General features: G+C 39.6%; 5 protein-coding genes and 1 long non-coding RNA gene across 19 annotated transcripts; 3 read left to right on the top strand and 3 right to left on the bottom strand.

Moving 5' to 3' along the window:
- Positions 1-24,385: 24,385 nt before the first annotated feature.
- Positions 24,386-97,967, top strand: XPO4 (exportin 4). Of its 2 annotated transcripts, XM_053971732.1 has the most exons (24): positions 24,386-24,535; positions 45,264-45,369; positions 48,807-48,948; positions 49,175-49,313; positions 61,162-61,278; positions 62,052-62,205; positions 71,441-71,553; positions 73,958-74,115; positions 74,376-74,550; positions 78,631-78,807; positions 80,675-80,817; positions 80,933-81,078; positions 82,375-82,552; positions 83,889-84,048; positions 85,638-85,807; positions 86,761-86,935; positions 88,041-88,334; positions 89,239-89,419; positions 90,859-90,977; positions 91,883-92,013; positions 92,787-92,904; positions 94,129-94,221; positions 97,361-97,531; positions 97,659-97,967. In XM_053971732.1, the coding sequence occupies exons 1-24, from the start codon at positions 24,455-24,457 to the stop codon at positions 97,689-97,691; spliced, it is 3,474 nt and encodes a 1,157-aa protein (XP_053827707.1). In that variant the 5' UTR covers positions 24,386-24,454; the 3' UTR covers positions 97,692-97,967. The 2 variants fall into 2 exon arrangements, with proteins under 2 accessions (XP_053827707.1, XP_053827708.1); XM_053971733.1 differs by lacking the exon at positions 97,659-97,967 and having other exon boundaries at positions 97,361-97,579.
- An 11,452-nt stretch (positions 97,968-109,419) lies between these two features.
- Positions 109,420-118,767, top strand: EEF1AKMT1 (EEF1A lysine methyltransferase 1). Of its 7 annotated transcripts, none has more exons than XM_053971641.1 (5): positions 109,420-109,438; positions 113,061-113,210; positions 114,112-114,194; positions 114,848-115,128; positions 116,319-118,767. In XM_053971641.1, the coding sequence occupies exons 2-5, from the start codon at positions 113,064-113,066 to the stop codon at positions 116,444-116,446; spliced, it is 639 nt and encodes a 212-aa protein (XP_053827616.1). In that variant the 5' UTR covers positions 109,420-109,438; positions 113,061-113,063; the 3' UTR covers positions 116,447-118,767. The 7 variants fall into 7 exon arrangements, with proteins under 7 accessions (XP_053827616.1, XP_053827613.1, XP_053827612.1 ...); XM_053971638.1 differs by lacking the exon at positions 109,420-109,438 and adding an exon at positions 109,648-109,727; XM_053971637.1 differs by lacking the exon at positions 109,420-109,438 and adding an exon at positions 109,887-109,958.
- Positions 118,768-120,896: 2,129 nt separating this feature from the next.
- On the bottom strand, positions 120,897-131,365 carry IL17D (interleukin 17D). Its single transcript, XM_053971738.1, has 3 exons — positions 131,122-131,365; positions 130,716-131,026; positions 120,897-122,884 (listed from the first exon to the last, which is right to left on the bottom strand). The coding sequence occupies exons 1-3, from the start codon at positions 131,134-131,136 to the stop codon at positions 122,569-122,571; spliced, it is 642 nt and encodes a 213-aa protein (XP_053827713.1). The 5' UTR covers positions 131,137-131,365; the 3' UTR covers positions 120,897-122,568.
- Positions 131,366-138,249: 6,884 nt separating this feature from the next.
- Positions 138,250-182,240, bottom strand: IFT88 (intraflagellar transport 88). Of its 6 annotated transcripts, none has more exons than XM_053970871.1 (26): positions 181,905-182,240; positions 181,289-181,382; positions 180,237-180,299; positions 180,052-180,108; positions 179,154-179,207; positions 178,726-178,789; positions 178,580-178,649; positions 177,508-177,598; positions 176,333-176,437; positions 175,131-175,233; positions 174,360-174,474; positions 174,030-174,261; positions 172,433-172,503; positions 171,684-171,770; positions 169,047-169,146; positions 164,721-164,807; positions 163,938-164,124; positions 163,245-163,353; positions 161,662-161,812; positions 160,420-160,535; positions 157,505-157,557; positions 156,936-157,001; positions 155,120-155,226; positions 149,410-149,464; positions 139,907-140,002; positions 138,250-139,249 (listed from the first exon to the last, which is right to left on the bottom strand). In XM_053970871.1, the coding sequence occupies exons 2-26, from the start codon at positions 181,376-181,378 to the stop codon at positions 139,128-139,130; spliced, it is 2,451 nt and encodes an 816-aa protein (XP_053826846.1). In that variant the 5' UTR covers positions 181,379-181,382; positions 181,905-182,240; the 3' UTR covers positions 138,250-139,127. The 6 variants fall into 6 exon arrangements, with proteins under 6 accessions (XP_053826846.1, XP_053826848.1, XP_053826852.1 ...); XM_053970875.1 differs by lacking the exon at positions 138,250-139,249 and adding an exon at positions 145,574-145,636 and having other exon boundaries at positions 139,918-140,002; XM_053970874.1 differs by lacking the exons at positions 138,250-139,249; positions 139,907-140,002 and adding exons at positions 144,648-144,995; positions 145,574-145,636.
- A 5,411-nt stretch (positions 182,241-187,651) lies between these two features.
- On the top strand, positions 187,652-239,898 carry CRYL1 (crystallin lambda 1). Of its 2 annotated transcripts, XM_053970032.1 has the most exons (8): positions 187,652-187,825; positions 190,518-190,625; positions 198,274-198,400; positions 210,365-210,526; positions 214,514-214,708; positions 223,399-223,504; positions 235,700-235,806; positions 237,642-239,898. In XM_053970032.1, the coding sequence occupies exons 1-8, from the start codon at positions 187,794-187,796 to the stop codon at positions 237,753-237,755; spliced, it is 951 nt and encodes a 316-aa protein (XP_053826007.1). In that variant the 5' UTR covers positions 187,652-187,793; the 3' UTR covers positions 237,756-239,898. The 2 variants fall into 2 exon arrangements, with proteins under 2 accessions (XP_053826007.1, XP_053826008.1); XM_053970033.1 differs by lacking the exon at positions 214,514-214,708.
- LOC128803262 (uncharacterized) lies at positions 236,779-242,723 on the bottom strand. The gene is made up of 3 exons (XR_008435664.1): positions 242,178-242,723; positions 238,439-238,555; positions 236,779-236,893 (listed from the first exon to the last, which is right to left on the bottom strand). It is a non-coding gene; the product is annotated as an uncharacterized LOC128803262 (long non-coding RNA).
- Positions 242,724-258,387: the final 15,664 nt, after the last annotated feature.

The raw sequence follows: 258,387 nt of genomic DNA, 5'->3' as shown, positions 1-258,387 counted from the left end.
TTGTTATTGATGGGGTTGAGCTACAAACATAAGATCCAAATCTCATCTCTCCTGCAGCATTTGATGTGGAATCTCAGGGTACCTTCAGACTGTTTCTTCTGTCCTCACGGCCCTTAAGAATAAGGAGCAGGATTCCGGGTAAAACTTGGTTTGGAGTGAGTAGGTCAGTGGATGGAATAGATATGGAATGGAATAGATAAAACTGAACAGTCACTTTGTGTGCAGTGGTGGTGCTGCCAGGGCAGCCACAACGCTGGCTTGCCCCCTCTGGCTGTTGCCTCCGATTCATTTCTAAAATGTAAATAATTCACCTGCACATACAGAATCTCTGCAGCTAAGCAAAACAAGAGAAACCAGCCCAGAAGGAAATAGGTGCTTCCACTATTACTGATTTACAGTCTGTGCTGCAGGGAACAGAAGCCAACTCCCCTTTCACCTAAAGAACCAATTTGAAAAACCAATCTTTCAAGTTTATCAGGCACTGTCTGTAGAAGCCTCTCATCCTTTGCAGACATTTCAGAGGTAAACAGAAACTTGGGAGTAAATTTTATAAAATTTGGACAAGTAAACCTTGTGCCACATCCTGAGGCTGGCTCTAATTCTTGTTTCTGCTGAACTTCCTGCAAAATCAAGCATATTCTTTTCAGAGGTTATAAAAATTCAGGGTTGGTATTAAAATTCCCCTGCCTCAAAAACAAAACAAAGCAAACAAAAAAAAATCCCAGATAACTTCATAAAAAGTCAGAAAATTTTATATAGCAGGGCTACCAGGAACAGAAAGGAGGACCTTTCATTCCTGTACTCTTCAGCAGGGCCAGATTTGTTGAGCAGCAGCAGCAATTCTTGAGAAGCAAATTATTCCTCGTTGGATGCAAAAGAACTGGCAGTGGAAGTTATAACCAGGTGCCTAGCTTGAGCAACGTGAAAGCTAAATGAGGGAGAGAAGCATTTGACTTTTAAATGGAAATGGAAGAATGAGGCTATGCAGGAAGCAGGCGATAGCCTGGAACTAGATGGAAAATTGGTCTCAGGAGCACAAGAAAATTCTTTTCCCTGTAATTTTTGAGGTATGAAATAACTGCCTTAAAAGCTTTCCTAGAGAAACTGCAATGAGAAGAGGAATTTAGAACATATAATTTGGTACTATCCCAAAATGCAGAAACATTGGCAGAAAATGGCAACTGTTACTAAATTTACTATTGGAATTAAAAATAATAAATCTTTCCTACAGGAAATAAGAATAGATAATGTAGAAATAGCAACCATTAAAACACACACACACACCCCAAAAAATAAGTGTAAAAATGTTTTTCCTGGCAGAGAAATCTGCTGCAGCTAAGAACATGGAAACTGTGCCTACTTTGTGTTTCTGTTCTGAGCAGTGAATGAACAGTGGGCAGCTTTTTGTAAAAACGGAGTCCTGGGTTCCATCTTACCAAAACAAACTGAGGATCTGATCCATAAAGATGGGATCACCTTCTGCAAGTGCAACAGTAGCTCCAGGCCTTGCAGAAGAAACTGGAGCCTGGTGACATGGACAACAGAAATTTGAACAGACTCACGGATGCACTGACTTGCAGCCCTCATGGTTTTGAAAGTGCCTTTACTTCTGTGCTGTGAGATGAAAAATACCTGTGACAGCATCTATTATTTTTTAAATGTGTGAAGAAAACAGGGCTTGATGAAGCAGACCTTGAGTGGTCTTAAGTGTTTCTCAAACTTCAGTGGGGCTCAAAAGATAAAGGCACACCCCATCTCATCCCCATGACCCAAGAAAGCCCCAGGTACTTAGCTGTTGTAAGAAATGGGGTAATTGAATGTGCAAGAGGTACACGTGGGCCGAGAGAGATAGCTGATCTTCTTAGGCTGTGAGTGGCAGCCAGGAAAAAGACTTTAAAGATGGTCCAGCCTTGCTGCAGCATGCAGTGGTTACCCCTTAGGGTAACGTGGGGGTGCACGTGTTGGGGAGAACATTCTTGGCACCTCCTGTTGGTCTCACCCTTGTTGGGAGCACACAGCAGCCTTCCCAGGGAGTCCTGCTGGACAGGAGGGAGCCTGCACGTGTCCTCAGAGCGAGCCAGGCCTGCAGCTTTGGGTGCTGCTGTACAGGGAAGGGAGGCTGCATTGCTGCCCTGCTCCCACACTGCCTCCGTCCCTGGGCTGCTTTAGAGCAAAGCACAGCAGCTCACCCCGAGGCTGCTGGTTTGCCCGGCCAAGTGCCACAGAGGAGCTCACCATGTGCCACAAAGTGTAGCCACAGATGGAAAGCTTTTCCCCCTAAACTCCTGGCTGTTCCTATGAAGGCCACATCAACTGTCCCACAAATATGCTTGTCATAAGTTACAGTGGTTTTTTTTTTCTCCTGCTTTTATGCTGTTGGGCAGTATGGGTGAGGTTTTTTCCTCTCTTTTTTTTCAGGGCAACAGCTGGCTGCACAATTCTGCTCCTTTCCAAAGGGAGCTCTGATAGCTTTCTGTGGCCAGAGGGGAAACTGAACTATAAAGGAGAAGGATCTGCAGGTCACTCAGTAATATGGCAAAGTTAACCCACTAAAGTGGGTTATCTTTAGTAACGCAAAGTCTGAAAATGAGCCTCTCGTAGTGGCCTCATGCTCTGATGAGTTACTGTGTCTTCTTGACAGCTGCTTTCCATAGCATTGGTCATTCTTGGCCTCAATAGCAGCAATAAGCTCAGCTCAGCAACTGCCTGTGGCTTTTACTGGTCTGATGCCAATTTCAAAGCAGTTAATTTCACTAAAAGAGACCTGATCATGCTCAATAGTACAGCCAGTAAAAAGGAAAGGAGGGAACACACATTTACCTTTATACGTCTAACTTTGGTACTGGGACCTTGGCACAAGGATAAAACTGTGCATTGGCACATTCTTATGAAAGGCTCAGTTGTCCAATACTTCACAGGTATGTTCTCCAGCTATTTATATGTTTGGGTTTGCCTCAACATTGAAGGATGGGTAAGAGGTTTTTTGGTTTGGTTTTCTAGGCATGAAATCTAACAGGTAAGAAAAGTCAAAATTCAGCTTCAAAAGCACCTGTGTAGAGTGTGGTTTACCCTGATGTTATGACAGAACTCAACAAAAGGAAGGGTATTTTTAATAGGAGGAACTCACCTGGGTGGAAACCAGGAAGACTGCAGATACCCAAGCTGACCAGGGACTGGCAGGAAGAGCAGTGAGTATCAAGGCTGGCTTTACAGCTGGATCTGCTTTGGCTGGGACCAGGGATGAACAGATAATAGAAGCACAGAAATGCCACAGTTGGCAGAGACTTCTGGAGATCTGCAGTCCAACCTCTGACTCACCATGGGCTGCAGCCCGCACTGGGACTGGCCAGCCAGACTTTTGTTCAGGAAAAGCCTCCAAAGGTGGCACATCCTCCCCCAGCACGAGGGCCTGAGGCTGAGTGGAGCAGAAGATGGCTGTCATCAACTGGATGTGCTGGTCGCCAAGCCCTTGACAGCCTGGCTGTGGGGGTTCTGTGGTTGTTCTTGGCATCATGGCCCCACACAGAAGCCTCGTGTCACCATTGAGTGTTGTACCACAGCTGCAGGAATGCATGGTCAGACAGTGCCCAGCCAAAAGATCCTGAAAGAAAGTATGGCTGAAGGGCTGCATGAAGAATTCTGCAGCTGTTGAGGTGTTGGGGCACAGACCGCCCTGGCTGTTCCCTAGCCTTTGCCCACTACTGAGCAGAGCCATGCACAGCCAGAACACAACTCTCACCTAAAAGGAGCCCATTTCAGACAATGTGCACCCACACAGCCATAGGTGAATGAGGTGACTGCCACAGATCAGGCACCTTTTCACAGGCAGAAATGCTAGATAAATGGCAGAGCACTGATAGGAATGATGATGATCTGCTGCAAATCTGGTGGGACACCCATGGCATGTCATTAAGAGGAGTAATAATGCCTTTTCTGTATCCATCTTCTCAATGTGTGCCTTGTCCCTGCTGCACAGAGGGACTGTAACACTGACACATGTCAGTGCTCTGCCCCCCAGATGCTTAATTCTGGAAGAATTATCTGAATAAAAGCATCTCCCAGAAGAAAATTGTCTTTTCATTCCCAGGGGTTGGTTGGGGACAGGCTGTTTCCCTCAGGGAACTGTATTTGTGATGCTGGAGACCAAATCCCTGGGCAGAAGGAGGTGAATTCAAATCCATAGTGGGTTTTCTTCCCCCAAAGAAAATACTTCACATAGGAAAATATTGGTTTGACAAAATGGAAATATTTTGGGAGAACTTACCAGTGCATTTACAATCATGTATCTAAAACATGGTAAAAATACTTTGTTTCCAAAAAAATCAAACCAAAAAAAATGTAGTAAAAAGGCAAAGGGCTTATATTTTATATTTAACACACTATATTCAGAATTGCAAACATTAAAATGAACTGCTGTGACTATGTCATTTTGAAGTTTCCAGAACAGATTTTGGAAATACAATTTCTTGGAAATTTCCAACTGTGTATTCCAATTTAGGCCTGAAGGATTGTTTTAACATTCAATTTCCCACATAGTTGGACCTGCCAACTTAAACTAGCTCTAAAAATAACAAATCCAATTAACATCTGAAATGAAAAATGAACTTAATTGACAGCCTCATCCCGCATGTAGCTCTGATGTTATCAATCTTCTTGCCCTCTTCTGAACTTTAATCCATATTCCAGCCAGGGCTAGGAATGGGAATCACAGCAGGAAGGAGCCAGTACCTGCAGTGCCGTCAGTGGAGGGTGTCACATGCTGGGGACAGCCCAGGAGCACACAGAGCAGCACCCACAGCCTGAGTGGGGAGCTGGCCAAGCTGCTGGGCCTGCTCCACACAGCCCATTCCCGTGGCCGAGCCGATCACTTGGAAGCTCACTTTGTGAAGTGCCAGGGCAGGACAAGCAAAGGTTATTTACCCTGGCCTGTAGCTGAGGCACTGACACTGCTGCACACACAGAGTTTCCTTTAGTTTGTTGAAATGTTGTGGTTTGCTGATTTGGAAGTATTCTTCTCTACTGTGGTTAAGTCAGGGGAACAGTGGTGGCTGGGATTGGTGTCCCAAGCGGCTGCATGTTTGCAGCAATGCAGGAATGTCTTGTTAGTGCTGTTTTCAAAATGAACCATAGCCCAGATGTGCTTGGCAGCTTTCCCAGTAGAAGGTAAAGAGTAGTGTAGATGACAAGATGTATTGATGTAAAAGCATTTCAGGGCTGGCAGGTTTAAGGCCTTTAACCCACAGCCCAGAGCAGACGAATGGGAGCAAGTGTGGTGCAAGGGCAGGAATTTTTATACTTGCTGTGGCAGAAGCGGAGCAGTGAGCAGTCACCACTCCTAAAGCCAAGTGGTACCCCAGCGTTTGTGCCCATCCTAGTGGCACTAGTGGACTAATGTCCCATCCCCTAGGGAAGTTTTTCTGTCCCCACTAGTTGGGACAGCCTGACATAGGGCCAGTGAGTAGCAAAGCAGCGTGGATTGGTCATTGCCTAGGAGATTTGTCATCTTGCTGTTGCAGAAGGACACATCTGAGGGACGTGGAGTCACCCAGGGTGATAGCCAATCCTATGTCTTTACTGTCACAGCTAAGCATGGCACGTCAGGTGCCTCACAGGTACCAGGCTAAGAGTGGCATGTGATGCCCACAGGAGAAAATATTCTGGGGTGCCTCCATATTTCATGTCCCCATAACTGGTGCTGTTTGATGGAGGGGCCTCCTGATGTTCTTTGACTGAACTCAAATTCCACATAGCAATCAAGACCAACCCCTGTGTTATGTAGCTCCCTAGCCAAAGCAAATTCCATATTCCTAGCAGCCTTGCACTTGGCCTTGGTCGTTAATACAGTCACAACCTTGAAGCCTGTAACTCAAAGTCACAGCAAAATGAAGAACCTCAAGCAGGTTGGAGGCAACTGGAGGCAGCCTGCTGAGCACCTCTCTCTGCAGTGCTTTACTCTTGTGTTTGGTTTCTGTTAAATCCAGCCCACTTCAAGATCTCCTTCACAGGGTGAGGAGAAACCTCGTGGCAAGCTGCAAAAATTCTAATTGCTTGGTGTGGCGATAGCTTGGAGGGTTTTATAACAGCTGGCTCAAGAATCAGCTGATTTAATACATGGTTTTGCCAAAGCAGAGTAAATTGCTTCCAGCACATTCCTGCTTTGGTTCCTGTAAGACACCTTGAGATGACCTTATACTGCCTGCTCTGAGTTCATCATGGGAGGTTGAACCTGCAGGACCCCTTCCACCCTCGGGACTCGGGCATTCTGCGCCAAGGACGGCAAGGAGCTTCTGGAGGTTCCCCAGCCAGAAGATGGAAGCCTCAGCAGCAGAAAAAAAAAAAAAAAGCCAACAAATAAGATGGAAAACAGTTTATCTGGAAGAAAAACTCTTTTCTAGCAGCTGAGTAGCAGTAGGGAAAAGCTTGAACCATGAAGCATTGCTGTAAGTAGTAAGAAGAAGAAAACTGTGCTGATCAGTGGACTTAGGAGTCACTTTGTGGTAAGGACAAGTTGTGGTGTGGCACAGACAGCAACTGGACAACCCCAGCAATAGCAGCTGGAGCTCAAGTTGCAGGGAGGAAACTTTCTGAAACAGATTGCAGATCTCTGGTTCTGTCTGCTCTTTCCTGATACATTGAAATTCACTTTGCAGCTCAATGACTGATTTAAATTGAATGATTAACATCCTCACTCTTACAGAAAGCATTCTCATCCCTTTATTATGAATTTAAATGTTACTTTGCATTTTTTGAGTGTCAACATGGATAATCAGGCTTGACTTCCTTTTGAGAAATATCAATAAAGTAACAGCTTCTACTGTCAGGCTCTGGCACAATTCCCAGTCATTGAGCTACTTGAAACAACATTTGTCATTGCTAAAAACCATTTCTGAAAATAACATGAACTGCGCCGTAGAAGTTTAACTGCTGCCCTCTTTTGGGTAGGATAATTACTGCTTGTCTCTGTCGGGATGCTTTACTACCAACAGACATGGAATTAACTCTGCGGCGGGAGCACAGTGGTGAAATGGTTCTGTACACAGCACAATATCCTTGAATACCCAAATTCCACATGCTGTTTGTACTTTACAATCAACAGTGGCTTGCCTATGAAGGATTTATGCAATCAGTGGTGGTTTCTTTGTCCCTCTGTTCTTCTACAGTTCCTGTGGGCACTGAACAACTCTGTGCTGCAGGACACTGTGGATCACAAACTCAGATTGCAGGCTGAGTTTTAAATGAGTTTTAATTGCTTGCAGTATACCAGGGAGAATAGTGTAGATTTATCCAGTCTCCATAGCCTGATTTTCAGATGGTTTCTCTTGCGCTGGGAAGCCCAGAGTTAATAGGTACTTATATTAACATGAACATATTGTGCTTCTATTAAAATTCTTTCCCCTAGTGTCTGTATTTATTTTTAAAGTGACTAACAGCAGTTAAGTGGTCACAAGGGGGATAACCAGAATCTGTTAGAGAAGATACTGGTAAATGTCCCGAGACCAAAGCAGGAGAAATGTACAGGCAGGAAAGGATGTTTGAAGCTCAGGGAAAAGACATTAAAGAACACCTGTGCCTTTGCAAATCAGCTTCTACTTTATTTTTAAGTCCTGGGATATGAGTCAAATGTGAAACATTTCCCTTTAAGTCCCTGCACAGGCAGCTACAGCTGATCAATGAGAAGAAGCAAGAGGTGACCAGTATGGAATCAGTGGAGATTTTGGGGAAAAATACCTGTGCCTGGGTGGCACGCTTTCCTTCCTCTGACACTCTTCCTTCCAGTGGACAGAAAGTGAAACAAGGGAGATGCAGGTTCAGAAATGTGTTGTTCTCTGGTCCCTCCAGCCTGCCCTTGCCTTTGGCTTCACTTGTAGCACAGAGGCTAAGCAGAGGGGATGCACAGGCTTGTCACTAGGATTATCTTCCCTTCTCTCTCCCTAACCGACTCTTGAGCAGTGACTTGAAAGATGGATGTATCACATGGCAAATCTATGAAAGAAGCTGAAACAGAATTCCTAAAAGGTGTTTACAAGCATTTGATTTCTTAGTTGCTTCTCCTTCATTTAGACAACTCTGGCAACTCTCTGGCTATCACAAAGCGTCCCCCCCATTCCAAGTCCCAATCCCATGGAGTCTCTGAATTCATGGTGCAAAGACACTCAAACACCAAACTTTGCTCCACTCCTTACAGGTTGCTGAGGATCCTTCTTCAACATGATGCCAGGCTGGCACAAGATTTTCACTGTAGACAAGGGAGTGCTTACCTGACCAGGACAGACTATTTTGTTAAACATGTTCTGGTATCTCTAAGGAAAAGGGTGGCTAATTGTGTCTCATTTGGGGTACTGGAATACAGTGTAGGGTGAAGTTCCTGCTTCAGAATGTGATTTTTCAATTTCTTTATTCCATATCTGAAGGTAGATGCTAGTGTATAACTTGTATAATTTTATATTAGTTTTCTGCAAGAGATTTTTTTGTAAGTGCATATATTCATCTTTTAAAGGACTACCTTGTTAACTGGAGGCAGTTGGTCCCTCTCTAGCTTGAAGTTGCTATTTATACAAAATAAAGCATCTTTAACATGTGAAATCAAGAGAGCTTCCACTATATGACAGCCAGTGCTCTGATGAATTGGACTGTCACAAGAGGGATAAGAGAAACTTTTGGCTCCAGGAGATCTGAGGATCAAGATCCTGAGCCCCTCTCCTACCTCCAGCCATGAGGCCACTGACTACACTCAAGTGAAAGCAGCCTCCTGTGTGTCCACAGGTGAGAAAGCTGGGATTTGGGTGTCTCTTGCCCACAAACAGATGCAGAGCTCTGGTCAGAGGTGCCAAATGGGTGACAAAGGTGTTGGATTTTTTTCTCTAGACCAAAATTGGTTATTTCTGGTGGTTCTTTCAACAATGGGTTGCATGTATTATAAGCTTCTAATAAGATATCCAGCTCACCCTAAGAATTATTTATGGGACCTGGCTGTGTACTTTGAGGTGACACCACCTCAAGTTGGCACAAAGTTCTGGCACTAATGGCCCTTTTGTTGATCTACTCTTGGTCATTTTTAAGGCTGAGGTCTGGTTGTCCTCAGCATCTGCTGATGCTAATGAGAGCTGAGAGCACCCCATGAACTCACTAGATTAAGTGCTAACCTTAATAACTGCTGATCTAAATGTTCCCACTCCAGCAGCCAAGGACAGGAAAAATGTTCTAGAAATTTAATTTAATCTCTCAGCATGAGTGTCCTGCATGGACCTCATCCCTGCTGCTGGACTGTCTTCTCACAGAATGCCTCAGACACCACCTTTGAGGGACCTGCTGATTCTGAGTTGAAATCTCATTCTAAATGTGATCCCTTTAGGTGTTATTTCACATAATTTTCACATATAGTTATTCACATAACTACAACCAAGTTAACTGTGCAAAAACTTATGTTCATGGTGTCTACGCCCTCATGAACTGGGCAGAGAGGAGGACTCATTGTTTAGTAACTGTGGAGCCCAAGGGTAATCACAACCCACAGCCTTGCCACATTGGAAAACCATTTTGTGGAGTAAAATGCAGTGATAATAATAATCCCCAGATGCTGTAGGAGATGGAAGCCAAAGCTGTGGTTTGTAAAGGCCATCTCGTGGTAAGGCACTCGTGTTGTCATTTTAAAACAGTCCATCAGGAAATGCCCTTAGGTTAAAAGAAATAACTTGAGCCACCCCCAATCTTTCTGCAACACTGATGGTATTTTAGAGACCCAAAAGTGAAGATGACATTTTCCAGTAGGCACATACTGGGCAAGGGCTTGACAACAGGGATGAGCACCAGTCTGACCCCAGTCACAGGGTGAGCTGGGCTGCAAAGTAAAACAGATTTTTTCTTTTTGAGCAAGATTTTAGAAACTTCTCATATTTTAAATTTAATTGCCTGGCAGTTTTAAAAATGGTGTCCAAGAATGCTTTTTAAAATAAGTGCCATAGTTATGCCAACTCCACAGATATGCTAAAACAAGACTAAGAAATTTGCTAAACAATAGGCTGCCTCAGTCAGGTCATCATCTTCATGCCAGAGCAGTGCACAGCAGGCTGCAGTACAGCAAGTCAAGGAAGTGAACAGGGTGCTGCCAGACCTCAATAACTTTGGAAAATATAATGGAGATGCTCCATTGCTGCATATTTTGGCCCAAGTGCAGACATGTGCACACATTCAGTGATCTTTGAAGCAAAGCCAAGATAGCTGTCACCTCACAAGGAGCTTACAACGAAGTTACACCATGTTGTAGCCAGCAACAAACTGATGGTCTGAAATTTTCCAAATATGAAACCAAATCAGAAGAGTTCTTATTTCACTTAAATATCTTGTTTTATACTAACAAAGCCTTGAACTACAGTATGTATTATTTGTATATTGTTCTCACTGCAGGCTTAATTAATATGTGTCTAACAAGGGGCACTTACCTATGTAATTTTTAATACTCAGTTTTCAAAAAGCATCTACTCATAGAGTTGGCTATAAGGCCAATTCTGCTTCAAATAACAAGTGACAGCAAAATATTTGAAGAGTAGTTCCAGTATATATATATATAAAAAAAGCCCACAGAAAGGTCATCTCTTGATGCCAGAGAAACTGGATGAATCACTGTGTTACTCTGGGGACTACTATTGCTTGATGGGTCAGACCTACTCTGTTCTTTTCCAGTCTGGATCTCAGTTTAGAGGTCATTGTCCCCATCCAACAACTTTTCCATCTGTGCTTATGTAAAAGAACAGATTGATGATGGGGAAAACCTCAACTGCATCAGGTGAGATGGAGTGTGCAGACGACCACTGCTCAAGCTGGACAGAGAAGACAATTTTTCTTTTGCCTTTAGTTGTGCTAGACCAGCTGTTCTGCCTCCATTGCAAATATACAGCACCCCTGGAATAAGTGAAAAATGTCATACTTGAAAAGAAGATATGAGGAATGGAGGGATGGGATCCAAACACAGGCAGCTGGTATTCTTTTAGGCAGCCTCAGGTAGTCCATGCAGAAGTTTACTAGCAGTATCTGGATATAGTCCTGACTTAAACAGGTCATGGAGGCTGAATGGTGCTGTGGTTTCCAGAAAAGATTCCTCCAGTCGAAGATGAGGATGATCAGCTGGGAAGCTACATGGCTGCTCCCAGCACAGAAGGGAGCATTTTGCCAAAACTGCTTCATGAAATAGAGAGAAGGTGGGTGCCTCAGGGACCCCATTTCCCTCCAAACAGTGTTGTGGCATTTCTTAAGAAGCTGCCTCCAGCAGTGACAGATGTTGAAGGAGTCTCTCGGGTGTTCCTCATGTCTCTCCTGCTTGCTCTTGCCATTTCACCATATGACACAGTGCAGCTGCCATATCTCCAAACACCCTCTGTGACAGTGGTGGCCACTCCTGTTTCATGAGCACCATCTTCACTAAAATATTTACAACAGAGAAACCAGGTTCACCCCTTCTAAATAAAGGTGGATGCAGTTGCAAGAGTGGCTGAAAAGAAATGAAATTGCTTATTCCCAAACAAAAGTTAATACAGACGCCATGATTATTCCATGATTTCAACACTGAGAAAATATGACTGATACATACAGCTATGTTGGAGTTGGTACACCAGCCTCCAGCACATTTGCTGACAATTTAGTAATGACCATTTCATGGCTAATAAATACAGTCCCGTAGTTTATTTGCCTTAATCACCTTGGCCTTCTGCTTCAGAGTTCATCCAGTTCAAAAAAATGCTCTTGCTTTTCTTCTTTCATTCTTTGTTTTAATTTTCAGACACAGCCTGGTGTCATAACTACAGCTAGCAAAGGAACAGGACAGGGGACATTACACTGTTTGAACTGTTTTAATGTCCCTTTGCTGGATCCCACAGACCTGCTATTGCCTGTTGTGTTGTGTTTTTTCCCATTTTCCAACATATGAACACTAATGCATATTTTACTTAGATTATTCTGGAGGGGTTATTTCTAAATGCAGTTGATGACAGTAAGTTATACTGATGGTAGCAAATAAAACAAATTCTGTACTAACAGCTTTAAAGAATTGAGAGATTCAAAACAGCAGCCATAGAAAGAGTAAACACAGTTTTAACCTGACTCTTGTCACACTTACTGTCCCAACATCCCAACAGAAACTTCCTTCAGCATTTTGTTCAATGCACAAGTCCTTTGAATGCCCAACATGAGCTGACCAAATCTAACTCAGCATGAAACCTTCTTGTTACACATGTGGCATTTCTCCCTCCTTTATCTGTACAAAAAGTTCATTTGAGTTACACCGTTTTCTCCAAGACAAGGTAAAGGGCAATTTTTAGTTGGTATTTCTGTGCACAAAATGTCACTTCCAAGCCTTAGAATTGTCTTGTTTCACTGCATTTTACTGTGACACTGCATTTTACTGTGACACTGCATTTTACTGAAAACACAGCCCCTCTGGCCTGTTGAAAAATTCAAGTCTGAGGAAAACCATCCTCTGAGTAAATCATCAATACTACTCTCCTAGAGGTTAACAGAACTGTTTATCTTAGTTCTCTAGTCATTTAGGCAAGACTGTTTACTCTGATGCTCACTTTCAAGGGACATATTATGTAGAATTACAGAAAAATGTGCTGGCAGACACTTCAGCTAAGAATAATGTGAAGCAGGTGATTTGCACGGGGAGAACTGCTTATGAAGAGGAGTAAAGCAACAAATGATCTTGTCTTCTGCAGTTAAACTCCTAATTGGGAATATTTTCCTTATGACAAATTATCAATACATTATCAAAATGCTTTTGAAATTTTAAGTTTTAAGGTAAACTGTCACAGCATGTAGAAATCATGTGTAGATACTGATTATAAATTAGGATTGCTACCTTCCATTCACCAAAGCAGGACCCTTGCCTACTGTTTTTGATTGTAGAGGAGAATTACTCTCAATATTTAAACTTGACATTGGTTGTTCTTTCACCAAGTTTTGTTGAGTTTTTTTAGTTTAAGCTGGCTTTAAACTTGATTTTTTTTCATACAGTAAATTCATAATGAAGCGTGCTACCAGTGCCCCCCAGATCCCCAAGCCAACCCAATTCAACCCGTGAGGAGTAAGAGTGATTCTGTCAAACCCATGGTATTTAGGAAGCAAATTTTTAAAATACATAAGGTACAAAATGCATTTCAATTATAAGATTGTTATGGGTGATGTGACATTCAGGAACTGCACTATCTATGTGTTCACTCTTTCCATTGACTTTTCAGCCCCATGTCATTCTTTTCCTGGGAGAGGGGTTTTTGTGACCATGGGACCTTCAAGATTAGGCAATTAATCTTGCTGAAAAGTAAACCTGGAGGGATTACTTTGGTTTGTTTGGGCTTGTTTTTTTTTTTTTTTTTTTTTTTTTTTTTTTTTTTTGTTTGGTTTTTTTTTGTTTTGTTTTTTTTTGGTTTTTTTGGTTTTCTTTTTTTGTTTTTTTTTTTTTTTGGTTTTTTTTTTTTTTTTTTTTTTTGTTAGGAAAGCTGCCCAGCAGAGGTAAGTGTGCAGCTTCACAAATGCTTGTGCCATAGCAGTGCTGGAGGCAATGGAGATGAAGCAATGGCAGGATGCAAATGTTGCCTGTTGGATTTCCGGCTGCCCACTGCCCTTGCCATGTCCCCTTGGTTGTGCTGGCATAAGTGAGCCACTGGTCAGGACACTGAGAACAGAGAACTTAGGCCAAAAAACAACCCAGTGAAACACTGGCTGCTAATTTTAGCTGGATTGATTTTCTGAACCACTTCAGCTCATGGTGACATGGACAGTCATGCCAGCACAGGGGAGGAGCACAAGGAAGTGCTGGGAATGGAGTGATAGTGGCAGCATGGGCAGGGTGGGGACTGCCAGAAGTGTTACTCTTGCTGAAAAATGTCATTGTAATTGTATTGAAAGTGGCTCAGTCACTGCAGAAAAATCCATTAGTACAGTCTGGCCTGTCACAAGTCATCAGTCTCCACGTTACTGTTTTTCTTTTGGAATAGATCACACATTGATTTCAGGGCATCAGCTTCCACCTCTAATCCTGGCCTATGCACAGGCTTCCATGGGAATTACACCTAGAACAGGTTTCAAGGTTTTGCACCTATGAGACCAGGAGCTCATCAAGATAAAAAGATTATTTCATCAATTCAACATTGTTTTCCTATATTCAAAAATATTTGCAAGCAACAGCAATTTTAACAGACCTAGTCTGGGAAGCTGTGTTCCCAGGAAATTTCATCTGTTTACTACAAATACACCTTTGACAAGTCAAGGCTGCCTATCTATGAGATATAATACTTTATATCATAATCTAGTATTTCAATTTCTTTATGGCTAACCAAATTATTATGTACTTGCTTTTCTGGTCAATGCAAATGTAATTACAAAATAAAATTGCTGTATGGTTAAATAAATCAAAACCTTTATCTGAAGAAACAAATGCAACTTCACCTGAATTTATCCGCATAGTCATGTGAATGTAACTTCACTGACAACATTACACATGGACAACTGATAATGCAATCATTGTTGAAATCCTTTGTATTACACATTCCTTTAATACTCTGCTAAATGGGAAAAGACAGGGAAGTCGTGACAGGAGAAAGCTGTGATGGCTTCAAGGAGTTGAAGCACATTCTGACAGTGCATTGGCTCATAAAATCTTCATACTGCTTAAAGTACTCATTTTCAACCCCAGCCATTATATGAACCCATCTCCTAAATCAGCTGCAGTGCTGAAGGGTTAAGGGGCTGGACATGATTGTTCTTGCTTTGTAGAATAACTCTATGCTGAAATGCATAGGTCACTAAACCTTTTATGTGTATCTGACAAATTTGTTGACTTGATACTTAAAAAGAGGACATAGAAAATTGTGCAATGCTTTGCTGATGGTTTAGCTGGCATGATTTCTGTACAAGACAAGATAGTCATTAGATCTATATAAAGGCTGATCCAGAATGGGGAAAGCCTGCATTTGTTTTACAGAAACAAAAAAACTGCAGAGTTAAACCATTATTTTGTTCCAAATTAAATTTTCTGGAGTTCAAAAGCAGTTGCTCTATCATCGCACAGAAATTATTAGTTAAACTAAAGATGCTTAAGTTTATTAGATAGAACAGAAATTATCAAAGAGAGAACTAGAGTGGACTGTATTGGAAGGAAAATGGGATGAGAGGATTGTCTAGATGAGTGTCTAGAGCCATGAAGATCAATCCATTGACAACTTTCCTCACATGTTCCTGTCAGTGGCAGCTTACAGCTGCCATGCAGTAGATCCAGTGTCTCAGCAGTGCAGTCAGGGAACCCCAGCTGGACAGATCAAAACTGGGTGCACAGCACATAACTGGCAAGCAAGCAGCAGCAGTCACCTGGGCTTCTCTGGCCACTTCCAGGCAAAAACTCTTAACTAAGGTGGGATATCTATGGGAAGAACTGTGATCTTGCTAAACTCTTCCTTGAAAACAAGGGACAAGCTGTCCATCAGCCTCCTAGAACACTATGTCTGGGGACCACAGGGAAATCTTAACCAGGATAACTAGCTTCAAATAATTATCCCTTAGCTCCTCTATGCTCATACTAGAAATTGAGTGGCAGTAAAATAATTTGCTGACCACTTTCTTCAGCTAAGGTTACAGGGTTGGCCAGCAAGGTACCCATTTGTTACCATGTCAAACCTCAAAACGGAGAAGACAAAGTAGGGTCAGGGATCTCAGCTGCTGAAAGAGGGACTGGCTGGGTGTCTCTAGAACTCCTGCTAGGAAGGGCTGGATAAATAAGTAGGAGGTGGGCACATACATGGCATGAGGGTATAATCTAAAATTTGTATACAGATGCCTGAGACCTCCAGGTCCACCTGCAAGATGGAGAATACCTGTTCTTTATTTATGACAGGGATTAGGAATTTCTTTATGGTTGTTTAAATTAATTGCCCTATGTAGAGTTGATTCTAATCCTAAGAAAATCCATGGTGAAGTCCCTGAGGGGCTGCTGCTGAAGAACAGAGATGGTATTTCTGCCATACAGACTGCATTGCAAAGGGACATGTTGAGGACTGTAGAGCCTATAAATAGATCCTATTTTAATACTTTTATAAATGGCTTGAGAACAAAAAAGTAAAGCACACTAATGAAATCTGCAAACAGTATTCAGGCACATTCAGTAAAAGATTATTAACAGCACTGTAAAAGAGAAAACTAAATGGTGATACATGGAATAATAAAAATGCCATGAAGTTTTTTACTGTATGATTTCTGAGATTAACCTCTAAAATTCCTGCCATATGTGTATTCTTATGTGTGTATGTGCATCAGCTGATTGGGGGACACTTATGCCACTAAAATGATACAAATATGAAACTAGTGGAGACAATTTTACCACCTTGTTCTATGCATTTCCAACAGTTACAGAAAAAGCAACCCCCTTGTAAAATATCATCTGGAGTATCACCATTCTGGTGGTCACTTTTTGAGAAAGATCAATACATGCCAGAATAGAAGAAGCATTATTTGTGGAAAGGAACTTATTTATGGGAAAAATCTCTTCTAATTCTATATGAACTCACAAAATGAAGAATAAGGGCAACATAATATTCTAAATAGACCTAGGATAAACATAAGGAAGCAAGGAAAAAATTAATTGGGATAAAGAATAATATCTATCCATGTGCCAGCAAATATAGTGAAAGTAAATAAGCTGGAAGTCAGAAGGATTTACAACTCTCCAAGTCAAACTCTGGAACAACTGTTCAACAAGAGATGTTAGGAGAAGAAAATTAACTCACATTAGACACTATCATCTTGTGCATGGCTACACATGACTCTGCCAAGTGGCTTAAATTTAGAATACTTATCTCTTCTGATTTATCACTATTTGATTTATCAGAATTACATTATTATTTTAGGCAGTAAGCTTCCCCTCATAGGTGATAGACAACATTTTTTTTCCCTGTTTGACTTTTTTAGGCTGTTATAGTTCTGGTCATACCAACTATCCACATGGATACTAATCTAATACTAATCTCTGATAAGGCTACCAAATATTTGGACTAGCTGGTATAATTTGACCTGCTAAAGGACCTTTCTAATGTCTCAACACACCATGAAAATTAATACCATTTTTTTCAATAAAACAGTCAAATCCATGTGAGGCTAACAAGCAGAGTTCATTTCTAACAGTGCAGTGCTGTGATGTGTTGCAGGAAGCAGTGGGGATGTGCAAAATCCAGGCAAGACTTTCAGTGATTCAAAACCAGGGTGCCGGTAGTTATCCCCAGAGCAAACCTGGCAGGTAAGAGTGATGACCACAGCTCATACAAACTTGTCACCCAGGAATCTCCTTCTAAGCTACACTGCCATGTTCCATCCATACAACTCAAGGGAAGAAAGAAATTCTTTGAAAATCCAAGTTTATTCTGCAACTGCCAAAGCCGAAAAATCTCCTCATTTATAGGATAAGCTTTCCAGGGAGCTGGTGCAAACTACAGACCCAAACTGAAGCAGTAAAATGGTTCTATGCAATCATTCTGTCCATGGACTTCAGCTACTGGAGAATCTGTTGGCAGGTGTTTCTACTACATGCCTCTTCTATATATGGAACAAAAATAGAGTCCTGTTGCATATTTCTGCTGCAACTTCAGAAGTTAGCCACCTTCAGATAACCTGTCTATAGCTAACTACTGGATCTTGCTTTCTCTATTGCAATTGATTCATTACATGGCACATACTTATGGTAAATGTACAGAAGACTGGTCGGCTGAGCAGTTAGCTTGTCTTCCATGGACTGCCTTTTAAATAGGAAATGGCTAGATGATGAACCAGCTTGCGAGTACTTCATGGTATTTCTGCATCCAGGAGGAACATTTTTGAGCAAAAGTTTGTGTCAGACCTCCCTAAGGGAAAACCTCCAAAGCAGTACAGCAGCATTTCCAAACACAAGTAAAACAAGGCTGTGAGTGTGCACGTGTGTGTGTGTTTGTGTTAAGCTATAAAGGCTTCACTGGCACCTTCTGTGAACTACCACAGATATTTCACCTGTGAGCTTCTCCAGACCCCACTGTTTTGTACCTATACAATACACAGGGAGAGTCACACATCCCAATTGGGCCCATGAATCCCTTAGTCCTAAGGTGGTAAGTATTACCTAAGGGTCTTGCTGAGGATTTCCACTTAGGTCCTTGCTTTTTATGCAGGATCAGTGACAATTTGGCTGTGACTTTTAAGTTACTGAAAGGAAGGAAAAGTCACCTCCTAAGCAGATGACCTTAGGAATAAACTAATAGGAGTAGGAAGCCCTTTGCAGGCATCTTCAGAGCAGGGTCAAAACAGAACAATTTCAGAGAAGAGACTAAAGCATCAGTACTCTAGCCTATGCTAATCAAAAATGACTCAATCGTAAGTGAATGACACTTATGTGAAATAAGTGTCTAGAGACAGTAGCCTAAAATATACTGGTGCTACATTGATCCCTTTTGGGTTGGTAAGTTTGCCTTGACAACAGTCTTTAGATGAAAGAGGCAGTGAGCTGGCAGTCTGAGCTGGCATTTGTGTCCTTCAACATAGATACCTGCTGCATGAAGATTTTAAGTGTTTGTTACAGCCAAGTTGAAACAGACTAGCTTAAGCTATCATCCTACCATCTAGTATACTAGGAAAGTGTTCCCAAATACTTCAGCAGTCCATGGCAGAGGCAGCACAGAGGCTGTGTGGAGGAAAGCATACATATTTTCCAAATACTTAGTGTAAGCTATCACTGATAAACTTCCAAGTGTGAATCATAAGCAACATATTCTGATCAACCAGTCATAAATCCCAAAGATAACTCAGAAGGTCAAAATAGCTAAACTTAGTGAGTGTTCTGTTGAGCTCCCCCCTTCTTGGCACACTGCAGTGCTAACCCCAACACAGTGGTTGCCAGACAAGTGGAGTCAGGAAGAAACACAACGTAAAGCAGATACAAACCCAAATACAGCAGGTTTCCTGTAAAACAATTAATGCACTCACTTGCTTTAAACAATGCTTAAGCTCTTACTGTTACAGCTTCAAATACAGGAATGCATATCACAAGATGCCAGAAGTCTGTATGTAGTAGAACTGCCCACATAGCTTACAGTTTTAAACTCTACTGGCCATCCAGTGTCAATCTATTCCAATGTAAGGCCTTGCTTGTGAAAAGCCAGTTCAAGTGCAAGGTGTGTGCCTCAGTTTCTGGGTAGAATATTAGTTTAACATTTTGAGTGTGACTCAGTCATTTGCGTGTCTGACATTCTCCTGAATTCTCCTTCTGCAGGCTGCTGCCACGGCATCTCAACTGATGCTTGGTGTGTGCTATGGCTGCTCCTGGCCACTGTGACTGTTTACTGCTCTGACAGCGTCACTAGCTCTGCACACACACAACTACACTACACACCAATTCTCTAGAACATCATTCTTAGCCCCTGTATCTTCTTCTGTGTAATATGATTAATAAATCATTTGAACCTTGCTTCCAGTAAGACCCAGTCTTGCAATGTGGAGGTTGCTCACATAAAGACCTAATATTTTGCCTCTTCCCTGTTAAACTAAACTATGACATTCCTTGTCAAATGCCATTCTTAACAAAACTGAGAATTTGAAATTAATTACTTGAATGACTAATCCAGCTTTGCAGCACTGCTTACTGTTGTTTTTTAAGAAATAAACTGAGAGCAAATGACCAACAGCACTGGGCAGTGCTATCAAATTTGCTTACAGTAATTTTGGTAGAAGCTTTTCCTCCAGAGGGGAATAGTGACTCACTGTGCCCAGGTAACTTGACTGAGGCCATTTGTATGGAAGTCTAGCCAGGTTGTCTGAAGGACTTAATCTGAATTGTTTTGAAGTGTCTGCTGAGAGATCTTCTGTGTCACTGGTGATGAGCATCACAGACTACCACAAGTGGAATAGTGAGTACTGGAACCATTACTCTGAACAGACTTCCGCTAGGCGCTGATGAGAAGACAGAGATAAATCAGGAAGTATTGCAGGAATTCATTGCAGAACCTATTTGCAATTTATTTACAGAATTTATTGCAGGAATTGTTGCAGAAACCCATGCAGTCAAGGTAGGTGTTAGGAAAAATGAGCCTGGGAAAGGGAGCAAACTGGATGTTCTGGCCATAGAAATGAGGTCTACTGAGAAAAAGAAGTGCAGGCTATGTAGGCAGGGATCTTTTGAACACTGCTGGAAATCAACCTTGGGAACATCTCAGGAAATCAAGCACAGAAAATAAATCAAGATGTATGTCCTGATAGGAGAGGATGGTTTCTAAAGCTTCTACCTAATCAGTGATGAAAGATTAATTCCACACCAAGCTTGCCACTTGCATGCTTGCAATTGTCATTGCACTTTTGTACTAGTCAACCGCTTCCCTGCTAACTGTGATTTCCTTACCTCATATAACTCACTGCTCAGTCACTTCTATTTCCTTGCACTAGACTTTGTCAGATGCTCCTGACTACAGCAGATCTTTGCTAGTTTTATTGTATGTGTGCATAGGATTGATTAACACATTCAGAACAAACCCAAATTCATGACTGGTTTGAACAACCAACTGCTGTTTCATTTTCCTTAACATTTTAATCTTTAGCCCGAACTGGCAGTAGTTGGCTGTTTTCAGCTGTGGAAGAAAAAAAGGTAGAAAAGGACTGCTAGAGCAGAAAACCCAGGCTCCACTACCAACAACACTCTTTCTGGCAATGACTCCAAAACTTTGAACTATTTTAAGAGGATTAGCACCACAAAAGAGGAAAGCGTGAAGGAACAATGTGATGCATCTTTTTTAGCCAACAGCAGAAATAGCTTCAGCATTCACTCTGACAAGATAAATGAACAATCAGCTTTTCTAAGACTAGCCAAGAGAACATTAAGATTGTAATATAGCTAAGAGAAAATGTGACTACTTGAACATGTAATTTTTACTGAAGATTACTCCACTCAGTCCTCCTACTCAAAATGAGGACAAGATATACCTGATGATGATATGCATTATTTTGTCTGCACAAATCATACAACTTGTGAATGAGGAGTGAATTTAATGAACATGCTAAAGTGTGCCCAAATAGACAACTTCAGGGCAGAAGGGATAGGTACAGATTGATCAAACCATTATGCCTATTCAGGGAACTGGCAGATAGATCCTGTGGTGTCATACCTTACCTAAAATGGAATAACCACCACAGCAGTATAAACTGAAGTCTGATCAAAGTAGGAATCTGGAGGTCCTGGTGGACTGTGGCAAGGACAGCATGAGCAGGGCCACTCCATGAGGATGAATAAGCTGAGGTTGACCACAGGATAGGCAGGGCAGTGCTCTCACCAAAAAGGGTGCAGTTCCAAAGGATTTGGGTAGGGCTGGAGTGGTGGCAGGTCTTCTTGAGAGTCCAAGACAAGGCAAGATAATGAGTCATGTCCAGAATCCAGATAGAAAGTGAAGCCAGAAAGAGTAGAAGACAGAGTAAGAGTAAAGATCTGTGCAGGAGAAAGGGTTGGAGACAAGGCTATATATTGCACATCGAGGAAGGACAACTGATGAACCATGATGAGAGGAGACCAGGCTTGGCACAGGCAAACCTACAGCACTGCATGTGCTAAAGTCTCAGGTGAGGGTGTCAGGGCAGTTAAGGCCCAGACATGCACTTTACTTGGCCTGACAGGAGCCAAGCTAAACGTAAGTGAGCAGAACACCACAGTGGTGAGCAAGGCTACCTTTATAGAGACATATTAGGTTGTTTTTACAGGCATGCAGCCAATAGATCAAAAGAACTACTAGTCCTTTTTACTCAGCACTTGTTACATCACGTCTGGAAAACCACATTGCACTCTAGGGCCCGCACTATGAGAAAGAAGTTGACAAATTACAGTGAGTACAGCTGAGGGCAGTCAAGTTGGCGTGGGGGTGGGAGCACCTGTGAAGAAAGGCTGAGGGAATTGCATTCAGTCAGAAAGCATGAAAGGGAACCCAAGAGTTTTCTTCCAGTACCTGAGATTGTCAAGAAAATGCTCCAACAGTCTCTACTGCGGTGCACAGCAGCAGGGTGAGAAGTAACAGACTCATGAGAACATTCTGATTTAAGGGGGAAAAGAGGTCACTGTGACACCTATCAAGCATTGACACAGTTGCCCAGAGAGTTGTGCACTTGCCATTCTTGGAGGTTTCCAAGACCCTGCTGAATAAAGCCCTAAGCAACTTGATCAGAAGGCTGAAGAAACAGAAGATGTGTGTAGAGACCTCTTGCATTCTCCCAACCTGAAGAATACTATTCTATTGCTATTGCTTTCATGGCTATTCAAGTGTGCTGTTAAACACACAAGGCCACAGGAGAATGAAGGACCTTTGAGCATGCTGAAAAAGTTGTTGAAGAATCTCATTTTGATTACAAGTACAGAAGTACTCAACTGAAGTAGTCCTTTACTGAACAGAGAATTCTTTAAAATAGGTTTTTTTCATACCTTTCAGGGATTTTTTTTTTTTTTTTTGACATTTTACCTCTTTGTATACGAACTTCTAAGTCTTTAGCTCTGGTTTCTGCTCTTTAGAATGACATTTAATGTGCATTGTGCTGCTTGCCCAATAAACACACTCCAGGATTTAAGTGTGTTGTCACACTCTCACTACCTTTGAACTGCTCCATCTCTGACTGTTGTTCAATTTTCTGTATATTGAGCCCTCCTTTCAGTACAGCCCTGCTGATCTCCCCACATTCTTCAGCTTTGAAGATGAATATTACCCTGAAATGCATGTTCTAGTTCTACCTCCTAGGTAAACCCCAAAATCAATAATTTACATGGTTCTACTGCTACTTTTAAACTTTTCTAGTAATAAGCACTGCCCTCTTCAGCATTGAAAGCTGTCATTTCTTAGGAGAAAAATACTTGCATTTGTCTTTGGAACGGGAAAGATGAATTTCTTGTTGTCAGTCGTTTCCTTGATTCCTTCTTCCACTTTGGCTATTACATTGTATCATCTGCATGGAAACATTGTCCATTGACAGATTATGTGAACAGTCTACAAGCACTCAACACTGCTATCAGCCGGCTCAGTTAGCTGATAAATTCCAAACCTCACATTAATTCAGTGCTTGAGGTCAGCTAATGCCTCCCCAAGGCTGAGAGAACTGTGGCTGGAAACACCTGACTCTGTTAAGGGCAGAGTGGCCAGCAGGTTCAGGGGAACACAACAGCTGACGGTGCTCAGTGCTCTGCACTGTGAGGGATGTGCTCCAAAGAGGATCTGGCCTGGACCTACGCACTGAACACTCCTTGGCAATTGCAGATCTTCCATTTTGGCTTCATCTGAAGGTATCAAAGCTCCAAGTCTGCTCCAGTGTGCAAACTGAAGTGGAAGGCATCACATTTGTTTAAAAGGCCAAATCTTTAACCAGAATGAAATGCCAGTGAAGGCATAATCTAAGAATCCTTTTGCTCTTGTGGGTGCAGAAGTGCTCTCTTCAGCATATCTTTTAGAGTTGACATTGTCTTGTGACTCACAACCAATAACATGAAAGGAGCTCCAGATGGATTTACGTGGGAAAAACTGCATTTTAGAACCGTTTTAAACATTGCTGGGGTTTTTTTTGTTGTTGTTTTTATTGTTGTTGTTTTTTGGTTTTTGGTTTTTTTGTTTGTTTGGTTTGGTTTTTTGTCTGCTGTAAACCAGTTCATTTGTAAAGATGCTGACTACCCTCTCCCCTCCCCACCATTTTGTAAGCTATATTTTATAAACTCAGCTTCTCATCTCACACAGATCTGCAAGCACTGCAATGAACAAGAGACTGCCAGAAACCAGCGCCGGCACCTGAGCTCATTGGGACACACAAGGAAGTGCATGTAAATCTCCAGGGAGAGTGCCAAGAGGATGGCGCCAGGCTCTTTTCAGTGGTGCCCAGCGAAAGGACGAGAAGCAATGGCCACACTTGAACACGAGTTCCACCTCAACATGAGGAAGAACTTCTTTCTATGGAGGGTGGCAGAGCACTGGAACCGGCTGCCCAGGGTGGTTGTGGAGCCTCCCTCTCTGGAAACATTCCAAACCCACCTGGATGCGTTCCTGTGCAACCTGCTCTAGCTGACCCTGGCTTGGCAGGGGGGTTGAACCGGGTGATCTCCAGCGGCCCCTCCCACCCCTAACAAACTGGGGGCCGGCCAAGTGCTGCGACCTGGGCCCGGCGGGGAGCGGCGGCGGCCCCGCCCCGCGGCTCGGGAGGTCCCGCCGCGTGCTGCGGGCCGGGCCCGCCCCGGAGGCCGCCGGGAGGGGCCTGAGGGGCGGGGCCGGGCCGGGCCGGGCCGGGCGGGCGGAGGGAGGTGCGCGGGGCGGGCGCAGTCCCCGCCCGGCGCTCGCGGTGCTGCGGCGGCGCCGCCGCTTCGCTTCCGCGGCGGGGCCGGGCCGGGCCGGGATTGGCCGCGCGGCCGCCTCGCCCCAGAATGCAGCGCATGGCGCGTCATTGAAGAGAGACCATGATGGCGGCGGCGGCCGCGGCGGCGGGGGGCGCCCCCGAGGTGATCGCCCAGCTGGAGAACGCGGCCAAAGTGCTCATGGTGAGGCGGGCGGCGGCACCGCCGCGTCCGGAGCGCCGTCTCGCCTCCGAAGGGGCGCCCGCGCCGGACCTCTCTCCCCTCCCCGCCTCCGTTCCCGCTGCCCTCGCCCCTCGGGCGCGGGGCTCGGGGCGCAGCCCGCCCGGGCGCGCCGCCTCCGCCGCTCCATCCCGCTCCCCTTTCGAGCGGGCTCCTTCCCTCCCTTCCTGTCCCTCCGCCGCCGCGCCGGCTCGTCCCTGTGGCCCCGCAGCTGGGGCCGGCCCCGCCGCGCACGCCGCGCCGCTCCTCCATGTGCCGCCCGCTCCCCGTCGCCCCAGGCAGGCTCTGCCGGCTGCCCTCACCCCGCGCTGACCGCCCCGCCTGCGGGCTGTCCGTCCCCGAGCCCCCGTACCGCCACCGTCCGCCGCCCAGACCCTCGCCGAAGTTGCCAGTGAGCAACTCTCTGCCGGGGCGGGGGCCCGGGGCACCTCCAGCGGAGGAACGGCGGGAGGTCGAGCCCGTCCCCAGCTCAGCGGGGACAGCGAGGCACCCTGGGCAGCGTGGAAGCGGCCTCGGGAGTGGCGCGATCCGGTTCTAGAGTTTTCCTTTAAGTGGAGGGGCACCGAGGAGCCAGAGGCTCACGGTGCTGCCGCGTTGAAGCAAAGCCGTTAGTGGTGCTTCGCATTTGATCTGTTTAATTATCAATTAACTGCCCCTGATGTCTGTGTGTTACCTTGTTTTCATAACTACGTGGAAGAGAAAGCCCATATGGGCAAAGATCAGAAATGCGGTGGGGCTGGATGCCAGTAGTGACCATTTGTGTTAAAACATCCTAGATTAGCATCCTTGTAAAAGACTTTTTGAATGAAAAGCTCTGTGTTGGCTGGTATAGTTTACAGGTCTTTATTGCAGATCTTCTGTACATGTCTAGCTGAAAGCCTTCCCCACAGAATTTATCTTACCAAAAAGTGATTCTGACAGAAATAAAGTTTGTAAGGTGTTGCTATTAATGCGATTTCAAAAGAACCAAAGAAATACTAGCAAAGCTTTTCTGGTATCAATAATTACTCAATGGCCAGAGCCTGAACAATTGAGTTTTAATGTCTTGCTGAAGTAGCTCGACTGCAAAGTGAGAGGTGATCAGCTTTACTCATGGGTGTCCCATCAAAATATTCGTGTTACTCCTTGTCAAGTAAAAGCCTGAAAAACACTGTGTTTCCAAGCAGCACAGTAAATATAAGTAGCTTGGCGGCAAGCTCTAGTCCTTTTAGAAAAATACTTCAAAAAGTATGCCACTAGTGATGGGTTTCAAGCTTTGAGCTGCCTTTGATTCGTGCATGCTTTACAAAATGTCTTTGTAGATTGTTAGATATCCTGGTAAGGTCTGCGTATCTCTGTTTTAAAAATAACACAAATGCAGTAATTACTAGGAGAGTTTGACTTAGTAAGGAAAATCAGTAGTAAGTATTACTGTGTAACAGAACAGGGGTGTAGAAGGAAGCTGGTAATTAAGTAGTTTTCAGTATCAAACCAATCGCACGTGCAGTGGCATCTCCAAAGTCTTGCATCTGTGCTTGAAGACTAAATGTAACTTGTTGTGGGCATTGTTTCTCTAGTATAGCCTGCTAGCACAGAGAGGGAAATGCAACTTACTGTGGAGTTGAATTAAGTAAAAACCTTAATACAATTAAAAGGTGCAGGCCTCTTATGGTAATGTTTGTGCTTCTGTTGAAGAATAGTTGCTGAACTTGCTGATAAAAATACGTCTTGGGTCTGCAAGCACATGGATGGTAGGATCCTTTTTGAATTTCTACCTTCCTCCCTACAGCCTCTGACAGTATGAAAGCGGACTTGTGGTATTTAGCTTTTTCTTCTTTTATTTCTTTTCCATGGCTGATCTTGGAAGTTTCATAGACAGCACTAACGTGAGAAGAGCTAGTTAGATGGCTCTTACTGAGGAAGCTGCATGAAACAGGGATATTCACTAAGGCTGTCTGTGAGGGTAAGGACTCAGAAACAAGCTTTAAGCAGGGTAGGCTGTGGAAGAGCTCCTTCTCAGAAATCATCAAGTCTTTGGAGGGATGCAGAAGAGGAGTGCAGCTCAGCAGGTGCTTCAGGTCGACATGAGACCCCGGAGACTGAAAGAGTTATGAGCTTTGCTCTTGTTCTGTCTTGCTAGCAACTGTACAAAAATAGGGGCCTAATTGTGTTTCAGAACTGCACCTATACAGTGATGATCTGAATATCATTTAGCCAGAGGGCAGCATTGTTTGGTTAAAGGTCCTCTTAGGGATGAGAGTGGGGAAGTTATCTCTCTGTGGCAGATGGGAGGAGTGAACTGATCAAGCAACCTGCTGGGATCACTTAGAAAGGTATTTATGTAAAAATCTGTGGACTTGTGGGGTGAAGTGTGATGAACCTGTTGCTAGCGTTGGAGGTCATGAATCAGCCACCTTGCAGTGGAGCCGTACCTGAAGCAATGGGAAAGGGCAGAGCTGTGAATTGTCTGACAATAGATGGCAGAAGGTTTTAACTGGGCAGGGTGCTGTGAAGGGATTCAGCAAGGTTTTCTTGTGACAGTCTGTCGCAGCTGAGACAGTGGCAATCCTTGCAAAATACGGATGGCTAGGGATGCATCAAAGGTTTTTCAGCATTTCAAAATACAGAGCAGGGAGTGGTGGTGGTTTTCTTGATACTTGCCTTGATTTCAAATTGAAATACTAAGCCTTGAGGAAAATAATGGCATGCTAATAAAAAGACCTGAATGTGTTTAATTAACTTTCCTTGAGGATAAGCATGGATTACTGTGAGCTCTCTAAATCTTTGAGAAGTATTTTCTTAATTTTTTTTCATTGCTCTGGGTTAGTTGACTTTTCCTTTGAAAAATTACTTTTTAGATGTCAGATAAAAAATGCCCAAGTCCTGATTGCCTAAACTGCTGATCTTTATAGACTTTACAAACCATGGCATGCCATGTTTAAAAACTGGAAATGTTCAATCTTTTCTCTCACCAAGCTCTTCTACAGGTGCATAGAAATGCTTTTCCCTTGTTACCAGTAGTGCCTTTCAACAGGTTCTAGATAGCTCACATTCAAAAGGCCTAATTTGAGAAAGGATTGGAATTTGGTATAAATTGACAAATTGTTATGAAAGATCAATTGTCATTAGCTGCCAAATATGATTTTGAAGGCTGGTGCTATGACTATTTTCTTTAATATGTGTAAAAGTATTTGAGGTATAAAAATTGAGTATGTAATTCCTTTCTAGTAAAGGTGCATGGTGTTCACCTGAAGATCCCCATTAATGCTTTGCTGTGAAGTTTCTCTGTGTCACAGGCTGGTATCCATGTTTGGCCTATGTGACTTTGGCTTGGTAAAGACCATACACCAACATCTGCATGACTTGATTTAATCTACTCCTCTTCTATTTCCTACTGGCATGGTGTCTCCTGACCATGTATCTCCTATCTATTATGTTCTGTTTAGCTCTGGTGGTAATTAATGCCAAATATAATTAGTACCAGTTAAGCACTGTTTTAATAGCTGTCTTCATGGATTAGAGAAGACATTGGTTGTATTATTAAGGAAAGAAATGTAAATTTCATCCCAGAAGTGAGAGGATGAAGTAGGAAACATGCCTAACACTGCCTAGTTATTGCTGAGAGTTTATTAAAGCAGGTTGAAATTTTCTGGCATATGATATTCTCTGACACTTAAATGTAAATTCACAGGTTATTGCTTGTTCGCCCCACCTCCCTCCAAAAAGAGGTTCTCTGTTCTTACCTACATCTCTGCTTTCTCCCTTGTGACCCTGTGCAGAAGATATTAATATTGCTGAGATGACATAGGAATTAAACAACGGAATGGATTTCTGTCAGGTTAACAAGATGTATTGGCTATCTGTGCAACCATTTAGGTTGCAGAGCTAGCACAGGGGCACTGAAATTAGATTGTTGGACACATACAGAGCTGCTCTGCCCCTGCTAGTTGGGAGTTGTCAGGTTGGCTCAAGTGTATAATATACCTTCACTGTACAATTTACTTGCTAACTCCAACTCCTGATATTAGAAATGCCAGACTTCACTTAGAGCTGCACACTGAAAAGAGAAGAGGTTACAAGTTTCAGAAGGGAACATTCCAGCTGGAGAGAAGACAAAAAACCACAGTAAGTGTGACTGGTGAAGGCAGTGGAGCAAGCTGTGTAGGTAGGCTGTGGGATCTCCTATCTTTGGAGATATTTAATACTTGACTGAACAAGTCCCTGAACAACCTGATCTAACTTTGAAAGAATTTATTTTTTGGGCAGGGGCTTGAGTGAAGTAGGTCCAGAGGTCCGTGTTAGGCTATTCTATGTGGTGTGGCTCTTGGAAAGTTCAAAGAACATTTGACCAAAGGCAGCAACTGACAGAAGAAGACACAGTCTTAAGCTGTACCAAGGGAAATATAGGTTGGATATTAGGAAAAAGATTTTTACAGGAAGAGTGATCAAGTACTGGAATTGTCTGCCTGGGAAGGTGGTGGAGTCACCATCCCTGGATGTGGCACTCAGTGCCATGGTTTAGTTGAGGTGTTAGGGCATGGATTGGACTCAGTGATCTTGAAGGTCTCTTCCAACCTCGTGATTCTGTGATTTTGCAGGAGAGTTCCATTCTTTAGAAGTTTGTAAATGTTCTGTTTTGACTGTGGTCTGTTTCAAAGGGTGGATGTTAGGTGTGTGTTGGATTCTCACATCACCACCTTCTCACAGTACCGCTTAATTCATGATTTATCCTGCTATTCTGAAGGAGATTTCAGGCTGAAGTTGGGTGGTATGACAGTGGTCCTAGAAATTTCACTTTCAGATGTTCAAATAAGCTTACAGAATAAGAGCATAAGGGAGCATGTTAGTAGGATCAGATTGTTTATACCATCAACCAAGACAGTTTATGTGGTGTCTCTTTTTGACCTACTTTTGTGGAGACCAGGCCTGTTGTGGTAAGTGTATGAAATTGTAAGGAAATAAACCCCCCTGCCTTCTAGCTAGTCCTCAGATATCAGGGTGGGCTGGGTACAGATAGGCTTAATTTCTCATTTATAACCACTTAGGCACTAGAGTCCAGTCACATTGAATGAGAACTTTCATGGTTGTGGAGTCATGAATAGTCTGTTTTGTTGAAGCAGCAGATTATAAGTTCTTGTTAGATTGCTGATAACTGCACTAGACCTACAAAATATAAGTGCATAGCTCTGTGTGCAAGTGTTCCCAGGTAAGCTCCAATGCAGTCAGAGAAGCAAATCTTACCACAGAGTTGTGCCTGCTTTGGGGAGAGGAGAGGAGCAGGCCCATTGACTTATATGTAGAGTGGGGTTGTGTTCTTGTCCTTCCATAGTGAAGGATTTCAAATATCAATTTGTACTTCTTGGACAAAAGGATGAATGACTGCAGTTGAAAATCATTGGCAGCCTGTTGCTGCCATCATAGTTGAAGGGTGGGGGAACATCTGTTTTCTTATTTTCATATTGGTAGGTGTGGCTTTTAATATATAAACAAGGGGTGAATGAGGGTCTTTGGTTACCTTCAAACTGAGCTACCTATCTTGTGGCTGAAAAAGCACAGAAGTGTGGTACATCAGTGTGCTCCTCCACACGGCTGAGGCAGCAGTGGTGGCCATCTGACCTTCACCAGGTCTTTACTCCCATCATTGTCTCCTCAGAGGAACAGATCTAAACCAGGGCTTGTTGTGCACAGTGAAGGGGCAGTGAGGCTGAGGGCTGGCACAGAGACATGGGTGCTTCTGCACTTCACTGAGACAACACAGGGCTCTGGGGTCTCTGCTTCACCCAGGCAACATGCAGTTGTTAAGCCTTGCTCAAGCCCAGGTGCAAGATGAGCAAGTGGCCTAGCTTGTGGTTTCACTGAATCAGCCTCATCAATTCTCCACTATCTCACATCTTGACATAACCAGCCAGCCTTTTCTCCACAAAGGCCATGACAATCCTTATTCCACAAGGAAGTTCAGTTTCTTGTTGCAATATGTCTTCATTGTGAGGCAATTTTTCAGACTGTGAAGCATGGCTCATAGTAAGGGTGAAAGGGAGAGATGGAGTAGCTCTGCTTTTGTTATGGCAGGTTGCCTGTTGGAAAAAATCAGACAAATGAATCATTCCCATGCTGAGAAGATTTGTGAAAGTCCTCCAAGTTGTCACCCATGAAACAAGCAGGATGTGTGCTATATTATGACTAGAATAGAGAAAACTTCTGCTCAGATGGGTTTTTTTCCAGTGGTTGCCTGTAGCTGCTGATTTAGAGAGGTCTGAAAAGTAAGGATGATTCTTTTATTAGTGGACACTTTACATTATTTCCATTAGCAATTTCAAAAGCTTGAGATGTTGTCGTTGTTTTTTGCCCACAAATGGGTCCAGTTGCTTTTGGAGTGCTTTTTTTTTCTTCTTCTAGTTTTTATATATATTATTTAATCTTTATATATATATATATATATATATATATATATATATACATAAAACATGCTTTTCTGAGTGTAATGGGGTTTACAAGTGTTTTTGGAAAAAGATCAATATAGTTATTTGAGTGAAACCTGCTGGTTCATAATTTAAGTAATTCTTAAATTATGAGAAATAACTATAAAATGTTCTGATTTTTCTTCTACAGTATCCATTGTGATTTTGTATAATTATCTGATTGCATCCTCCAGCCATCTCTTAGCTAAACTGGAGGGTCTTGTAATTTTTTTCATATGGGATGTTCCCCCATACATCAAATCATCCCAATGTAATTTTTTAGGTTTATGATGCTGTTTTTGAATGAACTGACCAGAATTCTGTGATGTAGGTACTTGAGGATTTTCGATGATTGTAAATTTTTGATATTCTTCTGTATTCCTTTCCTAATAGTACTTGACATTGTACTTTTCTTTTTTGCTTCAGAGCAGCAAGGTGATGTTTTCAGAGAACCATACCCAGGCTGTCCAGATAATTTTTTGGAACAGTACTAAGTAACTTAACAGTCCATTGTATATATGTATAGTTTTTTTCTTCTTTTGCTTAAGAGCTGGTATGGTTGGTGCATTTTACAAGCACACAGTTCAGATTACTGCCTAGGAGATAAGTGTGCATGCAGTGTGCACCATGCTAGTGAAACTCATACCTGGGAGCCAAGAACAAATGTGCATGGAGCTTATCTGTACTAAAGTGAGGAGTTGAGATTAGAGAAGTGAGAACTGATAGAGATTCTGATATCTTTGAAAAGTAAACATTGTGTTTGATGAAATTAAAATCTAGTGAAATGGGATTATGCATGCTTAGAGTTTATTTCCCCTGACTGTTTCACAGAGGGAGTGTTTGTCTTTTTGAATCAATATGTTTCACACCCATTTGACATGTCACCGTTGCATTGGCATATCTCTATATTTTGTTCTGAGTAATCGATGTAAATACTGTGTGCTTGCTTCTGCATTCATCTGCTGGGGAGCTTCATTAGTCCGTAACTCCATCTGGATTATTCTTCTTCAGGCACTACCTACTGTTGTTTTCCCTTTAACCTGCTTCCTAAGAGTCTTATCATTGTTATGCTAATCTGTGTTCATTAGTTAATTAACAGCTTTCCCTATGGAGAGGTGGAAGAAATCCTCTTGATTATTAAGTTGAGCTGATCCTGTCACAAGCAGATAAGTAAAATACTCCTTTTCATCAGTTTCTGACAGTGTTTTGATTCTAAAAAGTCTGTCTGAATTAGGTGTACATAAGATCTCTGCAATTTTGGTGTGTAGTGGGGTGTATGAGTGGCATAAACCCACATATGTGCTGGGAGATGTGGCATACAAGGGAAGATGTCAGATCTGAGCTGTAGGAGACATTGGTCCTTTGGACTTTGAAGTCCAAAACATCTTGTTGAACAGGGAGTACTTGTTAAGATAGGGATTTTAGGGAATGAAGGAAAATTGACAAGAGGATATACTTTAAATAGTCCCTCTTCTTCCTGTTCCCCATCTTCCTAAAAAGGAAAACCCCAAACTTTCCTACTTCAGAAATGTAACAATGACTGGCTGCTGTACAGTGCTGTCTTTGGCTCTGCCAAAATGTAGGATAATAGTACACCCACCTGAGTGGTTGTGTAGTGAGCTAGATTGGGTAGTGAACTCAGGCAGAAAAGTGTCTTTAATTAAAATAATTATCACTGTGTTGCATTAGAGACAATTCTTCTGTCTTGACTGAGATGAGAGAGCTTGCCTATGCTCCTGGAAGAAATTTGGTCAAATTATGTTGTTAAACCACTTAGGAAGTAGCATGTACAATTCTTTCTCTTTAAATCAAGACTGATTTTTTTTTTTTTAGTAGAAAATACATTAAAAGTTATTTAAGATAATGTAGGAGCAAGTGAATAATGGTTTTTGCTTTTGTTACTTTGTAAACCTGATCAGTTGGCTTACTGGTGCCTACCAAATTCTAAATTTACAGAACTACAAAAGTAAATATGAAGAAAGGCTAAAGGTATATAATGATTTGTGCCGAAATTGTGAATTTCACTCTTTGTTGTCATTCAGGCCAGCTGTGTTATGTGCAGCTGTGCAAAATGCTAGAGGCACAGCTTGGTAATGTTGGAAATATGCCTTATGCCAGGGTCTCTTGAAGGCTTTGTATAATTAATCTCTGGCTGTGAAATCAGTGAAGTGCAGAAAGGTGTTTTGCCATGGAATTTTAGAGTTTATGATGGCAGTATCTGGGATTTCAAAAGCCTTGGCTAAGATGAAGAACATCTGCAGTCTCAGGCTTGTAGGTGTGACATAGGCTATATTTTCACAGGAGCCTAAACCAGCCTAACACCGAGTGGCAGAGAAAAAATATCACTTGTCTTTTTGCTGGATTGATTATCTGCTAGGTTAGTGAGCTGGACTGGTTGTCAGAAGGACTTGCCTGTTGCCAGAGCTAGCACAGGATAATAATGTATGTCTAGGAGCAGAGAGGAATTAACATGGCTGGAAGGAATGGAAGATCTCGAAGCACCACAGCCTTGGAGTTCTGGAGAGGCAGCCCCTCTTCATTACTGTCAACTTAGACTAGGATCTTGTTGTAATGATGAAAAATAATAATACCAGCATCCTTCACAAATGTGTTTTGAAATCTGTTCATTTGAAGAGCTGCAGAAAAGCTACATGGTATTGCATTGGAGTGAGTGGTACGTTCCTCAACTTTGTATTTCAAGGTTTTTGGAAATGCGTAATCTGATAGTTTTTAAGACACAAGAGAGCGATTGAGCCATGTTCTATCTCTTCTTCAGGCTGTTTTGGAAGGACCTTTAATTTTACTCTTTCACATCACAAGTAAATATCCTGGCTGCATAGGTTTTTGCTCCAACAATGTGTGCAGGAGGGCAGGGATGGTTTGCAGAATTCAAAAAATGTGTTGCAGCATCATTAACATGGAGTGTGAAAATCCAGAAGTTGTGTGTACTCCAGAGGCTGGTGCATTGACTTGTGCCACAGAACATCTGTGGCTCTGGGACTTAAGCATTGGTCTGCACGAAGATCAGCGGTGCAGTTGGATGACAACCAACACTCAGTTATCCGGTCCTTTATTATTGTGAAACAATGTTCCAGCTATCATTAACTGTGGCATTAGTGATGGAGTGCAAGCAGTATCAGAGCTAATAAGCAACAGAAACAATTGTACAAGCACAAACCACACTGGCTCATTGATGAATTGCAGCAGAACTGCCACCTGTGTCTTGTGGCAACACAAGAGAAGTTATATCTCTGTGCATGGCCTGTCTGGGGATAGGTGGAAGGTATCCAAGCTGGTGATGTGAGGTTAAGTGTCATCCTCTTGCCCACCATCTACATGTGTCACTTCTCTGCCTTGGGCAAGCAGCAAAGACTCTTCTACTTTTGATTATTTCATTTGGTTCTGCAAATAGGTGGTCTTCCAGGTTTTGTTGTGAACTTCCGCAAAACTGATCTGCCATAGCTTGGTCATGTATTGGTGGTCCTGGCATTCACATGAGTTGCTCACTCATCTTGCCATGACTTCACACAGTTGCTGTTGGTGCTGGCAGACCCTGCCTACCTGCTCTGGGTTTCACCTTACAGCTCAGTTGGTCTCCTCTTGTGTTACACCCCTCATCTAAAAGCCACATTTTACACATTTGTCACTGGTAGGTTTCATGAGGACGTCTCCACAGCATCTCTATGTATATGTGTATACAGGAGCTGGAGATCCCCAAGTGGCAGCCTGTATCTCTGTTGCACAGGACTGTAGCCCCGTGGCGGGGAAGGAATATGTTCCCCCTATGCAGCTAGCTGCTGGTTTTAAGGCATTCTAGATGCCTTAAAGATGAATTGTGTGTTATTGAAGCTGTGGCTGAAAAGTATTACATTCACCTTCACTCATCTTATGTGCAAAGAGAGCTTTGCATTTTTTTTCTGCGTCATTTTGTTTTGGTTTTTGTTTTGTTTTTCATTCAGGTCTTAACTGTTCACATTTAGTTACGCTTTTTCATCTCTTGGGCCACTGGCATCTACTGTTTATTTTGCTAATAATGTTTCTGCTATTTGACTTCTCTTTCAACCATAGTCTTGGTAGTTTCCCAGATGACTACATCTTGCATTATTATTGAAGAAATGTGAAAATAAGTTTACAAAACAGGCACACCTCTCTGGTGATGAGAGTATGAATAGTGCTTTCGTTACCTGTCAACAACAAGCACCAAGCCCAAGCACAAAAACAAATGTGCTTCTTCCTGAGAGAATTAGGGATGGTAAGCTGCAAATCCTTTATTTTGTGAGGTTGTTTTTAAGTGGGATTAGGAGCAGATGTTGAGTAGCTTCAGAATAATAAACTGTTTAGTGGGGAATATATAAATATTAAATTCTAATATCAAGAGAAATGACAATATTGTTTCTGGAGCTAGTCTCCTGTTCATTTTACAGTAATATTCCCTCTAAGAGGGCTGAGAATAAAATATATTATTATGACCACATTTCTTCATTTTTTCAGTGTGGAAATATGTGGAGCCCTTGGATTGTTCAGAACTTGAGACTTGGCTAATTTGTGTGGGTGTCTTAGTGTGAGCTCAGGCACTCACTTTAAGGGGGTCCTAAAAATTGCATCTTCTAAATTAAATCCCCAAACATTTCTGGAGGTATTAAAAAAACCCCAACTTTTTCATAGAAAACTCATGTTTAGAAGAGATTTCTCAAAATATGTGTCATGTGTCTGCTCTCCTGTGTATCAGAGGATGAATACAGAGATGTGTAACTTCTTCAGTATCACGGTTCAGGCTTTATTTGCAAGAGTGGAACAAAGTGGTGAAACAAGGTAAAAGGAGAGGATACCTTACTGTCTCAATATGTACAATTCTAGATGGATTTTCACTGTTTCCCAGTATGGGCAAACTGGGGAAGAACCTTTTTTGAGGTGTGTTCAATGAAAGTTCATAATTTTTCTGGGTTTGAGTGAAAGATGTTATTCTCTTCACAAAATTAATTTCAATTTCACAAATTCTCTTGGCTTTCTTATCTTCCACCTAATGCAGGTTATGAACTTCCTGCTCTGGCCTCTATTCTGCTCCTCTTTTTTGCTAAACCTTGATTTCTTATATGTACCTTGTATCTGTCTGTATCTTATTCTCTTTTCTTACATGATTCAAATATTGTACTTTGTGTGTGTTTCACTTGTGTCTGTAAGTTTTCATTAGTGCCCTAACAGTTAAAAGCCATTAACAAAGGCAGACATTTTAGGCCATGCCATTTTGAAAGTACAATAAACCAAAGGAGTTTTCCACATCAAATTTAGATAAAATTTTAAAACTTCCTTATCTTGCTTTTAATCAACTCTTACTAAATAACTATGATAGGAAAAAATGGCTTTGACGTTTTAACAAGATTGATGGTGGAGGAAGTGCTAAACTTTGAATTTTGGCAGGGAAATTGGCTGCCCTGTGTGCCTGCCTTTCTTCATTATCTAGATGGGAGGAAATGTCTTTTTGATAGGAGTCAAAGCCTAAACCATTCAGAAATCAAAATTTATCACTATCTCAGTTTAAGTATTTCATGTAGTGATGGTTTTTGTCTTGTGTTTTGGGGTCTGAGGGGGTTACCCCTGTGATGTCTCACTCCACTGCACGTGCTCACTGTAGAAGGCTACATGGAAGTAAAAGTAATGCCACCCTTACAGCAATGGGTGGTTATAGCTATTCTTTCAGAAAGTATAATTTGAAATTGGACAATAGGAAAAAAAATAGTATGAGACACTTCTTCACACACAATGTGAAAGTTTCTTTTGCAGAAGGAGAGCAGATGCTGACTGTATTTGATGCATAGTGAGCCTGATAAATGGGTCATATATAGTGTATATCTCAAATTATGAACTTTGGAAAACAAGTATTGCCATTACCAGCATTACTATGATCTCTTGTCTAGTAGAAGATTGATCACAATGGTTCTTTCTTTACTTTAAACTTTGTATTGAAATTCACTGGGTTTTTAAGTTGTGTCTGTGCTGTCTTACAGGCACAGAAATGAGCAATACAGAGGTGAGCCACTTGAATCTTATGATTGAGTTGCAATCAGGATTTCAGAGGCTGTGGATAGGCTAGGATCCTATCTCTTGCTGGAGAATCATGACCTGCCATGGGGATAGTCCACCCCGCAGTGTGGTTTGTGGTGTGTGTTAGTGCTGAGATTCCTTTCCACCTATTACCCATGTATCTTCCATGCCTCCTTGTGGGGAAAGAGAGAAGCAGCTGAGTTGGTGGGAGCTGAGGGAGAAATTTGGTTAATTTCCACCAACTCTTCTCTTTCTTGCTTCAGGATAAGGAGGCCAAGCTCACTCCAGCTCCAGGAGATGGTCAGATTGCCAAATTGGCTATCACTCAGAATTTAAGGCCAGCCACCACCAGCCCTGTGATACTTGAGGAGCAGCTAGAATGCATGGGGGCTTATTTTCTGATTAATCTCCCATCTCTTAATAGGGAGATTTTGCTTTTGCACAATGAAAGGAAACAGGTGAGCAGGACTTGAATGCAGTTGTTGTAAGGGCACTTTGACTTTTTGTATCCTTTAGTAACATTTCTTAGGGTTCCTGTGCTACTACAGTCGTGATGTGCCATTTTTACTGAAGTCAAGGTGGGTTGTTAACATTAAATGCTTTGAAAAGCTTTGGATTTGGAACAGTGAGGTTTTCTGTAACTGTTCTGTGTGTAGTTACAGTGTTTTTCTTATCTTTGTCCTCTTATATAGTGAGTCACACTTTCTGTCTTGATTGAGCTTTCTCTGGCATACATGGATTGCCATCTTGTTGCTTTGTTGGATCTTACTGACTTCAAGGGACCATGTGGATTTTCCCATTGCCATCAATCACATGTTTTAGAAAAGTTTTATTTTGCCAAACAGAACTGCAGGTCAGACCTCATTTGTGCTTTGAAATGTTAGAACAGTGAATGTAGAGATTATAAAATAAATTACATTTAATTTAAGGGTCTGAACTGTAGCCTCATGTCAGCATTCATCTTCTCACTGTTAACAGTCAGACTACTGTAGGCTAAATATCCATTATGGGATATTTCTCAGATTTAGCTGTGTTGTGCACATAAATGAAGGGTAATTTTAGTGGAGAGCCTTTAACAGTGTATATTTGTGGATCAAATTGTTAGCAGAGAAGTAAAATCTCAGTAGTGTTTGTTGCTTGCCTTGGAGAGAAGTCTGGTCTCAGAAAATGTTTTGTTATTGATGGTAATGATTTACTTTGGGTCTTTAGTCAATTAATGTGTATATATATATAGTATCTTATACAAGAACATTACTAAACTGAGAATAGCTCTTATTACAAAACCACAATTTGTCTCCTGATTTACTTGAAAAAGACTTATACTTTGAAGCTGAAATATGTTATTAAAGCAAAAGTTGATGAGGAAAAAATAGTCTTTTTTCCCTATTGTTAATTTTCTGCATGAAAGCAAGATGTGAGTGAGTAGGTGTGTAGGAGGCAATTCCTTCAGCAGTCACACATTTGTTCCAAATATATGCTGAAAAATACTGGGCACTCTGGGGTTTAAATAATTTGAGTCATAATTACTTTTGGAGAAGACTTTTTTTTTTTTTTAAATCAAAGGAAGTTTTTGTTCAGAAAGTCTTAAATCTCCACCATGTTGTCTCTAGTGCAGTTCTGGCTGGAAGTTATTTATTGCATCTTTCTTACCAATCCTCAAAATAATCTTGAGTATCCTTTGAATTGAGGCTGAGTCACTGCTGTAATTTAAATGATTATTCAAAATAGTAAGTGCAGAGGAAGTCGTTGGAACGTAGTTGGAGATGTTTTTTGTGCCAGCTAAGTTTTCTGTAGTAACGATTACTCAAAGCTAGGCAGTCATGTCGTGACAGATCTGACTGGGACAGCAGAAGCTGTTGTTGTTATCAATTATCTTCAATTTCTTCTGGCCTTGTGCCCAAAGCTGGAATGTCTGATCTACTTGTAAAGCAGTTGCAGAGGCGAGCATCTTCATCTAGTCTGAATTGTTAGCTTGTGGCATCTGCTTCATGAGAGGACAAGACATCCTTGCATCATGAGGTATCAGGGTCTGCAAGAGAAGTAGTGTGAATAGCTAAGAGCAAAAGTGTGGCTAATTGTCCAGTTCTTTGGGTCTGACTCCTACATTTAATCTCTTCGATTAGCTACTTTAAATGACAGTTTTTGAGTGTGCTGTGATATATTGTAGGAAAAAAAGCTTATTTGAAACACTTGAAAAGTGTTACTGCTAAAACTGGAATGGAAACTTGTTATGGCTTGGCTTCACAGAAGTCAGGGTAATTCAGTCTTGGGGCATGTTGCTTGATATGCCTTTGTTAGAATTAAACTTGTAAATCTCCTTATTCTGAGTCTGATTCTTTTGTATAAATTGCTTATACAGCAGAACTAGTTTGGGGAGTAATTCTTTCAAGGTATTTTTGTTATTTAAGGTATAGAAATCTGTTTTTAGTGGTTTTTGGCTATCTTGGTAGAGGAGCACATTAATTTAAAATTGAATGACTTTTGATTATTTAGTTATGTTGCAGCTGTAACAATTGCTTACATGGGTGGAGAAATATATTTAGCTGTCCTAAATGCAGTATATGTACTAGTTAAAAATTATTGCTTGCCCTCGGGTTATTTTCTCCCTTTTTTTCTCTATCTCCCTCTGTTTTTTGCCTGTACTCCTCAGCTATGTTATCACCATCACATGGTGTTCCCCTGCACATGGTTCTCAAGTTCACTCATGATCTGTTTCCTTTGCATATGCCTCACTATTACTTGGCTTCCCTGCCTGCTGGGACAGGTTGGCAAACCATCTGGGCTTCCTTTATTCCCTGCTTTTCTGAGTGTGTTTTGCCTGATGGTGGCTGTCAGCAAAGTCCAGACCCAGCAGTGCCATTGCCATCTGTGGTGGCTTTTGCTTATCCTTGTATATTGACAGAGATCTGTTTCCTAAGCTCTTCCCCCATGGGTTTCCCAGGCTCTCTACAGCACAGAGTCTAGACACCATTCTGAAGAACAAGAATGTCTTGAACTGGATTTTCATAAGAGTGGCCCAGAGACCAGAGTTTGGGAACAATTTTTATTGTACCTTTTGACTGCAAGAATGGCATAATTCCCCTACATATTTGAGAAGCTCAATTTGGAGAGTTTGTGGTGAATTTTATGAAGTCACACTTCAGTAGAAGTATCAGATTTTTGTTTCTGCTCTTGTCAAGTTTGTAATGTAATTCACTTACAGACATAAACATTGCCTTTGGCAAGAAGGGCTCCTACTTGGCTTTGGTACTAGCAGGTACAAGCAATTTGATTCTTCTTCTTTTTTTTTTTCTTTTTTTTTTTTTTTTAACCAAGAAAATTCTTTCAGTAGGCATGTTTGCTTTTCCATAATCCTTCTAGTGTTTAGGCTGTGCTGTTCATAGGGTACCTTTTTGGTAGGTGGGAATACTGTGGGTGTAAGCTTAAAACACTCCAGTGTACTCTCTGTGTTCTCCCAAGCAGCGAAGTCTGGAGGAGTGTGTGACTGTTCTTTGTGACATGCTAATTTGCAGTTTTCCCCCAGTGTAATTGTAGGAAGCTGCTGACTTTGGTTGTATTCAGTGCTGTCTTGCCATAGCAAAAGTGAAAAATTAAATTTTGTCTTGGCAAGTTTTTTTTTTTTTCCTGCAAGGAATGAACACTGCTCACCCCATCCTTAGTTATGTTTATATTTGATTGTGGCCAGGATTTTTCTTAGCAAAATTTTGATGCAGAAGTACCAATGCAAGCTGGTTAACTAATATTTAAATTAAAAATTGCTCTGTTAATGATTTTCATAATAATGTTGTCACTTAAATGGTAGAAGTTGTTACTTTTAAGATACTATCAGTGTCTTAAGTAAGCAACAAGTAAAATATTCTATGGGATCCATATTGATATTAGAAGAAACTACTAAACAATCAACTTCAACAAGATGTTGAAGGTATTGAAGAGGTTGATATTCATAGCGCTGGCTTCAGTTCTTCACCACATGTTGCTCAGGGAAACTGTGGATGCCCCATCCCTGGAAGTCTTGAAGGCCAAATTGGATGGGGCTCTTGAATACCCTGGTTGGGTGAAGGTGAAAGTGTCTCTGCCTGTGGTGGGGGGTTGGACTAGATGGCCTTTAAAGGTCCCTTCCAACTATTATGTGATTCTGCAAGTCTGTTCTGTGATCTAAAACCACCAAGAAAATAATATAACTTCTAATACATGATCCAAAAAAGTTGCATTTTGTATATGCCATGAAACTACTTGAACAGAATCACTTGGGAGGGTGGAATTTGATGCATTCATTTTTTTAAAGCAAAAGGTGTTTTCTGATAAAAGGAAGGAGCTAAAAAAGCAGACTTCTAATGTGGATGTGGTGTTACTTCTTCAGCCAGTTAGTGGCAAATACAGGGTGACTGCAGCTTTAGTGTTAATGAATGTCTTGTATTTACAACCTGTTTGCTTCCTTTGTATCTATTTATATCTATTGCCTTAACTTCTTGGCACTTTTAATCCTGGCACGTAAGTCATAATTACACTATATTTTGAAAGGTATGTTACTGAGGTAGGAAATGCTTGTGTAAACCAGGTGTTTCTGAATACATGTGTATAGGTTCAGTTCCTCTGTATACATCTAACTACTCCTATTGAAAATAAAAGAAAATCCCAAAGCCCTTATTCTTCCCACATGTACATCAAGAGATGTTTCCTAGTCATGTGTGTACTTTCCATGACAGCTGGTTTCCCATCTTCTGCATTTATGTTACTTTCTTAGGAGTTGTCCAGGATTTCAGGTAAGTTTAGCGGTCTTGTAAAGTGTTAGTGCTAATCTGCTACAGTGTTTCTAGTCTTGTCTTTTTTCCTGTTTCCCTTTCCTTTGAGTGAATAGCTGCCATTTGAAACAGTAGTCCTGCTGGATCCTATTTGTGGGCACTGCTGCTTCTGGTCCTTTTCTGTATCCATACAGCTTTGGTAGTTGAAAGGTTGTAATTTTATTTATAATGCTGTGTCACATAGGAACTGTCTTCTTATGGGGCAGTAGCTTGTTATGCTAAAATCAGAAAGATGATAATTATCCAGGAGACGTTTTTATAGGTAACTTGCAGGACGAAAGAGAGAAGAGATGGTTAGAAGTAATGTCAAGCAGTACAGAAAGTGATATAGCTGCAAATGGTTTCGGTATGCCAAAAGAACCTGCTCATTACCTTACTGTGTTTTAATTCCTTGTCAGTTGGGTAGTAGAGAAGAGTTTGAAGGAGACAATTAGAAATAATGCAGTGAATGGGCGTGTGTGCTCTAGGGGACCTTCCAAACATGGTGAATACTTTGGATATGTTTCTAAGCCTATTGTGCCAAGGAGGTGCTAGGCACCAGGCTACAGGGCTCTTGGGCTCACTGAGCCAGTGTTCTTATAATGTGAAATTTGCACAGAATATGTATATGCTGGCCTTTTCTATAAAGCAAAAACTAGCTGGACTTTACTTTCATTGTACAGATAAATATTGTCTGAATGCAGTGAAGGCAGTAAAGTGTGCTTTAAGCTCCCTCTGGTGGCTTTACAGTACAGTTCAAACCTTAACTGTTGCACTTGTCTGCTCTGGACAGTTTTGAGAGTCGAAGTTTGTAATGTATTATTAAGTTATTGTCATTTTAAAAATTAATACAGGAATATGATGTGCCATACGCCTTTCCAAGGTGTCAAATGTCTTCTGTAACTGGACTTCAGAGAAGTAGAAGAGCTAAAATAATATAAAGCAAGAGGTCTCCTTTCTAGTTATTATAAGCATAAAGGAGGTATTTCCCATAAAACTTCTCTGGTTGTTTTTTTAGTGGTGCCATAGTTTGCAACTGAAAGTGCCCTTAAGTATTACAGAACAGTGAAAATAGATAGGATCTCTGTATGGCAAACTTAAATATAATGTGTTAATGCAAAATTAGTTTGGATCAGGTAGTTCTGATTTAGTCTTCTTGCTCTAAGGACGTGAATATAAATGAACCTGGGCTTGCAAAAGGTTACACTTTGTCACACCCAAAGGATTCTTTCTAACATGGCTATAATTAGTGAGACTTCATGAGACTGCAGAGCTCTGAGCTGCAAGGTCAGTAGTGTTGAAAGGGAAATGTCACTCCACTCCTTTTCTCCATACATTGCACTGGCTCTGGCACTTGTCTTTTTGATGCTTTTTAGACTAACAAATATTAATTCCCCTTTCCCCTGGATTTCCCCTCTATCCTCTTTTTCTTTTGTGGACTAACTGATAGAAAATATCATATAAAGAGGTAACAAGACCATGCAGGTGGGACCAAGAAAGGAGTTGGAGGACCTTTCCTTTTGGTAGCAGAAAGTTATTAAAATAAGTAACTTGTCTCAAGAAATTTGATTCTTAGTTCTTGTGAAATATCATTGGACAGAGTTGTGTGTTCCTTGAGACTTAAAACTATTCCCAAGCATTGCACAGCAATAGAGGCTGTAGATTAAATGCACCTAAAATGATAACTAGTGCTGGAAGAAAGCAGACTATCACCACCCAATATGTGCCATACTGTGCTGGTTTAGGCTTTTGTGCTGGGTTATGGTGAAGCAGATTGGGGAACTGATCCAGATGAAAATATATGGGATGATTTTTGGTAATCACTTTCCCAGTCTGGTTCTCTGTGCATTTGTACAAATGCTTGCCCATAAAGTGGAGGGAAAAAGTGGGAACTGCCTTTTTTTTTTTTTTTTCAGTTGGTTTGATTTATTTGCTGCAGCTCTGACTGAAGTGTGTATCAAGCTGTTGCTGTGTAGGTAATTCTTGCATGTTTGATAACTTGCTACAAATGCTTCTGGCATTCTGTACAGCTGGTTCCATCGCAGTGAATGTAGTTAGAGTCCATGCAGAGGAGGATGGTCCTTCACAATGCAGAAAACACAATCAGCTGTTCCCATTAGGAACAGCTCCTGCTGCACGCAGGAGAGTTGAGGTTACATCACGGAAATACCTGTTAAAGATTTCTTGTGGTTTATTTGCTGGAAATATTTCATTTATGTTAAAAGCATTGGTCTTGATGCTTTTATTCCCAAAGCAGTGGATATAAATCATGACTGAAAGATAGGCAGCACACATGTTCTTCTCAAGCTGCTAGGGATGGGGCTGGAATGGGGAGTTCGAAAGTTCAGCTGAAGTTCAATACCCTACGCTGTCACCTTGATCCTGCTCTGCAGTTTGGATGTGATCTTCCTACATGTGTGCATGTTCCTTTCTCAAAGGTTAGCATCAGTTTTGTGGTATCAATCCCCTGCAAGAGTATCTCATGCCGTGTGCAGTTCAGATAAATCCCAAACAGCAGGAGTCAGAGAATATTAGTGGCAGAAGTGGAGAGCAGTGTGGTGCTGTGAGCTGCTGATACTTTCTGCATGCCTGTTTTTACCTTGTAGGGCAGTGTGGGGTCTTGGGCTTGTGCAGTGAGGCCAGGCTGCAGTCCAGGCAGCTCCTCTTTGCTCTGTAGGCACCTCACAGGGGTCTAGGTTATTGCATGGTTTCATTATTTACCTCAAGCTGATTTTCGGGTAGAAACCTCCCTGGAGCTGGCTTTCAACAGGAGAGCAGCAGGTGTTACATGAGCAGCCAAGCTGCCCAGGATGTAATGGGGTGGGTGTATAAAGGGATGAGTGTAAGCTGAGGAACCACCATAGCCATTCCCAAATAGGCTTACTCGTCTCTTCAATCACATCAGTTCTCAGGATGTCAATTTTAATATTAAACACTAGAGGGTAGTATGTTCCTGGTATATATGTTATTTCAGAACATGTCTGTGGTAATTTTTAAATCCCCTGAATTTATTATACAACTAAATATTTTAAAACTAATGTAGAACTGAAGAAAAAATGTGCTTTGCTTCCAGGACTGTGAGCGGGCTTAGCAGCATTTAGTGATGTGCAGTGGTGTTTTTGGTCTGAGTAGAAAAAGAACTGGTTTGAATTTAGATCTGAATTCTAACTTCAGAAATATTGTTAAGAAATTATACTTAAGTTATTCACTCTCTGCCTGATACCTCGATATTCACACCTATGTGCATGGAATGTAAATGCAGAGTGGTATATAAGAAGAGGTAATGCCTGAGAGCAAGCAGTTCTGCCAAGAGATATGGGGTTTTGGTGTTTAAAAGGCAAACATTTATGTGTTTGACATTCATGACATTGACAGGACATTGGTTTTAGTATATTTTTGATCAGTGCTTGAATAACTTTTTTTTTTTTCCAGGCACCACCTTCCATGGTCAACAATGAACAACGCCAACATGCTGAGCACATATTCTTATCATTTAGGAAATCAAAATCACCATTTGCTGTTTGCAAACATATTTTGGGTAAGTTTCAATAAATGAATTTAGGCGTGTACGTTCTTTTATAACTGGAACTGTGCTCTTATTTTGCAGCTGGGACTATGAACATCAGTTTTGATTTTAATGAGGGGTACTTTTTGATGGAGCATGAAGCCTATTACTGTCCTTTTTTGTTTTGTTTCTTTCAGTTTCAAAGCTGTGAGGTGTAACTTCATGTAGCTAAGTTCCTAAACTGATTTAATAGATTTCCTCTGCAACGTGATTACTGTAATACTGTCTAATCTGTGCAGCTTGTGCAGCTGCCAGTACTGTGGTTGCTTGGCTTTGTGCTTGCTTCCCATTAAATCAGCTAATGATGCAATTTTATGCACTTCTACCAGATTTTGCATTGGTGCTGAAATGAGAGTTTATTTCTAGTTGAACAACTTAGTTGCTGTTGACAGCCCAGCTGGAGGAAAAGAGGAAAAAGCTAGAAAATATCTGTCCACTTGGTAGAGGCAAGACGGTATTGATTTGAAATTTTGTGTGATTATTCCTGTGGAGAAAGGAAAGAAGCAGATACCACCCTTCATCAAAAATTTCTTTGATTTTAATGGAAGTGCTTTAAATGTGGTTGGGTAGCAAGTTATAAAGGATAAATGTTTTTACAGGTGCTATAGAGACTTATTAGAGTTTGGCATCTAAATCTGGAAATTACAGGGGCAGTAAAGATGTAAGATTGCTGCTCAGCACTGTAGTGTTGGCCAGATGTGAGTGCTGGGGGCAGGTGAGGGGGAATTTCAATGAAAACTGACTCTGTGACCTGAGGGGGGGAGTTAGCACAAAAAAAACACATGCCAAAACCACAAAAAGCAACTTTTCTTTTAAAGAGTTTGCCAGAATGAACAGAGAAATACTATAATTATGTTGAAAAATATTCTTTTCATACTTAATTCATTCTCCAGTATTTTTTTAACAGTTATTTATAAATTTACTGGATTAGAGACTTAGAATTCATGAATATTATGATGTATTGCAGACCTACTGCTATGTTACACTGTGATATAGAGACCAGGATGGACTTCCTTTCCTACACCCACTCCACACCAAAATTTATCTCTACAAATGGGTTTCTTCTGGGTTTAGTATATTACAGTAGTATTCCACCTGGTTTGGAAGACTGCAATCACACTTTTTGCTTGATGGGTCACCAAAATTGATGCTTTTTGTTTTCACATTGATTTTTAGAGAAAATAAGGTGGGCAAAACCATCCTTAAGTAAGTTTGTTTGCAGACCATTTGGATCTAAGGATTCATCATCAATCAGAAATAATGAAATCTCATGAAATCTTAAATATGGTTGGTTGAATGGAATATGATGCTGATTTTAATACTTTTTGGATGTCTAGATATATTACATCCTTAAACTGTTCATATGCTACCACCATTGAAAATCCAGCATGTTTCCACATGGAACAGGTTTTTCGTGGAAATGTAAGCAGTTATGCTGAGACCTGGAACTTAGAGACTTTTTCAAAACTTTGTGCTTCCTCAGTAAGTATCTGTACAGTATGGACAGAAAGAACACATAGTTAAGATTTGGGAGATGAGGAAGAAGTGGCAGGGATTGTGAAATCAGGAACCAGGAAGGGAAACAAGCTTTTCATGATGAAAGGGATGTGTGCAGGAAGGATGGACTGTAACCAGAAGACCAAGTAAATGGCTTTTAAAAGAAACAGGAAAAAAATGGTCAAGATAGGAGTTGGAATGGAGGTAGAGAGAGATAACAAGGATGATGTCATTTGTAGAAAGAAAAATGTGGGAATGACACAGGGAGAATAATGGAGGTGAGTGTATGGAAAAGGGGAACAGCCACTACTATGTTCTTTAGAAACCTGGGGTTGAAGCCAGGAAGCACAAGGCACTGCATTCTGCTGTAAGCTTATAGCTGTTCAGTGCACTGGCAAAACTTGTCCTTCCTTTCTTTAGTAAGTTCCATGGAGGATCATGGTGCTCTGGCTGATTACAGGCTTACACTGGGGGCTGCAGCTCTGCATGTCAGCGATTGCAGTTATGCGGCTGCGGCACTTGGCGCAAAGGGGAAACTCTGTTCTTTTTTAATTACATTCTCTCTCTTTGTGTGTGTGTGTGAGCTTTGTACAGTTAGAAAAGATGAAGGCCCAAGGTAACAAGTGCCAGAATTTAAATTCCCATGCAGGAATAATTAAATTTGTTTTTATATGTGTTAGACATACACATTAATCTTTTACTTAAGTGGTTACTTAGTTTCCAAATTAAGCTAAGCAGATTTAAATGTGGTTTATTTTTATTTAAGCATGTTTACCTCTGTGGGTTTAGATTTGGAGCCTGATTAAATTACTTTAAAATATTTTAGTGTATTATCTGCTGTCTTTGATATAGAACTTGCATATAAAGGAAATTTATAATATAAACTTGTGTGTATGTAACTGGGGCAAAAAAGTTTGTTTTGTAGTAATTTAAAGCCTTTTGTCTCATGATTGAGGTTTTCTCAAACACCATTTTTCTAGTCCTGGCAGGTCAACCACTATAGTTCAAACTCTGCTTCTTGTTTGGGAATTTTATTTCATATTTTATGCTTTTGCCACCCTGTGGCTGCACCCTTTCTGAAAATTCTTTCTGCAGAGCTCAGTTTTGAAACTGGCTTCTGAGATATTACCTGCTATTTCCAAGTAAAAATTTTTAAAAACAAAGGAACAACAACAACAAATGTCTCTATAGCTTTCTAGCATCATAGAAATTATATTCATATTCTGGCATTTCTCTTTAAATTGTATTTTGTAATCATCCAAACTGTTAACCTTTCTCCATAGTATACTTTTATACTTTCCTTAGTGCATCTGTATACATAGTAATCCGATATTTAGATAGTGGCAAATGATTCCCACACTGTGGTCATTTTGTTTAACTCAAAATAAATCTGGAAACTTGAACATGATGTAGAACCCTTTAAAATTGTATAGAATTTTTGCTTGGATAATTAAGCACAAATGTTACTTTTAAGTGTAAGTGGATTTGCTTCTTTTTATTACCCATGTACTTTTATGCACTATTTGTTTCAAAGGCAAACACAGAAATTTTCAGCTTTGACATGCCTGTAAGATTAATCACTTTTATTAGTCTATTGGAACTAAATCAGTTACCTTGCTTATTTTATTCCCCTATTGTTGTTAGCATTCTTGTTCCTGTCCTTTCAACCAGCCTCCTAGCACAGACAACTTTTCTCCTAGGTCATTGACTTGAACAATACTGGACAATTTGATAATTGGGTTATTGATTATTTCTCCCCCTTTTGAGTTGTAAATTCCTTCTCTGTTTTCATAGCAACAATATTCTATTTAATAATAAATGATAGTAAGTTCCATTATTTTTTTTTGTTGGAAACACATTCAAGCTGAAAACATGTCTCCTAATACTCAAGTTACCTTTGTTATTTCCCACAGAAACTAGTAAAGTGGACTACGTCCTTTTTCAAGCTGCTACAGCGATAATGGAAGCAGTTGTAAGAGAATGGATTCTCTTGGAAAAAGCTAGCATTGAGTCACTGAGAACATTCCTTCTAACCTATGTCTTACAAAGGCCTAAGTAAGTACAGAAAACACACTTCTGAACATCTAGGTTTCTGCATAAAGTCTGGTAGCAGTGCAAGTTCATTTTAAGAATAATTTGTCTTCTAGTCTTAGCAGTTAACTTCTGCCAACTTTCCCTTACGAATTCACACAAGATATTTGAAAAGAAATGTGTCTAAAATTTTATTGAGCATTGATGTCCAGAATTACCTGCAAATATATTTGTGCAATGTTGTTTACAGCCTTCAAAAGTATGTTCGGGAGCAGATTTTATTAGCGGTAGCGGTGATAGTGAAACGGGGATCATTAGACAAATCAATCGACTGCAAGAGCATTTTTCATGAAGTCAGCCAGCTGATCAGCAGTGGTAACCCCACTGTGGTAAGTACTTACTTTTTTTTCTTTGAAAGTTAAGCAGTCTGCATCAGCAACTTACATTACATACTTAGTGGCTATAAAATATTTTATACTTTGCTTATACAATTAGTCATTAAATTGCTAACTATCCAGTCATTTACCAAATTGGAGATTTTTTCAATGTTTTGGGACTAGGGGTAGTACGTGTATACATACTTTGGTACACAAGGAGACCATATTTTTAGGGAATGTTTTTCTGAATAGCTGCTTTAAATGCTACGGCATTTGGGGGTTGTAGGTTGGTGGTTTGTCTTGTGGGGTTTTTTTGTGGTTTTTTTTTTAATATTATTTGTTTGTTGTCCTTTTTCCTCTGGTTTTCTTTAATCTAATAGCAAGATCTAAAACAGATCTTCTGTTAGCTGGGAGGTTCTTTGCACACTCTGTTCCCCTCCATCTGTGCAGTGCTGCACTCTGCTGTGGCTCAGCTGTCGAAATGGACTGTGAGCAGAAGGCATAGGCCTCTGCTGTTCTTTGGGAGACAGTAGGTGGAGAGAAAGGGGTGTGAGGAAGTAAAACATGGAATGGAAATACAAAACTTACTCTTGATTTAATGTCATACTACTAGGGGTAAGTGTTACCTTCGATACTGAGCTCAAAGTGGAAACAAGGTGTCCAATATCTATCTATGCATTTAGTGAAATTCCGTTTGCTATGCCAGGGGATAAGTTTAGAATAGGTCATAATAGAGGCATGTAACTAGAGCTTGAAGAGAGGTGATTTTTTCTCCTACCAGATGAAAATCAAAGAGTATATAGATTCCATGATGAAACTTTAACTGAAGCTTTTCTCAAAAAAAAACAAAAACAAAAACAAAAACAAAAACAAAAAAACAGAAAACAAAACAAAAAAAAAAACCTTGAGAGAACTGGCTCATTACACTGCTGAGCATTTAGAGCAGCAGTTGTACTAGATAGATAGGAGTGGCAAATATTTAACTCTGAAAATTCAATCAAAGTGTACTAGAAGTAATCCAGCTCATGTCATGGTCCTAAAAATAGTGTGTCACCTCTGAGCAACAAATAATATCGCTTCAGGGTATGGAAATTTCATTTAGTCTTGTAAAACTTAATTTCACAGTAATTTACCTTAAGGAAACCGTTTTAGCCTTTTGATTCTGCATAATTTGGCTAGAAATGGGTATTTGTTAAGAAGAACTGAGTCAATGCTTTTTTCCAGGAAACATAGCCTGGTTATTACAACGGAGTTACAGCTGAGGTTTTCAAGTTTTATGCATGACTCTGTAAATACTCATGTAGTTTGTAGGATATTTGCGTAAAGCTACAAAAGTGGCCTAAATAGAAATGTGGACTTTGAACTAAGGAATGCACAGTCCAACTTGTGCAGTTGTATTCTATGCATGCACTGTCCACAGACACACTGCACTGACCACAGCATACAGCAAGCTAAGACTGCCTGCTCCAAGCATATCGTCCTGGGCATGCTGCAGAGCAGAGCACATTGCAGAGGAGCTCTGGCTGGGGGAAAAGGTACTCTTCTCCAAGCTCAGCTCACTGCCAAATTGAGCTCAGTTTTTCATTTTCCTTTAATTCCCCCTCTTCAAAAGTATGAATTTCTCCATAGTTTTTCCAAAATATTTGTGCTCAAGTTTTAAGAATGGTATTGAAAATGTCTAGGATATATAATGTTTTCTATTGTGGTGTGCTAATAAGATTTACTAGCAAAAAAAAAAAAAAGACATGATGCTGCTGAAACATCTTTTCTGTATGGCATGGTGTATGGTTTGTAGTCTTTGGCAAACTGGTTATAAGCACGTGCTCCCATGTATATGTGGTGGTTTATATTATAAACCAGTTCTCATTCATGAAAATGTTCTTGTAATCTTCTGAGACTTAGCTGCAAGAGAGACTCTGGTACTAGCACCCAGGACTGGCATGTGCAATAATAACCAGTAATAAAATGGTATTTCAGCATGTTACCTGCCAAAACTGCTTTCTGAAGGGCATCAGGGCATGCCTCTTGCATAAATATGAAACAACTTCGAAAGGTTGTATGAAATAACTCATACAATAATTTTTTTTGTTATTTTAGTTATCTTTTCAAATATGGCTGGGTGGTTTTGTTTCTTTACTAGTGTCCCTGTAGCATTCAGCCATGCCTGTGGAGCCTTGTGGGACCCCAGTGGTGCAGTTGCCTTTCTGCTGTGGGGAGTCTCAGCTAAGGGTGCTTCAGGGTATGGTGTGAAGCCTTCATCCTGAAGGGAGTGGTGCTTTCAAGATCCGAGATGTGCAGTCAGGACAGTGCCATGCAGTGTCACAGGTGTTTCTGGAGATTAATTTATATTAGTTACTTGTAAATACAGGCCTCCATTCAAGTCACAGAAGAGACGAGGATGTAGGTATTGAAAGAGATCAGTAGATGTTTTCCAGTCTTCTGTGCTTCTCTGTGGAAGGATTCATTCAATTTTTTCGACATCTTTCCCATGGTGTGATATGCACTCTTGCCTCCTTGTACACTCAAGTTCCAGGAGTTTATCATACCTTTGTGACTCCTAATTCTTTTTCCAGTCTCTTTGTCCTTTCTGTATCCTTCTCAGCCTTCTGTTCTGACCTTCTGCTCACCTTCTGTTTGTGTTGTCCTGCCTGAGGTTCACTGCAGGTGAAGTCAGCAGCAGGTTACTTCGTATTTAAAAATGTTTAAAGCTCTCAAACAAGAGCTATTAGCAGCTCTTAGCTGCTGATAATTGTTTAGAACATGGTACTAATTACACCAATGTTGTGGGTTGGATCCCCATATGGGCCATTCACTTAAGAGTTGGACTTGATCCTTGTGGGTCTCTTCCAACTCAGAGTATTCTGAGGTAATGACTTTCTACAGCAGTTTGTAATTGAGAGAATGTCCATTTTAAAAAAAGCAAAGTGTTCTCTTGTCTGCTTCTTGCTTATCTTTTCCTCCCTGTTGGCTGTGAAACTTCTTGATCCATCTTTACCTTACAAGAATAATGTAGGTACTTAATCTTTTCCATTCCCTGCAGCCCTCCCCGTAGTTTCTGTCAGACATCTGTACTAATTTTATGATCATCAGCCCATCCTGCTCCATGAACTCTTTGGGACTTTTGAGTAATATCTTGTCAGGATCAAGTCTTGATAGTTGGGGTAATAAGGAGGGCAGTGAAAGTAGATGGTAGTGTCTGTTGTTTGTGTCCTTTTGTAGGATTTGATGTGCTTAGTACCTCAACTTCTCGAGTACTAGTTAAAAAGAGATGGATGTATTTTGAGGCTAGGGCTTGAAGGTATGTAGTGGCAAACTGACATATGAGCAAGGCTGATGGATGAACTGTTGAGAATGAAAAAAATATGAAGGAGGTTGGAAGGAAGATAAGGAGAGGAATTGTGATTAGTGTAATAAAATTGCTTTAGTATTGGGTAATCTTTTAATAGTGGAACACAATGTACGTGTCAAGGAAATAACAGGACACTAAGGAGAGTTAATACTTCAGGGATGGGAAGGATGCATGGTTAGAGCCAGGGTTAGAACTGGAGTGTTGGCTTCTGCTGCTGCATCTCTGCCATTTGGTGCTTTATGAATCTCACAGAAGAAACCTTTGTCTGAGAAGGGAAAGCAAACTTTTAGTCTGGCTGCCTATTTATTTGTAACTGAGTTTAGGTAATTCTAGGAGGACAAAGATTAGCTTTGGAGTTCTTGGTTTTGTTTTTTCTGGCTCCTCTTTTATTATCAATACAAGCCCTCTGCTCATGAAGGAGAATCTGTAATCTCCCTGCGACAGGAATTTTAGGATCTCTTTTCAAAATCTTCATTTTTCCGGGGGATGGAGTTTCTGGCAACAGACACAGTATCATGAGCCAATCTTACAATTTTATATACATGTTTTCTATCACTGATTTCAAGATTTTGGAGAATTGAGTGGGCCAAGTTCTTCTCAACTACAAATGCCTTCAATTTCTTGGCCTTTTCTTCTTAAAATATTCTGCCTTTGCATAGCTGAAAGATTTAATTTGTCCTTCATCCCTGCCAGAAGGACAGGAATCCTGGCAACTAAGTGACTGACTCCCAGGAGGAGGATCTCGTCTGCATGTGAACACAATCAGATTTCGTTTAAAACCAGACCAAGATATGGATTATACCTTGATTTCTTCCGGTGTATGTGTAGGCAGATGCAAAGGGATCCAGCTGCTATAGACTTGACATGGGACTGGGAAAGCAACAGAAGCTGTGTTTTTTGAATGTATTTTAATATAAAGCTCCATATCTGAAGCCTACGTAGTTTTTTTTGTACGTGGAAGAACACTTGTCAAGACTCACGGGAAAAGCTCTGGAATCCTAACAATTCCTTCTCTTGCAACATTTGTAAATCTGTTGTTCTGTTTCTCAATGTTCCTAGTTGGGCTAGAGAGAAGATCCAGCTGCTTCAGATTACCTAAAGCTTCTGAGGGATGTTCTGTGAATGGATTTCATGTGAATGGTGGGAAATATTAATAAGCAAAACTCTAGGCATTCATCTTCATTGAGGTTAATCTATCCATTATAATGGCTGCCTGGATAGTTTTATTTATTTAACATTTACAGTTTTTGTTTCTGTTCTTTAAAAGGAATTTTACTTCTGGAAACCTATCTAGCTGTTACTGTGTCATGTGGTAGGGTAGGAGTTGGAGAGACTCTCCTGACTTTCACATTTTGATAAAAATATGTGTATTATCCACCCCAAGTTGTGTCTTCTGGTCTAATAAAATTGTTGCCTCGTTCTATGTATCTCATTGCCCTTGAGACATGTTGAGTCTAAAAAGCAAAGGGTGAACCAGGATATTTAAGTTGATAAGTTCTCTATAAAGGCCTAAGTTAGTGTGTTAAAGATTGGTTTGGGAATTTTAGGAATCCAGAAACTACTCCACATGTGAGATTAAAACTCAGTGATAGAAATGCAAGAAAACTTTAAAACTTGTTTTTTTAGTAGTTGAATTAATCAGGGTGCTTTTGCAGTTTTCAGATTTTTCTGTTGAAAGGGAACTGGCTTTACCAGAGATGCAAGTCCCCAGCTTAATAACTACTAGAAATTGATAACTCCCCAGTTACATTCATACTAGAGCCACAGTTTCAATGACAGGACTGGGAAGTGAGGAGATACGGGCCTAGTGGTGAGATGTGCATCCCCTGTTCTTTGTATGGCATCCCAAACCCTTTCTTTCCTCAATTTTGCCATCTCATGAGATTTGCACCTCTGGAGTCCCTCATCTGTGACCTCACAGACTCACTGGGAAAGAAGAAATTAAGCCTTTCCATGTGTTACACCATGTATTTTTTTTATTACATAAAAAGTTGTGTCACACAAATTAACAGGCTTGAGGGGAAAAGCCTCTTTAAGACATTTGTTGACTGTAGCTGCTTGGTGTTTAGTCATTCTTCCTCAAAAAGGTACTACCCTTCAGAAAAAATGTGCAACATGCTGGATCTTTCTGTTAGTCTGCTTAGAAACTGCCCCTTGTCCCTCACAGCCTCTCATGTTTTACTTTGGGCAGATCTGCTGTGGAACACTGCTGTGTAATGCAGCTCATTTGACACAGCTGGCAGTACGGCAGGCAGAGACAGGCAAGAAAGACCAGGAATGAGTACTTGGAAAAGTAGGGGGAGGGAGAACACCTACCCACCAAACAGCACTTGTTGGGATGGTGTATATTTAAGGCTGGGTGCTGCTGATGGTGAGTTGCATGGCTAGTCTAACTGTTTGTTATTTTGAGTTTAATTGAAAGTCCTGTATTTGTTCATGCAGCTGTGGTAGGAGTGAAGATCCAACTGGTGGCATTCAGACAAGAACCTGGAGAAGGATATGTTACCTTTATAAATGGTTTTCAGGCCTTCAACTTCTTTTATGAGATTACTTTTTTTTTCTGCTCCACAACTTTGCCTGTCTCCAGAGAAACAAAGAAAAGCATGTTTTGCACCCTGTGCTCCAGCAAACTCTGCCTGGACCTCTTCCATTATTAGTAGAGACTGCTACTTCCCTTCTCTCTTTGTCCAAAGCCTGCATGCTTCACATGCCACAAGATCATCTTCCTCTGGCCCATGGTGATTCATAGGGGAATTGACGACTTCTTTCTCAGCTCACCCCTGGGGGGTTTCCCTTGGTTTGGCTGGTTCCTCCCAGGAAGGGAAGCAAGGTCTTGCCGATTGTTCCGCTGTAGCTCTGATGTGTTAACCTGGTGCTGCTCATCTGTCTTTGCACAATGGCAGAAAGGGAATGAGAGGAAAGGAGTGCGCTGCTTAGCTAGTCCCTTACAGCTGACAGCACAGAACTGCAGCTGTGGGTCCTATTCCTATCATCATATCCCTGCTCTATAGCTTTTTTCCACCAGTTGGCTCATTTGGGAAGGAACAGATGAAAATCAGTGGGTTCTTCCTGGTGCTTGCTTACATTTCTTAAAAATATGTTCTGGTTTTCTTTGGTTGGGAACCACTACTTCAGCTCCTGGCTCCCCCACCCATCTTGCAATACTCCCAAGTTGAAAAGTTGGAGTGGTCCCAGTTATTCTGTGTACATACATATATTTCTTTTGGCCCTCTGGCCATCCTTTTAACCTTCCAATTTGGAGTTGCAGCTTATGTTCTGGAGATTTAAATACTCTGAAAATGTTAGCAAAAACAGCTGTGCTTATTCAAGGAAACTAGAGAAGAAGTCTATTATTGCTTTTATAAAGAAAGCCTTGCTTTAAACAACTTAGTAAAATTGCTTTTGATACATTCTCATTACAGAATTCTATCATCTAGGAGCAACACAGCAAATTCTGCTTCCAATACATTTATTCTTTAATTCTTCCTGCTCTTGTGCAAGTTAAATTTTGATAGTTTAGGAATACTATTAAGTCTTCACATGGCTTCCCTTTGGTTTCAGTAACAGAGTTTACATTATACATGTGGAGAGAAAAAGTCCTCTAAATGCATCTTCAGGCTGGCAGTGATCTAATGTAAGAGAGTAGATGTTATGATTTGCTCTATTCAGGCAAAATCTTTCTTCTTTTAAATATGCTTACTGCTTTTTCTGTAGGTATAAATGATACTAGCAGAAGGCACTGCATGATAGTTTAGGTTTTGTAGTAAAATTAATTCTTTAATCAAATCTCTGGCAACCTAACTGTATCTCTGCTCTGAATTCAAAACAAGGAAACAATTTTGGTATTGGAGTTCATTCTGCTTTGTCTGTTGACTTTATTGCTGCAGAGCTGGTGTACCACATGTCCATTTTTTCCTAGGCTGTATTTGAACTCTTCTTCCTTTCAGATGCTTGGTAACCTAACTACCCTCAAATTAAGCACTTCATTTATTCCATGGACAGCCCAGGCACAAGTGTGAAATCCCTTCAAACATTATGGCTTTAGCTTCTTTTATAGGGGACATTCCGTTTGAAGGAATAAGTTGTATTTACTTTTTGCAGCTGAGTTTTATGAATGATATATAAATGTTGTTTGCAGTTAAAATGACACACGGTCTTTCTGTAGTGTCTGTGTTTTATTAAAGTCATTTAAAAAGAAAACCACTAAAACGATGTTACTACTGGGTATCTGATTGCCAAGTTAATCTCTTATCACAAGTCCCATTGATCTTCTGTTTGAGCAGCTGAGAGTCTATTTTATGTATAGCGATCTTTCATAAAGTTTATTCCTGGTAATAAAGCTAACTGGGGTGAGTGCCAAGCTATTCTCAGAGGCAGTGCTCTCTCTCAACAAGAGAAGGATTTTATTTTGTTAGATGGGCTTATTGTTTGGGTATGTAGTTGTGGCAGAACTAGTGAAATTGCTAGGGAGTGAGTCAAACTAGGTTCAGAGGTGTACTCTTACTGGTATGAAGTTAATGGCATTGCTGCACAATAGACATTCAGATCTGGCTTTTAATATGATGCCCAGCGTCACGTGCATTTTCTACTTATTACAGTGTGGTATTACTAACTTGTATTGTTAATCTCTTCTGTGGTGTGGCAAAAACCTTAGGAAAAACCTTTAAAAAAGACCCAAAAAATCCCCACCAGAACACAAACAAACAAATCAACCAAAACCACACTAAAACCAACAATAACAACAAAAACCAACCAACCAAAAAAAACCACCCAAAAACGAAACACAAAATCCCCCAGAACCCTCCACCCTAGAATTTTATGTGTTAGGTGCATTCAATTTTCTTACATGTAAGAGGAAGAAATTTTAGTTCACATAGCACACCAGTATTGGTTTCTCTGAAATTGTTGGTTTTCAGATTTTTGAAATCTTTCTTGTGATAATATTTATGTTGAGGTACTTAGTGTCTTCACACCAAACATATCTGTATATTAAAAAAAATGTAATTCAAAATATTAGTAGTTAACCTTCAGTAAAATTACTTTATGGAAATCAAATTTTACTTTTAGTAGAATTCACTTGAGCTTTATTCCAGTGTTTCTGAAATATTATTGTGTATTCAGGGAAGTTTAATACATGGTAGGGCAAATATTCTTTTAAGCTAATAATTTGTTAATACTCATGAAAATAGCCATCTTACTGCTATGGACAATAGTCTGTATAAATTCCTATAGCCTTTTGGCAGTTTTGGGAAGCAGTGGTGGTTTTGCAAATATCTGTGCAAATACTTGACATTGCAAGGACAGGTTACGGTCTTGATCTGTTCCTCTGCTCTTGTCTGAAAGCTAAACTCATGGGGGCTGGCACCTGCCTTCTAGGAAACCAGTCTCGAGCCATCTCACCTCAGCCTGTTGTTGCAGTAAATTTGAAATTATTATTATTATCTTCTCTTCGACCTTCTCCTGCCCTGGTGCCCTGGGTATACAGGAGTGCTTACAATTCCTTACGGATACAAGGGGTAAGCACAGGTGCAGATGGCAACTGCATACGGATGTGCAAATATTGCACGAGGCCCTTGGGATGGTGAGGGAATGGGGCACGATTTGCACCCCAGATATTGAAATACCAAGTTAAGGAAGTTGATGGGATGCTGGGAATTCAATAGGAGGGAGGGGAGAGCAGGGGGGTGCACTGTGCCCTGATATTTGCTGTGAGCTAGCCTGCTGGATGGAATAAGGTGTGTAAATCTAGTAACATAATTTTTCTCCTGTCATGCTCAAATCAGGTACTGATGTCCCAGAACTAGCTGAACTAGCTCTCATTGAAGTCAGGGAGATAGGTCACTGCTCAAGCTGCTTTGCAGATTCAGTCAACCTACCTGTACCCATTGCTCTTTACACTTTCAAAGAGATGTCTTTACCATCAGTCATAAAATTTAACCTTCCTTTTAAATTTTTCCTTGAAATCAGGAGAAAAGCGCACACAGAAAAAAAAAAAATCTGTAACACACTTTTACCATGTAGTAACACATAACTCTGCAAAGAGAAAGGATAAATTATTATATACATATAAACACACTGGAGAAAAAGGAAGGCGCTATTTCAGCTAATATGAAGTATTTGTAATCACAATGGGAACTAACTTCTTTTCCTGTTGTTCCTGCCCGTTTGAACTTGGTTGATTTTCCAGTAATTGGCAACCATCTGCAAATGATGGGTAGTCTGCGTCATTGCCCTGCTTGTCCTGTGGTGATCTGGATGGTGGCTTGGTGTCAAGATCTTAGCATGCTAAAGCAGAAGCAGTTTAGTTTTTGCCTAGTTGTTGTATTATTGGAGCCACTGATAGCACTTGGTAATCAGGATATGTTGCTGAGCATCAAAGTCTACAAATTTGTAATTGCAGCTAGTGATGTTCTTGCGTAGTGGCTGCTTTGAGCTGAAAAATGTGAGTCAGTAATTTAAGCATCAAATAAAAATTTGTATTTTAAACTATTTAGAGAGTCATGTGAAAAAACTGCATTATTTCTTTAAAAATACGCATTCTGATCTGAAGCATTGTTCTAAAGTCAGACTTGAGGGGTTTTTCTTAGTGTTTTTTTTTTTTTTTTTAAACCAGGTTAATTCTTTTCATATGGAACTTTTAATGTTGGATTTAATACTCCATACTAGTCTATACTGTTTTGGGTTTTTTAATATTAGATAAAATCTATATTTTCTCTAACAAGAAAAAAAATATTTATTGTGTGAATACCTTGCACAGAAATTTGAAATTTGTGAAATGTTTGAGCTAATTAGAAATACTTCTATTATATAAGTGACAAAGTTGCACTTTCACTGGAGTAGTTTAAATTGTGGTGTTGGATTTCACTGGCTAAATGCTTTTTTAGGCATATGTGTTGTTTGATAGAGCTGACTGTAAATGAGAAATAGTCCACTTGAAATAAATAATTTCTTAAAAATGCAAAAGCTTTTACTTAGCAAGTGATCAGCAATATGCTGATCTGCTGTGCTTATGCAGCTTTATTGCATAGTGAAAGAGAAAACCTGTGTTTTATCACAAAGCCACTATATTTGATCTGTCTGGAACTTATTTAGCGAGTAAGAATGTTAATTTAGTGTTTACTGACTAAGATAACTAGTTGTCTGGGGGGGTCAAGGTACTGACTTCAGAGGCATTTCTGAACAAAGATGTTGCAGTTGGTGGGTGGATGGCACTGGTCTCAGCTGTTGTATGAGCTTGCATAAATAGTATCATCTCCACTTTAATCTTTCGGGTGTTCAGAGGTAGTGTGCATATTTCTGTTTAACCCCTGGACACTTGCTGGCATGCATGACCCTTTAACAATTCCTATCCCTCCGTCCATCCCTGGCACCTTGGCTCCAAACAGTCTGGGAGGATAGCCAGTAATTTTGGAACTTTTTGTAAAGAACATCTCTTTAACAAAAAGTCTTTTCATTTCAGCAGTATGCACTTTCTATTGTGCTTGTTAGAGCAACGTACGGCACAAGTCTGAAGTACTACTTGCATCTCCAGTGTGCAGTACTTGCTCCCCTTTGTGTGCAAGGATCAGTTAAAAGATATTAAAACTGGTGATGATGGTTTCTGAACTTTGGCATTAGGAAAAAAAAGCCTTTTTTATATATTTCAGAAAACAGCAACAAAGGCTGGAGCCATGTGTTTCATACAGAAAGTTGGTTTTTTAGTAGAGTTTTAGATAAGCATTTCATTTACCTTATCTTAAATTTTGAGAACAAAAATGATACTTAAAACCTTTAGTCTTCATGAATCTGTCTCTCTAAATGCCTTTTTCTAACCAATTTTTATATCACTTCAGAGACATAATTTTAATAGAGTAGTTTTAAGGGTTATTTCTGAGGCTTGTCAGTGTGGTGCTTTGGAGGGAGGTATCTAAGACCGTTCAAGTATTGGAGCTTTCTGTGAATTCCTCTCCTATTTTTTTTATGGGGAGAGAGGGAGAAGATGTAGTAGACAGTGTTATTGCGGGTGTTGTTTTTACAAACTTGTATCATTTTTGGTGCTATAAAGTTGCTCATGATCAAATTCCAATATGGTAAGTGTAGCAAATGCAAAGAAGGGCTAAAACAAACTTCAGAGTGACCTGAACTATTACATTAATTGAAATAAGTGGACAGTGAATCTTCCCTGAAACTAATACCTGTAAAGGCCTGTGCACAGGGAGACGGAGTAAATGGCAAGGCTGGGAAATGGTTTGCAATAAGGTGGTTTCATTTGTAATGATGATCACACAGATGCCAGCTTTTATATTGCTCGAATATTTGAATTTCTTTTTTAAGGATAGAGCCCTGATGATTCCAGAAATGGTTCATCCAAGGATCTATTTTCCTGAAAGTTTGACTTCTTCTAGTTTGTGTTAGACAGAACTGAAGTAGTAGTTGTATTAAAATGCTAATAGAAAAATTAAGGACACTGTAGGTGCTATTGCGTTATTGGACATCTTTTAGTTATATTATTCCCCCTTATGTTTTTTATAGCAAACTTTGGCCTGTTCCATTCTAACGGCGTTGTTGAGCGAGTTCTCAAGTTCAAGTAAAACCAGCAACATTGGACTAAGCATGGAGTTCCATGGTAACTGTAAACGCATATTTCAGGTAAACTAGTTCTGTATTGATATATGCTACCTCTCTTTCTAAAATTGAAATGTGTGGAAGCAAAAGTACTTTGTTGTGCCAGGTGCAGTCAGGTACACTGTGTGCCTAAAAGCATTTAATAGGGCAGGTACTGCAAATAATGTAGATACTGACTACTTCAGGAAAATTGATAATGTATTTTTTAAAAACTTGTATCAAAAAGGTGCAACCCCGTTGTGCCCATTTTATGAATGTAGAGCTACAGATCTTTATACCATTGGACTCTTTAATTCCTTGGCTACCAATTGCAAACAAAACGAATACTCTGTGGAACAATGATAGTCTTAAATATAGCTTTGGTTTAAAGCCAAGGAGAGCTATGTATGTATTTAAAAATATTATTGCAGATGGTGTAGTCTGGTTGTCTCAGATGTATTGTTTGGCCAGTCAGAAATGTTTATGTGAAGGCATTGCTTTAAACTGACTGTTGTGGAACAACTTACCAACTTTTTTTCATGCCAACTCTTTTCTCCACCACTTATTAAAAACATATTGGTTTTTTATCTTTTAATGACTAATATTTATGTGAGGATTTTTTTCGTAGTTTTTGCAAACATAATCAATTAATTTTGACAAAAGTGGGGATTTTCACTGGCAATTTCAGAGTATTTCCTGTATTTTAATGAAAATAGGGTGAAACTGGAAATTTTTATTCTCTGGAAAAGTATTTCTTGTTGATCAACATTTCACTAATGACTGAGATACTGAATGTATTGTGTTCGTCCTGACTGTAGGAGGATGACCTGCGGCAGATCTTCATGCTCACAGTAGAGGTACTTCAGGAATTCAGCAGACGTGAAAACCTCAATGCTCAGATGTCTTCAGTGTTTCAGCGCTATCTTGCACTAGCCAATCAGGTCTTAAGCTGGAACTTCCTTCCTCCAAATTATATCCTTTTCATATCAGGCCCTTTGTTTCCCTTGACTTGGGTCACTTCTTAGGTGAGGCATAAAGTCTTTGCAAGGAGAGTAAAACGTAGAAGCGTTGTGTTTAGTCCTTAATTTTTGTTTTCTTCCATTAGTGCTTTTTGTCTCCACCATGCTTGCTAAGAGATGCTTACATACAGAAGCTGCTGTTGGTCTTCATTAAAGTTTAAAAGTATTTTACATAAAAGAGAAAGTATACAGAGCACCCACCTTTTACAGGTTTATGGTCTGTCTGGTTGGTGCAGGGAACAGGAAATGTGCAATATGCTACTTCAGTGTAGAACCATATGGTGAAGAGTCTAAGCCCTGTTCAATTTTTGTGCAGAGATCTGATCTGTCCTACTTTACTCCCTTAGAGAAGAGGTAGGGACAGGCAAATGCCCCATCATGCAGGAATATGCATGTTCATGCAGGTGAACCAACTCCCCATAAAAGAACATAGTATATACTAGAATATGGAATATCTTCAGCCTGAAAAAAAAGTATTTGGTAGCTGAGAAAAGAAATGTCAATATTTTTCACAGGTGCCACTGCTTTAATTTTGATATTTTTGTGATATCTGCTGTTCATTAGTCCAGAGAAAGGTGGAGTGGGAAAGTAGAGGAGGAAATGGGAATAAGAAAGAGAAAGGCTCTTAGTGAAGGAGAGAAGAAAAAAAGATATAAAAATGCTCAGTCCAAAAAATGAGCTAGACAAATATTGTAGAAATACTCAGTCACACTCTGTATTTAATAGAGGTTTTAGACAGCATGTGTAGTAAATCATTATAGCACCTGTTTTAATAGCCAGACTACCTTTAAGAAGCTCAGCAAACTTTTAAGCTGGTTTATAAACTTCTTAAACCTTCTGAAATTCCTACCAAGTTATACATACTGCAGGAATCTTGATGTTGCTGTCAAATCTACGGTGAAGGATTTTATTTGCTTTCCTGGTGTGGCAGTCAAAAGGTGATACCTGTGTGGTTTTGTTTTCTTTTAGTCTGTTCATTATGCAGCAGGCAAAAGTAAATTTATTGGAAACTGGATATTCCTTGGTTCACATCTGTAAAGCAGAATGCCAGCTATATTGGCTTTAAGAAAGGTTCCACAGATTAAAAGTAAATATCCCACTTCTATTCATCCCTAAAGTGATTTGGCAGGGGTTCAGAGAGGAATTTAGCACATGTGCCTATAAAATGGAGACTGTAGTCAAATTATTGCACCTTATAAAAGTCTTTGGAAGTGGATTTGAGATTTCAAATAGAAAGTAAATGCTCTTGTATTGTGCAGTGTTGGTTCCCTCTGAATTTTAGTCCGGCTCTGCACAAACTATGTAGTCCTACATACATAATCATAGAATGATAAGAGGTTGGAAGGGACCTTAAAAATCAATTTCCAACCCCCCTGCCATGGGCAGGGACACCTTCCACTAGACCAGGCTGCTCAGAGCCCCATCCAACCTGGCCTTGAACACTTCCAGGGTTGGGGCATCCACAGCTTCTCTGGGCAGCCAGAGCCTCACCATCCTCACAGGAAGGAATTACTTCCTACTATGTAACCTGAATTTCCTCTCAGTTTGTGCCCATTATTCCTTGTCCATCACTGCAATTCCTGACAAAGAATCCCTCTCCAGCTTCCCTGTAGGCCCCCTTCAGACACTGGAAGGTTGCTATGAGATCTTCACACAACCTTCTCTTCTGCAGGCTCAAGAGCCTCAACTTTCTCAGCTTGTATTCATAGGGCTGGTGCTCCAGTTTCCTATCAACTACGTGGCGTCCTCTGGACTTACTCCATCAATTCCATGTCCTCCTTATGTTGGGGACACCAGAACTGTAGTCAGTACTCCAGGCGGGGTCTCAGAGGAGCAGAGTAGAGGGAGAAGTTTCCTCTTTCAACCTTTTGATGCAGCCCAGCATGCAGTTGTCTTTCTGGGCTGTAAGTGCACATAGTTGGCTCAGGTTGAATTTTTCCTAGCTCTTTCTCTGCAGTGCTGCTCTTAATCACTTCTAACCTGTTGGTGTGTCTGGGATCTTGGTATAGTTCAAAAGTGAAGGCTGTAGTTCTTCATGAGCTCTTTGTCCTTGGCTGAGTGGTGGAACCAGATAGAGAGGTAGACCCACGCAACATGTGGAGCCTTGGAATTCCAGCTTTCCTTTATACATCTATATAATATTAAGTGATTTAGGTGCTAGTAAATAAATGTTACTACAAATACCAAGCAAGCCAAAATACTGCTAAGATTAATAATATTTTCTGCTATTTAACCTACTTTAGATACTATAGCTCTTAAACAAGTTCTGGCCATTTCTGGAGATCGGATGGACTTAAGTTCTCTTAATGGATCAATTTCAAATATTTTTGTAATTTCTGATCCACCTGATACCATCTTTTTATTTTCTACCATTGGATGGTTCATTTTGCTGAAAGAATTACAGCTAGGAAGAATTACCAGCTAGGGTTGTCTTTATTTATGTATCAGCCTGTGTTCACAGAAGTTGGAACATCTTCAGTTGTCCTTGAGAAAAGTTGGTCTTAGCTGCCAAATATTCAGTAACTCTTGGGGTTTACAGTGCCATGTTGATAGTATTGTGGCATAAATCTGTTTTCCTTAAGATGACCTCTTTAACTGTTAATTGTTAGCTCATGGGCAGTGAAACTTAGGTTGGCTCTAGTTTCTAAATAGATAGCACATTACATAACACTGTAAGAATTACTATGTTGATTGATTGGAGTCCTTTTGATGTCCTCTTTCCAAATCTTGACAGTACATATGCTGAAGCAATGGGCATGAATTTAATACCTGAATTATGGAGTAAAACGATCCATTGTATTCTCAGGTATATCTTCTTTCCTTTAGTTGGTATTTCCCCTGGCAAGATAGTATTGATTCTCAGTATTCCCTGCAGCATCACAGTAATCTGCAGTAATTTTAATTACATCATAATTAATGTAATTTATGTAATATTTAGCAAGATTCTTGTATCTCCAAAAAGGGGAAATAGCATAAATGTGCATCAGCTGTATGGTGGCTCTTGCAAAGTGGCACGTTATTGAAATCCCCAGGTTGTTAGAATTGAATCAAAACATGCCACTTCTCAAGAGTTCTGTGCTGTTATAGGACAACTTTATAAATGTTGCATTGTTAAATGCAGTTTTGGACAGTGTTGCCACCAGTTGTAAGAAAAGTTGTGGTAAGTCTGCATTGTCTGTTGCTACCATGAAAGATGCATTCTGGAATACCCACCTCATTGGAGCAACAAAGGAAGAAACTCTACCTAATTTCAAGTTGGAACACAGTATTTTTTAATCTTGGGATGTAGAGTCTGCAGTAGGAAGGACAAGGCACAGTGACCTAGGAGGCCTCCCTTCAGTCATGTCCAGTTTCTCCTATTTCATTTTCCAGCAGTCATCTATTGTTATTTTTATCTGCCACCTTGAGATATTAGTTTACCCGGTGTTTGTGGAGGCTTCAGAGATAGTATCTTGTGGCATGTTGGCTTCTGCACAGTTTCTTTTTTCAGTACTGTTACAGTATTGTTAAATATTATTTACTTGGATGGAACTAGTTTTAACTGCATCTTTTCTAAAATGAATGTTTCAACTAATTAAGGAAATACTTAAGGATGACCAATACTAAAATATACCACCCTCTCCTTTGCAAAAGTTCCTTCAGGAATCTGACTTTTAGTCAGATTTGTGAGTACCCAAAGTCTCCAGTTAAGAAGCAAAGTGTTGTTGGGCTTTAATACACCTTGGCATGAACATACACATCCTGTGAAGTCAGCATGTAATTACAATTTTTATCATTTTATTTCCAGAGATATTTCTCTTGTCAACTTTGGGATTTTTCTGTTCCTGGCAGCCATATTCTAATGGACTTTGGCTGAATGTCCTCAAATGTAGAAGTTCTTGAACAGAACATAAGAATTGTGCACAGCTGTCTCCCATCTACAGAAAGGTGTCTATTATCCGTCATTAGGAGCTGTCATGGAAGTACTTATCCCTTATTCAATGTATGGATTACAGTACATGAATAAAGAGATACTTGAGCTTTAGTTCTTGTTTTGGATTTAATGCCTGTACTTGTTTGGAGGCAAGCTGGCAAATTTTCAAGTGAATGTAGAATAGGGGATTTAAAATGCAGATTATGTAGACATAGTGGTTTGCACTCTACTAATACACATCATTGCTCTTCCATTGGAATTGGTGGTGCCATGGCAGTTGTATGAACTGAATGAAGCTTTTGTCTGATCTGAATATTTTTGTGTTCATTGGCCACACATTTAATATCTCTGTTTTGAAAATGTCTTTTAAACTTCAAGCCAGAATGAGACACCTGTGTGGGAGGTTCTGTGAACCATATAGGTCTGCAGACTTCTAAGATTTGAACTCCGTCCAGCCCAGATTGGTAGCATCTGTTGTGCATAATGGAAGTGCATGAAAATGATACAGAAAACTCAAGGCTGATTTTGAGGAATGGTTCAAGTTGGCAGTGCTGCTGAAAAAGCATCCAGCCTTATCACCTCCCAAGAACATGATGCTGAGCAGGGAACCACCTGGCTAAAAATGTGGTGGGTTTTTTTTAGCAGATTTTGACCCCTGGTTTGATTTGTTGCACAGCTACAGGAATGATTCTACCTTTACCATGGAGTGACAACATTGATTTCTTCAGCAGCATGGTTGCTTTCTATAGGCCTTGTGTTCGTGAGCAGCCTGGAATTATCCTGAATTTACTGCAGCAGTCTGTTCTTATCTGAAAAATGAAGCGTTGAGGCACTATCCTGTCTATTTTTTGGGATATAGAGCAAAATTCAATGTAACTGAAACAGCTGTATTTAAGAGAGCTGCATTTTACTCTTATCAGACCTTTATCACCTACTGCTTCTAGGTGAAAACTGACCTGGCTTTGAAATCCCTGATGGTTAGAAATGATTTCTAGGACACTGTGTTTTCTTGTCAATCCTTTCTAGCAAATTTTTAAGACAACATTGGGCAAACCCAAGAAGAGTGGAAGATCCCCTGAATTCTGTCATAATTGCAGTAAACGTACTTGTATTGATGTTGAACTTTTAAACAATCTTTCATAATTTCAGTTTTCCTGAATTAATTCTGTAATCAGTTCAATATAGGAACATCTTAACAGCATTAATATCAGAAGAGGAAAAGAGACCAGGAATGACCCTTTTTGGGAAGGGGAACTGATATTCTTCTTTCTTGCCCCAGTGGTTTTTAGGTTCCCAGTTTTGCAGCAATGGTTACAGCATCCTGGATGGCAGCTGGTGTGTGGTGGAAAGGTGTGACTCCTGAGCCACATCTGTGTGGCAGCCATGTGTGCACAGGTGCTTTATGTGCTGGTTAGGCTGGAAGTGATCAGCTTGCATCTCATAAGCTGCATAACTATAGCAGTAGAATGTACCAAGAACTGCAGAATCCACATGGGTGGTCATGAGCCTTGGAACTGGCATGGCTCTGGAATCAGACAGGTTTAAAATTAGCTTGGGTGTTCCTGCACTTCCTACTCCTGTTCCTGCAATCTGAGTCCAGTGTCTCTAACACAAAGTATTGTTTCATTCTCGTGACTGTTAAGAATACTTGTGTTTAATAGTATTTAAGCATATGCTCCTTGTCCTCGTTGCTGGATGTATTTGCCGAGAGTGTAAGGTATGGAAAGGTCTGTGAAGGATTTCTCCATAGGGGGCAGCAGGCCTCTGCAGCAGTTTTAGGCAGTAGCTCCTTCGACTTATCACATGTGCTTGGCTCATTAGCTAGAAAGCCAGAGGAGGTCTTAAAAATCCAGATAAAATCAGTATTTAACATAACACTAGAGGGCAGGTACCTTTCTAATGCAGTTTTTTATTTTTAAAATGTAAGTCTATGACTGGCAAAAAGTCTAAAAATATTTAAAACAACAAAAGTAAAGTGATTAAAGTGACTTTTAATAAAGTATTCAGACCTTAACACTCCAGTTTTCCCTCCTTTTCTGAGATGTTTCACTTCTGTGCAAAAACTTATGAATGGGGTTCTAGCAGAAGAAATCTCAGCTTTGTTTTTTGAATTCCAAACTTACTGTTTTGTGGAAGAACAAACCTTGCCTCTCTTGGGAAACAGATTGTGGGATTCATTCTCAGATACTGGAACTTGTTGAAGTACTGAAGTAAAATATTATAATCCCTCATGACTGTCTTAGGATATGAAATACTGGAATATTCATCTTCACCTATCAGTCCCTTCCTGGGATAGAGGCTAGTGAGTGAGAGGAAAACTACACATTTGTTGGGGCTTTTTTTCATTGTTTTCATGTTCCTCCAAGGAGCACATAAAACCTCAAACTTTTTGGTTTTTTTTCTAAATTAGTTTTAAAATAAAAAAATTATAACTTTGAAAAAACTACTGTTATTTCTCCATTTCATGAAACAAAACCAAACATAGAGGTAATGTTTACATGCATAAATTGAGTCAAAGATAAAAGAAAATCTCTTTTAACATTATGGTCTTCTAGTCTTCTTCTCTAGGCAGTAAAAACCAGCATATGGACCTTATCTTACATTAAGCCATCTAATTATATTTTTGATTTTTAATAGAGTTCAGTTCACATCACTGAATAATCTGATTCATGCAGAAGATTCAAGTCTCTGAAGGAATCAGTGTCCTAAACCTTGCAAAATGAGTGAAACATTGACATGCTTCTGGTAGCTGTTTGTTAGCCTGGATTTCCATATAATTCAAAGTGAATTTTATTAAAAGTTTATCATTCCTCAGGAGGCCTGGGAATGTTAGAAATATTTGTATTATTACCAGAAGTGGTTTACAATTGTTTTTCATTCTGGAAACAAAAAAATCCCCCAACTCTCCAGGATGTCATAGTGGACTAATCTATGTTTATCATTTTTCTGTGTTGTAAGTCTAAATCATAAGCTTGAGTGCTTAGAAAAAAAAAAGTGTTTTGCTCATTCTGTACTTTTTGTTTCTTTGTAAGTCATGACAAGTAAGTTAATTTTGGATGATGAAGAGTGCGTTTGTCCTATGTACACCCATGTATGAGGTAATTCAGTGCCATTTTTTTCAGGTTTGGCATAACTAGACTGCTGCTACTAAGACCAAACTGTAGGACAATGTCAGCTGGAGTACTTGTGGCAGTAAGCATCTCCACAGCCAGTTTCTGCTAATGCTTGCATACATGTAGTACATGCTGGAAAATGGCTGCAAGATCTCCATGATAGGTGTAGTCATAATTTGTAATGTTCAGTGAACAGATATTTTACCCACAAATCTCCTATTGTCAGATGTGTCATCAGTCCATTAGTGTGAGAAACAAGACTAAAAATAACAGGATAAGGCCTCTAAATAGTGAGTCTTGTTAAAATAGTGACAGCAAACTAGTGCTTCTTTCATGCCATGTGAAAAGCATTTTGTAGCTGGTCCCCTCTGTAGACTCAACCTAGAAAAGAGTAAATTTTTCACAGATTGCTAATGTGTTTATAATTGTCTTCTGATAAAACATCCAAGCCAATAGCTTATTGGAGAGTCACAGCAAAGGACATTCTTGTAAGCGATTTTAAAAGACAATTTTGACTAAGACATTCTAAATGGAAAGGAAAAAAGGCATTGCTTAATTTGCCAGATAAAATTAGTTTTGATTTAGAATATTACTCCTGATAAAGGATGCTTGCATGTGATAATTTCATGCATGTATAATTTTTTTTTTTTTACTGAGTGGAACCAAAACATATTTGATCAATTAAACTACATCATTTTTTCAGATGGAAGTAAAGTAGAAAATTCTGTGACTTTTCAGTTTTCCCCATTTGAAATAATGCAGATCTGTTTAGTTCAACATACATTGAAAATTGTGAAACTGCTTTTAATATAATCTTGAAAATTGTGAAACTGCTTTTATTTTGCACTAATGTGAAAACCCCTGATTGTTCTTACATGCTGACAGCAGTCCTGGACACATAAGACCAGTGAAGGTGCACTTGGTACTGTACTGTGGAAAAAGTCCCTTTTTTTAGAGTGTGGTTTTGCACAGTGTCGTTAGGAATTTTGTTTTGTGGCAGAACTCAGAAGACAAGTATAAATAAACTGAAATTGTGTATCCTGCTTTGTGACACAATTTTTCATATTAAACTACTTGCTTTAAATACTGGTCACTTAAACAAAACCCATCAAAAGTTAAGGCATCTACTATTGTGAATGATGCCATTGCAAAATTTATTTCATTGTAGACATAGAAATAATTTCTTATACACGTTTTATAGTACCGGATTACTTATGCTACAAAAGGTAATGTTCATCAAGTAAATTATGTGCAGCTGAACATGCTGTTACTGACTCTGATGGTTGGGTTAGAAGGGGATCAAGGAGGATAATGTAGGGTTTAAGAAAGACAAATAAAACATTAGTAAAACTGCTTTAACTTAGCAAGTACTACTTGAAATGGATGGTGTCACAAAGAGAAGTACTTAAAAAATTTTTGATTAAAACTGTTGTGTGATCAGACTGACAGAGAATTGAACCTGTTTGTTTAAATGTTTTTGCTCACGTCTGTTTTTTCTGTACTAGAATATTTGCAGAATTTTGTAAATTAAGTTATGCCAGAATACATGGTGAGAGCTGAAATGCGTGCAGCAAAATTGTGTCTTTACAGCATGCACATTTTTCATGAGTGTCTCTTACAAATATGTTGAATACAACGATGCCTTGTGCTGACTTGTGCTTTTGTTCTTCTCAGTATGATTAGAAAATGTAGATTAATAGCGGCTAACATATCTGCATTCTGTGACACATATCTGGCTATTTAGAAAAATAGGATATACATTTCAATGAGCTATCTTTAGCTGTGGTAAGGCCTTTTTAAAAGCTGCCAGGAAAATTTTTTAGAAAATTATTTCCTATTTTGCATAAATTTTAACACCTGTTAATTGCGGTTGCTTTTTTCCCTTCTCGCTGTGTCACATTAGACACCCTGGTTATCAAAGTGATCGTATCACTATGGTATGTCTCATAATTATGATCAAACTGTTATCTAACATTCCTGGAGCATTCTTTTTTTCAATACTTAATACCTTTTATTCCTTGGCCTCATGCATGAATTATGCTGTGTATGTGAAGAGGCTTAAAGTTTGTTTCCATTACATTCTTTCTGAATGGATCCTGTTGTATCTAGGATTTTTTTAAAGCCAAGTAGGAATGTTATTGTTGACCTTGACACCAGATAACTGGGCAGACATTATATAGCTATGTTTGAATCCTCACAAAATGTGATGCTAAAGCCAACAGAATCCTGGCGCGAGACCCTCCTGGACAGCAGAGTTATGGAGCTTTTCTTTACAGTAAGTTTCTTTCTTCAACTTTCATAGCCCAGACCACAGGGAAAGCAGCTCCTTCCTGTTCTAAAACTGTGTTGTTGGACTCTTCCTTTTGCATCAGGTAGGATTGATTCTGTTCACTTCAGCTTGCTTATCTAAGCAGACAGTAGTATTGTCTTTTTCCTAGGCTACTGAATTTGTATTTTGCCTATTAATTGCTTTAAATTGATGACCACTAGCAACAGAAAAAAGTTTATAGTTATCTCAATATGTTTTATACATTTAATGCTTCTGGACGTGTATTCATCAGATAAAAGCAAGTACGATGAGCAGTAGTAGAGTAGTGAATCTTTCAGATAAGGTGTAACGGCTCTCAGAAAATATCAAATGTGCAGTGTGTGTTTGCTGATATTAAAGCATTTGTTCAACAGAGCAGCTGAAAATAAGTGATGTAGTTGCAGTTTTCTAGCTACTTGCAGCATATAGAATTCTACATCTCTTGTCTCAGCACAAAGGAAATCCACAAAAGTTAAAGTAGAAGAAGTTAGAAAGAATAAGGAAGAGGTAGTGTTGGGAGATGGAAATGTAGTACTCAATTTCTGTAATGTAAAAGCCCCACAATGTTAAAAATTGATAGAATTATGTTGTTCTGTTTTTACAACTGTTGGGAAAAGTTTGTAATCATCGCTCAGCTAGGACTTACTGCAGCAGCAACGTATATTGGCTTATAAATTCATTTGCTATGCAATTTGACTTAGGTTACGTCTCTTGGGATCTGAGAATTCAGCATTCTCAGGCTTTTTTTCATTTTTGCAAAGCAGACAAATGTGCTCAAAACTTGGACAAAGTTGTTATATGACAATGTAAATGTAACTCTCCAGTGGTGTTTGACAGTATGTGTTTGGATACATGTCCTTACTTGATAGGATTTTCGATAATTTTTTTTTTTTTTTTTTTACTGCAAGTTTATCCAGCAGTTTTGAAAAGGTGAAAAAAAAAGCACTGGCAGAACTCTCACCAGCTACACACAATCTGAACAGCTGTCTAGACTATCCAGACAGTTGCTACTGTCAGCTGTGAACCTCCACATGCAAATAACTTTTTGGCTTACATGTTAACCCTTCTTCTATGTTTAATAGTATGAAGTTGTCAGAGTTGCATATCTGTTTCCATTATTGGCTTACAATTACTTATTTGTGATTTTAAGAAAATGTAATAATAAGCAGATTTGCATTTTACTTAATAGTAACCAAGTCTTGCCTGTATTTTATTATTTTTGAATGAATGCTAGCCAGGGCAGTATGCTGTCAGTTCTGGTTTTAGATTCCTGATTTGCAGTGGTTGAGGCTTGCAGTAGTAGTTTGCTGTTTGAGGTAATGTAAGTAAATTGTAGTAATTTTTATTCATTTATCTGATCTGAGAAATTTTAATAACCTTGCAAAAGTTGGCAGGATTGCTGTATTAGAGCGAGAGCCTTCACTTCTAATCTCAGCCTCATGTGGGACGTATGTTAGGAAGGGTATTTCTGTTGCAGGGTTTATTTCTCCTGCTAGTTTGATCTTTCATGGATTAACTGCAGCTAATCCAACTAGTTATGAGTTGGGTGAACTTGTAACTATAACACCACAGAAAAGTGGTTAGTGTTTTAACTGTACTTTTTGGTGTAATATTACTGAAATAATTTAGCTAAATTTCACTTCTGTGTGAAAAAGCGACTCTATATTTTTTTATTTATTCAAGAAATCTTCTGTGAATAAATAGGCACGAGCCTAAAAATTCTTTGAATCTGTACCTGACTGATTAAAATAAGTATGTGAGAACATGTTTACTGAAGTAGTAAGATTCAAATCTAGAAAGTCTCAACAACAGAAATAATGACATAACAGTTTGTACAAATGCAGGAAGATTACTGTTGGCCTTGTATAATATAAGGGTGTTGCCAAGGAAGTGATGCATTCATTTTTGTATATGTCTTCAGTGTTTACCTCTGCTAAAGAAGCATCTATATAATCTTGATTGAACTTGTTGACTAACTTTAGCAAGACTCTATAGCCTAGGCATAGTTAGCATAATAGAGATGACTGTCATTATTGCTGTTTTTAGAAGGAGCAGCATGTCTGACTGGCTGGCATCTGTTTCTCTCTTTAAGACATAACATTCAATAGACACAGTTCAATTTTCAACATGTAGGTGAGCCTTAACTAAATGTTAGTTTCAATGAGTTAATTCAAGGCTTGAGATTGTGTGAGCTGAGTCACAATCTTGATGTTTGCCATGGTTTAGGGAGTTGCAGAATCCCTTGTATTTCAGACTGAGTGGAAGTTATAGTAAGCTTTTTTTGGTGTGTGCTCTTTTGGATTGAGAGCCATGTGACTGTTGTAAGAACACCCTGTTTTCATGTATTATTAACTACCTCACTTCCTGAAAGGTACATCGAAAAATCAGAGAAGATACAGATATGGCCCAAGATTCATTACAGTGCCTGGCACAGCTGGCGTCTTTGCATGGGCCAGTCTTTCCTGATGAAGGTTCACAAGTTGATTACCTGGCACACTTCATTGAGGGATTACTGAATACTATCAATGGGTATGTATGCCTGCTGTCTAAATTTAGATGGCATCTTTTAATCTTTAGTTTGGACTGTAGCATATCTGTGTGGAGAAGTGGTATGGCTTGCTTATTTCTGGATGTAATTTGTGCTTACTGTTTGATTGCTTAAATTGAGAAAGGGCAGATTAAAGTAGGTGGTGCTTGTAATGAAATAGATTTATTGAAAATGTATCAATGAAACCAATTCCCTTTTAGCAATTTTCTTAATGGCAAAAAACTGCTATTTCTATCTATAGAATTGAAATAGAAGACTCTGAAGCAGTGGGAATTTCCAGTATTATCAGCAATCTGATAACTGTATTTCCTCGCAATATTTTAACGGCCATTCCAAATGAACTTTTCTCTTCATTTGTTAACTGCCTCGCACACCTCACCTGTTCGTTTGGAAGAAGTGCTGCCTTGGAAGAAGTGGTAAGTAGCTGCTCTAAAAAAAGTGGGTAGCCTTTTTTACTTCTATTTGCGGTAAGCATAAGTGACATGAGAATTTGGCTATTTTGTTAATAACTGTTGTGAATTCAGTGGTTTTGTCCTAGATATTTCTGAAATCACATACAAGAGGATTTTCTTTTTATTTCACGCAGTGTAATGAACATAATTACACAGTGTGCATCTTTCAGACTTCGTTTTGATTTAAAATCAATCTTAATTTTTTAAGTGAACTGATTAATTTAAAATATTAAAGTCTAAAAGTATTGCTGACTTGCTGTTGTAGATAATGAACAAGCTGCAGTCCTGAAAGTCTAAAATGATTACATGAACATATAGACAGACTGAAACTTAACTGCTGCCTAGAGTTCTGAGTCGGGAGTTCAAGTGAGTGTAGCCGTTAAGATGTTGTTAACGTCATACATCTAAGCTGTTCAGATCATACCTTCATTGCTGACACAGTTCAAATGCTAATTGTGCGTGCAAATCTAGCACAGGAATTAAGAGGATTCTTTTCTTTCAAACTTTTGTTGTAACATTAAAGAACAGTTGGCATCACCCAAGTGTTCTGCACCAAAAAGTTACATTAAAAGTAAAAACTACCAAGGACACATAGTTTAAGGAAAATAATGTAAGAATTAAGGTGAATAATCTTGCACTTCAGCTATTTATGTACAGTGGCTATAGATTTAAAATGAGACTATCAAGATACTAACCAAGATTTACCCACTATCATGAGAAAGGATGATTTTCTTTGTTTTGGCAGTTTGGTGCAGTGACAGAGTGAGTTTGAAAATAATTATAGACTATTTAGTTACAAAGTTGATGGATGTGTTTCTTTGTCAGAAAGCACAGGTGTATTAATTAGCATTCATTGCAGAACATTAGAGCATGTCTTTGCAAGGTTAAAATGTATTATATTTGGCCCAGTGCTCACTTAAACTTTTTTTTTTTTCATGTCTTAATCAAAAAATCGGTGGTTAAATTTAGAATCTAAAATAAAGCTCCTTTGCAAACTTCACTAGTCAAAATTTGTGGGCTTTTGAGATTTTCTAGTAGAACATTGAATACTTATTCTGGTGTTCACCAGTACATTTAGAAATGCTCCTGAAGCCTTTGTAAGATTCATCAAAAACCTAGACAGCTATCATTTAAATTCAGAGGAACTGAAGGGATGTTGTTTCCTCAGTTAGCACCTTGTTACTTTGAGAACTAGAGTACGCAAGCATGTTTAATGAAAATAGTGTGCAGCATGATGCCATTTAAAACAGTCTCTCAGCAAGAGCTTACACTAGCTTGTGCTACTGTCTGGTGCAACGATACTGTGTGCTGTGCCTATAGAAGTACTACTTTGCATCCCTGAAAACAATCTTTTGGCTTAGGCATGTCCTGGCCATGGCTAATGTGTTCCCCAAGTTTCTTTTAGAATGCATGCAGTGATACTTTCCGTCAGCTCATGTGCTGTCTGTAGTTAAAAGCTTTCTGACAGATAAAATACCGTGCATGTTGGGCTCAGTAGAATCCTCAGATAATATTCCTGGAGCTTTTCAGAAATAAGAAATGCAGCAGAATGCAAGCAGGTGTACTTTTTAGGCTTTGCTGGTTGGTAAAAGTGTTTTCCCCATATTTCTGCTACGTCATATGCCAGCAGAACACACCATGTGAACGTGGCAGAAACCCCATCAAGCACAAGGAATATACTTAGCTGAAGACCTGCTATAAAAACTGTCAAAATATGGAGATCCTGAATCAAAATCTGCAAACCACTTCAAAGCATCTAATACTGATTTTCAACCATAGGGAAAACTCCACAATCCAAACATCATGTTTGAATGCTGTTTCACATTAACCTGCTAGTTTGAGCTGGGGAGATCAGCTGAAGGAAGTTGAAACATTTACCTGAACCACCTACACTGGTGGAGGGAGGGCAGTAAGCTTCAGCAGTGCTGAAGTTTATGGGGCAAGGTGGACCAGTAATCTCTTCCTTTAATGGCACTGCGTGTGAGAGAGGATGCTCCTCCACAGCTATGCTCTGCCTTGCTCAACACTTAATGCTTATGCAGAAGTAGAATCAAATAGTCCACCTGAATTAGTGAAAAGTATGAACAGGATGTTGGGTGAAAAGTCCAATAAAAATGACCTCAAAGACTTCTTTTTCTTAAAACAAATATTAATGTACTGTTCCTGTTTCATGATATTTTTTCAAATATCATGTAATAGCAGAGATCATTCTGAATTTGGTCCTCTCTGCTGTACTTCAAGTCTTTGCAGCTTGTTGCTGCTTGACAAACTTTCAGAGTGTTCCTTCTTCAAAGGGTTAGCAAACTAGGAAAGAGGAAGGACCGAATTTCTTTTTTTTTTTCATGGAGAGGAAATTAAGAGGAATTAAGCATCTTTGCTTTACATTTACTGGGTTTGTCTTGCTTCTCCTGAAGATCTGAGTTTTGATCCATCAGAATGATTCAGCTCCCATTCTACAACATGGCACTTTGCCTGTATGACATCTTTGGTAGCCCAGCAGTAGATCATCTGAAACAAGGATTGGGATGTTTTAGTAAGGTTTCTTTGGGACCAGATTGCTTCAATATGGATAAAATCTTTCTACTGTTTGGGCATTTATTTTATGGAGGCACTTATTAGTCCTAGATTTGTTATGAGACTGTCTCTAAGTGTTGAAATAATTTTTCTTCATGGCATTAAATTTTTTAATTACCTTTTCAAATAAATGAATTGACTATATTTGAAGGTATTTTGTTCTTCATTAAAATATGTCTATTTGTTTATGCTCTTAATTATTAAAAATTTAAAATCATATGTGTAAGTTATAGATGTAAATATATTACATACATGTCAAATTACTTCAGGACTGAATGACTGCCAATAAATTCATGTGTCTTTAGCTAAGATTTAAAAAGACATGTTTGGTGTCCTTCCTAAATTTATGACTTGTGTTAGTGTTGAATACAATTTTGCCTCTCTCCTTGTCACCTTCAGGTTTTGTTTTCACAATTGCGTCAGTATGTCCCATATTTTAACTGCTGGAAATATGACAACTTTGCAGTTACAAAAGGATGCTGTGAAGCTATCTTGGAATACTTCCAATGTGATATCAGTTTTTCCTCTTAATCAGTCATCCAGCTAGTGTTTTCTTTCCCTTGCCTGTTCATCCAGCCGTGTTTGTATCTTCACTGGAAGTCAGGAATTCTTGTGTCTGGAGCATGATTAAGACCTTAATAGCTCTTTATTTCATAATTGAACCATTTTACTAGCCTTTGCTATCTCAGGGTAACTTCTGTGAGCCATCCTGTTGGCTAAAACTTAAGAAGACAACATCTTAGTAGGATGTTTATCTGTACAGTCACACTGAAGTTTTTGGAAGTTGGATGTATTTGCAAACATTCAATTTTTGCATCAAAACAAAAAATCGAGAGTTACATTAAAAATACTTTTAAAAATAAATGGCCACATTGCTTTTTGGATTCTTTCGTTTGCCTGCAACTCTGGACTTTGTTTTTGAGAGAAGTTATTTCCTTTGGTAACTTATGTACTATGTAAAAGCACATGAATAATTAAAAAGAAGAAGCATCATTTGAAATGTACTCAGTAATGAAAACTTCAGGTTTATTCTGTTCTAATTCATTGGGTTTTGGTTTCTTCATAGAATGAGAAGTTGGGATTCATCATCAAAATTGGCTACCTGTAATAACATTTCTTGAACACTTGTAATCTTGCAGTGATTTCATCTGGAATCATTGTTTTTTCTTTCTCTGTATTTCAGAGATACTGGAATACCTATAAATCTATATGCAACATCAGATGAAGAGAACTAGCTAAACACATTGACAGGTTTTTAAAGCCTATCAGGCATGAAAGCTGCAGTGACCTTTTTGATGCATTGCTTCAGTTCATTCTGATATTTTCTTAGCTATCCTTAGATCCTGGTTTCTTTGTTTGTTTCAACAGTAGAAGAACATCTGTAAAATAATGATAAATATAGGTATGTTCTTCTGTTTTAGCTTAGTAAAATCTTATTACTATTTGTTTTTTTTTTTTCATCTCTTACAGCTTGACAAAGATGACATGGTATATATGGAGGCATATGATAAGTTACTGGAATCTTGGCTTACTTTGGTCCAAGATGACAAACATTTCCATAAAGGTTTCTTTACCCAACATGCTGTTCAAGTCTTTAATTCCTACATTCAGTGCCATCTAGCTGCTCCTGATGGCACAAGGAATTTGGTAAGCCTTCATTGTAGTAGTTTTGGATGATAACATACAGTAACTGGCCCATGTCTTTTGGTGTCTGTATATTATGTAGCTCAAGGCAGCTAGTGTAGAATTGCCATTTATGACTTAGAAAATCCTCTCATTTCATTCCATTTGGAAATGCAAAAAAAAAAAAAAATGCTGAACTTGGTACTCAGTTGTGATTTCCCAGTCCATTTCCCTCATTCTGGAGGGAAACTAAAGGAATGTAAAGTTGGAAACTCAGATCAGTGTGTATCTTGTTCTTTCCACGGATACAGTGACTAAAGTTTTGACCTTCCTTCTGGATTAGAATTTTAGTTAAAAGTCTCAGTGAAATTGGGGACCTTTTTTATGATTGTTGCCTCCCATGCACTGTCTTCAAAATATAACTGACATGCATAAATATCTGAAAAAATATAGACTGACTGTACTCAAAGTAGAAGAAACTTGGAATATCATGTGGTCTTTTTGGATAAAATAAATTCCCAGTTGAGTTTTTGAACAGTTGACTGTCTAGAGAAAATTTACAAGTACATCAAATATCTCTTGAACCATTGAAAAAGAAAGATGATTTGTCTATTTGCCAGGAATCTGGATCTTACTAAAATAAATTCTTATACAGACAGTTGGATGTAGATGTTGGATGAGTTAGTTATTGCACAGATTCAATTCAATAACTGTATAAAATCTCTCTGTAATTTGATGCTGTGCAAAGATCTCAGAGATACCCCATTCTGAAAAGCACTATGTAAAACATAATTCTACTATCTCAATATGTAACAGATGGTAATAACAGTGCCAAAACTGAGAGAAATATTTCACAAGAGAGCTTTGGATTCATATCAGGCGGTCTTGACATAACTTGTATTCACAGGTTGATTCATGTCATTCTATGAGATAAGTCATTTATCCCATGGGTAACCTTTAAAAGCCACAGCTGGCATTTTAGAATGCTTCTTGTTCTATATCAAAGCGGTAACAGGAACTTTCAGTCTCTGCTTTGAGAACAGAGGCTCACCCTTCAATAAACAGCTGCAACTTTGAAGTTGCCAAAAGAGAAGGATTTGCTGGGTTACATAAAGAAAAGATGAGTTAAAAGCACTTTGCATAAAGAATTGTGTGTGGATTCAGTTTTCCAGGGCTTCTATAGAAACAAACCAGACTGATGGCTTTCTCCGCCTCCTGTATTTTACTTTGTTACTTGCATAAATTTTATGATTAATAGATAAGAAATAAACACTTTTAATGTTTATACTTGGTTTCTGCATATCATGGTTCATCTCTTCAAGGAATAAGATCTGATTATAATTTAAATAGTTTTATAATGCAAGCAAGAGAAGCTTTGAGAAATTGAACAGTGCAACTCCTGCATCAGCAAGAAATAAAACTGAGATCATCAAGATTATTAGTCTGCTGTTTTCTGAGTTTATAGCATTTACTTTTAATGTACTTTTTAAAATTCTAGTGGTACTTTTAAAACTACTATTTCCCCTCAAACGATAGGTTAAGGAAAATCTTTAATGAAAGGTCTAATATTAATTTCATCATGAAAAATACTGCCTATTACATGATTTATGTAAGATCTCAGACAATTGAGAACTACTGAAATGTTAGCAAATGAACTGAAAGTAGTGGCATTTTGGTAATGAGCTTGTGAAATGCTGATTTTAAAACAATATGAACCCATATTGTTGGCTCTGTTTAACTCTTCTTTGTCTAATTTAGTACAAGTCTGTTGTTGATAAATGCAAATTATCATGCAAGAAAGAGCCAAAATAATGCAGAAAATTGTGGTGACAATGAATTTAACATGTATGACCCTAACTGGTCGCTCCTGATTTTGTTGAAATAACCAAAGACTGCCAATGGTGTGGCCTCTCGGGAAGAAGAAGAAATAAGTGAGCTGCAGGAAGATGACAGAGACCAGTTCTGTGACCAGTTGGCCAGCGTAGGCATGCTGGGGAGGATTGCTGCAGAACATTGCATACCACTTCTCACAAGGTAAGTACAAAAAAAATAGTCATGAATGCAAAGCAATAAAGCAGTCACATAGGAAAAGCCTAGCTTTGCCAAGACAGTTTAAAAATAGTGAAGCTACTTTGTTATTTGTTCACAGTTTGTTAGAAGACCGAGTGACAAGGCTCCATGGACAGTTGCAAAGGCATCAGCAGCAGTTACTTGCCTCACCAGCATCAGGTTCAATTGACAATAAAGTGCTTGACGACCTGTATGAGGATATTCATTGGCTTATTTTAGTCACAGGTTAGTGAACAGCTTTAAATAGTACTTATTCTGGTAGTTTTGTTGCAGCTGGAACACCTCAAGAAAAAAAAAAAAAAATCCCTGTATATCAACTACTCTTGATTGACTATACATTTTATCCCTTACAATGATTTCATCTTATATACAGGACTTGCAAAGTCCTTGTCTTACTATCATCTGCCTTGAGTAACAGGAATATTATCTCTAATGATTGCCTCATGTAAAGGTTCCATCAATGTCCATTGGAAATTCCTGCAACTAATTTTGTTATAGATTTTTTGAGTTGTGTTATCAGTCAACCTAGTCAAGAAATTAGTCTGTTCATGGTATCAGTGGCTGGGTGCACATGACTTCATAAGGGAACCAACATGAGATTAGAGTAATGGTGACAGAGAACCAAGTAAGTTCTAGACTTTCTCAGTGCTGATGATCCATGACCTGCTATTTTGTTATGTTTTGGGGAATTTAGAGCCATTTTGCTCTAAATTTAGAGCCTCTTGAATTTAGAGCCTCTTGGGTTTAGATGGTGATATTTTACTTAAGTTTGCAAACCTAGTAACAACTAAGTCTACTTTGCTTGGAGAAGTGTATAATGTATGAAATATTTGTGGGACTTTTTTGAAGATCTGTTTTTTAAGTTGCTCTCAGATGTTGACATGAATGTGCTTATAATATTTTTGTAACACTGAGATGGAGTTTGTAGCTCACAGATGGTTATGAGGTCAGATATCAAAAACCACAACTAAAGCTGGAATTAATATTATCTAGACACCAGAGTATTGTATCAAAACCCATGCTTCAACTGATCTGCAGTTGCTAGGCAAGGAAAACTGTATTACAGCACATGTACTTGAGGTCTGGAAGACTGACAGATTTGAGATGTTAGCAAAACAGAAGTCCCAAATGATATGGACTCAGCACAGAAGCTGTAAAACAAGGTTTTTTTACCACATAGAGGAAGAAAAAAATGACAACAAAATGTTGCTTTGTCCCTCCCCCAGGTAGATGAATTGAGTGTAGCACTTTTACATGAAGCAAAACTTGTATTTTTTTAAATTGGTTTTTACATTGGTGGTTTCTTTTTCCAGTCTTGGTTTCTTGTCACTTTAGTTTTTTTCCTACTGAATGGCTTTAAGGATTCTAATTAATTTGTATGCATTTAAGCAGTGTTAGGGTCTGTACGAACATTTGATTCTGGTGGGATATCTGCAGTTAAGTCTATGGATTCCTTAATCAGAAAGCCATAAGTTAACCTAGGGTAGAAAGTTGTGATCACTCTTTCTTTTTTAATGTAAGGCTACCTCTTGGCTAATGATACTCAGGGAGAGACTCCGCTAATACCTCCAGAAGTAATGGAATATTCCATTAAACATTCAGCTGAGGTTGACATCAATACAACACTTCAGATTCTGGGATCTCCAGGAGAAAAGGCCTCTTCCATCCCAGGGTACAACAGAACTGACTCTGTAATTAGGTAAGGATGCATCTTGTACTATTAAGTGTATTAAATGTTTTTTCAGAGAAGGAAAAAAACTCTAGAATGTGAGTAGACTTTTGTGAATGTGAAAAGTAAGCAGTATGTAAATACTGGATGTTGAAAAATGAAAGATGGACCTGATAGTCTTTACAGACATCATAAGCCAAAGTTTTGGGAATATACAGAAATGTTTTTTGTATTTCTACTGAAAACCCATCTTTGATCTATTTTTTACAGAAAATCCTTAAAACTACTGAAATAAAAGAAGTTGGCAGATCTATATCTTTAGATAATTTATACTCTAAAATTAATTCAGCACATATACAGCTTAAGCAAATGCTTTCCAGAACATCAGTGAGCTTCTCTACTTGGAATATGGGTTACTGCCCAAGCTTGGCAGTAGCAGCAAAATTGATCCTCAGAGCTTGAGGACTTGTTGTCAGTTATGTACAGACATCGCTGTCAGCCTATAAAAGAAGCAGGAGAGAGTTCCCTTCTCTTTTTGCAAGAAGGCTGATGCTCACAAAGGAGTCCTCAGTTTGAATCCTCGCACTTCAGAAGATTGCATTCCACTCTTAGTTGACATGGAAGAGTCTTCACCTAAGATTAGTTGTTGCATTCTTTAAATGTCTTCTTCTGGGAAGAAGGTAGAAAAAGTGTACCTTCATTAGCAATGATGTATGTGCCTAGTGTTTAGAAAGTTAAATACTGCTCACTTATACTATTGGCCACTTCAAGAACTGGCCACCAAACAGGATTACTTGATGCAGTGTCTCAGCAGTGGGAATAAAAGCAGATGAAAATAAGGAGAGAGTTGAGGCCCTTTGGCAATAATTCTGAAATATCTTCAAGAAATAAGCCACTGTTAGCTCCTAAATTTCTTATGCACAACCACATTCTTATAAAATTCAATTGATGTACTATAGGAGTAGTATTTAATGCAGTTTTATGAAGTGATTGTATTCATGTGATCACCTTGTGATTTACTATTTCAGACTATTTCCCAGCAGTAATGAACAAGAGAAAACTAACTGGTCATTTCTGTATTTGTTTTTTTGGTATGTGTCACACTGCAAACGCTGCACAATTAGAACCCTTTATTAAACTTCGTGGTGCAAGGAACTTTTGAAGAATATTTGCTCTATTCTCTCTCTCTCTTACTGTGCATTTCAAAAACAATAAATTCAGGTGCTTTTTACTTGATTAGAGTTGAAATGCTTTGTATAATCCGGATCCTTCTGTCATATTTTGTGAAAAATGAAAGTGGTTTTGGTAGTTGCATTGCTTCTCCCAAAACTGCTCTGAGCATCCTCATTGTATTTTAAATCTGCAGGTTGTTATCTGCTATTTTAAGAGTGTCAGAAGTAGAATCCAGAGCAATAAGGGCAAATCTCACACACCTCCTGAGCCCCCAGATGGGCAAAGATATTGTATGGTTCCTCAAGCGCTGGGCAAAGACTTACCTCCTAGTAGATGAAAAGTTGTATGATCAGGTAAGGATATAACTTTTATGAATTTACTTGTGAGTATTAGCAATAATATTATCCTGTGAATGTAGATGTCAGTGTAGCTATTTAAAAGTGCAATGCTTAAGTATTTTTAATATTATATGGGTTGTGATTTATTTTGGAATTTGTTTGAAATTTGAAATTTGATGTTTTCTTCCATTTGCTAATTAGAAATTTAAGTTTTTAGGGGACTCTTGTACATTTTGCTGTGAATGTGATTTTTTTTTGGGTAGCCATTGCCATATCAGAATAATATAGTGCTCCTGGGCTCATAGTGAGTGAAACTCACTGACTGCAGTGATGTTATAAATCATGACTGTCCATCAGATTTTACATTTTATCTCTAATACAGTGATTGCTTTTGATCGTGATTCTGAGTTAGATACCTAATACCGTGACAAGGTAGTATACATTAGCTAATGTCATGCTACTTTCTCTCCTCATTCTCATTGTAAATATCATGATTTCAACAGTGTGTTCTTTGTAAAGAGCAACTTCTTACCGTGCTTGGACAGCACTAATCATGATTAGAACTTGATCCTGATTTTGCTTATCAGACTAACTAATCCAGCTAGCTCACAGAGGTCACCCATCCTGAGGAGGTCCTGTTGGCTCTAATTTTTGAGAAGTCTCCTCCTCCCCTTTATTTCCACTATTGAAGCAACTAAGAATACTAACGCTTCAGGGGGCCTCTCCTTAACAATAATAGGTATCACACAGACTTGTAAATATTTGGAGTCATATTATTCAGCTTATACATATAGCACAGCTAAGAATTCATAAAGGTACCAGTTGGGCAAGGATTTGAGGTCATGTTAAAAGGAGATCCATGTGAAAAACAATGTGAAGAAACAAAACGAAGTGTCTAGGAAATGCACACGTTTAGTTTGTGTTGACATGTGAAAGTGATTGAAACCTCTATTTAAACCTTATGCTCAGTCATTTATATATCATGAATTCTTAAAGGTAGAAGCGTTAGTGGTGTGCTGACAGGAGGCCCCTGCACAATTACTACAAAGTCTTTGGATTTCACCCTTGAGAAACTTTCTTTAAAGGTGGGAGAACAGGCAATTTCAAGGAAGCATATTTTAATGTGCCAGGACCAGACATGTTTCCTAAAAGTTGTGTAGATTGAAGGAACCATCTGCAGAATGCAGATGCAGAAAAATTGAAGTAAAAATTAATTTTTACAAGATTCTATATAGATCAAGAACTAGTAATAATGTTTACCACTGAATTTGAGGAATTATGTCTTAAATTTATGGAAACACTTTTGGGAGGTGATTTTGGATCTTTCTTTTAATTATTAAAGCTTTTGAACTTTCATTCAGGCCTTAACAGCTAGACAAACTCAAACCTTTTTTGTTTGTTTTAGATGTTGTGCTTAAAATCACAAGATAAATTTGGCAAAGATTTTTCTATTACAGGTATTCTTTGCCTTTGTCTATGTAACATTTATGTAATTTAAGTAGGAAAGAAGTGACAGCCTGAAAAGAATTTGCTGACAATGATTGCCATACACTTTTGGGTTTTGGCTTCTGTAAAACTCACTCATTTTAATGCTTTTCTTATAGATAAGTCTGCCATTTAGTACAGCATTTGGTGCTGATACAGAGGGTTCCCAGTGGATTGTGGGTTACCTTTTAGAAAAAGTGATCAGTAACCTGGCAGTGTGGAGTTCAGAGCAGGACCTTGCAAATGATACTGTACAACTGCTAGTAACATTAGTGGAAAGGAGAGAGCGGTAAGTTGCTATACCTCTGGAAGTCAAAAAGTTCCTTTGCTTCCTTTAAAGTCTTTTGGCCACAGTAATCCAGATATAGGGCACTTCATATTCATGTCTCTGTAAGTCAAATTACTTTAGTAACATACTATAACTGAAAAAAACACCACAAACTTGTCTAACAAGCAGAGGAGTGAGACCTGTATTTGACAAAACATCACCTAAATTTTTATTACTGTTTAGAAGTGCACTCTCCTTCCCTACTTTTGTGTCTCACTCTTAAACAGTGAGAAAGGAAAACTCTACTGGTCTCCACTCTTATTGCAAGGATTTTTGTGTTGCTGTTAATTTTTGTTGATTAGGACTTCATATACTGGCTAAGCCAGTTTGAAATATGTTTTGTAAACCTAAAATTTTTTATTTAATACAGAATTTTGTGGATTCAGTCAAATTTCAGTAAGTTTTCTTTGATATTGGAAACTGTGAAGCAGGAAGTTGTTGAATGCTTTATTTATGTCAATTGACATGCAATTATACACGGAATCATACATTCACAGTCTACGGAAAGACTGTTCTGAAGTATGAGAATTTTAAATGCTTGAGGATTTTTCTTTAAAAAAATTAAACCCCACAGGAACTAGTTTTGGAATAAATTGCTTATTTTATTATGAAATAATGAGACTACGCTTTTAATCCATGCAATATGTCCATTAACTCTTGTGTGTGTATATGTGTAAAACTAAAGCACTTCCCTGCTTTTCTCCTGTATGAATTGATTTATTTTCAGAGTATATACTTTAGAAATCTGAGAGCTGAGGCATTAGTAAGATGAAAATCAAAAGGCAATTTAGCCTCAGAATAAAGGAATAAAAAAAATATAGCAACAAAAAACTTCTGGCAACTGCTAGAAACCTGATGTGCTCTGTTCATACAATTTTGTGAAGTCTTCAATGAATTTTTTTTCCCTCTTTTAGGGCAAACTTAGTTATTCAGTGTGAAAACTGGTGGAATTTAGCTAAACAGTTTGCAAGGCGAAGCCCTCCTCTTCACTATTTGTCTAGTTCTGTGCAGAGAACATTAATGAAAGCTTTAGTTCTAGGAGGTTTTGCTCATATGGATACAGAAACAAAGCAACAATACTGGACAGAGGTAAGCTATTTTGCTTTTGCATATAAGCTAGCAGTGCAACAAGTTAGTTTAGGGAATTTTATAGTGACACAAAATCAATTTGTGTAACATATTTTGATATTTAATACTGATGATTTTTTAAATTATTCTCTCTTTGATGGTCAATACTTGTATCTGTTGTATCTAAATTGTATCTAAAATACCTTAACTCAAAGAGAAACCACTAATAATTAATTGAAGGATTTGTGAAGCAGATAGTAGAGCAATACGTTTGAAAGAGACTATTATGGAAGATTAAAAATTTCCCTTGCACTGGGACATTTCTTCCTTTCATTTTAATTTTATGGTGTTACGATTTATCCTGTTATCACTTAATGATGACAGTAAGTAAAAAGCTGATGTGGAACATAATGAAGAGTCTTGACTAGCTCTTTGTGCCCTGGCACCATTAAAGCTCAGATGTTTAATACCAGAAAGACTGATGCTAGAAAGCAGCTGAAATGGCATCAGGAAGGACCATGTGACTTTGTAAAGCATTGGCCTTCTGATAAAAACATGCTTTTATTGACAGAGCTACAAAATTAGTGATTTAAGGTAAAACTGTAATGTAGTGCAAGTAATTTGGGAAAAAAATTCAACTATTTTTGTGGGTGTTTCTAAATTCAAAATACAGACAGTGACAAAAGTGATTTTGCTATTGAGAATCATAATGTGGCAAAGATTACTGTGAGCATTAATCTTAATGGTTTCATTAACAAGCTTAATGCTTGTTAATGCTGAATTTGAAGGGAATCCCTTAATACTGAATTTGAAGGGAATCAAATACTTTGAGCCAGAGAAAGTCATTGCTATTTGTTTAAACACTACAAAATTACCTAAAATATTTATGGAGGTGCTCGTTTTGACACCTGCCTGCAGGCCATGATGGACAATGAGAAGCACTGCTCACTACCACTTCTGCTTGCATTAATGTGACAGAGAATGACATAACCGAGCCATTAAAAACTGGAAGTGATTGATTCTTGTACTGCCATGCCAAAAGCAATGAGTTTACTAAGTGATCTAAACCTCACATCTCATATAATAGTATGCTTATCTTAATATGACTTTTCTGAAAAAATTCAAGGTTCTTCAGCCACTCCAGCAGCGATTCTTGAATGTGATAAATCAAGAAAACTTTCAGCAGATCTGCCAGGAGGAGGAAGTGAAGCAGGAGATCACTGCTACATTAGAAGCACTCTGTGGCATTGCTGAGGCTACCCAGATTGATAACGTAGCAATTCTCTTCAATTTCCTAATGGACTTCCTTAATAATTGCATTGGATTAATGGAAGTATACAAAAACACACCAGAGACTGTTAATCTCATAATAGAAGTCTTTGTTGAAGTTGCACATAAACAAATTTGTTATCTTGGAGAGGTAAATACAACCAGAAGGGGAAGGAGGGGGCAGAGTGTGTGTGCACATGCTTGTAAATGTAAATGTTTGTAAATGTACATACAGTGCTATTCCTTAAACAAAATAAAATGTAATGATTTTTATAGAGAGAAAGAAAGACTATATGGACACATCTGTTAAGGAATTCCTTTGTTTTAAAACATACACTTGCAAAGACTAAAGCAGGACATTTAGACTGTTTTTTTTTACCCATAAATTTAACCACAGTTCATCACTAGTCTAACTCTATGCATGAGTGGCAGAAGAGGAACAGACTATGTTGTGTACTTTTTTATAATATCAAACTTCTCTGAAGCCTAGTCTAGGAGAATTGCAGCAGTGTTCTATGTTGCAAATACATACCATAGAGACCATGCCTTAGTCCTAGGAAAGGCATTAATAGATGCCAAGAAGTTAACAGTTAAAATTTTGAGTTTGTGCAGTGCACTTGCATCTTTGCACTGTTGGCTGATTTTGTTTTTGCATCTGGAAGAGTTCCTGCTTACTCCATACTGAGTATGCACAGTGTATTGTGGATCCAAACTTCTATAAGTGAAGTGTGTCCCAGGGGACTTTTGTTGCTAATCTGGTTTGTGAGATTAGTGAGATATGTCAGTCTGTCCCAAACCACAACCAAAAGACTTGAGGAATCCAGAAAATTAATGTTTTGCTCTTTCAATCAGTATCACATCAATATATGGCTATAAGTGTTCTTATTGTCTAAGGTGGCTGTTTCATTGATGATTTTGTGTACAGTTGGTACAAAAGTGATCATACACTGAAATTAAAATCTTGAAGTATTGTCTACCAAGTAATGCCATCTTAAAACCACGTGTTTTGCTTTTAGCGTATGGAAGTTTTCTTATTATGTAACATTGTTTTATAGGCCAAAGCCATGAACTTGTATGAGGCCTGCCTAACTCTGCTCCAGGTATATTCCAAGAATAATCTAGGTCGACAACGGATAGATGTTACAGCAGAAGAAGACCAGTACCAGGATCTCCTTCTTATTATGGAGCTTCTCACTAATCTTCTATCAAAGGAATTCATAGATTTCAGTGATACAGGTATTAAGGAATTGGTAATTGATGAACCACATGTTGTTTTCTAAACTGTAAGAACCATTCTGGGGCTTGTATTCAGTCCATGTAAAGTAAAAGCTGAAGTTCAGGCTTGACTAGGTCAGGATATGGAAATTGCTATTTTAAGTAGCAAAGAATAACTTTTCACAATATTCTAACATCTGAAATTATTATTGCTGTCATAAAATAAATTATGGATGTATGAAACAGCTTGAAATCTGAATGTTGCAAGTCTGAATATGTTGTACCAGCAGTTTTATAACAAAAAGCACATAGAGAAGTTGGAGTAGTAAAGTAGCACCAGAGAGCAGATGGGTGGTCTTAGTACAGGATTCAACTTTTGTGAAATATTGAGTCATTAAAATTCCATCATGTGAGGGTTTTCTGTATTCCTCTTTCACAGAACATGCCTTATGGTTTGTGGGTGTAGTTAAGGGTTCCTTCTTGTATCCCAGCCTGTTACTTTCTTACATGTATTTGCCATTTGAAAGTGCAGTTGTTGCAAATTTGCATGGTTCATATCTCACCATGTTCTATATACTTTGCACAGATAACAACCCAGGCAGATTCAGTTTGATACCAAGCATGTTTTGATATTCATGCTTTTCTGAGGTACATACGGAAAGAGAGAATCTTGTACTCTGAAATGCAGGACAACTTTTTTTTTTTTTTTTCATCACGCATGCACAACACAAGTACAGAAGCAGATTTAGACTTTGTCTATTGAATGGACAACCCAGTGCTTTGTAAAGCATTTGCTTTGAGATCTGGATGTTAGTTGTGTGGAAAACATTTACCATGAAACAAAGTAATGTGAATAAAACCTAGATGCAATGCCCAGAGATCAAATCTATTGCGAATTTTCTACATACTGCTGTTGACTCAACGCAGGAATTATAAAAGTAAGGTCATTGCCAGTTGATGGGAAATGTAGGCCTTGACCTGTAACTGGAGAAAACTTGACAACATCCAAACTTTCTCTGTTAGCTCTCCCATTTTTTCCTCCTTCTGTTCATAAAATATATAAAAGCATATGTAAATATATAATATCTATTAAAAGTATAAAAATGCAGTTATATTTTACATACTATGTGTTCATGTGTGCAGGCATGAAGCAGCTATCACTAGTAACAAATGCAGTATTCTGTAATGGAAGGGAGCCCTCAGGATCTGAAGTGTTCTGGTTTAGCATGCCATCTGGTACAAGTGATTATGAAATGCTTAGTCCTAATGAATATAAATATAGAATGATGTGACAGCCTCCACTCACTAAGTTTCTATTTTAGTACAGTGCCTCATGGTTTTGTTTGGAGAGAGGAGACTAGTCCTATTTTTTAAAATGTCTATATTATAAAGAAATGGGATTGTTCCTTCAATATGTTTAATCTTCCTTTTATACAAAATACTTTTTTTCTTTTCTGCAGATGAAGTATTTAGAGGACATGAGCCTGGGCAAGTTACAAATAGGTCTGTATCAGCAGCAGATGTTGTTTTATATGGGGTTAATCTAGTTCTGCCTCTAATGTCACAAGATCTGCTGAAGGTAAGTATATTTTTTACACAGAGTTGCTAGAATATGAAAGCTTTATAGTAATGAATTCCCAGAATTCGTTCCTCTATGCACTCCATAAGCTGAATTTTCTAGACTTCATAAATGTAAATAACTGTTCCATAGTTCTAAATACTCTTTGAAAATAAATACTGTAAGCTGAGAAAATGTATATCTGAAGGTCCTAAACAAAACTTTTCTTCTAAGAGCAAGTCTGTGCAGATCAACAGCCAAACCTGAAATGTGGCTCACGGAGTCCTTTCTCTGATAGTGTCAGAAATGTGGCAAAAAGCATAAATAGTGATATGAGTTAAAAGTAACTATTTATTTCCACAATACAGATGGCTGTTGATCATAGGCATCAGCAGCTTGTCAGTAGAACAGTAACATATGACACAATGGGATGGCAGCATTTCATTGTTGCAGTGTTCATGTTTTACTTCAAAGCAGGGGAAGGCTTCAGGAGGGTGTCTCAGCTGTCCCCTCTCCACATGCCTTCTCATCCAGTAGTGCCTGCTGAGTGCGAGGGCCACGTCCATTTTAGATCAAACCAAGGCCAGGGATCTGCCCTGGGAGCCCTTCGATTGTGCTCCAAATGCTCACGAGGCTTTTACCCCACAGGACTAGATTTGTCTGTGTCTGAAATAAAACTCCTGTAATTTGTATAGAGCAGATATCAGACTGCCACCATCTACTGTTCATCTTTAGGAATCTTCTTTTATTGTACCACAGTGTTTTTTTTATTTATATAAAGTTGTAGCCATTCTAATGACTCAAGTTTCCTACTAAAATTCTTCTCTTCAGTGCAAATCATCAGTATTCTCTCTTTGTACAGTTGAAAATTATGCCAAAATAGTTACGTGATTGAATCTAAAAGTACCATGTTTTTCTTTTGACAGTTTCCATCCCTGTGTAATCAATATTACAAATTAATAACTTTCATATGTGAGATATTCCCTGAGAAAATTCCACAACTTCCAGAGGACCTCTTTAAGAGCCTAATGTACTCATTGGAGTTAGGGATGTCATCGTATCCTTTAAAGCGTTTGGGAATGCTTTTTAAAAATTTAAGTTGCTTTTATAAGGACCTGTTAAAAATATCTTATTTTTTCTTTTTCTATCAATATCTGCATGTATAATTATATATTGGTAATTGACTCTTACTCTGCTCTCTGGGGATTGAGAGTTTTGCTGTAGTGTCCACTGAGATTCCAGCATTAGCTGAATTGCCTCTGACTTGTGAGGCTTGGGTGCAGCCTTTAAGTAGCTTAGCATGTAAGTTTTTTCTGGCAGCCATTCCTGCCTCCTCCATTACTTCATTTCAGAGTGTGTAACTTCATAAGCCTTCAGCTGGTATCCCAAAGCCATTCCTGAATTAGTCTCTCAGCTGGTAATACAAAACATTGCTGTTGTTCTACTGGGCTGGCTCCAGAGCATTTCCTGTCAGGGTGCCAATGGGCTCTCCCTCTCATAATGGGAGTACCATTTTCACTAATCTGTGGCACGTGTCAGAAACAGATGAGCTTGACCATAAGGGACTCTTTCTGAAAATGTTATGTCAGAGAGGGTTATGTTACTTTAGGGCATGTAGCTAATAAAAGAAGATAATAAAGGTGGAATAATTTCCCCCCCCCCCCCTTTTTTTCTAGCATTTTTAAATTAGATTTTTTTAATTAGCAACTTTGTGGTGAAAAGAAACCTTGAAACATATAAGCATTTCAGATATTTTCTTGTGTCACAGCTGGGTAGTTTGACCACAATTTAATCAAAATTTGACTTCAGTTCTTTAACACCCATTATCAGAATGAGCTCAGAGGTTTGCCAGCTCTGTCTGGAGGCTGTAACACCGTTAGCAGAACAGTGTGCAAAAGCACAAGAAACAGATTCAACCCTTTTTCTAGCAACGAGGCACTTTCTTAAGGTAAGGGATCTATGTTTCTTGTTACTTTGTTTTCTTGCATAAAGGTAGCATCCAGAGGCCAAACAGTGATCATATCCAGATTAATCAGGATAATACATATAGTGAGAAACAGCCTGTTACATACAAAAAAAGAAAATAGTGGCAGCTTAAGAAGAAAGAGGGCATGAGGAACTGAAGATATCAGACTAGAGTACAAAAGAGGATGGAGGTGTAGAGGGAACGCATCTATTATAGCCAGTAAACCAAAGACCTAAGCCTCTGAGAATGCAATTTTTGTATCCATGCTCTGCACTCAAGATTGACAGTTTTAGCAGTTACTGGTGAAGCTGTGAACAGAAGGCTTCCAGAATTTTGTGAACTGGAGGCTGGGTAGAGTACTAAAAGAAAAGGCATGAAAGAGCATAGCTGGGAACTAGAAAGGAAACGCTGTCATTCATTCTATGTATCCAATGAATTACGCGTTTTCTTAATTCAGTATCACGTTCAGTACTCTACTTTTAGGACCATTCACTTTAATGAATTTTGGAGTGACCTGCTAGCAACCAGGTTCCTACTAACTGGCAACAAAGTAATTGTGAAATCTGTGTGCTTATCTTCTGATTTTGTATATGTTTCAGTTTTACTTAAGACATCTTTTCTTACCAAACTGACTGGGATTTCTGAGGATTGCTCATTAAATGCTTTCATCAGACAAGCTGAGAGAATGAAAACTTGCATAATTTTGTCTTTATGTATCTTCTAAGTTAGCATAGTTTCATTCCTTATTTCTGAGTTTCCACTTAAAATTATAATAATCCTCTTTACAAATCTGTTCCTTGTTTGACTTTCTGTGAGCTATAGGAATCTCCAAAACTTGAGGAAAGGTTCTGTATTTTATTCTGGAAGAACAAAGGCTTTTTTCATTACTTCTCTGGTATATCTGCAGCTTTTGGAGAAAAATACTAGTGATGTCATGTTTCTCTGAACAATTGATATAAATCAACAACAGGTTCCAGTGCTTTGAGATGTGAATTTATGGTGTTAAGCCAAGACTTGGCTTCTAAAGTTCTGATACCTAAATCCAAAAATAAAAAATGGGGGCAACAAAGCAAACAGCAACCTTGGATGTTTGTAATAAATGTTCATTGTTATTATCAGAAGTGAAGATGAGCTTCAGCAGCAAATGTTGATAAAGTGGAAAGTTAAGTTTACACTTACACAAATACTTATGTTTTGCAATTTCAGATGGTTTTTGATATGCTGGTACTTCAGAAGCACAATACAGAAATGACAACTGCAGCAGGTGAAGCATTCTACACATTAGTGTGTTTGCATCAGGTATGGCATTCAGACACACCCTGAAGTCATTTGTTAAAGGAGAATGATTATTTCTTGTGCACCTGATAAATCATGGAATCATTTGGGTTGAAAGGGGCCATCCTCAGGAGGTCTGCCTGCTTCAGCTGAAGGTCTTTGTATTTGTCCTTGCTGAGTTTCATGACTCTCCTGTCAGCTCACTGCTCCAGCCTGAGTGTCTCTAAATGTCAGTCCTGCCCTTAAATGCACTGGCTGCACTCCCCAGTTTGGTTTCATGCCCAGACTTGAGAAGAGTGTATTTCCTCTTCTCCTCCAGGTCACTGACTAAAATGTTTAACAGGACATGGTCCAGATGAGAGCTCTCAGTGCCACTTGCAACCAGCTTCCAGGTGGACCATGAGCCATTAGCCTCAATCCTTTATAGGCTGATGGTGCAGATGTGTTTTTACACATGTAGTAGTTCACCCACTTAGACAATAAAATCCTAGCTTGGTTGCAAGGGTGCAGTACACAGCTGCTAAAGACCTGCTGACATTAGGCATCCACTGCACTCGTCTTAGCCGTAGATGTAAGTCATTTTGTCTAAGAAGACAGGTTGGTAAAGCATGATTTTCCCTGGGTAAATCCACGCTACCTGTTCTCAAATCACAGAATATGCTGAGTTGGAAGGGATCCCATGAGGATCATTGAGTCCAACTCCTTGCCCTGCACAGGACCATCTCCAAGAGCCACACCATGTGCCTGAGTGCATTGTCCAAACACTTCTTGAACTTAGTCAGGCTTGATGGTGTGGCCACTCCCTGGGGAGCCTGTTCCAGTGCCCAGCCACCCTCTGGGTGAAAAACCTTTTCCTAATACCCAACGTAAACTTCCTCTGACACAACTTCAGGCCATTCCCTTGGGTCCTTTGACTTTCACATCCCCAGAAATAACTTCCAGGAGTACTTGCTTCATGATTTTCTTAGTCATTTGAAGATGATAGAGAGCAGCCAGTAATGAATGACATAAGCCAGCTTTCTGAACCCTTGGATAGATTCCCACAGGTCTTATGAGCTTACATGCATCAAGACTTCTCAAGAGATCCCTGGGTTGATCCTTTTTACTATGCATACTTCATCTCCTCCTTGGACTCCATCTCTAGTCACAAAGGTCTGGAAAAACCTGTCAGTGAAGACCAAGGCAAAAGAAAGCATTGATTATTTCAGCCTTACCTCTTGTCTACTATCATTAAATCATCTATTCCATTCAGCATTAGAACCCATATTTTCCCTGTTCCTTCTTTTACTCTTAAAGTACTGGTAGAAGCTGCTTTTGTTGTCTTTGATGTCCTTTGCTAAATTCAGCTTTAGCTGAACTTCATTTTTTCTGTCATTGTTCTTGTCCAGATGATGTTTCTGCTTTCCTCCTTTCTAGCTCATCCTGCTTCTACTTCCTGCATGTGTTGTCCTTGTGTTGGAGTTCAGTCATTAAGTCCCTGCTTAGCTGAATCAGTGTCCTTACTGTTTCATTTGTATCTGGACAGACCATTCTTGTGCTTGGAAGAGATTGTCCTTAGGACCTGTCAGCTCTCTTGAGTTCTTTTGTCTTCAGAACTCACTCCCACATGATTCCACTCACCGGTCTTGAAGAAGGTGACATCTGCTCTCGTGATGTCCAGGTTCTGTACTTGGCTGCCCTATTTCCTCGCTTTCCTGGGAATCCTTAACTCCACTATTTAATGATAACTGAAAGGTTGGCATTAATTACAACATCCATGACCAGCTCTTACTAGCTGTGAATAGCAGATGCAAAGTCACACCCCTGGGTAGCCCATCTGGTATGTGAGCAAATGTCAGGGAGATAATCTCTTGTAAGTCTGATCTGGAAACTTCCTCAAGTTGCTTTAAGATGACTAAAAGCCCTGTTCTGGGGATTTGTAACAAGATCTCACTCCAAAAGATGTCATCTTTACTGCTTCTCGTCTGATCATGATTCCTAAGCACTCAACTAGATTGCTGCCCAGTGTGTAGAAAACCATCTTTAATTTGGGCTGCCTTTTCACAGAAGTGTCAATCTTCTGTCATCTTCTGCCCTGAAGAGCTCTAACAAGCTTCCTCCTGTCACTTGGAACACTCCACTCATGCCACCTGTCCCACCACATATTAGTGCATGCAGTAATGTTGCAACTCTGAACCTGCACGTGTACCTCTAGCTCCTTCTGTTTCCAAAGTTGAACACACTTCTATACAGGCATTTCAAGTTGGCCTCCTTTCAGCCTATTTCATCCTTTATGAGGAGCAGTTTTAAACCCATGACACTTCTTTATGTTCTTAATGCTCTTAGTCTGTGTCTCTTATCTACAAGGTGTTACCACCCTCCCTCAACAAGCCCTTTAAAGCCCTTCCTGCCAGGTTGGCAAGCCTTTGGCAAAGACATTGCTAAGCCACTTTGTCCTGTGCATCCTCTCTCTTAGCAGCCCTTATCCCTCAAAGAGGAACTTGTGAACATGTAAGAGAAAAGGACCCTGTGATACCACCCACAGGTGGCAAATTCTTGTTGTGTCATCCAACCTCATCCAACCCCTCATGGGTAGAATGGGGGAACTGCCATTCTGACTCCTGTGTCCTTCACCTGTGCTCCCAGAGCTCAGTCTCTTTGGACTTGCTTCAGGTGTGTGCCTCTTGGCAGTGTCCTTCCAGTCATGTTTGATATGTTTCTTTGTCTTTTGTTTCTGTCTAAATAAGCATGAGAATAAGTAGGATACTGTTAGAAAGGAATCTAAGCTCTCTGTCCCAGGGAAGGAACCCTAGAAAATGGAGAACCTGTGGGAGGAGATAGGTGGTATGGAACAGGGGACAGGCATCAAGAAAAAACAGTCCAGTTTGCAGAAATAAGCCTATGCTAAGGAAGAGCCAGAAGGTCCTTTGCCTTAAAACTGCAATCTTACTCTGCACTGCAAAGCATTGTACCTCGCTTTGAAGACTTCTTCACCTTACAAAATACCCAGCCTGGATGAAGTATTTTATCTGGTTTAGAGGTAGGTGAAAGGCTGTGAGGACAGGTGAAGAGGTACTGATGGTTTTCTGTCACAGCCTTTATTCTGGATCTTGTCCTGATGAGAGAAGTTGTATATATTGTATCTCTCTTTTTTTTTTTTTTTTTTTTAATGTTTGTTTAACAGGCTGAATACTCAGAGTTAGTTGAAACATTGCTATCAACTCAACAAGATCCAGTAATTTACCAGCGGTTAGCAGATGCCTTCAACAAGCTTACTGCAAGCAGCACTCCTCCTACACTGGACCGTAAGCAGAAGATGGCCTTCTTAAAGAGTTTAGAAGAATTTATGGCAAATGTTGGTGGACTTCTCTGTGTAAAATAAACAACAAAACTCTATGCCTAATTTAGACCCTTTCTGCAAAATGCACTGAGAAATGCTGAATGCTGACTAAATCTTGTACCTGTCTCTGGGTTCTTTGCAGCCATCTCAGATTCTAGAGAGCCTGGAAGTTTGAACATAACACCACGGAATAGGAGAGGTCAACTTTGAATCAGCTTCTGCTATTATGTGTTAGCTGCAATCTGTCATATTTGGGTGTGGAAGAGAATGAACAGAAAATCTGAGTTGAATTTTTTTCCATTTATGCGCAAACAGATATGGGCACAAGGAAATAAATGCAGTGCCTTTCCCCCTGTACTGGTTTAAAATATGAGTGGTCATGTAAACACAGATTTCTTTTCTACCCAAAATCATGTTAGAGTGTGATGCAGATACATATAAAGCTCTAAACAGTTTAGCTGATTTTAAGCTTTATTTTTCCTCTCTTAAAGTTTGAGTTCCAATGGGGAAGAAAAACCAAATGGTATTTTAACTTGTGTTTGGTTCTGTTTTTCTACATCAACCTGACATTGCAGGTTTAATGCAATGCAGGTTTTTACATTATGTTCTGCTGCCTAAAGTTCAGAGAAAAAAAAAAAGAGGTGTATATTTTTGTTCCCCAAAAATGAACTTTAGGAACTGTAGCCATTTCATTGCCTTAATTTAAAAGAAAAAAAAACGCTCATATACTTTAGGTAAGAAATTTAAGGCAAGATTTGACTCTTGAGAGTTGGTTTAGGATATTGGCACTGAGCTGCTGTGTATCTGTTGCAGCCCTTCATGTTGATGTGTTGTTTTGGAATGAGTGTCTAATGCAAGGTTCATGTGTAGTTTTACTTTCAGTATCTGTTTTGATTCTCATCTGGGTTGCACACAACTGCAATGTATTTCTACACTGAACTGTTTGCTTAAGCAATAACAACCCAAAAGGTGTGAATTACTGGCAAACTTAGTAAAGTTGGGCATTAGCTAAAACAATTATGCTAGCACAGGGGCATCAAACCCTTTTACTCAAGCATGTCTGTTTGACTCCAGTGGGGAAGGGTAATTGAGAAGTCTCTGCTGTAGGAGATTTTTGTTTTTTGCTGAATCTAGTCCCGCTTCTGCAGAGCTCTCCCAGCTGCTCTGCTCTTGCTTGGTTTTTTTATATCAGCACTTTAGCTTATATCATAGCAGAATATAGTGCCCTGAGTATATAGAACCAACAAGGGAGAGCAGCACATGAATATGAAAACAAGGCCTGCTTTGTCTCCTGTCATGAGCCAGAGGAAACTGAAGCAAACACAAATGCTGCATGTCTAGTAAAATTATTTTTGTGGAAATACACAGAGGCAGAAGTGGGCCCTTCTGTTTAAGATCTCTAATAGATTATGCTGTTAAATATTTCCCATGTGTTTTTACGATTGATATAAAAAGTCTGGTATACACCTTTATATGGCTATGTATAGCTTAGTGTTTGCAATTCTGTGCCATTCTTCAGCTATTCATCTCAAAATTAGTCACAATAGCCAGAATCTCACAACAGACATAAATCTCTAATACTGTGCTATAAGTGATCTAAGGTTTGTTGAGGTTTTTTTTTTGTTTGATTGTTTATTTTTGTCTTTGGACATTTCTTGTCTTGTTTTTTCATTTTTTGTGGGGTTTTTTTGTGGGTGGGTTGTTTGTTTTTTTTTTTTTTTTGGTAAGTTAAATCCATAAGTGTCTCAAGCATGGATCCACAAGGCCAAAAATACCATCTCTTTATTATACTTTTCTCTTTTAATTTATGTGAAAACTGGGCAAGGGCACATTTACACATTACAAAGTGACCATAAAACTTGTTAGATAATAGTGTACCTTCCCAGATAGTATTTTATTTCTAAGATAACTTGCATAGTATTTTAGAACAGGGGTATTGCTCTCAATTTTTTCTTTAAACTCTAGTGGTTTTCTTTAAAAGGATTTCTTGACTGTGCACTTGCACAAAATACAATGATCCTGGCAGATCATTCTGTTTCAAATGAACAGATCATTCTGTTGTGAGTTTTTATTTTTAAGTTGGGGTTTGCTGTTTTTGAAACTGCTTTTGGAGTTTTTCTGAGTTTGTACATTGGATGGGGCAGAACTTCTGAAACCTCATTTTTTTCAGATGAAGGGCATTGAAGCCTGGGAACATCAGCACCAGTAGGAGCTGCTGGTTTGTTATGATGTGCCTGATGTCAGGTATCCAGACCGAAGTCTTCAAAGAGATCATAACAAATATTCCATGTTTTGGGTCTGACTGAGTAACTGATACACTCAGTCATCCTTTCTTTTATAACTAGCTCTGTCACTATTGTTTTATTAATCCTAAAACTGGCTCACTATTTAAAAATATTTATTAACTTGAAAGGGTTGAAATCTCTTGCATATTGTGATAAACGGGAGCACAAATTGAGTTTGTATTCTGGACAAAGTAATGTGCATGCCCATTATTTTTCTTTTCAGGCCCATTGTGTTGTAGCGAGCAGAAACACACAGCATTTTTGAGTATCAAGACTTTAGCTAAAGTATGAACACCCACTTTCAAAGACTAGTTTTAAAGGTAGTTTAAAAATTTCCTTTGCCCTTTGTTTAAAAATAATATTATATGTTAAAGGAAAACTATAAGGGTTTGGGGTTTTTTTGTAATTTCCTGCTTGATGTTACACTTTCCTGTTTTTTAAATTTTCCTTTCACTCTCATATATTCAACAGGGATCTTTCCATGCCATTTTATATTTCTTTCAGAGCAGTGCTAAGATATCTCTGCTTAGTGACATTCATGAAATAGTTGCAAAGGCTTCTGGAAATAAGTCCTGTTCATTCATACTCCTCCTGGTGACTGCTTCTACCTGAGCTATTTGACTTCTGCATCCCTACCAAAAAAAAATAGAAAAAAATAATCTTCTGTGATCTTCTACACATCCAGTTGCTGTAAATCAGGGTGTGAAAGCACACTGAGGTCCACAGGAAAGACTCAGACTGTAGGGAACACTGAGAGCTGACTCAACATAAGTGTTCTGAAAGTTTTATAACATCATTGCATTAATTTTCCATTCACTGTGGAAAGTGAATAATGGTTCTAAAAATGCACCTGTTTTTTGAAGGAAGAAAAAAGGCAATTCAGACCGAGTTGTAAATGCTGCATGATATAATTGTAACAAATATATTTGTCTAGACTTTTCTTGCTGAAACAGATTATTGGACCAGTGTTTTCATTCTGAGACTAACTTCTTTTCCATTTTGCCAGCTCCTTCCCCATTGTAATAGTTCTAATGCTGGCATAATAATTTTGTTCAACCTATAGTTTTCAATGCTGACAAGCATGACCATCAAGTTCAATCATAAAATTCAAGACCTTGTTGAAAGCACAGATACATAGGGACAGGGAGAAGTGGACTGAATGCATGAAGCTTCCGCTTTCATGTGCATTTATGCCTTAATTAGCTTCACTGAGTTGCCGCCAGAATCTGCTACTTTTTGCCCAGAGGTTTGTGTTTCACTATTTAATGGTAAAGGGCTCACCTTTTTTCTCAGGAATGAGAAACTTGTTTTCTCAGCATGTCCAAATCCTACTAGTTGAAAGAGAGGGGTTTGAATTGGAGTCATCGCTTTCATAGTGAGAAGAACTCACTAAAGCCCCAGTGTTTACCTGGGCAAATCCCTTTATATCTAAGCCATGTAGTTCTAGAAAATAAGCTTGTTCTGAGCAGTCAGTTATCCATTTAAAATCTAGTTCTTTAAAAGGGAAAGCAGATTCTAATTTGTGATCTGTAAAACTATTAAAAAATACAAATTTGCAGCATTTTTGCTTGTAAAACATTTCAAGTAATTTCAGGTTTGGTTAAGTAATTACATAAGAAGGGTGGGTTTTTTATGGAAGTAGCTTGATGAATATAAGCGCAGGAGTAGGAGCCAGGCTCCTCTAATTTTCTAATGTTTTTCCACAGGATCCTCTGTGGCCATTGGCAAGTCACTAGAACTGTGTTGTTGTTAAAATAGCATTAACACCTACCTACCTCACAGGGATGTTGTGAGGATTAGCTTATGCCTATAAAATGCATTGAGGATCTGAGATGCTATGTAAATATTATATACTTTAATTTTAGTTTTGTGAGGTGTAAGATTTACTGTAATGAAAACAGAAGATTTTCATAATGGTAAAGCCCAGTAGAGGCAGCAGTGGTGCAGTATTCCCAGGACTGATCTACTGCAGTACAGTAATGCATGCTGTAAATTGTCATTATTTCAATTACAGCCGATTGAAATGGCGGCTTTGTCTTACATAAGGTGAGATTCCCCACCAGTGTGCCTCAGTTCTGATCTTCTAAGAGAGAGGACAGTTATTGGTTATTCAGGCTTTGGTACCTCTGCTTGTGACAATTGCTGCTTGTGGTGGTAGGGTTTTTGGTTTAATTTACTTTTGGGTTTTTCTTACATTTTTCTGCAAGGAACCCACATGTTTCTCCCATGTCTGTTCCAGTCACTAAGTATAACCAAAGCCTAATGATAACAATTAAAATTTAAAGAGCCAGCCCTGCTTCTCTGCCCCCCCCCATAAATTAGCATTTGAGTAGCTTGTGTTCTGTTTTCAGTAAATTAGATTAATGTTTTCTAGCACTGATCATTAAGCAAATCATGAAGTGTGTTTTGCTCTAGAGCCTCAAACTCAACTATCTTATAAAACCCTTTTTTCAGTATGAGATTTCTTGGGGCCCTAGAAACTGAGAATTAAGATACCTCTGGCTTTCCCTTCTTTTCAGTGAATTAAAATTGATTCTGCTTTTTCATTTCTTCCCATTCCCTCCCCTGCTTTTCCTGTCCTTTTAAGCTGCTCTGAAGCAGATTTGAAAGGCCCTTCCAACCTCAAGAGGAAGATACTACTACCCATGTAATTTTCCAATCTGTTACAGCTTGATACTTGAAATTGATAAAAACCTCTCTAATAGTATTCGCCACACATTTCAATCTCCCATTAAACCATTCAGGAGTTTTTAATTAGGAAAAAAAATATTTGTTCTCTTTGTGCAAAATAAGAAACCTTCATGCAGTGAACATGCAGTTTTAAGGCAATAAATGCTAGTACTGCTGTTGGTCAAGTGTGTAAATATTTTAAATGTGTCATTCAATACTGTGTTGAGTTTATATATTAAAAACACAGAGACTGAAGTGCTAGTTGATTTCAAGTATTGTTTTATCTGTACAGTTGAAGATATGAAGTAGCATATAAGTATTTCACATTTTATTGCAATAAGACTTGGGAAATGGCTGTGTAATCAAGCCTTATCATGTCTGAATTTTCAATTTTGAAATGATCACTTTGTGTATTTTTAAGATCCTTAAGCAGGAAGAGGATAAAATTGTTTTCCACTAAAGACTTTTTTTATTTTGTTTTGGCCATGTGTGATTTGTGCGTATTCTTGTTTAATATTTTTCTAAAATCTCACCTGTGTTGAATCCCTGAAAAAGCATTTGTTATGCTTCCTTACAGGGGAAAAATAAGTAGCAACATGATCAAACCTTAGGCTATACCTTTTGCTCTTTGACTACAGTGAATGCACAGTAATTAGGTTAAAAGTTGGTGGAGTAACTTTAGCTTGCATCAGCACTTACGGCGTGAGTTTATCCATCAACAGAAAAAAGTGTGATTAGGGGTGCAACAGCAGTATCTCACACTGGACTGCAATTACCAGAAATGACTGTGAATATATAATCAGATTAATCTTTTCCCCCATCTTCCAAAAGAAGTTTTAACATTACTTTTCAGGTCACTAATATTGGTGGCATTTGTCTACTCAAAAGGAATACTGATTTCTGGGTCTTTAATTTGTGTGTGTGCGTGTGTATTTAATCTAAACAGTTTTTATGATGGTATCTGGCACAGAAAGGTTCCCCAAGCTCATAATCTGTTCCTATGTAAGGAACATCTAACAGCATGTTACTTCATGGATATCAGATAAGTTCAGTTACAGGCAGCAGTTCCTAATGTGCTATAATACAATTACATTTAAATAAACTACAGCTATTTTCTAGTGTCCCTCTCTTACTTCCATGCACTCACAACATTTAGAAAAGGGAAAAAAAAAAAGCTTCACAAATCCTGAAAGTAAAACTACGCAACTACTATGGTAGTGACAGCTTGCTATATATCTTGGCTATGTATCACTAGAATTTTACTGGTTTCAAAAGTAAGATTATGCAGTTATATATTTATATTAGCATGGTTTTGTTCAGTGAATATTTTGGGGCGGGACAGAAACATTTAAGGTAATTTTGAGGAAATTCCTGAAAGCAATTAGTAAGACTAACAGCAGCGTATCCAAGAGCCTTTCATGTAGAAAATGGAACTATTCTGCTTACCTTAAATATAAGTCCTGGAATAAACTTGAACGATTTGGGTACAAAGCCTTTATTCACACTTGTTTGTCTAAGTATACACAAACCCCATCAATTTTGCCTTTTTGAAACTTATATTGGCTTCAGTTGTGAGTGGTGGAGTTGGTGGTGGATTTTTTCGTTCAGTGATTTGCCATGTCTTACAAGCAGAAAAGTACAAAAGTGCAACCCTCCAAGTGGAATTTGTCTGGACAGCCAACCAAGCAGCAGGTTGTACATGAACTGGAAGAGGGAAGGAGGAGGAGAAGAAAGTGATAACTTTGCAATCTTATCCAGAAAAAGAAAAACAGATCAATCTACAAGTGTAATTCCGTAATGTTTAACATGACATCTTGAAAGGGATTAGCAAAAGCCTGCCATTTTATCAACAAGTTTGTTGGGGGAAAGAGTACTGTTTTGGAATTCTGAAATGAAATGCAATACTATCAGTGTAAGTTTTGTTAATTAAATAATAAATTCCTGTTTATTTTGGAAAACATTCCAGACAAATCTATATATATCCAAAGAGAGCAAAGAAGCTACCCACTGTGACGGATACATAATTCAAGACTAGTTTTTCTGCTGTCTATATTTGAATCTTGTGGAACAGCTGTTTTCACTTTAACATCTATTAGATGGTATTGGATTTGATTTTCCTGACACGCTGTTGCCTTTACAAGTTAAAGCAAAGCTGTGGGTGTGATGTACTTCCCTTTTTATTCCTCTTTCTGTCTGGCCTACTGTTAATGGTTGTAAAGACAAATATGTTTGATTTGCTTTAACTTACTGTTTTGGATGCTGCAGTTTAGGTTTGTGGCATATTCAGACTGCTTCCTGTCTCTGTGTTCGGTGTTCCCTGAATGAAATTCATCACTAGACTCCAACACAAGTATTGATTTGAAAGCCTCACTGGTAACTTGGTTTAAAAAGCTGTCAGGACATTTGCTTTAGTTTTGGAACTGCACCAATACTACTAACGGTCTTTTGTTCATTGAAATGATTGTTGTAACTCACAAAAAAAAAAAAACCCCAAAGCCAAAAGCCCACCACCACACTGTGGAGTCTCTAGGAAGATCACTGGTGTCCTCACACAAGATCAACACTACTTTGGGGAAGGCTTATATTCTTCTGCCACTTTAAGGAAGGACTGTTCTTCTGAAGTACTTTTTGCCTGCTTTTAGGCTGTTATGCACTTTCATGATTTCTTAACAAACTACTGTTAAAATGTACTGTAACATGGATTTTGATAAGCGCACATGTATTTAAACAATTCACTCAGCCTCAGGAAAGCTGGAAAAATTGGATACCTGTTTTGTATCTTGGTTAAAATGTTTGTTACCTGCATCTCTTAAGATGGCCAGATAATGACTAGTTCCTACAAGTGTAACTATTTAAGATACCAGTATAGTCTGTAAAAGGAGGACAGTGTAATTTTGCTTTAGGGACAGAGAAAAGGGTGTCCTTCTCTTATTTTTCTTAGAGGTATATATATAATCTGAATTGGAGTTTCAAAAGCAGAAAGCAGTAATAAACCCCATTTACTGTTCAGGAAAAGAAATGTTTTCTTTCGTAACACTATCTGATTTCTATTTGCTTCCTTCTCCTTAAAGAGTGTGTGTGAAATAAGTGCAGAGGTATGTGTAGGAAAAACTGTAAAATCTGCTGCTGTACATGTTTGCTACTTGACTGCATTTTCTGTTCCACTTTAATTTTACTGGTTTTGCTAAATATATTTTATATATTTTCCTTCCTGCTTCTTGTGATGGCAGAGTGATTACATCTTTTGGGGGAAAAAGCAGAAACAACCATGATAAAGGCTTTGGGGCCAGATAATGCTATGAAGGTTGGATGTTACCGTGTATCTCGGGACATTTTTGAGAGAACTGTGTAACTCAGAAGCCATGGTAAGATCTATGGGGATGTGAAAATGTACAGAAGTATAGATACTGCTAATTCTGTTGAAGGGTTGGGTGGGTTTTCTTTTTTCAAATACTTGTAAAGTCTGTTTTAAATGTCAATACCACTAGGTGGTATTAAGTGACTAGTGGTCACCTGTGTAGAGCATTTTTCTGTCTGAAAGCTGTAGCCCTCTGTGGATCCTGAATCACTTCCAAGGAATGCACAAAGCCTGGCAAAATATAAAGAAGTCACGGGGATCCTGTATCACTGTGATGTTTCTAAGATTTCTAGCTTAGAAACATAGAGAAAGAGTTGGGACTCCATGAACTACTTAAAGATGAAAGCTTACTTCTGTACTAGAATTCATGGAGTGACTGCAAGTTCTGAAGAGGCTGACTGACAGTCTGTCCTTCCATTGTGCCACAAGGTCTTGGGAAGCTGTGGTGCACCTGGCCCACACAGCCACCCCATGGGGCTCCAACACACATTTGATTCTCCATCTGTAGGGGGAACAAGTCGGGAGTGAAAGTAAACTTGCAGTAAGCTTTGCTTGCAAAGAGGAGGTGTTGCAGGTTGTTTTCTAAGTAGAATATTTTCACTTTGCTCTTTCCCATCATCACAAGTAGGATTATGTTATTAACTAGAAATAATCCTTGTATGGTTGTAAAGCATTGCATGTTTTGCTGCCTTCCAAATCCATGTGCAGTTGGTTTGCCAGCTCTAAACATGTTGAGGGGTTTTTTTAGTGAGGGTTTTTGGAGTTTTTTTTTTTTTAAAGTTAATAGAAGTTTTTTAGACTTAATGGCAACAGGAAAGATTCTACAATTAGAATTTAATAATCTATTTTCATATTAATTAAACCTAATTATACTTTTTCATATGGCTATGGCTTGTGCTACAGTGAGAGCAAAACTAGAATTTCATTAGTAGAGAAAAAATACAACAGAGTAAAAATAAAAACTCAAACCCCAAAATAGAAATGCCCTGTGAGTACAAGTTGCTATTGCATTCCAGGATAGAACTGTGTTTTTAAACTCTGTTTCGGATCTAGCAAATGCATTAGGGAAGAGGCAGTGATCTATATCATCAGTTTTGTCTCAAGGACATTGGTATCACTGCTGTGTGACATGGGTCTGTCAGTGAAAGGACAGGGAAGATAGATAACTGGAAATACCTGTCTGCAAAAAATATTAGGGAACAATAAAACCCAATTGCTAATACGAAATTTCTTTCAGGGTGCACTTTACAGGTATTCCTGTGTTTGTGATTCATTTGTCCTCGCATCCCAAAGGAATTGCAGCCAGAGATAACCTGGGTTTTTTCCTTCCTACAGGGTCACTTGAGCTCCTTTGGAGCTTTGCTTCTAGAACTGTCTTGTAACAGGATTCAAGCAAGGACTGTGTTTGCTGCCAAGCAGTATCTGATAGCATAACCTAAATAATGTCACCCTGTCAGCCCACCCCCAAGTCCCCAAACAGCCATGTGCCCTTATGTGATCTGTCTAACCTTTCTGGTGGGGAGGAATTGCTTGTCAAGGGGCAGTCTTCTGCTCTGGGAAACCTGGACTGAGAGCGTGTGTCATCCCAGTCTCATTTCTACTTTCATTATCAGCCCTGTGCAGAATGTTTTTGATGTAAAATGTCTTACAAACATGCATGAAATAGGGAAATTACTGAAGTGTCATTTCACTGTAGTACCTAAACCACATTTCTCGCTGCACTCAGTAATGCTATATAGGTATCAATATCAAGACAATTTCACTTTCCACAATGCAGGGAAAAGGGGTTGGTTTGTTTGTTTTAAATTACAGCAGTGGTGGTAGCATGGATAGATATGGATGCCCTCCATATGTCACAGTCTTCTGTGCTGGGATGAAGACTTTATTTGGCAAGAACTTTCAAAGACAAAGTAGGTAAAGCACAGAATGCCAGATCCAGACTGCAAAGAAGTCTTTTAAACCAAATGAAAATGCCCACAGTTCTCTACTGTCATGAAACACTTTGTTTCCACATGAGAGAGGTTAGGGAAAGGAAAAATTGGCTTATCCCTATATCTTGTGGTGGCGAGAAAATTTGATTCTCTGCTGCTTATGTAAGCTGTGCTGCAAAAATATTTTATCATTAATTTAGTAATTCTGTCTTCCAAAGCAATAGTTCTGCTCTGTTCATTAATGCCCAGTGCTGGGCCCATGGCTTTCTGTTCAGCCACAGTGAAATGTTGTGGCAGATGAAGACTGAGCAGGTTGTAGGTAAAACAGTAGTTTCTTACTCAGCGCAATGCTGATACAACTTCTTGCTCTGGAGAACATGAGAAGAGTCTGCTGTTGGGTTAAGTAATCTGATGGGCAACCTCCTATGAGTTGGATTCTAGGAGAGTTATTGAGTGAGACAGAGACAACACTATGCACATGACTTTTACAAACATCAGACTTTATAAAGAAAGAATGAGAGAAATGGGTGAGCTTTTTGGGGCAGTGAGATCATGAGAGGTGCCAGAAAAGCGTGTTGTGCCTACACATGAGAAACAGGGAAACGGGAAGTTTTTATGACCAAAGGGAAAGATACAATGAATTAAATTTTTCCCCTCTGCTTTAGTGAGACCCCACCTGGAATACTGCTTCCAGCTCTGGGGTCCCCAGTACAAGGACATTGCCCTCTTGGAGCAAGTCCCAGGGACGGACACCAGGATGATTAGAGGCGGGGAATACCTCTCACATGAGGGAAGGTTAAGAGAATTGGGATTGTTCGGCCTGGAAAAGAGAAGGATTTGGGGTTACCTAACTGAGGTCTTCCAGTACCTGAAGGGAGCCTACAAAAAGATGGAGAGAAACTTTTTACATGGGTATATAGTGACAGGACAAGGGGGAATGACTTCAAACTGAAAGCAAGTATGTTTAATGAGGTATTAGAAAGAAATTCTTTTCTCTGACAGTGATGAGGCACTGGAATAGGTTGCCCAGACAAGATTTGGATCATCCCTAAAAGTGTTCAAAGCCAGGTTGGATGGGGCTTGAAGCAACCTGGGATAGTGGAAGGTGTTCCTGCCCATGGCAGTGGGATTGGAACTAGATGGTCTTTAAGGTCCCTTGCAACCCAAACCATTCTATGATTTTATGAAGTTAAACAAGGAGGGTATTTTAAAACTTGCTATCTTTTGAAAGCATCTAAGAATCGGCTCGACTTCTATTTGTATGCAAGAAAGGGAACTTGTTCGAGCCTGCTAATGCTGAATAGAAATGGAAAGCCTGGACAGGAGAGCCAGATGTAGAAAACCAGTTTGGGGCGCTGGGCTGCGGTGCAAGGCAGAAGCTGGCGGCTTCTGAACACTTGCCATCTGACTCGGGGGATGCCTGTGCTCTCCGAGTCAGACAGGCCGGGTGCCTGAGGCAGTCTCGGCCCCCAGCCCAGGCTCCCGTACGCGTCGCACATCCCGGCACGCACGCAATTCCCGGCGCGCTCGCGGTCGGGCCGGCCGGGCCGGGGCCGGGAGCTCCGCCTGGCCCCGCCGCGTCCAGCAGGGGGCGCGCGGCCCCGGCCGGAGCGGCGCGCGCGGCGCGGGGGGCGGGGCTTGGGGCGAGCCGCGCGCGCGCGGAGGCAGCCGGCGGGCGGTGAGTGGCGCGAGGGCCGCGCGCGGGGCGGGAGCGCGGCCCGGGGCCAGCGCGCGCGACCGCCCGCCCGGGACCGCCGTGAGGGCGGCGGCGCTCCCGCCCAGGGGTGGCGGGGCCGGAGCGGCGCGGAGCCCCCTCACCGTCCCCTCACCGCCCCCTCACCGCCCCCTCACCGTCCCGTCACCGTCCCGTCACCGTCCCCTCACCGGCCGACCCCGCTGCGCCCCGCGGGCGATGGCGGCCGAGGCGCGGACGGGCTGGCTGGGGTCACGCCGGGCTGCCCCCGGGGGTTCTGTGTGCCGCAGGGTGCCCTCGGAGCGATACACGGGGGAGGGCACAGCAGGAAAGGGCCCTCTCCGGGAACCGTCCGTGTCCCTTCCGCCACGTGTAGGAGGGACCGGCGATCCCGAGCCCTGCCTGCGCGTCTTCCGTGGGACACATCATATTTTCCTTTTGCTTGAAGTAGCCACCAGGCCTTCTGACTTTACTTTGTTAATCCAGTGCAGTTTCTGTGTATTTGGTAATCCTCTGAGAGCTTCTCTTCAATGAACTTTCTGTGCGACTTTGACGCATTGTAAAATTCCGGCTTTTGAGGTATCAAGGCACAAGTCCAGACATTTAGTAGCTTTCCAGTCTATTAGATCAGGACTTCTCAACCTTCAGGCAGGTGGTTGCAGCCCTTTCCAGGTGATTTTCATTACGGTTGCACACCACTGGCCAGCTTTTCTCGATGTGTGCTATAAACACTGTGGATGATGAGCTGCTTGTCTCAAAGACTGACTTGGGCAGCTTGGAAAAAAATGCAGACAACTAGATTTAACTCCGTTTCATACTCTCTGTCTTTTGATCAAGGTTACTCTTAGAATAAGATCTTTTCTGAAGTTGCACATGTGCTTTTTATATTCTTGGTAAAAGATCTAAAGGGCTAACACTGTCCTCTTCTTCCTCCTTCCCAGTGGTGAGCAGCATGGCTTTCCAGATTTATTTCTATTCCATGGCCTTTTAGCAGTCTTCCCTAATGTTTTCTTATCACCTCTTCTCCACATGATCATAACTACAGGTGAAATAAAGGTACGGGGGACCAAAGACTGTTACTTTTTCCATAGTGTTTATTTTGAGTATTTTTTCCTCTGTTTTATAATTTGGCTATATATATAAAAAAAAAAAAGACTTTTCATACATGACTGCCAGAACCTATTGTTAAATACTTACAACATTGTTTAGTGGACAAGGCCTTCGAGTCTCCTGTGCTGCTCTTATCTCTCTTAATTTATTTTTTGTTTTCTTTGGAGAGCTTTCACTCTGTAGTGATGACATTTGCCTGAACAGTGCCTCAGCTAATAAGAGAGAGACTGAGCTGTGGACAGGGGAAGGGACTGAGGAGTCTGCAGGGACATCCACCCCCTTCATCCTACCTGCTGCACTGCAGCTCACATGGTGTAATTTGTCACCTCATTTTTCATGTTTTATGGGTAGATCTGGCCCTTTAGGGACTGGTAGCATTCAAATTTGCCATTTTACCCTATGAACACAGCCCCTCCTGTTCCTCTCTATCTGAGGGAGCTTACCTCCTTTTCTCGTGTTTTCCTTTAGGTGGACTTTGACTTCACTGTGGATGTTGCTTTTCTAAACCTTACACAGTGTTCTTGAGCTGTTCTTGGATATGTGATTTTCCCCTGTGTGGCTTTCAGAGAGTGTCTGTGTGAGGACAGAGCATGGTTTGCCTGTGGAGGGACCCCGGGCCTGGGGCAAGCAGGAATTGGTCAACTGGAGCCTCAGGGGCCTTGGGAATTAAGATTGTAAAGATTCCCTAAGTGTCAGAGGCATTGTGGGATTCTGTGCTTATTCCCATCCTCATGTTGAACTTTCAGGGTTGCTTCTGGACTTGAGAGCAGTGAATTTTCTGGAAGGGGTAATGAAGGGATTTCAAACAGTAGAACTGTCTCCCTTGAAGGAATTTACAAGTCTTGTACACATAAACTCATTTTAAGGGTTTTCTGATGTAGTTCTTAAGCATGAGAATGTCTTCATGTTAATAACCCGAGTCAGTATATGCATTCAGAAAAATATATTGAATTTTGGAGGCATTTGTAATAGTTGTACATAATATTTCTACCATATGTTCTGAGTTACCTCTCCTTGCAAAACCTCACAGTTTATTACTTCTTGGTTCCTAAGGCTTTAATTTACAAACCAAAAGGAAGAATATAAAAAAATCAACTAAAAATATTAATATATAAAATATCTCTATGGCCTATAATTTAATTTTAATAATAATATAATAAACTTTAAATAATAATGTAATAATGTAAATATTGTCAAAACATTTGTGTTTTGTTCAATGAAAAACTAGGGGAAAAAGAATGATTTTGGTTTTACTAGGTAGCTTGCCTCCACAATTCTCTTGTGTGAAGCTGATGCCATAGGATCTTTGGGCTGTGAACAAGTCCCTATTTGGCCAGCCTGGCCTGAGAAGCCAGCAAGCCAGTAAATTATACTCTGGAAAAGCCAGGTTTTGCAGGTAAGAGCTTTCCTTAGGTGCGTACTGTGTCAGAGGAATGGCAGAGTTTTCTCCCAGTGCCAGGGTAAGGTACCATTTTTCCAGCAAGCAGGAGGAAGTTGTTTTAGGAGACGTCATCTTGAAAGCTCTGTTAGAGCAGAAGGAAAGGGTGGAAGGGGAGGAGACTGTCAGATCTGGCACTCTCCTTGTGATTCAGGGAATGAGGAGAGGAAAAACCTTGATCAGCTCCACTTGAAATTGCTCAAAATGTTCACTCACTGTTCAGGTGGCTGGTGGCTCTCGGTGACTTCTACATAATGCAGGCATATCCCTGTCTCCAGGCTCTGTTAAAGGCATTGCTCGTGTGCTGGTTCTTAGGGTGGATTCAGGGAAAATGGGTTTCTTGAGTTCTCTCCAGTTTTCTCCAGTTCTTTTCACTGGCTGAGTCCTTTCCGGCACCTCTGTTCCACGAGGTGGCACCGTTCCTTGGGAGAGGCTGCTGTGCTGCCTGGGGTCAGAGGGCTCAGGGATGCTGCTTGGCAGAGCCCACATCAGGAGCTTTCTGAAAATGGCTGTGCTTTATCATTGGTACATACCGTGTCTTTTTGGAGCTTCTTTACTGCCTTTTTTTTTTTTTCCCTTCTTGTAGATTTGTGGCATTTAGAGTAATCTTTTTATGGCATGGAAGTTAAAACCAGGTGATGCTGAGCTAGAATGCTAGTTTAGTTCATTTGGAGTCAAAATTATGTGGCTTTTGAACATGGGAAGAAATGACCAATAGCTATCATTATTTCTATAGGATTTTCCAGATCCACAGGAAACCAAGAGCTGTAATGTCTACTTCCCTGTAAGAACACAAGCCAAATCCATGTTGTACAGAAAGGGAACAGTGTTGCTGCTCTTCCTGAATTCTCTGTGGAGACTTGTTATTTCCAATTGGCCTCTCACTGATTTAAGAGCGCTTAAGTAGAGGGTATAAGTTTTCTTTTGTTAGGAGGTTTTCCTAGTTAGCTGCATTCTCGGTGGAAGTTGTTTTACATTAAAGATTATGCTGTTTTAAAAATCATTCACCATTGAAAAGGGTTAATTTAATTAATTTCTTTTTTCTTGTTGACATCTAAGAAAATGGACGATGATGATGACATTCCCCAGCTTTCATCCCATACATTGGCTTCCCTCCAGGAGTTCTATTTGGAACAGCAGCAGAGAGAGGGCATGAAGACCTCCCAAGGGTTTAATCAATATTCCATTGGCTCAATAGAAGAAGACTGGGTAAGAAACTATAAATTTCAGTGAATGAAGCACAGATAGAGGCCTAGTCCTGACCATGTTTATTTTGTGGCTGGATAATGAAATTAAAGAGGGGAGCACTCAAGATGTTCCTGTTAATGGATGGCAACACTGTAGGGAGATTTGCTTTAGTATTAAATCTGGATATAGTTGTTTGCTCCACATATGCATGGGGGGTGCAAACTGAAAGTACATGGAGAGGGAATAGAGCTGCTAACAGAAAGCTGCTTCTGGAAATTTTAACTCCAGCCTGGCATGTGATAGTAGTAAAGACTCTTCCCTGAGTCTGAGACAAACATAGTGTAACAAGACCAAATGATCTTTCCTTTCGCATCTTTTTTTTTTTTTTTTTTTTTTGTGTGTGTGTGTTTTATTTCTTTATTTTTGTGGATGACTGGTTTGCTGCTTGTTTTTATTTGTGACAGACTGGTTTCTGATTTGTCTCTGGGTTGGGTTTTTTTTGGTCTTCCTTTTTCTGATCCGTTCTGATTTAGCTTTCTTATCCTTTTCTTTCTTCCCATACTGTCACTTTTCAAGGTCCTTTTTCCTGATCTGCTGAAGGAACTCAATTTAAGAGCACATAAATAATGTGCATCTGCATATTAGTTTTGAAATACCTTGTCGGTGGTTTGGATTTCTTGGTTTTCCTGATACTGCAGTTCATGCTTTGGAAACACAGAGTGTGAGGTACCTGCTGCATATCACTAGATTACAGAAGTAGGAAGACTATCAGGAAAACAGTCCCCTTTCCAGCTTTACAGGTTGTGAACTGAGAAGTTGCTGTGGATTGTGGTTTTCTTCACTTATGACTCACCACACGTAAGGCTGCATAGCATAGCGAGGAGATTTGATGTTGTTTGTAATCGTGCATTTTCTTTCTCAGCAACTGAGCCAGTTTTGGTACAGTGATGAAACTGCATCGTGCCTGGCTAAGGAAGCAGTTCTGGCAGCTGGAAAAGGTGGCAGGTAAGTTTTAATAATTGTGTTGTAGGTTTAACATGTCTCCTCTGCAAATATTTTGTTTCTGCTATGTAGACAAGAGCATGCAGTTTAATTCGTTACTGATTGTACTTCAGTTTTGTTCAACTGAGATACTGCAGAACTGCTTTGATGTTATTTAGTTAATAGTTTATACTGATCTTCCTGTTTATCATTTCATTGAACGTTGTAGGCTGTGCCTTGTAAAAGTTTACTAGTAATCTTTTTAATTTTTTGAGGAACACAAAGTGCTTCAGAGCACATTATTGACTTGTAATTATTTTCTTAGTTTTGTATTATGTTTCTGTAGAACAGATGGAAAAAACTTGGATTTCTTTCTACTTCTATAAACAGTAATTTTAAATTTTTTGAGTGTACTTCTTTGCTTTTCTGCAACAAGACTTTCTCTGTAATTAAGCTTAAGATCTTTATGTAGCATGGGGTTCAACAGGTAATGACTTTCATACTTAAGACTTTGTTACTAAAGCAATTAATTGTTAGAATGGAGAAAGAATACTTTACATTTTTGTGACTAATGTTTAAAATGTTTTCCCAAAGCCTCTCTGAGGACTGCTGTAGAGTTTTGTTGCTGTTATTTGCCTTTTAAAATTACAATTTCAAGTTATTATGTGTTTTTTCAGGATAGCATGCATTAGTGCACCAAGTGTGTACCAGAAACTGAAAGAACAGGATGGTGAGGATTTTTCCGTGTGTATACTGGAGTATGACAGAAGGTTTTCTGTGTATGGACAAGAGTTTATCTTCTATGATTACAACCACCCTTTGGACTTACCTGAAAATCTCCTGCCACACAGTTTTGACATCGTAATAGCAGATCCACCCTATCTGTCTGAGGAGTGTCTTCAAAAGACTGCAGAGACCATCAAATACTTAACAAAAGGAAAGATTCTGCTTTGCACAGGTATAACTAACAAAAATATTAGGTCCTCTTAAGTAGCTTTTTTCTCTCTTTCTAATGACAAACTTACATGAGACAAATACTAACTCAATAATGCTGAATTATCATCAATTTAAGGAGGAATTCTAAGCTTTTTATTTGAGTACTTAAGTTCAACCTTTATTTTAAACAGAAGCGGGTGTCAATAGTTCAAGTCAGTCCCTTTTGCATAATCCCTATGGCATTATGAATTTTACTAAATTTTTGAGGAATTATAAGATCATCCAGCAAAATTCCAGAAATATAATTTTTCTTGTAGAAGGGCCACTCTCTATAATTGCAGTGATTGAAATCTGGGAATGGCAAACATAGGTGCAAGTTACTGTTTATGTTTTAGGCACTGAAATACAGCAGGAGGAATTAAAAAGCAGTGATAAAAGCAGAAACCAGATAACTAGATATCTGTACTTGTGGGTCCTTCTTTAGGAAGGTGCAGTTGCTGTTTTGAGATGTGATGTGTGTCTACCCAAGTCATGGCTTCTCTTAAACTGTTTTGTTATTACTGTATTGTTATCTGAAGACATCCGGGAAACCTTTCCAAAAAGCAAAGGTCAAAACCCCTCTGTATGTACAATTTGGGGGAACGCAACCAAGCAGGCAAAATAAAGAAAAATTAAAATAATGTGGCCATAGAAAGCCTGTTCCTTGGTTTAAGTGCACATGGCAGTCAGACACAAGGGTGGTTCTCAGAAGTTTTTCCCTAGAATGGATAGGTGGTCCTTCAGTTTACTGCTCAAAGTAGTGATTTCTCAGTGTGTAGCTGCAAATATCACTCCGTGGTTTATGTAAGTGAAAGAGTAGATGTAATCTGTTTGCATTTCCCACGGCTCCCTACCATTTAACTTCCTTGGAATGTAGCAAGAAGACTGAGTTCAAGTTTGGTTTCTGTAAAAAGGGCACTGATACCCTCTACTTATTTTTATGACATTTCTTGGACATTCATTTCCTTGGAATGTCTTCCATTCTTCTAGATTTACTTTTAAGTTTCCCAACAGATTCTGTTGTTAAGGAAGGCTGAGAGTGTAGTTGCTTTAATCCTGCCTTCCTTAAAAAAAAACAGGCTCTCTATGTATGCATTTGGGAGGAGCTATTTAAAAAGTTCAAACATTCTGTTACTGTTTTTTCTTATTTAATACCAATTATTTTTGCTGCAGGTGCAGTCATGGAGGAAGAGGCAGCAAAGCAACTTGGTGTGAAGATGTGCAAGTTTATTCCAAAACACTCACGAAATTTAGCCAATGAATTTCGATGCTATGTGAACTATGCTTCTGGACTGGACTGATTCTCCTAAGATCATCTACAAATCTACAACTTCTTCAGTCAAGCTTCTTTCTGTTAACTGTCAGTTACGCCACAGTTCTCAGGGCTGAAATAGTCGGCTCTGAGTACTGTTTTCTGGGATAACTGGAATCAACACGGTGTGATAGCCTCTCTCTCTTAAATGAGTAAGCATTTGCAGTTACTGTGTTTCATATTAGGTAAATGCAGACCAAGCAATGCAGGTGCTGGATAATGGGAACTTCTTTGTTAGAGTTTCATTTTAACTGGTAGCTTTTACCATTTGAGGACACAACAGTGACCTCTTTGAAGTGATTTTAGCTTATAACAACACATAGGTGTTTGCCTTGCAGGCATCAGAATTGTCATTGCCAAAGAACTTGATACTTCTGTAGTAATGTGACCCAAACATGTCCCTTAAATCTTGAACCATAATGGCTCTGATTAAATATAATGCCTGCATTTTAATAATTTCAGTATCAAACTAAAGAGGATCTACAGGTATGTCAAGTTACAAGAATGGTATGTTTTTTTTTTTCCAGTTGCCTGGTTTTTTCTTTTTCTCTTGTTCCACAGACAGCAGCAGAGCAGTAGAATAGAAGCATCTTAAAAATCATTGAATCTTACAAAGCCACTGAGGATTAACATATTGATAAACTCCCACTGTTTCAAATAGAAACATGTTAGATTTTATATTCAAGGTTTGGACTATATTTCAGTCAAAATAGATGATAAATTGGAAAAGCTTTGCATAAGTAGAGATTTTTGATAACTGGGAATTTTAAACTCGGTTTTGACTAACCTTTTGACTACACTACTGAAGTATTTCTGTGTGGAAATTAGTTCATAAATTTCAAGGCACTCAACACTTTTATAATCTCTAAAACACTCTACAAAACACAAGCACTTGTCTTTGTATGTCATACTGTGTAAAGGCTAACAGAAATGCTGCATCTACAAAACAAATCATGTAAAATCAAGTACTAAATTTATTTTGTGGTGGCAATAAGTCTAATTAAGCTTGTGAGGTGAGACTTTTTATAAGGCAGTGATAATACTCACGTTTCTGCTGTTTGGATGCAGATTTTCCCATCTGGTGGAGTAAACAGCAGAGCAGGAATAATATAGATGGATTATAATCCTCTCTCAGTGCTCAGAGAATGGTGTTGTCTGAGCTGAACACAACAGTGGTTCATACCCACCCAAGCCACTCCCCATTTTCCAAGAGATCTGTTTGCTTCCTAAGGCTTTTCCCTCCTCACATTTTATACCTGCTGCTTCCTCCCTGCATGTAGTGTTCCTGGGTTCCGTGGTAACAGTTTTCTTCCTCTTTCACATGCCTTGGTTTCTGTCAGGCTGGTCACAGGTGTTGTTAAAACAAGGGACGTGCAGCAGAGGAAGCGCTCAGGGAGAACAGGCACTGGCCTCTCCTTGCTGCTGAGCCAGAATTCCCCTGAAAATTATTGTCCACAGGTGAAATACACCTGGGTTTAGTTGTTTTCTGGGAGGCTACACCATCACTTTCATGTGGCCCATTTGAAAATAAAGCAAACCAGAATGGTAACTGCATAGCTCTTGGCACTAGTCTGTACTTTAAACTGCTTTATTACCTCAGTGTCTTGCACACCAAGCAGATGGAGACAATGAAGTAACTCATGAAACTTTGTTTTTAACTACATAGAGGCTTCAAGTGGGACAGGTATGGTTGCCAGAAGGGATGATACTGTTCCCCTGCCACCCACCTAAATTAGAATGTGCTGTTCAAATCGAAGCCTCATCTATTTTGCTGCTTTGTTCACTTCCTTTTGGTTAATGTGTATTATTGGGCTCTCCATAGCAAAGTTAAAAGTCAACTTTGCTAACTTCATCAGAGATATTTCTTAAAAAGATAAAAGTGCACCATTCAGTTGTACCACGAAGTTCACTTCCAAGAAAATCACTGCTGCTTCTCACAGGTAGGTCAGACTGCTTTGAAAGGGGGCACTGTGAAGATGCATAGTTACTGAACTGAGGGTACATGAAAATCTGTGCAGATGCATTTAACAGAGCAGCCCATTGTCCACCAGCTTCTCTCTTAAAAGTGAGTGCAGGCAGCTGCCCAAGCAGCTTGACTAGTGGCATTTACAGCCTTCAACAGTGATGGGAGGTAAGCTATTTTTGTCATATTTTATTCCAAAGAAGTAGCTGTTTCTGAGAAGGGTACAAGTCACAAAAATCCATAGTGAATTTGTGTTTTGTGCCAGCGTGGTAACTTTAAGAAATAGTATGTGGCAGCAAAACCCTCTTTTCTTCTGTAACAGGATTGTGAATAAAAATGTCAGTGTCAAGTAGTGACTGACTGTACCGGGGTGTCTCATGGATGGACTTTCTGTTGGAACAGACGGTGGTGAAGTGTCAGCACCGTGCTCCTTTTCCAGTGGCAGTTATGACTGCACTGTCATATGTGCTACAGCCTCTTTAACTACCCTAGTTCATGGCTGTTCCCTTGTCCCTGTGGGATTAATGGGTGTTTATACTTTCTGAGCACATCACAGCCTTTTTCCCTTTTCCTCCTGCTGCTTTCATGTTCATGTTCCCCCATGCAATTCCATGTTCATGTGTAGCTGTAGATCTTCACCTATTCAGACAGACACCTTCAGGTGATGACTGGTAAGTAAACCCAAACTAGCATCTAAGGCTTTCCTCAGCCTTCCTGAATGATAGGAATTTTCCACACTACCTTAAGCGATACTACAGACAAGAAAATAATCTCATTGCCAAGGATATTGTTGTGTGTTTTGTGGCTCCTAATGTATTCCAGGGACAACCTTGTTGAAGGAAAAGATTTTCCTGGCACAACAAAAAATTTTCTCAAATCAGCTGCAGCTGCCAGATAGTTGTAGCTTTGAATTGTTTGCATTTATTGGGCCTGGAGTTGGTTCAGTGAGGCATTTCATGTCTTCCTTCTGTCAACAGTTTGTGAAGCCTTGAAGCAACTCCAATGAACGCTCCCTCCCCCATGCAAATTAAAGGCAAGGCTGTGGCAGCTGTAACCAGAGGGCTGGAAGCTGGAAAATGTCACACCACATTTGAAGTGAAACTGATATAAATCCATGATGTGATGACCTCATTAAAAAAAAACAATTCCAAACAAATGCAAACTACATTTAACACTAAACCTTTCCCACATGAGTAATGTGGAGAGAAAGGATATATGGAAGGATATTTGGAAGGCCAGCAAGTGTTTGTGTAGCTAATAGCTCTTGATGCTAAGTATTAACAAACAGTTGCTCACTAACAAAATATCAAACAGTTGCTCGTGCTAAAGCATAAACAGCTTTTAAGAGACACCTAATTGGAAAGCTGGATCAGAAAGCAAATTGGCTCAGCTAAAATGTCTGTCACAGAGGAAAAGGAGGATTAAGAAGGGAAAATGGGCTTCTGCATAAAATAACATAAAGATGCCTGAACCATAGGAAGCTTTCTGCACTTGTTGCAGTGTGACAAGAAGGAGGTCACCAACACAAGCGATCTATTGATCCATAGAGGTTTTGCAGTTCTCAAGTACTTTCAGTCATCCAATTTCTGAAACTTTCTATAAACTGCAGCATCTACTTTTCTGGAATGGAGAAAATTATTATGTTCCATTTACCTTATTTTAGGCTTGCACCTCCCAGGAATTCCCTGAACATGCTCTAGTTAGTTGAAAACCTAAAAATGACTCCATAATTTATATCTGGAAGACAAGAGAGTTGCAGTAAAAAAAATGAGATTGTTTTTTTCTCCACATGATGCAAATATATATCCATGTGCTCTAATAACAAATTTGTTGCAGACAAATTTGTATAACAAAAGTGTTTGGGCAGACAATGAGTTCTGCTGGAGGGCAGTGTTTGGCCAAATTTAGCTGGTAGCCCCTCTGGGTATCAACTAAATGTTAAGTGCTGCATGGTTGGATATTTTGCTATTGTTGTTTGGGCTTATTTTATTGCCTGTTAGGGTGAAGAATTTGCTTTCTGTGCTGTGGAGTCTGAAGGTTCAGCTTTACACTGCCATAAGTGTGTATGTGGAGGAAAACATCACAATCTAATGGTGAAACTGGATCAGGCTACTGAAACATCACCTAGTGCAGTGTTTCTCCAGTTTTGTGGGTCTGCCTCCCTTTTGAGCCCCTCTGATTACCATTTCCCTCTGTTCAGAGGGTGAGAAGTTCCTCCACATTAGGAAGGAAAAGAGGTTGTAACTGCTGCAAGTATTTACATTCTCTGGAGAAAAGGAAACTACCTATAATTGCTGGCAGCAGCCAGGCAATTAGCTGTTCTCTGAGTAGTATAAACATTTTATGACCATCTCTGAACTCACCTTTGAGAATCCCCTTGAGATAGAAGCATCACAATTGGAGGAAACACAGATCTAAAGACAAGGAGAATTGAGGAAAAGCATCTGCACAAAAAACACAGCTACAAACTTCAATCTGACAATGTGATGGGAATCTTTATTCATTTCTGGAGTTCTTAAAGTTATTTTAGGCTTTCTAAGAGGTTTCACAGGTTGCACTGTAAAAATACTGTTATGCTAGACTGAGTCAGAGAGAGCACAATCAATAATTATGCACCAAGACACGGAGTTGTGATATGATTTTCATTCTGTCTTCAACTGGCTAATTGTGATTAGCTCACAGTCTTTCCATTCTTCATGCAGCAACACTCCAAAGAAGAGTTGTTTATGTAGAGATGGGGCTTTCTCTGCTATGAATTAAGGCAAATTTAGAGATTCATGATATAGCAAATACATTGCTGTATATGAAGTTTATTCTGTAAAGATATTGCAGTCATGATCTTTCATCTGTAAAAGAGATTCTCTGCTGTGCATTCAGAGGTTTATCTGTTTTGGTGAGTGTGGCTCTCTGAGGAATTACATTTGTGCAAGGCATGCCTGGACGTTCCTGATTCTCATTCACTAGGCTGAGTCAATTTCAGTCTCTTGTTCTGGAAATGCAAGTTTTTGTGTACGCAGGGTTTCTGGTGAGGGCCTGCCATCAAGTTCCATCAGCATTAGGCTGCACAGATGGAAGGCTGCCCGGTCAGCTTTTGCAGGTGATCGTCTGTTACATGTAGCATAAGGAGAAATGAGTAACAGGAATTGTAAAAATCAGTTGGATTTAATAAGATTGGATTGGCTGGGACTCAACTCAATGACCTCTTGTAGGATCTGGAAGTTAAGACCTAAGACCTGCTTACTCACCTGCAGCGCACCTGAGGTGAAGCTGATCCTTGGTACTTTCTTTTTAATGGGGAATCTCCTCTCCTAAAATGAAAAATGTTTTGGCCTTTCAGCTGCATGGAACACAGTTTTATCGCAAGGAAGTTAAGCAGTCAGTGATGGATGAAATAGAATACAGAATTCTTGGGACCCAAACTGTGTTTATCCTAATTGATAATTTCTGTGTAATTAGACATAGTCCGCATCAAGAAAGACCACTGCATTTTTACAATATTCTAGCATGTTTTTTCTCAACACCTTTGTACCTTTAGCAATTTGGCAAGTTTAAAAATAGCCAGCACATAGAGTATTGCTTCATGAATGACTCCACCTCAGCAAAGGTTTCCTTTCTGTAGTGTATAAATTAGCCAAAGAGGCAACAGCTCAGAAGCAAAGCTTGGAGTTTATGCAGTATAAAGGGACGCTCTCCCAGGCAGAGAAATTGTCCTTTTAACTGCTGATTTGTCACATGTACAGCAGCTGAGTGATTTTTATATAAGGGTACTTAAAGTAGAATATAAGAGATTCCTTAAAAATATCTTCAACCAGTAGCCTGCTATAGTAATAGCTACCATGTCTTACAGTTGCATCATCTTCTAAAATTTACTGTGAATAAGCAAAGATAAAATGTTCTGTTCTAAGGAAAAAAGAAAAGGCTACTTTGTAGTTTGCAATAATGAACTAAACAAGTTTACATGAGCAAAAGAAATAGAATTAATTGCCATCTCTAATGAACTGAGTGACTGGACTTTCCATCTTATATCTGAAATAACTGTAAGCAGAAAAAGAGGATGACTGAGTGTGTTTGTTGCGGCGCTGCAGTTTCCTGAGGTGGTGAGATGATGATTTGAGGCCAGTACTAAAACATGACTTTTAATACATTCTTCATTCCGATGAGGGCTTGTTCTGGCCCACCAGCAACTTCACTTCTTGCTTATCTATGCTGGAATTGACGCTCTCTGCCTCCTTTTCCTGCTCGGGGACGCAGGTGCAGCCCACAGGGATGGTGATGTAATCCTCGGTGTAGACGTAGCGGCCCCCGGCGCAGGCGGGCGTGCGGCGCAGGATGACGGTGGGCATGAACACCGGGGTGCTGCGGAAGTGCAAGCTCTCCTCGCCAAAGATCCCCATCAGGCAGCCTTTGCACAGGCAGTAGGCTTCGGGAATGTACTTAGGGTATCTCGTGGGATCATAGGAAATTCTAGAGAGAAGCAAATACAGATTCTTTAGTACCTCTCAAACCAGGTATATTCATCTGGAATTATATTATCTTATATATCATTATATCATTATAATAATTATATCATGTTTTTGTTGTCTTCGCCAGGAAAAATAGCTGTAGCTGTTGCTGTCTGGCTTCTAATTTGTAAGGTGTAAAAAAAAAAACATGAACAGGTTACAGAATTGTTTGGGTCCTACAGTGCACATGGAAGTATGAAGTGTCTGGCTTTCTGAATTGTGAGATTCAAGGGTTTAAACAGAATGAGTTTTGCATTTTGGACTGAATAGGCAAACAGAGCATTAAAAAGGACGCTTGGGCATTTCTAAACTTTTTATCTGCCTTGAGTTCTTCAAAAACAGGTACAAATCCTCATTAACATTATTATTGTTAAAGCCATAACATGATGTTTTAAAATTTAGTAATTTTAATAAAATTGAATTATACTATTATTTCTGCAATAGGTTTTTCTCCCTAGTATATTTGGGGTCATAAATGTGACTTCCCCTTGAAAGCTGAACTCTGTATTGTTTTTCTAATTCATGTCTACTGTATCTTCCTCTAACCACAGAAGAGCAACATTTTCATGCCCACACTGAAATAAACTGCAACTTCCTGGGATGAGGTATCCACACCGTCTCTGGGCAACCTGTGCCAGTGTCTCGCCAACCTCACTTCTTAATTCTTCCCAGTACCTGATGTAAACCTGCTGTCTTCCAGTTTAAAGCCATTATTCCTTGTCCTATCACTCCATGCCCTTGTGAAGAGTCCTTCTCCAGCTCTCTTGTATGTCCCCTTGAGATACTGGAAGGTTCAGCCTGTCTTTATAGGAGAGGTTCTCCATCCTTTGAGTGTTTTCATGGCCTTCTCTGGACTCACTCTAACAGTCCACGTTCTTCTTGTGTTTTGATCCCAGAGCTGGATGCAGTCCTCCAGGTGGGATCTCTTAATAGATCTTAAAGTGATCTTAAATCTTAATAGATTTAAAGCAATTTCTAAATTGTGTTTCCCAGGGTTGGCAGCACTTTCTTGGATATCAAAGTGTTCACCGTTTATCTCTTCAGTCTGTCTCTGAGATGAGAAGAGGTTTCAGATTTGGAAGAGGCAGAACCCAAAGTCTGCCTCAAGCTGTGACTGCAATCACTGCTAGTCAACAAAATCTATCCTTGTGAGAACAGGCAGCCTGGCTCTCCCTCTCACACCACCCCTGGGCTGACACTGATGTTTTCCTGGTCACAGGATTGATCAAGGAACTCATTCAGCTAAGGAATAACTCCATCAGAAGCTGAGGTTTGGTCTGTCAGCTGTCTTGCCACACACGTACACAGAGCTCTGCACCAACCAGCCAGAGTGAACAAGCAGCTTAGGCAGGGACAGAAGGGAGCTGCCCTTTTCAGAAGTATCACCAGTTTATCTGGTTAAAGGAAATCTGGAATCACAGCTTTTGCCAAACACAAACTTGATTATCCTGTCATCAAGGAAAAGACACTTTTTAATACATATATTATGACCATTATGTATGTGTATATATATACATATATATATATATATATATAATTTAAAGTATTTGTTTTCCTCACAAAAAAAAATCTGACCAGTTCCCTAATAGCCAGACATCTGTGATGTTGCAGATATTTTTTGCAATGCTCCTCTGTCCCATTTATACTTGCTTACTTCCCCAGGAAATACCTTCATGTTACAGGATCAGTGTGAAATAAAATGTCTGGTAGCCAGCAGAAGGGAAGAAAGGGGAACACAGGCCTTTCTACTGTGATACATTCCCATTTCAAACTCAAGTGTGAATAATTTCAGTGGTGGATTGTTAAACACACCATGTGTCAAGTTATTGGTATTTACTGTATTATCTCTAGCACCTGATTTATGATATCGTTATTTGTGGAAAGCATGAACATGCTTCTGCATGCAAACATGAGAGGTTTCACTGATAACAGGAGAACACTGTCACTGGAATCATGGTCTACAACTACCTTTCTCATCCAAATTCCCACGTGGAAAAAATCAAGTATTAATGGGGTGGGTTTTTTGAAAGATGGTGTGGTTGTGGCATGGTTTTCTACTTTCCAAGGGGAAAAAATCTCTTATATTACTAAGTTCGATGTTAATACATCACAGTGAGAACTGGAAGGAATCAGAGAGAATCCAAACTTAATGATGGATTGAAAATATAGATGTGGTTTTTCATCCAGACCAGAACTTCAAGACTGAAGCCTCTAAGTAATGCCTCCTGAAATTAACACCTAAACTCAAATGTCACTAAAATTTGGAGCCATATACAAGGTTTTGCATCTGTAACTCAAACCTGTTCAGAAAAGCCATATAAACAAAACCTTATTTGTGTCTTTCTAGGGAACCCAGACCTGCTTGGGTAGGAGCCACTAAGAAACACCAACCAGTACAAATCACATTTTGACATCTTCTCCTAGAAGAGGGTAAACATTTTTGATCAGATTAACTAACCAGGTAAAAATGCATGCTCCAAGTTCCTGCTATGTCTTTCATTACACCCAAGAGATGGATGGAGCTGGGAAGAGTGGTGGAGAACCAGAGAAGTGCAACTTTCCCCTGGTACTCAAGTGTCCCCTGCAGCCTTGTGTCACTTGCTGGCCACTGCTGCAAACCAGACATTTTATAAAAGTAGAATATAAGCCCAGACACTTTGATGAGGATTGCCTGTGTCCTGTGAACTCAGGTCACCGCTGTGGAAGGCCAAGTCTGCGTCGCCAGCACTCCTGGTTCACAAGTGACAGGAGCAGTGAGCTGTGCTGGGCTGCTCTGTTCCCATCTGCTGGAACAAGAAGCAGGTTTGTGCTGAACTGGAACTGCTAATGAAGTGTGACTTGGCTACTTTTCCTTATGACCCTATGAGTGCTTTGAGAGCTCCCAGTGAAAAACAAACTTCCTGCCATTTACATACTGAGCCTGGAAACTCAAGAGAAAACTTTCTGTCAGAAGTAAAACACTTGCAGAGTCTTCATCTGCCTTCTCCTGTACCACTACCCTTATAAGTAGTATTTTTAATAATATTGTCACTTCATAATTTCCAAGCTTCTGATTCCACAGGGTCAGATGCTGTGCTGCGGCAGGGAGCCGACTCTTCAGAAAATCAGTGTTAGCACTGGGCTTACAGCTGGATGTTATCAAAAGTCTAATAAGCAGATCATCATCCCCTTCCTTCACACTCTGAAATACTTACAGGATTAAGAGCTAACAGCTTTTTTCCCTCCTTGCCAAGACATTTCTTTCCCTATAGCAGGTGTTCTTTTGTTCATGTTATGATTTATTTTTTATACAGGCAGCAATATAGGTATTACTACTATGGGTAGCACAGTGCTTGCACAGTGCTAGCCCAGTGCTAACTGATTTTCTGAAGAGCTGTACAAACGTGCTCAGCTAAAAAGAATGACAGCTCTGCATCCCCTTGTATTCTTTCCCTTGGCTGCATCTTTGGGACATGCATACCATGCCACATGGTAATGTTAAATCCTGGAAAATGCCTTGGATAAGCTTCTAGAAAATCACTGGAGTATTATTTGAAGTAAAGCCCTCCTGTATGACTTTGTTCAACACACTGCAGACAAGCTTGGCTTTTACCAGTGAAAAATGACTTGCCTGTATTACTTGTATTAAGAATTTATGTAAATGAGCACTAAACCAAGGATGCTTATAAACTGAAACTGATTTTTGAGCTTATAAACTGAAACTGATTTTTGAAAAACAGAAAAAAACAAGCTGGGCAATGTTTGAGAGAGGGACTGGCTAACTTGGCTAACATCATCAGAGCAACACTGATAATAAAAGTTAAATCTATGTAAATTAACCATTAGGAGATGCAGAATTAGGCCCCAGAGGCAGAAACAAAAGCCACAGGATTTGGAAATTCAGAAACCTGAAAGACTTCTTGAATACACACAAAAAATTTTGCTAAACTCCCATAGAAGTGTGTTTGCAAACTAGTTATGATTGTTAGTGTAGCCTTAAGACATCAGAAAATAAGAAATAGAGCTGATATCTACAGCTAGTTAATGAATGTCACCTGTGCTCTGCAGCACCATTAATAGAATCACAAATCAGCACTACCTGTAAAAGTTTTGCTGACTTCAGCGGGATCAGATTTTTCAACATTTGCTCTGAGCTTTATGATCAGACCCCCCACAAATGTTTAGGCAGACATTTAAAATTAATCCTTTTTATAATGGCTCTTGTCCATGAGCAACTTTTCTGTGCATCTCTGGAGCTGTGCTTGCCCTGCTAATGATTCACCATGACTGGTGAATGGCTTCTGTAAGTGTTAACAAGAGCACCTATCCTCCGCTGTCAGTAGGGTCTGCAGGTCCACCCATATAATTAATTCTTGTTAAGCAATTCTGAACCACAGCAGTAGCCAAATGCTACTTGCACTTGCCAGAATATCCTTGTACAAGCAGGCTTTCTGGATTTCATTGACTCTCCATGTAATAGTGCTAAAAAGGACAAGCAACCCCTGGACAGATGTCGCAAGCTGGCACACAGTCAGCCTGATGGTTTCATGGAAGGATGATTTCATGGCAGAACTCCTCCTGCTGGCTCTATTTTTTAAAAAAAGCTGAGTAATTTGTAGCCCAACTTCCTGAACTGCTGAGCAAATCCAGCATGCTCAACTGACTTCAGGGAACTCTGCTGTCTCTTTATAGCTCTGCAGAGCAAAGAGTGATTCACGTGATTAAACTCTGTGCCCTGAGTTATATACTGATCTCCTGTGGCCACCAGGATGGAATTTCAGTATCAGACACATGAACAAGTATTTTCCCCCTAACTTTTGCCTTAAATACCACCTGTTGGTTGCTGTTAGCAGCAGGGTTTGGGACCAGATGGATCTGAGGTGCAATCCATGTACAACTCCTGTATCTCTGGTTTGCAGCAAACCAAACATGATGTAAGTCTTGATTTTTGTATAACCAAATTAAAAGACCAAGTAACAGAAAATAAACAATAAGCACAGAACAAAGACAAGCAAAGAAGCCACACAAGAATTATCTGAGCTTTGAGCCAGTCAAACCCAATTCTTCCACACTTAAAACAGAATGACAGACTTGGGATACAGATAATGCAGTAGAGTCAACATTATACAGTTCTCTAAGTAATATATTTGATTCTTTCTCATAAATGCTGATATGAAAAAATTCCAGTTGACTTGGACTGAACAGTCATGTGAACAGAAGAATTACAAGCAGCAGCGTTAAACAGCTGGAGCAGGTGCCTGGGGAGATATTCAGGGGAAGGTAAGTAGAGCCAGACTTAATATCTTTATTATTAATGATCTGGAATAGGGAGTATAAACAGTATGTTAATGAAATCTGCAGATGGTAACAATGGGAAATGCTGCAACGCCAGTGAAGACAGAGAAACAGCATGAGGTATTTCAGGCATTAAAATGCACGTCAAAAAGAAAAAAGAGCCTTTCTGCACAGAGCAGAAATGAATGGCACTGTAAGTCTTTAGGTGCGGAAAAGAAGCCGGAGAGCAGGATGTCTGTGAGACGCTGGAATGGGACAGGCACCTTGATGCAAATTTCAAGTAGTCAGATTCAGCCATTGAGCAGTTTCCTATCAGAGCATACAAGAGGGGTCTGCCTACAGTGAATTTATGAGCATTCACCAACTTTGGTGATTCAGAAGGCAGTTAAGGAGATAGCAATGAATCTGTGAAGGGGTGCAATTTACAAGGGAAAAGAATTAAATGCAAGTAGGCTTGTCAGGAAAGCACTGTACAGAAGAGAGCTGTGTGCAGCTTTTCAGATTAACACTCCAGCCATGGAGAAGAAATTGTTGGGATTGTGTAAGTGAAATTGGTTAACCATTGACAAAGCATAATGGGACATTACTTGTCTTTAATGGAGAGCTGTGTGTCCCTCTCAAAGATATGGAGTAACTCTAATAGGATTAAGGAGCTTCCAGGGTACCCCGTTGAAGACCACAGAACAAAACAAATTTTCACATCTAGCTTCAAAATCTATGAGATAGCAGGTGGTAATAGCTAATTAGCAATCTTATCTTTTACACTTTAATTACACATCTTGAGATATCTATTGCTGTCTCATTGCACACTAATGATACAGTAAAAATGCAGTCACAAAAAAAGCTGTAAATGAGGTCTGTTAACTAGACAGAATACTCAGGCCTCTTTATCATAAAGAAACATTTTTCCTCTGAATATTTTAGATTTTGCTTTTAATGGTGTAATACTTCTCCCCCACTATCTTTTACAATTCCTAGCTTGGAATTCCTAGCTTAGAGATGTCATCAAATTACTTGTATGTGAATGGTTAGTGGTCTGTCTGAAAACACTTGGATGAAAAGTACAGTGGATTTACTTTTGTAAGCCAAGCCCCAAAAAGCATCTGGTTCTCCGTTAAGAAGTCTATACAGAGCTCCAACTGAAAATAAATACCTGTCCAACAAGATGTAAGGATGAAGGCACGGTTTTCAAACCAGAGGAACAATTTTCTGATAGCACTAGTATTTTCCAAAACCGCTGTAAAAAATACCTGAGCCAAATGGTAGGTGTCTCACTCATGGTATTTGCTTTGTGCACTCTTAGGTAGCTTAAAAATCCTCAGTCTTCTTAGAGAAGAAGTAGTGCTAAAAATACTTTGCTTATGAAAGGCTTACTGAGCAAATAAACCATCTTTCTCTCAGTAGGATTACTTCTTACACTAAAAGCGAGCAAAACCCATGCCATAAAATAAATATTTATTGGAGAGCCTAACAAGGAGATAACTGTTTGCTGAATACACAGGAACTGCATCAAACTATATACCAGGGATAATGTATAAAAAATAGCAGGAAAGTCAGTTCCTTTTAAGTTTGCATGTTTTAGCTTCCTGTTGTTTGCAGTCTTTTACAGAAAGCTGTAAACAGAAGCTGGTCTTATTCAAACCACCAGAAGACTTCATAATCTTCTGAGAATGTGATCACACACTGGGTTTAGTGTACTAGATCAGTGGTTTCCAAGCTTTTCCAGAGCTTCCTATAGAAGTGCAGGCCCTTGTTTCGTGTATTAACCAGCCTCACAACAAATTTACTTTACTTAGTTGTTTTTATGCCCCCTAAAAATAGTCTGTCAGACCCTGTTTCCACCTCAGGGGAAGGAGGTTTCCAAAGCACAGGTTGAAAACACAGGTGTAGAATACTGCCGTACTCATTCCTTACCTACGCTCCTACAGCAAATGCGACATCCAGTCCTTGGGAGTGTTTGGTAGGTGAAGATACGGCTCTGGTGGTGGGTGGGAACACAGACTGTACCCTGATGTATTTTAGAAACAGCGGCGCGTCTGGAGTCACATTTTGGGGAAAGCATCTGAGCCCCTCTGCGGCTGCTGCAGAATCAAGAGGTGCTTCTTTGGTGGTGGTCCTTTGTTGAGGGTCCTCTGATTATCCCATATGACAATTTGCCTAAGTGACTTTTTGAGGGTGGTCTGTGCTCCCGGGTGGGTGTGGATGTGGGTGTGAGCTCCATCTCATGGCTTGCTCCACCTCATTCATTTCTCTTTTTGCCCGCTAGACATATTCCTCACACAAGCTGCTTTTACATAATTACCTTATATCGCCTACTTAGACTGTGTCTTAGCACTTTTCCTGGCTGCCGCCCGGTGCCGCGGCCGCCCCTCGCCTCCCGAGCCGCCCCGGGCACGGCGCGGCAAAGCCGGCGGAGTCCGGCGCTGCCGGTCCCGCACGGGGACACCGCCTCGGCTCCCTTCAGCCCGCCGGGCCCCCTGAGGCGGCCGCACCTCCCTTCCCCCGGCGCCCGGAGTCACCTGTATGCCCAGGGCGATGCGCTGCGCAGGTTGACGGGGAGCCGGACCCTCTTGTCTGCGGGCGGCCGTGCCCCGGCGGGGCAGCTGGCGTTGTGCTGGCGGCCCGGCGGCTCGGGCTGCAGGGTGTGGTGGAAGGCGCTGAGCATGCCCGCCGCCAGCCGCCCGTACAGCTGCTCCAGCAGCTCCTCGGGCCGCTCGCCGCAGCTCCGGGTCCGCGCCGGCCGCTGCTTGGGCGCCCTGGCGGCCTCCGGGCGGAGCGGGAGCAGCGCCGCGCAGAGCAGCGCCAGCAGCGCCGCCAGCGCCGCCCGCACCTGCAACGATGCCGCCGTCAGAGGGGATGGGGACACCGGGGACGTCGCGCCCGCCACCGCCCGCGCCCCGCAGCCCCCGGCCCGCAGCCCCTTACCCTGCCTCGCTGCATGGCGCCCGGGCTGCTTCTCCTCCAGGGAGCCGGGGAGAGCGGCGGGCTGCGGCGCCGCGCCGTGCCACTGGCTCTCCCGGCGGAGGAGCTGTTGGAAAAGTGCCCCGCGCCTCACTGCATCTCCCCTGGCCTCGCCTGCCAGGAACATGTTCGGCGGCGCTCACGGCGGCGGCGAGCGCTCGGCGCCGGGCGCGGGCCGGTCCCGCATCCCAGCGCTGCCCGCGGCCCCGGGGATACCCCGTGGGCACGGACGGATCCAGGCACCGGCCCCGCCGGCCGCCGCCCCGCCCCGGGGCTCCGCCGCGGCCACCCCGCCGAGCCACCGGCCAGGCGCTCCCCGCAAGCCCGGGGCTGCCGTCAAGAGCCCCGCTCTCCCTCCCACCGCACCGGCGGCACGGGCAGGAGCCGGGCTGTCCCCAAGCTCGCCGGGACACTCGGCATCCAGTGGCACCCTCTGGGCCAGAGCTCGAGACCGAGGCAGAGCCCGGGAGGATTTGGCCCAGTCGGAGCCAAAGTGTCAAGGCTGATGTGAAAAAATGTGGGGATTTACAGCTGGGGAAGGGACTGCTCTAGCCCGGATTCTCCCAGTCACTTTAGGGCAATTGGTGCTGTCCCTCGTAGGAGTTTAGGATTTCCGACTTGCCCGATTCCAGGTAGCACCTCTGGCACGTTTCTCCATCCCAGCTATGTCGTTTCTCCAGCAGGCACCGAGGTGATTGATGTCCAGCACGAAGACTGGGGCTGGCCACCGTGAGGCCTGATCCTCCCGCAGACACCCAGGGCAGGGTCACTCTGCTGGCTGCAAGAGAAGCCGCCTCAGAAGAAGAGAAATTTGCATTGTACGTACTATAAGGAGGTTGAGACCTCCAATGGCTTCTCCATCTATTCTTTTAAAAACACATGATACAATATAATCATGGTCTCTGACACAATTCATCACTTGAATCAAGTATGTCATGTGCTCTGATTAAGTCTTGCCCATCTACTGAGGCATTTAGGATAAGGACAGTTAAACATGAAAATACTGGTTGGGAATAAGGGAAAACGGGATCATAACTCATACAAAGACTGAGAAACCCCAACTTGGTACCACAGAAATATAAGACCAAATATAAGACTTCACCAAACAGGCTGGAGTTGAAACAGGATGGTCTGGCATTCATAACTGTAATGAACTGACTTGAATTTGTGGTTTCTGAAAAATCATACAATTAAATCTAACTATGATTTTTAGTGATTTTGATGCCTTATGCATCACATATCAGTATCACTTATTAGCAGTATCTTGACCTTTAACTGTGTGGGATTTGAATCAGATTTCAGCTCTGAGGAAGGACAGTTTTAAATTGAATTCCAAATTCTCTTTTGCAGTCAGATCCTCAGGCAAAAGACTGGGACAAGGTGTGTGTCCATTTAGCCCAGTCCAGTCTAACCCCTCACGATGCACCTGGCCTTATGTTACTTTACCACTTTCGAGTGGTGTGTGTGGCAACATGGCAAATATTTATCACCATAGGTCTTTTTATATTACTCTTCCTAAGACCAACCAGCATCTTCAGAAATTTCAGATTTCTGAGCAGCAAGAGGATGTCACACTTGGCTTTGCAAAACATGAGTTTTATGTACTTCCTTTGTATGCATCAACATTTCTGGGAGAGGCCTGCCTCAAAAAATCAGAGCAGATGAAAAGAAAACAATGGCACAGGCATTAAATTGCCATTGAATTTAAGGCTTTGGTCTTATCTAGGCAATATTCTAATTCCGTATGATAGTTGCATTGTATTGTCTCATGAAAAATCACATTGATTCAAATAATAAAAAGCACGGAAGGTCAGCAAATGAGATTCCACTACAGAGGAACTAAGAGTGCTATGCCAGTTCTTGTGGCATAGTCTACCCTAGAGACATCTGAGTCATAAAATATTCCCTAATACACTTGGGCAACTTAGGTTCTTCCATGACTTTAAGAAATTACTAACCAGTATCTTTTTCATTGGTGTTAGTTTATAATTTTCTTAGAATTTGAGGGGGATTTAAAATAGCTATGTAAATGAAATATTGAAAAAATATTTAGTAATATGAAATCTGTCCCGAATGTGATGTAATACAGGATATTTCAATCAATGGATTCAGAACTATGTCTTTCACTTTTACGTAACATTCTAAATGTTCTTTCTGGAGATTGTCATTCAATATTTATATTTGGGAGTGGTATCTACCTCCTGAGATTATCACCACAGTGATCAGTGTCAGATAATAAGTTCAGTTCCACAAATTCCTGCTATGAGAAAGTCAGGATGTTCCAAAGAAAACTAAGCTCAGCAAGAATAAGACAGACATTTTTAGTGAGTTCATATAAATAAGAAGAAACATTTTCTGCACCTGATTTCACCAGAGAGCCATGTTAAACGTGTTTAATAAAGGACACACTAGGTTTGTGTCTTCAGCTTTACATTGTTACCAACAGCTGGAGAAAAATGTGTCATAGCAGGAGAAAAAAATCCTTTTCAAATACGTTATAATCAGACCATTATCATCATTTGGAAAATTGTTTCAGAACCATTGGAATGATGGTGAAAGCCTGATAGTAAATTTAAGGATGTAGCCCTTTCCAGACACATTAATCCCCAAGGAGCAGTGTTGTCAGTTTTCTGCTTGAGGTTGTTGTCTTCCATAGCTGCTCTGGCACATGACAGCTGGTTTCAGATACTATGGTTCACACATAAATAAAACACATTATTGTGACAAACATTATTAATGATACCACAGTAATATGCTTGTCACAAAAAATGGCAGAATTGCCCTACACTGGCATATTCCAACTGCTTATTCCCAAACTGCTACAGCATTAATGAGATCCTATCTCTATCTGAAATGATGATGTGAAAAAAGTTTTAAAAATCATCATACAGACCTCAAGTTGAACAACTCAAGTTGTTGGGTAGAACAAAACATCCAGCTGGCATCCCCAGCAGGTATAAATCTTCAGAGAGAGAATTAAAGTACTCCCAGAAGATGTCCTTCTGCCTCACATTCTGTTTGCAGATAACCTGTCACCCAAACTCTTCTGTTCCCATTCATCTTCCCCGCAGTTGTGATACCACTTTGCAGTGTCCATGGCATGGCATCTTCTGCAGCAGCATCTCAGCATATTTTACAGTTTTTATGCAATTTAACTCTGCAAAAGTGAATTCTGAAGAAGTGCAGACTCTTCCAAAGACTTCATTTTGCCAAGGAGGAAACTGAGGAGCAAACAGGTTAAAAATAGCCTTTTTACAATAAAGTTGATAATCTGTGTCCTTGACATCAAGAATAAATAAAACATAGCAAATTAGATTAATTTCTTATGATCTCACACTGCTCTTGCAAAGGAACCAAGAGAAACAGTCCTTTATAATGAAATTTTATCATAAAACTATTTACTGGCAATTTTGGATGCCCCATCCTTGGGAGTGTTCAAGGCCAGTTTGGATGGGGCTTGAAGCAACCTGGTCTAGTGGAAGGTGTCCCTGCCACAACAGGGGGGGTTGGAACTGGATGATCATTAAGGTCTCTTCCAACCCAAACTATTCTATGATTCTATGAACTATATCTTTGTACCAATTTCAATTCCTATTTTACTCTGGAATAGCTTTGTTTTAGAAGTAAGAAGTCATGTAATCTGACAAAGGATGTTCAGAGAAAAACATGAAAAATGTGATTAAGAATGTTTTGATGCTGTAGAGCTAGGCATGTTCAGAAATAAATACTACTCAAATAGTCATTTATATTTGGCTACTGTACAAAGAGATGTTTTTCATACATGTAAAGAGAAAGGTAACTTGGTATGTAAAGTTCCTATCCTGAGGAAGATCTCAAATCTAGGAGGTCAGCTGAGGATTGTTTAATATTGTATAATAGATCTTTTCATGACAATAGAAGCTAAAATACCTCATGAGTCAGTTTCTCGAGGGGGTCAGCATTTACTTAGGTTTAATGTTGCTGCTCTTCTAACATAAAATAATAAATTAATATAATAGCAGGAATCTTAAATTATTAATCTACTAATTCCAGAATGATAAACGTGAGATGGGTGTTTAAATGCTGCTGGAAGCATGTACCTGCAGAGATGTAGCCTGTTTTGTGCAACCAAGCCTGAAAAAAGTTTCTGCTTGAATTTTGTGGATGAAAATAGAGTTATTTAGCTCATTCAGGGTTCCACTCCTGTGGTTTCTAAGACCTATTGCAGGACCAAGGACATCCTACGGCAGCAGGGAACACAACTCACTGTACCTGAGCTAAATGCCAACCAAGGACAGGGTCAAGGACATCACATCAACATAGCCCAATAATCCCATATAACCCAGGTAATTATTTGAAACGAGCACTCCACTGGCCTGGCCACATTTCCTTGGAGAGCTGAGCTGCCTGAATCACACAGGTGTGCTCACCTGTGTGACAGCCTGAGGCATTCTAACATGGTGACTCAGCACTTCGAAGATGTGCCTGTAGCTTCTTTCTCAACAGATTCAGTTGTATTAATCTCCATCAGGGATCACTCTTTGGCCTTGAGTCCAGTCCTTGAGTCTTGTGTTCCCTCATACAGAACATCTTACACCAAAGAAGAAGGATGATGCGCTGAAGCTGCTTCCAAAGAATGGCTCCTGACCCAGGCTTACCTTTGGATCATGCAAGGCAGTTGTCTGGGAGATGAATTGTCATGGCCCAAAACTGTGCTACTGTGCACTGCTGTGCTACTGGTCTTACAGAACAGCTGGGTACACATCCCCTCCTCTGCTCTGGGCTTGCCCTGGCAATGTTGCAATCCTAGTAGAGATGCAGCCATAATGAACATGGCTTTGAAGTGGACAAACCTGGGCTACATCATTTTGACTGTCAGCAGGACTCATTATTCCGGTGTTGGAGCTGGATCACATGGCTTTCTGTCAGTTCACAACAAGCTCAACTGTGCTTGCAAAATAACATGCAAATTCATCATAGCCCAAAGCATTATATAATCAGATCCTCATGCTATAGGAAACAGCATGTTCCAGGAGTCCCTGGGAGTCTGTACATAGGAAACAACATGTTCCAGAACTGCCTGTGAGTTTGTGCAGGGCTGGAACAAAAGTGCAATTGTTTGTAATCCACAGAATTTTACCCAATGTACAGTTATGCATCTGGGCAAACTGAATCGAGAAACTGCTGCTGATGAAAATCTCTCTGATGTCAGCAGGAGTGTTTCTACAGACTACATTGTGAACTGAATCCCAAGTTATTGGTACTTCATGCCACTTTATCATGGACATGCCTATGTGATTGCAATGTTTGATTAGATGCTGTATTGGATTTGCATGGCCAAACTTTGGTAGTGGGGGGTCTACAGGGATGGCTTTTGTGAGAAGCTGCCAGAAGCTTCCCCAATGTCCATTGGAGCCAATGCCAGCTGGCTCCAAAATGGACATGCTGCTGATTAAGGCTGGACCTATTAGAAATAGTGGTAACGCCTCTGAGATAATGTATTTAAGAATTTTGTAAAAAGTTACTGCACAGATGTAGTTGCGGCCAGAGAAGAGCCAGGTGAGAACATGTGAGAGGAACAGCCCTGCAGACACCAAGGTCAGTGCAGAAGGAGGGGCAGGAGGTGCTCCAGGCATCGAGCTGAGATTCCCCTCCAGCCCTTGGTGCAGACCGTGGTGAGTAGTTGTGCCCCTGCAGCCCATGGAGATCCCCAGGGATGCAGAGATCCACCTGGAGCCCGTGGAGGAGCCCATGTTGGAGCAGGTGATGCCTGAGAGGAGGCAGTGACCCTGTGGGAGGCCCCTGGAGAGAGGAGCCCATGCTGGAGCAGCCTGTCCTTGAAGGCTGCACCCCGGGGAAGAGTGACCCACGCTGCAGCAGTTTGAGAGGGCCTGTTGCTCATGAGATGGACTCACATTGGACAAGTTCATTGAGAACTCTCTCCCATGGGAGGGACCCCGTGGTGCAGCAGGGGAACAACTCCTCTCCCTGAGCAGCAGGAGAAGCCATGGAACCGATCATGACCCTCATTCCCTGCCTCCCTGAGCCTCACTGTGAGAGGAAGTAGAGCTGGGAAGAGGGGAGGGGTTGGGGGAAGGTGTTTTGAAACTGTTCATTATCCTGTTCTGATTTTGTTAACAATAAACTCAATTAGTATCTCTGATTCAAATCTGGTTTTGCCTGTGATGGTCTTTGGTGAGTGATGTCTTGGTCCTTATCTCAACCCATGAACCCTCTGTTATATTTTCTCTCCCCTGCCCAGCTGCAGAGGGGAGTGATAGGCTTCAGTGGGTGCCAGGCATCCAGCCAGGGTCAACCCAGTGGAGTCTACTCAATTGTCTTTGTGTTAGAAGACCATGTAGCACCTCGCCTGCCTTCTCTTCTGCACTGTTTCACAGGTTTATCTACACTCCCTGCCATGATCCCATTTATTTTCTCTTACTGTAATTAACTCCAATACCTCATGCCACTGCAGTCTGTAGCTGAAAATGCTCCCTCCTGCATGGCACACTGGATCCTGGTGGTCTAGGTCTTCCAAGACTAAGCCTGACAGAAATAACTACGATGACATCCAGGAATCTGTCATTCTACAACCAGAGCAGCAGATACAGCAGGACTGAGGAACAGTCAAGAGAGACTTGCAGAAATAAGGCACCTGCCATCCACTTCCTTCTCATGCTCTTTTCCCCTGCTTAGAAGGATCAGGCCCCAGAGCTTACCTTGTCTTTCTTCTTTGGTGAGCCCCTTGGGGTGTTCCATAAACAGCACTGAACACGCTCTGCTCGTACCATCAGGCGGAAGCGGTGCAATCCCAGATGAAATACTGCTCCAGTCCGATGGGAAACGTGCTACACACAAAGCAGCTCATATCCCACAGGACACTTCTGACCACCTGCAGACATCCTATGAAACTGGGCAGTGTTTTTAAAACATGAAAAAGCATTTCATGAAGATAGGAAGACACTTATCCACTGTCACTGGGATACAGTCTGAGCACCAACAATGAGAAGGAACACTGAAAATTTTAGAGGATTGAATTCTTGCATTTCCAAGTGCAATAACCAAAGTCTAACTATTAAACCAAACTCATGCCAGGGTTCCAAAAACAAGTCATAGTTTTGCAAGTATTTATTAGGAAATTCTGAACACCTGACTAATATTTTTCATCTCCCCAAAGTGATTCCTACTACAGGAATTTAACATGTCTCAGTAATTTCAGATCAGACTTGTTCAGTTCATAAGCAAAATGGTGATTTCTGTAACTAACTTCTTTGCCCATACTCAGCTTAGGCTGTAGAAAACTACCACTGTGTGCTCAGTGCCAGTCTCCAACATAAGACTCAAAAGCTGCAATCTAATGAGCAGTTCTGGACAAACTAGGCTGAAATCCTGACAACTCTGACCACTCAAAATAAAAAAAAAAACAAAAATAAGGACATTTTACTGAGAGACTGCAATACGGTCCTAGTTCATCTAAGCTTAGGCTAAAATTAAGATGCTTTCTTTGGTATCGGTGCAAAGTGATTTGCTGAATTGTGACCTTAAGGAAGAACAAAGGTCATACCCAGCATTTTCAGGTCAGTTCACAGGACTTAAATAAATTCTGCCTTTGGATGAAGGATACAGGATTTTCAACCTTACAAGCATTGCTTTGAGGTAATTTGCATTTAAAGATGAAATTTTAGAGGCTTCTCTGTTTCATATTATCATCATACTTATCTCTGAAAGCAAAAGCTTTACACATTTGATGCAGCTTGCAAAGTGTGTGAGTACTTGTGTAGATCTTATGCATGAGTAAAATACCCTATTATTTTTTTGATCAATTACAGAAGACACTGCAATTACAAATCCATGTTTTTAACATAAGGTACCACATATTCAAAGTATTTAACAAATAGTTTATAAAAAGTCGACTACAAAACCATTATGAATGAAAAGTTTTTCAGCTATAACTTTTACAAGGATTAAAAAAATGATGAGTAGCCCATATGCTATTCTGGAAGCAGATCCTCTCCTAGTTCTTCGTCAGCAAAATCATCTTCCTCTGTTCTTTTCCTTGCTGCTGTTTTTGGTCTTTCTGGTTGTGGGCCAAGTGGGTCTGCGTAGGAGGCATCTAGGGTTTAAATAAATACATGTGAAACAGTTACAAACTATTTTAGCTTTGACTTTAGCTGGTTTTAAACATACAAAATCAAATACAAGATTAGGATTTAGCACTACACATCTGTGTCTTTGAATGGCAGACCAGAAAGAGCATATGAACACTGAAGGAGAACAAAACACTGCATTCAGGAACTGAGGCAAAGTTCCAGAGTTCTACTGATGGAAACCTCTTGATGTTTTTTCTAATAAATTTCTCTTATTATACTACAGTGAGAAAAAAACTTTGGAAATGTGCAAGGAACAGCAAGACTGACGACTTGTTTGAGGGATGGCTTTTTAGGAAGTATCACATTCACATGAATTTGGGTTTTAAAACCCCTTTGAAAATTCAGTCTTATTGAAGAACCTATGACTGCAGAATGGCAAGAACTGACTTAAAGGACACAGGAGACAGATATTGAAAATAATATTAACATGGGCCACATTTCTTGATATTTACAATTACTTTATAGTGAGCTCTGAACAATGAGGCGAAAGCCTAATTTTCATGGAAAAATGTTTCCCCAATTATCTAATTTACATACTCTTCCAACAACTTATATTTTTTCCTTATTTCTCCTCTCCCTGAGTACCATGAAATTAAAAAAGGTATAAGATGTCCACTTGCCTATTTCTTTACTGCTGCTACTTTCATAGGGTTCACTTGTTCCAGGTAGAGCTTTTAGTTTGGCACTCAGTCTTTCCCCTTTGGTACCACCACTATCTGGGGAACAGAAAAAAAAAAAAAGAAAAGACAACATGATGTTATGTTCTGTGAAACCACGATACAAGAATAACTTCAACTCAGCTACCACTATCTGTCAAACTGGACTTGGATGAAACCATCTTTTCATGACAGACACAGTACTCATTTGTAATAGTGGTCTTTAAAACACAGTGGACACTGTGTCCACACATGTGTCTGTTAACATTTTTTAAAAATATATATACAGCCTTATGACTTTGGAATAAACACATTAAAATATTTCTGCTTCGAATGCTGACATTTCAGTAGCTTATAAATTACTGTCACATTTTGGAGTTAAAATAAGCATGATAAATATAAACACTGTCACAATGTACACTGGACATTTCCTATGTTTGTGTGCTTACTAATACATCAGCGTGATCCACCTGCTCAGTACTGTCAAGGTTAAATGCAACACTTAAGTTTGCTTTTAATTAGAAGAGCATATTTGCCATGTGCTGTCTGCGTGGCAGGCAGGCTCAGTTCATGTGTACAGACCATGCTGGCCCTGCAGCTCGCTGTAAACACTGTGCTGGCAGCTCGGTTTGCAGCAGGGCCCCAAGGAATGTGTCGGCTCCAAGGGCTGCCTCCTGCCCGGACAACATCAGATTAACATTCTCCTGCCACAGCAGTATTCCAGACACTTTAAATATTCTGTTCACCTCTGAATCTCTTTTTCACATTTATGACAAGCTTTCAATCTCATCTGCTACAACAGATTTTTATGCAATATTTTTTCTCCTGGGAGAAAACATTTTGAGTTTGACTTGGTATATTTACAAGGCAGGATGTGCAGCCAAATAGAGACATGTTCATTTACAACACCAAACAATGTGGGTATTAAAAGTCTTCCATTTGTAAGGAGGAAAAATGGGTTTCATTCAGCAAACATTAATTATAAAGTCTGGACTTGGCAACAGATTTCCATTGTCTTATTTACTACAAATGTTATTTTAATAGATATTGTTATAATTAAAAGAAAAAAAAACCCAACCCACTCCAACATCTACAAAGATGACAAACATTTATCTTTCTATAAATACTACCATAGACTTCTTTTGCTCAGCCCTAAATTGGAAGATATCTCTGCTTCAAGAAAGATCTAATACATATAGTCACATGTCAAACAGTTAATAAGTTCACAAGACACAGATTACAGTTGAAATTTCAAAGCAAGGAATATGTATTTTAATGCACATCCACTTCCCTTGGACCAATTCTCACTGACAGGTTTCATGAAAGAAGTAATAGTTAAAGAATTTGAAGAAACGGAGAGAAAACAATGGGTTTGCCTGGAGAGAAACTCAACTAAAGGGCTGTGAAATTACAAAAGGACCTCCCCTTGATTTCAGTGGGCTCCGGACAGGCTGTGCAACAAGGAGGCGAGAGCTGACCTTCAGAGATGGTGTGGATGAAAATGTTTGGAGGAAAATACAAATAATCAATGAGAAAAAGAGTAGGATAGAAGTAGGCGCAGTCTTGCATAATGGAAAACAAGTAATTTTTAAGATGATAAATAAAGTGTAAGGAGCAGTAAAGAGATGCAAAGACAGGAACAATACAGCAGACTACACTAGGGGAAGACTGAAGTAGTTGAAGAAACTCCATAGGTTTAATTGGTTGGTCCCAAAAAGGGAGAACTGCATGTAATGAAAATAAAAGAGGAGGAAAATGGCATAACAAATGTTTGCAGCTGTGAAGGAGGAAAACACATGGGTGCTAGTGATACTACCAGAAGAAGGTGAAAGACTTTATAAAAGTGAAAGAAGGAAGAAAAAGATGATAGACAACCCAAACTGTGTGGGATTAACCGAGTACCCACTGTTACCTGCACATCTTACTGCCCTAAAAAAATACAACTGAAAACAGAGGCTTCTTTAGATGTTCTAGGATCCTTAAGTTTTACTGGGTACATCTAAAAGTAGCCTAATGAAAACCTTTTCTCAGGTAGATCAGCAAAGTAACAGTGCTCACCTTACTTCTGTATGAGCATTATATCCAGCAAGAGTGAAGGGAAGGTTAACAATCCTGCTGGCTAGTTCTTCACATTTAGTTTAAATTAGGCTGATATGCAAAACCGTATAAAGTCTCAGTGGACTGCAGTATAATCTGAGCGTACCTGAAGATGAGGAAGAAGAGCACCTTTCATTTTAAAGTGCACCCAGAAGAAAGTAAGAGGTGCTTGACACCATCTGCATTACATGGAGATGTCAGACAGCATCTCAGGAAGCGAGACATCTGGCTCAATGCTTTCTTTCACCTGAGGGAGTTCAAACCCACAGCTCCAGCTTTCACAAGGAATGTCCTAGCTGTTGAGCCATTTGGGGTAAGCTTTTCTTGACACTCTTGCCATGGGGTACAGGATTTGGCTGAATTAAAAATTCTGTCGACCATATAACATGATCTGGCAGAAGTCTAAATATAATCTCAAAGTTACTTTTTGTAGTTCTGTTTGGAGAATTATCTACATGTTTTTATTTAGTATACATTCAAACATAATTTGGCAGTATTAAGGAATATAAGCTTGCAATGTAGACTTCAGGATTTTGGTATCCTACAGTGAAGAAAACTTCAGGGAAGTTGTTTTTGAAGCATTTTTTCACAGACATGCATACTTTTGGGAAGCAAGTTTTACAATTTCTACTCATTATTCCCTGCTGCTCTCACCCCATATAGGAAAAAGATTTTATATACATTTATATACATTTTGAATTATGGTAATGAAATTAACTTTCACTAAAGTAATACACAGACGAAAACAAAGGTATCAGTGTGACTCTGCATGAAAAGCTTTATTTGTAGTTTTTCTCTACTAAGAGCACAGCTTTGAGTGTTAACATCTGTCTGATTGTACCTACAATCAGAGAACTACAGGTAGATATTTCTGAAACTGCAAATTAATTTTCTCTCTATTACTGTATTAACTATACAAACACCTGCTCCTAATTCAAAGTAGCTTTTGAATAATGGAAGACCACTGCTTAACTAAATCACTCTCTGTATCTAAGAAAAGCATCACTGCAATGAATACCCAGTCCTTATTTATCAACTTATTGGGTTTTTATTAAGTAAGATATTACTGTAGTTTATGTGGAGGCCATCCCCACTGTACTCATTTTGGGGTGACAATGTGGACATCTACACATTAACTGACTGCAGGAACACAGCTCCAGATTTCAGCTGAAAAAGCAACAGGAACCAATTAAGCAGAGCTGGTCAATTTATTTTTAAAATTTGATTTATAAATACATTTACTCTGTGAAATCATTATACTTGAGATTTGGATTGCCACGCTGACATTACCTTCCCCTCACAGTCTGTGTTAAATAGCCTTAGCTGAGGACTATGCATACAAAGACATAAATAATACACTCTTCATGCTGGTATCTTTTACAATGCATTCTTTCATCTCGTCTGTTTAAAAGTCATGGCCATATTACTATATTCAGGATAGTTAAATTATTATAATAGAATTGTTTCATTCATTTAGATTTGTTCAGTGTTTTACAAAAACTGATTTGAACAAATTCCTTCACATAGAAATTGGACGGGAATAAAAAAGAATCAAAATATAAAACCTAATTTTAAAAAATGACGAATTACATATGGCAGAACAATGAATAATGCAACATACTGCAAAAGTAATCCTATTTTGTAATAGTCCTATTTTAAGTAGTGATACCTAGCAAAAAAGATTCTCAATCTTTTTATGTTTCTGTACTTCCTGTATCACATGATACCTGTGTGTACTTCAAACCAAAAAATCCACTGTATTTGTATTTATTTTTTAGAGGAATCTAACTAGTTGTAATTACCGTGATGACACTAATACATTGGAAATTCCTCCAGTACCACAAAGGACATAAATTAGAATTTTTAATACTATTTTACTCATCAAGAAAAGACATCAAAGGGTAAGATTGTTTGGTAATCTACCTCCTCTGTAAAATGTTTATGTAACAAAGAGCACAGTGGGCTAACCCTCCACTAAATTCAGAATGTGTTTTAAGTGCAGCTCTGTGTATCTTTCATATTTGGGATGAAGACACCATCTTTGGAGAAGAATGGGCATTGGTTTGACCAAAGAGAAGAGCTAAATTCAGTGCAGAAGGCAGAATAATGTATTAAAACTGTGAAACAGCATGGGAAGTAGATGCAATTTATAACTTTGCGGCTGTCCATTTTGAATGAAAATTGTTTGTGGTGTGTCAGTTCAGCTAACTCCTTAGGTGAGTTCAGAGCAGAAAACAGATTAAGATATTTTCTTGATTTCAACAGATTTTCCCTTCTCCTTTAATTAAGAAAACTTTTTCTATTTTGCACACACAGTCAAAATGGACCGTGGAACCCTCCCAGAATCACTTGTAATTAATGAGGCATCAACAGGCACACAAAGCCTAGCAAACATAAATGATTGTCATGTCCTGGCTGCAGGGTAACAAGAAAATCTCTTGTCTTTATCACAGTTAGGATTATCTGGGATGCCTACAGCTCTAACACCTAAAACATACTTCCATGATATATACGGAGATCCCTCTGGGATGGTAAAGGTGTTTGAATATGGAAATCTTTCGGAATGGACAAACTGACACTTACCAGTGAAATGAAAAAGGGAAAAGACACCTAAATTTTTCCCATGTGGTTTATTTTCCAAATTCATCCTGATAGGCCTAGGTAACAAGCAGAATGCAAAGTACTCAGCCTTTCATCTTCTGAATTCAACACTGCTTCTTTGGGCTCCTGTCCGAGACTGCATGGCTCCTCTCATCCAGCACAAAACTCCCCATTCAGAGAGCTGGGCAAATGCAGAGACCAAGTAAACACTGCCACAGGAATGGAACTCCTTAATGTCATACTTTGCATTATTTACACATATAAAGGCATTATGCTATCAAACAGGTAAAACCCCTTATGGCAGTAAAAACCACAGTGCACCAACTGCTAAATTCTGGGTATAACAATCATGTATCTGCAAAACACAAAAAAGTGAGTATGAAAATAAGAAAAGATTATTGGAGAGAAAATCTTTGAGAACTGCCTAAACTCAGATGTACTGTTAGCCGCCTTCAAGGTTTCATGGCATTGTGGTTTTGGTTTTTTTCCCCCCTTTTTAAAATTAAAAATAATAATTTTAATAATTTTATTAATTTTAAATTTTAATAATTTTGACATGTATCAATGTCATTTGCTTCCAACATAACCCAAGTAAGATTGAAAACCATAAATATGATAATTGTGGGGAGAAGAAAATTTCCCTTTTTATAGTGAGTGACAAATGTGTTCAATTTTGGTAGTGTGAGTTCACTTTTGGATGAGTGACAAATTTTCTTCAATTTTTAGATTTAATGCTTATCTTTCTCTCAAGACAAGAGCAGACTTTAACTGACATTGATACAGATGTCACTTTTCTGGTCTCTCTGGTTCCATGCTGTCTACCATTCATGCACACACGAATCACATTGCTGAAACTGTGCTGTGGTGTATCTCTCACACCTCTCTGTTTTAATTTATATTGGTGAAGTACTGGATGCCCTATGAAGTACAAACCTTGCTGGCTTAGTTCTCTTTCTTCTTAGCTTCCTCTTTAAAAGCAATTTTAGATCATATTTCCTAAAACAAGGAAACCTGAATTATTAATACTCTTAATATAAATAACTATATGGGGGACAAAATACTTGAGGGAAAAAATCTCATAGGAATGCTCACAAGTATGGGGACAGTGAACTGGTAAGAGGAAAGAAAGAAAACAGGCATCATACCTAAAATATTTGGAATGCATAAGACTTCAGTTAGCTAGTAAGTACTTTCATCTAGCTAGTAAGTACTAAACTCAGGAGGATTCTATGCTTCACTGGGTTCAATAATGATGGCAAATCCCTCATACAGTGTAGGAAAATGACCCCTTTTGGTCTTGGCAACATGACTGGAAAAGACTAACCTTAAACTGTATACAAATATTTTTTTCCCCCTCCTTTTGAAGTCATTAATTTATCAAAAGCATACTAATATTATGAAATAAAATAACCCATGTTTATATTTCATACATGCCTTCACACAGGCCATGCACAGAAATTTATGAAACTGCAAATTACAGCTCATAACCCAGGCGAACAAAGCCAAGCATTGGACAAAATAAAATGTTTGGGTGTTCAGGTTTCTATTAGTCATCAATATGGACAAAATACAACACAATGCTTAACATCTGATGCTGTGAGTGTCCAGGTTCTTCACTGATAAGGCTCCCCAGAACCAACATTACCAGTTAAAAGGTGCCCAGTGCCTTTGACTCATTCTAAAAATACATATAAGTAGTACAGCTCACCACAATCTTTAATTAAGAATCCCAGCAGGAAGTTAACTCTCGGCTCAGTATAGGACCTTCTTTGTACGTTTTCTTGTTTGCCAAGTCATTTCCAGAAAGGGCTGGATCTCTGGCACTGAATTTGTATAATGAAGACTTCTCAAACATGCTCTTACACAGACTTGTTCCCAAACTATGGTTTTTTCCTACTCTTTCATATATTTGAATAATGTCTTAAACTCAACAATCTAAGAATTATTGATAGGGCAAATTCTAGGTCAACACTTCTCCTTCCTAACTGTCGGAGCCTTCCCCAGATTGGGGTGACTCCGGATGGTGGTAAAGTCTCTCCTCCAACCCGTGCCTTCAAAGAAAGACTCAGTAGTCTTCAGTCGTCCGGTCTCAAGGTAGTTTATTGCATATTATCTCAAGGCACACACACTCCCTGACATTGTCCCTGACTCTGTCTGTCCCCGTCTCTGGCTGTCTCCTCTCTCCCCTCCCCGAGGGGCTGGTGCCATCTTTTATATCACATATTACGTATTAGGTGTTTATAGTTTTTCCCCAATACCTACTACCTATGTTGAACAGTGACTTTCTACTCTAAACCAATCTGTGAGTGCCAACATCACCAAGAACATGGAGAATAGGAAGAAGAAAGAAGGAGGACAGGGCACGCCCAAATCCCTCCATCTTAGAACCTCTGACCCCCATGTACAAACCTTAGACCCCCCTGTACAAGGCCTAAAACCCCCCTGTACAGCACTAAAAAATTCTACCTTTCACCTTGTGACTACTTCTATTATAATATCTAAACTTTTGTGATTTCTTGTTCTTCCTGCAAAGTTGGTAAATTGTTCCATGGGTCAAGCTCAAGACCACAGGGGTCCCTGGCCGCCTGCCAGGGTCTCAGAGGCCTCTGCCCTGAGCCCAGAACATCCAAGAGTGTCTGAGGGACACCTTGGGTTCCGACACCTAACTCTTATCCCCTTTCTTATTGTTTTAAAATTAAAAAAAAAAAAATGAAAAAGAAAAAAAAAAAGAAGAAAGAAGACAACTTTCCATAGATACTTTTGTCTTTAAAAGAAGTACTGACAAACTGGTAGTTTGTGGGATTTATGTTGTCTTAGCATCCTTCCAGCATGAGCCCTGGGTGTATCTTCTTTTGCTAAATCACTCTTTCCCTCCTGAAACATACCCCTTTTTCATTAATGAGGGTGGGGATAATTACAAAATAGAGCTGGAAGAAAAGAGACCCTTTTGCCATTTCTCTACACACCTGATGCAAAGTTTTGCACAGCTGTAAACACCCTTGCCTGCTGCCAATGCTGCTCTTCATTTCTACTTGCTGTATGCTGAAGTGGATTCCACTTTATGACAAAGAACAGGGACCAATCCTGTCTCACAGTGCTGTTTTGTTGGCACCTCCAGCTGGCTGCCTGATCACAGGGTTTATGTAACAAAGGAGAGCCCAGAACCTCTCCATCCTCTTCCACCCCACTCTGTTACTTAAATAAAGAATTACTTTGGCCTGAGGCCCAGAACAGGTAAAAATTCAATCCTAGGTGAACGGTTTTTTTTTCCACACATCAAGAAATTATTTAAAAGCTTCTCTAGTGAAACTACTGAGCTGAAAAAGGAATGAGATCTTTCTCAAGCACCTAACACTCACTTTTAACCCTCAGAAAATCCAGGGAAGCAGTCTTCATAAATGTAACAGCATTCTAAGGTCATCTTCAGATTACATTAGTAATTGTCATGATTTTTCCTGACCCTATAGAATTTGGTAAGTTGGTGGAGAAATGTTATCTAGGTGGAGAAATGCTATGTAGGTGGAGAAATAAATTACCAAATAAGAAAAAAACATCACAAATTATTTCTCTGTAAAAGGAAGGGAAGAGAGGCAAGAATTTATAGGGGATATCTTCTAATGAAACCCATTGATATCAAGATAAATCAAATGCAGGATACAAAGAAACCACTGCCTTTTTGGGTCAAATTATGTTTTGTTTTTTTTGGTTTTTTTTTTTTTTTTTTTTTTGTTTTTTTGTTTGTTTTTTTGTTTTTTTTTTTTTTTTTTTTTTTGTGGTTTTTTTTTGTTGGTTTTTTTGTTTTTTTTTTTGTTTTTTTTTTTTTTTTCATTTTGTTTTTTTGTTTTGGTTTTTTGGGGTTGTTTTTTGGGGGTTTTTTTTGGGTTTTTTTTGTTGGCTTTTTTTGCAGGTGGCTGAAGTAGCCTGAAGTCTACTGCTTTCCTTAGAGCTGCAGTGGGGGACTGTTAGGTTTACATTACTAATTTCACGGATTTAATAATTGGAGGGGAAAATTATTAGCCCTGCAATATGCAGGCTACCTAGTGCAGAAAAAAAAGGGTAGTTTCCTGACTTACACTGCAAGAGTTTTATATTAATGGAAATCAGGATTGAAAATCTATAGAAGCAGGGAGGAGACTGAGTGGCCAGAGAGGAAGCTTTCTTCTAGGGAAGACTCCAGAACTTCAGTTCTGCTACACAGAGATAAGGGGAAGGATGAGCTCAAGGATAGTAAAAGTGTGTGTTATCCTTATTACAGAGTTGGCTAGACAGAACAATCTGCTGAACTTATAACAAACACTTATCATAGCAGATTACACAGTGGCCACAAAATTCCCTTTCCTTCATGTTAAATAAAGAAAAAATGGATTCCTATTTTTTGTGGCTTATGAGTTCTGTTTTGTTATAATAAATGATGCCTTTTAGTAAATATGCCAAAGTTAAAAATGTTCAAATACCAAGTTAATAGGATAAAAACATTCAAGTCTACAGTACTGAAAACAATCAGAAATTTAGCTTAAGGAATACACTAATATCTGTATATAAAACACAAATGTTGGACCAAATCCATGCTACTGTACCAGTTGCGATTTCATACAGCAATAAGAAAATCAAAAAGTGTGAAACAAATTTCCCGAAGTGCTTACATATTACTCAGTGCATATTTGTGTGCATTTCAAGATGAAAGGAAGATTTACAAACACTTTCAGAAAATCTGTTTTCTTCAGGATCCTGTCAAAACTGATATTTAAGCAGAGGCCTTGACTACTTACCACCACTTCCCTCTTTGCGGCTACGTGCACTGCCCTCTCTGCCAGATTTAATGCGCTGCACAACAGTGGAAAAGGTTTAAAAAGAACAGAAGAAAAAAACCCATTTAGTAATAAACATTAGAGAAAATTACTGAAAATTAAACTCAGCTTGTTAATAAAACAGTAGAAGAATGTTAAACTAGACTTACTACACTGTAACTACGAAAGCTTGTTTTTCAACACACAAAATTGTCCTTAAAATCAGGGTTAAATCATATGTTTATATAAAACAAGAGTTCTGTGATATTCAAATAGAATATCTCAATAAATTATTTTTATTCAGATAAAATTTATACAAGGAATGTGCATAAAAATAGTTCAGATGTTCCTTTGTAAAGCACAGCTGAAAAAACAGGCAACATAGCCCTCCTTACATGAATTCAAAGTAGCCTTTGCCTATTAACATCTTGTAAATCCCACAAGCATTTTATTATTGTAAAGACTCAAAAGGGAGAAGTGGGAGAATCTATAAAAAGAACTATTCACCCTATGGATCTTGGATTTTGAATTTTTGGCACAGAACTCTATTTCACAGCAAAATTTCATTTGCTGTTGAGTGTTAAATGCAAGATAAAGGTGAAGGTAAATACTTTAAAAGCTGTGTTTAAAAAGTCAGCTCTCTTGCATAGGGGAAGGTATCATAAACATCTCCCAGCTGTGTTTTTTTGAGTGTTATTTGAAAATTTTAACAGTTTATCAAAGCAATACCTTTCTATGACATGGTAGACTTAGATCTTCTGGCAAAACACCAAATTTCTTATGCATACATCTTGTCAATTATAAGATGGGCCACCTTAGTGAGGGACTTTTTCATAGATATGTACAAAAACTTGATGTTTAAAGCACTCAGCTATTAATAAAGTATCTCTGCATCTTACTTCAAAATATGAATTCAGGATCTGATTAAAACACACATCATGTCTTCAGGTCAATTACTATAAATTCTTCACTCATTTTTCACCAGAAAAATATCATGAAGTCTGGCAAGGTTGGAATGATACCAAAGAAGTGGAAGAACTTTCAAGATTTATGCCAACAGAAAAAGGAAGAACTCTTAAATCAAAACCCACAGGAGTCAGACAGGAAAGCATTGAGCTTAGTGTGAAACCAGGACTGGTCTTGGAGCAATTCAGTCTGGGACCAGAATTTCTCACATTTTTTTGTTTGCTTTGGGAAATCCTCAAGCCTAAAATATGTTCTCTGAATTTTGGATTAAATATCCTTTTCACAGCCCAGTGAAGTAGCATATATCAATCCCTCAGGAAGCCTGTCCAGACTCTCCTGACTGTTGAATGACTGACAGCAAGTCTGACAGCAGCTCAGCTTCTGTCTACCCAAGGGAAGCAGTCCCTGTGTGATAGTGCCCTCTTGGCATTTACATCCCTAGGACCTTCCTCCCAAAATATAACATAAGAACTACAGCTTAACATATGATTAACTTCTGTAAAATTCCAAGTGAGTAGTTTGTAAGTAATCCCACACTAAAAGCAGACATTCAAAATAGGTTTCCACCCTAAAAATGCCTATTTTTCCCATGACTGCAAAAGGCATTTAGGATGGTTAGCCCAGATGTGGATGCCTGAAGGCAAAGGCAGTAAGGCTCCTCCAGCATTTGCACCTCTCATCACTGCTTCTCACCACACCCCATCAGCCCCGTTCTCAGTCATTAAGCTCACTTAACGGAAATAAATAGTAATGTGTGTACACAGCAGTGCCAAGCAGGCTCTGTGAACTTTTACACTATTACCTGTCTTTTTTAGAGTGAAACATGAAAAAGGAAGACTAATACAGTAAAAAAATCCAATCAAACAAACAAAACCAAAAAAACCCAGCTCTCCTCCTACCCCCACCACCCCCCACATGTTCCAACATATGAAGGTTGCAGTAAAAATTAAATGCTGTGAGAAGCAGGGAGAAAAATTTCTACAGGGAATGAACTCCACAGATGTTCCCAAATTCTTGGCTGGAAGTATTTAACAACTTGTCCATATTTGAGAACTGAGGGAAATAAGTACTCCAGAATATTTATTTTGGTATAAACTCCATGTGGATATACTTATTCTGGAAAAAACAATGCCAAAATAGAAAATTTTGATAAATTTCTACAGGAAGAAAAAGTCTGTGTGCAGACTGTGAAACGCAGGCATACTACTGTAGCCTTTTACCTATTTTGTCTTTACTGGGTGCAACTGAGAAGTCAAGGGTCAGTCTAAAATTGGGAGCAGGAATTGAACTGTATCTGGTACTGCTAACTGAAACCAGTATTCCTACTGGAAACTCAGGTGGTGAAATATTCAAATTTGGTAATTTTAGAACTAGAAAGTATGCTTTATGACTGTATGGTCATTGATGACAGAAGGAACTTAGGAAAAAAACCCTAGTAATTTCCAAAGCCAGATGGCAGAGAGAAGACTAAAGATCACACCCACCCCCAATCAACAAACAAACAAAAAAAACCTTCCCAAACCCAAAACCAGAGGATGGGAACCCAGATGTAACATCAATAGCAAAAGAAGGAACTGCAGGGCTATTGTTTGCAAGACAGCACTGATGTAGAGACTGCCACAGAAAGATACTCCACTACTAATGCAGGACAGCTGCATTAGATCTGAAACATGTTTCCTTAGAGTTTTTGCTCCTTTACCAACTACAATGATGTTAATTTTTAAGAAAACTGTGTCAGTGGGTTCCTTGGGAGCAGAAGAAGTTGTTCCTTTCCTTTGGAAGGAACTTGGAAAGTTTTCAGAGTGTGGCAGAGAAGAAAGCCAGAAGAAGGAGATGGGAGCATGTCCCATCAAGACAAGGAGCAGCAAGAAGGAACAGAAAGCAACTCACCAGACTTCAGAGGTTCTGAAGAGAGTGTACTTGGAAACACAGGAGCAGAATTTTGTTCCCATTCAGAGCTTAATCAGGCTGGAAACACTGACCTATCTGCAGGAATGAAGTTGACAGAACTGACAAGAAACCTGTTTTATTTTTATTATTGGCTGTGGTTTATAGGGGGCACAAAGGCAAGAGGTGTGTTTGTCTGGGGTTTGTTTGGGTTTTTTAAACTTACTGCATGTCATTTCATCTGCTTAAATGAAAATTGGTTCAGTTTAAATTACAATACAATCAGGCTTATTCAAAAGGCGGAATTAATTTTCTTTTTCTTTTCTGGGTAACACACTAGAGGAAATATTTAAGTAGATCTACACCTTAAAGCTTTGACTAATTAAAAGTGCCATCATAGACACCTTATCTGTTCTACTCTGTCCTCCTGAGACCCCAGAGTTGTGTGTCCAGTTCTGGGGCATCCAGTGTAAGGACGTGGATCTGTTGGAGAGGAACCAAAGGAGAGCCATGAAGATGAAAAGAGAGCTGAAGCACTTCTCCAGTGAAGACAGGCTGAGAGGGCTGAAGTTGTTCAGCCTGGAGAAGAAAAGATTCTGGGGAAATGTTGTTGTGGCCTTTCAATACTTAAAAGGATCTTAAAAGAAAGATGCGGACAGACTTTTTTACTAAGGCTTGTGGTGACAGGACAAGGAGTAATGGCTTTAAACTGAGAAAGTAGAGAAGGAGAGAAAAATACGTTGAGGATGGTGGGACACTGGAACAGGTTGCCCAGAGAAGCTGTGGATGACCACCCCTGGAAATGTTCAAAGTCAGATTTGATGGGGCTCTGAGCAACCTGATAGCGGAAGGTGTCCCTGCCCACAGCAGAGGGTTGAAACTAGATAATCTTTAAATATTCCTTTCAACTTAAACCATTCTGTGATCCTGCTTTGCAAGGTTAGTGTTGTGACAAGATACAGTCAACACACTCTAAACACGAATACTGAAATGCAAGACACAGAGGGAGCTTCCCACATCATGGCTGAATTATGATCACTGTTAAAGCCTGAACAGGCTAAACCAAGTTGCAATAACTTGTGCAACCACAAGTCTGTGTTGGATCCCACTGACTTGTGTCCTTCAGGTATGACTTATTGAATTCCCTTAACACAATGAAGTGAGAATGAAAAAAAATCCCTTAATTTAAATATAATTTTTCTGTTACTAAAACCTTAAGTTACTTAGATGATTAAAACTTTTAAATGTTTTATCAGTAGCTTTTTCCTGACCAGAAAGTAAAGAAATGTGTTTGGGAAATCTCTTGCTTCCCATATGAAATAAACAGAAAGAGATAAGACATTTTTTAGGTTTTTTTAAAATTGTATTCAAATATCAACTTTCCTAAAGAAAAAAAGGTGTTTTCTTTAAAGTCCTTGATGTTTTCCCATCTATAATTAATGCTTTCAGTTAAAAAAAAAAAGGCCAGAATTACATGCAAGGAAATAGCCTTTCCTTCTCTGCGACCTCTCTCTCTAATCAACTATAAAATAATCCAATTTTAACCGGTTTTGTTGGTGAACTTTCTCAAGTAAACACTGAGGTATTGAAAGTTACTGCAATGAACTATGTATATCACTGACACTGAAGTGATTAGAAACCAAGCAAAGGCTGTTTAACACACTTCAGTGAATCCCTTAATTATGAGTTCTGCAGAATAGGAACATTATATCTGGTCATCTATTTTGCTTACTAATACAATTATGGGGAGACATGGAGGAATATCAATCTCACTACAGCTGTGGACTGCTTTCTTTTGTCCATTTTCCCAAGTGCTTTGAATTTTACAGTTCTGAAAAACCTAGTCAGTACACTTCAGCTAGCCCCTCAAAGTGTGGTTGTAGCATGAAGCTGCAATCGTTCAGTAAGTGTTTCCCCTTGTGAGTTACATTTTTAAAGTGTCCTTGTGTTCACGTGCATACTCAGGCTCCCTGGAACTTAAGCAGACGTAGCTATGGACGCATGTGCACGTAATTTGGCATCAAAAGGGACCAATAAGTGTTACTAAGAGCAGAGTAAATTAGTTAAGACAATGTATTCTAATGTGAATATATAGCTTTGAGGCAGTTCTCTGGATAGGCAAAGCAAGCTTGAATACTTTGCAGCTCAACAGCATGGATAATGCTTTTCAAACAAGCAGCTGTTTTTAATTTTAAAATCTTATTTTATCACCAGAACAGCAAGAAAACAATGCACGAGCGCACACACACACACAAACGTGAGCTCACTCTTCTGAACAGAACACAAGTTATGATCTCATACCTTTCACAGCCTGTTACTTTTCCATGGAATTCTATTTTTTTTTGTTTAAAAATTGGCACTCACATGAATAGTTTATTTCTACCTATATAATATGTCAATGCTGCAGTTTTGTATATAACAAAAAAGGAGTTCTTCTATATGAACAAATTCTTAGGCTTCCCATCTCTCCCTATAGCTGCATTATTACTTGGCTCATAAATACACTGAAGTATTAAATAAAATCTGGCAAGTAAGTAGGAAAGACGACATTCCACAGACATTGAATTATGCGAGTGGCTCTGGCATTCCCTCATGTCCACATAGTCCATCTTTCACTACTATTTAAAAATCACAGAAAATCTGGTGCTCAGAAACTATGCAGACAGATGTAAGATTGATCAGTAATTTAAAACTAAGCCTCCCAAACCCCCAAAATATAAGTAAGCTTCTGTAAACCAGGAAGTTAACAACGCATTTTGTCTCGAAGTATCATAAACAATACTTTAGCTTCATCTACATCTGTAGCAATACTGTATGATATACAGAGAAACAAACTTACCTGCTCTCTGATTTCTTTTAATTTTTCTGCTTTCTTGAGTTTTGTTATATATTCCTGGACTTCTTTCAGCCCCATGTCTGTGCAGAGACGAACTAAAAATCGGAGGCCTAATTGGAAAGCAAAGCATTGTTAGAAAAAGACGTACAAGCAGGTCAAACTACAAGTGCACCCTGACAGAACTGGACATGCAGAATGGCAAACAGTGCAAATAACTGCAAACAAGGCAACTCCATTCCAGTATCACTATACAAGTTGTGATATTTTGCAAGTAATTCAGTATTTTCTGTGTCTGTATCCATGAACAGTACAAATACCATGGGTATTTGTGGAAGGCAAAAGGCACACTAACTATTTTGGCTCAGAACTCTTGACATTTGCAAAATGTTTTGGAAGCTGGAAAGCATAGAAATGATACTACAATATTACTAAGGAGCTGCTATCAAGAGAATTTTGTTGAAAACAATTTTGCAAATGTCAAGTGAATCAAAATGTTTTTTTCCTCTGTGGTTGATTTTTAATGAGTAATATTTATAGAATTAAGAAACCCCAACAAAGCTGACATGAAAATCAAATGAAACTGTATGACTGAATTAAAAGAATCCCTAAAAAACATTCTCCTGAGACACTACCAAACTCTGAAAACACTGTTGGTATTCCTACGTGTTTGTCAACATTCCTTTCAAAGAACTGAAGCAGAAACAAGCAGGACATGATCCATTCTCTCCAGACTGCTTTCACGAACATGTTCTTTCATTCTGTGATAAATTAGTTTTCTGCTGGTTTCGGAAGCCCATGATCACAGAGGGATGAGGGGAGAACCATTGTTTCAGCAGTAGAAAACTTAAATCAGTTAAATTGTCTTGCCTAACTCCTCCCTCCATTTGTGAAATTTGTAGAAACTATGTTCAGAAACATATTTGCACTCTAAAAGATTTACTAAATGCTCCTCTGAAATATGTGTGACCAACACAAACATGATATTTTGCTTATAACATTGAGGAGCTACAGTACTGAATTTCACTTGTACAAGAGAGCTATGATTCCTCTTTAAAAAAGCAATAAATTTGTTAAAGCAGAACGATACGATTTTAAAATAAAATACAATGAATGTTCTTCCCACATTGCATCTGAAAGCACAGACTTGTTGGCGACAACCTTGCATTTTGGAATTTGTGAGGCACAGTGTGGGATGGAAGAGAATATTTACACAACCACTGACAACCCTTATTTTCTACAGGGCTTTTTTATTTAGAGTACAGGTGTGACTGATTTTGCCAAGTGTCTTACTCTTCAAAGTTGTGTTTCCCGCAGTTTAGTTTGAAAGCCACTATGGATTTTCCAGAGACCGGGTGACCAGCTATAGTTAAAAACCCAGCAACAAAATCTCACCCTCAATGTTTTTTTTTTGGAAACCCTGACTTTGATAAAACTTAGCAATAAGATTTTCTTGTATCTAGAAATTTACAGCAGGAATTTCAACTAGCAGGAGCTAGAAGTACAAATACATATATTTTTCATAAGAAAGATTAAATAAGCAACATAGGTATAAAATCTAGGACATATGTATGAGAATGCAACTCAGGTAAAGTTTATTTTCATTGCTCTTCTTCAGCATTACCCTCATATTTCTTAAATCACCCATCAGTGTTGTCACAAAAACCATGCAGCATTAGAATGAATATTATATTATCATTAGCATAAATATTAGTTAATGGCAGTATTTTAATACAAAAAATATGTCACATGATTACTAACACACCTATTCAATGTAACAAAGTTTCCTTTGATAGTTACACTACAGAATGAAACAACTTACATTCAACATTCTCTGGGAATTTTCTGTGTATGACTTTGTATTTCTCCAGAGCTTTCTGGTAGTTGCCTGCAAACAAAACAAACATCTCCTATCCACGCATTCAAACATAAAAAAGAATATCTGATGAGAAATTGGAACACCTTAACATCAATTCATCTTTACAGTTAATGATTTAATACTGTAGGACCAAATTTGATAACACCAAACTTAACATTCTTTATTAATGGATAGTAAAAATTAAGAGCATCTGAAAACAATCCAAATTACTCTGTAAATAACAGAATTTATGAGGAGGAGGTTCCTGATTTTTGTTTTTTTTTGTTTTTTTTTTGACCTTCCTATATGACACCATGGTTCCAGTGTCTCACCATGCTCACAATAAAGAATTTCTCCCTTATGCCTAGTGTAAGTCTACTCTTATTCAGTTTAAAACTGCTGCTCCATGACCTGGAACTGCAGACCCCAGTCTGTCTCCATCCTTCCTATGAAACCCTCTCATTACAACCTCAATGAATTACAAAAAAATGTTACAAACCTGAAAGCAATAACAAAAAAGTTACAGAACTTACCGCTTCTTCTGTAGCAACTGGCAACCATCAGCTGCCACTTCACTTGTGTTGGCCTGCAAATAAATAAAACAAAATCATGTACACTGCCAAACAATGAATGAGCAAAATAATCTGCATAGCACTGGTAAAGACCTACTATTTACTTACTAATCAATTTTTCACCTAGCATGTTACCTTCCTAGAAAGAATGTATCCTGCTCAGCTCACACACCACTGCATCATGCACCTGTTTCCAGGACTCCATGTCACTCATGTTCAGTCCCATGTTAAGAGTTCTTCTCAGGCTCATGATTCTGTGCCCAGACATAATTAGTAGACCTGACATGTGAGCCACTAATCTTTGTGAGAGATACAGAACCATGCAATGGGGGAGGAACAAAATGCTAAATTGTATTCTGAGGAGGTCCCATCACTAGGGTCCCACGCATGCCCAAGGGATTTCTGCCAGGAAGCACAGTCCCTACTTAGAGCTTTGAACTCTGGCTCCTCCTCTGTGCTATCACCTTGATGTCCTAGCTGCTGCCTGTCTTCTTTTTAGCACATAATGGTGACAGTATGATCAGAGAAAATATTTGAGATGCTTGAGCATGTACAGTAAAACAGTTTGACTCTTTCATCATTTTTACTACGACAACATGAAAATTAGGAAATGTTCATGTTAACAGTGTAAGCATCCTCTATAAGCCAAAGCACTTTGCACATATGGCTTACAATTGAATAGCAGCATATCCAAAAGATACTGTAAGTTAACATTTTCAGAATAATTTTGTACTTATCCTCTTCAGTTTTCCACTCTAATCATAGCACAGGCCATTTTTAACTCTAAGCAATGTGTTCACCTGGTAGCTGCCAAGCAAGTTCATGAAATACAAATGTTGCACCTTTTTATTTTCAGCTGAATGTGTTTCCTGCAAACAAAGGCAGCCAAACACACACCATAACAGAATTTATTACTCAGTTCAGTATGAAAATTCCAGAGAGAATGAATTGTCAGCAGCAAGTACTAACTGCACTAAGTCCTTTTATTAAGGATAGATTTCAGCATGCTAGGAAAAATAAAATAGTGGAAAACTGTTTCCCAATTCATTGCCTAACGTGTTATCTTAGAATGCAATTTAAAAAGTAGTTATTGTGATTAAAACACTGAATACACAAAACAATTAAATTAAAAAATGCTGTTGACAGTTAAAATAAGGATATAATTTTAAAATGCAACTTTATTTAAAGTTAGTAGCAATTTATATTTACATTCATATTTGCCAATTAGCATATCTACTCTCTATTTTTAATACCAAATAAACAGCAAAATATTTATCCTCTGTTATCTACTACTAAAAATCTCCTCCCACAGAGAAAAAAAAATTCTGCATTACAGATAGATTACAAGTAATACTGAAGAATTTAATATGCCAATTCTTCATAAGTACTTTACAATCCACACACTTCATACATGGACTGATTGCGACATGAAGCACAAAATATTTAAATCTTTGCCAAAACAAGATTATGAAATAATTCCTCTTATTCTCAGCTGTTTCTTTCCAAATTTTTCTAAGAAGGTCATGAATGCCAGCATATGAAATTTCATAGCTTGACTAAAATGATTTTTTAAGGAGGCCAGTATTTGTAGGGAAAAGAATACTGGCAAATGTGTGAACTGTGATTTCTGTCAGCTCTCCTGTGCATTTTTGTCTAATCAACTTCTCTATTTCTTTATAAATACACCACCATTTGAGTGAAGTCTATTTTTCTCTATTTTTTTTTAATTTTTAATCCTTAATTAAACCTTAGGTTTTCTCATCTGTAATTAATGTCTACTCTAACCCAAGCATGTCAAAGCCAGAATTAGGATTTTTTTAGTGAACTTCTTACGACCTATGCAGAATCAATTTTCCTTGAATTATACTGTACGAATTTTTTGTTCACATGCTGTTTTATACATATATGTCATTCAGATTCAAGAACAAAAAGAATGCCAAATTTTAGATCATCACAAGAGAAGCAATAACAGAGTTTTGCATAATTTTTCATAGTTTTCCTAGAACACAAAATAAATTCACACTTATTGGGAGTGAATTTTAGTTCATCTATTAACACAAAATTCTTCATGAACCTATAGACATGTATTTGTTTCCACATAAAAAGACTGTGTGCGTGTATTTTTAGAATTCTCTTTGAAATCTGGGTTACAAATTTAAATTTGACCAAATTTTATTTATAAACCATTCTCTAGTAAGGTCCCTTTCTGAACTAAAATACCGTATTTGGCCTACGTACTTAAGTGCATCATATTCTGCTAAAGAACAATTTCAGCAATTAAGTTGTTGAACTAAATGCAGTATAATTCAAATATCTTTATCAAGATCAGTTTAGCCTGTCAATTTATTTTCACTGATTACTGGTAGTACAGCACTGCACATTTTTGCTTACTTATATGCCTTATTTGATGGAAGTAGAAGTCATGTGAAAAAGAGGAAATGCAGTAAGATCAGCTAAAACATGTACATATCTAAACCAACAAATCCTCACTGTGTAATTAAACAACAGAAAGGAAATATTTCACATGAAGCCACAGAGAAACAGATCTTGGTGGCTTTGGAGAACTGTTCTCCACTTCCACTCCACATAGTTGTGTTTAATGGCAGATAATAGAGAAAAATAGGTTCTAATAGCTAACACTCTTTTGGGCCCAATGGAGGATCTTATTTAACACTGAAAATGCACAGTAAGAGCAAAAACATGCTGTAAATGAATAGAAAGTTGAGAAAATTAAAAAATATCACAAATATTCTTAATCCTGCTGTTTATTTATAGTATTAAAGTTATCCAGCTGCTTTATCTCTAGGTATTCTAGAGATCTATTCTATGGATGTCTAACCAGAAATCTGAGTAGGCATAGAATAATAACTACTTACAGAATAAGTGCTGCCCTTTCAAAGTACTCAATGGCTTTTTCACAGAACTGGGTGTCAATGTAATATGCTCCAAGCCACTCAATGACCTCAATGTTGGAAGGGAAATACCGGTACGACTGACAAAATAGGAAAGGTGAAAAACCACACAACTTTAGTGATAAACAACATCTTTATGTTGCTTCTGGAATATCTTACTCAAGTGTTTAATTCTCCAGATGCCCAAAACATGTAATATAAATGAATGGAAGTAGTGTGCTACACTAAGTGATCCTGGTGGGGGGAAAAAAAAAGCATGTCAGGTTTTCTAATTGCAGAATGCTTTTTAGAAGTTACCCAAGATGAGCCTGTAACATCTTCCATCTAGCCTTATTTGAAATACTATTTTAAATAGCTTGCAACAGCAAAAACATTTACTTAAATCACATCTATGTACGAATAACTTAACTAAAACGTTTAACAATGCCAACTAATAAGTGTACAATTCCATGTTCACATCAGTTTGCTGAAAACTCACCCCAAAGCATTCCTTTCTGTACATAACTACATGAATAGCATTTTCAGCTTTTTAAAAATTCCCTCTAAAATAGGCAGCAAAATTATCATCAAGCACAGCTCAATTCAGACTGCAACACAGCCTTCGGTGATCTTCACTTTGCACAGATAAAGAAAGAGAACTCTCAGACTGCACCAGACATTTCCTGTCTTATTCTCGTTTCTAACACAGAAGAACCTCTACAAACTATGGACAGTAGAACAGCTGGTTTGAAATGAAAGCTGCCTATCTTTAGGCAACTGTGTATACATAATGTATAGCTATACTGTTAAAACATATATAAAAACTTCCAAACATAAACCAAACACAATCTCTTAGTATCTCCATATTATACAGACACAGTTTCCAATCACCTCAGTCACATTATGCACCTCTAAAATTACTTCTATTATATCCCGATTTTATTTTGTCCCAGGCTGTATTTTGAATTAACATTATTACAGATCAGTGTAAACAATGACTACATAAAAGAAAATGGAAAGTCTGAGGCCAATATCCATGTGGAAACATAGCCTTAGGATCTGACTACAAAAATCAGATTTTGTTAACTCTCCCCCAGTATCTCTTTCTTATCCTCTTTTTGGATGACACTTTGTAAGGTTTAAATTAATCAATTATTAATTTGATATTGGAACCTATGGCAAAATTTTCTTTATTTAGGACAAAGTGCATTGAAAAAGCAAAATTACCTCACAGTAATAATGAAAAGCCTGGGATTTATCACCTTCAATATCATATAAATTCCCTAGCTTTGAAAGTACATGTGGATCAGTTGGTACTACACTGATCAACTGCAGCAGCCACTCTATGGCTTGATTGGGATCTTCCATGATCTGGTATCTGAGTTTTCCTCAGTCAAGGACTGATGCCAATGGTAGCTTGATTTACTACTACTTTATCTAATGCAATCCATATGCTGAACACTACACCAGTCACTGTAGTGTGGAGGTACAATGACTTTTTTTCCCCCTACACTGTATTCATAATTTCATTTGTATCAGAAAGTATTTTTGTTATACTAGAAGAAGAAAAGTATTCAGAGACTTTGACTACTCTTTCACCTTAGAACCACACTGGACTCAACAGAACTTTAGGCTCAGTTGTCCTCTCTCTCTCTCTTTGACACTAATCTTACTTCGACTCCCTCATTTATAAGAATGAAGTGTGAGAGCCAGACCATTTATTTGCAGCCTTTACAACCTGACTAGTTTCTGTACTAGCAGCATTTTGTTCTGAAGTGATTAGGTAAAACTGCTATTCCCAAGAACAGCCTTTTGCCAGCAGGGAGGTTTTCTGCTGTATGTCTAAGGAGCACAGCCCAGACTATTCTGGTCCAGAGAACAGCAGTTTTAGCTGTAACTCAGCCTGCAATGTGCTCTTCCCTCTGGAATGGCACAATGCCTCAGAGCTCTACAGCAGTGTCAGCTGGAGCTAACTGCCCAACCTGTTTTTTTCTGCTCCATTCTACCTGATACTCAAGAAGCTTCTGAGAACTGGTGGAAATCAGTTTTACATAGCAGGGGAGCAGAGAAGCTCTTCCCTAGATGGACACTCAGAGCTGTTGGGCCATTTGTGCTGCTGTAAAGGGGCTATACATGGAATAGAGATCAGAGCCCTTTAGTATATTTGGAGGTTACTTACTTTACTGATTAGAATATATTTTTATTACCTATACTATTCTTAAAAGTGTAGTACATCAGCTGGAATCTGTTCTGCCTTTGGGAGGATTTTAATAGAGTTTGGACATCCTCAGAAGCATTGTTAAAGAAGTTCACAGTTTAGGGTATCACTGGTGACATGCAAAGCCAATCTCTTCCCTCAGCTTTTCAATCTGTTGAAGCTTTTGCTGTGCTGGGAGACAATTATTTTCTTACACATACTAACTAATCTGAAAACAGCTTTCAGAACAGAACTTCACATTTATTAGCTATATACTTTTTTTCTTATTTTACTTGTGCTTACATCTGCCACATTATTTTCATAGCAAACCAGCAGCATTTTAAATATTCCATGACACAATTTAATACTGACTGTAAATCTAATCCCTGCAATATAAGCAGTCTTAATGTTCTTCATTTGCTTCACTGGAAATATTCAATAAAGGTTAAGTTCTGGTCTCATTTTTCTCACAAACATCAGATAATAAATCATTTTTACTATAATGGACACCATAGTAAATTTCTAAATCACCTTGACACAACTGAAACACGTATTTCGGATTAAATGAGTTTACTAAAACCACCATTCCTTATAATAACCCAGAAAAAGATACATGCTTGCTAGCTGGTAAAGGACTTGGGCACTATTTGGAAGGATTGCATGGAGTTTCAGAAAACAATCCAAAGCTTCATCTATCCTGTTTAACTTCTTGTAAGCTAAACCTAAAAAATAAAGGTTACAGTATTAATATAATGAGAAACAGATTACTTCAGTATATTAACTGAAAGGATAACCAGGAAAAGCAAAATAGGAACACAGTATTTGGAGGCAGCATACCTGCCTTGACTTTAAAGGACTCTCTATTTGTGAGAGCCATGCACAGAACTGTTACCAGCCAGCATGACCTACCAAACTGATGAACACAAGGAACGTGAACCCAATCAAAGACCAAGAACTTATGTAATCTCATCTTTTGAACAAGATGAATGAGGGAAAGGCAAGGCTTTTAAAGGAGAATGACTGATAGTTTAATAATGCTGAAACTGGTATCCTTTCAGTAGGTAGTATGAATTTCTTAATCTTAATCTTCAAAGTAACTTATTAATCTGCAGTTACTAATTGATGTTGTTAATACTGGGAATTTTTTTTGCAGAACAGACACGTAGTATAAGTTAATATGTTGCCATAACATAAATTACTCAGTGAAGTAATAATAATTCACACACATTTCTATAAGAAAACTTTCAAAGATAGATTCTCAGAAACACTAGTGTTACCTTCAGTCACAATAGCACCTGTGACTTACCAAGATTATAAAGTGCTTCAGTGCATAAGGAATCATTCCTGAGAGCTTCCTTATAAAATTCAGCTGCTTTTTCACAGTCTCCATTTGCAAAAACAGTATTTCCTTTGTTAGTTAGAGCTGCTGGATTGTACCTATCAGAATTTACTGCTAAATCTGCATAGTTAGTTGCTTGTTCCAATTCATTCCCCTACATGAACAAAACAAACATTATATTAGTCATTTGTCAGCTAATTTTCTTGCAGCTGTGGCTTCTTCCAGGAATTTCAGGGAATTGAGGATGAAAAACAACCCCATTACTCAGTCCTAAAATACTTCTTACATATTTGCATAAGGTAGATAATTTCTTTCAAGTTGCCACTCTGTCCCATTCAGTCTGCAAGCTTTCCTTATTGCAATAAAGTAGCATTTATTAAAAAAAAAATTAAAAATCCATACCCTACAAACATCACACACAAACACATCTGCCTAAGCTACCTATTTCACGTGTACCTGAAGTTCAGCCAGGCTTCCCAGGGCCAATGTTTTAACTCCAGCCACTGAGCTTCTGCATAAATCCAACTGCAAGCATGTTTCTGTGGCCTGGGGCTCAATCTCACTCTTCTTCCATCAATACTATACAAAGGGACCTGATCCAAATTCCAACTGGTGTTCCAGAATAACTACTCTAAGGCGAAGTTTCTTCTTGTTTACAGAGATTATTTAGGCAGACACAAAAATTGCTACAAAAATACAGAGGTTGCTACATAAACTGCAGTTCTTACCTGATTTCGTTGAAGCACTTACCAAATAATAAAGGAATGAAAGGTTTGTTGCAGCTGCACTCTTTACTCTGCTATCCTTTTTTTCAAACATTTTCAAAGTCTCCAGTGCCTAGAAATAATTTGAAAACAACTTACTTCACACTGAAGTGAACTTATTCCAAAATCCTTTCTTCACAGTAACAAACAGCTGAAATTATCAACTCATATGCTCACATACATGATAATTACTAGAGCTTGTAACATACTTCTGAGCATGTACAAAATTGTATCTGTATTTATACAATATTAATTTTCATCACAAAATTTCAATAATATTGGCTATTTATTATCTATCCAAAATTTAGATTAGATAAGGCTACTGTGAACTACAGGTATCTGACAATTCTGTACGTACAAAATGCAGTCTTAGATGATTTGCTTTTAATCTAGTCAACTAATGAAAATTCTCATGCCTATTTTTCTAGTTCTTTAAGTGAACACAAATGAATTGACATAAAACCTTTATTAAAAAGCTGAAAAAGAACACACTATATAAAAAAATACACACCATAGTGTAGGACTGCATTTCAATGTGCCTTTGTTTTATGTCGTAAGACAATGACAATTGTCTAAGTTTAGAAAGTACTCAAATGTGAAGCTTAAGGCCAGAAGAATTTTTAAAAAACTTCAACATGAATATTTTGAAGTTTATGAAATTTAGTTAAGATGTTTATAGACAAAAAAAAAGAGCATATTTATAACAAACTACAAAAATCCCTCTGATATAAAAGGCAGCTTTTTCTTTTCATTGACTATGGAATACACTTGTAACTGCAGACTAAATTATTAAATAAACCTGTCTCCCTTATGCTAAATATTTATATTAACAACACAAACTGTTAGACTATCACAGTGAGCCCAGTTCCATCATCTATTACAACACAGATGTGGCAACCAGAATTTAACCATCAACATTAGCAATTCAAAAGTTTCCTTCCTCCATTGCATGAAATCTTCAAGCTGCTGTTTACATATCAAAGCAAAAACATGATACTATATGTCAAATGCCAAAACAAACATAAAGAGAAGTTTTAATTGTCTGTCATACATAGTTTTCACAGTTACTCTACACAAAAACCACAACTGTATTAATGATGTGCAAAATGACAAAATATATACAGCTAAATGTAGTTCATAGATTTAGTCAACTACATTCTACCCAAGAACTATGAACTATTAATGATCCTAATATTCTTCTCATAGAAAATTCTTTTAAAATACACCAATTTCATTCAAGAAAAGCATTTCAAAAGTTAGGCTCTAGATTTTGTGGCCTCAGAAATGTAAAAATTGTAACTACGATACTTTAAAACTTTTTTTATGTATATATATTTGTGACTTTCTCTAAGAAGGGAATGATCCCAAATATGTCCAGATGTTACTACTACATCTGAGGTACTTTACTCTTCTGCAAAGATTTGCTTCCTCATGGAATTAACTTTTGGTGAATTTAGAGCTTTACAGTTCAAAGTTACTTTCTGAAAAGCCATTTCCAATTGTATCTGATTTATTTTCCTTTGCTTTTACTGCTAAATGGCACCTTGGATGATAAAGACCAGACAGAAATGCCTTTTTCATGTATAACAAAAAGTCCACATTATTATGAACTCAATTCATTTACTGGTAAATTATGTTGTGGGTCTCTTAAACCATTTCAGCAATTATGAGCCCTGGGATGAAAATCCATAGGCAATATTCCTTTTGTCCTTGTAAAGTAGCACTGCATCATCAGTTACATTTAAAGATTTCTAAAGAACTTCTAATTTTTTAATCCCAACAATAAGAATTACTTAGGTCTAACAATCAAAACAGACTATCCAAAATATTTTTTGTGACTTGCTTCTAGTGTATCTAAATTATTTGCTTATAGAGGTTAAACTTCAAAGCAGTTTGTCTGACTCTAGCAGGGTGTGCCAGAGATCTTAAGAAGATGCATGGTTAACTTGTAGAATTTTGTTTTTAAATGAAATTTCAAAGTTTTTCTTTGATATTAAAAAAAATTCAAAATACTTTACACACACAACTAAACATAACACGGTAATTTTCCTTTTAATTATATTTTATATGCAAGGACTATTTTAAAATAATATATTCATTATGATGAACCCATACTTAACCCCATTGTTTTAACAGGAGAAATCTATTTCAGTTTGTTTTTTTTTTTTAAAAAAAAAGATGCAATAAACCTTCAGCCTTGTAACTGAGTATTTCAGAAAGTTTCCATTCCAGTTATTCAACCAAAGGTGTGTTGAGCAGTTGGTGAGTTAGGAAGTTCATGAACAACAGACAGGCAGGATGAATGTAAATGTCAGCTGCAGTTTTATTAGAACAAAACAAATACAAAGATGCTCTGCAATCACCATTTTGCAGTCCCACTCTACTGTTAAGTGGTTCCAGTGCAGGTTAAAGGTCTTCGTCACATAATCCAAGTAAAAAGATTCTTCCCCCCTTACGTCTAACTTCCAACACACTTCCCTCTCCCTCCATTGAAGTACTCCAGAAAAAATCACCAACAATCTCTGTATCTCATTTTACCTCTGAGAACTGATTTTACTTTTTTTATCCCATTCTGAACACTAACTGGAAATCACAAAAAATTACCATTGAAACAATAAATTATTGAGATCGTAAGACTTTTTACCTACCTGCAACATTCTCCCTTCAAAAGCTATCATCAGTAAAGCTACCAGATTTGCCCAAAACCTTGCAAACTCTCAAACTGCTTACTGATCTCAGAAAAGGTTTCAATGTGCTGGTTTTGGCTGGGATAGTTAATTCTTTTTCTAGAAACTTGTATGGGGCTCTGTTTTGGATTTGTGCTGGAAACTGCTGGTAACAAAGGTTCAGCTAAGCAGAGCTCACACAAAGCCAAGGCCTTTTCTGCCCCTCACCCCACTCCACCAGCAAGTGGACTGGGGGTGCACATGGAATGAGGACAGGACACAGCCATGACAGCTGGCCCCAGCTGATCAAAGGGAGGTTCTAGACCGTAAGGTGTCATACCCAGCATATAAAGCTGGGGAAGAAGGAGGAAGAGGGGATTTTTTGAGTGATGCTGCTTGTCTCCCCAAGCCACCATTATGCACGGTGGAGTGCTGCTCTCCTGGGGATGGCTGAACACACCTGCCTGCCCATGGGAAGTGGTGAATGAATTCCTTGGTTTTGCTTGTGTGCACAGTTTTTGCTTTACCTATTACATTGTCTTTATCTTAGCCCATGAGTTTTCTTCCCTTTACTCTTCTGATTCTATCCTCCATCCCAGCAGGGCAGGGAGTGAGTGAGTGGTTGTGTGGGGCTTAGTTGCCAGCTGGGGTTAAACCACAACAGTCAGACATGCAGAATAATATAGGATAAATCTCTTGCTGTATCTACAGGGATACAGGATACAGGAGAAGAGGACAAGACAGACAGGAAGAGCAAGAGCTGCTCAGAAAACCAGAAAAGCTTAAATATGAGAAGCAAAAGCAGGCTGAAGTTAAGCATGTGGCCCTGTGTGCATCCCTCCAAGATGAGGGAATATGAATGACCTTAGAAGATGACAGGTATCCACAGCTTCAGCTCTAATTTTGCTGTATATGATCTACTGTAATTCTTGCCATTCACACAGCTGGGGATTGCTCTATTCCTTCTTATTTATGAAGCGTTCCTATCACTGAATGTACCGGCCAGTGCATGTTAGAAGAAAACACATCAAATCCTGTCAGATATTTGAGTTTGTTTTTGTTCAGATGAAACTTTTTTCTAACTACTCATATTCCAAAACAAGCCTTGTATGTAGTGGAATGACAAAAGAGCTAACTAAAGTATAAGGACAATTTATAGTATTTTAGGGAATGCTGTAGTACGTGGGGAACAGCAAGAACACCAGAGCATAAACAGTAACTATACATAGCAGGTGCAGATGCATGTATTTCTGTACTATAGTCAACCTAATTGAGAGAAAGATTCAGCTCATATTAATGAAAACACCCCCAGGCTGGTTAGCAACAGGCTTTCTAGGCTCTATTGACTGTACTGACACGAGTTCCATTAACTGCAATGACAGCTGGGACACCCAGTGAAGAAAACTATGCTTAGATGTTTTGATTTTGAAATGCACTGTATTCACTCTAACTCCCGTAGCAGAAGTTTCACTTAGATAAAACTTGTCTCTTGCCATTGTTTTTATGAAGTTATTTTACTGATCAGTGTCAAAATAATTATTATTTGCATAAATCATACTTTCCCGAGCCAAAAAATATGCTGTGGCTAATAATGGTATATTTGCAAATACAGCATTGAAAAGTACTAATGTGAGAAGTTACTATACCTGGTTAAAATTCTGTTGCCTCAAGTAAGTAGTGGCTTTATTTATTTCCAGATCATTGGCTAATTCTACATAGTGGGAAGCTTTCACCACATCAACACACCTGCAACAGAAAGCAAGCCATGAAGACAAACAAAATGCATCTATGCAAAGGCCTCCAAGTTACATTTTTTTCAGCTAATTTGCTTTCCAAACTGAATTTTCTTAGCTCATCTTTCTTCACAGTGGCAAAGAGCACTCTGATTAAAAATACGTGTAAGAATATTTCAGTCCTATAACCTACCCTAATTACAGTATCTCTGCTGACTCTTGTTTAAGTCAGTTGCCTAAATATCACTTTATTTTCTATCACTGAGCAATACTTGTTGTCAAAAACTGACTAAAATAATTTTTCAAGCCATCTTCTTTGGCTACATTCTATAATGTGGTTTTTCAAATTTCATATCCAGATGCATATATTACCTAACTTATAAAAAATATTAGTGAACAAAGCCAGAGACTACAAACTGTGTCCCTGAGCTACATCATAATACTAATCAAGTCATTAATAACAGGTCTCTTTCTAGTCACTTCCCAGTAATTTGTGGCTTAGGGTCTTCTGCAAAATGAGTGCAGAACAGAAGGCAGCAGACAGTTCGGATGTTCACTCACAGCCACAATCTTCCACAGTTTGGTGTGATCTACTTTCAGCTGCCTGATCATTTATGTAAGACCTTTATTTATTGCATGCATATCCTGTTCTCTCATACATTTGGAAAATAGGCACAGTAAATTAACATCTTGTGGGATGCTTCCTTAACACCTTCCACTATTTTTTTAACTGGTGGAAAGCCACCTTCTTTCCTTTTAAGAGTTGGCTATTTTGCCAATAGAAGTTTAATTCAACAAACTGCCTGCTGTTATAATTGGTTTGGTACATGGACAGTCTTTAGACAAATGTATTTTATGTTAGAAGAAAAGTTGTAATAAATATTGGTAATTTCTTATTTTATTACAGATGTCTGCAACATCAAAAAAGCATTTTCAACTGCCAGTTTAAACATCCTTTAACCATAAAATGCAATGAGATCTAACTATCCAATTGTTCTTTATTAAATATGACAGAATAGTCCCAATATTATGTCACATTTTAAGTAAGGAGTTAGGAACTCTGAAGAATATTTTTCCCCCATTTTATTTCTCTAAATAAAATGAATTTGATTGAAAGTACATTTAATACTCAGAGGACCCATAATAAAGTTAATAATCAGAAAAACTAAGCTCAAGCTGCTGGTTAAACTTCTTCATTGGGCTTGAATACCTCAGCTTAAATTAACAAAGAGCAAATCTGTCCTGATACACAAAAAACAATCCCACAGATCTCAGCAAAAGCTGTTCAATTAGCCAGAACATATTTGAGAGTGTGTTACACTATGACAAGTATTCTGTGGATAGCACTAAGAAAACTGAGTATCTGACAACCTTTTCTGTTTTTTCTGAACAAAAAACAAGACACAGGGCAAACAAATCTGACTTGCTCATGCTAACAAATTAGAAAACAACAACATATTTTTTCACAAGACGTATTATTTAAGTCCTGATAATTCAGAATGGCAGAAGTAGGGAAATCTTAAGATTATAATTATTATTAAAACATCAAACACCACCTTGTGGACTCTAGCAGACAATACATGTCTGTGTGAGAGATTGTTTCCTGTTAGAATAAACAGCTTTCCTAGTGAATTATAATTATAGAACCTGCAAAATTTGAGAATAATCCTAACAGGCCATAAACCCCAGGTCAAGGACAGTCCTCTTTTCCCATCAAACATTATTCATTGCCCAAACACTAACATATATGTTAGTAATATTGTGCCTGCAGTACACAGCATTCATTTGCATGCATACTATTCTGCAATGCTACTAAAATACAAAAAAATATCAAAGCCCTTATAATAAAAAACTAAAAATAAATTTTGAAAAACTTATGCTATTAATTTTTATACTGTCGTTATAGGAACTGTGTCTAACTGAATTTGTTTTAAAGAGAAGAATATTCTGCTCTAGAAAATACCTCAGAAAACAAAAGCTAAGCTATACATTGAAAATTAAAGTCCAAGTGATGAACTCTGTCAGCAGTCTATCACTGTGTACACTTGTGTAAGTGTTTTAGGAAATGGCAGATTAAATTTATAAACTTTAAGTTCATAAATGAAATTCAAACAAACCTTTCTTAAAATTTAGATTCCAGTATTTTATATAATAACTCTATGGAGTGATTAAAACTTCTTAAGCACCCCAAGTCTTCATTATGCCATCTTCAACCTTAAAGACTAGCAATCACTGCCTTCCATATAGCATTTGTCTGCTGAGACTCTTGAAAGCTTTTCAATTTTGAAATGGAATTTTCAAATTCACTTGAACTTTTTGTGTGAATTCAGAGCACTACAAAATGTATAATTAAGAGCTGACTTTCGATGATAAATTACTTTTTAAGACAGAACACACTCCAATGCTTTGTTATGTTAGGAGGCAAACTGAAAATAGCCTGGTTGCACAGAGAACCATGTTTCCCAGTCTGCTTCCATCTCTGAACTGGTTTCATAACCAACACAAGAGTTGACACAGTTTAGACAAAAAGAAGCCCCACTTGACTCTTACCAGTCATAGCCTACTGCAAAAGATGTCTCGATTGCTGGTGCAATGAGTTTAGCAGCTGTCATGATGTATTCCTCTGCCAAGGACTTCCTAAAGGAAAAAAAAAACCCACACAAACATGAAAGAAATTCTTCACTGTCAGGGTGGTGAGGCACTGGAACAGGCTGCCCAGAGAAGCTGTGGATGTCCCATTCCTAGAAGTGTTCAAGGCCAGGTTGGATGGGGCTCTGAGCAATCTGGTTTAGTGGGAGGTGTCCCTGCCCATGGCAGGGGGGCTGGAACCAGATCATCTCTGAAGTCCCTTCCAACCCAAACCATTCTATACTTGCATACAATTCTATGTCACCATTTCAAAAACCTGTATAGAAAAAAACAAAACAAAACATGTTCTGGCTTCTTCCTGCACTCAGTACAAATCTCAGAAGTCAATGTAACCAGTTCCCTGTTACCATTATCCCCCTGTATCTTGATTAAGCTCTTAGTTTTTTCTGTTTTCCTTTCACTGCACACTAGTTGTATTTTTTAAAAATCTCAAACGCTGTAAGTTTTAAGCAGTGTACCCTGTAACATTTGGGATAGATAGTCTACTTTAGAGTAGCACACTGAACTGAGTGATCCAACTGGTTCTTCTGAGCAAGTTCTTTCCTAAGAAACACTTTACTAACAAGAGCTGTGGACAGGTGACAAGACTGATAATCCTGGAGCTAAAATTCAAGGCACCACAGTCAAGAAAAAACAGAGTCCACCATTACCTGTCACGTTGTATTTGACTTAAACTGTCAGTTTTAATGGCTTCAATCAGTAGATTCGTATGTAGATCATCCTGGAGGGGGACAAAGCAACTGCAAATTATACCAGCATACAAACATTTTATTTATTTTATAGGCAATGTGACTGCAAACACAAATTGATGTAAAATAAATGGTCTATAATGTCACTTCCTTTCCACATTTGAAAAAGTTAGCTTCAGTTCAAAGTAGTTTCCTAACCATGTACTCTGAAATTTGGCATTACAACTACTTCAATACTGTTTTTCTGCTCATGCATGTTGTCATAGCTCACATGAAGGTTGTTAACAGATGTAGTTCCTGTCACGTGTATCAGATCAGGAAGGCTGGTCTGATCACAGGAGGATCACAGTGAGAATATTCTCATGCTTAAAAATAAGCATTTGCTGAACCACTGTGGTATTCAGCAGATGAGGACTTGTGCTACCTCCTCATTAAAATAACTTGCATGATCATCTTATGGTTTCTATCACACATCTCTGTTAGCTCTAAAAGAATTTATGCAGGGTATGTTAGGTAGCCACCCCTTCCTTGTTTACTGGGGACAAATCATAGATTTATGAAAAATAAAGACCAGAAGGAAACGGTGATCTTTTCTCTGATCTCTTAATAAAAAAACAGAGAACTTGGAATGTCTGTTTAAAGCATAGCTTGCCTACCCTTAGAAATAACTTCTGCAGTCTCAAGGCTTTTTCCAATGAATGATCTTACATAGTCCTCAATTAATTCAAAGGCTTAATGATCCTTACTCTTATATAATTTCTAATATAAGAAATTATATTAAATGTATTATATATATCAATAAATATATCTGTATGCTTCATATGTTAAATTTTATTTCCTTATGCTATGACAATAGGAAACAACAGCTACTCTTAAGCTGCAAACAGTTTGAAGATCAGTTATATATTTGATATTTAGGACTGAAAGATTTGCATCACTGAAAAAAAGACTGCTAGAAGATAAAAGCCTTGATCTTTCAATAGAGGACTTTTCTAAGAGTGACCCTAAACCTATTAACTATTTTTTCCTCTCTTTAGCATCATGGAAAGTCAAAGGAAGTCCAGTTTCCAACAAAGTCTAATAAACTAAACTAAGCATCTGTAAATGTCACTATAGTTTTCTTATGCAAAATAACACTACAATATTACAAGTTTTATTAGCACTCACTTGAGGAAACTTGCATTAACCCACTCATTGTTTAGTTCCCTTTATTTTACCTTATATTTTATTAAAATTTTATATAAATGAAGATGGTAAAACAGTAAGTGAGCTATGTAAGTACGCCCAAATGAGTTTCAACAAAATCATTACAAAGACAATCTTCTGTTGTGGGTTTTATGTACAACATCTCTTTTAAGGATAAAGAGATTGAGATGTTCTTCATTATTTTACATATCTAAGCAGTACTGCCACACTAAATGCATGCTGGTAAGAAAGGTATTTCAGGTATTCAAATACACATCAATTTTCATATTCAGTACAGTCCAAGCATTCAGTATCTCTCTCTCTTTCTCCTGATTTACTGTATAAAGACACAGTTTATTTTTTTCAAACTTACATTTAATGAAATGTATTTGTCTTCATAATCCACTTCCAAGGGAACTTCAATGAGGTTTTTGAAGGCTTTCTTCATCTGTTCACCATTTCCAATAGCAAAGTAACATAGGATCAGGTTGAAGCCTGCCTTCAGGTTTGGGGATATGCTCATTATTTCTTCAAATGAAGAAATGGCATCAACATACTGGCCAGTTTTAATAAAAGCAACTCCAATATTTTCCATTATTTTTATCCTAAGTAAGGAACCAGGTTTAGGTTATATTTTTAACTACAAAATCATACTGTATCCAAAATCTGTATTTCATAACCATGCCTTCTAGAAGAAACTCACCTTATCTGTTTGTGGGAACTAGTAATCTGGTCTAGAGCCATACGGTAGAATTTGATAGCTTTGGAATAGTTCCGTTGTTTTAAATATATATTTCCCATATTTACCTTCAGTATACCTATCAAAAGGAGTCAATGAGTTACAACATTTTAAAAGTGTTTCAGAGTGACAGAGTAGAACACTATCTTAATAAATTTGTCTTCATTATAGGATAGCAATGTCCCTTTAAAGCTGCATTGAACAGAAATGACTTCTGTGAGTTTAACTCAAGAGAAAATGAGAGAGAAGATGAAACCTAGTGATGAAACCTAGAATAGAACTATCATGTAAGATGTATTCTGATTTTGAACTGAGGGATGAAGTGGAGATTATTTATAGTGCTCTCCAGAAAGAAGCTGCAAATAAGCATCTCTGAAAAAAAACCCCACTGTAGGAGTCTCAGAGATATGCAAAATACTAAAAGAAGCTTTCAGGAGGGAAAGTTCAAGTCTAAAGAGAAAAAATTAGTACTAGGGAAGACCACATAGCATATGTGGCATGAGAAAAATATGTATTTGTCTTTATGTTTAGCTTAGTTTATGGAAAGAAAAGACTTCATGAGTCAGTATAATTTAATATGGTTTGGCTCTCTGAGTCAGAGACTACGAATATCTGCCGCCCAACCTGACAGCCAGCCATGAGGGCTGTGTTCTCTAAGTATCAGCACCATGCAGATGCACTCCTCACTTTGAATGCCTAACTACCAGTTTTAATCCACTTTGGGATACAACCTACCTCCATTGCTAAACATCTTATTCTTCACTATAACTTGGTAAGTAGTCAGCGCTTCAGCATACATTTCATTAGCAACATACTGACTGGCCAGATTGAGAAGAACCTATAAAAAATGGAATTACAGGAACAAGAAAATATATTGTCCTCTCAACAGTAATAAACTTAAATTCATAGTAGATAATTTCAAGATAATTTTACCTTGGAACTATTGTCTTTACCACTTGTAAGCTTTCCATCTTTAATGTTCCTTTGTTCTTGCACATTGATATAGAGGAAACAAGTTTAAAAGCTATTTATTCTAGGTAATTATTTTATTTTTGTACATAAATTACTAGCATTCAAAGTTATGCTACGTGGGCCTTAGACCTAAGTAAACACAGTGCTACAATGCAAAGTTATTAAAAAAATATTCATACAAGATAATTCTCAGGGACTGTGTGTAATTTATGACTCCCAACATGTGGAAAATCATCCTAGTGCCTGTGGTCACTCAGATTAGAAGGGGAGAATTTTTCCAAACTGCTGTTTCACAACAGAAGTTCTGTTGGTGTCAGGTAAAATAGCTCTGCATTTTTTTCCACAGCTTTACTCTGACCTTCATGGTAAAATAAATTTCCAGGTCTGCCTAATTCAATATATTAATTGTTAATAATTGTCTCTACAGCACTACTTGGAGTATGAATTTAAATATCTCTCAAGCATTTTATGCATGTTGTACACTTAAAAAAAAAAGTTTACTATTTGAAAACCAGAATGTAAATCTAAATACCTGCTTTAAGATTCAGAAATATTATTATACCCTATTTAATGTAACACATTCTCAGTCACTTTATGGTTCAATTTAAAGGCAGCATCTTATCTTTTCTGTTCTGTTTTCTCCTCTTGGCATATTACACTCTCTAGTCTATTTCTTTCTGAAATACAGGGTCTGCGTCTGCTGTATATTGATATGCAGGTTTTACATGTGATTAAATATCTGGAATATATATTCATGGAAATTCTTCTCCACTTAACATAGATTACGTGGTTTCTTTGGCATTTGAGATTGCATGGGAATGGACTTGATAATATGAATGGATCCCCGCTGTACACTGCCAGAAGCATTACAACACAGACATACACGCTCTTCAGGAAACACTGACATTTCTGCTCAGGAGGTTTTTTAGCAACATTTCAGTCACTGAAGATTTCTAAGCACTTACTGTGTAAGTGAGGTCTAAGTTGATACTTTCTGGAGGAGTGATTTGTTCACGTTGCCTCAACAATTCTCTTTCCTGTCTTCCAGCTTCTTTTGCTTTCTCCAGAGCCTTAAACAAAATACTAGAATTAAAGTGCCTTGAATCTTACTGACTCAAGATGATGAAAATAATTCAAAACAAGTATGAAGGCAGTACACTCATGTCTATTTTCTTTGGTTTACAGACTGCACCAAATGCCTGAAAAGAGCACTATAACTCACCAAGAGGTTTTAATCAGCACTAAGCAAACAGTTATTTAAGTCTGCTTAACTGTGCAATTATGTACCTGATTATAATTCTCTGCAGATTGGTGTCAGAATCCTTTGTACAAGTAACACTTTGGGGGTAGCAAGAGCCATTAGCAGTCCTGTGTGCCTCCACAAGCATACAATGATTAAGAAAGTAATGGTTACTACCCAAGGTGGCTATTTGGAAGCCAGTGGTGGAAGAAGTACTTCAAGATATAGTTTGATTCCTAGTCCTTATGATAGGAAGCAAATCCAACTTGGCTATTTCACAGATAATGAGTTCACAACTTTGATGACTTTTGCAGGAAAATGGATATTCTGCTGGACTTGTCAGAAACAAATATCCTATAGGACCCTTGAAGTCGTTTGGTTTCACAAAGAAACAACCCTTTGACATCAAGAGCATTCTTGACCATACATGCAAGTGGATCAGGAAAAACTAAAAAAATAGATTGGTTAATTAGCCACTACTCAGTGGCACAACAATGCTCTAGTATCCTCTATAACAGAACAAATACATTCAAACAGTCCGTCGGAAACAGTTCCTTCTCCATGGTAACCTTTGATCATACATAGGAACCATCAAATGCTAGCTAGCCTAGGCCAGAACTGTGCCAGTACAATGAATCCATCAGACCCATCTGAAGAGATCCATGGACACAGACAGAAGGGAATTTTTGTAACATTGAAATCTTAACAAATATATATGTGCCAGAAATACAGCCCCTACCTTTTTTTTCCAGCAAAGCAAGGTATCACTAGACTAGAAGAGTCATAATAAATTTAGAACTAAAATTATTTTAATGATTTTAAACATTTGACTGCAAGTCATTTTGAAACATCTATCTACACAAATTACAGCAGAAATGAAGTGAAATTCAGAAAAACTACCAATTTCAAGTCTCCACAGCTATTGGCAACACAGCTTTCTTCAACCAGTTCATTCACTTTTTTTTCCAACTGCCTCATCTTCTCTTCTAAACTAAAATAAAAATAACAACAAAAGGATTAACACTAAAGTTAAAGTAATGCAACTGCAAACACTAAGCTTTCACACATTATATTCTCAATAAAACGACACAACGACATATCACATGTCACAACTAACTGGTTTTCTCATCAAAGAAAGTATTGTGTGAAGCTATGCCTAGAGAAGATAGTCCAAAGATCACATTCACACCTTAATTTGAGAACAGAGACCTAAGAAAACATAAATCCTCTCACAAGAACAGTATATACAGGCAGATTTCACAAATCAAATTTGTTCAGGAGAAGTAACTAGAAAACAACAGATGAGCTTTCATATCAAACACTAATGAAATGAAATATCATATTAAAAGCAATTAATTTAACCTTTATTTGCATACATAATTCTAAAGCACTGCTTGCAAATGCAGATTGTAACAAAAAGGTGTGGTTCTTCTAGACATTTTCCACTGCTAAATAACCAAATATTTCAGAGGATTTCCTATTCCTGTATAGCTACATTTGGGGTACAGAACTTTGGTACTGGAAAGTTCAACGATTTTCTGAGCAAACTCCCCAACATTGGCACCAGCCTGCAAATTTCAGCTCAAGTGCCAATCTCAGAGTGAACAGAAAGAAAGAGCAGGCAACTGCCCCCAAGTTCTTCCCAAAGAACTTCCCAGTGTGATGCCTGTCACACACACTTTTGTGGTCCTGCACAACTATGTGTAAGTATCACAGCATTTGTGTGGCAACAGCTACACCCAGGCTGCTGAGCAAGTCAGAACCAGAAATCACTGAAATCAGATGTTCCTGAAAGTCAACCAACCACATGTTGGCTGGCATACCAACAAACGTTTGTGGCATTATTCCACCAAGTTCAGAGTTTGGCCCCTCAAGGTTTTTTTAACTGCCTGGATGTTTTTAAACTCTACACACAGCTGGTTTTCTGTTGCTATTAATGCTTTGAAAGAATGTAATGCAGAACTGAACAAACCTGTCTGAAGTTTTCTTTTCCAGAGGTGAAGCAGGACCTCTTGCTTGGCCAAGTGGATCAAATGAAGAACCTGAAACATTAACAGAGTACTGAAAACTGTAAAATAACATCTCCCTGTGGCAGCTGGTGATTTCTACAAAACATACCTCTCACAGCTGCTTTAGTGTAACCTGCAGCTTGCACTGCTGTCATTGGTCGAGAAACCCCATCCTCAAATAAAGAAGATATATTAAAATAATCTCACTAAAATTATGTTGTAGACAATACAGACATAATTATATATTTTATATATAATTTTTATATATTCTATATATATTATTTTAATGACAAATTGTTCATTTCATGTTAGTAAGTGTTAGAAACTACTACATTGTTATTGCTCCCACATCTGTGTTCAAATAAAACACGTATCAATACACTCATGCTTTCTGACAGTACTATGTTCAAAAAAGGAAAAATTAAAAGTGTAGTAATTTGTATTGATTCAATGAACTTCTAAATACTTGTATCTAACACTTATCAGAAAAATTCATTGTTCCAAATGAATATAAAATGAAAATATTGGAACTTTTACCTGTATAGTTCCTGTCATAGGTCTTCCCATAGATGAAGTTAAAGTTGCCTTTGACTACAAAAATAAGTAATTGTTTGCAATTGTCATTCACAAAGCATAAGAAGCCTACGTACAGTCTTCTCAACACTACATTTTAAAAGTTGAGCTAACTCTCACATAAGTTCATAGCAAAGTTCCCATTTATGTTACTCATATGCAATATACTGCCAATTCCTGGCAGACTTAAAGATGTTGAATACTTCCGTTAGCAGAAATTCACAACAGAAGTTTTTTATGCATTTGGATACTTCCATCAGCTCTTTTAAAAAGAAGTAAATAGAAAATTACCTGAGGCAGCGTACTTTCCATTATTAAATTATTGAATTTGCTAGCTTGAAATTGAACAAGTAATTTACACAAAATACTTCAGTAAAATTCTGTGTAGAGCTGATAAAATCTGTCACTGTATTAATATCTTAAGTTACATTTTCATGCAGATTTATTTTATCAATACATCCAAGCATACCAAAGAACACAACCAACTTTTTCTGATTCAACTGGAGATGTTTCAGAGCCTGTATTCGTCAAGACTTGATTTCACCTTAACTTCCAGAAAACTTTCCCAAGCCCAAATAACAACCTATTCAGCTCCCCCTGCAAGTGAACCCAATTAATACCTTGGACTCTAATGCCTTATGCAGTACAAAAGATTTGCAGCATGGTTCAAGAGAAAAGAAAAACAAGCAGTAACCATGCCTTGACCAAGTGCAAAGTTGTGATTTAAAACCAATGAAAAGATGCAGTTCACTGGTATGAAATTCTTAATTTAGAAGGGCTCGCTTTGTGCATGGAATTAAATGGTACATTTATATTTTGTAAATGACATTTTCATTAAGGATACAACAGAACAAAAACCTGCCCCAAATCCAGTAGCTAGAGGTCTTGGACTTGATGTACCAGGAATTTTGGCAGTCACCTGGGTGGAAAAAAAAAAAAAAAGAACCAAACAAAAAACCCCACCAATTAAAACCTGTGTGTGTCAATTATTAGTATTTCTACATAGTAAGATCTACATTAATGCTAAGTGTTTTAAAAGGTACTTACAGAGGGTCTTCTTCCATGACTTGTTCTTGCTGCCTGTTGAAAAGCTACATCATTTTCTAAATCCTAGAAAAGATAAAAACATTAACCCATTTAAAACCACAACACGCAAACTCACAATTCCACAACCTTCAGACTACTGAAAGCAGATTGGTAAGAAAAATCAAAAGTTCTTCACAACATACTTGAAGATAATTGAACAACATGGTTTACTGACAATAAATTACAATTATGTTATTTGTCTATCTTTTTTGGTATTTTAGATTAGGAAATGTAAAAACTCATTATTTTCTAAAAACACAGAGGGAAGAGAGCTGAAGTCATAAAATATAACATGAACTTCTTTTTCCATCCAAATGCTCGTATCAAATACTTACACTCTTGCTGAATTTTGACATTAACAACTGCAATGTGAGGCATTAAAACATGTCATGTCTCTCAGGTCCTGCAGCAGCCCTTATGAACTGGGTACTGGGATTTCACACAAGATGCCAAGTCTTGCTAGTGGGTTTGGACCAAATGTCATCACTGTTGTCCCAACTCCACCACACCAGCAGTTATCCAAAAGTGGTCTGTAGGGCTACTTTAAGACATCCCAGATATTCTACCCAATTGCACAGAGACCTGCAGGATTCCATTGCACAGAGACCTGCAGGATTCCATTCTACTGTGAGCTCCTCCAGCAGCAGCACAGTAGGAAATCAATGAACTACTGACTACTCAGGAGCCTGTTTTGTCAGAAAACTTGCACACAGCCTGGGACACACCACATTAAATGTGCCTACAAATAATTATGATTTTATACTTCAAAAATGCTAACCATTACAGCGTATTAGATCTGTTGAGATCTGCACAAGTGTTTAATTGGAATAAAAAGCTACCAAAGAATTAACTATTCAAGAAGATCCCTGAGAAACTTCAGATGTTTCTTGCTAAATAAATTTCACTTCGAAGCAGTTGCAAACTTGTACGTTATTGTAGCCATAAATTCTTACCTTATACTTCTAAGTTAAAATTCTATGTATGGGAAAGCTGGGAAACAGCAAATACTTTACCTCAGTGTCAAACATGGGATTATAATCATTGTAGCCAGAATAGAGATCATCTTCATTATTCTCAGGAGCCAGATGCACATTTTGCATCATTTTTCTGTGAAATATTTAACATGCCAACTGTTATATTGGTGGTTTTATACAAATATTTTAAAATGCAAAATATAAACAGTAGTAGTTTGATTAGTCATAAAAACAAGGATTCACCTATAAACAGTATTATACAGCACCATATCACAGATTTATATTTTTTAATACTTATACCAGTTATGAAAATTGTTTTTAAGGCATTTATCATTAAAACTAAATTACAGTAACAAGTAATCGCAATACTACTTCTAGCATGGTGTCTTTCCACTGTCAGCTAACTCACGTTTGAGACAACTCATATTCAAAAGTAAGTCTTTACAGGCCAAACCATAGTAGTAAGTCTAATGATAGGTATTTAATCTTGCTCGAACTTTCCCTTCCCTTCTTTCCTTCCTACACTCTAAGATCAACATAGCTACAGTTATGAAGCCATTTCAATTAAAACGGGTTTTAAAAGCCAGCATTAAAGAAGCCCGCGTTCCAAAGTCTTTCTCCACCAATATTTCCCTGTCTAATACGGTGTGTTTACCTGGTGGCCTTTCCCTCACAGAGGGCAGACACTAAGGTGTCTCACTTTGCCTGGCTACCTGTTTTCATAAAAACCTCAAGAAGGCAACGTTTGCTTTCATCGACACCATGAAGTACGTGCCCTCCAGCAAGCAAGCCTCAGCCAGGACGAAGCGCACGGCTCCTCGGCAGCGGCAGGATGAGGAGGATGTTCCCCGTCGCTTCCCCGCCGTGCGCGGTGCCCCGCGGCCGAGCCGCTCCCGGCGCGGGTTCCTGCAGCGGGGAGCCGGCGATGAGCCCCGCAGCGGGGGCGGCTCAGGGCACGGCGGGACTCGCCCTCCGCTCGCCCGCGGCCCGCTCGGCGCTCGGGGCCGGGCGGCGTTGCCCGGGACACGGCGGCGCTCCCCGCATGCACCGCGGCCGGGCGGGGCGAGCCGCGGGCGGGGCCGGGTGCTGCCGGAGCCGCTGCCCCGGGCGGGCGGTGCTACCGTGAGGGGCGGGCTGGGCCTCGGGGGGAGGGAGAGGGGCGCCTCGCCTCGCTCCGCCTAAGTACATAGCTGGAAAACGCCGCCAGGCGCCTGAACGCGCGCTTCATTTCCAATCCAGTCGCAGTCCAAAACGTTTCTTCCAACGAGCTGAGAAACATGCTCTTAAAACTGAATGGCTCAATTAAAAGCTAAAAAATAATATAAAAAAAGGAAGTTGCTAAAGTTGTTGAAGCTTCCTGTATCCCATAGCCTCTGAAACGAAATTTTAAAAATCCCTAATGTCTTATAAAAAGATTATTCTACCTGCCGTCCTTACTACATTCTCTTGGTATTTTGGAAACCCTGACAAGTGTCAGTTAATTTGCCCACATTTGATTTGACAAGGGTCATTTGATTTGCAAATCATTATACTCTGGAGAAAGTTTCCTATGCCTAAATGGTAAACAGAATAGAGAAGGGATCTCTGAACATGCCTATAGTATTTTTGAGAGAGAAAACATTTTATGAGGCCAATTGCAACCCCTACTGCCTTATGCCAATAGCATAAGAAAGCTGCAAAGACAATATACAGTATGTCAGAGCATCCTTTAGTCATCAGGGATTGTGCACATTATGCAATGTCAGGGTCTTCTGTTGCTCACCTTTCAGCCTCAAAGTCCTTTCTGAAGAGATAAGTGCATAAGTGAAAGGTCTTTCTACTCTGGCTCCCAACAAGAGAAACAAAGGTAACATAAAGAATTATTAAGACATTATCACTTCCTGCATTAACCTGTTCACATTCCATGCATGAACCACTTTCACACAGAAACTTGAGACCTTTGGACATGAGAATCTTTACCTGAATTGTCTGGAGTACAAGTAGTTTGCAGAATAACAGACGCAGGGTGGGAAAAGTTTTCAGCTGCATTGCTTGCCACAAACCATAAACTTCAGCATAAGAAAAATATATACATTTATACGCCCTCTTTTTCTGGGGCCTGTGACTCCTCATATATAATTGAAACTATGATTTTTAGATTTTTCTCATTGTCCCCAGACGCATTAATAGGTACCTGAGCAATAGGTAGATTGTGTGGTAATAGACTTAGCTCTGCTATCCAGCTTGTCCATGTTGGGGACCTGGGCATACTGGTGCCCAGCACTATTCTGACGTTTCAGCCCAAATTTGTAGGGCAGTGAAAAGAAGACACTGTGTCAAAGAGGCAGTGCATCTAATTTGTAAATGAGGTGGTGCCAAGGCAACCCTGGAATCTGACCATGTTCCTATTGTCAAACTTCCTTACCCTCCAATATTGGGTGTATACACTCAGACTTAAGTGGCCTCTGGCCTGTATGGACTCTGACCATACTGGGAACATGCCCTGGCCCAGGTCCTGAGACCTTGCATTCCAGCTGCTACTTTTGACATACTCACGAGAATATGAGAGTCTCAATTACTTTGTTCATGTTTTGAAAAGCTGTGTCAATCGACAGGTTTGTTGTTTTTTTTTTTTTTTTCCTGGTGCTATGAAGTATAAATACATCTTTACATATGAAGATTTCACACAAACCCTCAAAATCTCAGCATCCTTTGTGGCAACGCAGGGCTTTACTCATGGGTTATGATCATAAGACATCATCTAACAAGATGATGCTACAGTAAGAAAGCCTGTAATGGTGTAAGATGATGTAATAGTCTTTATTGGCTAAATCCAGAGGGCAACCTAGAAAGTGAAATTGCCAAAAAAACCCCCAAAACACAAAACAAACAAACAAAAAAACAAAAAAAAAAAAACTCCCAAAAGAGTAAATTTAGTATCTACTCTAGTCCAAGTAGCACTGTATGCTTTAAAGTCCTGATCATTTTAGGTTGGATTAAACCACAGCTGTCACTAAATGCCCCACATCAGTCCTCTGACTGGCATCAAGTTACATACTTGTGCAGCTGAAGCAAACTGCTAATCTGATGAGGTTTTCCTTCAGTCACTATTCAAGACATCAAGTACCTGATCCAGTGAATTCAGTGAAAATTTAAGACAGATTAAAGAAACCATGAAGCTATATTCTTAAATAGGAATTTCTTTGCCTTTCAATACATGGTGTATCTGTCTTTTTCCAGTGGTAAGTTTGCAAATAAGGGCTCAGACAAGCTATTCCAGGACCTACTAATTTGGGTTCAGGGGTTACTGGCCACAGTCTGCCTGTGATAATTGCTGTTAGTGTGTACCTTTTATAATCGCTGTTAGTGTGTACCTTACCCTTGCTCTGCCAGTTGAACTGTTCATCTGATCAAGAACTGATTGGTGTTTTTCTGAATTGAAAATGTAATTCTTCCACTGTAATCTTTAAAAAAGTAATTTTCTAGTACTGAATTCTGGACTGACCAGGTCTTTGGGATTCTCTGCTGTCATGCAGAAACCATTCAAGTAGCTTGACTGTCACAAACAGTAAAGCTGCATTTAACTGCTCCTCAGGGAGCTAATGCCTCTAGTCAGCATACAATTTGAAAACAAAATGAATGGAAAAACCTCATTGTGAATGATACATATGTTACAAACAATGTATATAAAACTGTAGAATACGTGCATTGGAAGGGACCCACAAGGATCATTGAAGGATCATTGATCCTGGCCCTGCACAGGACGCCCCAAGGATCACAGCATGTGCCTTTCTTAGTTGTACCATATGCTGTAGCTTGGGTTTAAAATGCATTTGCAACAGGAAAATCATCTTCTTAACAGCTATTTTTACTATTGAACTATATAATTCTATCTAGTTTTGATGAATTGTGCTTTAGTAGCATCTACTTTACTATTATTTACTTTTTTATTCCTTTAGATTGCTTCTTTAAGAATCAGCATTTGACAATATTGGTAGTATTTGCTTCAGGCCATCTGCACTCTGAAAGACCACCCAAATTAACAGCATGAACTACAAATAATAATTATAGTTTGAATTTTAACATCATTTCAATACAACCACTACTTATAACACGGTATGCAAACCATTAGTTAAAACTCTACAGAACAGCAATAAAGTTATTAATTAAAGCTGTCTTTTTAAGGCATTATACTTCACGAACCATTAGGAACGTAGTAGCAACAGATCATAGTCCATTACCAAATAAATGTACTTGCTGGTTGTTCCGGTGAACAAGTGATGTATTAAACAGATCTAATACTTAACAAATGTGAACTATGCCTCTGTTTTTATTCCACACTAAAAGCTCAGGCTAGCAGTCTCTGTATTTTAAAAGCATACCATTCCTTTATTTTCTCCAAGGGGGAATTCACATCTCCTTCATATTCCACGTCCCCATGGCTCAGAGTTAGTGTGAGTTATTTCCCCTAACTTTTTACATGACCTTTTTATACCATCCTGCTTCTCCCCTGCAATAAATCCACCCCTCTGTGGCCAGTAGCAGATTTCAGCTCTGCCCATGGGGCAGCAGAGGAGCATGCTCCATAGAAAGAGACTAAAAACATAGAGGGATCAACTGTGCAGCTCCCAACACAAGTCAAATCTGCCTCTACCCCTATTTGGCTTTGAAGAAAGAATAAATAAGCTGGTGAGTGCATATTTGCTCCACTTGGGCCTCTTCTGCTGCCAGTACAAGCCCTACTTTTCATTTCCTTATGGAGCCCAAGTCCCTTCACCATGTTATTGGTTGGTTATGGTTTTTGATGTTTCTGGGCTTACAGCACCTTCTGTCCTTTCCATGTGAATTGCAGAAGACAGAGGAGAATCAGTGTCCCTAACTTGTGGAGGCTGCAAGAATTGGGCCTAAAACTCTTATGCTATTACACAAAAATTAAACTTGTACTTTGTTTTTAAGTCATATTTTCTTCCCTTGACTTACACTTCTGAGAAATTAATTATCTATATTTTCTTTTCTTCTTGCAAACTTCTCTCTCCTCTTTGGACCTAGTTTGGACTTACCAGTGTGTCTGATCACTGGAGATGCTGGGGAATATGGCTGCAGTCATACCCTAATTTTGATTAAGTAATGAAGAGCTGTGGGGCTTTGTCACTAATATATGGATAAGAACAACAACAACAATAATAAAGTTCAGATTAATTGCCATAGACTTTTTTTGTTCACCCCCAGAACTGAAAGGCCCTGTAATTTTATCACAGCTGTGATTAGCTCTCAACACACCGAACTGAGCTTTTAATTCTCTGAATCCACTTGTAGATCTGCATTGGCTTTTGTCTCTTAGTCTATTGCTGATGACAAGTGAGGTATAAATACACATCTCAGGAGGTCAAAGAGTATTAAAATAACTGATAAGTACTTCTAAATGGAAGTGATGGTAAAGTTGTTCTGAAGACCATTTTTTCTCAAGCCCAGGTGACATTACTTTTTTGTTCTAGGAACTTACCATTTTTTTCTTTGAAGTAAAAACCTAAGTTCACAAAGTAAGTATACATTGTTTGCTTCAGTTATGCTCTGTCTATACACAGGTCTTTGTGTTCAGAACATGTGCCAAGTCATGCCATTTTGCATTAGTCTTCAAAGGAGCAGAATTGGTACTTGCTAAAACCTTAAAACGCTGCTTTCTACACCAGCCTACATAAGCCCTGAGCTGCAGAACTTGCACAGCATGCTACACTCTTCTGTCCCACGGCCTTAAATCTTCCCATGGCCAAGTTTACTGCCACTTTGCTCCACTAACACTTCCCAGCTACTGGCATATCTCAGGTTACACGGGTGAGGTTAAGGTCAGGAAGCCAAGGAGATAATACTTTGGTTTTCCACCTGCTATCTGTTGAGCAGTCTTCATGAAGCCGTTAGGAAATACACTTTTGACTTATCCATCTCGCTGTTGAATGTGATTGGAATTAGCAAAGTGCCAGTGAGCGGGCAGATGTACCAAATTATTATGTTAGCCTTATTTATTTTTCTTGAAAAGTAGAAGAAATGATAAACTGAACAAACTTTCAAATGATAGCCAAACAAAGGTTCACTGAACTTCATCAGTAACTATCAAACCTTTATTCTGGGTTCGAATGTATTACTTTTCGACTGTTAGGTTTTTTTAGAAAGACAAGAAAACTTAAAAGGATTTAGTGGCTATATTAAGAGTACATTAATATAATCTTTGATATTAATTAAGCATTTAAAATGTTACGTCTTCTCTCCGTGCCCGGGGAGCAGGGGGAGCGGCAGGAGCGGGAGGGGCGGGACCCGGGGGTGCGGCCGTGGGAGCCGCCCCCGGCCCGCCTCGGCCCCGGGCCCGGGCAGGCTCGGGCTCGGCCTCGGCCCCGGCCCCGGGCCCGCCCCGGCCCCGCCCCAGGCCCGCCCCGGGCCCGGGCAGAGGCGGCCGCGGAGCCAATGGGCGGCCGTGACATGGAGGGAGCCGCGGGCGGGGCGGACCCGCACAGGGCAGAGGTGGATCATCCCGCTGCCCATCCCGCATCTCCCGGTCGCGGCGGCCGCAGGCATGGAGCCCTCGCAGGTTGCCATCATCGGCAGGTAAAGCCTCTCGTCGCCCGCGGGCGGCGGCAGCGCCCCAGGGAGGAGGTTCCGGCGCGGCGCCTGTAGGACGGATGCCCGCGGCGTGCGAAGGGGCTTGGGCGCCGTCTCCCCGCTCGGCCCGGCCTGCGGGGAGGGGGTTTGGGTACTCAATGTCGGGTACGGCCCTGCCTCAGCTGTCCCCGCTGCTGCAGCCGTCGGATGTGTCAGCGAGGTGCTGGCTCGGGGCAGGCGGTTGTTTTGCCCAGCCGCGGGGGCGCGCTGCTGCTGGATCTCGGGAAGTGGGGGGGATGCACCTGCCTTCATCTACTTAGGGTGCCTTTGTTTAAGCCTCTTAATAAGGCTCTGTGCTACTGTAAAACAAACAGCAAACAAACATCTTTACCGAAGTAAGTCACCCTTTAGGTCTGAAAGACTGATGTCCCTTTTCATTGCAATGCCTTGTGTGTGTGCAAATGCAAGAGGAGTGGAGAAATCCAAGCACAGCTTAACGTCCTAGTTGTCAGCTATGTCAGGAAACTCCTAAGTTGGCCCTAGACACTCCTGAAGTAATATTGACTTGACACAGGAGTCAGCAGTATTTCTGGCTTGTGTGGGAATGCATTGTTTCATCCTCTCATTGAGCTGAACCTAAAATTCTTTACTTGAACAAGAGTCTGGAGGAGAGAGAAAATAGGTGTGGGATAGTAAGAGTCCCTTGTGCACCACTGTACCTTGGTGCTACAAGTGTGGGCTGGAGCCAACTTTATTAGCAAGACCACTTGAAGCCTCAGGATGGGAGTTTGAGTGCTGCTGTGTGACACTGACCAAACTGGCTCCTACTGCTGGTACTCAGGGAAATTTTATTCACTGTAGGTGTGTCTGAAGGGTCAGGAGATTTGGGCTCTTGCCTGCTGAGCCTCCTGTGGCACTACTGCAGGTTTTGGTAGCACCTGCAGAAGTTGTGTGAGCAGATCTGGTTGTTAATACTTTATCTATCACTGGGCCCAAAATGACAGTGCTTAAAGTGTCAAAGAGCACTGTCTTGGGGTGAAATATGCTAACATCAGGTTGTGATGATGCTGTAATGTATGATGCAGTAATGGTGTGTGCCTGATACCTACCATCGACTTACTTTGTGTCTTCTGTGGTTCAAAAGAAAAACTCCACAATCCTAAAAGCCCGTATTAAAGAAATTTTTTTTGTGTTTTAAGGAAACTTAATTTAAAAGTGCGATTTAGAGAGGTTATGCTACTTTATAAAGCTACTGGTAGATCAGATATGCTTATGTCAAGTTGAAGTGATTCAAATGCTTTTATTTTATAATACTCATTAGCCAGGAGGCTGCAGTAGCTAACAGACCTTGATCATGCCTGTTCTGTAAGTTTGTTCTGTTGCTTGCCTCAGAATTGATGAACTCTGGGCTTACTAAAGAGAAGTTGTTTATTTTTACTTTTAAATGGTAGGTTTTGAGTGAGACCTTACTCTCTGCTTAACGGCACTAAATGCAAAATTTCCCTTTTTTTGTCACAGTTATTTCCACTGATTCCTGTTATTTCCTGAAACTTCCTGTTTTCGTCCTTTTAAAAAGCATATAGTTAAACCAAAGGCTGAGCATGTTCCTGTTTTTCCTTCCTTCTTTTCTCATCTGCCCTATTACTTTATCTCTGACTTTTGCTCCCCTTTTAATCTTTTATTGATGCCCTAAATGGCATTGAATTTTTCAATTGCCAGACATCACTAAAGTTTAATGCTGCAAATACAGTGATCTTAGAAGTGAGAAGAAATGCATGTAATTATCAAAACCCCCACTGTAACAGTCAAGGATATTGAGTTCTGATCTTGTCTCTGTTATGGATTTTTTTTCCTAATTTTTTGTGATTTCAGGTTACTTAAGCTTGTGACACTGTGCCTTCGTGCTTCCATTTGAAAAGATTGCTGCCTGCTACACATCTAATGAAGTTAGAACTTGCATCGCTTTCAGAGAGATAATAAAATTGTCAGTTACTACAGTTTACCTCCATGTATTGCTCAGTAATATGATTCACCGAAAGACGTAGGCAGACTGTTCCTCTGTGTATCCAGCATGATAAAGTGCTTAATCTAAAAATAAAGGTAGAGCTAGAGGTGGAAAAATAGTATCAAACCCATGCTCAGTTGAGATTTTTTTTCCCTTTTCATGTGTTTGTGGTACTTTCTGAATTGCTGAGGACCTGTGACTTCAGTAGCTGGGTCTTGAGTTTTCTGATCACCTCTGAAGCAGGATCCTGCACTCTGGGATCAGTGGACTGCTGCCTGTGTTCAGCCTATGAGCTGAACAAATTTATTTATTTATTTATTTATTTTTAAGCTCTTTATTGTAAATGCATTAACCAAGTCTGGGTTAAGACTGTGGCTGACAAAACTGTTGGTGATTGAGTCCAGTATCACAAAGTAGTGGTTCCTCCTATTTGACTTCTGCTCTCCTTTTTCTGTTTTGTTTTGGGTTTCTTCTTGCCCATTATTTTCATTCCAGCTTTTGGAGAAGCTGCTATGCACAGCCAGCAAAGGGTATTTCTCTGTTAGAGAAATTTGGTTCCCATCAGTATGCAACTGATCTTTTTATCAAATATCAAAGAGTCCAAGCTCTGGTTTGGTTTTTGCAATGCTTTCAAAGATGTCCTTCCCCCTATTAAATACTGGTTTATTAATTGGCGGATTCTTTTTTTTCCAGTGGACTCATTGGTCGCAGCTGGGCCATGGTGTTTGCTGCTGGAGGCTTCAAAGTGAAACTTTATGATATTGCACAAGAGCAGCTAACAACTGCACTGGAAAATATTAGGTAGGTAACCTGACTTGAAATAACTGGGGTTGGAATGAAACGGTGGGATTTTTGTAGTTATGAACGAATAGCCATATCTTGTTATTTCAGGGAGCATAGATTTTAGGCTTTGAAGAAGGCTTTAACTTAGAAGTACAGGTTAAGATCAGAAGATCTGTGCTTCTAAGTGTCACTGACACTTCTGAAGAGAAATTTAATTTTTAAGTTATTCAAGATCTTACATTTAAATTCAATTTTTTGAAATAATGCTTACCACCATTAGGTTATTTATAGGCTAGGTTTAAAATATATGAACGTAAGAGGTTTTCCACAGAAAGGCAACAAAGACCCTTTCAAAGTGGAGGTAGATTAAGATGAATTGCTGAGAAGCCCTGCTACAATTATTAGCATTTTATAACTAGTTTTTAAATTGTTAAACTGGTGTTTTTGAGTCCTAGAAGAAAAAGTTGCTGGTGTCATTGCTCAGTTGAAGTAGGAAGCATCTTTAGAAGGAGTGCCAGTTTGAGGGTGTGAATGTGACATCACTTGCACCAGTTGAGTCCAGGAGGCCTCCAGCCCTCTTCTGTTGCGCATGACATTGTGGCTAAAGCCTCGTGCTTTTGGTAGTACAAGAGCTACAAGTTCAAATCTTGCCTGTCTGCTCCCCTCCCCCAACCTTCAATGCCAACAAGTTCATTTTCTATTCAGTCACTCTTAACTGGAATGCTTCCAAGTATTTCTCTAACCTTCCCTTGAACTGATATAAATCCTTTTGTGGCCTCCTTACCAAAGGACTTTGTGTTCTGTTGATTTACTTCTCACTGCATGAGGAGCCGTTTCCTTGTGTTCGTTTTGAACCTGACTCCTAAGTTACTTTGATTGACCTCTAGTTCTTGTGTTAGAAGGAACATGTCTGCTTGGTCCTATGCACTCTCTTCTTGCCAGGCCTGAAAATACAGTTTTTATTTGCCTGTGAGAGAGGGTGAAAGTACATTTATAAGGTGGTTCTGTGCACAACCTAATGTTGCTGTATCAGCATTTAATGCTGAACTTCAGATGACTTCACAATTAGCATCAACCTAAATGCATCAGCTCTCCCTTCATGATGCCTTGGAGTGACATGTTTGTGTGTCAGCTGTATGGGGTGTAAAGTGCACCTGAAAAAAGGTTGTGATGTGTTGCGTCCTAATTGCTTTCTGTAACAAGCCTTAAAGCAAACAGGAGTGACTTCAGGAACCCCTTGTAGATCAGTTCAGTTGTTAGAGTTCAGAAGTTAAACAGTATGTGATGTCTAGTGAGATCTGCTAAAAAAGGCTTGATAACAGAGTGGGAAAATCTGTCTCCTCATTTTTTTCTTTCCAGGTAGATGTTAGACCGAACATCTCTGTTGCATCATCTAGGTGACACAAAATTTGGGTTTTTTCGGAGTTGCTGTCACAGTGGTAGCCATAATGAGATTCTGGATTATTAGGTGGCAGCTTTGTGGTGTTCATTACTAAAGCCAGTACTTGCCCCATATTTTTTCTTTTTCTAATAGCAGCATGAAGATGTTAGCCTTCCAAGGTTTTCAGCTTGGAAACATGAAGCATAGAATGTCACGTGTTATAGAATAGAGTGCTATTTAAGTGGGTCTGTACTGTCGTGTGCCTGTGTGTGTTCTCCTGTAGGAGTTCATGTTGGAAGGGAGTACTGAAGGTCATCTAGTCCAGCCTCCCTGCTCAAGCAGGGTTTTCTAAATCTCCTTGTATCCAGACAGCTTTTGAAAAGCTCCAGAAAAGAGACCCTACAATCTTTTTGGGCAAGCTGTTCCAGTGTTTAGTTACCCTCACAGTAAAGAAGCTCTTCCTCTTGTTCAGGTGGAACTTCCTGTATTCCAGTTTCTGCCTGTTGTCTCTTGTCCTATTGCTTGGCACCACTGAGAAGAGCCTGGATCCATTTCTTGGCATCCTCCTTTCAGATGCTTATAGACACTGTTGAAGTGTTGACACTGTTGAAGTGAAGAGACTGTGTTGTCTCTTCTCAAGGCTGAACAGGCCCAACTCCATTAGCCTTTCCTTGTAGGAGAGATGCTCTGGCACTATAATCATCTTTGTAACCCTCTGCTGGACCCCCTCTGGGAGCTCTGTGTCTTTCTTGTACCAAGGAGCTCAGAACTGGACACAGCACTCCAGATGTGCCTCACCAGGGCAGAGTAGAGGAGCAGGATCTCTTCCCTCGACCTGCTGGGAGTGCTCTTCCTAATGCATCCCGGGATCCCATTGGCCTTCTTGGCCACGAAGGCACTGCTGGCTCATGGACACCTTGTTGTCCGCCAGGCCCCCCAGGTCCTTCTCCACAGAGCTGCTTTCCAGCAGGTCACTCCCAGCCTGTGCTGGTGCCTGGGGTTATTCCTCCCCAAGCACAGAACTCTGCGTTTGCCTTTGTTGAATTCCAGACAGTTCCTCTCTGCTCATCTCTCCAACCTTCTGAAGGGCTGCACAGACCTCTGGGGTATTGGCCACTCCTCCCAGCTTTGCGTCATCAGTGAACTTGCTGAGGAGGCACCTGCCCCTTCATCCAAGTCATTGATAAGTTCAAGAAAAGTTCAATTGAGTTCAAGGCAAGTTTTGCCTTTTACATAAGATGATCTTAACTTATAATTAACTTGTGTGTTTTGGCTATTGTTACACTCCAGTTAAAAAGCCTAGTTTCTTCAACCACTAGTTTAATGATTGTATCTATCAAGATATGGTCAAACTTCTTTGCACTCATTTCATAGCACACAATACTTCTGTAAGAGTTGGAACTTGGGCAGATAATGTGTGCTAACAGGCAGGAGAGCAGCAAGGGAATGTCTGTGTGATAGAGCCAGCTGGTGACTGGTTCTCTGAACTTGATGTAATTTGCTTTCCTTTTTCCCTCCAAATAGCAAATACTTTTAGGGAAGTTTTTAGGCTTAGAGGTTTTGTGGTTTGTTTTAATTTTGGAACATATTTATTCCACTCTAGTCTGTAGTCCACAAACTTCTAGTATGGAGGTATGACTTTTTGGGGAGAAACTGAAGTGTACAGATGACTATTTGTAGTTTCCCTTTTCCAAATAAAACGGGGTTTGAGTAGTAAGCAACACTCACTTTACTTCTAAAAGGAGATGATACTTCTTTGATGGCAGAAGTTATATTTAATTATTTTATGTTGTTGCCTTTTAGTCTGTTGACCCAGAAGTCATTGCCTTTTATATAAATTCAGAACATCTCAGGGTCTGCTCTAATGAAACAACCTTTTGTTCTGATGAAGAAACAAACTAATGAACACCCTTATACCACACTGGACCTACTGAATGCATGCTCTAGTAGCCTGCCTTGGGAAATGTAATTTTTCATATCTAGCATGCTTTTTTTCCCTGCATCAGTGTGATTCTGGTTTGAATGAAAGTTTGCTAAAGTTTGAAATAATGAGAATTAGAAAAAGAAGTAGTAATCTCTTCCTGAAAGTAGTCCTAAAACACAGGATGCAAAAATGCTTTAGTGCATGCCCCTCTGCCAAAATAAATTTATGATTCTTGTAATATATAAACTTTTCCAAGTAGTTACTTGCTATTGTTCTAAACATAATTATTCTGCTGATAAAGATTGATTGATTACCAGGCTTACTGGCTTAGTCTTCCAGCCTGTCTTATGTATTGCTTTGTTGTATTGGTACTGTATATATCAAGGGCAAAATGCCTTGGCTTGGTTTAGGTCTTCTTTGATAGTTTTACATATCTCCTTTGAGGGGAGAACTTCTAACTAGATGATTCTTTTCAGAACACAGTTTGATATTGAGTGCCTGATGCTGGCACATCAAGCTTGTGCTAAATCGTAGGCTTGATTCTACCTTTGATTTTATCTCTGCCCAAAAGAGATACCACCAATTGTAAAAGAAATACCACCACGCCCAAAAGTGCAATTAACTAGCTAGGCAAAACTGCATCACCTGCAGAACTAACTAGAGAACATAGTGATAAGCTTTGGCAGGGGAGAGATTCTACCTTTACAAAGGTTCTGTCTGAGTTGAAAATACCTCCAAAAGGAAATGTTGTCTTTTCACGTCATTCCTGTGTGGTAGCCAGTGTCCGTGGCAGCTGGAGCAAATTATTTCAGTAAGGGTGATTTGTGTAATTACTAAAGTTGTGTTTTGAGAACAGTTATGATGCTCACATTTGCCAGGTATGCGGAGTAACAGGTTGTCCAAGGAGTCAGTGAAATCTCCTTTCCTGAAAGCTTTCAAGCTTGGCTACACAAAACCTACTTGGTCTGTTCTGTCTCAGGCTAAATATGAGTGATGTTTTGGTTTGTTCTCACCATGCCAACTACCCTCTCATTTATCAGACAGCACTAGATGGTTGTGCTTTGACTGTTGAATAGTTCTAGTCTTTGGGCAACAGCAGCTGGCTGAACTTGTGAAGAACAGGGCTGGTGTTTTCTTCTCTTCATTCACTTCTTGTTAGTGTGGGCAGTATGGTTGTGATTAAGCAGTGTTAATTCTAGTAAGTATTTGTGAGTTTGTGGGCCCCAAGTTGGGCAACTCCCTGGGGGCTCCCCTGGCAGGGGAGACCCTCCTGGAGCAGTTCTGTGTCAGGAACGAGAGACGCATTGGACTTTTTCGGTCTTCAGCTTCTGTTTATTGCTATCTTATCAAAACTTCAGCACACTGTCTGCACCAGACTCTGTGTGCATGAAAAAACAGCACAAAAATGGCTAACAATCTCTTGTTACAAGGCCTTTTAAGTCTAATCAAAAACTAAGCTACCCAATTAAGAAGTGACACCAAAATTATTTTCCTTTCTAACCCAATAACTGACCCCTGAAGACCCGCAATGTGGATTTTTCTACCCAATTACAAGCTACCACCTAAACCCAAGAAGAAAGAGGAAGAAGAAGAAAGAAGAAGAGAACTCAGGACAACACCCTATATCCTCCGTCTTGAACCCATCTATAACATACTAAAAATCCTAAAACCTAAGTTTCTCACCCATGTGACATACTACACTACTCCCTACAATCTCTACAATCTATTTCACATTTTTGTGATTTCTAGTTTACCTTGAGGGTTTGGAAGTTTTCTCCATTAATGAGGGTCAAAGTCAGTGCTCCCCTGGGGGTCAGGACACCCCAGAGCAGACAGAGAAATATTCCCAGTGCCCTGGGTTTCCACAAGTATTTGCTGGTTGCAACCATGTGTGCTGAATACACCTACCTGGCTGTGGATAAAGGTGAGGCGAGTGGGGTGTGAACAAGATGAGTTAAGTGTTAGCATTGCTTTCAGGGTCCTTCCGTAAAGACTGTTAGAGTAGGATTTGTAACCAGAAGCATCCCAGGCATTTTATGTGATTGGGAGTGTTCCTGTAGATTGGATGCCTTATCCTGAAGCAAATACTAGCCCAGATCCCAGAATAGTGCTAACATAGGCAGACAGATACAACAGTAAAACTCTGGAGGTAGGTGAAGCATAAGCTCAGAAAGGAAGTAGTATTTTCTTATCGATGTGAATTCTTCATTCTTGAAAGATCTTACAGGTATTGAGTGAAACTCTCTGAGCTGCACATACAATACAGCTGCAGAGTGAAGCTCTGGATATGGCTGCAATGATCGCAGTCTAGGGTCATCCTAGGGATGATCCCCTAAAAATTTAGGCTGTCGTCATTAAAAAGTCGTCCAGTAGAGGTCAGTGGCGCGCTGCTCTAGGTACAAACCTTTGTGTCTTAATGTATGGTATCACGGAACATAGTGGTTACCCACAATTCTGCAGCAATCTAATACCCCGTGGGAATATAAAGATGGTTTAGTGCTTGAAATACTAAAATTTGTTTGTAGAACAAAAAGCCAGAATGGCTATAAGTAGATTGGCAAAGGGTGCAAAAAATTAAAATTTCCCAGGAGGGAAAGCCAAAATTGAAGTAATGCATATTTTCTACTCCATGTTTTAACTGTTTTAAATGCATGGCTATCATGAAGATTGGTTATGTTAAAAATAATGCTTTTTGTTTAGGAATAAAAAAAAAAAATCAGTCCAGCCTCAGATTCCAAAGATGAAGATGCAGTTTTGAAGGTTAACTAAGAAATGGTATTCTGAGTGCACAGTGTATTGTTAGTGGTTTTTGATGGAAAAGCAGAAATGCAGAATGGTTATCACTGGCACAGAAGGAAAGATATGGAACAGGAGATGGGTGCTGCAAGCTTGGGGAAGAAAAATAGAAGCTGGATCACTTAGTCTATGACTCTAGCTTTTTTGAATCTCTCAATCACCAGTCATGTACTGTAATTTTGGAGAACCTGGGAGGATGAGACAAATATAGTATTGCAATGAGAGTGAACAAGAACTTCGCTCTCTTCTTCAAAGAAGGAATTCTGATACGATCTCTTCAAATGTAACTTTTGTGCGTGTTTTTGTTTGATTTGAGGTTTTTTTAAGCATGTGAGCAAGAGTATGCTGGATTTGGGCAAGAGCACCTGGGAAATGAACTTCTAATGAATGGATAGTAAAAACCTTTTTAATTATTCATCGTGCCTCACAAGGTGTGAGGGAGCCAGAAGTTTGGATTCTGTAGTTTAGGGCACCTGTTTCTTTCCAGAAACTGGCACCTTTAGTGCTAGAAGCCTTAAGTGTTGGATGAAGTTTCTGTCCATCACGCTGTATATTCCCTGTGACCTTGGGAAAGGGAGCTGAAGATCCCTGTTTCCTATTCTTTGCCATAAATTGCTTAAGAAGTAGAAGTCTGTGCTTTTCAATCATCCATTTGCTGTGTCCTTAATTAAGTTGGTAGGAAGAACAAAGGATTTTTTTTCCTGCTGCTATTCATTAGGTCAATTTCCTCATGTCTTCATGAGGATGAGCAGTTTTTGCTGAATAATAACCAAAGGCTCAGAGGACTTCTGTCTTGATGAAACTGATGAAAACTGAACCAGTTTAACCATGGTAAAGACTACATCAAAGAGCTTTAGGTTGATTGTGATCAGACAGTTTAATCCCACCTGATTTCTGTGGCCATTGTTCCTCTAAGCAGCTTATAATGGTTTTGAAAAATGGCTTGCTTGTTCTGGATGTTTGAGGGCTTCAAACTGTAGAGACCTTTTCTGAAGAAGTGGCATGTCCAGTCCGTGCCAGGGTGTGTACTTGAGCATTCATTTCAAGTTTACTAACTATTTAAATTTTTCTACACTTGTTCTGTAGTCATTAAAAAACCCTCAAAATGTAGTGGCATGGTTTTTATGAAGGACTCTTGCCTGCATTGAATATATTTATTTATTTCTATACTAGTAAAGAAGTGTTCCTACAGTGAGACGTTGTAGCAAAAGAGCTGTTTGTAAAACTAGATGAAGTTTATTAAAGGGACCTTGCTTCCCATTAAATATGAGCAAAAAAACCCTCTTGCTGATTGTGCACCAGTTAAAACAAATTTGAAGTGGTGACCATCTTACATCTAGGTGTAGATCTTGGAGCTGTCTGTGCTTGAAGAGAAGAAAAACCTTTGATAAGATGGGGGAGGAAGGAGAAATGACTGAAATGAACCTTTTACATTTTTGAATAGAGATGTATGCAGTGGCATGACAATTAGTGTAGTACATGGTTTGTTAAGAAGGTTTTTTTAAAAACTGATGGTGGCTGAACAGTGATCAAGTGTTTAAATGTGCCTATGTTGTTTCTGTCAGCAAACAAATGAAAGAGATGGAGAAGTTGGGAGTCCTGAAAGGAGCTTTGAGTGCGGAGCAGCAGTTGGCTCTCATTAGCGTTTGTACAGACCTGAAGGCAGCAGTAGAGGGTGCTACTTTCATTCAGGTAAGCAAAGATTTGCCAACTTCTATCAAATGGTTCAAAAAGATGATTAAAAGCTGTGCTATGCAGTAGGTGGGCACTGAAGAGTTCAACATCATGGCTCCATAAGGATATATCACGCTTGTTAAAGTTCTTTCTAGCCTGGTATCTGACGAGGGAGATCATGCCTCTTTGCAGAATTTCTTACACTAGAGTCCTTGCAAGTTTATTCTGAGTTAAAAGAATAAGGGGGGGAGTTGAGCTGAGAGGGAATTGCTGACCTCCATGTATAATAATGACTGTGCCAGTTAAAAAGATGAATGTAAGGTGAAGGTTGGCAGGAGGTTTTTGAGGGACAGATTATCACTTAGGCAACACCACACATTCTAGAACTGGGTCTAAAATGTGTTTTTTTCCTCTCCAGGTACGTAGTGAAGGCAGGGAGTATGACATACGGGGTGACTATTCTGACTGTGGGAGAGTGCTGTAGCCAAACACAGCTATCCCAGAGTGCTAGAGTATTAAAACCAGGGTTGATACACAGGTTTGAAATCTGTGCTGCTAAATAAAATTGGAATGGGGAACAAACTGAACTGCTAGGACTGATAGTTTGTGGCTGCTTAATTATTAATATGCTCACTGGATTAGACATAGTGCAGAGAGTAGGCTAATCTGGGATTATTTCTGGGGTAAAGTATGAGTGCATTTTTGTTAGGATTGGCATCTTCTACCCTATATGGCTTCCCAGTATTATTCCAGTGTTGTACCATTAGCTATCTCTACATGTATTTGTGCTGCACTCTCATTTCCAACTTACACTGTTTCAGGCTGTAAATTCCCAGTTTGATCAGCTACAATACAACCCTAGTAACAAACTGAACTGAAAAGAGCACAGACTTCCAGACCTTTTATTCCTCCCAATTTGGTGAAGTGAGGAGGAGAGAATGGGAGGCAGGGCAAAGCCTCACACAGAAGTCAAGGCATGAATGTGCTCTAGCTTTTTACAGTGGTACATGAAACTAAATATTTACCCCCAGTATCTTACTCTTTCATCACTGATGAGCTCAGAACTTGTTAGTTCATAGTATTGTGTTCATGCATGTATTGCCTACCTGTACTGAGTTTAATTTGCAAATTTATTGTCTAATCACTCAGTCTTGTAAAGTCCTTCTGCAAATGTTCGTGGTTGTAATAATGATGGCCAAGTTAAATTTCATGAGTGAACTTTCAGGTAATTTATGAATGGATGTAACAAAGGGCACAGCTATCTGTGAAACAGCACTGGCCAGCCTGTTCCAGTGAGTAAGAAATGACTATTCTTCTTCCCTTTTCCTTGTGAAGGCTGTCTTCTTGTTTCCAGTATTCTCATAGTTCTTCTTGTTTTCTTTTGCTGTTTCAAGCATTACTAACTACCTGCTATATCCATATGGTGTCCTTACTTTCTCCATATGCTACCTGTAAAGATCTGATCCTTTTAGTGCAAACTTTTTATCGCTTCAGCATTCTGACTTCTATTTTATCATCTTCTTTTGAAGCTGAACATAGCTGTGATGGAGTTCTTGGGTCTTGTTGCTCTGGCAGGGATGTTGGGTTTTGATATGCTATTGGTCCCATGAAAGAGGGTATTTGGCAAAATCTTAAGATTTTTGAACAAGGTCTTGCATGCAACATCAGCTTAAATCAAGGTCCCACCACTATCAGTTCATTTACAAAATGGGCATTGGGCAAATGTTGCAAAATCAAAGTAATTTTCTGTTAGAAGGAACCTGTGGAACTCATCTGGCTCAACCCATTGCAGGACCAACTTGCATCAGCTTGCGCAGAATTTGTGCAGTTGAGTTTTGGGTAAACACTTCTGGTCTCTCTGGGTAACGTGTTAAAATGTTTGATTACTGTCATTGCATCTTTTCCCTGATATCTAATTGGAAGTCTCTTCTTGCAACTTCAGTCTCTTGCCTGCTGTCCTACCTCAGAGAACCTGTGTGTTCCTTTCAGGTAGCTGAAGACAGCAGTGTTGTGTTGGTAGTCTCCAAACAGCAACAGTGTACCTGGGGTAACTGCAGTTTTCTGGCACATTTTATGTTCCCTTAGCCCTCTTGATGTCTCTAAACATGCAGTTATTTAGTATATCAATAAAAATAAACGGAATAGCTGCAGTATGCCCATGGATAACAAATCATGTGTGTGAAACATGGTTGGCACTATTTGTATCAGCTCTCCAAACTATAGCATTAAAGTTTGATTCAAAGTGTTAACAAATGCACAATGGAAGTGGGCAGGCAACTTATTTGAAATAGACTTTAATTTTCTCTTGAAGGAGGGTGGTGGAATAGAATGAAACAATTGAGGCTCACAGCCTTATTTCAGCAGTGAGCAGACTACTTTATGAACCATATTAAATTTAAGAAATGCTGCTTAGTGCAGCTTTGAATGTGGAACGACAAAATGTACTAATTGTAACTTATGAGCGCAAGTGTTCTGACTTTTAGTTACTTAAAAAATAAAATATTGGTTGCATTAATCTTAGTCGAATATAGAGGACTCAATTTTCATGCTTAATGATATAACCTACTGATTAGCTTATTTCAGAATTTTCATGCGAACTCAATTTCTTTACCCTGGAATGCAGTTGGTTAAATCTCAACTTCTTTTCAAATCTGGCCTTTGTATAATAAGCCCACTTAAAGCTTTAAAAAACTTCTTGATGTTTGCCCTCCATGAGTCTTCAGACAATTGCCTTCTATGTAGTTTTCATAGGACATAACTTAAAACAGAAGGGATAAAATAGTAAAAAATGTAACTTCCTAAGTTAAATAAGTGAAGATACAACTGGGAAAAAGATGCAAGACATAATTAGAAGGACTTAGAAGAAAATTTATAACAGGATGTCTTCAATATTTTAAAAGGTTATATATTCTCTCTCCTGAACATTTTCATGAAGTAACTTGTCTTGCTTAGTGTACTTTACATCAACTTTAGAAGGAAATCAGTCCGTGTTTTGCTCTCAACCTGAGTATTCACACAAGTTCACTTCTCAGAACTTTCCTATGCTACTTGGAATAAGTGTATAACCTATAGCATATAGGTGAATGTACATGGCACGTTTTTATATAATTTAAAAGCTTTAATTCTGAAATAACTTTTCCATTAACTGAAAACTCCATGGAGATAAATTAATGGATATGTTTGTACTATAATGTTCCTGGCGTGGGACTATCATGGATGAGTTAAATGTTTCTTACATTTGTGCTCTTAGCTTTCCTGCATAAATATGATTATTTTTTTATCTGTCTTTATGTGACTATTGGGTACTGAACATCTTCGATCTCCTTTGAGTATTAAAACCAGATTTTAGTGGATATGTGTCTAGTTCATAAATAAGATAAATTGAAAGAAGTGCAGCACTTGTATGATCTCTTACCACAACACTAGTAAAACAAAACCAAAGGTTTTAAATTGAACAATTTACTAACTGAACAATAAAGTTTGCTAGTTATCAGAGGAAGATTAGATGGCTGACTATTGCTATGGTCTTACTCTTGACACCTGAGTTGCTGTGTCTTTTGGTGACTTGTGAGGGCTGGCTGGGCTGGTTGAAGATGGACACAAAAGGTCACTGAAAGGTGATCTCTGAACCGGTCTGTTGTGCTGTGGTGTTGAACAGAACAGACTGGGCAAGGGGATGAAGTTAAGCTTTTAACTTACGCCTTGTGTTCTTGAAGTATTTATCTTTTTTACTTTTAAAAAAACTCTGCCTAAAAGCCTTAGAACAGTATCTTTATTTCCTGCCCACCCCTTTAAAAAGACAGGGTGTTCTGCCCCCTCTCCTCCTCCCCGCCATTACACCTGCACAGACTGTTGAGCTGGTGTTAACGACATTAATAGATTTTCAACCTGGTATCTTTCAGATCTTGCTGGCTCTTTCATCTTTTCCAGTTGAACGTATTTTTAAAAAAACAGTATTAACAGCTTTCAAAAAGTCTGGTGGTGCCTTCAGGGTACAAAATCAGCATTGACTTTGGAACTTTGACAACAGGTGTCTTGTGTCTCTGGTCATAAAAATTAGTTTTTGACTGTCTGTTACCAGTTTCTACTTGTAGCTTTTGTTTGGCTTTCCTTACGTCTTTCAAGAGCCCTTTTACTTCTTGGGGATGAGAGAATGTCTGCAGACAGTAGATGAAGATATCTTCAGCTGCCCTGAGCTCATAGGCTGGAAGACCATACTGTTTTGGAGGCTCTGTTAGTCACAGACCTCTGTAAAAACAAAACTGGTGGCAGGCAGAGTGTGCAAGCATTGCAGTAACATGGCTTCTTCTGAACTGAGCCCTGGACGGACAAACGTGTCTGTTTGCTCACAGCTGGGCAAATATAACCTTAGCCCTGATTTTACTCTACAGAGCTTAAACACTGGCCTTAGGCACCAGAAGTTGTGTTTTGGCTTTTGAGGGAACAGGTTTTAGGCGTGGGACTTGACTTGCTGTCTTTGTAGAAGTTTTGAGAAAATTCTTTCTAATTTTAAAGGTTTAAATGATCAGATCTTAAAGACTTGCTGTAAAACATTTTATGAAATCAGCATCTGACTTGAACTAAAAGATGATGTTTAGGTAAACAGGTGCTGCTGAATGGACTTACGTCCTTCCAAGTTTTCTAACATTTATTTCCCATCTATTCTGTGCATATAACAGCTGGTGTCATCTACCATTACAGTCTTGAATATAGTTTTGGTCCTTGTTTCAGGAGGTTGTCATTGCCAAAACTGTCATCCTGCCTGACAACTAATCTTGCTCTTCAGGTTCTCTTCCATTACTCCCTGGTCCCTTTTCTGGGGTGGTGGTGTGTTTCCATTGCCTTTCCTAGAGCACTTTCCCTATTTTTCAGGGTGGATGAGATCAGGGTAAGGAAAACCAGAGAAAATTTAGTCTTTTGAAAGAAGATGTAGGGAGGAGGATGGATGTCAGTCAACTAGTTTGAGATCTTATTGCCCTTTCCTGAGGGAACAAAAAGGATCTTCATCTGTAGCAGCCTGATCGACTTGTCCGTCTTTTGAAAGTTTCGTTGGCCATGTGAACGTTGTGGAAAATGATGGATCTTTTCATGCCATGATACTAACAGGAGAAGAAGCAAACTTGTCTTCATTTGCTGTATTTGCTTTAAACAAAAAAACAGCTAAAAAGCCTCTCACAGAAACCCCTCAAACCTTTCCAAATTTGTCTGATTTTAGAAAAGGTAGTTTCTGAAAACTAGTACCTTCACAAATCCCATTTTTTTCTGCTAAAGGTTGAAAGGACATTTGTAATTCAGTCATTTATTCTGAAGAGTATAAAATGGCAGTAACTTAATATCTTTATTGGTCAGATTCTTTGACAGAGTATGTTTATGAAAAGTAGGAAAGTACAGAATGTTTCCATCCCAGTGCTGGATTTCACCTCAGTGTTGTTTACTTGCACAGTATCTTGTAGTCAGCAGTCTTTCATGTCACTCAAGAGGTAGTGATTCATGAAGCATCAGATTTCACACTCATATGAGCTCATATGTTCAAGACCAATAAGAAGTTATCACTCTAGATCTAAGGTGATTTATAGCCCTAAATTATTATTTTAAATTAGGTTAGCCTGAAAGTGCTGGTGCCTTTACCTGATCTTTTATGACTGCTTTTACAATAAGTTTCTTTATCTAGTGATGAGACCAAAGGCAGGCAGGATCAGTCATACCTAGACAACTGTGTGTCAAAAATGTATTAACCTGTTCTTAAAATGCTCTTGTGGTGTGATTCCTTCTCCTCCCATGTTCAGCATTTTGCTCCACTGCATACATAACCCATAGAAAGTCTGTAACTGAAGCTCTGGGATGTGAAACTCGCATACTTGTACTTTATTCATATTTTTTATAATCGTGTCACATGGTGATAATATGGCCCTCCCATTATCCCTAACCCCCTAACAAACAGCCAGTGTGCTTTTCAGTTAGAGGAGCTGCTGCCCTTATGATGCCTTCTTACCCTTGGCTTACAGGATAGCAGTAGTTAGTAAGATAGTTCAGGTTCAAAATAAAAGTCTTGATTGTCAAGGTTGTGGCTTGGTTTGGACTAACTAGAGTTGGTTTACACCTAAGGAGGCTTTTGTTGCAAATGATATTTTTGTTAATTATTTGGTTTTTGTTCATGAGCTTGAAACCATCTTTAAGGAAGTTGTGTACCCACTTAGTGGAATGAGTATCTGCTGTGGGAAAGGGGCAGACAGGCTGATGAACTCCTGTTCCTCTGTGTCTGTTCCACTGGGTTGGGTTTCTGCCTTACATCCAAGTGTCTGAAGGTTTTTGTGGTGGTTTGTTTTGGGTTTTTTTTACTCCTTCTACCTCATTTTAACTGATCAAAATCCTGACACTGCACTGAAAGGTGTGCAACAGCCTGGGGCAACAGCTTCAGCAACAGCCTTCAGCAACAGCTGTGTGTGTGTCTCATCCCAAAGCCATGCAAAAGTGTGTGTGCCTCCTACCCAGCTGCAGGCCCTGCCTTTATCCTGAAGGAGGATAGCAGCACTTTACAAAAAGAAAACTGAAGTAAATATGCTTTCCCATTATCATCTTTGAATTAATGAATTTTTGTTAGTCACCTTATCTTAATAATGTCTTGGTATACTGTTAGATGCACATACTATCCATCTCTAAAGTGCCTCAAAATATGCATCTAAAACTATTTTTGAGGGGAGTGTGATGAAAAAGTCCAAAATACTTGAAGTCAAGTACTTCCATTTGAAATATGTAATGATTTTGAATTTTGTGAAATTACCAAACCTATTCAATGTATTAAAAATATATATTTGAGCTAAGTTTTATTGGCTAACAGTAATATCAGAAGTGAAATTGATACTTCTATGTAATAATTTGTTCTGATATTAAAAATGCAGCTTTATGTCTCTGCTTGTTTCAATAGCTGAACTCCCAGCCTCTGCAGTCAAAATGTGAAGTTTTTTAATTGCAGGTGGTGTAGCTCCCCAGGTTCATGTGTGTTTTCATGTGTCTTGTTTACTGACTGCAGTGCACTTTAGTGTCTGACATGGAATGCAATAGAAAAAGCACTCAAGTTTCCTTAATAGAAGGTGCATCTTCACTCTTCCAGAATGGAAATACACACCTAAACCCTGCAGGAACAGAACAAACCAGAATATCAACACAAAAGCCTAAATAGAAATTATAATAATTAGGACTGAAATACTAAGGATAGTAGTGGACGTTTTAAACACTCTTTTGCTTAAAATAGAATTTGATGTGGATTCAATAAAATGCTGACTGAAACACAGCAGTCTATATGCAAGATGGAACAAGTAGATGGAATTTTGCTTTGGTAACTTCAGTAACTTCAACTTCGCCAGTGATGTTGGAGGAAACAGAACTGGTTATCAAATGGCAGGGCTTAATTTGCAGATAGCTTATTTTAACATATGTACTTTTTTCAAAGAGGCTTTTACAAGGATCCTTTATTATATTATTTAGATATGGTAAAATTATATGGAATAATTGTATTTGCCTGTACAGTTGCTATAGATAGTAATTTGAAATCTCTATTTAATTTCATTAAATTTGCAGGTCTCCTTTTCAGATATTTTTGATGTCTGTCTTATACAGGATTCAGGTTATGTGTATTAAAAAAACACAGGACAAAGCTTTTTGTAGGTTTATATTAATCAGGATTTGTTTTAGAAATAAAACATTCTCAAGTGACTTGTTAGATTGAAAGTAAAACAATTATGCCTGTTTTTTCTGCGAAGTTCTTTTTCTAGTGGATTATAACTATAGAAAATAATAGAAGTATTTGTAGAAATGTATTAGGCACCAAGCTTTCAGAAAAGCTCCTTTTCTGACATGCAGCACTCTTTGTCTCTTAATCCTGTGACGTTCTTTATATTCCCACAAAAAGCTGGATATAATGTGGTTCCTGTTGCAGGAGCGCTGACAGTCTGGGTCCAGCTTGTGGGATAGTTCAGTGCTTTGAAAGCTGCTGCTATGGCCTCATTCTGTAAGAGGAGAGGATTGCTGTCACTTGACTCTGGGAACTGTTCTACAGGAGTGCCTTAAAAATGTCAGCTAAATCACAGCACTGACAAGCTGAGGCTTCTTAAAATGCTGTAAGTTTTAAATGTGTATAAACAGAGCAGGGGCTTGTGGCACGTTTGGAGATCCTCACTTAAGTGCAGAAGATGAGGAGGATTCTTGTTGCAGTCAAAGTGGTCATGGCTTATAAACAACTTACCTGCTCCTTAAAACCTTACTGAGTTTACTGGGAAAGGGGAAGTTGCAGAACTCTAGAAAATAATTTTCTACCTCAGTTGGGAAGGGCACAGGGTGCTCTTGCTGTAGCAGCTGTGGCATGGCAGTGAAATGCAACTCTTGGGGGTTAGGTGGTACAAGACAAAGGTGAATAGCTGTAGGAGGGAGATAGCTGTGGGAGGGTAATAGTGTGTTTCTTGCCTCCCTTGGTTTGATTGAGGAGCCAGTTGAGAACTTTTGGGTCAGTATTAGCAGGACCACCAGTATGGGAGACTTTGTGGTAGGTGTCTGCTATGGACCACTTGATCAGGAAGAAAAGGCCTTCTTCAGAAGCCTCACATTCACAGGCCCATATCTTCATGGTGGGGCTTCAACCACATCAATATCTGTTGGAGGGACAGCACAGGAGAGCACAAAGAATTCAGAAGGATTGTGGAATGCATTAATGGTAATTTTAACACAGGTGGCTGGGGACTAGAAGAGAGGACATGTTGTGCTGGACCTCACAATGAAGAACTGGTTGGAGATGTGAAGGTCATGGGGAAGTCTTGACTATAGTGGCCATGAGATGGTGAAACTGAGGATCCTTGAGAGGAGAAAGCAAGACAAAAACTTCAGCAGGGACAACTTTGGCCTGTTGGGCCAAAATCTACTTCGAAGAGTCCCATGGTATGGGATACACTCCTGCAATGAAGGTGGGTCTAGGAGAGCTCGAGACAGATCTATCTTCACTTGTAGAAATGTATATATTATCATAAACCTTCATATTAAGATTGCCAGGGAAGAAAGACTTTATGTTTTGAATTTGCACCAGATAGCATCTAGTCAGGAGGTAGGAATTCAATGTGCAGCTTTCAGACTTCTTTATTCAGCAATTCCTAATGCTGGCGACTGCCATCAGAGTTCATACTCCTTATTGGGAAGGCTTGATGCTGCATCCCTTCTCCAGATGATCTTACAGAAAATGCCTTGCTTGTTGCTGAGTGGCTGCTAATCTTTAACCTTCTGCATGCTAGTTTAAATATCTGGCTTTCATCTTATACTGTTTGTGTAGGAAGTCTACTTATTTTAGGTCCATACTACTGTGTTGCAGGGCTTTGCTTCAGGCCATATTTTGTTTCTTTTGCTTCCCAGTACTAATAAATTGCTCAGCAGCAATTCTCATTGATAGTATAAGGAAAAAGGTATTTTGCAAGATAGTGTTTTGGGGAGTGTTTTTCTAGAAGTTACAGAGAAGTTGCTACCTTGGCTTATTTGAGAATGGATGGGAAGAAACTGGGCAGAGGCCAGCATTTAAATATAGGAAAATTAAGTTATGCATTTAGATGAGCATGGATGAATGTGGGAGCGCACATGGTGGATGGCATGATGAGAAAGGGCTCTACAAAAACACAGAGGCACTGGATTTAAACAGATGAAACTCACTGGCTTTCCATGTACTGGCATTTCAGGGTTTGTGTCATGTGAGTGCAGCTTCTTAATTAGAGACAACTGGACCTCAATCACCATGCAGTGTATCAGTTAGCTAGGGAGGGAGTCTAGCATGTGTTTATCTTTGTGTAGTTCTTTACTGGTTCAAGCAGCTGCTGTGTGTTCTCTGAACATGTATTTGAATAGTGTAATTCCTATTACATATAAGCCTTTAGTTCAATACATCACTTCCAGGAGATGGGTTTTAAAAATTAACAGCTGTCATGTTCTGATCAGACTCTTAAGAGATGTCTAATAAAGTTTAAATTAGAAGCCAGATTTGTAGCAACCTTGTTTAGGTGACCAGGCCTTGGAATAAAGGTTTACTCTTTTCTGCAAGTGAGAAGTATGATCTTCCCTAAGAAAAGGGCACAGAAATATACAGTGTCACTTAAAATGCATAGTGGTGCATGTAAACCTTTTTGCACTGATTCTTTGAGAGAAACTGTGGTAGCTTTAAACCCATATCTTACCTGCTCTCTGTTTGATCTTTCTCATGGTAAACAGAATAGCTTCGGACCTCTCCAGGCTCCATAACTGCCAACAAGTGAGGTTCCTGTTTAATGGATTGTTTAGAGCTTAATTTTCCCCCTGGTCTTCAGGGAATTGGTGTCTCTGAGAAAATAATTGCATGCTTGAGAACAGAAGCTTTATTGCAGTGGTCCAACAACCTGAATACAATTGTGACACTATACAAGAAACTCCAAGCAAATGGCCCATTCAGAAACCTTATGTAACCATAGCAGGTTTGAGTTTCCAGCAGATTTGAGTTTGCCTTTTTGATTATCATCTGATGTGAGAGCAGGCTTAGAGTTTCAAGTTCACAAACCTATTCAAAGCAGCTCTTTTATTAGCTTGAACAGTATCTGCAGAGTTCTCATCATCTTTGGCTTCACTAAAAGAAGCTATTTAAACTTAACCAACAAGCAGGGATTCTGGAACTATGAGGAGAGTATCATTTTGTTTTGATAAGGCTGTCTAATACTCTGGGCTCTATCTGGAGTTCTTAAATGACCCTGTTTATCTCTTCTGCATCATGGAACCTTTAGTACTGTTCCATGCAACTTATTTTTTAAGATTTCAAATTACTTTTAACCCATTTTTTGGTTTAAAAACTCTGGTCCTGGGCATTCTTGCCACAGAGTCTGTCTGAAGCAGCAGATGTTAAATGTAAATTTTGGATTACATCAAATGTATAGCCTTTTCCCCTAACCTTGCCTTGTGTAGTTCAACGTAACAGAAAGGACAAAATTAAGTACTGGCAGGTGGGAGAAGGTTAGAGATGGAAAAGAGCAGGTATTTTCTGTGTGTTTTAAGGGGAAGGCTGAGGTTTTACAACTTTGGGATCTTGTTTGAATTTTTTTAAACTCTTCCAAAACCCCTCAAAATAGGCTGGCCTTCTTCCTCCATTTTCTTTTCATAGGCTGAAGACTTTTCTGTTCCTTGTGGGATCCACTGTAGTTATTATCCCATGTCCTTCTCCTCCCAGACTAGTGGATCTTTGCATGCTCTCCTTCAGGCATCTCCTGGAGATAACTTTGGAATTCTAGTGATTATAGGTTGTGGCTCTTGGCTCACGTGTGTGAAATTTCACACAGTGATGTAGAGCTGACTGTACTCAGAAGCTTTGGTAGAAGTTTGGATAGCATTCATTCTATTTCAGATGGTCTTGAGAAGTCTTTCTCAGTCACCCTCATACTTAAAATGCATAAGTATCTTCATTAATTTCAACTCTGGGAATTGTTTAAGCACAGGTTGTGGAGACATACCTTGGAATCTCCTGCTGTAGTTCTGGAGATTGTAAGTTTATCTTCTTCTGAGATACACCTGTTCATTTCCATCTTGTCTTAGAGAGAGTACTGACTTCTATCATGTGAGATACTCAAAAAAGAAAGGGGAGACCAGGTCTTATTCCTCTGTATTGTGTTATCTCTCCTGTCTTATTCCTCTGTATTGTGTGAGTTAAAATCTGTATTTTAGACAAAGCAGAATATTTTCTTTTGCATTAAATCACCTGTAGGGTGTGGTGGTCCATCTTCTGCTGTACATAAACTCTTGGACTTTCCATTTCTTTAACTGTGGGAATATATTTTTGTGTTTTTGGCTCACTGGTATATCTAGGTTGATTAAAACAGATGGTTTGTGCTGAATTCCCAGATGTCAATCTAGGATGGGATCAGTGAAGTCTGAGAGGTATGCATAGATACTATTGAACTACATGCCTTCTAATACTGTTTTTTGGTTTTATTCCAGGAATGTACTCCAGAGAATCTGGAACTGAAAAAGAAGATTTTTGGTCAGTTGGATCTTACTGTGGGTAACAGTGTTATCTTAAGCAGCTCGACCTCTTGTCTCTTACCCAGCAAATTGTTCACTGGCCTTAAACATGTTAAGCAGTGCATCGTGTCACATCCTGTAAGTAGGATGGCATGTTTCCTTTCTATATGAACTGTATCCCAAACTTCTTCCTGCAGTCTGAAAGATTCAGAAGGGCATATGGGGCTCTTGTGTGCCATTGTTAGTGTGCAGGGCCAACTTTTCAAAAAAACCTTTAGTTTGGTTATCCTGTGAGCAGCAGTACTAATCTACAAAATTGAGAGGACGTAGCATGTTGCATACTGTTGGATCAAGATATGGTCTGTGTGAGCTGTTGTGCTCATATTGTTGTGTGTTTCTCAAACTACTGGCTTTCAAAATGTAGGAATTCTGTGTTTTGGGTACAAGTTCATAACATTGCTGCTTTCTTCCTGTGTCATTGTTAGTCTTTTCTAGTATCCTTTCTTAGCTTCTGTTGGATAACAGTAAGAATCCAAACACTGAGCTGCAATGTGCTTGTCAGGCTATATTGATAAAAGATGGGAAATTTAGATTCCAGTTTCTTCAGACTTGTGATGCAGAAGCAGTATTCCTTAATTCCTGAAAGAGGAATTAAGGAATGATGAAATGGAACAAATTGGACTTGGAGCTGAATTTGCATGCTTCATGACCAACTGGGACAAGGCAGTGATGGAAAAATGGAATGACTAGAGGTTGTAGCAGGACCTCAAAATGGTCAAAGGCACTTGAGAGCTTCTGTAGAGGTCTGTTTGGAACTGTCAGACAACAGTTTATTACATCTCTCTTCAGCATGGAAGAGCATTTTATCTTGATCATCACTGGGATTCCTACTGCTTCTGTTTTCCACTATTCAAGAAGCTGATGAATTTGTTAACCCAATGTTGGGTGGTCAGCTGGTCAGTTAAGAGGACTGTTGTCGTGACAAAAGATGCTGCCCTGGTCTCTGCAGTTTGGTAACTACATGATGTCTCTCCAGGGTATCCCTCAGAGTGTAAAGTAAATGTCAATTCCCTGGGCATGCTCAAGAGTACAAAAATACAGCACTACTTTACTGTAGTGTCTCTACAGCTACCTATAGCCTCATGCTGTAGTGTCAAAGCATTTGGTCAGTGCCTTTCTGATACCCCTCCACCACCACCATTGTGCCTTGGAGTGCCTGAGTGGCAAAGGGAACAAAAGGCTTGGTTTGGATTGTTTCTGTATAAGTTTTCAATCCCTTTTAATTATTAAAAAAGTCAAATTTCAAAGTATGTATCTGTGCCTAGATCTAGCCTTTCTCCAGTCTAAAATTCAATAGCTCCTTATCTCTTATTTCCAGAGTTGTAATTTTCTCTAGTGCAAGAGAAGAGATAATGTCTCTTTAGCATTTCTGTATTAAGTAACTATACAATTTTTTTTAACCAGTTCCTGGCTGTGTGACTGTTTGTCAGTCTTTGATTTTACTGTACTCTTTCTTACTGTTTTCCCAAGTTGATCTGTACCAGCTGACTTTGTTTAGTCTGAACTACAGTCTTGATAGGAGCCACTCCTGAAACCAGGTTTTATCAGATCTGGAAAGGTGGTCTCTGCATAAACGTTTTCTACGTTTCTGTTGCAAGGATATGTATTTTGTCAAAGGGAACGCTCTGGAGTATCTTAAAATGTCTAATTGTTCCCAAATAGCTTTGCAGTCCAAATGAGACTGTTTTTTTAGTAATCCCAGCTTCACTCAGCTGTAATGAGTGTACCAAAGAAGCTGTAAACTAGTGTACTCTTCCAGAGGCCTTTCTGCATCAGGAAACATGTGTGCTTTGTAGTAGTTTTTGGCTTTGGGTGGGTTTTTTTGTTTTGTTTTATTTTTTACTAAGATCTTGAACACAATAGTAGGGTTTGGTGGCTGCAGGAAGCAAGCAGCTCTTCAAGACACTGAAAACAAGTGTGGAATTTGATATACCAGAAAAATTAAAATCTAAAGTTGTAGAGCCTATGGCATGGGTGAGAGTGTTGAGATTAAATGAAACTAAGTGCCCAAAGGGCAGAAGCAGCTCATCCTTTTGCTTACCATGGTTCAGTAATTAGAGAAAAAAAAAAGGCTCACAGCACAGCTGTATGATAGAAATGCACACAATACTTGTGTTACAGTACAAAACAGGTACCGCTGTTCTCTGAAAGCAGTTTCAGGCAGTGGATCAATAGAGGTCTGCTGCAGGGTGGTTCTCTTCTCACATGCTGTATATGCCTGCTAGATCACAAAACTAGAAATATGGGGCTAGAGGATACTGTGCCCCTGAGTGAAGTCCCCTGTTCTACAGGAAACCCTGCAATCAAATAACGTTAAAACTGCATTAAACTCTCTAAGATTATTTTCTCAACTCCACTACTCCTGTTAGAAATTGTTTGTGTCTTCTAATTTTTGTTCCAATCTTATTACTGGTCCATTAAAATTAATAATTATGTTTGTTGGCAGCTTTTGTGTAACGTAATTCTTCTTGGTGTTTTCTTCATCATCTCCTTTCTTAGCTGTGACTTTGTTATGCAAAGGTGACCTTGTGTTTCCTGAAATACTTCTCATTTTTAGAAACTCTCCACCATTCCCTATTTCATCTATGTTCTACCACTTTCAGTTTTTACCAATGTCTATTATCTGACTCCTGAAAAATTGTCTTCCTGTGTCTCCTCAGTGTGCTCATGAACATACCCATATGCTCCCTGTGCCAAGTTCATGAAATTGAATACTTCAATAAGATCACTGTCAACAGTAATCTTCGAATAAATTTTTAATAGCCTTAGTCTCTCTCAGCAATTAACTTGTCCTCTTTACGACTGGAACCTGTGATATACTTAAGGGTTAGAAAAGCCTCAGAGAATGTCTTGGTGCTTGCAGTGTTTTGGGTCTTGCTCAGTTGCCTGGCACCACTGGATGGTGTCCATCCACCACACTATTCTCAGCATTGCTGGTGGCACTGCCAAAGATACTGATGTGAGAGTGGCTGTGTTGGAACACAAGGCCCTCTAAAAGGAATGAAGTGTGTTACATCAGTAGTTAGAGCACATGTCAGGCCCTGAGGGAAAGGAAACTATGTAAATACTGAAAAGAAAGAACATGCAGGGAGGAAAGGCTACTTGCACATTCCTGTGGCTAAATCCTGTACTTGCATTTACAGGAGCACAGTTAAGAGTAGTTGACTGTAAGGGAGCATGATGAAGGAATCAGTAGTTAATTACCATCCTTCAAATGTCAGTGTTATTCCTGGTAGTAATTTATAATATGTTAGCCCCTTCTATTGCCCAGAACCAGATGGAGAGCTGAATTTAACACCTTTAAGAGTACAGCTGAAGGACTGCTACTTTGGAAAGAGAATGCTTGCAGCTTAACTCTCTGTAACACTATGACCTGAAGAACTTTTAGCTGTTTCCAGGATGTTCTTTAGGATTTTTTGTTTTTTACTTCAAAAATACATAACACAAAGGTCTTGACTTGATGAGAAGTTAGATTTGGGAAGAGTCAGGGAGAGGTAATTTATTTTTTTCTAAGTACAGTGTTTGGAGGTAACCTGTTCTGCAACATTTTCAAAGTAGGTTTTGTGTGATATCTGTTACTATATTTAGCATATATTTACAGGCTTGGGCCAATAGCTGCTTATTTGTTAACTGTTGCATCTTACAGGTGGTGTTTAGCAATACTTTTGTTATAAAGTTCCTGACTGTCTAAAAGGAAATGCCTTGCTTAATTTGGAAAGACAGGTGGTGACTATTTGTCTTACAACAATAAACAGCCTGAATATTGAGCAAACAGTTCCTCAAGTCAGAATAAAGTCTTCTAGTATTGTTTGAGTGCTGTCATCTCTGGTGTAGCTCCATGGATTTTGCTGGGGTTAAACAGTTTGATTTAGTGCAAGTTTAATTATTTATTTTAATTTGAATTAATACACCAGCTTTTATTGGATTGGTGAAGTCTTTCAAGGTCTGAATGTCAGGATTGCTGTGTTAACTGGAAATTATCCAAGCTAGTGCCAGCTATAAAGATACTTTATATTAACTTGTTCTGTTGGTGGCTGATGTTCTTCTTTTGTCTTTCTTCTTGAGGTAAATCCACCTTACTTTGTGCCTTTGGTTGAAATTGTTCCTCATCCAGAAACAGACCCTTCTACAACAGAGAGAACATATGCCCTGATGAAGAAGATTGGTCAGTCTCCTGTCAAACTAAACAGAGAAATCGAGGGGTTTGTTCTGAATCGACTACAGTATGCAGTGATAAGTGAAGCTTGGAGACTTGTGGGTGTATGTATATCTTTTCTTTCAGTTCTTGGTCAGTTCTGTAGATGTGATAAGTGAGATTGTATATTTAAACATCCTTTAAATTTGTGTCATCTTTGTTCAGCTGTCCCTTATGAACATAAAATGTATGTTTAAATGTAAATTAAGCCTAGTAAGAAGTGATGTCAGTTATAAAAAGCAAAGACTGACAAAAATGAGGTGATATGTGATACTAAAAATTATTGTTTATCCTGCTTTCTTTTTTCAGAATACTCTTCAGGGCAATCAAAAGAATTACTTTAAAAGCAGGAATCAAAATACCAATTTTTCTTTTTGTAGGTGTCCCATCATTTCGTGTTTGTTTTTTCTAGTGTTGTGGGCCTATTGGACAGTGGTCATGAAAATACTTTAAATGGTTTTCTCTTTGGCCTTTCAGGAGCTGCAGTCATAGGTTTAACTGTTACTTGATACTTTTAGGTAAAGACAGATTTCTCCTCCTCCTGCCCACTCAGACTTCTAGCTGAGAATCATTTGTTTGTGTGCCTTCAGCTTTTCCCACAGTTAGCTGTTCTATGCTGAAAAGTCTGATCTTTCATCAGCAGGAGCTGAGTTATGAGTCTGTTGCTATTCTCTTGAGAAGAGTTTCAACTGGGCTTTAATAAGACTTACTTTTTTGTTGTGGAATGTTTAGATTTTTCAAGCTGTTTAAAACAACCATGCACACAAATATAGGTAAAGATCTTAAAAATAAGGTAATATTACTGTAAACAAAGCAACTCTTTTTCCAAAGAAGTGTTTAAACGTAGTTGCTGAACTGATTTTGCTTACCTGTAGCTGGCTTTCACTAGCAACATAATACAACAATATAAAGGAGGTGGTGAATAACAGTAAGTAAAACAGTAAGTGTTGTGAGGAAGGAACTGATCTACTACTGGAGATGTTTGTTTAAATTTTTTAATGGATTCTGTTGTTAAACTTTTAATACAAAGTCTCAAATTTATGGTAAGAAAAACACTTTCAGAAAGCTGTAGTCATGTTGGAAAACATAGAATAGAAAAGACAGTAATGTATAATCACAGAATAGTTTGGGTTGGAAGGGACCTCTGGAGATCTGGTCCCACCCCCCCTACTACAGCAGGTTGCACAGGATCATGCTTAGGTGGATTTCGAATAACTTCAGAGGAGAATATTCATTCTCATTGGGCATCCTGCTCCAGTGCTCTGTCACCCTCAAAGTAAAGAATTTTTTTCTTCCTATTCAGATGTAATTTTTGAGTTTATAGTTTGTGCCTGTTGTGGACCAGTCACCCATTGTCAACACTGGCATTCAGGTAATGCCTCAAAAATCTAACAGGATTCTTTCACATCTCTGAGCGCATAAACTCAATGGTGGAAGCCACTGTGATAGTAACCTAGGATGCTAAAAATTTCAATGGATCCGGGGATCATTTAGACACATTCATGTTGGACTGTGCAGAAGCAACCTCCAGCTTCAAAATCTCAAAGACTGGACTGCTGGGAGCTGAGGCAGTACAGTACAAATCACTGAAAGTATAATTCTCTGTTTGGTCTTGCTGTGGAAGGAATTTAAGAACACTTTGTGAGCTGCCGTTGGAAAGGAAGTTCTGAGTTGAGGCAAACCTTTAATATGAACCTGTTGTATGGATGCTTTTGTGGCAGTGGTGGTTATGTGAATAGTAATAAAATAGTCCTTGAAGGACTGACAGATATAGAAGGTTGCTTTTGTTGTAAATCAAAGTTTCAGAGTTGTTCTGTTCTTGTATAATTTTATTGCGTTTCAGCCAAATACACATTTAAACAGTAACAACTTTGGTGGTCGTATTTCCATTCCAGAAGCCTGAACAATAGCAGCTGTCAAAGGTGTATAGTTTCAGCTGTGTGACTTCAGGCTGCACAGTGCCTTTGATGGGAGGAGAATCACTACAGATAGGTGAGAACTGCAGGCCTGGGCCAGTTTGTGTGTTTCTACTGTTGTGCTGCCAACTTTGTAATTTTTATTGCAAGTCACATTCTTTTGGTGTATTCCACTTTCCAAATGGGGTAACATAATTCTTACTTCTGATTGTGGAGTCACTTTCCAGTTCTTACTGTTGAAAATATCAATCTCCCCAACTCTGTCTTTGAGAGACTCCTAAAAATCAAGTTTTACTCACATTGGTTGCATCTCAAACAAATGTTTTCATTACTCTGAGAAGCACTGGGGGATTGTTGTGTTGTTTTGTTGGGGTTTTTTGTTGGTTGGTTGGTGTTGCTGCAGGCCCTCAGCCAGGTAATAATTAGCATTGACTCCATGATTGTAGAAGGCTGATCAATTGCTTTATTATATCTTCCTATACTATATTATACTATACTTATTAAGAGACTTAGTAACCTTTACAATCCATCCAATACAGCTTTGACCTAATTGGTCATCAATCTAAACACTATCCAGTGTCCAATTAAGAAATCACCCTTTGGTAAACAAATCTCTGTGACACATTCCACATGTGTACAACAGCAGGTACAAGTGGAGATAAGAATTGTTTCTCATTCTTCTCTCTGATCTTCTCACAGCCTTCCCCGGGAAAATGATTGGGAAAGTCTGTGCCTGCTCTCTGTGGCCAGAGAGCTGCTGCCACAGGCTGGGGTATTTTTTGGTTTTTTTTGCGTCAGTTGAACTTAGTGGAAATTTCTCCAGTAGAACCACTAATGTCCTGTTAAAGTCATTGGTGGTAGGACAGACATGCAGTACAGCTGCACTTAAAACATTTGTCTTGAAAATGTTATAATGAATAGGCTGATTAGCTTGCAGAATATGTTTTGGTTCCCAAATATGTCTGGGAAACTGACACCCTGTCAGTCTTTCTCTTTTCTGTAGCAGTGTTGTGTTGGGATGGATGAGACATGGGCAAGGAATCATGTTATGGGAGAAAGGCTCTGATATGGAGCATGGAAGTAAAGATGTGGCTGTGTAGAAAGAAATGCTGTAAAGATATCTGCTTGCTGAATGTTATGTGGGACTCACTGACTTCTGCCATGTGGGCCCAAGAGTAGGACACACTTTTAACACAGCCAGAAATCTGAGGTAAGGCTCTGCCAGCATAGAAATCTGGGTGCAGGCTCAAGACTCCACATGGTGTTCAAATTGCATGTGGCAATTGCATGGATGCTGGAGCACAGAGAGGAGCATAATTCAGGGCAAACAGATTAAAGTAGCAATGAGAAACCTGAGTATTGGGATACAGTTTGTCTTTGCTGAAGGTGCTGGGGTTCCCAGCTGTACACACAGGGAGTCTGGGATTTTACAGCTGGGCACAAAACGAGTGCTTTGAATATAGGACTGGACTGAATGTGGGAGTGGGAAGTGTGGTGGTAAAGTGGTAAAAAATTAATAGGCTTGAAAGTTGAGATCCGATTTGTTGGAAAGTAAGAGAAAGAAAACTCGTTTGGAGATGTACTGTTGAATGCTGAGAACTTTGTTTATGTGGATAATTAGGAATGTAGATTACAGAATGCAGAAGTTTGACTTTATAAGAACTTAGAAGCAAAGCCCATGGATTCATTTATGGGTCTAGAAGATGTAATTCAAACAAGTGCTTCTCTTTGAAGCAAGAGTGCTACAAAGAGATGTTTCATTTTGAGTCTGAGTTAGTCTTTTAGTAACAAGATATATTTTCAAAGATTGCTTTGACTTGCAAGTCACAAGCATTTGGGCAGTGTAGGTGTTTGTGGCAGGAAATTCTTGTATCAGTTATCTCTGTCTCCTCATGCTCCACATTTATTCCATGATAAAGCAGATAGGGAGAGCACTCCTTTCCATCTCTTTAAGGTCATCTGTCTGAGAACTTTTTGTAGGACCTCATAGTGTATCTGAGACTGGCATTCATGTAGGTTTCTTATTCATCTATTCAATTGTTAGGGCTCTGGTAGAAATGTTGCAAAGCTGATAAAGATGAGAGTAAAAGAAGTTCTGTGAGATGTTGAGGTTGAAGATCCTTATTCCTCTCTAATCAACCCTAAATTTTTATATTACCAGTTTGGAACCATTAGAATAATCTTTAGCCAGAAACAGGAAAAATACCTCAAACTGCTTTCTCTGTTATTCTCTGGTACCATTTATTTGCTTTCTCACATCTCCATTGACAGTGGTCACTGGTGTGTCTGATTTTGTTCATAACTCTTGGAGCAGAAGCTTAGTGCCTTTATTTGCCTGGGAAGCACACTGTGCACTATAGACATTGTTACTTTTGTACTTTTACCAGTACATTTTAGAGTAGTTTAGGATTATGTTGCAAGGGCTGTTAATTAAATAGCTTGACTTTATCTTGTTCTGAAGGTAAAATTTTGGTTAGCATAATCCAGAAAATAACAACCAGTTTCACCAACACTTCAGTTCAGGAGTCTCAAGCCTTACTGTGAGTAGCTATGAGTGTCATTTAACTGTGGATCACTGAGTGAAATATTTTGAAATGTTTTCCTAAGTATCACCTGCAATTTGCAAGGAGGTCATAAAATACAGCAGCAGAGATAGCAGGTGGAGCATGACAGTTTTTTAACCTTGATATAATTTAGGAGTTTCAGCTGCTTTTAGGAAGTGTTAAAACTGTTACAGGATGGATTGTATAAGTACTCTACTTATCTCTGCATAAGATTTTAATACTGTCTTAATGTATTTTTTTTTCTTTAAAGTGGATTTTCTTTTATGTTACAGTCATTGTAAAACATGAGAAGAACGGGCAGCTGTTCAATTGTTGTTAATCTTTTGGAAAATAAAGTCATGGTTTGGCTATGTGTCCATTTTAGTTTGTTTTTGTGGCAATCAGGTGCATTGGCTTCAATCATTAATTTATGTACTTCTCTTTTCTCAAGTGACTAGCTTAGCAGACTTTAAATGCTGGCAAGACTTTCAAAGTCCAAATTCCTTACTATTAATTATACTACAGTGTTATTCAGGTGCTTTTTCCAAAAGATTGAAGATAAGGTATAAGATTAAACATTTAGTTACCGTGCTTCATAAAAGGGGAATATCATAAAAAGGAAGTTTAAAGGGACAGGCAGAGAAATAGTGTTGATACTGTTTCTTACAGGGTGAGGTGAGTGAGGGTGCTGTGGAAGAAGGAAGCTAGAGGCCAGCAAAGCAAGGAGGTGTGAAGTGTATCGGACAACAAGTTTCTTAAACATTATGAAATGGAAAGATATAGAGGGATATAGGAGAAAAGTCATCTGCCCAAAATGACAGGACTGGAAGAAGATCTCATCAGGGAGAAGAGGAAGGGACTGATTGAAGTGATAGTGAAGAGGAGGGTGTAACAAGTACTGCTGAGAAAGAATGCATGTATTAGTGGCAATTAGAGGGGAAAAAAAAAGAATACTGAATTTGGGAAATGGAGAGGATGAAGTGGCAGATTTGGAAACAGAAAGTATGTGGTCCAGGAGGCAGTGAAGTCCTGGAGTCAGTAGGAGAACATGATGAATTGGTAGAATCAGAAAAAGTAAGATTGTGATGTTTTTTGGCCATTACATTTGGTGTGATTACAAACCAAGTCCATGACAGAAGTTGTGATGTGGGTGTGACTCAGAGATGAAAAGAAAGATTGCTGATTAAAACCAAGGAGGTTGGGTCAGAGCCTAATGCTGGAGACTGCAGAACCACCACAGGTTTCTGGAAAGGTGAAAAGTGTCGCTGCATAGGAAGAAGCACTAATAAAGTACCAAAGGTTCATTAGGATAATCCTGTGGTATGACCGGAGGTTAGAATCTCTAGGAAAATGAGATGGTGGTATATAAATGTTGTTGTAAGAAGCGTGGAGGATTCTGAGATAGTCTAGATTTTGAAATTTGACTGGCCATTGGGATCACTGAGGATTTTGGTGGAATTTATTTTAATCTTAATTCTGTAGCTGTAAGAGCTTCTAGTGAACTCCTACCATACTTCCTCTTCCCTCTGACAAATGCTGGAGGCAGAGGCTTACCAGAAGGGTAATCCAGGATGAAAAATCCCCTTGGAAAGATTAATTCCCACCTACACTTAGTGAAACTGGACAGGAACTCTTTCTTTTATAGTTCTTAGCATAAACATCAATCCCTGTGGAAGACACCTTGCTGACCTTGCAGCCTGGTGAATCATTCCACCAACTGATGATCTCCTTACCATAAATGGGAGTAGGGTTAGTGCCTAGGGTAGGAAGGTCTAACTTGTTTATCATTTACGTGTTCTTAATTTATGAAGAAAAGTAAAAAACTTTTCTTAAGAAGGGTCTTCTGGACAAGAAGAAGCTGAGCTCATTTTTATGGAACACTGTATCCCTCAACTGAAGGGATTTGTCATGGTTTCCTTCTGGTAGCAACAATTTTTGTGCCTTTTAGCGCCTGCAAACATCAAATTGCAGCTATAGTCAAAAGGCCAAGAGCAAAGCACTCATGATTCTGAGGGCACCTGGTCTTCAAATATATGAGGACTATGGTATCCAAAGAAAGTAAGTTATTCATTTGGAAATTAATTTGCAATGATTCCAAAGTACTTCAAGAGCCTGTTAACTCTTTTAACATTATGTTTACAGTTTTTAACTGCTGCTGTGGTTCAAATGCTTGTCTGGAATTTGTGGTTAGTCTTTTGTCCACAAATCCATGTCAGCCGGGGAAGGGGGGGCAGGGGGGAACCACTCATCAAGCACAGCTTTACCAGCACAACTCATTGTTTGGATGAGGCACTCCCAACAGAAGAACACTTTTGTTGACTTTGCTGATGTTGTTCAGAGAAGTTGCATTGCCATGTCAGGGGAAAAAGCTTTCACAGAACGTATGGTGCCTGTGTTAGTTACCCTGATGCTGGTCTGTAATCTGAATTCCCTCTGAGGTTTTTGTTTAGTCTTGTCTTTATGCAGACCTTTCTATCTGCCTCTAGATGAGTTACCTTACCATGTCGATGAAACATGGTCTTACCTTACCTTTAATTTGAAGAAAATAATGCTTTCTTATCCTTGCCATTTTATGGCTAATTGTTAGGAGAACTGTGTGTTCCATATATGGTACATAGATCTTAATAATTACGTCAGTGTTTCCTTTTCAAAGTAGAGTTCTGCAACAGGGATTCAGACCAGCTTGGTTGATAGGAACAATGCCCACTAATAGGTTGAGTCTTGAGGTTGTCTTAAAGAAGTCTCAGTTTAAGCCCTAGATGATGAAACTTGATGTCTGTGGCCAGCTGTAGAAGTTATATTGATTTGTGGCTTTTAAGTTTCTTTTAAAGTAGCAGTAGATTATGTAAATCACAGACATAGGAAGACACTGTGGGTGAGATTCAACTCATTTAAGATGGGATCTTGAAAATGTAGACAGTGATATCTAAGCTTCTTACTCATCTTTCAGTTGGTGAGGAGAATTAGGGCCTTTTAGGACACAACTCATCTTACCTACTCTAGATGCCTGCTTTAGGATGCTGATTTCCTTTTACTCCCTGGTGATTATAAAGAGAGTCTAGATGTCTAACTCAGATGTCAATGTCTACTACAGATCAGAAGAGCTGTCCTGCATGCCCGTAACTCTAGCCCATGACTGTGTGATACAAAGGGGCATTCAGACAGGGCCTTGCAAAGGAGAAATTTAACCAAAAATTATGTGGTTTTGTCCAAGCAGATGAGTAAATGAGTATGAGTATTCTGAAGCTTAAAGGGGCTTGTTAAGGAAGAGGCACTGAGTAGGCTGAGCACCTCAAAGTAGAGTAAAAAGATAAATTAGAAGCAATTCAGCATCTCTTCCACCTTCCTACCAAGAAGGAAGGTGGAATTTTATGTTTTTATGAAAACAAAAATGTTTTCATGTCTCTGGGAATAAAGAGGACAAGTTCTCAAAACCTGATGAAAGTGGTTTGAACAAGTCTTCATTAAATCATAACTTTCTAGTAGGTGGAAAACAACCTCATATAATAAATAGTATTCTTCTCAAGTAAATCTGTTCAGGTATAGAACTGTAAATCACTTTTTACAAGCCTTTCTGTGCTTGCCCCAACCTGTTGGAGGCATTGGTTTTCTTGTAAGTGCTGCATGTGGGTGGAATAGCAATGCTCAACTTTTATCATGAGAAGTGCTTTATTTTGCTTGCTCCATGTCCTCCCAGCTCTTGAGATGTGAGGCCGTCAATGAACTCGAGAACCCTGGGCAGGTTGAGGCTGAGTAGATTGAATGTTGGGTGAATTTTGTGGAAGGGAGTGGCAACTGCATTGCCTGTATGTTTGGACCCAGCCTTTTTTGCAGGTGGCCTCAGGAGCAGTACCCACTGGTGCACCACCATTCTGACAATTGGGACTCTGCCCAAAAATCCAGAACTAAGAGAATATGAAGGGAGGTGTAGCATTTAGTCAAAATTCCTGTATTGAAAAGGGTTGGTATAGTACTTGTATTTGATATAAACTCTTTTGGCCATGTGCTATTAAGAGTGTCATGCTTGCTTTCTTCTCCGATTCTCAGTTTCTGGGACTACGAAGTACAGTCCTAGAGATATGAATGAATGCTTATGCTGAACCATAGGAAGGCTTGCATAGTACATGGACATTTCTGGCAAACAGTTGTGTTTTTCTCTTTGAAATCTTAACTGCTATTTCTAACCTTAGTTTTTATTACTTCCCTAATTTTTTAATTATATACAAAAAATGGGAAACTTTGTGTTAAAAGCAAACATTGACCAGTCTTCCTTCCTTTTGTACTTTTGCTGCTTAGGAAGGAGTAATATCTCCTACTGATCTAGACCTTGTGATGTCTGATGGATTGGGAATGCGATACGCATTTATTGGACCTCTGGAAACTATGCATCTTAACGCAGAAGGTAGGTAGTGTAAAATGTTATGAATATGAAGGGAAAGCTTGCTTTGCACAAGACTGGAAATGTTATGTAACAAACCAGGTTAGGATTGCTGCAACTATAACTTGTCTCTTTTTTAAATGTAATGGTAAAGAAGACTTATTCAAAGTGTGAAGTCAGTGGAAGGAAATGGATATTGATTATCCTGTTACAAATGATCAGATGAAAGATGACAACCTATTAAAACACTAGCTGTGTAATAATTTTTTTCCAAGATTCATCCCATCATACTTTGATAACATTGCTGTGGCCATAGTTCAGAACTGTCTGAGTGTCAGGTAAAAAAAATTATTGAAAAAGTTTAGCTGATAATCCAGTGTCAACAGAAAATGACTTTCCATAGATGAATACCCCCCTGCTGCTGTATTTGTAGCAAAGCTGAATTTGTAAATATCCCTGGAGCTGCTGTTCTTCAAGCTTTTTTCCTGAGTGAAATAAAATTACTTTTGTCAGCGAAGTCCTGTGCATACAAAGCTGACTTGATAAAACAGTCAAGTAACAGTTTGACATCTGTCTTGCATAATTAATACTTCTAGATGTTTTTTGAATAGTATATGTGAATCCCAGGTAAATAAAAAGGGAATTGCGTAAAATGAAATAAAAATTATGGACCAGCATCACAAGGGTTTGATCAAAGACTTTAACAAAACACAAAAACTTCAAATAGTTAAGATCAACTAAATACTAGCTCTTTATATTATGGGCTGTGTCTTTATTTTGCTTTTGTATGGTCCCTGACATGGTAGGCTCCTGCTCTGCTGCTGGATCTTCTAGGCAATGCTGCACTACACTTGTGCACAGAACCATTTCCACAACAGCACCTTGTCTGCTGGCTCAGTAACTTGGGTTATGAGAAGTATTGCTTCACTCCTGCACTTCCAGATACATTGTCTCTGAGTCTAGAGCTGCTCCTGTTTATGTGCTCACAGAGTGACTCAGGCTCTTGCTCTCATCAGTTTAAATCAAAATTGCTGATGTCAGGATATGTGATGGCTTATGTTCATAATTCAGTGCCAACTTCTCTTTGGTTGCCCAGTATTGCTTCACATAATGTGGAATAATATGGACCTCCTCTTCATTGCCAAGGGTTTGCTTGACTAATCTGATCTCCTTCTAAAGCAAGATGATCTGCTTAGTGAATGAGGAGAAAGATACTGTCTATCTGGATTTTAGTAAAGCCTTTGACACCATTTTCCACAGCATTCTCCTGGAGAAACTGGCTGCTCACTGGGTAAAAGACTGGGCTGGGCCTAGAGAGTGATGAGGAATGGAATTACATTCAACTGGGGGCTGGTCACAAAGTGGTGTTCCCCAGGGTACAGTGCTGGGCCCACTCCTGTTTAATATCTTCACTGATGATCTAGATGAAGGGACCAAGTGTGCCCTTAGTATGCTGTTAGTAAATTTGCACAAATTTATACCAAGTTGGGTTGGAGTGTTGATTTGCTGGATGGGAGGAAGGCCCTGCAAAGTGATCTGGACATGCTGGATGTCAAGACCAATTGTATGAGGTTCAACAAGGCCAAGTGCCAGGTTCTGCACTGGGGTCACAACAAGCCCAGGCAGCGCTGCAGGCTGGGGGCAGTGCCTGGGAAGCTGCCTGGTGGAAAAGGACCTGGGGGTGCTGGTCAACAGCAGCTGAGCATGAGCCAGGGTGTGCCCAGGTGGCCAAGAAGGCCGATGGCATCCTGGCCTGGATCAGCACTGGTGTGGCCAGCAGGAGCAGGGCAGTGACCGTCCCCCTGCACTCAGCACTGGTGAGGCTACAGCTCCAATCCTGTGTTCAGTTCTGGGCCCCTCACTGCAAGAAAGACATTGAGGGGCTGGAGCGTGTCCAGAGAAGGGCAACGGAGCTGGGGAAGGGTCTGGAGCACAAGTCCTGTGAGGAGCAGCTGAGGGAGCTGGGGGTGTTCAGCCTGGAGAAAAGGAGGCTTGGGGGGACCTCATCACTCTCTGCAACTGCCTGAAAGGAGGCTGTAGCCTGGTGGAGATCAGTTTGTTCTTCCAGGTAACAAGTGATAGGACAAGAGGAAATGGCTTAAAGTTGCATCAGGGAAGGTTTAGATTGGATATTAGGGGAAAATTCTTCATGGTAGGGGTTGTTAAGCATTGGAACAGGCTGCCCAGGGAAGTGGTTGTGTCACCATCCCTGGAGGTATTGAAGAGACATGTAGATGTGGCAGTCAGGGACATGGTTTGCTGGTGAACTTGGCTGTGCTGGGTTAACAGTTGGACTTGTTCTTAGAAGCCTTTTCCAACCTAAACAACTTCATGATTCTAGGACAGCCTTCTCTGACGCATTGTACTAAGGCTGTCTTTTTTTTATTAGTGGAAGGAAGTGGAGGTAGATACAAGAAACTGCCTCTATCCTTTTGATTAGCCTGTCAGCTTCACCACTTTCACAGCAGCTGCCTTTTTTTACAGCTATAACATATTAGTTGCCCACAGTCTTAAACTCTTTGTTAATCAATGAGGAAGGACGAAGGAAGCATGTGACAGAAAACGGTGTTATTTGTAGAGGGAGAGTCCCTCTTTTTTTGTTTTGTTTTGTTATGGTGATGTGACATTGTTGTTTGGATTTGAATAAATTTATTCCAATTATTTTCTCTGAGATCAGTGTTTCTTCTTTCCCTGTGGGATGCATACATCAAGATCCTCCCCTGAACTTCCTGTGGGCTAATGTCACTTTTTGCCTCTGTTAGTTCTTACATCCTTTCCTCCATATTCATAAATGATCCTATCAAAACTATTATCTAGGCCACTTTAGGTTATCATTTAATCAATGCATGAATATTAGGAATGCTGATTATATGGCAGTGAGCCAACAGCCTTGAACATGGAATAAATTGACAGCGTCAAGTCATTAAAAGAAGCAGGGACAGCAACAACAGTTTGAGGACTGAATTGCAACAGACAGGAAGGAAACTGCTTTGGGGAGGAAAAAAGCATACCCAAACTGCCTAATAATATAAAGTTGATTGTTGATTGCATCAAATAAAATTAATGTTGATATCTGTTTCAGGTTTTGAGTTGTCCTCTTATGATTTCACATGCCAGTATCGCAACAAATGCTGTTAAGTTTTTTACAAGGAAGATCAGTAAACTTCACTAAAGTCAGTTTGCCTGTTGACTGTTGTGGGATTATGTTAGCAGACACAACATCCCACCTGTACGTGTACTGGGCAATCTGTGAATATAGTGAAGATGGTCCAGCCTCAGTGAGATTATATCTCCTAATCTCTTGTTTCTTGAGAAATCTGGTTTCTTCTTCTTGTTCTTCTTCTCTCTTTTTTTTTTTTTTTAAGCCCTTGCAAGCAATCATCTGTAGAAGCAGAGCCTAGACTATAATATCCAGTGTTTTACAGGTTTGCAACAAAAGTTCTCTTCATATGTATTTCACAATTGGCTTAGATCAGTTATTGTATTAGTAGGTTATTCAGTGAGCTATAATTGGAACTTGATCTAAACTGCCAATATTAGCAGAAGAGCTGGACTGGGGGAGGTTGAAGAATCTTTGTTGCTGTTTTCTCTCCTGCATTTATATAGACACTACTCTAGGATTATATTCTACCTGTCACTCACTGAGGTATTCATACAGGTGGCTACAGGAATTATGTGGAAATTGGGTCTGATGTATAGTGCCCATAAAGAAAGTACAAATATCCAGTAAGCTAGAAATGAGTCTTCATGATCAAAATTGTCTTTCTTTTACAGAAAGTGGGAATACTTGCTCATCTTAGAAGCACCTGCCAGGTGAATTGGTTTTGGGTGATAGGAGTGGAATGATTGTGCTGTGTGAAAAGCACAAAATATGGAAAGGAAAGAGTGGAGAATCATAAGTCATAGTTCAAAGGGAGGAAATTTTACTTGTTTTGTTGGGCAAGACATAGCTAAGTGTGGTTTCTAAGAATTGTTCTAAACAGATATGCTGGCTGGTTCAAGAGCAGAGATTATTTCCATTGCTATGGCCACTACTTCAATGCTGCTGTACAGGGAGCAAAACAAGCTTTAACCCAGTTCAGCAGCTTTTGTACTGCAAGCTGGTAAGCAGGTGTGAGAATGTCTAAGGTAGTAACATCTAAGAAAAGGCAGACTGCCTTCTTTTCTGTTTAGTATATGTGTTATGTGTTAGGATAATAAAATATCTCAACCCAATTCAGGATACTTGTAAGAGGGTACTACTGATATGGAGTATCACAGTGGTATATAATCATACAAACCATTTTAATTTTCATAAACCCACCATATATTTAATACGTGTTTACATGCATTCAATTCCCTTCCCAGTAGGCTCAAGAAAGCAGTTTATAGCCCTTCTAGAACTGCTGTTTGCCTCTGTGGAGCTACAGGGCTTTTCTGTATGAAAGAGTTTATATGCAGTAAGTCAAGATGTGAATTTTTCAGGATACTGGCTGCTGTGCACCAGTTTCCTTCTATGGGCTCTTAGGTGTAAAGTAGTTCTCTCTGCTTTCTGAAAGGAACACATGACTTTGCACAGAAATTCTTTCTGCTTTATTCCTCAAGTTATTATAGATGGCTCCCAAAGAACGTGTCTTGATCCATTAATGAAAGAGTGTGAGAGATTACCAAGTGGCTCAGACTGAGGAATTCATCCCAAGTTTGAAACTGATGTAAGAAAATAAGCAGTTCATAGTGACTCAGTTTAATTCCTTGATCCAGCTCACAGCAGGCCTGCAGAAATACTTGTGCATTGTTGTTGAGATACTAACACTGGCACAATGAGAATAAAACTTTCTTTGGTCCTACCAATTTTTAGTGTAGGTCCAAGTATTTGTGCGACTAGAGCCGTAAGTGAACTCATATGGCAATTAATGTAGTGTACAAAATGTCCTGTGAATTCACACCCTAACTCAGAGCATGCATCTGTTTTCAGACACACCCTTGATGAAGATAGGATTACATTTAGAAAGTTGCCCTTGGAGCTGTAATGTTTAGAAATGTAATCCCTCTATAATTAAAAAAGTTTGGGACTTTTGTTTCTCTGAACATAATATAGCCATGTCAGATTCCTCCATTATGTTCCCTTTTTTCTGTTAAAATATGCCTTTTTTTTTGTAACCATCCATACTCATCTTTCACTGCAGCCTCTTCTTCGATTTTATGTGCTAAAGTCAACCCCACCCCAGTCTTATCAAATTGTTGATGCTATTGCATCAGTGGCTTGACCATCATGCCTTCTCTCTTTGAGTCATTACAGTATCTTAATATGCTGCTCATCAGGTTGAAAGTCATCAAGTTAATACTCAGTATGGTGGAGCACCCTCTCTTTGGCATGTTCCCTGTCCATGCCAGTGAGACTTGCTCCTGACTCTCATTCTCTCTCACAAGTGTCTCAGTGCTTGCTAGGCTGGTTTACCAAGTTTGTTTGCTTGTATCCTTCAGCTCTCATGCCTGTTGCCTTTCTTGTGAAGAGAAAGGGATAAGAAAACATACAAGAAGCAGATACTTTAAGGTGCTTACAAATTATAATGCATGAATATACTACGTTTTATACTGTTATGTTTTCACTTCTCTTTTCCTACTGCTACACTCATTGTCCTCTTTATGAACTTCACTTGTGTCTTCTCTCAGGGCAGTGAAGCACTTAATGCATGTTTCTGAGCTAAATATCTGTCCTGAGTTCCTTTTCCTCATCAATACTGTGTTCATCTTGGTGATGCAACTAGAGGCATTGTGGCAATAACCATATTTACACCACACCAGTGCAAGTTCTCAGGTAAGGATCTGCAAACGTTAAGTGTGGTTATTAGAGCAAATTCTTGTGGGACAGTTCATCAGCCATTTTGGAAACTGTCTCGACTCTCATCGAAACTGAATAAGCAGCAGCTTATTCCATTATTGGAGCCTTGTGTGTCCTAGATACATATGGGAAGCTGAAGAGCCTTGAATCAATGCCTTTGTCTACCTTGTGGTAACACAGTCTTGTAACTAGATTGCAGAAGTCAGAAATGCTGAGAGAGTTTGGGATTTTCAAGGAAGGTAGAGTATTCCCCTTTCCATCTCTATAATCCTGCATATACTGCCCCCTTAGAACTTTTTGTAACTCATTCGTCTTCTTTCACCCTCTGCCATAGCTGTGACTAAGTGGTGGAAGGAAGATTCAGGAAACTCCTACCTTCCCTGGGGGTGTTTCTGTTTTGTGTCCATAGTTCTCAGTTGCCTGCTGCAACATCTGCCTCCTCCCATGGCCTCTTTCCTCCAACATTGACAAGGTGAGCGTATGTAAGAAAGGGGAAGGTTTAGATAGGGAGCCAGCAAACCACACAGACAAGAGGAAGTTATTATCCTTTTCCTCTGTCCCAGATGCATCTTGTGTCATTCTTGTTCTCCAGTTGGAGATAACGAGGCACAGCATGGGCACAGCAGTGGCCCGCAAGGAGAGATGGTTGTTTTTATCAACCCCATTTACCATCTTGCTATTTTTCCATCTTCCAAGTGCTTTTGTCTGTTTCACACTGTTTGCCAAAGCTAATTCTTGCAGCTTAAGCTGCTCCCTGGGTAGTATCAACAAGGATTAAAGAGATTCTGTCATATTTGTTTTCCTTCTTGTTCCTATGCTCCAGCCAAGGGCTCTTCTTATCCACCTTTGCAATAGCCCTGACCCTTGAACCAAAGGACTCCTAAGTCTAAAGGCCTGGAGTCAAATATTTGCTATGAATTTGCAGTTGAAAAGCAAAGTGATTTTTTTCAGAAATATTCCTCATTGCTCAAGTGCCAGCTTCAAGAAGGCATTCAATGAGTTGATACCGATTATTGGAATCAAATTAAAGTTGCATTTCAGGCTGGGAAAACTATCTTGAGTTATTAATTTGAACTACTGATTTTTTTAATCCTTGAGTGAGATTGTGTGTGTATTCTAACTTTCGGTCTACTGACTTCACTTGAGATTTGAAAGACTTTGCAGTGCCCACCTTCTGCTTGGCATGCAGCATATGTGCCTGCATGTTACCATGCCAGCCACAATGTTGATAGCAGCTGTACTAATGCTGCTGCTCTTCTCTAGACCCCTAACCTTTTTTCTCACTTTTTCCTCTTTTGCTGATGTTGCGTAAGGCTTCTTTTCATTTGTACATTACATGCAGTGGGTGAATTGTGCTACCCAGCCTGTGTTTGGCACGTCTCTGCTGCATTGATGAGCTACACCCACCCAGAAATTGTTCTGATTCATTCAAGCAGTAGGTGAACTGCCAGTAGGTGCTTGATTTCCAGGTCTAGCTGGCTGAGTGAGCTTTAAAGGCCATGTCCACCTCAGGAATTCATACTCAGCAGGTAAATGGTTCAGCCATATCCAAGCATTCAGCTTTCCCAAGATACTAATGCACTTTAGGCTTGTGGAAAAGATTTCTGGTGCACATTCAGAAGAATGTCTACCTTCTCATTACGACCACAATCAAAACTACTCAGGTCTATAATATTATTGCACAAGCTTACCAGATGTTTGGAAGGTTCCCATTGACTTTTGGAAAAGTACTAAATCTAAACTATTCAGTCTAAGTGTCATAGACCTGTGTCAGTTGGGTAAACACCACAATGACTGCTGACTGACACTATAATAGCTAATAACTATAATAACTGACACTACTCAGTTTACCATTACTTCTGTTGCCAGTTGCTCGTGGAGATTAGCTTGAATTGCTGTATTCAACTGAGTTGCCTTTATTTTGTCATTGTCCAGCTAGCAACAGCTGCTGGCAGAATAAATCTACACTCTTCTGCCTCAGTCATTTCTACTTCTGCATCTGGGAACATTCTGTGATGTTGCATGATGTGGGAACATTTTTGCTCAGACTCCTCACTATTAGAAGACAAAGCTCACATGAGCAAGTTGCATGTAACTATCTTTGTCTTGTGGCTGGTGCATGAGTCTTGCAAAGCATTGTTTTGGGTTCCCAGGATTGCTCATGTGGATAGCATACCCCCGGTAGGTCAGTCTGGGTTGGCTTCAGATGCTGAAGTCTGTGAGCTCAGCTATTAAAATGTAATAAGCAAACACTTAAGTTAATGGCAGGGTATGGTCAGAAAACCCTGATAACCAGTGGATGGAAGTGGATGATGGTCTCTGCTTCTTCCCCCAGTGAAGAGATAGGATGATATCGCAGCCTGTTCCACATCCCACAGTAATGCTTCTCTTCCTGAACCTTACTTCCTGCCAGGGATGTTTTGAAGCCCACTAGGCAGTCTGGAGGTTTCTGGCTGTGTGTCAATCAAGAAAATTGCGCAAAATACAAATTTTCTGTATAAGTAGAAAACCAATATACCTGCATGACTAGCTGGCATTCCTTCTTGTGTTGGGGAAAGCTGGAACGTGCCAGATTGTATTCTAGGAATGCATACGCTCCATGGGTAGGTAACACAAGGAATCAGACTAACTGAATGCTGATTGTCACACTCTTGGCACCAAATATAGGTTCAAGCTATTTAACAAGGCTGTGGTTTTTCTCAGAGCCTTCTCCTTCCTTCAGATACTGGAGAATGTTTCTAGTCCATTTTTAAAAGAGTGGAATACTCTCAAATCTCTCTATGTTGCTCTTATGCAATGGACATATTCTTCTGTTTTGTGCTTTCAGTTGTTTAGCTGATGCTCATCGTGACTTCAGAGTGCTGAAGGAAATTTAGTACTTCCTTGAGGCTTTGTCCTTTGAAAGTTCTTCTTTGGCCCAGAAAAAAGAGTGTTCTCCATCCTCCTACTGACCTCAGAGGCCTTTCAGAAACCCTGTACTTCAGCGACTTCAGGCATGTTGAGCAGTCTAAGTGGTGTAGTTTATGATACATAGTTGGCAGTAGTCAGAGGTTTCCATTCATTCATTCCAACCTCAGCCATTTTAGGGTTAGACAAGTGTGACTTCTAAAGTATTGATTTCATACAGTAGTGTATTCCAGGGAACCATTGAGGAAAGAGATCACTTAATGATTTATGACCTGATTTGCATTCTTTAGTGTGATAGTGAGGCCTGGCCACTTATATTTCCTGCTTTTTGTGGTTTGGTAAGACCATAAGCAGTTTTTGTTCATGCTTCTCAGTCTGCACAATGTCCCGAGTCTTCATGGAAGAGTTGGTAACTGTAACTACTTGCCTTTGTCTTTTGCATGTTTATAACTAGCTAATAAAAATAGAATTAAGTATGCAAATTCTTCAGTCTCTATGGTTCTCAGAAGCCTTTAGTAGATGTCCAGAACTTCTCAGATCTGGGGTGATCTGATCATCAGGATAATCCATATAGGTGTGGTAGGTTGGAGTGAATGATCTCAAAGTCTTTTCCAACTTAGTTGATTCTGTGATTCTGTGATTTCATCAGTATCAGCTAGCTTACTGCCAGACAAGCAGTGCTCATTTACTGTTGTGATGCAGTTCCTGACATCCTGATTGGGAAAGGCTTATCCTTATCCTTTCTTGATCATGGGTAGTTAATAACACTAAAAAGTCTACTAGATATGTATGTCTGGCTAAGTGACTGATTTCTCTTTTTGGTGCATGTATGATTTCGTACTCTCTAGTGCCTCAACAATAATTGTTTAGAGATTCCTGCTGGAGCTGATGGAAGCTGGGTCTTTCTGTAAATCAGCCAAGGTCTGCTTGGCTGCCATTTTATCTGTTATGACCAGTTAGCTGGTTCTCAAGTTCTCTGACCATGTGTTTTAAGAGCTTCACAGATCCTGTGTGAAGGTCCTGAGGTCAGACCAAACTCTCAGGGTTTCATACAGTATTGAAAAACCTCAGAGATGGAGACTGCACAACCTCTGTGTGCAGCCTGTGTCAGTGCTTGAGTGTCCAGTCTAAACCCCTCATATCAAATTGTGCCTGTCATCCCTTGTCTTTCTGCTGTACAACAAACATAAAGAGCCTGGCTCTGTGTGCTCACTGACCTCCCCACAGGCTCTGCTGCAGCATTGCAAGCTGCTGGTAGGTTCCCCTAAAGCCATCTCTCCTGCAGGCTGAACAAACCCAGATGCCCCAGCCTCTCCTCACAGGACAAGTGCTCCAGGCCCCACCTTTTTGGTGGCTTCTGCTGAAGTTGCTCTGTTTTGTCAGTGTTTTTTTTTTTTTGTACTGGGGAGTCCCAAACTGAATGCAGTATTCTGGATGCAGTCTAATGAGTGCTGAGTAAAGGGTGTTAATCGCTTCCTTCAGTCTATTGTTAATTAACTTCAATCTGTTAACACAGCCCAGGCTGTTGGCCCTCTTTGCTGCCAGGGCATGCTGTTGGTTCCTGTGCAGCTTGCTACCTGCCACTACTACCAGGAGTTCTTGGAGTTCACAAGCCTGTGTTGTTGCAAGGAGGTCTTCCTTCTGAGGTGCAGGATCTTGCATATGTCCTTGTTAAAGTTTTATATTGGCTCATTCCTCCAGCCTTTCTAAGGGCTGTCCTACTCTTCAGTGTATCAGCTTGTCCATACCCCTCTAGCTTCACTCCTACCCAGTTTGATACTATTCACAAACCTTATGAGCATGTTTTGTTAAGCAGTACAGGTCTCAGGACAGGTTCCTGCAATACTCCATTTTTGCTGGCCTGCAGGTGGAGTGCAATCCATTGACCACTACCTCTGAGCCTACATGTCCAACCCATTTTTTGTTCATCTAGTTGTCCAAACAGACAGACCCTAATGTCCTAACTTTGATACAAGAATATCATGAAAGACCATGTCAAACACCTTTCTAAAGTTGAGGTAAATTATACCCACTACTTTCCTATTTTTCACAAACAATTATTTAATCACAGAAGGCAACGAGGTTAGTTAGACATGATGTACACCATTGGAGACTACGTCCTGATTGTCACAATCACACTCTCATTCTTGTGTCCAGGAATTTCTTTCAAGAGGACTTGCTCCTTGATTTTCTTAGGAACAGAAGAGAGATTGATTGGCCTGTGATTTTTTTTTTGTACCTTTTTTGAAGATGGGTGCAATATTTGCCTTTAGTCATCTGAAGATCTCATGATAACATTGGTGCATTGACTGACTTAATGTTTAAAGTGTGGTAGAAAGCAGACTTGCAAGGGCATGCTAGTAACAATAAAGGCTATTACTAACAGTAGAAGTCCATCTTGTTGCCCTTGACATCCTTGCAAGTTTCAGCTGGAGATGATCTTTGGCTTTCCTGACACCATTCCTATATGAGTAGGTGGTGTTTTTTAATTTCTTCTTTACAGCCTGTCCCTGCTTCCACTTGCTCTATGACACCTTTTTGCACTGGAGCTCATCCAAGCAAGCCTCTTGATACATGTACTTGTCATCCTGAATATTAGGATGGATTGTTCCTGCCCTTGGAGGATGCTGTGCTTTACTGGCCTGTCCACAGGCTCTCACTCAGCCAGTCACCCTTCCCATGGAATAGCTCCACACATCTGAGCTGCTCCATTACAGAGATAGCACACCCCCTCCTTGTCTTTCCTGCAGCGTGTATCTCTCCCGTTGTGTGAGCCATCCCCACACACCTCAGTTGCCCCTGATACAAGGTTTTTCTCACCAGATGGGCCAGGGTTTTGGCAAAGATACCTTTTCTCCACTTTGTCAGGTGAATCCTGTCTCCCCCTAGAAGTCCTCAACCATCAGAGAGGGTTAAAAAAGCCAAATCCCTGTCTCTAACCCCAGTTAGGGGTTGCAAGATTCTGATCTGCAAGATCCATCTGTTCCTCCTTTAGCATTTTTCCTTCACTGGAGGCCACCTGTGTCTCCATGCCTTTGACGCTTTCCCCCTGAGCCATGTTGTCCTTGATACAGTCCAGGTTAATAAATAGAAGTAATGACAGGAATGCTTCAAGATAGGACACACACTGACCGGGAGGAGAGGTGAGAGCGCTCTCCTCATGCTCCCTGGTCAGGGAAGTTTTCTGGTCACAAGTAACAAAGCACAGGTATATTCATGATCGTGCACTACACCCTCACACAGCATTTTCTGCTGGTATGTGACATTCATTGGTTTTGCAATGCAGCTGTGTCCTAAATAATTTTTCCATGAACCTTAATGGAAATACGGTGGATAAAATCCATTTTTCCTAGATGACAATTAGGTGTCTTAATCATAAGAGCAGTCCATTTTTGGGGTCTCTGATTTAACACAATGCTTAAGCACAGGCAGCCTTACTGACTTTAACTAGGAATTTCTGTTGAAATGCAACTTTTCACTCTTATTTTCAGGTGTTTCAAGTTATTGTGAAAGATATGCTGAAGGAATGAAACTTGTTCTGAACACCTTTGGGCCAGTTCCAGAATTTTCAGGTGAAACTGTGCAGAAAGTCAATCAGGTAAATATGGAGGTGATAAAAACACCAACATTCAGAACAAAGAACATTAGTTTTTATTTTAACATCTGTGCTATTTCACTTTACTGCTGGAGGTATCTGTAGTCTGTATTTATTGTGTGAATGTGTACTTCAAGGGAAAAGATCAGTACAGCATGCATGTGAGTCCCTTTTGAAAGCACTTGGACAAGACATCATGGGAAAGTGACCTAGCAGTCACATTATTACCAGTAGTATTATTACTAGACAGAGGAGTCAGCTGCTAATAGCTGTGGGTTATTTAATTATTTTTTTATTATTTATTATTTTATTATTTAATTATTTATTATTTTTATTATATTTATTATTTTATTATTTAATCCTCCATGCCATTCCTTACCACTTCCCTCCTCTTATCGCATTAGTCTCAGCCTCCTTTCCTACATGAATATTCATCCTGTGTCTTCCTCCTACTCTATCTTCCTGCATAAACCTGTAGCTTTTTTTCTTCTGGGTGTTCTTTTTATACTTTACAAACCAGAGTTCCAATTTGTCATGTGTGCAAATACATGTTTAAGAGAAGCATGTGAACAGTCTGGTAAGGTTACTTTTATGTTTAAAGATAAAATGTGTTTAAGTGCTGTTCTGGATTGGAATCTAGTTTGTATTAGAAATGTATTAACATTTCTAAGCCCACAATGTGTTTATAGTGACTATGTAGTCATTTTGAACAACCATAGGAATCAGCTGAAGTATTGTCATTTCCTAACTCTGCCTTTTCAAAAGGCACCTTTTTTAATGATTCACTAAGAATATGTGTAGGGATTGAATAATTTATGATCAGCTGTCAGAGATTAATTCCAAATATGGAGGTGACCTGGTCTGGAAGATAGTATTTTGTGTTCCTATTTATGTTAATGAATTTTGAGGAAAGATATTCTTTTATGCTTAAATAACATAGACTGCACATAGTAACAATCAATAATAATTTTGGAGTCATTCACAATCAGAAGCTTTTAATTGGTATGAAACAGTTTGGCTTTCTTTATAGAAGGCTGGATTCCACTTCAACATCTGCTTCTGTGTCTTAAGATGAGCTTGCAAGGATCCTCTGTTAGAGAAAATCATTAAGCATTTCTTACCTTTCTCCTCTGTCCCTCCCTCTGATTTTTTTCTAGAGTGACTGCAGCTTGCTAGTCATTGGTAGCAGGTCCACGTTTTACCCAGTTTCTCAATGCTTGCCTTTTAAGCCTAAGACCTCAGGTCCTAGTTTGGCAAAGATGACCTGTGGTCTCTATCTACACTCTCAAAACAACTTTTTTTCCTTGTCACTTCTAAGACAACTTTGACTGTGCACTCAGAAATATTTTTTTTCCCTGTCTTCCCCTGTCATTTTTATAATGACTGGTATTCTTAAGACAAAATGTTTTTATAAACATGATATCTCTCACTGCATTTATAGGGAACCATTCACAGGAATCTGATTCAGAACACATTTTCAGCAACATAAATGTCCAGGTTGTCTCCTTTCTACTTAATAAAAGATTATCATCAAAGAGACTAGACAGTGACTGTGGAGCAAAATAAGGGAAGAGGCTGATGCTTTGTTGTTTCTGTAGTCATCTACATTGCCACATTAAGGATAACCTTATCAAGAGAGAGCATTTTTATTCCCATACAGTTTGGTTCCTTTCCAGTCACTCATGGAAAGAATTAGTGACCTATTTCTTGTGATAACCTAAATGATAATTTGTGTGGATGATGACTTGGTCTGACACAGGGAAAGCAGGAAAAAAATTCTGGTGAAAAACTTTTCACTCAGAATGTGAAATTTAGTTATCTTAAATTTTCTCTTCCAGGCACTGTCTGAAAAAATTCCAGTTGTTCCAAAAGTCCTGGATGCCAGGAGAAAATGGAGAGATGAATGTCTCACCGGTCTTGCCAAACTGAAAACACAAATGAAATCTGACTGAGATGCACCTTGTCTAACAGGAGAGACCAAATGAAGAGCAGATCTTCAAAAAAGCAGAAATTTTTAGTCATGCAGAAGAGGAGGCTGAATGGGCAACCAATGATATATGCACATGGAGACCAATGAAACATTTGGTCCAAATTTGCCAAATTCATGAATGACTAGAAACAGTTATTACAAAGTTCAGTTAAAATTTATCAAATTGCTATGCAAATGCATTAGATGTGTAAGTGTTAAGTAGCTTTAGCAACATTAATATTGTGCAATGCAGGAACACAATCACATTTTAAATAATGCATTTTTCAACTTGCTTAGGAACTCAGCACTTGAACCATATCTGCTAACACATGGATCTGAAACAGGCAAACATCAGCTGTTTGTCACTGGAGAAAATGAGCCCTCCCCTGCCAGTCGCTGTGACAGTGAGGTTAATTTGTAAAGCAGTGACTGCGGATAGGAGAAGGTTGTATTGAGCAAAGTGGATTCACTGGACGGTGAGCTGAGACCTCAGCAGCAGTTAAGGGTCACTTCAGTTTGTATCTATTACTGTTTCACAATGTAGGGAAAAGAACTGCTCCTCCTTTCCCTCCTCTTGGCACTTCTGTACCTGTATGGTGATCTAAATGTGAGTAAATACCGCAGAATTCCCCCTTCATCCCTTCCCCCTGGTTCTGTAAAACTTACCAGAGACCTACTTTGTCTTCAAGACAGTGCACTTGAGAACCCATGGCTTTGCTCGCCGATGTTTGATGCTGGCTGTTGGCATTGCTGCATAAGTATGTGACTGATTTTATGAGTTGTCTGGAAGAAATAAGAGATCTGGATTTAGTAGCTGGTTTGGGAGACAGTGTGGTGTAGTGCATCTGTCTGGGCTTTCTCCATGACCTTCCAGATGATTTTGGGAAACCAGTTCACCTCTCTGCTGCCACATCTGTTTTATACATTGGTTGAAGCAAGATCTGCTTCTTTAGGACCCAGCTGTAGTGAATGTAACAGCTGTAGCTGAGGGAACCCAGATATCTGAGTTGGAACTAGATGATCTTTAAGGTCCCTTCCAACCCAAGCCATTTGATGATTCTATTATCTGCTCTTCTGGTCCCCTGCAGAGGGAAAGATCCAGTGGCTTAGATGTAGCATTTATGCTTTACTGCTGCCCTTTCCTCAGGAGGTACAACATCTCCACATAGAAAAACACAGCATACACCTGGAAGTAGGATCAACCTCAGGTGCTGCAGTGGCATGTTTTGGTCCACTGCAAGGTATTATTATGAACATCTGTACTCTGTAATATAGTTGGACTTTGATCTTAGATGGAACCTTGGGGCATTACTGTTAATGCAGATAGCAGGAATAACTTGAAACAATGCATTGCACCCGCTCTGCTTGAGTTACGCAGTTCTGAATTTGTGCTAGCTTGTCATGTAACTTCACAGTACAGATGCAGAAGCTTTAAGCTGTCATTCTGCTAATTCTCCTGTGTTTTTTATAGAGGATGCAGTACACAAGCTGTTCTTATTAAAGCCGTAACTTTGCTAGTTACCGTTTTGTGCTTAGCAGAAATGACTGCATGAACATACCAAACCCACTTATTTGTGTTTAGGACACAGTAAAAGAGACGTAAGATAATTTGTATTGCTGGACACAAGTGGTGGGCCAAGAACACATCTCTGGATGTAAAACACAGGATGGGAGGCATAGTGCAGAGGTTGTCCTGTGCTTCTTTATAATCAGTGGAGTCAACAGGAAATTTGTAAGCTCAAATTATTACTTTATCCCAATACAGACTTAAAATGTTCATGTTTCTTCTCTTGTTTTTTATTGCCACAGTGACTGGCTCAACCTGCATTTAGATTTTTGAGAAGTCAGTCCTCACTCCTGAGGCCTTACTAAGCAATAGTAAATTAATTATGAGGTTGATTTCCTCATTTTGTGTATGGTTTTCCATTTCAGACAAGGCTGAAGATGGTTCTGATTACTTTCAAGATTTGACCTGCTTTTCTTGTGGGCATATGACATTGTCATAACTAATTAGCTTGCAGTGCTTCTGTTTACTCTGAGATTTTTAAAAACTTGATCATGTAATGAAATATTTGCTGCTGGCTTTATTATTTGCTTATTAATAAAATATTTTAATGAGGAAGGTATTAACTTGTGTGCTCCAGTGTGATTGGTGCCTGAGAGACAGAGCACTTCCGTAGAGTGAGCAGCTGCTCCACAGGGTTACAGCAGATCTCACCTTGGAGCATCAGCTCCCACACAGGTGTACAGGTATAAGTTGAGATAGGGGAAAGTGCTTGACAAAAAGTGTATTTTAACTGACATTTGCATAGGAGTTCCAGCCTCCAGGATATACTTTTTTGCCCCATGAGGCTTAGTCAGGCAGGGGCACAGGGTGTCCACAGAGGTGGTATAGTCTTCCAACCTGCAGGTTTTCAAGTCCTGACTGGATGAAGCCCTGAGCAGCCTGGTCTGACCTCAAACCTGACTTGCTGTGAGCAGGAGGTTACAGCAGAGATTTCCTAAGCTTCCTCCTGGTTTGCATTTCCTGATTTCAAGTTTTATTTGATTCTGGATAATTTTGCATTAGAAATGTTGCTCCAGTGAAATACTTGTGTTGTTTGATTGTTAACAGAGTGAGCAGTAGTTAAATGGTCAAGTAACTATTTTATGGTAAACTATAAGATATTTTGGAATAATTTATCTTGTGTTTTCTTTTTTACACAATTGCATATTTTAAAATCTTGTATTTTTTAAATTCAGGTTACACCTCTAGAATTTTCTAAGGCCATCTTTGTTGCACTGTGTTTTTCTGTGTTTCACCAATTTGATATTTATTGTTTTCCTTTCATCTATTTTACTGTAAGTTACTGCTGCATATTGGAAGCAGTGTCCAATATGTTCATACCAAAGCCTTTGATGTAATGCCATTAAAAAGAAACCATCTATGATGTGTGAGATAGGAAGAAAAGACAGATGCAGGGAAATAATTGCTTCACTGAGGGAAGTCTGCAATACCTCTGGTTTCCTAAATCTCTGAGTGTAATGGAGTAGCTTGCAAAGCAACTATATTAATTTACTTTCCCTATCCTGTAGTTGTATCCCTATTTTTCTGTTAAGCCATGATACGTTTGAAAGTTAAAATATGACCATTTTTCTGATTGCACCATTATATAATTGGAATGGTATTAAACTGTGTTATCCTATCTATACCATCTTTTAGGCAAAGAGTGAACTGTACTTCATTAGGGAAGCAGGAGAAGTGTTTGTGGTACTTGTATAAAAACAGAAAAAAATAATTTTGAGACAAAGTGATATCACTGTCAGTCTCAATTTCTCGAAAGATGAGATCTGCTGCCAGTGCCTGTATAGTTCCATGTCAGGATTGCATTGCCATAGTATGGAGTTACAAAAAGGGATTTGAGAATCTGTAACTGTGGTGCCGTTGCAGGGATGGAGATATGGAGGACAGGAGCTCTCCATGAGAAGAAGAGCCCAGCAGATGTGAACCTTACAATTACTTGAAGTATCAGGAGGAAAACCAAATGGTCTTCTGCTTTCAGCAGCCTACCAGGCCCAAAGGGTGTGTTTCACAAATTAATTTGGATCTAGTTAGAGCAAACAAATGTAAATGAATATGTTTGCTCTATCTGCCTGCTCATCTGCTCTGTTCCCTCAAGCTTCAGTGTGAGTATGTGTGTGTGTACATGCACATATGGGTGCTATTGCAGAGTGGAAAGACAAAAACTGACCCCAGGGGAAAACTCACATTCAATTTGGTAAGGACTTGTATGTACCAAGCCAACAGCCAAGGATTTATTTCTGTTCTTTTCTGTGATTTCAAAAAGAGAAAGGAGTTCCTTCCTTCAGAATGCTATTCAGAGCTAAGCAGGGGTGCAGCTTAGAACACATCACTTAGAGGAAGTTACCTATGGACTGGTATCTGTTATAGTTCATTTTTGTTTATAGTTTCATTTTTCTTCTCTAGAAAGGCTACACAAACCTCTTGGTTCTGTTATAAATGGGAGATCATAAGAAACTGGCAGTATTCTAGTTTTCTATGGAGCAGCACAACTTACTTTCTTAACATACTCAAAGAAATGCTCCATGGGGTTACAAGGATGGATTGCTCTTCACCAGACATTTAAATGGAGAGATGCTTGGAATAAAAGAACACTCAGTGTGCATGAGATTTCTTCTTGAATGTGGGTGTGAAATGGAGATTTTAACATGTGGCTTGGTACACTCCTTCCAGCTACTTGCATTTCGCACCTGTTTTCACAAGAAGCAGAGATGTGTAAGATGCAGAATCATTCAGAAACTTGTTTCCTTTTATCTATGGGTAGAATATAGTCTAACATGGAAAAAGTTAACTTAAGAGTCCATAGTTTCTTGTGGATACAGGAAAGCTTTATGCTGAACTTACTTTTTTTAGAAGATTCTATACAATAAGAACTGTAAATTTGCCCTAAATTGAACATTTGATCTGTTTAGCTTAAGCCTAGATAATGACACTGTTGTAGTTTTAACAGACTGCTCAAGGCCTCTACAAGGGTCCAACACCTCTGTGTCATCACAATGGATAGGTTTTCCAATAGAAAGCATTAAAAAGGCTCTGTAATTTAAAGCACTGTGAAAACCCTTCTTTCCATTTGCGATTTGTTTAAACTTTAACATCAGGTCTTGCAGTAATTTTTCCAATACCATAATGGTACCTACTTTCCACATCAAGCCACAGTTGCTTGTTCTTGGTTGCTTAAACAGGTAATGCTCCTAAGGAATACAATGAAGGCATTTTTTGGCAGCCCAACGAGAAAGTGATGAGGCTGGAAAATTCTCACTGTGACTCTGATATTACTGAAAAAATGAGGTTGTTGTTTATGAGTCAGCTTTACTTCAAGCTGTGTTGATGTGGAGCTTGTTGTTTGGTGTTTTTTACAAACCCTACTTAATGGGGTGAAATCTGCATACTAAGTCCTTAGTAGTAATATAGAAAGTATTTCTGTGCAGTTAAAAACCTATTTCTGGAATTGCCAGGTACAAAGGCAGCAGTCACAGAAGCGTGTAGTTTTCCACATTCCAGAGCACCTTGCAACCACAAAACCAGATTTTCTGATATTACTCAGCAATGCCATTTCAATGCAGTAATGGAAAGATGTAATTCTGCCATTTCAAACACACAGACTACTGAAGACAGCAAATTGCATAGCCAGGTGATTTCATGAAATGAGCATGCCTGTTGTCCATGTTGTACTGAATTTTATGGAGTAGCATGAAGTCACATTTGGTACTTCTACAAACCAGAAATGTTTCCATTTGCTTTTGCTTTTCCTTCTTTAGAAAGAAAAGTTAACTGCAAACATCATCTTCCCTCTATCAGTATCTGTATCAGTAAAGGGTGATTACAGAAGTCTGAATATAGCTTCTGTTGCTGAGACATCTCATACTACTCCAGTGTGTTATTTACAAAACAAAAATTATTAAAAATAAAGATATGACTGCAGAGAAAAATAGAGAATACAATTTTTCTTAGGAAGATGCAGGTATTATTTATGACAAATAAAATCAGATTTAATCTGATCTTAGTGTCCTAATAGTTTATTATAAGGGAAAACCAGTAAGTGGGGATTCATGCAAACATATTTAATTATCAGTAAAAAGGAGGTAGGTGCATATTTGTTGCACAGTGTAAACATTGCTTACTACATCTGAATATAGCTTTTGGTTTCAAGTCTCTTCTTAAAAAACTACAGTCCAGACTTCTCTGGAGTGTGCTGCCATAAAACGTGCTGTAACAACTGTCCAGACAGTGGCCGCTGACTGTAGCCTCGGGTAGTTACTACCATGTCTACCCTGTTGGCAGTCCTGTCCCCATGCCTATGAAGAGCAAAACAAAGTGTAACTTCCAGCTGCCACCTCTCCTGTGAGCTGCAGGTGAGTTTCTTGCCTGTTGCCAAAAGGACTTTGCTCCGGCACGCTGCTGCTGGCCATGCTGGTGCAGGTCAGTAAACAGGCGATATGGGCAGCCTTGCCCACAGTCCTGGGGTTTGTTCTGTTTCTTAGGCCAGGTCACTCTGCGCTGGCCTCCAGCATGGCTTGCTGCCCTGTTCCTGTAGCAAAGGGCTTTTGGCTGTACTGCCTGTATAGGCCAGTCTGCCCAGCTCCTGGGAAGCCAGCCACAGCCTGTTGCAGAGCTGGCAATGCTCATTTATCCACTTTCCAGGCTAACAAACTTGGACTATTCACCTATAAAATAATTTTTTTTCTTCCAAGATAGTTTACCTGTGATAGCTGATATCCATCTGCCCTGGTGCTGTGCTGGTCCAAGCTCTTTTCTGTGATCCCTGCTGCAGCTTTTCTGATTTTCGCTGATTTGGGTTACTACACATGTTAAAGGAGAGCTTTAACATGACCATGCTCATGATTTATGAGTAATTTTAAAACCAGATAATTTGTAAGCTGCCTAATTAAAGCAATGTTGAGACACTTCTAGAACTACACACAATCACCTTGTTTATAGCAGGAAAGCACAGAGACCAGAACTGAATAAAACCCAGCTACCATGGGAAGACTGGTTTGTTTAGCATTAACACCACAGCTGTCTCATACTTTTGGCAACACTCAGTGAGCTTGTTTTCAATAGTGGCACTGAAACAGTGTTATTCTGGTTGCTTCTCATCCTTTTAGTGTGCATTTCCTCAAGGAGTTTCTCTGAGGGAAGCAAAACCTTTTATTTAGCAGCATTTTTTAAAAATTCTTTTAAAAATCCATTTTTAAAAATTTAAAAATCCTTTGCATGATTTCAAAGCTCATGTAGCCATATCAGTATATTCTATACTTTGTTGTATTTATTCTTTTTCCTTTTTTTAAGCTTTCCTTTGAATTGTCCATTCACCATCTACCTCTCTTTCCAGATTAGTTTCTTGTGGTGACCCTTCATTACTGATGTTTCTCAGCTGCTGAGAGGATCATCTTTAATTTCAAAGCTACACATGGGGATTAACTGCTACCCAGATGTTGTACCAACTTCCCACTCCAGCCTCTACAAGCAAACTCTTTGTGGTGAATACTGATTATTTTCACTCATTAGATTGGATCCAAACTCTGGATCTGGCCATCTGGACCCTGTTTCATCATGGCTGGTGTCTTAAGAGTGTGTTTTGGTCCTTCCCATTGCAGTTCCCCAGCCACAGCCCAGCAGCCCATTGGCAGAAACTCCTCTGACTCACATTCCTCCCAGGACACTGCTGTGTGCTGCAGGTGCAGGAGTGCCAAATGCAGCCTTTTCTTAATCCTCTCTGTTGACAGCAATGTTTGACTTCTCCAATTTAATCTCATGATAGGTTCCAAGATGAAGCTGCTCCTTATTTTATGTCTGACTCAGTATTTATCTGTCAGCTTGATGCTTGCTGAGATCATTGGTGATCAACTGCTCTGTAAGCCTTAAAACAAAGTTATTGGCAGAAGGCCTTTTTAGACCACAGGGATTTTATGTTTGGATTTGGAAGGCACAGGGCAGTAGAAGCAGGACCCTTGTGGTCAACACAGTCCCTTTAATATGAGACATTATATTCCTTTTTTAGCCTCACAGGGCAGCTCTCCCAATCCCTGGCTCCTGCCTGATGCTTTTTCAACTCCTTGCATCCTCCCTGAGAAGCGGAGACCCCACACAGGTGATGTGTGTTGGATGTACCAGTGCTCATTGATGTAGCTTTTCTGAGCCCTCGTTTCCTCCAGCTCTCACTTCATATTCTTTCTTTCTATTGCCCAGCAATGGGATACATTTTTGCTTGTTTCCATTTTTTGCTGTTTGGTAAATACTGTTGTTCTAGTCGTGGTTTTCTCAAGGAGACCTTTCTATTTTTGTTACTTGAACTATTATTTTCACGTTTTTTTTAGTGGTATATCCAACAATTTTACCTGGAGAAAGCTCTTATGGCAAATCTGTGACAGTTCTTCCTTTTTTTTTATTCCTTTTTTGAGGAAATGATGAAATACCTGATTCCTTCAACTTTTGTGAAGGTTTGGAATGGAGCCAGCTACAGTTCACACAATTCCACCCTTGGCTAAAATCCCCAGTTTACATACCTGGGAAAACTGCAGTAACTGGGTGGAGAAAGTATAGTCTCCACAATTAAAATGCAAGCTGACTTAATGAAGGGAAATTTATTAGGGGAGAATTTTATGACAGTATATTTTCACCTCTGGCAATAATCTCATATACAGCACGACAGACCACACCCTGAGCACAGCCCAGACTGAGGGAGGCTGCACTGCAGGATCCTCAGATCTGTGTCAGCATCTCCCTTCACTGCCCAGGAAGACAGGCAATGGTCCTGGCCTACTCAGTTTCTTTTTGCTTTGTGCCTTCTACTAGCAGCCTTTTTTTTTTTTTTTTTTTTTTTTTTTTTTTTTTTTTTTTTTTTTTTTTGGCATTTGTACCTTTATACAGTTCCTGCCCTACTACCCCATATTTCTAATTTTGTTAATCCATGCCTGTTTGGATGTCTTTTACAGTCTCCCTCATTTTCCAGTTGCCTACTTTGCCAACTGCATCATTATATTCCCATTTTTCCCTTGGTGGAGGCCGGCAGTGCTCTGGGTCATGCACCCTCCCAGGGGAAGAGGATTGGAGATGGCAGAAGCAATAGCTGCAAGAGCTACACAGGAGCCTGATCTGAGGGTGGCACTTCAGCAGAGGTCACTTACTCAAGCCATGGTCTCAGACCTGAGCATGGCAGGTTAAAAAATCTTGACTGGGATCCGATCCCCTGTCAGCCCAAGACTAAGCAGCTTTATCACCTGCTGCTCAGCCTCCCACATCTCCTCCTTCTGATGCCCATGATTTTGGCTGACACTTATTTTAACCATTTGCTTGGTCTTGAGATTTGTTCCTTTTTGTGGGCATGGAGACCATCTTCACATACTTATCTGCACTCTTGGGCTCACTGTTTATGAAATAGATTAAATAATATTTTCAAGATTTTACAAGGTTGTATGAAACTTGTCTTAGCTGCCAATACAAGTATCAAGAGAGTTTGATCCACAGCTTAGATTTTTTTAAAAAGTCTTCCTAAGTGTAATTTAAGCAACTGAACAAGCTATTTAGAGCAGTTGCAGAGGTCTTTGAGTTCTTTTAGGAAAGGATTGATACACACCTCTTGGAGATTATGCAGATATCGTTAGTACAAATCAGAGATCATTGATCCCTATTAACATGCAAATTAGAAACAATTAAAATATACAATATGGCCTAATGCTTAATATAAGCATACACCCAATGCTCATGCAGCCACAAATTAGTTTATCTAAAGAGACCAAGAGGAAGATGAAGAAAAAGGTGGGATGACACTTGATCACAATAAGTAAAGTCTAGCTCTGAGAAGGTGGCTTCCAAAGGGATATTTTGGGAACATTTTAGGTCATTGTACAAAGAAAAAAAAAAAGTAAAAAACAAAAAAAAAAAACCCAAAACAAAACAAAACAAAAAAACCAAAACAAACAAAAAAAAAAACCAAAACAAAAAAAACAAACAAACAAAAAAACCACAAGAAAATCCAAACCCAAACTTATTGTAAACAACAAGACAAATATTCAAGGAAGCAATCTAAGATAGAGTGGTTGGTGGGCATTTTGGAAACATGGTAAAGATACACAGTATCTTTAGTACATAGTATGTACACAGTACATACTATGATAATTTCCAGAAGGGTATGAGTAAGCCAGGGCTGCTGGGACATCCCCATTGCACAAACTAATGAAGAAATCACAAGAGCAGATACTCAGAACCTTTAGAAAGGGGAAGCTGTGAAGGAAATAGGGAGACACAGGCATGTTAAAATAACCAGGGAAGGACGAATCACTGTCAACACTGAGGCTATGACAGATGAGAGACTGAAGAGGGAAACAGGAAATGGATGTGAAACTAGTGGGGAAAGGCTGCTAAAACATCAGAAAAAATCTGCAAAACCAGGAGAGTGTAAATAGGTACCGACTAGTAGGTTTTTCTGCCCTTCCCTGATTTTATGGAAGATCACCTCAATGCTTCCTTAGAGATACAATGGGAGTCAGCATTGGAAGCAGCCTTGGTAAAAGTTGCTGTCAGTGGATTCACATCACTTTAAAGGCAGCAGTGAGCAAGAAGAAGCCAGTCAACCCCAACAATGGGGCAGGGAGCTGGGGATGCCATGGGCTGGTCATGCTCATTCCTTGCAGGAGGCAGCTGCTTCAGAAGGCAGCATTTTACAGGGTAAACAATATCATGCAGACACTAAAATGGCAAGACTGTCATAAAACAAAATTAAGGTTTTGACAAGATTGCAGTTTTTCAAGAATTAGCAAACCTTCAGGCAATTGCCATTGTAAGTACTAATGGGGCCAAAGAGATGTGGAGCTCCTGTGCTTCTCATTTCCATGAGCAGCAATTTGGCATTTAGGGGCTGGGAGAGATATTCCCATGGAAGATCTGAATGCTATTCCTTGGTCAGTGCCTGTAAGACAGTATAAATAGCAGACATATTTAAATTAGTGACAACAACTCTCCATTGTCCTGCAAACATCAGTCCTTTCACCTTAGATATACAGCCTCTCATCTCCAGTGTCTTCATCTAAGGCAAAGGGCAGAATGTTGTTGTGCAGGAATTAATAAATAACAGGTGCTATGTTTGCAGATGGACTCTGCACCACTAACTCCTCCTTGGATGATGACAAATAGAGATTTGCTCAGCCACCCATGTTGGACAGTACACTGGTACTGGAACCATTGTTTGAACCTCTATTTGGTGTCCAAGTGCAAATGTATCCAATCCTGTGTGTGATGGGTCCATGGGTGTCATTCCATGGAGTGAGGATGCCTACAGCAGGCAAAACGCTGGGTAAATAAAAGATGTAAATTTGAAAAAAATGGGCAGATTAAAAGGACTGGTTGTAAAACAAAGTGAGTATGCTGTGAGATAAGGGTACATAATGGGCTGCAGCTGAAAAGATTATAGTAGTGATAGATAAAGAATGTCCTGAATTAATCAATTCCTTTGTGTAAGTATTTATGTTTTGCAAATCATTATCACTTAGCAACCTACACTGTCATTTTTACTTTTTACAGACTTAAACTGTTTCCTGGGGGTATTATCTTTTCCTGGCTCAGCAAAATTAAAACAGTAGCTCACTTAACACTGTCTATAAGTAGATGGAAATAGTTGGCTCCAGATGTGTTATGAATTGTGCTTAGAGAATTAACATGGTTTAGATCATAGAAAGTGGAGCATATTTGCTGTTCAACACTTTCTTATGGAGCAGTAATCTGTGTTTAGCTTTATGGATCTTATCAAATGCTTGTTCAAGCCAAATCACAGCTCTTGCCAAGAATACTTAATGCCACGTTTGAGGCGATGAAATGTAAACCAGGAGGAGACCTGGCAGGATTGCTGGGTTCCCTCTCTGCATTGAGACACCGGACCCCTGCCACAGGCACTCAGTGCAGCAAAACATCACACCCAGGTTTGTCTAAGGACTCCTGAAAAATCTTTCTGGAAAGGGATTCTCCAGCCTCTCCCCACACTCCACACCTTGTACATCTTGGAAATGTTCCCTAGTGGGTTGTCAAAGGACTCTTTGTTGCAGAAGGAAAATTGATTTCTTCATGTCTTTGTCTACAGGTAATATAAAACAGTAATTTTCTCAAGAAGGCTGTATGTGTTAGAGGATTGTTTCCATCTCTGTTCTTAATATTCTTTCCTTGGACTAAAGGAGCTATGTTTTTCATTTTGAATTCCTTGGTGTATAATTCTCTTGATTCTTGTGCTCCTTGAATGCTTCTCACTTTGTCCAGGTCTGCAAGTACTGTGTCCAGACCAGGACCCCACACTCCAGTTAATTCATGCAAACATCTTTAGCCTCTATTAAATCACACCATATCAAGAAGTGTTCACTTCTGTTTTAAGAGAAGTGAAGATAATGCATGTCTTTTCTCAGCCCTCAGACTGATTTGCTGCTATGCCAGAGCGGCCCACACTAAGCTCAGTGGTGATCCCAGCCAAACTCTGGCACAGCTCAGACCTCCCACCTGGGCTGCCTGCACCTCTTGCCCTTCCTTTTGCATGCTGTTATTTTCAGCCCTGTCTAGATGAGCAAAGAGTGAATCAGCAGAGAAACAGGAGTGGATGATGAGTGGCTTTGTCCTTTTCTTCCTCTCTGAAATCTGCTGCCCAGCACTTGTGGCTGGCAGGGAGGGAGGACTGGGCTGGGCTGTGAGTCATCCTCCATTCCCTGCTCTCCTCCTAAGCCAGGAGTTGCTTGTTCCCTGACAGCTGCAAGCTATCGCCAAGGCCCTGGCCCCATGCTTATAAGGAAAAAATCTTCCCTCCCTGTGCATATCTGCTGCTGTGGCACAAAGATGGCCTCATTTAGAGCAGCACTTCCTTCCCTTTGCTCTGATGGATGAGGCCTGCACTCCTCTGTGTCACTGTTGACAGCAGATACATGCTGCTGTTCTGCGGCACAGCCCAGTCAATGGCCTCACCATAAAGAATTTCAGCATTAAAATGGGTCCAAAAGTCTGCAAAAATCCAGAAGTTGTCCCATGACATCTTAACACCTGATAGAGAGTGAGATATTATGGATCCACAATGTGAGTGTTTTCAGTTCCTGAGCTGATTGATCATAAGGAAAGTTTAAACACTTGAACAATAGCTGCATTAATGCTAGAGGTACAGACCTGAAGGGAGAGGTGAATTGAGGGTTAAACATTAAATAGCCTTCAACTATTAAAAATAGCATGTCTATGGCCATAGCTTTCCACTGAGAGTTCCTTTGACACCTGAGCCTCTCAAACTCACAAGATATCCATGCAGAGATGCTCTCCATCAGGGCCTGTCCACACCCCAGCTGTGGTGGGGCAGGACATACCCTGCCTGGGCTAGGCTGGAGGAGCCATGTGACGGAAAAGCAGGTACACACACCTGGCACTGTTCCCGTACTGCCAGCATCTGAGAGTCAGAGGTCTGGTGTAAAACCATGCAAGCTTTCATTGTCAAGAACACTTTCTATTTGTTGTTAATAGTTTGGGAGGGTTTTTTAATTAGTTCTTCATATTAGAGCATTTGGCTACTTTAAGATGACTCTTTATTTCCACTATACACAAACTGCAGGATTAATAGTACACTGTGGGAGCTGGTTTTGATTTGACCTCTTCTGCTTGCCTGTGCTGTTTGAAGAGATCTTTGCACTCACCAGGTGACACAAGCAGCCTTGACTTTTCAAAGAGGGTATCTATCATCGGTCAGCACTCATAAAATCCTGCAAACCGATGATCAGCATTGCATGGCTGTGCCTTCAATTTTGCTTGGTATTTGTAAATAATTTCTGAGAAGGTTCTTTATAAAGGTGTTGAGGAAGAAGTGCAAGAAGTGTTGGATTGCATGCTGCAACAGTATTTTATGATTATCTTTTTCTTGTGAAACCTAAGCCCTCCTCACATATGAATGGGCAAATTCTGCTCAGCATCTTTGACTAAGGGGTGGCCTTTTTACTTGCTCTCCACTCCAGGAAGAGGTCATCCTTCTCCCCTGCCCATCGGTGCTGTGGGGACCCACCAGAGCAGCAGGTAGCAAAGCCGTCCCGGCTCTAAGTAGGCCAGTGTGGGGGTATTAGTCATCCACTCACCGCATGCCTCACTGCCTGTGCGCGGAGCAGTCGTGTTCCACTGCCTTTATGTAACCCCCTAGAGGGCTGGCTGCTGCCGGGGGCAGCCACCACCCCCACTCCACCAGCACCCAACAGCGACCTTGAGCTGCAGGTGACACTGAAGCCTGCCATGAAGAGGCAGAGGTGCCCATGAGCCCGGTGCAGGAGGACCTGCTACAACAGTGCCAGCCCTGAGCTGAAAGGCCCACCTGAGGCAAAACCCTTGGTCCTGGCTGGTAGGGCTAACACTCTGTTCCCACTCTCCCAGCTGGAAGTGCACCATTGGAATAGAGGGTCACCATCAAATTTTGAGTCAAAAGACACGAGACTCCCCTTTGCTCCTCAATCTGCAGGCTCAGCTCCATCTCAAGCCAACAGTCCTGGTGGATTTTTAATAAGCATGAAGGATTGGTTTTGTCTAATCCTGTGTGTGCAACCATCAGGCAAGTTCTTATCTTGACTTAACCTACAGGTAGAACGACTCTGGTCATACTGCCAGCATATTTCAGGAGTTTATGTCCACACCCCTGTGGTGTGTGCACCCTGATATCCCTCAGGTCATCTTTCATCATCGGTTACGCTTCAAGTCTCTGCAAACAGATACGGTTATCTGAGCAACAGGGAGAAATATTTACCAAAATGAAATTAAGATGGGAAAATGGGGAAGAAAGAATAAAAGGAGGAGAAAAGAACTAAAGGTAATAACTCAGTGTTGTTTGAAGTTTGCACTGATTTTGTTAGAAAATGAATTGTTTTCACTTTTGCACATTGTTCTATACAAGGAGATTTATCTCATGACATATATTCTTTGCCTTCTAGTTGGCATGGCAATTTGATTCTTGAGATACTTTGCTTTATACTTTCCCACACATTTAGCTCCTGCTAATGCTGAGAGAGGTTGTTGGTGAGGATCTCAAGAAAACTTGGATTGTGATGAGCCAGAGATGTTGAAAGTCCAGTTCTAGATAATGTTTCTACATTTTTACTGTTCTTCTGTACACCATTAATTTTTCCCCAGAGTTTCTTCTTATGGGATGCTGTTTTGGCTATGGTCAACGGGGGATGGCTGAGATCTGGGTACAGACTGATGAGCTGAGGTGTTGTTGCAGCACCTGCAACCCAAGTACCATTCACCTGCCAAAGCAACCCATTGGGCCAAGGAACCCTTCAGTCCTTGTATGAGAGAACAACCTTGACTACTCCTGCCCATGACTGGGCAGAGCAGCTCAGTGACCTTGTGTTCTTCTACCAAACTCTTTGGGGATGGCTGGCAATGTCATCAGTCCCCTGGTGTCCTGGTGGGAGGCTATGGAGAAGATGCTAAAAACAACAGCTTCATTGACCATCACCATCTATTGCCATCTCTGCGTGTGAGCATTGGCAAGGAAATCAGGTGGGATAAACCCCACCTGATTTCCTGTGGTCTCCTGCAGCACACAGCTCTGGCAGGACAGACAGTGGCAGAATTTATAGTTACATTTTGCTTGTAACTGGGAAACGAAGAAAAGGAATTGTGATAAAACCAGAGTGGTCTTGTGGCAAAGGTGCCCTTAAGTCTGTCTCCTTGTCCTGTGCTGACAGCTGCTTGATGTCAGGGCATTCAGGTTGACTCCTCCATACTCCAAAACAGAAATTCCTGCCTCCTGATGGCAGATTTAGCTGGTTAATCACCATCAGCTTCTTTAAGTTCCAGAAATGGAAAGCTGCATCTAAACTCAGTGCTGTTACCACAGGTACCGTCCACAGCCCTGTGGGGTTCAAATGGGGTTCCTGCTCTTTGCAGTTGTTCATCTGGCTGTTCTGGACACACCCTGACTTGTGACTGCCATCTCAACACTTAATTAAGGGGTTAATAGACATCTCCACCTGCTTCTTGCTCAATGTGGTTCTAATGGCAGCCTGGACCCCTCTGGGAGGGAGAGGAGGAATGGATCTCCTCTGGAATCTTCTTTACAACACTAAAATGTATTCCCTTATCATGCTGTTGCCTTATGAATGTCTGATGTGGTATGGGATAGAGAGACATCTTTGTGGACATGAAGTGTTAAAATGTGTTAAAATTTACTCTGTTGCAAATGCCATGCATTGCAAACTTAGGAAAGTATCTTGGGCAGCATGAATTTTGCCCTTAAGCACTACGTAATGTGTGAATTACTACTTAAAATTAGTATCCCATACTTGTTAGGATTTGTTTGCTTCAGTAAGTTCCTTTGCTCCCTCCTCACTATGTGTATGTCTGATGTGTGTCATTATTCTTTCAATTAGTGCAAACTTTCCACCAGGCCCACAGGGATCAGGTTGCTCTGTGCCAAGGTTTTACCTTGGTAGATTGTGACCTGCAGGAAAAGAACTATGGATGAGAACTTTGACTTCTCTGGAGCAGTCTGGAAGCCTGTAGCTACAAGCTGAGTGGCACCATCAGCCCCCAGCCAGCCAATGCCAAGGTTGAAGTACCACCCTGACTTTGGAAAGGGGAAAGAGGACAGATCAAGGTCACACATTAGTAGCTCATATAGTTTTCTTTCTCAAAACTCCTTCCTGCCTCATGCCACAGGGTCTCCCAAGGAAAAGTCTCAGGAAGCACTTGTTCTCTGGGGTTAGGCTGGGAAACTGAGCAGGGAAGCCCAAGTGGATGTGTGATTTCCCAAAAGGGTTTGGAAGACCCCTGCATTCCCAATGGGTTCAATACATGGAAGGTGATCTGTGTCACAACAAAGCCACAGAGGCATGTGAAACAAAAGCTGGTCCGATTCCCTCTCTGAGCTCTACTACATGCTGATGAGATGGACTCAGAGCCCCAGTGTTTAGCATAAGGAGGACCTGAATGCCCTCAAAGATGGGGGGATGCCGAGCTGTGGGGGCTTGTAGCCACTCGGCACGAAGCTCTGCCTTCCCCAACCCCTCCTCCTACAGGGGGAAAACCTGATGTTTCAGAGCCTGGGCTTTAGTTGGATTGTATCCACTTCAGTAAGGCTTTTTTCAGGACTTTTTTTTTTTTTTTTTTTTTTTTTTTTTTTTTTTTTATTTTTATTTTATTTAATGGAAGAAAGGGAAAATAAAATAAGCTCCTTGAGGGAATAGCAGAAGTGGAAAGCTAGGTCTTGGCACTATTTGACAAGCATCAAGATGAGAAAGTATTTTCTACTCCTGTGTAGCTTGTGGCAAGGTCCATGGCACAGGTTTTGGAGACACAAATTTCAGTTCTTTTGCTGACCCAGCAACTGCCTGTGTCAGCCATGGCTCTGCGCCCCAGAAGAAGGCGGTCTCTCCTGGAGGTGAGACTCTCAAGCACTTGCAGCAGCTAGGTCTTGGGCTGCTGGATAAGTTATGGGCCACACTGGGAAACATCACAGAAGCACCTTACAACCCCAAATCCTCTGGATGTTTGTGCATTGCAGCTCTCCTTCCTGCTTCAGTTGGGATGTGGGTTTTATGTGCAAGACTCATCTCTCATAAAAACAGGGAAAGAGCAGCTATTTAGCTCTGCCTTGTACTCTGGTTTTGCAAATTTATTATTAGTTTTATAGCAGGCAATGACTTTTACTTTGTCATTGGTGTGGTTATTTCATGGCTGAAGAAAGAGCAGAGTTGTATATGAAGTAGTGGGTAAAGAAGAAGTCACTCATGTTCAAGGCCCTGATGATATAAAATGTATGCAGAAAACTCCTCTGCTCACATAAAATACAGAAGGTTTAACAAAAAAGTCTCATGTTTCCCTTTTAAAAATTCAGAATCTCTTAAACCAAGAAAAATGCATCCACGGGAAGGGAGTGCCAGTAATAACAGGCCTGCTCTCACATGGAAAAAGAGAAACAAGCAGCAGTTTCCCCTGAGGGAAGAGGGGTTCTGGAAGGTAAACAGAAATGTTTATGCTTGTGAAGAGTTAAAAGGCTTCATAGGCACCCTGCTTCCCCCTCATACCCTGAACACTTCAGAGCAATGCATCAGCCCTGTGGCACAGGGAAACAGCCCAGAAAAGAGCTTGTTTTCAGCAGCCCGATCTTCTTCAGGGAGACTGAAGAAACACGAGAACAGGGATGTGGCTAAGTGTCAGCAGATCTTGCCCTCCAAAATTCCCAGTGGGGACTATTTGCATATTCTTTCTGTGCAGGAGACCACTGGTTTTTCAATAGCGGAAGCCTTCGCCTGTCCAGGTTGAAAACTACTGTTAGAGGATTTTCTTTGTTAAATTTAAGGCGTTTCACATAAAAAAGGAGTTAGATGTGAATCATCCTTTACACACTGATCAACCTTCCTGTTCTCATTTCTGCATTTGAATAATTTTGTTAAGCTTGCATTTAAAACCTTTCGATAATGTGGGTTTTGGCTTGGCACAAAATATAAATAATTATCCTGCTCTATTAAAATCCATATTCTATGAGAACTCCTCCAGCAAATGTGCCACATAATCTACACAGGCATTGATCCTAAGTTAAAAGACAGCATCAAAATCTGAGTCAGCTCTTCTACACATTATTAAGTGTCCATTTTGTTACACTGTGGATGGTTGCCAATCCAATTTCATACCTGCCTGTCCCTTTTTTCTAGTCTTCCTATCCTGCTGGCAGAAGACCACATAGATAATCAGAGCACAGCATAACATATCTTTGTGTCTGCCTTTCACTTGGCTTTCATATGGATTTTGTCTGATGTTTTATGTCAGGAGCACTTTAGTGATTCCATTCAGTTGATGGTCTCTCTCCTATCTCTCAATCCCAGCCAAAATGAGCAGCTGAAAATCTTGTACAGAGAAGCTGAACTCTGTAGTCCAAAACAAATTTCCTGACTGTTTTCACTAGGTGGAGAATAATCTACAACCAAAGCAAATCTGGTTTCATGGCTAAGAGGCAAATCTTTCCTCCCCTGCAGCCACAGCACATCTTGACCATGGTGGAAGGACAACAATTTTGCTGCATGTGGTGAGGGAAGGAAGAACAGAAGGCAGTTTCCAAAGGGTGACCTCCCTTCTTCGCTCTACACTGCAAGGCAGAAAGATCCCACAGTGGGAGGACACCCATGAGGCTGGAGGTTTGCAGCCATAGGAGATCATTACTGTGTTATCTCATCCAAAACAACCAATCCAAAGCATCCAAACTGCTGAGTGTCAGAATTTCAGAGATGTCAGCCAGTGTACATGACAAAGGGGATGAGTATCAGGACAAGGTAAGCAGGAGTTCATTCATTGTTTGGCAGAAAGTTGGGATAAATCAAAAGAGTCCTTCCTGAGGAGAAAAACTGGTTTGCTGGATGGTGAAGAAAGAGGTTCTCCTGTAACCTAAATGTGTCTAGCACAGACTCAGTGGGGACCTTTAAGTGTCATGGGACAAGGCTTCCCATGAGCTGAGTCAGTTTGGTAATCCCCACACTGCAGATTACCACACAGACATGCACCCAAAGCAGCAGAAAAAAATGGAGATTGCGTCCCTCATGAACCACAGGTGCTCTCCAGATCTTCCTGCTGCCCCAGAAAATGATGTCATCATGCCAAACCAGGCAAAGCAGAGGGTATGACTGTCCTGCATTGCCCAACCTCTGCCCACTCAGCTGATGTCTCTCTGGCCACACTGGTGAAGAGAGGAGAGGGCTGGATGGGCATCTGGACAGCGGGAGCAGGTTGGCATGTTAGCCCATGGTTACCTAGGAACAGCCGTGGCCTGGGGTGGTTTTTGATGGGATAGGCTGTCCCTAGCTATAATCCTAACAGCAGTGTCTGATGGGAGATGCTGGCTAAGCAGAGACCATCCCATTCCCCCAGCAGGAGTTAGATGAGAGGCACTCACTGGTCACTGAAAGTCAATAGTGTTGGCTGAATGAAAACTCTTAGATAATACTAACGGGCTCAGCAGGGTGCTAAGAGACACTGGCTGATCTTAGCACCATGTCTCTCACAACAGCCCACATGCTTCAGGGGATAGAGGACACCCCATGGGATTACTGTAATTATGTCCTGTGGGGCAAAGGATATATTTCTTACTTCTTCAGGTAGGATCTCATACAGGCCATGAGGTATGAGTTGTACCTGACCAAATTAAAGAAAGGCTGTGATTTGAACTGGGACTATTCTGACAAAACCAGCTTGACTACCTTGACCTATCCATCTTGGGATTCTGGCACTAGAGGAAATATTATCTCAGTGGCTTCAATTGATGGGAACTGAGAGTTAACACAGGAGGGATGAAAGCTGGAAAAATACCTCCCTCCTTTCTCTTTCTGCAGGGACTGGCAGCCTAACTTAGATTCTCTCCTGAAAGAAAAGGGGAGGTTTGTCAAGACCTACTTTAGTCACTCCATCTCCGTAACTTAATTCTTTCAAAAGTTAGGCAAGTGCTGGGGCTGGGGACAATGGTGCTTGAGCATGAAAATGCTGCTAGCTTTCTGCTCATGTTGCAGAGTCCCGTTTACTCAGCTTGTGTGAGGAGTGATTAAAGCATTTTGCATTTGAGATGCTCCTGTGGGCATGTGCTGGGAATGACTCCTGCTCTAATCCATAGAGCAGGACATAGCTGACATAGCAAAATCTTGCACTCCATTGTTGCAAATCATTAAATCAAAGTCACAATCCATTTGGAGTAACTCATGGAAACTCATTATTATTTTGCCACTGCTTGCTGAACTGCTTAGGCAATCAAAATGCTTGTGAGAACAGGGAAAAAATCTCGCTCTTTGCCTAGAAGGTGCAAAGAGCAGTGACACACCCCAAGTGAGAAGCAGCAGGATGTGTGGGAGCAGAGAAAGAGGACTTGGGACGATATAAGCCATGAGACTCCCTGGAGTTCCATGGACCTCATCACAGCTAAACATAATGTTTTCAAGGCAAGCTCTTACTTACTCTCTCATTTCATTGCTATGGTGCAAGGGAGGTAAGGAGGGAAGTAATGTGAATTAGTTCTTTTAAATAGCCAATAAAGGAAAAGCCCTTGCCATGTTTTGGAAGCCCAACATCCCTTAAGATAGAG

Source organism: Vidua macroura, chromosome 2, assembly GCF_024509145.1.
Source record: "Vidua macroura isolate BioBank_ID:100142 chromosome 2, ASM2450914v1, whole genome shotgun sequence".
NCBI lineage: Eukaryota > Metazoa > Chordata > Aves > Passeriformes > Viduidae > Vidua > Vidua macroura.
Note: the sequence above shows the minus strand (reverse complement) of the source record. Positions and strands in the feature narration are given on the sequence as shown.

Coding starts and splice junctions, on each gene's coding strand:
- XPO4 (XM_053971732.1), top strand. CDS start 24,455: ATGATGGCGGCGGCGGCCGCGGCGGCGGGGGGCGCCCCCGAGGTGATC. Junction 86,936..88,040: donor AGCAACAATACTGGACAGAG/GTAAGCTATTTT, acceptor AAAAAATTCAAG/GTTCTTCAGCCACTCCAGCA. Junction 88,335..89,238: donor AAATTTGTTATCTTGGAGAG/GTAAATACAACC, acceptor ATTGTTTTATAG/GCCAAAGCCATGAACTTGTA.
- EEF1AKMT1 (XM_053971636.1), top strand. CDS start 110,483: ATGATCATAACTACAGGTGAAATAAAG. Junction 110,510..113,060: donor TAACTACAGGTGAAATAAAG/GTACGGGGGACC, acceptor TTGACATCTAAG/AAAATGGACGATGATGATGA. Junction 114,195..114,847: donor GCAGCTGGAAAAGGTGGCAG/GTAAGTTTTAAT, acceptor GTGTTTTTTCAG/GATAGCATGCATTAGTGCAC.
- IL17D (XM_053971738.1), bottom strand. Junction 122,885..130,715: donor GCATCGCCCTGGGCATACAG/GTGACTCCGGGC, acceptor GCTTCTCTCTAG/AATTTCCTATGATCCCACGA.
- IFT88 (XM_053970871.1), bottom strand. CDS start 181,378: ATGATGCAAAATGTGCATCTGGCTCCTGAGAATAATGAAGATGATCTC. Junction 174,262..174,359: donor AGTTCCCACAAACAGATAAG/GTGAGTTTCTTC, acceptor TTCCTTACTTAG/GATAAAAATAATGGAAAATA. Junction 149,465..155,119: donor TAAAAGAAATCAGAGAGCAG/GTAAGTTTGTTT, acceptor ACTGTTGTGCAG/CGCATTAAATCTGGCAGAGA.
- CRYL1 (XM_053970032.1), top strand. CDS start 187,794: ATGGAGCCCTCGCAGGTTGCCATCATCGGCAG. Junction 210,527..214,513: donor AGTGCATCGTGTCACATCCT/GTAAGTAGGATG, acceptor TTTCTTCTTGAG/GTAAATCCACCTTACTTTGT. Junction 214,709..223,398: donor AAGCTTGGAGACTTGTGGGT/GTATGTATATCT, acceptor TTTGCTGCTTAG/GAAGGAGTAATATCTCCTAC.